The sequence below is a fragment of the Thamnophis elegans genome, chromosome 17 (genome assembly GCF_009769535.1).
Source record: "Thamnophis elegans isolate rThaEle1 chromosome 17, rThaEle1.pri, whole genome shotgun sequence".
Lineage (NCBI taxonomy): Eukaryota > Metazoa > Chordata > Lepidosauria > Squamata > Colubridae > Thamnophis > Thamnophis elegans.
Genome location: NC_045557.1, coordinates 12064548 through 12328097, shown reverse-complemented (window position 1 = coordinate 12328097; position 263550 = coordinate 12064548). Strand labels below are relative to the sequence as shown.

General features: G+C 47.0%; 6 protein-coding genes across 9 annotated transcripts in view; 3 read left to right on the top strand and 3 right to left on the bottom strand.

Annotated features, from left to right (window-relative positions):
• The first annotated feature begins 43443 nt into the window (after positions 1–43443).
• Positions 43444–60385, top strand: LOC116519750 (inositol-trisphosphate 3-kinase B-like). Its single transcript, XM_032233761.1, has 8 exons — positions 43444–43531; positions 46494–46969; positions 54466–54550; positions 54789–55002; positions 56463–56667; positions 57395–57496; positions 59265–59336; positions 59868–60385. Exons 2-8 carry the CDS (start codon positions 46595–46597, stop codon positions 60105–60107), a joined length of 1293 nt encoding a protein of 430 aa, XP_032089652.1. The 5' UTR covers positions 43444–43531; positions 46494–46594; the 3' UTR covers positions 60108–60385.
• Positions 60386–65119: 4734 nt separating this feature from the next.
• ATG2A (autophagy related 2A) lies at positions 65120–140884 on the bottom strand. Of its 3 annotated transcripts, none has more exons than XM_032233918.1 (42): positions 140528–140884; positions 134730–134892; positions 130893–131045; positions 130389–130494; positions 128006–128159; positions 125809–125937; positions 125332–125428; positions 122599–122760; positions 118103–118233; positions 115578–115653; positions 114326–114581; positions 113195–113345; positions 112284–112385; positions 110707–110877; positions 108817–109054; positions 108326–108428; positions 108059–108221; positions 107073–107215; positions 105748–105908; positions 104582–104739; positions 101465–101615; positions 100390–100583; positions 99539–99619; positions 99223–99329; positions 95422–95514; positions 94604–94674; positions 93401–93477; positions 92552–92722; positions 90445–90562; positions 88401–88609; positions 87517–87746; positions 86585–86720; positions 81631–81828; positions 80462–80563; positions 76551–76635; positions 74021–74147; positions 72720–72792; positions 69126–69208; positions 68132–68253; positions 67861–68015; positions 66962–67114; positions 65120–65805 (listed from the first exon to the last, which is right to left on the bottom strand). In XM_032233918.1, the coding sequence occupies exons 1-42, from the start codon at positions 140696–140698 to the stop codon at positions 65569–65571; spliced, it is 5961 nt and encodes a 1986-aa protein (XP_032089809.1). In that variant the 5' UTR covers positions 140699–140884; the 3' UTR covers positions 65120–65568. The 3 variants fall into 3 exon arrangements, with proteins under 3 accessions (XP_032089809.1, XP_032089810.1, XP_032089811.1); XM_032233919.1 differs by having other exon boundaries at positions 110707–110874; XM_032233920.1 differs by lacking the exons at positions 130389–130494; positions 130893–131045; positions 134730–134892; positions 140528–140884 and having other exon boundaries at positions 128032–128129.
• A 6667-nt stretch (positions 140885–147551) lies between these two features.
• Positions 147552–159413, bottom strand: LOC116520038 (solute carrier family 22 member 6-B-like). The gene is made up of 9 exons (XM_032234177.1): positions 159003–159413; positions 157319–157422; positions 155766–155920; positions 154063–154231; positions 152201–152324; positions 150448–150560; positions 150034–150248; positions 148929–149037; positions 147552–147759 (listed from the first exon to the last, which is right to left on the bottom strand). Exons 1-9 carry the CDS (start codon positions 159411–159413, stop codon positions 147552–147554), a joined length of 1608 nt encoding a protein of 535 aa, XP_032090068.1.
• Positions 159414–180058: 20645 nt separating this feature from the next.
• Positions 180059–223602, top strand: PPP2R5B (protein phosphatase 2 regulatory subunit B'beta). Its single transcript, XM_032233767.1, has 13 exons — positions 180059–180635; positions 201355–201551; positions 207036–207137; positions 207866–207958; positions 212295–212425; positions 213861–213920; positions 214779–214887; positions 214991–215044; positions 218837–218887; positions 219542–219661; positions 221010–221137; positions 221948–222049; positions 222407–223602. Exons 1-13 carry the CDS (start codon positions 180437–180439, stop codon positions 222534–222536), a joined length of 1476 nt encoding a protein of 491 aa, XP_032089658.1. The 5' UTR covers positions 180059–180436; the 3' UTR covers positions 222537–223602.
• A 9653-nt stretch (positions 223603–233255) lies between these two features.
• Positions 233256–236653, bottom strand: GPHA2 (glycoprotein hormone subunit alpha 2). The gene is made up of 3 exons (XM_032234332.1): positions 236560–236653; positions 235358–235542; positions 233256–233357 (listed from the first exon to the last, which is right to left on the bottom strand). The coding sequence occupies exons 1-3, from the start codon at positions 236651–236653 to the stop codon at positions 233256–233258; spliced, it is 381 nt and encodes a 126-aa protein (XP_032090223.1).
• Positions 236654–258661: 22008 nt separating this feature from the next.
• LOC116519780 (RNA-binding protein 4-like) overlaps positions 258662–263550 on the top strand; it is a 5755-nt gene continuing 866 nt past the window's right edge. The window contains exons 1-3 of one of the 2 annotated variants that reach the window (XR_004256684.1): positions 258662–258793; positions 261031–262029; positions 262984–263046. Coding sequence is in view for 1 of the 2 variants with exons in the window: in XM_032233809.1 (XP_032089700.1) it covers positions 261055–262008 (954 nt within the window). In the remaining variant the exon portion in view is untranslated. The other variant, XM_032233809.1, reaches the window with a different exon arrangement.

The following is a 263550-nucleotide window of genomic DNA, read 5'->3' as shown; positions in this document are numbered from 1 at the left end:
AGCCAAGGTGGCGCAGTGGTTAAATGCAGCACTGCAGGCTACTGCTAGATCAGCAGGTCAGCGGTTCAAATCTCACCGGCTCAGGGTTGACTCAGCCTTCCATCCTTCCGAGGTGGGTAAAATGAGGACCCAGATTGTTGGGGGCAATATTCTGACTCTCTGTAAACCGCTTAGAGAGGCCTGAAAGGCCTATGAAGCGGTATATAAGTCTACTGCTATTGGACAAGGCAAAAGAGCCGAGGAACCTCCATGATGTGGATAAAAGGAGATGGTGAGTATTTAGAAGAGGGAAAAGATCCCAGGAACCTCCATGATGTGGGAAAAAGGAGATGGTGAGTATTTGGACAAGGCAAAAGAGCCCAGGAACCTCCATGATGTGGATAAAAGGAGATGGTGAGTATTTAGAAGAGGGAAAAGATCCCAGGAACCTCCATGATGTGGGAAAAAGGAGATGGTGAGTACTTGGACAAGGCAAAAGAGCCCAGGAACCTCCATGATGTGGGTAAAAGGAGATGGTGAGTATTTAGAAGAGGCAAAACATCCCAGGAACCTGCATGATGTGGGAAAAAGAAGATGGTATTTGGAAAAGGTAAAGGAGACCAGGAACCTCCATGATGTGGGAAAAAGGAGATGGTGAGTATTTGGACAAGGCAAAAGATCCCAGGAACCTCCATGATGTGGGAAAAAGGAGATAGTGAGTATTTGGACAAGGCAAAGGAGACCAGGAACTCCATGATGTGGGAAAAAGGAGATGGTGAGTATTTAGAAGAGGGAAAAGATCCCAGGAACCTCCATGATGTGGGAAAAAGGAAATGGTGAGTATTTGGACAAGGCAAAGGAGACCAGGAACTTCCATGATGTGGGAAAAAGGAGATCGTGAGTATTTAGAAGAGGCAAAACATCCCAGGAACCTCCATGATGTGGAAAAAATGAGATGGTGAGTATTTGGACAAGGCAAAAGAGCCCAGGAACCTCCATGATGTGGATAAAACGAGATGGTGAGTATTTAGAAGAGGGAAAAGATCCCAGGAACCTCCATGATGTGGAAAAAAGATGTTGAGCATTTAGACAAGGCAAAGGAAAGCAGGAACCTCCATGATATGGGATAAAGGAAATGGTGAGTATTTGGACAAGGCAAAAGAGCCCAGGAACCTCCATGATGTGAGGAGAAGAACATGGTGAGTATTTAGAAAAGGAATGAAAGCCTAGGAACCTCCATGATGTGGATAAAAGGAGATGGTGAGTATTTGGACAAGGCAAAAGAGCCCAGGAACCTCCATGATGTGGATAAAAGGAGGTGGTGAGTATTTAGAAGAGGGAAAAGATCCCAGGAACATCCATGATGTGAAAAAAGATGGTGAGTATTTATACAAGACAAAGGAGCACAGGAACCTCCATGATATGGGATAAAGGAGATGATGAGTATTTGGACATGGCAAAAGAGCCCAGGAATATCCATGATGTGAAAAAAAGATGTTTGAGTATTTGGACAAGGCAAAAATGCCCAGGAACCTCCATGATGTGGGGAAAAGGAGATGGTGAGTATTTAGAAGAGGCAAAACATCCCAGGAACCTCCATGATGTGGAAAAAAGGAGATGGTGAGTATTTGGACAAGGCAAAAGAGCCGAGGAACCTCCATGATGTGGATAAAAGGAGATGGTGAGTATTTAGAAGAGGGAAAAGATCCCAGGAACCTCCATGATGTGGGAAAAAGGAGATGGTGAGTATTTGGACAAGGCAAAAGAGCCCAGGAACCTCCATGATGTGGATAAAAGGAGATGGTGAGTATTTAGAAGAGGGAAAAGATCCCAGGAACCTCCATGATGTAGGAAAAAGGAGATGGTGAGTACTTGGACAAGGCAAAAGAGCCCAGGAACCTCCATGATGTGGGTAAAAGGAGATGGTGAGTATTTAGAAGAGGGAAAAGATCCCAGGAACCTGCATGATGTGGGAAAAAGAAGATGGTATTTGGAAAAGGTAAAGGAGACCAGGAACCTCCATGATGTGTGAAAAAAGAGATGGTGAGTATTTGGACAAGGCAAAAGATCCCAGGAACCTCCATGATGTGGGAAAAAGGAGATAGTGAGTATTTGGACAAGGCAAAGGAGACCAGGAACTTCCATGATGTGGATAAAAGGAGATGGTGAGTATTTGGACAAGGCAAAAGAGCCCAGGAACCTCCATGATGTGGATAAAAGGAGGTGGTGAGTATTTAGAAGAGGGAAAAGATCCCAGGAACATCCATGATGTGAAAAAAAAGATGTTGAGCATTTAGATAAGGCAAAGGAGCCCAGGATCCTCCATGATATGAATAAAAGAAGATGGTGAGTATTTGGACAAGGCAAAGGAGACCAGGAACCTCCATGATGTGAAAAAAGATGTTGAGCATTTAGATAAGGCAAAGGAGCCCAGGATCCTCCATGATATGAATAAAAGAAGATGGTGAGTATTTGGACAAGGCAAAAGATCCCAGGAACCTCCATGATGTGGGAAAAAGGAGATAGTGAGTATTTGGACAAGGCAAAGGAGACCAGGAACTTCCATGATGTGGATAAAAGGAGATGGTGAGTATTTGGACAAGGCAAAAGAGCCCAGGAACCTCCATGATGTGGATAAAAGGAGGTGGTGAGTATTTAGAAGAGGGAAAAGATCCCAGGAACCTCATGATGTGAAAAAAAGATGTTGAGCATTTAGATAAGGCAAAGGAGCCCAGGATCCTCCATGATATGAATAAAAGAAGATGGTGAGTATTTGGACAGGCAAAGGAGACCAGGAACCTCCATGATGTGAAAAAAAGATTTGAGCATTTAGACAAGGCAAAGGAGACCAGGAACTCCATGATGTGGGAAAAAGGAGATGGTGAGTATTTAGAAGAGGGAAAAGATCCCAGGAACCTCCATGATGTGGAAAAAAGGAGATGGTGAGTATTTGGACAAGGCAAAAGTGCCGAGGAACCTCCATGATGTGGATAAAAGGAGATGGTGAGTATTTAGAAGAGGGAAAAGATCCCAGGAACCTCCATGATGTGGGAAAAAGGAGATGGTGAGTATTTGGACAAGGCAAAAGAGCCAGGAACCTCCATGATGTGGATAAAAGGAGATGGTGAGTATTTAGAAGAGGGAAAAGATCCCAGGAACCTGCATGATGTGGGAAAAAGGAGATGGCCAGTATTTGGACAAGGCAAAAGAGCCGAGGAACATCCATGATGTGAGAAAAAGATGGTGAGTATTTATACAAGGCAAAGGAGACCAGGAACTTCCATGATGTGGGAAAAAGGAGATGGTGAGTATTTAGAAGAGGCAAAACATCCCAGGAACCTCCATGATGTGGAAAAAACGAGATGGTGAGTATTTGGACAAGGCAAAAGAGCCCAGGAACCTCCATGATGTGGATAAAAGGAGATGGTGAGTATTTAGAAGAGGGAAAAGATCCCAGGAACCTCCATGATGTGGAAAAAAGATGTTGAGCATTTAGACAAGGCAAAGGAACGCAGGAACCTCCATGATATGGGATAAAGGAAATGGTGAGTATTTGGACAAGGCAAAAGAGCCCAGGAACCTCCATGATGTGAGGAAAAGGAGATGGTGAGTATTTAGAAAAGGAATGAAAGCCTAGGAACCTCCATGATGTGGATAAAAGGAGATGGTGAGTATTTGGACAAGGCAAAAGAGCCCAGGAACCTCCATGATGTGGAGAAAAGGAGATGGTGAGTATTTAGAAGAGGGAAAAGATCCCAGGAACATCCATGATGTGAAAAAAAGATGGTGAGTATTTATACAAGGCAAAGGAGCACAGGAACCTCCATGATATGGGATAAAGGAGATGATGAGTATTTGGACAAGGCAAAAGAGCCCAGGAATATCCATGATGTGAAAAAAACATGTTTGAGTATTTGGACAAGGCAAAAATGCCCAGGAACCTCCATGATGTGGGGAAAAGGAGATGGTGAGTATTTAGAAGAGGCAAAACATCCCAGGAACCTCCATGATGTGGAAAAAAGGAGATGGTGAGTATTTGGACAAGGCAAAAGAGCCGAGGAACCTCCATGATGTGGATAAAAGGAGATGGTGAGTATTTAGAAGAGGGAAAAGATCCCAGGAACCTCCATGATGTGGGAAAAAGGAGATGGTGAGTATTTGGACAAGGCAAAAGAGCCCAGGAACCTCCATGATGTGGATAAAAGGAGATGGTGAGTATTTAGAAGAGGGAAAAGATCCCAGGAACCTCCATGATGTGGGAAAAAGGAGATGGTGAGTACTTGGACAAGGCAAAAGAGCCCAGGAACCTCCATGATGTGGGTAAAAGGAGATGGTGAGTATTTAGAAGAGGGAAAAGATCCCAGGAACCTGCATGATGTGGGAAAAAGAAGATGGTATTTGGAAAAGGTAAAGGAGACCAGGAACCTCCATGATGTGGGAAAAAGGAGATGGTGAGTATTTGGACAAGGCAAAAGATCCCAGGAACCTCCATGATGTGGGAAAAAGGAGATAGTGAGTATTTGGACAAGGCAAAGGAGACCAGGAACTCCATGATGTGGGAAAAAGGAGATGGTGAGTATTTAGAAGAGGGAAAAGATCCCAGGAACCTCCATGATGTGGGAAAAAGGAAATGGTGAGTATTTGGACAAGGCAAAGGAGCCCAGGAACCTCCATGATGTGGGAAAAAGGAGATCGTGAGTATTTAGAAGAGGCAAAACATCCCAGGAACCTCCATGATGTGGAAAAAATGAGATGGTGAGTATTTGGACAAGGCAAAAGAGCCCAGGAACCTCCATGATGTGGATAAAACGAGATGGTGAGTATTTAGAAGAGGGAAAAGATCCCAGGAACCTCCATGATGTGGAAAAAAGATGTTGAGCATTTAGACAAGGCAAAGGAAAGCAGGAACCTCCATGATATGGGATAAAGGAAATGGTGAGTATTTGGACAAGGCAAAAGAGCCCAGGAACCTCCATGATGTGAGGAGAAGAACATGGTGAGTATTTAGAAAAGGAATGAAAGCCTAGGAACCTCCATGATGTGGATAAAAGGAGATGGTGAGTATTTGGACAAGGCAAAAGAGCCCAGGAACCTCCATGATGTGGATAAAAGGAGATGGTGAGTATTTAGAAGAGGGAAAAGATCCCAGGAACATCCATGATGTGAAAAAAAGATGGTGAGTATTTATACAAGACAAAGGAGCACAGGAACCTCCATGATATGGGATAAAGGAGATGATGAGTATTTGGACATGGCAAAAGAGCCCAGGAATATCCATGATGTGAAAAAAAGATGTTTGAGTATTTGGACAAGGCAAAAATGCCCAGGAACCTCCATGATGTGGGGAAAAGGAGATGGTGAGTATTTAGAAGAGGGAAAAGATCCCAGGAACCTGCATGATGTGGGAAAAAGAAGATGGTATTTGGAAAAGGTAAAGGAGACCAGGAACCTCCATGATGTGGGAAAAAGGAGATGGTAAGTATTTGGACAAGGCAAAAGATCCCAGGAACCTCCATGATGTTGGAAAAAGGAGATAGTGAGTATTTGGACAAGGCAAAGGAGACCAGGAACTCCATGATGTGGGAAAAAGGAGATGGTGAGTATTTAGAAGAGGGAAAAGATCCCAGGAACCTCCATGATGTGGGAAAAAGGAAATGGTGAGTATTTGGACAAGGCAAAGGAGACCAGGAACTTCCATGATGTGGGAAAAAGGAGATCGTGAGTATTTAGAAGAGGCAAAACATCCCAGGAACCTCCATGATGTGGAAAAAATGAGATGGTGAGTATTTGGACAAGGCAAAAGAGCCCAGGAACCTCCATGATGTGGATAAAACGAGATGGTGAGTATTTAGAAGAGGGAAAAGATCCCAGGAACCTCCATGATGTGGAAAAAAGATGTTGAGCATTTAGACAAGGCAAAGGAAAGCAGGAACCTCCATGATATGGGATAAAGGAAATGGTGAGTATTTGGACAAGGCAAAAGAGCCCAGGAACCTCCATGATGTGAGGAGAAGAACATGGTGAGTATTTAGAAAAGGAATGAAAGCCTAGGAACCTCCATGATGTGGATAAAAGGAGATGGTGAGTATTTGGACAAGGCAAAAGAGCCCAGAAACCTCCATGATGTGGATAAAAGGAGATGGTGAGTATTTAGAAGAGGGAAAAGATCCCAGGAACATCCATGATGTGAAAAAAAGATGGTGAGTATTTATACAAGACAAAGGAGCACAGGAACCTCCATGATATGGGATAAAGGAGATGATGAGTATTTGGACATGGCAAAAGAGCCCAGGAATATCCATGATGTGAAAAAAAGATGTTTGAGTATTTGGACAAGGCAAAAATGCCCAGGAACCTCCATGATGTGGGGAAAAGGAGATGGTGAGTATTTAGAAGAGGCAAAACATCCCAGGAACCTCCATGATGTGGAAAAAAGGAGATGGTGAGTATTTGGACAAGGCAAAAGAGCCGAGGAACCTCCATGATGTGGATAAAAGGAGATGGTGAGTATTTAGAAGAGGGAAAAGATCCCAGGAACCTCCATGATGGGGGAAAAAGGAGATGGTGAGTATTTGGACAAGGCAAAAGAGCCCAGGAACCTCCATGATGTGGATAAAAGGAGATGGTGAGTATTTAGAAGAGGGAAAAGATCCCAGGAACCTCCATGATGTAGGAAAAAGGTGATGGTGAGTACTTGGACAAGGCAAAAGAGCCCAGGAACCTCCATGATGTGGGTAAAAGGAGATGGTGAGTATTTAGAAGAGGGAAAAGATCCCAGGAACCTGCATGATGTGGGAAAAAGAAGATGGTATTTGGAAAAGGTAAAGGAGACCAGGAACCTCCATGATGTGTGAAAAAAGAGATGGTGAGTATTTGGACAAGGCAAAAGATCCCAGGAACCTCCATGATGTGGGAAAAAGGAGATAGTGAGTATTTGGACAAGGCAAAGGAGACCAGGAACTTCCATGATGTGGATAAAAGGAGATGGTGAGTATTTGGACAAGGCAAAAGAGCCCAGGAACCTCCATGATGTGGATAAAAGGAGGTGGTGAGTATTTAGAAGAGGGAAAAGATCCCAGGAACATCCATGATGTGAAAAAAAGATGTTGAGCATTTAGATAAGGCAAAGGAGCCCAGGATCCTCCATGATATGAATAAAAGAAGATGGTGAGTATTTGGACAAGGCAAAGGAGACCAGGAACCTCCATGATGTGAAAAAAAGATGTTGAGCATTTAGATAAGGCAAAGGAGCCCAGGATCCTCCATGATATGAATAAAAGAAGATGGTGAGTATTTGGACAAGGCAAAGGAGACCAGGAACCTCCATGATGTGAAAAAAAGATTTTGAGCATTTAGACAAGGCAAAGGAGACCAGGAACTCCATGATGTGGGAAAAAGGAGATGGTGAGTATTTAGAAGAGGGAAAAGATCCCAGGAACCTCCATGATGTGGAAAAAAGGAGATGGTGAGTATTTGGACAAGGCAAAAGAGCCGAGGAACCTCCATGATGTGGATAAAAGGAGATGGTGAGTATTTAGAAGAGGGAAAAGATCCCAGGAACCTCCATGATGTGGGAAAAAGGAGATGGTGAGTATTTGTACAAGGCAAAAGAGCCCAGGAACCTCCATGATGTGGATAAAAGGAGATGGTGAGTATTTAGAAGAGGGAAAAGATCCCAGGAACCTGCATGATGTGGGGAAAAGGAGATGGCCAGTATTTGGACAAGGCAAAAGAGCCCAGGAACCTCCATGATGTGGATAAAAGGAGATGGTGAGTATTTAGATAAGGCAAAGGAGTCCAGGATCCTCCATGATGACGGGTAAAGGAGGTGGTGAGTATTTGGACAAGGCAAAAGATCCCAGGAACCTGCATGATGTGGGAAAAAGGAGATGGCGAGTATTTGGACAAGGCAAAAGAGCCCAGGAACCTCCATGATGTGGATAAAAGAGATGGTGAGTATTTAGATAAGGCAAAGGAGCCCAGGATCCTCCATGATGACGGGTAAAGGAGATGGTGAGTATTTGGACAAGGCAAAGGAGACCAGGAACTCCATGATGTGGGAAAAAGGAGATGGTGAGTATTTAGAAGAGGGAAAAGATCCCAGGAACCTCCATGATGTGGGAAAAAGGAAATGGTGAGTATTTAGAAGAGGTAAAACATCCCAGGAACCTCCATGATGTAGATAAAAGGAGATGGTGAGTATTTAGAAGAGGGAAAAGATCCCAGGAACCTCCATGATGTGAAAAAAAGATGGTGAGTATTTAGACAAGGCAAAGGAGCCCAGGAACCTCCATGATGAGGGGTAAAGGAGGTGGTGAGTATTTAGAGAAGGAATGAGAGCCTAGGAACCTCCATGATGTGGGAAAAAGGAGATGGTGAGTATTTGGACAAGGCAAAAGAGCCCAGGAACATCCATGATGTGAGAAAAAGATGGTGAGTATTTATACAAGGCAAAGGAGCACAGGAACCTCCATGATATGGGATAAAGGAGATGATGAGTATTTGGACAAGGCAAAAGAGCCCAGGAATATCCATGATGTGAAAAAAAGATGTTGAGTATTTGGACAAGGCAAAAGAGCCCAGGAACCTCCATGATGTGGGGAAAAGGAGATGGTGAGTATTTAGAAGAGGCAAAACATCCCAGGAACCTCCATGATGTGGAAAAAAGGATATGGTGAGTATTTGGACAAGGCAAAAGAGCCGAGGAACCTCCATGATGTGGATAAAAGGAGATGTTGAGTATTTAGAAGAGGGAAAAGATCCCAGGAACCTCCATGATGTGGGAAAAAGGAGATGGTGAGTATTTGGACAAGGCAAAAGAGCCGAGGAACCTCCATGATGTGGATAAAAGGAGATGATGAGTATTTAGAAGAGGGAAAAGATCCCAGGAACCTGCATGATGTGGGAAAAAGGAGATGGTGAGTATTTGGACAAGGCAAAAGAGCCCAGGAACCTCCATGATGTGGATAAAAGGAGATGGGGAGTATTTAGATAAGGCAAAGGAGCCCAGGATCCTCCATGATGACGGGTAAAGGAGGTGGTGAGTATTTAGAGAAGGAATGAGAGCCTAGGAACCTCCATGATGTGGGAAAAAGATGGTGAGTATTTGGACAAGGCAAAGGAGACCAGGAACCTACATGATGTGGGATAAAGGAGATGGTGAGTATTTAGAGAAGGTAAAAGAGCCCAGGAACCCCCATGATGTGGGAATAAGGAGATGGTGTCTATTTATACAAGGTAAAAGAGACGAGGAACCTCCATGATGGGGGGAAAAGAAGATGGTGAGGATTTAGATAAGGCAAAGGAGCCCAGGATCCTCCATGATGAGGGGTAAAGGAGGTGGTGAGTATTTAGATAAGGCAAAGGAGCCCAGGATCCTCCATGATATGAATAAAAGGAGATGGTGAGTATTTGGACAAGGCAAAATATCCCAGGAACCTCCATGATGTGAAAAAAGATGTTGAGCATTTAGACAAGGCAAAGGAACCCAGGAACCTCCATGATATGAATAAAAGAAGATGGTGAGTATTTGGACAAGGCAAAAGATCCCAGGAACCTCCATGATGTGAAAAAAAGATGTTGAGCATTTAGATAAGGCAAAGGAGCCCAGGATCCTCCATGATATGAATAAAAGAAGATGGTGAGTATTTGGACAAGGCAAAGGAGACCAGGAACCTCCATGATGTGAAAAAAAGATGTTGAGCATTTAGATAAGGCAAAGGAGCCCAGGATCCTCCATGATATGAATAAAGAAGATGGTGAGTATTTAGACAAGGCAAAGGAGACCAGGAACTCCATGATGTGGGAAAAAGGAGATGGTGAGTATTTAGAAGAGGGAAAAGATCCCAGGAACCTCCATGATGTGGGAAAAAGGAAATGGTGAGTATTTGGACAAGGCAAAAGAGCCCAGAAACCTCCATGATGTGGATAAAAGGAGATGGAGAGTATTTAGAAGAGAGAAAGATCCCAGGAACCTCCATGATATGGGAAAAAGGAAATGGTGAGTATTTGGACAAGGCAAAAGATCCCAGGAACCTCCATGATGTAGATAAAAGGAGATGGTGAGTATTTGGACAAGGCAAAAGAGCCCAGGAACATCCATGATGTGAGAAAAAGATGGTGAGTATTTGGACAAGGCAAAGGAGACCGGGAACTTCCATGATGTGGGAAAAAGGAGATGGTGAGTATTTAGAAGAGGCAAAACATCCCAGGAACCTCCATGATGTGGAAAAAACGAGATGGTGAGTATTTGGACAAGGCAAAAGAGCCCAGGAACCTCCATGATGTGAGGAAAAGGAGATGGTGAGTATTTAGAAAAGGAATGAAAGCCTAGGAACCTCCATGATGTGGATAAAAGGAGATGGTGAGTATTTGGACAAGGCAAAAGAGACCAGGAACCTCCATGATGTGGGGAAAAGGAGATGGTGAGTATTTAGAAGAGGCAAAACATCCCAGGAACCTCCATGATGTGGAAAAAAGGAGATGGTGAGTATTTGGACAAGGCAAAAGAGCCGAGGAACCTCCATGATGTGGATAAAAGGAGATGGTGAGTATTTAGAAGAGGGAAAAGATCCCAGGAACCTCCATGATGTGGGAAAAAGGAGATGGTGAGTATTTGGACAAGGCAAAAGAGCCCAGGAACCTCCATGATGTGGATAAAAGGAGATGGTGAGTATTTAGAAGAGGGAAAAGATCCCAGGAACCTCCATGATGTGGGAAAAAGGAGATGGTGAGTACTTGGACAAGGCAAAAGAGCCCAGGAACCTCCATGATGTGGTAAAAGGAGATGGTGAGTATTTAGAAGAGGGAAAAGATCCCAGGAACCTGCATGATGTGGGAAAAAGAAGATGGTATTTGGAAAAGGTAAAGGAGACCAGGAACCTCCATGATGTGGGAAAAAGGAGATGGTGAGTATTTGGACAAGGCAAAAGATCCCAGGAACCTCCATGATGTTGGAAAAAGGAGATAGTGAGTATTTGGACAAGGCAAAGGAGACCAGGAACTCCATGATGTGGGAAAAAGGAGATGGTGAGTATTTAGAAGAGGGAAAAGATCCCAGGAACCTCCATGATGTGGGAAAAAGGAAATGGTGAGTATTTGGACAAGGCAAAGGAGACCAGGAACTTCCATGATGTGGGAAAAAGGAGATCGTGAGTATTTAGAAGAGGCAAAACATCCCAGGAACCTCCATGATGTGGAAAAAATGAGATGGTGAGTATTTGGACAAGGCAAAAGAGCCCAGGAACCTCCATGATGTGGATAAAACGAGATGGTGAGTATTTAGAAGAGGGAAAAGATCCCAGGAACCTCCATGATGTGGAAAAAACATGTTGAGCATTTAGACAAGGCAAAGGAAAGCAGGAACCTCCATGATATGGGATAAAGGAAATGGTGAGTATTTGGACAAGGCAAAAGAGCCCAGGAACCTCCATGATGTGAGGAAAAGAACATGGTGAGTATTTAGAAAAGGAATGAAAGCCTAGGAACCTCCATGATGTGGATAAAAGGAGATGGTGAGTATTTGGACAAGGCAAAAGAGCCCAGGAACTCCATGATGTGGATAAAAGGAGATGGTGAGTATTTAGAAGAGGGAAAAGATCCCAGGAACATCCATGATGTGAAAAAAAGATGGTGAGTATTTATACAAGACAAAGGAGCACAGGAACCTCCATGATATGGGATAAAGGAGATGATGAGTATTTGGACATGGCAAAAGAGCCCAGGAATATCCATGATGTGAAAAAAAGATGTTTGAGTATTTGGACAAGGCAAAAATGCCCAGGAACCTCCATGATGTGGGGAAAAGGAGATGGTGAGTATTTAGAAGAGGCAAAACATCCCAGGAACCTCCATGATGTGGAAAAAAGGAGATGGTGAGTATTTGGACAAGGCAAAAGAGCCGAGGAACCTCCATGATGTGGATAAAAGGAGATGGTGAGTATTTAGAAGAGGGAAAAGATCCCAGGAACCTCCATGATGGGGGAAAAAGGAGATGGTGAGTATTTGGACAAGGCAAAAGAGCCCAGGAACCTCCATGATGTGGATAAAAGGAGATGGTGAGTATTTAGAAGAGGGAAAAGATCCCAGGAACCTCCATGATGTAGGAAAAAGGTGATGGTGAGTACTTGGACAAGGCAAAAGAGCCCAGGAACCTCCATGATGTGGGTAAAAGGAGATGGTGAGTATTTAGAAGAGGGAAAAGATCCCAGGAACCTGCATGATGTGGGAAAAAGAAGATGGTATTTGGAAAAGGTAAAGGAGACCAGGAACCTCCATGATGTGTGAAAAAGAGATGGTGAGTATTTGGACAAGGCAAAAGATCCCAGGAACCTCCATGATGTGGGAAAAAGGAGATAGTGAGTATTTGGACAAGGCAAAGGAGACCAGGAACTTCCATGATGTGGATAAAAGGAGATGGTGAGTATTTGGACAAGGCAAAAGAGCCCAGGAACCTCCATGATGTGGATAAAAGGAGGTGGTGAGTATTTAGAAGAGGGAAAAGATCCCAGGAACATCCATGATGTGAAAAAAAGATGTTGAGCATTTAGATAAGGCAAAGGAGCCCAGGATCCTCCATGATATGAATAAAAGAAGATGGTGAGTATTTGGACAAGGCAAAGGAGACCAGGAACCTCCATGATGTGAAAAAAAGATGTTGAGCATTTAGATAAGGCAAAGGAGCCCAGGATCCTCCATGATATGAATAAAAGAAGATGGTGAGTATTTGGACAAGGCAAAGGAGACCAGGAACCTCCATGATGTGAAAAAAAAGATTTTGAGCATTTAGACAAGGCAAAGGAGACCAGGAACTCCATGATGTGGGAAAAAGGAGATGGTGAGTATTTAGAAGAGGGAAAAGATCCCAGGAACCTCCATGATGTGGAAAAAAGGAGATGGTGAGTATTTGGACAAGGCAAAAGAGCCGAGGAACCTCCATGATGTGGATAAAGGAGATGGTGAGTATTTAGAAGAGGGAAAAGATCCCAGGAACCTCCATGATGTGGGAAAAAGGAGATGGTGAGTATTTGGACAAGGCAAAAGAGCCCAGGAACCTCCATGATGTGGATAAAAGGAGATGGTGAGTATTTAGAAGAGGGAAAAGATCCCAGGAACCTGCATGATGTGGGAAAAAGGAGATGGCCAGTATTTGGACAAGGCAAAAGAGCCCAGGAACCTCCATGATGTGGATAAAAGGAGATGGTGAGTATTTAGATAAGGCAAAGGAGTCCAGGATCCTCCATGATGACGGGTAAAGGAGGTGGTGAGTATTTGGACAAGGCAAAAGATCCCAGGAACCTGCATGATGTGGGAAAAAGGAGATGGCGAGTATTTGGACAAGGCAAAAGAGCCCAGGAACCTCCATGATGTGGATAAAAGAGATGGTGAGTATTTAGATAAGGCAAAGGAGCCCAGGATCCTCCATGATGACGGGTAAAGGAGATGGTGAGTATTTGGACAAGGCAAAGGAGACCAGGAACTCCATGATGTGGGAAAAAGGAGATGGTGAGTATTTAGAAGAGGGAAAAGATCCCAGGAACCTCCATGATGTGGGGAAAAGGAAATGGTGAGTATTTAGAAGAGGTAAAACATCCCAGGAACCTCCATGATGTAGATAAAAGGAGATGGTGAGTATTTAGAAGAGGGAAAAGATCCCAGGAACCTCCATGATGTGAAAAAAAGATGGTGAGTATTTAGACAAGGCAAAGGAGCCCAGGAACCTCCATGATGAGGGGTAAAGGACGTGGTGAGTATTTAGAGAAGGAATGAGAGCCTAGGAACCTCCATGATGTGGGAAAAAGGAGATGGTGAGTATTTGGACAAGGCAAAAGATCCCAGGAACATCCATGATGTGAGAAAAAGATGGTGAGTATTTATACAAGGCAAAGGAGCACAGGAACCTCCATGATATGGGATAAAGGAGATGATGAGTATTTGGACAAGGCAAAAGAGCCCAGGAATATCCATGATGTGAAAAAAAGATGTTGAGTATTTGGACAAGGCAAAAGAGCCCAGGAACCTCCATGATGTGGGGAAAAGGAGATGGTGAGTATTTAGAAGAGGCAAAACATCCCAGGAACCTCCATGATGTGGAAAAAAGGATATGGTGAGTATTTGGACAAGGCAAAAGAGCCGAGGAACCTCCATGATGTGGATAAAAGGAGATGTTGAGTATTTAGAAGAGGGAAAAGATCCCAGGAACCTCCATGATGTGGGAAAAAGGAGATGGTGAGTATTTGGACAAGGCAAAAGAGCCGAGGAACCTCCATGATGTGGATAAAAGGAGATGATGAGTATTTAGAAGAGGGAAAAGATCCCAGGAACCTGCATGATGTGGGAAAAAGGAGATGGTGAGTATTTGGACAAGGCAAAAGAGCCCAGGAACCTCCATGATGTGGATAAAAGGAGATGGGGAGTATTTAGATAAGGCAAAGGAGCCCAGGATCCTCCATGATGACGGGTAAAGGAGGTGGTGAGTATTTAGAGAAGGAATGAGAGCCTAGGAACCTCCATGATGTGGGAAAAAGATGGTGAGTATTTGGACAAGGCAAAGGAGACCAGGAACCTACATGATGTGGGATAAAGGAGATGGTGAGTATTTAGAGAAGGTAAAAGAGCCCAGGAACCCCCATGATGTGGGAATAAGGAGATGGTGTCTATTTATACAAGGTAAAAGAGACGAGGAACCTCCATGATGGGGGGAAAAGAAGATGGTGAGGATTTAGATAAGGCAAAGGAGCCCAGGATCCTCCATGATGAGGGGTAAAGGAGGTGGTGAGTATTTAGATAAGGCAAAGGAGCCCAGGAACCTCCATGATGTGGATAAAAGGAGGTGGTGAGTATTTAGAAGAGGGAAAAGATCCCAGGAACATCCATGATGTGAAAAAAAGATGTTGAGCATTTAGATAAGGCAAAGGAGCCCAGGATCCTCCATGATATGAATAAAAGAAGATGGTGAGTATTTGGACAAGGCAAAGGAGACCAGGAACCTCCATGATGTGAAAAAAAGATGTTGAGCATTTAGATAAGGCAAAGGAGCCCAGGATCCTCCATGATATGAATAAAAGAAGATGGTGAGTATTTGGACAAGGCAAAAGATCCCAGGAACCTCCATGATGTGGGAAAAAGGAGATAGTGAGTATTTGGACAAGGCAAAGGAGACCAGGAACTTCCATGATGTGGATAAAAGGAGATGGTGAGTATTTGGACAAGGCAAAAGAGCCCAGGAACCTCCATGATGTGGATAAAAGGAGGTGGTGAGTATTTAGAAGAGGGAAAAGATCCCAGGAACCTCCATGATGTGAAAAAAAGATGTTGAGCATTTAGATAAGGCAAAGGAGCCCAGGATCCTCCATGATATGAATAAAAGAAGATGGTGAGTATTTGGACAAGGCAAAGGAGACCAGGAACCTCCATGATGTGAAAAAAAGATTTTGAGCATTTAGACAAGGCAAAGGAGACCAGGAACTCCATGATGTGGGAAAAAGGAGATGGTGAGTATTTAGAAGAGGGAAAAGATCCCAGGAACCTCCATGATGTGGAAAAAAGGAGATGGTGAGTATTTGGACAAGGCAAAAGTGCCGAGGAACCTCCATGATGTGGATAAAAGGAGATGGTGAGTATTTAGAAGAGGGAAAAGATCCCAGGAACCTCCATGATGTGGGAAAAAGGAGATGGTGAGTATTTGGACAAGGCAAAAGAGCCCAGGAACCTCCATGATGTGGATAAAAGGAGATGGTGAGTATTTAGAAGAGGGAAAAGATCCCAGGAACCTGCATGATGTGGGAAAAAGGAGATGGCCAGTATTTGGACAAGGCAAAAGAGCCGAGGAACATCCATGATGTGAGAAAAAGATGGTGAGTATTTATACAAGGCAAAGGAGACCAGGAACTTCCATGATGTGGGAAAAAGGAGATGGTGAGTATTTAGAAGAGGCAAAACATCCCAGGAACCTCCATGATGTGGAAAAAACGAGATGGTGAGTATTTGGACAAGGCAAAAGAGCCCAGGAACCTCCATGATGTGGATAAAAGGAGATGGTGAGTATTTAGAAGAGGGAAAAGATCCCAGGAACCTCCATGATGTGGAAAAAAGATGTTGAGCATTTAGACAAGGCAAAGGAACGCAGGAACCTCCATGATATGGGATAAAGGAAATGGTGAGTATTTGGACAAGGCAAAAGAGCCCAGGAACCTCCATGATGTGAGGAAAAGGAGATGGTGAGTATTTAGAAAAGGAATGAAAGCCTAGGAACCTCCATGATGTGGATAAAAGGAGATGGTGAGTATTTGGACAAGGCAAAAGAGCCCAGGAACCTCCATGATGTGGAGAAAAGGAGATGGTGAGTATTTAGAAGAGGGAAAAGATCCCAGGAACATCCATGATGTGAAAAAAAGATGGTGAGTATTTATACAAGGCAAAGGAGCACAGGAACCTCCATGATATGGGATAAAGGAGATGATGAGTATTTGGACAAGGCAAAAGAGCCCAGGAATATCCATGATGTGAAAAAAACATGTTTGAGTATTTGGACAAGGCAAAAATGCCCAGGAACCTCCATGATGTGGGGAAAAGGAGATGGTGAGTATTTAGAAGAGGCAAAACATCCCAGGAACCTCCATGATGTGGGAAAAAGGAGATGGTGAGTATTTGGACAAGGCAAAAGAGCCGAGGAACCTCCATGATGTGGATAAAAGGAGATGGTGAGTATTTAGAAGAGGGAAAAGATCCCAGGAACCTCCATGATGTGGGAAAAAGGAGATGGTGAGTATTTGGACAAGGCAAAAGAGCCCAGGAACCTCCATGATGTGGATAAAAGGAGATGGTGAGTATTTAGAAGAGGGAAAAGATCCCAGGAACCTCCATGATGTGGGAAAAAGGAGATGGTGAGTACTTGGACAAGGCAAAAGAGCCCAGGAACCTCCATGATGTGGGTAAAAGGAGATGGTGAGTATTTAGAAGAGGGAAAAGATCCCAGGAACCTGCATGATGTGGGAAAAAGAAGATGGTATTTGGAAAAGGTAAAGGAGACCAGGAACCTCCATGATGTGGGAAAAAGGAGATGGTGAGTATTTGGACAAGGCAAAAGATCCCAGGAACCTCCATGATGTGGGAAAAAGGAGATAGTGAGTATTTGGACAAGGCAAAGGAGACCAGGAACTCCATGATGTGGGAAAAAGGAGATGGTGAGTATTTAGAAGAGGGAAAAGATCCCAGGAACCTCCATGATGTGGGAAAAAGGAAATGGTGAGTATTTGGACAAGGCAAAGGAGACCAGGAACTTCCATGATGTGGGAAAAAGGAGATCGTGAGTATTTAGAAGAGGCAAAACATCCCAGGAACCTCCATGATGTGGAAAAAATGAGATGGTGAGTATTTGGACAAGGCAAAAGAGCCCAGGAATCTCCATGATGTGGATAAAACGAGATGGTGAGTATTTAGAAGAGGGAAAAGATCCCAGGAACCTCCATGATGTGGAAAAAAGATGTTGAGCATTTAGACAAGGCAAAGGAAAGCAGGAACCTCCATGATATGGGATAAAGGAAATGGTGAGTATTTGGACAAGGCAAAAGAGCCCAGGAACCTCCATGATGTGAGGAGAAGAACATGGTGAGTATTTAGAAAAGGAATGAAAGCCTAGGAACCTCCATGATGTGGATAAAAGGAGATGGTGAGTATTTGGACAAGGCAAAAGAGCCCAGGAACCTCCATGATGTGGATAAAAGGAGATGGTGAGTATTTAGAAGAGGGAAAAGATCCCAGGAACATCCATGATGTGAAAAAAGATGGTGAGTATTTATACAAGACAAAGGAGCACAGGAACCTCCATGATATGGGATAAAGGAGATGATGAGTATTTGGACATGGCAAAAGAGCCCAGGAATATCCATGATGTGAAAAAAAGATGTTTGAGTATTTGGACAAGGCAAAAATGCCCAGGAACCTCCATGATGTGGGGAAAAGGAGATGGTGAGTATTTAGAAGAGGCAAAACATCCCAGGAACCTCCATGATGTGGAAAAAAGGAGATGGTGAGTATTTGGACAAGGCAAAAGAGCCGAGGAACCTCCATGATGTGGATAAAAGGAGATGGTGAGTATTTAGAAGAGGGAAAAGATCCCAGGAACCTCCATGATGGGGGAAAAAGGAGATGGTGAGTATTTGGACAAGGCAAAAGAGCCCAGGAACCTCCATGATGTGGATAAAAGGAGATGGTGAGTATTTAGAAGAGGGAAAAGATCCCAGGAACCTCCATGATGTAGGAAAAAGGTGATGGTGAGTACTTGGACAAGGCAAAAGAGCCCAGGAACCTCCATGATGTGGGTAAAAGGAGATGGTGAGTATTTAGAAGAGGGAAAAGATCCCAGGAACCTGCATGATGTGGGAAAAAGAAGATGGTATTTGGAAAAGGTAAAGGAGACCAGGAACCTCCATGATGTGTGAAAAAAGAGATGGTGAGTATTTGGACAAGGCAAAAGATCCCAGGAACCTCCATGATGTGGGAAAAAGGAGATAGTGAGTATTTGGACAAGGCAAAGGAGACCAGGAACTTCCATGATGTGGATAAAAGGAGATGGTGAGTATTTGGACAAGGCAAAAGAGCCCAGGAACCTCCATGATGTGGATAAAAGGAGGTGGTGAGTATTTAGAAGAGGGAAAAGATCCCAGGAACATCCATGATGTGAAAAAAAGATGTTGAGCATTTAGATAAGGCAAAGGAGCCCAGGATCCTCCATGATATGAATAAAAGAAGATGGTGAGTATTTGGACAAGGCAAAGGAGACCAGGAACCTCCATGATGTGAAAAAAAGATGTTGAGCATTTAGATAAGGCAAAGGAGCCCAGGATCCTCCATGATATGAATAAAAGAAGATGGTGAGTATTTGGACAAGGCAAAGGAGACCAGGAACCTCCATGATGTGAAAAAAAGATTTTGAGCATTTAGACAAGGCAAAGGAGACCAGGAACTCCATGATGTGGGAAAAAGGAGATGGTGAGTATTTAGAAGAGGGAAAAGATCCCAGGAACCTCCATGATGTGGAAAAAAGGAGATGGTGAGTATTTGGACAAGGCAAAAGAGCCGAGGAACCTCCATGATGTGGATAAAAGGAGATGGTGAGTATTTAGAAGAGGGAAAAGATCCCAGGAACCTCCATGATGTGGGAAAAAGGAGATGGTGAGTATTTGGACAAGGCAAAAGAGCCCAGGAACCTCCATGATGTGGATAAAAGGAGATGGTGAGTATTTAGAAGAGGGAAAAGATCCCAGGAACCTGCATGATGTGGGAAAAAGGAGATGGCCAGTATTTGGACAAGGCAAAAGAGCCCAGGAACCTCCATGATGTGGATAAAAGGAGATGGTGAGTATTTAGATAAGGCAAAGGAGTCCAGGATCCTCCATGATGACGGGTAAAGGAGGTGGTGAGTATTTGGACAAGGCAAAAGATCCCAGGAACCTGCATGATGTGGGAAAAAGGAGATGGCGAGTATTTGGACAAGGCAAAAGAGCCCAGGAACCTCCATGATGTGGATAAAAGAGATGGTGAGTATTTAGATAAGGCAAAGGAGCCCAGGATCCTCCATGATGACGGGTAAAGGAGATGGTGAGTATTTGGACAAGGCAAAGGAGACCAGGAACTCCATGATGTGGGAAAAAGGAGATGGTGAGTATTTAGAAGAGGGAAAAGATCCCAGGAACCTCCATGATGTGGGAAAAAGGAGATGGTGAGTATTTAGAAGAGGCAAAACATCCCAGGAACCTCCATGATGTAGATAAAAGGAGATGGTGAGTATTTAGAAGAGGGAAAAGATCCCAGGAACCTCCATGATGTGAAAAAAAGATGGTGAGTATTTAGACAAGGCAAAGGAGCCCAGGAACCTCCATGATGAGGGGTAAAGGAGGTGGTGAGTATTTAGAGAAGGAATGAGAGCCTAGGAACCTCCATGATGTGGGAAAAAGGAGATGGTGAGTATTTGGACAAGGCAAAAGATCCCAGGAACATCCATGATGTGAGAAAAAGATGGTGAGTATTTATACAAGGCAAAGGAGCACAGGAACCTCCATGATATGGGATAAAGGAGATGATGAGTATTTGGACAAGGCAAAAGAGCCCAGGAATATCCATGATGTGAAAAAAAGATGTTGAGTATTTGGACAAGGCAAAAGAGCCCAGGAACCTCCATGATGTGGGGAAAAGGAGATGGTGAGTATTTAGAAGAGGCAAAACATCCCAGGAACCTCCATGATGTGGAAAAAAGGATATGGTGAGTATTTGGACAAGGCAAAAGAGCCGAGGAACCTCCATGATGTGGATAAAAGGAGATGTTGAGTATTTAGAAGAGGGAAAAGATCCCAGGAACCTCCATGATGTGGGAAAAAGGAGATGGTGAGTATTTGGACAAGGCAAAAGAGCCGAGGAACCTCCATGATGTGGATAAAAGGAGATGATGAGTATTTAGAAGAGGGAAAAGATCCCAGGAACCTGCATGATGTGGGAAAAAGGAGATGGTGAGTATTTGGACAAGGCAAAAGAGCCCAGGAACCTCCATGATGTGGATAAAAGGAGATGGGGAGTATTTAGATAAGGCAAAGGAGCCCAGGATCCTCCATGATGACGGGTAAAGGAGGTGGTGAGTATTTAGAGAAGGAATGAGAGCCTAGGAACCTCCATGATGTGGGAAAAAGATGGTGAGTATTTGGACAAGGCAAAGGAGACCAGGAACCTACATGATGTGGGATAAAGGAGATGGTGAGTATTTAGAGAAGGTAAAAGAGCCCAGGAACCCCCATGATGTGGGAATAAGGAGATGGTGTCTATTTATACAAGGTAAAAGAGACGAGGAACCTCCATGATGGGGGGAAAAGAAGATGGTGAGGATTTAGATAAGGCAAAGGAGCCCAGGATCCTCCATGATGAGGGGTAAAGGAGGTGGTGAGTATTTAGATAAGGCAAAGGAGCCCAGGATCCTCCATGATATGAATAAAAGGAGATGGTGAGTATTTGGACAAGGCAAAATATCCCAGGAACCTCCATGATGTGAAAAAAAGATGTTGAGCATTTAGACAAGGCAAAGGAACCCAGGAACCTCCATGATATGAATAAAAGAAGATGGTGAGTATTTGGACAAGGCAAAAGATCCCAGGAACCTCCATGATGTGAAAAAAAGATGTTGAGCATTTAGATAAGGCAAAGGAGCCCAGGATCCTCCATGATATGAATAAAAGAAGATGGTGAGTATTTGGACAAGGCAAAGGAGACCAGGAACCTCCATGATGTGAAAAAAAGATGTTGAGCATTTAGATAAGGCAAAGGAGCCCAGGATCCTCCATGATATGAATAAAAGAAGATGGTGAGTATTTAGACAAGGCAAAGGAGACCAGGAACTCCATGATGTGGGAAAAAGGAGATGGTGAGTATTTAGAAGAGGGAAAAGATCCCAGGAACCTCCATGATGTGGGAAAAAGGAAATGGTGAGTATTTGGACAAGGCAAAAGAGCCCAGAAACCTCCATGATGTGGATAAAAGGAGATGGAGAGTATTTAGAAGAGAGAAAAGATCCCAGGAACCTCCATGATATGGGAAAAAGGAAATGGTGAGTATTTGGACAAGGCAAAAGATCCCAGGAACCTCCATGATGTAGATAAAAGGAGATGGTGAGTATTTGGACAAGGCAAAAGAGCCCAGGAACATCCATGATGTGAGAAAAAGATGGTGAGTATTTGGACAAGGCAAAGGAGACCAGGAACTTCCATGATGTGGGAAAAAGGAGATGGTGAGTATTTAGAAGAGGCAAAACATCCCAGGAACCTCCACGATGTGGAAAAAACGAGATGGTGAGTATTTGGACAAGGCAAAAGAGCCCAGGAACCTCCATGATGTGAGGAAAAGGAGATGGTGAGTATTTAGAAAAGGAATGAAAGCCTAGGAACCTCCATGATGTGGATAAAAGGAGATGGTGAGTATTTGGACAAGGCAAAAGAGCCCAGGAACCTCCATGATGTGGGGAAAAGGAGATGGTGAGTATTTAGAAGAGGCAAAACATCCCAGGAACCTCCATGATGTGGAAAAAAGGAGATGGTGAGTATTTGGACAAGGCAAAAGAGCCGAGGAACCTCCATGATGTGGATAAAAGGAGATGGTGAGTATTTAGAAGAGGGAAAAGATCCCAGGAACCTCCATGATGTGGGAAAAAGGAGATGGTGAGTATTTGGACAAGGCAAAAGAGCCCAGGAACCTCCATGATGTGGATAAAAGGAGATGGTGAGTATTTAGAAGAGGGAAAAGATCCCAGGAACCTCCATGATGTGGGAAAAAGGAGATGGTGAGTACTTGGACAAGGCAAAAGAGCCCAGGAACCTCCATGATGTGGGTAAAAGGAGATGGTGAGTATTTAGAAGAGGGAAAAGATCCCAGGAACCTGCATGATGTGGGAAAAAGAAGATGGTATTTGGAAAAGGTAAAGGAGACCAGGAACCTCCATGATGTGGGAAAAAGGAGATGGTAAGTATTTGGACAAGGCAAAAGATCCCAGGAACCTCCATGATGTTGGAAAAAGGAGATAGTGAGTATTTGGACAAGGCAAAGGAGACCAGGAACTCCATGATGTGGGAAAAAGGAGATGGTGAGTATTTAGAAGAGGGAAAAGATCCCAGGAACCTCCATGATGTGGGAAAAAGGAAATGGTGAGTATTTGGACAAGGCAAAGGAGACCAGGAACCTCCATGATGTGGGAAAAAGGAGATGGTGAGTATTTAGAAGAGGCAAAACATCCCAGGAACCTCCATGATGTGGAAAAAATGAGATGGTGAGTATTTGGACAAGGCAAAAGAGCCCAGGAACCTCCATGATGTGGATAAAACGAGATGGTGAGTATTTAGAAGAGGGAAAAGATCCCAGGAACCTCCATGATGTGGAAAAAAGATGTTGAGCATTTAGACAAGGCAAAGGAAAGCAGGAACCTCCATGATATGGGATAAAGGAAATGGTGAGTATTTGGACAAGGCAAAAGAGCCCAGGAACCTCCATGATGTGAGGAAAAGAACATGGTGAGTATTTAGAAAAGGAATGAAAGCCTAGGAACCTCCATGATGTGGATAAAAGGAGATGGTGAGTATTTGGACAAGGCAAAAGAGCCCAGGAACCTCCATGATGTGGATAAAAGGAGGTGGTGAGTATTTAGAAGAGGGAAAAGATCCCAGGAACATCCATGATGTGAAAAAAAGATGGTGAGTATTTATACAAGACAAAGGAGCACAGGAACCTCCATGATATGGGATAAAGGAGATGATGAGTATTTGGACAAGGCAAAAGAGCCCAGGAATATCCATGATGTGAAAAAAAGATGTTTGAGTATTTGGACAAGGCAAAAGAGCCCAGGAACCTCCATGATGTGGGGAAAAGGAGATGGTGAGTATTTAGAAGAGGCAAAACATCCCAGGAACCTCCATGATGTGGAAAAAAGGAGATGGTGAGTATTTGGACAAGGCAAAAGAGCCGAGGAACCTCCATGATGTGGATAAAAGGAGATGGTGAGTATTTAGAAGAGGGAAAAGATCCCAGGAACCTCCATGATGTGGGAAAAAGGAGATGGTGAGTATTTGGACAAGGCAAAAGAGCCCAGGAACCTCCATGATGTGGATAAAAGGAGATGGTGAGTATTTAGAAGAGGGAAAAGATCCCAGGAACCTCCATGATGTAGGAAAAAGGTGATGGTGAGTACTTGGACAAGGCAAAAGAGCCCAGGAACCTCCATGATGTGGGTAAAAGGAGATGGTGAGTATTTAGAAGAGGGAAAAGATCCCAGGAACCTGCATGATGTGGGAAAAAGAAGATGGTATTTGGAAAAGGTAAAGGAGACCAGGAACCTCCATGATGTGTGAAAAAAGAGATGGTGAGTATTTGGACAAGGCAAAAGATCCCAGGAACCTCCATGATGTGGGAAAAAGGAGATAGTGAGTATTTGGACAAGGCAAAGGAGCCCAGGAACCTCCATGATGTGGATAAAAGGAGATGGTGAGTATTTGGACAAGGCAAAAGAGCCCAGGAACCTCCATGATGTGGATAAAAGGAGGTGGTGAGTATTTAGAAGAGGGAAAAGATCCCAGGAACATCCATGATGTGAAAAAAAGATGTTGAGCATTTAGATAAGGCAAAGGAGCCCAGGATCCTCCATGATATGAATAAAAGAAGATGGTGAGTATTTGGACAAGGCAAAGGAGACCAGGAACCTCCATGATGTGAAAAAAAGATGTTGAGCATTTAGATAAGGCAAAGGAGCCCAGGATCCTCCATGATATGAATAAAAGAAGATGGTGAGTATTTGGACAAGGCAAAGGAGACCAGGAACCTCCATGATGTGAAAAAAAGATTTTGAGCATTTAGACAAGGCAAAGGAGACCAGGAACTCCATGATGTGGGAAAAAGGAGATGGTGAGTATTTAGAAGAGGGAAAAGATCCCAGGAACCTCCATGATGTGGAAAAAAGGAGATGGTGAGTATTTGGACAAGGCAAAAGAGCCGAGGAACCTCCATGATGTGGATAAAAGGAGATGGTGAGTATTTAGAAGAGGGAAAAGATCCCAGGAACCTCCATGATGTGGGAAAAAGGAGATGGTGAGTATTTGGACAAGGCAAAAGAGCCCAGGAACCTCCATGATGTGGATAAAAGGAGATGGTGAGTATTTAGAAGAGGGAAAAGATCCCAGGAACCTGCATGATGTGGGAAAAAGGAGATGGCCAGTATTTGGACAAGGCAAAAGAGCCCAGGAACCTCCATGATGTGGATAAAAGGAGATGGTGAGTATTTAGATAAGGCAAAGGAGTCCAGGATCCTCCATGATGACGGGTAAAGGAGGTGGTGAGTATTTGGACAAGGCAAAAGATCCCAGGAACCTGCATGATGTGGGAAAAAGGAGATGGCGAGTATTTGGACAAGGCAAAAGAGCCCAGGAACCTCCATGATGTGGATAAAAGAGATGGTGAGTATTTAGATAAGGCAAAGGAGCCCAGGATCCTCCATGATGACGGGTAAAGGAGATGGTGAGTATTTGGACAAGGCAAAGGAGACCAGGAACTCCATGATGTGGGAAAAAGGAGATGGTGAGTATTTAGAAGAGGGAAAAGATCCCAGGAACCTCCATGATGTGGGAAAAAGGAGATGGTGAGTATTTAGAAGAGGCAAAACATCCCAGGAACCTCCATGATGTGGATAAAAGGAGATGGTGAGTATTTAGAAGAGGGAAAAGATCCCAGGAACCTCCATGATGTGAAAAAAAGATGGTGAGTATTTAGACAAGGCAAAGGAGCCCAGGAACCTCCATGATGAGGGGTAAAGGAGGTGGTGAGTATTTAGAGAAGGAATGAGAGCCTAGGAACCTCCATGATGTGGGAAAAAGGAGATGGTGAGTATTTGGACAAGGCAAAAGAGCCCAGGAACATCCATGATGTGAGAAAAAGATGGTGAGTATTTATACAAGGCAAAGGAGCACAGGAACCTCCATGATATGGGATAAAGGAGATGATGAGTATTTGGACAAGGCAAAAGAGCCCAGGAATATCCATGATGTGAAAAAAAGATGTTGAGTATTTGGACAAGGCAAAAGAGCCCAGGAACCTCCATGATGTGGGGAAAAGGAGATGGTGAGTATTTAGAAGAGGCAAAACATCCCAGGAACCTCCATGATGTGGAAAAAAGGATATGGTGAGTATTTGGACAAGGCAAAAGAGCCGAGGAACCTCCATGATGTGGATAAAAGGAGATGGTGAGTATTTAGAAGAGGGAAAAGATCCCAGGAACCTCCATGATGTGGGAAAAAGGAGATGGTGAGTATTTGGACAAGGCAAAAGAGCCGAGGAACCTCCATGATGTGGATAAAAGGAGATGATGAGTATTTAGAAGAGGGAAAAGATCCCAGGAACCTGCATGATGTGGGAAAAAGGAGATGGTGAGTATTTGGACAAGGCAAAAGAGCCCAGGAACCTCCATGATGTGGATAAAAGGAGATGGTGAGTATTTAGATAAGGCAAAGGAGCCCAGGATCCTCCATGATGACGGGTAAAGGAGGTGGTGAGTATTTAGAGAAGGAATGAGAGCCTAGGAACCTCCATGATGTGGGAAAAAGATGGTGAGTATTTGGACAAGGCAAAGGAGACCAGGAACCTACATGATGTGGGATAAAGGAGATGGTGAGTATTTAGAGAAGGTAAAAGAGCCCAGGAACCCCCATGATGTGGGAATAAGGAGATGGTGTCTATTTATACAAGGTAAAAGAGACGAGGAACCTCCATGATGGGGGGAAAAGGAGATGGTGAGGATTTAGATAAGGCAAAGGAGCCCAGGATCCTCCATGATGAGGGGTAAAGGAGGTGGTGAGTATTTAGATAAGGCAAAGGAGCCCAGGATCCTCCATGATATGAATAAAAGGAGATGGTGAGTATTTGGACAAGGCAAAATATCCCAGGAACCTCCATGATGTGAAAAAAAGATGTTGAGCATTTAGACAAGGCAAAGGAACCCAGGAACCTCCATGATATGAATAAAAGAAGATGGTGAGTATTTGGACAAGGCAAAAGATCCCAGGAACCTCCATGATGTGAAAAAAAGATGTTGAGCATTTAGATAAGGCAAAGGAGCCCAGGATCCTCCATGATATGAATAAAAGAAGATGGTGAGTATTTGGACAAGGCAAAGGAGACCAGGAACCTCCATGATGTGAAAAAAAGATGTTGAGCATTTAGATAAGGCAAAGGAGCCCAGGATCCTCCATGATATGAATAAAAGAAGATGGTGAGTATTTAGACAAGGCAAAGGAGACCAGGAACTCCATGATGTGGGAAAAAGGAGATGGTGAGTATTTAGAAGAGGGAAAAGATCCCAGGAACCTCCATGATGTGGGAAAAAGGAAATGGTGAGTATTTGGACAAGGCAAAAGAGCCCAGAAACCTCCATGATGTGGATAAAAGGAGATGGAGAGTATTTAGAAGAGAGAAAAGATCCCAGGAACCTCCATGATATGGGAAAAAGGAAATGGTGAGTATTTGGACAAGGCAAAAGATCCCAGGAACCTCCATGATGTAGATAAAAGGAGATGGTGAGTATTTGGACAAGGCAAAAGAGCCCAGGAACATCCATGATGTGAGAAAAAGATGGTGAGTATTTGGACAAGGCAAAGGAGACCAGGAACTTCCATGATGTGGGAAAAAGGAGATGGTGAGTATTTAGAAGAGGCAAAACATCCCAGGAACCTCCATGATGTGGAAAAAAACGAGATGGTGAGTATTTGGACAAGGCAAAAGAGCCCAGGAACCTCCATGATGTGAGGAAAAGGAGATGGTGAGTATTTAGAAAAGGAATGAAAGCCTAGGAACCTCCATGATGTGGATAAAAGGAGATGGTGAGTATTTGGACAAGGCAAAAGAGCCCAGGAACCTCCATGATGTGGATAAAAGGAGGTGGTGAGTATTTAGAAGAGGGAAAAGATCCCAGGAACATCCATGATGTGAAAAAAAGATAGTGAGTATTTATACAAGGCAAAGGAGCACAGGAACCTCCATGATATGGGATAAAGGAGATGATGAGTATTTGGACAAGGCAAAAGAGCCCAGGAATATCCATGATGTGAAAAAAAGATGTTTGAGTATTTGGACAAGGCAAAAGAGCCCAGGAACCTCCATGATGTGGCAAAAAGGAGATGGTGAGTATTTGGACAAGGCAAAAGAGCCGAGGAACCTCCATGATGTGGATAAAAGGAGATGGTGAGTATTTGGACAAGGCAAAAGAGCCCAGGAACCTCCATGATGTGGATAAAAGGATATGGTGAGTATTTAGATAAGGCAAAGGAGCCCAGGATCCTCCATGATGACAGGTAAAGGAGATGGTGAGTATTTGGACAAGGCAAAAGATCCCAGGAACCTCCATGATGTGGGAAAAAGGAGATGGTGAGTATTTGGACAAGGCAAAAGATCCCAGGAACGTCCATGATGTGAAAAGAAGATTTTGAGCATTTAGACAAGGCAAAGGAACCCAGGAACCTCCATGATGTGGATAAAAGGAGATGGTGAGTATTTGGGCAAGGCAAAAGAGCCGAGGAACCTCCATGATGTGGATAAAAGGAGATGGTGAGTATTTGGATGAGGCAAAAGAGCCGAGGAACCTCAATGATGTGGGAAAAAGGAGATGGTGAGTATTTGGACAAGGCAAAAGAGCCCAGGAACCTCCATGATGTGGATAAAAGGAGATGGTGAGTATTTAGAAGAGGGAAAAGATCCCAGGAACCTGCATGATGTGGGAAAAAGAAGATGGTGAGTATTTGGAAAAGGTAAAAGAGACCAGGAACCTCCATGATGTGGGAAAAAGGAGATGGTGAGTATTTGGAAAAGGCAAAAGATCCCAGGAACCTCCATGATGTGGGAAAAAGGAGATGGTGAGTATTTAGAGAAGGTAAAAGAACCCAGGAACCGCCATGATGTGAGAAAAAGATGGTGAGTATTTGGACAAGGCAAAGGAGACCAGGAACCTACATGATGTGGGATAAAGGAGATGGTGAGTATTTAGAGAAGGTAAAAGAGCCCAGGAAACCCCATGATGTGGGAATAAGGAGATGGTGTCTATTTATACAAGGTAAAAGAGACGAGGAACCTCCATGATGGGGGGAAAAGGAGATGGTGAGGATTTAGATAAGGCAAAGGAGCCCAGGATCCTCCATGATGAGGGGTAAAGGAGGTGGTGAGTATTTAGATAAGGCAAAGGAGCCCAGGATCCTCCATGATGTAGATAAAAGGAGATGGTGAGTATTTAGAGAAGGTAAAAGAGCCCAGGAAACCCCATGATGTGGGAATAAGGAGATGGTGTCTATTTATACAAGGTAAAAGAGACGAGGAACCTCCATGATGGGGGGAAAAGGAGATAGTGAGTATTTAGAAGAGGGAAAAGATCGCAGGAACCTCCATGATGTGGGGAAAAGGAGATGGTGAGTATTTGGACAAGGCAAAAGAGCCCAGGAACCTCCATGATGTAGATAAAAGGAGAGGGTGAGTATTTAGAAGAGGGAAAAGATCCCAGGAACCTCCATGATGTGAAAAAAAGATGTTGAGTATTTACACAAGGCAAAGGAGCCCAGGAACCTCCACGATATGGGATAAAGGAGATGGTGAGTATTTAGAAGAGGCAAAACATCCCAGGAACCTCCATGATTTGGAAAAAGTAGATGGTGAGTATTTAGATAAGGCAAAGGAGCCCAGGATACTCCATGATGAGGGGTAAAGGAGGTGGTGAGTATTTAGAGAAGGCAAAGGAGCCCAGGATCCTTCATGATATGAATGGTGAGTATGTAGGAGAGGGAAAAGATCCCAGGAACCTCCATGATGAGGGGTAAAGGAGGTGGTGAGTATTTAGAGAAGGCAAAGGAGCCCAGGATATTCCATGATATGAATAAAAGGAGATGGTGAGTATTTGGACAAGGCAAAAGATCCCAGGAACCTTCATGATGTGAAAAAAAGATGTTGAGCATTTAGACAAGGCAAAGGAACCCAGGAACCTCCATGATATGGGAAAAAGAAGATGGTGAGTATTTGGACAAGGCAAAGGAGACCAGGAACCTCCATGATGTGGGAAAAAGGAGATGGTGAGTATTTAGAAGAGGGAAAAGATCCCAGGATCCTGCATGATGTGAAAAAAAGATGTTGAGCATTTAGACAAGGCAAAGGAACCCAGGAACCTCCATGATATGGGAAAAAGAAGATGGTGAGTATTTGGACAAGGCAAAGGAGACCAGGAACTCCATGATGTGGGAAAAAGGAAATGGTGAGTATTTAGAAGAGGGAAAAGATCCCAGGAACCTCCATGATGTGGAAAAAACGAGATGGTGAGTATTTGGACAAGGCAAAGGAGACCAGGAACTCCATGATGTGGATAAAAGGAGATGTTGAGCATTTAGACAAGGCAAAGGAACCCAGAAACCTCCATGATATGGGAAAAAGAAGATGGTGAGTATTTGGACAAGGCAAAGGAGACCAGGAACCTCCATGATGTGGGAAAAAGGAGATGGTGAGTATTTGGACAAGGCAAAAGATCCCAGGAACCTCCATGATGTGGGAAAAAGGAGATGGTGAGTATTTGGACAAGGCAAAAGATCCCAGGAACCTCCATGATGTCAAAAAAAGATTTTGAGCATTTAGACAAGGCAAAGGAACCCAGGAACCTCCATGATATGGGGAAAAGGAGATGGTGAGTATTTAGAAGAGGGAAAAGATCCCAGGAACCTCCATGATGTGGGAAAAAGGAAATGGTGAGTATTTGGACAAGGCAAAAGAGCCCAGAAATCTCCATGATGTGGATAAAAGGAGATGGAGAGTATTTAGAAGAGAGAAAAGATCCCAGGAACCTCCATGATGTGGGAAAAAGGAGATGGTGAGTATTTGGACAAGGCAAAAGATCCCAGGAACCTCCTGATGTAGATAAAAGGAGATGGTGAGTATTTAGAAGAGGGAAAAGATCCCAGGAACCTCCATGATGTGAAAAAAAGATGGTGAGTATTTAGACAAGGCAAAGGAGCCTTGGGATAAAGGAGATGGTGAGTATTTAGAAGAGGGAAAACATCCCAGGAACCTCCATGATTTGGAAAAAGTAGATGGTGAGTATTTAGATAAGGCAAAGGAACCCCCATGATGTGGGAAAAAAGAGATGGTGAGTATTTAGATAAGGCAAAGGAGCCCAGGATCTTCCATGATGAGGGGTAAAGGAGGTGGTGAGTATTTGGACAAGGCAAAAGAGCCCAGGAACCTCCATGATGTGGGAAAAAGGAGATGGTGAGTATTTGGACAAGGCAAAAGAGCCCAGGAACATCCATGATGTGAGAAAAAGATGGTGAGTATTTGGACAAGGCAAAGGAGACCAGGAACTTCCACGATGTGGGAAAAAGGAGATGGTGACTTTTTAGAAGAGGCAAAACATCCCAGGAACCTCCATGATGTGGAAAAAACGAGATGGTGAGTATTTGGACAAGGCAAAAGAGCCTAGGAACCTCCATGATATGAATAAAAGGAGATGGTGAGTATTTGGACAAGGCAAAAGATCCCAGGAACCTCCATGATGTGAAAAAAAGATGTTGAGCATTTAGACAAGGCAAAGGAACCCAGGAACCTCCATGATATGGGAAAAAGAAGATGGTGAGTATTTGGACAAGGCAAAGGAGACCAGGAACCTCCATGATGTGGGAAAAAGGAGATGGTGAGTATTTGGACAAGGCAAAAGATCCCAGGAACCTCCATGATGTGGGAAAAAGGAGATGGTGAGTATTTGGACAAGGCAAAAGATCCCAGGAACCTCCATGATGTGGGAAAAAGGAGATGGTGAGTATTTGGACAAGGCAAAAGATCAGTTATTTTTACTAGGTATATGTACTGACTTTACAGTGGTAGAGACCAATTTGACTTTGCACCTGATAACTGCAGCAAGACTGTTGGTGGCGCAATATTGGAAGAAGGAAGACTTGCCTACAATCCAAGAATGGACATTGAAAGTAACAAACTTAGCTGAAATGGCTAAAATATCGGCATATCTCAAAGATCATTCAAATGAGAGATATAAACGAGACTGGAAAAAATGGATTGACTATATACAAAATAAATACGGGACTAAGAAATTCCAGTTAGCCTATGCTTAAGATCAGAAATGATTTAAACTGTTAAAAGTTAGTTCAGTAAGAAGAAGCTAAGGTCAATCTAGAATGTCATTAATTTCTTTATTTCCTTTTTCTCAATAGATTTTAGACTGTGTTAGTTAAAAATCCATACCGGGTACGGGTTCTGGGAAGTCGGGGGGGGGGAAGGAGGAGGGGGGGGTGGGGGGGTGGAGGGAGGGAGGGGTACACACAACAAAAAAAAAATTGTACTTCAATGTTTTAATGATTGACAAATGACATATTTGTGTTTTTTTTAAAGAAAAATAAAAAAGTTCTGTTTAAAAAAAAAAAAAAAAAAAAGAAGAGGGAAAAGATCCCAGGAACCTCCATGATATGGGATAAAGGAAATGGTGAGTATTTGGAAGAGGGAAAAGATCCCAGGAACCTCCATGATGTGGATAAAAGGAGATGGTGAGTATTTGGACAAGGCAAAAGAGCCTAGGAACCTCCATGATGTGGGAAAAAGGAGATGGTGAGTATTTCAAAGAGGGAAAACATCCCAGGAACCTCTATGATGTGGAAAAAAGGAAATGGTGAGTATTTGGACAAGGCAAAAGAGCCCAGGAACATCCATGATGTGAGAAAAAGATGGTGAGTATTTGGACAAGGCAAAGGAGACCAGGAACTTCCATGATGTGGGAAAAAGGAGATGGTGAGTATTTAGAAGAGGCAAAAGATCCCAGGAACCTCCATGATGTGGGAAAAAGGAGATGGTGAGTATTTGGACAAGGCAAAAGAGCCCAGGAACCTCCATGATGTGGATAAAAGGAGATGGTGAGTATTTAGAAGAGGGAAAAGATCCCAGGAACCTCCATGATGTGGGAAAAAGGAGATGGTGAGTATTTGGACAAGGCAAAAGAGCCCAGGAACCTCCATGATGTGGATAAAAGGAGATGGTGAGTATTTAGAAGAGGGAAAAGATCCCAGGAACCTCCATGATGTGGAAAAAAGATGTTGAGCATTTAGACAAGGCAAAGGAACGCAGGAATCTCCATGATATGGGATAAAGGAAATGGTGAGTATTTGGACAAGGCAAAAGAGCCCAGGAACCTCCATGATGTGAGGAAAAGGAGATGGTGAGTATTTGGACAAGGCAAAAGAGCCCAGGAACCTCCATGATGTGGATAAAAGGAGATGGTGAGTATTTGGACAAGGCAAAAGAGCCCAGGAACCTCCATGATGTGGATAAAAGGAGATGGTGAGTATTTAGAAGACGGAAAAGATCCCAGGAACCTCCATGATGTGAGAAAAAGGAGATGGTGAGTATTTGGACAAGGCAAAAGAACCCAGGAACCTCCATGATGTGGATGGTGCGAAAGCGGGTTAATTGGTTGTGTACATGCAACTCTCAATTTCTTGGATTGTGGAAAAGTATTTAAATTAAAACGTGGTGCAAAATGAATATTAATTTTGAATCAATTTCTTTTTAAAATAAATCAGTCTTAAATATACTAGGTCTGAATTAATATTTCCTATATACTTCTTGTTCTGACCCAGACTTAGCAAAACCAAGAAAGAGAATCCTTCTCCTGGAAAAAAAGAACCCCTCTTTAGTTAGCTACTGTGAGTTAATGGCATTCACACGCAGAAAAGTCCAGGCAATAGTCTTTAAGGAGTTAACTGCAAGACAGACCTTATCAGTTCCTTGCGATAACTGGAGCCTGGAGCTCCCAGCTGAAAGGCTGTAAATTAAGTTCTGGCAAGCAGTCTTTGATCCATAAAATGCAATGAGCAAAATCTTCAGAAATACGAACTGTCTCCTACAACCACCCCTCCCCTTTCCTTCTGTTTATTCCTTAGCCAGGGAGGGGCCATTCAGCATCCACGTGTGCCTTGCTTCCCATGCTGGCTCCTTGTCCTCCGTTGTCCTACTTTCCTAAAAGCTCTGTGCATATGTGCATCTGGAACAGGCCCCAGCTGTTATTCCTCCCCACTTAACTCCGCCTCCGAAGGCAGCTGAGAAATATCGGACGGCCCTGGCTCGATTTCTGCACCCGACAGAAAGCTTCCATCAGAGCCTTCCCCAGAGCTGGCAGCAGGGAGCTGGCCTGGGTGCTGATGTTGGGGGGCTTCCCTGACAATTAGGGTGCCCTCCTGCCCCCTCCCCTCCCTCCACTGTGACATCAGAGATGACCCCCCTCCTCCAGGTCACCAAGCAACAGTGAGCAGACACCCCCTTTCCAGAGAGGTTGCCAGGAGATGCCCCCTTGGCTCAGGGCAGTGATGGGCAACCTTTTTGGCGTGGTGTGTCAAAAATCGGCAAAAAATCGAGCATAACTCGCGTTGTGTGTCACTTCGACAAAAACATAATTTTGCGCAATTTATAGTTTAAACTACAAAAATATATAATTGCAATATAATTGTATTTAATAAACCAAAAACAAATTATTTAACATACCTGCTTAGTAACTTCTTTGTTCATCAGTCACTTTTTTCAATGCCATTGTAACTCTGGTCACTAAATGTTTTCCCCCTCCTCGAGACTCCTCACTTCTTCCTTCATTCCTCTTGCTTATCTACCTTAACCTTATCTATCTTCTGCTCTTTCCCTCTCTTCCTTCCTTTCTCCTTCCATCCTCTCTTCTTTCCTCACTCACTCCCTTCCTCCTTTTCTCTTCCTTCCTCCTTCCATTCTTTCAGCTTCATTTCTTTTGCCTATCTACCTTCTCTGTCTTTCTGCTCTTTCCATTTCTCTCTTCCTCTTCGCTTCTGTTCCTTCCTCCTTCCCTCCTTCCCTATTTCTTTCTTCTTCCTTCCTTCTGCCTATCTACCTTCACCTTCTCTGTCTTTCTGCTCTTTCCCTGTCTTCCCCTTTCCTCCCTCCCTCCCTTCTTTCCTTTCTAGTTCCATCTTTTCTTCTTTCCTCTCTCCCTCCCTTTTTCTTTTTTCCTTCCTTCCTCTTTCCTCTTGCCTATCAACTTCATCCTCTTTGTCTTTCTGCTCTTTCCCTCTCTTCCCCTTTTCTTCCTACCTCCTTCCCTCTTTTCTCCCTCCCTTCTTCTTTTTCTTCTTTTTTTCTTCCATCTTCCTCCTTCTCCTCCCATTCTTTCTCCTTCCATCCATCTTTTCTCCTTCCATCTTCTCCCCCCTCCCTTCTTCTTTTCCTTCCCCCCTCCCTCCTTCCTTCCTCTCCTTCCCTTTCTCGCACACAGGAAGGGGAGGGGAGGCTTTCTAGTCGCTTTCACAGCATAATTTCTTTATCTAACTTTTAAAAAACAGTGTGCAAATCAACCTTGAGATTTTCGTAACCTGCGAAGCACCAAGTTATTATCTTCTGTTGTTACAAATTCGCAGTTACTTCTTTCCGATAGGGAACTGCATTTCCCAAGATGCCTCAGGTCCTCAAAGCGCTGAACACAGTTTTGCAATTGACTCCAGCGAGGCCCGGTAGCCGCCGGCTGGGGTGGCTGTCAAGGCGCTGACAGCGGAGCAGACGCGCCGTTTGTTACTGCTTCCAGCAATCGAGACGGACGAGGGAAGCGGCGGTGGCGGACGTCAGCAGCGACTGTAACGACCGCGCGGGCGAAGTGCGGAGGAAGAACGGAAGGTCCCTCCCGCCCGTGACGACGGCTCCAGCCATGGACGAGCAGGCTGGCCCCGGCGTCTTCTTCAACAACAACAACAACGCGCTGCTCTTGCCGCCACCTCCGGGTGGGAAACAACCACGCCTTGCAGACTCGCTTCTCACCGCAGGACAGGGGCCGCACAGGCGTGGTTGCTTCCCATCCGGAGGTGGCGGCAAGAGCAGTGCGTTGTTGTTGTTGGGGCCAGCCTGCTCGTCCATGGCTGGAGCCATCGTCGCGGGCGGGAGGGACCTTCCGTTCTTCCTCCGCACCTCGCCCGAGCAGTCGTTACAGTCACTGCCAACGTCCGCCACTGCCGCTTCTAATTAATATAATTCTCCCTCTCTTTTTCACTCTCTCTCCAGCACACAAACGCAAATGCATAGGGCAGCCCACCTCACACACAGGTAACTCCGGGCGGCTTACAACATTATGATGCACGTCTCCCCATAGGAGAGGAGATGGGGAAGCCGGGGGCCCGGAGATCACCCGGGGGATGCCGAGGATGCCCTACCAATCGAAAGCCGGCGTACCTCGTCATAATGGGGGATGGATTTCTTGCCAGGAAACGCGAGGGTTGGACAACGGCGGAGGCTCGGGTTTGTTTTTTTTCCCGGGAATAAAAGTGAACATAAGACTTCTAAATCCCCAGCAAGAAAAGAAATGCAACTGTAGTGGTCTCTCCCCCCCTTCTTCTAAAGAACAAATGTTATCCTGCTGCAGAAGCGAAGAAATTTCAGATTTCGCCCTTCTGCAACAGCCTCCCTCGGGATCCCGCTCCTCCGCTACAGATGCATTGCGTTCCAACAGCGGAACATCTGGTCACCTTAAGGATGAATCCTGTGCGTGTCACCCCAAATGACTAGTTGGCACTGACACGCGTGTCATAGGTTCGCCATCACTGGTCTAGGAAGTCTCTAGAACATGGAATGTTTTTTAGGCAAAGCATGAAATTTCTTTGCTATTTTAGTGTGTTGTGTACCAAACATTAGAAGGACTATTTAGGCCAAGAATGGAGAGAGGATCATGAGAAAGGGTTAGGTAAGGTTATTGGAAAAAAATATTGGAAAATGAAAGGAAAAACGCACAATAAAGCACAGGACTTCCTTACTAGAAAAAAAAAAACAGAGAAAAAGACCAGTATTAACCTGCTTGTTGCAAGAAAGAAAGTCACAATGGCATTATAAAAAGAATATTTTATATTTGCTGGTTTACCTTTTGGCATTGTGTAGAATGATGAGAAATGTCTGAAGTATTAAGCATTTCATACTTTGAGGTCCCATTTTTTGGCATTCAATAGGCTTCCTATAGAATTTCACACATCGACAGTAACATATATCTATTCAACTGAGTTCTATTTAAATGAACGAATGGGTAGATAGATAGAAGGTAGGTATATGATATGTAGATGATAGGTTTGACGAAACCGCGTAGCTGACGTCATCAACAGGGCGACAACAGCGCGGAGACAGAAGCACGCTGTAAACGCTAAACCTAAAATTAACCCCTAAACCTAAACCTAACCCCCCTAAACCTAATCCTAATCCTAACCCTTAACCTAACCTTTAACCTAAACCTAACCCTAACCCTTACCTTAAGTTGAATCGGCTTGCTTTCAAAGAGCTATTTAAAGCGCTCTTCTTTCTCCACGCTCGCTGTTGTCGCCCTGTTGATGACGTCAGCGACGCGGTTTAATCGGGTGCGGCTTAGTTGAGGGCGGTTTTGTCGTGCCACGGGTAGATGATAGATTAATAGAAGATTGATTGATAGATGATAGATGATAGATGATAGATAGGTAGGTTGGTAGATGATAGGTAGATAGGTAAATAGGTAGGTAGATGGTAGGTAGGTAAATGGTAGATAGGGAGTTGATAGATTAATGGGTGAATGATAATAGATAAGAGAGGAGATAGAGAGATGACAGACAGATATGACAGTTATTTGATGCTTGTGTTTTTTTGTTGTAGCCTCCTCAGGATTTGGTTGAGCTGTAAATATCTAATCTAAAATTCAGTTCATCCAATGGAATCCAACACCCATCCTGGGATAGGAACATGAATTAGGGCTTACCTAAATGCTTTAAGATTTAGAGGGAAACTAATCAAGGACAGAACCAACCTAGAACTAAGGAGAAATTTCCTGACCATGAGAACAATTAAGCAGTGAAAAAAATTACCTCCAGAAGTTGTGAGTGCTCTATCATTGGAGGTTTTTTTCAAAGAAGAGGCTGGTCAGCCACTTGCCTGGATTGGTATAGGGTCTGCTGCTTGAGCAAGGGGTTGGACTAGATAACCTCTAAGGGTTCCGCGGGCGGCGGGAGGGGAGGGAGGAGCTCCCCAATTGCATCAGGCCGCATGCGCACTCGAATCGGAAAAGTCCTTCAGCGGCTTCATGGAACCCGAAAGTGAGGATCCTTCTTCAGCCAAGCCCCGCCTCTTCCTCTTCTAGTCACGCCCCCTGCAGCTCTTGCCCCGAGTGCGGAAGTTGGGAAGAAAGGACTTTTCCCGCCAGTTCGCCTCATTTGCATCGCGGTTATTTGCATCGGAGCAGCTTCTGCCCCACCCCATTGGCGGGTTGCCGCCGGGCCACACCCTCTACTCAACTCTGCAGCGGCCCCCTTCCTGCCTTTCCTCCCCTCGTTTGACTCCTCCCTTGCGCCGCTGGCTCCGCCCCGCCGCTCCCTCCCCTTCGCCCGGCTTAGCGAAACTAAAGAGGGCGGGAGGCGATGGGGGTGAATGGGGGATTCCCAAAGCGGATACAATGGACGGGAACGGACGGAGGTTCCCATGGCCAGCCTCAGCTTTCCTGTGCCGGAACCCTTTCTGCCTCCCCGGAGCTGCTCCCTTCCCCTCCCCATTTAGCCTGCAGCCCCGTGGTCATCTCCGGGTGGCCCCCTTTCCTCCTGGGGCGGGTAGGGGAGAGAAGGGGGGATTGCAGCTGGGTCCAGGTGCTGCTGGCCGCCTGGCACCAAGACCCCCTTCCTCCCCCCGCTGGAAGGAGGAGCGGGTGAGGTCGCCATGGCTATTGCCAGCCTGAAAGAAGCCTTGAATGTAGCCATCCTTTCGTGTATTATAATCAATACTATTTAAATTTCCCGGCCACCTGAACCCGAGACTCCTGGCGGTTTTGCAAATGTTAAAACACGTTTTTATTGTTGTGGGGCGCCTACATTTGGGAGGGTCAAATCCTTAAGGGAAGAAGATAAAAGGGATTTTAGAATACTGGTGTCCCCCCCCCCTCTTTTGTAGTTCAGGAACCTCTCTGTAGTTTATCTCCTTGCCTTATTTTTCTTTTGTGGGAAACTCTTGGTGGTACCTGAGCGTAATCATAATTTAGTCTTGGGTTATTATGAAAGGAAAACGGAATGTGGTTACCATTAACACCTTAACACCTTCACTTTATCAACCATGTTGTCCCCTCTCCTCCAAGGAAAATAGCCGCTCAATCACCCCTTATCTTTCCTTTCCCACCAATCGCGCCTCGTGACCATATTGATAACTGCCAAAAGCTGAGCCCCCTTGGGTCTTAGCAATAAGGATCGGGGCGGGGGAGGTGTGGATCGCAGCCTTCGCAAGGCGGAGGTGGGAGGTGGGAGGTGGGAGAGGGGACAGTCCGCCGGCATGGGGGTGGAGAAAGAAAACCAACCCCGATCACCCTTTCTATCCCACCGCAACAGCCTCGGAGAGGGACCGTCTCGGAAGAAGGCAAAGTGCGGTCGATTCTCGCGGGGAGCGCAACCCGCCTGCAAAAGGAGCCAGGCGTGACATTGTTTGGGTTCCGCGGGTGAGACGCCTACCTGGCCCGTGGATTCCGTCTCGGGCTACCCACGGAAGAAACCGCAGGCGCTCTTCGGAGTTCTCGGGGAGCAGGTGACCGGGAAGGGAGGGGAAACACACCCCGCGGGCTTTAAAACTTGCGCAGGAGGAAATCAGCTTCGGAGAACGGACGGGCGGGGGAGAGCGCCCGATCCTCGCCCCTTTGGCTGCCAAACTGCTCCGAAGCACCTGACCCGCCGCGCCCCCTTCCCCGCCCTTCCAAATGAACACCTCTTCTATAGCCATACCTAGAATTCGTATTTAAAGTACAGTTCACAATGTCTAAATGTACATGATCATAATGATGCTTATATTTTAACACGTTGGACACCTAGAAAACACACCGTTCAATATAGAAACAGAATGCGTGGTATAAAACAATTTAAAATATATTAACAAAAATAAACCTGTCAACAAGGAAAACTCGGAATATTATACAGTTTGGGAAAACTGGTATAAATGGATGAATTATAGGAATATGAAATGTACAGCTTAGAAACATCAATGTTTAGATATAGGAATAATTAGGAATGTATAAAAGTGCATTTGAGTAAGAAATGGTTATGTTAGTACCGTCAAAAAGGATCGTAATTTATACAAAACTATTTTAAGGGTATTTGTATTGTAATGCTTTAAATTCTCAATCACTGTCAATCACTGAGAAAGCGTGAACAGGAGGGATCTTGGGATCTGAGACAAACAACTCGCAGAGTGGACTACTCGTCCCTCAGAGGGACCTCATCAGAGGCACCAGAAAGAAATGGAAAGGCGTCCAGCAAACCTTTGGAAGGAAGCCAGGAAGCAGAGCCTCCCCCATCACAAAACAACCTCCCTCCCCCCCATCCCAGTCCTACAGAGTTCTGTGCAATGTTCCCTCTAATTTTTTTTCAGTGTGAGCGGAAAAGTATAGTGTTTGAGCGGCACATTTTCATGCCTGAGCACCTGAATTTTTTTCACAGATTTCACCAAGACAACAACGAAATCAGTGTTATTTGAAAGTCAAAGTTATATTTATTCAAGATACACGTTTAATTAAAAGTGTTATATATCAGTATCACTTATATTATTAAAATATTAAAATTATGTATTTTTCTTTTCAACCTACACTGATTAGAGAATCCTGAAGTCGGGCAGCAATGTACTGCAGTAGAAAAGGTTTAGCTGGAGGAGGTTTTGATTGCCATCGCTCTGTAGTTCGTGTCCAGATACCTGCCCCACGTGCCTCTGCGCGGCAATTAGAAACTACTGCGCGGGGAATTGAAGTCTTAATGTAAATGATGACACCAAAAGTGAAAAACCAGAAAAACAGGCCACAGTTGAATTCTGGAAAGAATTGTGGGAAAATGCAAAGGACTACAACAAGGAAGCAAAGTGGATACATGACTTTGAGAAAAGCATTGGCAACAAACAAATGCAAGTATTAGAAATAACAACTGAGATGGTCAAAAATCGAGTTAAAAAGGTAAAGAATTGGACATCACCTGGAAAGGACCAATTACATGGTTTCTGGCTCAAATATCTGACCAGTTTACATGCAATATTGGCCAGGCAACTGAATGAAATTTTACAAAAGGGCCAAATTGATGAATGGTTGACAACTGCAAAAACATACTTGATTCAGAAAGATGCAACTAAAGGAACAACACCTGAAAACTACAGACCAATAACATGCTTGCCAACAACCTTCAAATTACTCACAGGCATTATTGCAGATAACATGATGGATTATTTGGAAACAAACAACATCTTGCCAGTAGAGCAAAAAGGCAACAAAAGAAGGAGCAGGGGCACAAAAGATCAGCTTCTAATTGATAAAATGATATTAGAAAATTGTAAGAACAGAAAAACAAACTTGAATATGGCCTGGATTGATTACAAAAAGGCATTTGACTCACTGCCACATAGTTGGATCATAAAATGCTTAGAAACAACTGGCATTAGCAAAAATATTACATCCTTTACTGAAAAGGCGATGAAACAATGGAGAACTGAGTTGGCAGTAGGGAATGAGATCTACGGAATGGTTAATATCAAGCGAGGAATTTTCCAGGGTGATTCACTTTCACCTCTTCTCTTCATCATCGCAATGATCCCACTATCAGTAATCTTTAAAAAAATGAAATTAGGCTACCAAACAGCCAAAGAAGCTGAAAAAAATTCACATTTACTATATATGGATGATTTGAAACTCTATGGAAAGTCAGAAATAGAAATCCAATCATTGACAAACACAGTCCGAGTATTCAGCACCGATATTTCAATGCAGTTTGGCATGGAAAAATGCGCCACTGTATCCATAAAAAGGGGCAAAATCACTGCATGTGAGGGAATTGAAATGCCCAATGGCCAATTAATTAAATGCAAAGAAAATGAAGCCTACAAATACTTAGGCATTCTGCAGTTGGATAACATCAAGCATGGAGAAGTAAAAACTATTGTCAGGCGAGAGTACACCAACAGAGTTAGGAAAATTTTAAAATCTAAATTGAATGGTGGAAATACAATCAAGGCCATAAATACCTGGGCAATACCAGTTATAAGATACACAGCTGGTATAGTTAACTGGACACAAGCTGATTTGGACATTTTGGACCGAAAAACCAGGAAACTAATGACAATGCACTACAGTTTACATCCACGTGGTGATACTGATAGACTGTACCTGCCCCGAAAATCAGGTGGCAGAGGATTATTACAAGTGAAGCAAACAGTTGAAGAAGAAAAACATGCACTGGCTGATTATTTAAAAGAAAGTCAAGAACATCTATTAATCGAAGTAAAGAACAAAAATCTACTGAAGGCCCAACAGACGAAACAAGAATACAGAAAAGATGTGATAAAATCAAGAATGGAGAGTTGGCAGAACAAAGCACTGCATGGTCAATTTCTGGAAAAAATAAAAGATAAAGTGGACAGGGAACAAACTTGGTTATGGTTAAAAACAGGTACATTAAAGAAAGAAACAGAGTCACTAATCCTGGCTGCGCAAGAACAAGCTATCCGCACAAATGCCATTAAGGCCAAAATCGAAAAATCCTCTGATGATGCCAAATGCAGACTTTGCAAAGAAGCTGATGAAACTGTTGATCACATACTCAGCTGCTGTAAAAAAATCTCGCAGACTGATTATAAATTGCGGCACAATTCAGTAGCACAAATGATCCATTGGAATTTGTGCAAAAATTATAATATCAAAACAGCAACAAACTGGTGGGAACATCAGCCTGAAAAAGTCACCGAAAATCAGATGGTCAAGATCTTGTGGGATTTCCGTATACAAACGGACAAAATACTGGCGCATAATACACCAGACATCACACTGGTTGAGAAAAATAAGGTCACAATCATAGACATCGCAATACCAGGTGATAGCAGGGTCGCCGAGAAGGAACATGAAAAAATCGCAAGATACCAGGACTTAAAAATCGAAATTCAACGACTATGGCACAAACCTGCAGTGGTAATTCCAATGGTAATAATAATAATATACAATTGTATCACAGCGGCCAGTTGTTTCGCCGGATTTGGCATTGGTTACTAGTCGGGCCCCACTCAGGGGCCTAGGACTTCGTAAGGTATTTTCGTAATATGCGTGCAGATCCAAGCAGTGCGGCTTTTTGCATTTGACTGATGGTGATTTTGTCAATTTTTAACTGTTTTAAATGTAATTCCAGTGCTTTTGGAATAGCACCCAGTGTGCCAATTACCACTGGAATTACCACTGCTGGTTTGTGCCATAGTCGTTGAATTTCGATTTTTAAGTCCTGGTATCTTGCGATTTTTTCATGTTCCTTCTCGGCGACCCTGCTATCACCTGGTATTGCGATGTCTTTGATTGTGACCTTATTTTTCTCAACCAGTGTGATGTCTGGTGTATTATGCGCCAGTATTTTGTCCGTTTGTATACGGAAATCCCACAAGATCTTGACCATCTGATTTTCTGTGACTTTTTCAGGCTGATGTTCCCACCAGTTTGTTGCTGTTTTAATATTATAATTTTTGCACAAATTCCAATGGATCATTTGTGCTACTGAATTGTGCCGCAATTTATAATCAGTCTGGGCGATTTTTTTACAGCAGCTGATTATTATTATTATTGTTGTTGTTGTTGTTGCATTAATCAAACTTATGTAATATACATGGTTGTTTTTAGATAAATATTATTATTCAATAAAATAATATGATTATTCCATATTTCAATGCTCAATTGTCACACCATCCGGGTGTTTTTTTTTCTTGGAAGACGTATCGCTTCTCCATCTGAGAGGCTTCCCCAGCTTCTAGTCTGGGTTGGCGGAGAAGGGCTGCAGTGCCGCCATCGGCCAGCAGAGGGCAGCCAGAGACCAGCCTTTCCTAGTGGGTCCTCCTTCCTCCGACGCCCTCGCCCCCCTCCCCTCCCTTTCTCTCTGCACGGGTTTTCTCCCCGCCTTTCTGACGTGCTCTTGAAAGCCGGAGACGCGGGTAGGGGAGGACTCCTCCGTAGCGGCGTCTTTTGCAGGTGAGGAATTGAGGAGGGAGCTTGGGGGGGGGTAGGGGGAAGGGGGGGGACAAGGGTTTGGGGGCTCTTTTTGCAGGGAGGGGGTGCTGAAATAGATTGGGGGGGTTTCCTCATGCAACGGCTCTTTGCACGCGAAGTAGGAAGACACGCGTCGAGGGAGACGCGTCTGGACACATACGGGTCGCCCAGAAGCTTGACAGTAAGGGAGCGGGGGAGGTCGGAAAGCAGGGGAGGGGTCTCCTCCCACCCACCCATCCCAGTTTGGGATGCAGCTTTCCAAAGGAAAGGAATCTCTGTGCTGGTGGCCAAGAAGAGAGTTCCTCTGGGCATGGGCAGAGTGCATCCCCCTCCTTGTTACACTACGGTTGGATGCCAAACTGAAGCTCCCGAAACCCATAGAAACCCCCCCCACACACACACACACACCAACAACAACACACAACTGATTCGCACCCGTTGGGTTGTAAGAAACCAGCTCCTGGGTCTTCGAATCGACGAGTAGAGTCAGAACAGAGCTAAGAAAGGGACCTTGGAGGTCTTCTAGTCCATCCCCCTTGATCCAGCAGGAGATCCTTACAGAATAACAGAATTGGAAGAGACCTTGGAGGTCATCTAGTCCAGCCCCTTTGCTCAAGCAGAGACCCTTACAGAATAACAGAGGTGGGAGGGGCCTTGGAGGTCTTCTAGTCCGGCTCCCTTGCTCAAGCAGGAGATCCTTACAGAATAACAGAGTTGGAAGGGACCTTGGAGATCACCTAGTCCAGCCCCTTTGCTCAAGCAGGAGATCCTTACAGAATAAGAGTTTTGGAAGGGACCTCGAAGGTCTTCTAGTCCAGCCCCTTTGATCAAGCAGAAGATCCTTATAGAATAACAGAATTGGAAGGGATCTTGGAGGTCATCTAGTCCAGCCCATTTGCTCAAGCAGGAGACCCTTACAGAATGACAGTTGGAAGGGACCTTGGAGGACTTCTAGTCCAGGCCCTTTGCTCAAGCAATCCTGGCTTCCTTTTAACCGGTTTTTTATTTATTTATTTATTTTTTTGCATTTTCGAGCTCTTTCAGGTCATTGGAGCCGAAGGTTTCGGTGGCATTCTTGTTGCCATTGTTTGAATAATCATTCCTCAATTAATTACATCCCTGGCAGAGCCGGGACAGGAAGCAGAGTTTTTAAATAAATACCACTGGGGGAGGGAGGGAATCTGGAGTCCGGGAGGACCTTTTGCAAACTAACCACACGGTTTAAGAAGAGGCTTTTCTTAAATTCTGTTTTTTTCCCTCTTTTTCGCAAATTGCAAAATTGCAGATTTTGTCCAGGGGTGGATAAATCTGCCACTTAAGACTTCTGGGTTTTTATTTTTTGCTTCGTCTTCCTTCCAGCAATCTTAAAATGCAATATTTTTCAAGTTCCTTAAATTCCAGGACCATAGATGGATCAGATAAAATGAAGCTTTGGAGGGGTGGGTGGGGGGGAGATGTTTCTTGGCTTGTTTTGGTGAGGTTAAAAGCAATTTTAGAGAAAGAGTTCAACAGATTGACAGAGCTGGAAGGGACCTTGTGGGTCATCTAGTCCAACCCCCTGCTCAAGCAGGAGCCCCTACACCATTTCTGACAGATGGGAATCCAGTCTCTTCTTGAAAGCTTCCAGGGATGAAGCTCCCACAACCTCTGAATAACAGAATAATAATGGAATAACAGAGATGGAAGGGACCTTGTAGGTCATCTAGTCCAACCCCCCAGCCAAGCAGGGGACCCTATACCCATGATGGCGAACTTATGGCACACTATAGGAGCCATATCTACTGGCACATGAGCTGTCAGCTGCAGCTGATTTTTGGCCTTCCGGAGGGCCGGCTGTTTTCGCCCTCCTCAGGCTTCAAGAAAGCCTCCGGAACCTGGGGAGGGCAAAAAACAGGCCCAACTGGGTCAACCGGAAGTTCGGAAATGATCCATTTCTAGCTTCCGGAGGGGCTTTGGGGCCCGTTTTTCGCCCTCCCCAGACTCTAGGGTCTCCTCGTTGAGCAAGGGGCTGGACTAGAAGACCTCCAAGGTCCCTTCCAGCTCTATTATGTTTGCTTGACTGACTGACTGACTGACTGACTGATTGATTGGCTGATTGATTGAGAGTTTAGGTCTCCTGTTTGAGTAGGAGGTTGGACTAGAAGACCTCCAAGCACCCTTCCAGCTCTATTCTGCTTGCTTGACTAACTGATGGATTGACTGACCCACTAATTGATTGATTGACTGACTGACAGATTAACTGATTGACTGACAGATTGACTGATTGATTGACTGGTAGATTGATTGATTGATTGATTGACTGACTGGTTGATTGATTGACTGACCCACTAATTGTTTGATTGACTGACTGACTGACTGACTGACCGACTGATTGATTGATTGATTGATTGAAAGAGTCTAGGTCTCCTGCTTGCGTAGGAGGTTGGACTAGAAGACCTCCAAGCACCCTTCCAGCTCTATTCTGCTTGCTTGACTAACTGATGGATTGATTGATTGACTAACTGACTCACTAATTGACGGACTGATTGACTGACAGATTGACTGATTGATTGACTGGTAGATTGATTGATTGATTGACTGACTGACTGACTGACTGATTGAAAGGGTCTAGGGTCTCCTGCTTGAGTAGGACTAGAAGACTTCCAAGGTCCCTTCCAGCTCTATTCTGATTGAAATGGTGTAGGGTTTCCTGCTTGAGTACAGGGTTGGATTAGATGACCTCCAGGCTCCCTTCCAGCTCTATTCTGTTTGATTGATTGACTGATGGACTGATTGATTGACTAATTGATTGACTGACTGATTGACTGACTGATTGAAATGGTCTAGGGACTTCTACTTGAGCAGGGGGTTGGACTAGAAGACCTCCAAGGTCCCTTCCAGCTCATTCCGTTAGTCTGTTAGATCTGCTGATGCTTTTGTGCTCTCTTTGGGTTTCCCTCTGTAGACAACCAACCCTGGTGAGATTTGAACCGGGAGCACCGAGGGCCACTGCAGCCGCACGAGAACCCAGGCCGGAGAACTGGTGGTCCGTCCTTCGCAGTCCTCATGGCCTGGATCCCAGCCTCCTCGGGATCTTTCGTTCAGCCCACGGAGCCCGAGAGGTGGGAGGTGGCCGAGCCCCCATCCGACCCAGCCAGGGCCACCGAGGGAGGGGCTGAGCTGTCCCGGGGGGCCTTTTCCAGCAACGGCTTGCAGACATGCCGGGAGTCCCCGCCCTGCCCTCTGGGCCAGATGACCTCTGGGGTGGCCCCCGTTCCATCTCCTTCCTGCGTCAGCCAAGCCCCCGGGCTGCTTTCCGACCGGTCCATCTCAGGCTCCTCCACCTGCTCATCGCTGGCCAGCTCATCCCAGGAGTCGGACGACGTCTTCAGTGACGTCGAAGGAAGGACGGGCACTGCGAAGAAACGGGTGCTGAGGAAGGTGAGACGTGTGTGTGTGTGTGTAGGGCCAGAGCTGGCATGTGCGGGGGTCTTTCTTTAAAAGCAGAGGGATCCTGTTGTGGCTCACCAGCAGAGCCGGAAGCAGATTCAGACAGTGAGGAGGTTGGGGAGGAACCTGGGCCAGTCCTGGAATTTGGGGAAGGCTCTAGTGAGGCCTCTGTGTCGGAGGCAGAGAGGGGGCCAGGGCCATTCAACCGTTATCAGCTGCCTTCAGAGTCAGACATCAGTGAGGCAGAAGAACAGCTGGAGCCTGTTCCCAGTGTGCGCATGCGCAGAGCTGCCAGACGAAGGGAAGTGCTAAAGAACAGGGGTCGACTTGGGAGGAAGGCCACAGGTGGATGATGAATGGCCCCTCCCAGAGGGAATAAAAGGGGAGCAAAAGGGGAGTGGAGTTTGTAGGAGTTCGCTTAATTGGTTCGTGACTCTCCGAGACTCCTGGCCAAGTTCTGCAGAGATCGGCCTGGCAGCTCTCCAAGCCAGATAAGGTCTGTGACCGTAAATCCTCCCTTGAAAGACTTTGCTGGAGGTGAAGGAGCAGAATTCACAGGAAATGAATAAAAGGGGTTTTTGTTGGGACGAGGAGTTTGCTCCAGGCTCTCGGGAAGCCTCGCTCAGAACAGATCCAACTTTGGCAACTTTTAAGACCTGTGGACTTCAACTCCCAGAATTCTCCAGCCAGCTTTGTGAATCGGTGCGGTTGTTAAATGAATCACACAGTTGTTAAGTGAATCTGGTTTCCCCAGTTGACTTAAGCTTGGAGAAGAGGATCGTTTTACGAATTGGTTTGCCACCATTGTTAAGTGAACCACTGAAGTTATTCAATTAGCAACCTGGTTGTTAAGTGAATCTGGTTTTTCCCATTGCTTGTCAGAGAGTGGGGAAAAGGAGATTGTTTTACAATGGTTGCTTGCCACCGTTGCTAAGTGAGTCACCGCCGTTGCTCAATGAATCAAACTGTGTTGTTAAGTGAATCTGGTTCCCCCCCCCTTGACTGTGCTTCTCAGAAGGTCGCCAAAGAGGGATCACATGACCCCGGGGACGACTGCGACCGTCATAAATACAAGTCAGTTGGCAAGAGTCTGGATTTTGATTGCAGGTGGATGGGGTTACTGTGCCATAAAGTGTGAAAATCGGTCCCACTTAGGGCACAGAAAGTCCGTTTTTTCAGTGCCGTGGTGACTTCGAACAGTCGCTAAAACGAACGGTCGCAAGTCGAGGATACATGTAAGTGATTTATTGACGCAGATCAGCCTACAGATTGATCTGTGCATTTCTGTTTCCCCTCCCGAAGCAGGGAATTCATGGAAAACTGGGCTAAATCTGCAAGGGAGGCTCTTTGACATCCGGCCAAGGCATCGTATGAAGGTTTAATCTAAGTTTGTTTGTTTTGGCTGTTTGCATTTTAAGCTTGAACGCTCTTGCTTGATGTTAGCCAAACGTAAAACTAAAACAAAAATAGGTTTACATTAGATGATAATGTTAGAAAACAGGATGTGGATATGTCCACATAACCCAATGAGGGCCAACCTTTTTGACTTTGCACGCCGAAAGCACACTTGTGCATATGTGATAGCCTGCACAACCGCTATCCCCTAATGCAATTGTGCACGCACACTCCTAGAATGCCCCAGCTATTCCCTGACTGAGGAATTCTGGGAGTTCAAAGGTTGAGAAACATTGGCTTAGCTAGGGGAAACTTAAATTAAATCCCTCCTTTTCAAAAACCCAACCCTGGTTTCCCTTAAACCCGTGCATTGCTCCCCAAAATCTGGATTAAAACCACCCCAAATTAGATCAAAGTAATTTTTCTTTGGATAATAACACTGCACACAACAAAGATTTAAATGAAAACTTTCCAGTCAGTTTTTCGTTTGTGTAAGAAACTTTTTTCCCCCTGGAAGCACAACTTTCACGCATGGTGAAGAGTGGCAAGTTAAAATAGGAAGGAAATGCAATGCTGGGATTTCCAAGATATTTGTTTGCAAAAATAGCAGCGCTGGATTTTTGCAAAATTAGCAAAAACAAATGCTAATTTTTTTAAAAAAATAAATGACATTATCAGCTGTGCAAAAGTGAATAAATGAACTGAGGTTTAAAATTGGGATTTGGGATACACACCCCTCCCCCAGAATGGGGGGGGGGGCTATTTGCACCAGTGTCCCTCATCCCCAATCATGCAGGATGGGGATTATGGGACATAAATACCCTACCAATTGGAGAGGTCTTCTGGAAGCTGAGTTAGAAGTTTTGCTTTTGAGAAAATGAGGAAGTTTGATATTTTGGATGGGTTTTGTTAAGGTTTTCAATAACAACCACATTAATTCTTTAAAATCCCACTCCTCTCCTCTCTTTTGCCCACTTCCCAGGTAGACTGGCAAATATCCTTCTGCATATACAGGTAATCAGGAGACTGTGAGTTCAATCCTAGGTAGAGGCAGTTATTTCTCTCTCTGGGCACAATGAGAATACATCGGCTGAAACAAAACTCCGCATCGGCAACAGGGAAGGGCATCTGGCCAATAAAACACTGTGCTAGCTTTATTCAGTTGCCCAGGCTCCACCCCGGGATTATGGGGTCATTAAAAGATGATGATATACAGGTAATCATCAACTTATGGCCACAATGGAGCCCAAAATTTCTGTTGTTCAGCGAGACGGTTGTTAAGTGAGTTTTGGCCCATTTTACAACTTTTCTCACTGCCATTGTTCAGCGAATCATTCCCCTGGAAGAGTTAGCAACCTGATTGTTAAACGAATCTGGCTTCCCCACTTACTTTGCTTGTCAGAAGGTCACAGAAAGGGGATCACTTAGGACACGGGAATAGTCATAAGTACGGAGCAGTTGCCAAGCATCTGAGGAATTCCGGGAGTTGAAGTCCACCCATTTTCAAGCTGCTCATTGCTCCCCAAATACGGATAAATAACCGCAAATGAAATAAAAGCACCTGAATTTTGATCACAGGACCATGGCAATGGCTGCAAAGTTTGTAACTCTGAAAGTCGCTCAAAAGTCACATTTTTCAGAGCCGTCGTGACGGTCACTAAATGGACCATCATAAGTCGAGGACTGCCTGTAACCTCCTGCATACATGGGGAGTCCTTGATGTATGACACCACAATTGGTCAGATTTGTGTAAATGTAAGGCTTGACTTTACCTTGAATTTCATTTTGTGAGACAGGTTGTAGCTTCGCTCACTAAACAAATAATTTTAAACTGAGGACTACCTGTATTAATTGGGGGAAAAACCATCTTTGCCCCCTACATCAAACATTCAAGTGTCCAAATTAAAGGATTAAACCTCCCGTTGCATTTTTTAAAAAAATTCCAACCATCAGAAGTTGAGAAGTCCCTTAACATTAACAACTAATTTTAGTAAAAGACAGAAGGTTCTCAACCCCCCCCCTTTTTAAAGAAGAAGAAGAAGAAGAAGAATTGGAGTTGGAGAAGGAGAAGAAAAGAACAAAGAAAAAAAAGAATTGGAGGAGGAGAGGAGGAGGAGGAGGAGGAGAAGAAGAAGAAGAAGAAGAATTGGAGTAGGAGGAGGAGGAGAAGAAGAATATGAGGAGGAGGAAGAGGAGGAGAATTGGAGGAGAAGGAGAAGAAGAAGAAGAAGAATACGAGGAGGAGGAGAAGGAGGAGGAGAATTGGAGGAGGAGGAGGAGGAGGAGGAGAAGAAGAAGAATTGGAGTAGGAGGAGGAGGAGAAGAAGAAGAATATGAGGAGGAGGAGGAGAATTGGAGGAGAAGGAGAAGAAGAAGAAGAATACGAGGAGGAGGAGGAGAAGAATTGGAGGAGGAGGAGGAGGAGGAGGAGGAGGAGGAGGAGGAGGAGAAAACTGGAGGAGAAGGAGGAGGAGGAGGAGAAGAATACGAGGAGGAGGAGGAGGAGAATTGGAGGAGGAGGAGGAGGAGGAGGAGGAGAAGGAGAAGAATTGGCGGAGGAGGAGGAGAAGAAGAAGAATACAAGGAGGAGGAGGAGGAGAAGAATTGGAGGAGGAGGAGGAGAATTGGAGGAGGAGGAGGAGAAGAATACAAGGAGGAGAAGGAGAAGAAGAATTGGAAGGAGGAGGAGGGAGGAGGGGAGGAGAAGGAGAAGAATTGGCGGAGGAGGAGGAGAAGAAGAAGAATACAAGGAGGAGGAGGAGGAGACGAATTGGAGGAGGAGGAGGAGAATTGGAGGAGGAGGAGGAGAAGAATACAAGGAGGAGAAGGAGAAGAAGAATTGGAGGAGGAGGAGGAGAAGAAGAAGAAGAAGAAGAGGAAGAAGAGAAAAAGAAGAAGAAGAGAAGAAGAAGAAAGAAGAAGAAGAAGAAGAAAGAAGAAGAAGAAGAAGAAGAAGAAGAAGAAGAAGAAGAAGAAGAAGAAGAGCAGCTTTGTGGTGGTTGTTTTTTTTCCTTTTTCAAAAACCAGTTTCTTGCCTTTTTAGACCTTTCCGCCTTCGACTGAAAAGCTCTTTCCTGGGTCGGAAATGGGGGTTACACAACTGTTGGTTGTTTTTTTTGTGAAATAACAACTACACAGTGACACCGAGGCCTTTTGAGAGCAAAACTTTTATTTGTTTGACTAAGCGCTGTGTTTTTACGGGTCGGATGGTGTGAAACATCGGGGAAACCTCCCGGTGGGCGGTTTTAAGATGACGGTGAAGAAAACTGTGGAGTCAATGAAGTGCTTTCGTCACTGTCCTGTTTGATACTCATCATTTGGGGTACAGAACCAGACAGGTTTTAAGATTCTGACCCTTGGCCCATCAGGCTGGGGGGAGCGGGGTCGGGGGGGAGCGTACATCACTCAGCTTGGTTGATTCTGGGTGGAGGATGCATTAACACCCTGTGTTTTTGCAGTTCCCAGAAGATGCATAGCAAATTCAATTAATCGGAATAGAGCTGGAAGGGACCCTTGGAGGTCCTCTAGTCCAACCCCCTGCTCAAGCAGGAGACCCTATAGCAATGCTTCTCAACCTTGGCGACTTTAAGCACAGCTGGCTGGGGGATTCTGGGAGTTGAAGTCCACAGGACTTAAAGTCGCCAAGGTTGAGAAACAGTGCCCTATAGCATTCCGGAGAGGTAGCTGCCCAGCCTTTTCTTAAAAGCCTCCAGTGATGGAGCACCCACCGCTTCTGGAGGGAAGCCGTTCTACTGGTTATAGGATAGAATAGAATAACAGCATTGGAAGGGACCTTGGAGGGCATCCAGTCCAACCCCCTGCTCAAGCAGGACACCCCAGGCCATTTCTGGCAGATGGCACTTACGACTGTTTGCAGCATCCCACAGTCGAATCAACTGAGAACCAGGCTCGAGCTGGAAGCGGCTTTGGAGGTCTTCTAGTCCAACCCCCTGCTCAAGCAGGATTACAGATGAACAGAGTTGGAAGGGACCTTGGAGGTCTTCTAGTCCAACCCCCTGCTTAGGCAGGAAACCCTACACCACTTCAGACAAAGGGTTATCCAGCATCTTCTTAAAAACCTCCAGTGTTGGGACATTCACAACTTCTGGAGGCAAGTTGTTCCATTGATTAATTGTTCTCACTGTCAGGAAATTTCTCCTTAGTTTTAGGCTGCTTCTCTCCTTGATTAGTTTCCACCCATTGCTTCTTGTTCTACCCTCAGGTGCCCTGGAGAATAGCTTGACTCCCTCTTCTTTGGGGCAGCCCCTGAGATACTGGAAGACTGCTATCATGTCTCCTCTGGTCCTTCTCTTCATTAAACTGGACATACCCAGTTCCTGCAACCGTTCTTCATGTGTCCAGGCCTTTTATCGTCTCTGTTGCTCTTCTCTGCACTCTTTCCAAAACTGGGATGCCCAGCTGCCACGTTGCCACAACAGAGCGAGCCGAGAGAGCCAGCCCCATGGCACCTGAACCACGTGTCGGGTCCCACGCCTCGCTCCGGATGTAGGGCAGCCCTGGGGTGCATGCATGCAGCTGAACCTTTTGCACAGACCGCAGGGGGAGTTCCGTGAGCTTGTGGTTGTCAGGTGTGGCTGTGCCGGCTGTGGGTTTTTCGGGTGGCTTTGGTCGCGCATTGCTAGCGTGACGGAGCTGCTGAAGGGTGGCTGGCCCTCCCAGCTCGGCTGTGCAGGAGGAGGGGGAGGGGGAGGAGGAGGAGGAGGCATCTGGGCCAAGCCGGGCTGAGATTTCCTGCTGGGGGTGACGCTTGTCGGTTGCGACTTCCTCCTCCGTTGGGGAAGCCTGGCAGTTGTGCCCAGCGTTGTGTTGACAATGATCCCTGGGCTGTTTCTGCACATGCTTTGCGCATCCTTGGGAGGGTTGCAACTCTAATGCATAACCCAGATGGCGAATATTTAGGAATGTCCTCATTTACACAAGCAGTTCCTTGTTTTATTTGAGCTTAAGACCGTGGCTTTTTTTGTCTCTCTGTTTATTTCCTTATTTATGTGTTTCCTGCCTTTGTTATTTTGCCAAATAAGTCAAGGGGGAGAACATATCCAAGGCCCCTTCTTCCTCCTATCCCCACCGCCCATCACAACAACCCTGCGAGGAGGGAAGGGCTGAGAGAGAGACAGAGAGAGAGAGAGAGAGGGAGAGCGAGACAGAGAGAGAGAGGGAGACAGAGAAAGACAGAGAGACAGAGACAGACAGAGGGACAGAAAGACCAAGACAGAGAGACAGAGAAAGACTGAGAGACAGACAGAGAGATAGAGTGGGGAGAGGGAGGGAGGGAGGAACTGGCCTTCTTAGGATCAGAGAATCATAAGGTTGAAAGGGACCTTGGAGGTCCTCTAGTCCAACCCCCTACCCAAAGCAGGAGGCCCTTTGCCATCCCAAAATCACCCAGCCAGTTTTTCACATCTAGGACTAGAACTCCCTGCCTCCTAGTGATTGGCCCAAGGTCACCTAGCTGGTTTTCATGCCTAAGGTGGGACTAGAACTCCCTGTCTCCTGGTGATTGACCCAAAGTCACCCAGCTGGCTTTCATTGCTAAAGCAGGACTAGAATTCACCATCTCCTGCTTTGTAATCTGGTGCCTTAATCACTTGAGCACTTGGAGGTGAGGAGGGTCCCATGTTGCTGCTATTGGGATTAGGGTGTCTGGTCAGCATTCTAGTCCTCAACTTACTCCTTGTCGCTCGGACAAACATTCAGAATTATGACAGACCACCTCAGAGCTTACATCCCAGTTTGAAGTTCTGATAGCCCCATTAATACCCACCGGCACAATTACTTGGTTACATTTTGGGCAGCTGGCCTTCACTTCTGACTGTTACCAATCCATTAACAATCACAATAGAGCTGGAAGGGACATTGGAGGTCTTCTAGTCCACCCCCCTGCTCAAGCAGGAGACCCTGCACCATCTCTGACAGATGGCAGTCCAGTCTTTTCTTGAAAGCCTCCAGGGTTGAAGCTCCCACAACTTCCAAAGGCAACTTCTCTTCCATGGGTTGATGGTTCTTCAGGTTGAGCCTCTCCTTGGTCAGTTTTCACTTTCTCAACTACCCATTTCCTGGCTTCCCTCTAGACAAAATCCTGGAAGACCTTTTTCACCATGGTTCATTGGTCTTTGCGACGGCGCAGCTCCTGGGTGCAGCTGGCCGGACACGAAGGTATGAATTGCACGAGGATGTCTGGGGTGCCCAGGGGATGGTCTGGGGAGGGGGATCAGGAGCCAAGGCCAAATCCACTTGGGCAACTTTAAGAGGGGTAGAATACAAGTCCCAGAATTCCCCAGCCAGCATGTTTAAGATGGGTGGACTTCAACTCCCAGAATTCCCCAGTCAGCATTGGTAGAGGAGACCGATGTGGCTGCTGACCTCCAGATGTTCTCCTCCATTCCCCTTCCAGGCAACTTCAAGCCCAGCGAAGGGGGCCAGATCCTGAAGAAGTTCAGCGCCGTAGAGGAGGCCTGTCTGTCCGAGCTGATGACGGACGTCCTGCGCCCTTTTGTGCCCGCCTACCATGGGGTGGCGGAGGTGGGCGGCGAACGCTACATCCAGATGGACGACCTTCTCCGCGGACTTCAGCATCCCAGCATCATGGACTGCAAAATGGGCACCAGGTCAGAGCGGCCTTCCTCGCAGGGCTGGCGGGGAGAGTTGGATTGGGGCCATCTTTCAATTACAAATCTTCCTCTTCCAAATCTTCCTGGATCCAAACGATCTTGCAATAAGAAAGGATCCCTGGAGAATGATTGGATAAGAGAGTGGGAATCCCTCAGCTGCACAAAGGACGGAGGAAAAAGAAAAACTTACTTCCTAGCCTATCTGGCCGTAAAAAGAGACGGAGGGAGATTCGTCCTTGACATATGACCACAATCGAGCCCTAATCATCTGTTGCTGAGTGTCACAGTTGTGAAGCGAGTTTCGCCCCATTTTTACGTGCTTCCTTGCCACAGTCATTAAGTGAATCACCGCCACTGTTGAATGAGTTACCCGTTGTTAAGTGAATCTGGCTTCCCCATTGATTTTGATAGTCAAAGGAGAGAATGACTTGACTCCAGGACACTGCGGCTGCTCCCTTTTTGGCACTTTGAACCCCTCTTTATTGACCTCTTGTGAATTAATTGCAATCACCCACCATAAAGTTAACTCCTTTAAGGAGTTAACTGCAGGACAGACCTTATCAGTTCCTTGCGATAATTGCCATGCCGGGCAGCCGAAAGGCTGCAAATTAAGTTCTGGCGAGCAGTCTTTGATGTACGAAACACAATGAGCAAAATCTTCAGAAATACGAACTGTTGTCTCCTACGACCACCACTCCCCTTTCTTTCTGTTTATTCCCCAGCCAGAGAGGGGCACATTCAGCATCCACGATGCCTTGCTTCCCGAGCTGGCTTCTTGTCCTCCGTTGTCCTCCTCTCCTAACTGCTCTGCACATAGGTTCATCTGGAATAGGCCCCATCTGTTCTTCCTCCCCACTTATCCCCGCCCCCAAAGGCAGCTGGGAAATGTCGGACGGCTCTGGCTCGATCTCTGCGTCCAACACAAAGCCTTCGCCAGATTCCAGAGCTGGCCCAAGTTCCTCCCAAACCTCCACATCGTCCGAGTCTGCCGCCAGCTCTGCTGGCAGCTGGTGGGCCGCAAGACTTCTAACCTTTTATTTAGTGTTGGTTCAAAGCTACAACGGCAATGAAAAAAGTGAGTTATGACCGTTTTTCAACCTGACGGCCTTTGCAGCAACCCCATGGTCATGTGATCAAACTTCAGACGCTTGGCATACTTATGACATATGTTGCTGTGTCTCAAGGTCATACGTGATCACACGTGATTGACAAACAAAATCAAGGGGGTAGCCAGATCCCCTTAACGGCCGTGCTACTAACTTTACCCGCTGCAGTGATTCACTTAAGAACTGCGGCAAGGAAGGTCGTAGAACGGGGCAAACCTCGAACAGTGTTTCATTTAACAACAAATGTTGGGGCAGGTGTGTTGTCGTAAGTCGAGGACCACCTTTATTCTTGAGTGAACGGGAGCGACAGTCCCAACTCATCAATATTTTCCTTTCCTCCCGGTTGCCCAGAACGTACCTGGAGGATGAAGCGGGCAAGGGTCCGCCCCGGTCAGCCCCCCGGCGAGACCTCTACCAGAAGATGGTGAAGATTGACCCCTGGGCCCCCACCCCGGACGAGCACAGCCAAGGGGCCGTCACCAAGCCCCGTTACATGCAGTGGAGGGAAAATTCCAGCTCCAGCACCTCTCTGGGCTTCCGGATCGAAGGGGTTACGGTACGTGGCCAAAAGTGCCCCATGTGGTCAGAATGCAGAATTGCAAGCTGACTCTGCCAACTGCCAGCAGTTTGATTCTGACCGGCTCAAGGTTGACTCAGCCTTCCGCCCTTCCGAGGTGGATAAAATGAGGACCCGGATTGTTGGGGGCAAATAGGCCCCCAACTGTAAGCGCTGTAAAGCATTGTGAAGCGGGATATAAGTCTATGGGCTAAGTGGAAAAGAAGGGCGGGTCATGGTGGTACAGTGGTTAGATTGCAGTATTGCAGGCTGCCCCTTGCCAGCACTTCGATCCTGACCGGCTCAAAGTTGATTCAGCCTTCCGTCCTTTCAAAGTTGGTAAAACGAGGACCCAGATTGTTCGGGGCAAGAGGCTGACCCTATAACCCGCTTAGAGAGTGCTGCAAAAGCACTGTGAAGCGATATATAAATGCTATTGCCCTTCCTTCCTTCCTTCCTTCTCAGTCGTTAGTGTACAGTATTGCAGGCTGACTCTGCCTCCTGCCAACAGTTCAATCCTGACCGGCTCAAGGTTGTCTCAGCCTTCCGTCCTTCCAAAGTCAGTAAAACGGGGACCCAGATTGTTCGAGGCAAGAGGCTGACCCTATAAACCGCTTAGAGACGGCGAAGCAGTATATATAAGTCTTAAGTGCCGTTCCTATTTCTCTCTCTCTCTTTTTCTCTCTCTCTCTCTCTCTCTTTTCTCTCTCTCTCTCTCTCCCTGCAGATCGAGGGGGGAACCGTGCAGCGGGATTTCAAACAGACACGGAGCGAGGATCAAATTATGGGGATCTTCTTGCAATTCGTGAAGAATCGCGTGGATGTGTTGGTGAGCTCTTGACCGAGGAAAGTGGGAGGAGGAAGCAGCGTCCTTAGCTGAAAAGTGGGACCACGCTTTGGAGCAGTGGCTGAGCTAAAACGTTGTGGGGCAGATTTGATTTTTTTTGGGGGGGGGTGTCTGTGATGTGCCCTGATTTTGGTTGTTTTCTTGCAGATGTTTCATTACCCGTCTAGGTGGCGTCATCAGTGTAGGAAGGAGGTGATGTTCACTCTCTGTTTTCAGACAAGCGTTGGTTACTCCTTGTTTAGGGTGTTAGCTTGTTGGTCTAAGTTGATAATTCCTTGACGTGAGGATTGTTTGTCTGGTTTTAATCTCTGCTTATCTGGGGGTTTGTTGTTGGCTGTTTTGTTTCCTTTGGGGCTTTTGATGGCGTTTTTTTTAATGGTGTGCAAACATTGTTCCTCTCTTTTGCCTGGTGATGGCTGAATCCCAGATTTTCAAGAATTCCCTGATGGTTTTGGACTTGGCTTGGTCTAGGACAGGCGTCTCCAACCTTGGCAACTTTACGACGAGTGGACTTCAACTCCCAGAATCCCTCAGCCAGCCATGATTAACAATCACCTGCACCAAGCACTACCTCCATCATTGGATTGGGGTTAAAAAATGGTGTAGATCAGTGTTTTTCAACCTTCAATGCTTTAAGAGGTGTGGATGTTAACTCCCAGAATTCTCCAGCCAGGCATGAGGAATTCTGGGAGTTGAAGTCCACACGTTGTAAAGTTGCCAAGGTTGGAGACCCCAACAAGTTTTCTTCTCTCCTTGGTTAGTTTCCATCCGTTGCTTCTTGTCCTGCCTTCTGGTGCTTTGGAAAATAAAGTTGACCCCCTCCTCTTCTTTGTGGCAGCCCCTCAAATACTAGGACACAACTGTCATGTCACCCCCTAGTCCTCCTTAATGTCAACGCGTAAAGCATTCGCTCTCAAGTTGCCATGGGCAGGACGGGGGGGAGAACTGATGGAGCAGTTGAGCACATTCACACATAACTTTCTCATAGTTGGATCCAGTGGTGAAATTCAATTTTTTTTACTAGTAGTTCTGTGGGCGTGGCTTGGGGGCACTTCCCTCCCACTCTCGGGCCAGCCAGAGTTGGCATTTGCCCGTTCTCCGAATTACTCAAAATTTCCACTACCGGTTCTCCAGAACCTGTCAGAACCTGCTGGATTTCACCCCTGGTTGGATCTCGGATTACGGGAGCCGACCTGATAAGACATGTTTTTTACAGCATAGTTGAGCCGTCAATCACGTGCGGCAGAGTTGACTTCACTCGGATAGTTGCTGACATGTTGCTCCTAAATAATAACTGGATTTCTTTTGAAACTTGGCTCAAGGCTCATGAGTTAATTAGGGCATCCATCGGAACCCTGACATTTAAATCATAGTGGACTTCAACTCCCAGCAAAGCTGGCTAGAGAATTCTGGGAGTTGAAGTCCACCCATCTTAAAGTGACCAAGCTTGAGAAACACTGAAGCACGCAGTGGTGCAGTGGTTAGAATGCAGTGTTTCACGCTAACTCTGCCCACCGCCAGCGGTTCGATCCTGACCGTCTCAAGGTTGACTCAGCCTTCCATCCTTCCGAGGGATTAAAATTAGGACCCAGATTGTTTGGGGCAAATAAGATGACTCTGTAGACTGCTTAGAGAGGGCTGGAAAGTAGTATATAAGTGCTAAGATACAGGTTTATTTGGGGATGGGGGGGGGGGGGCTAAGACAGTGCTCCCCAACTCTTCCTCTTTTAATATTGTCCTTGATTTGCAGAAAACCTACTTGGCACGCCTGGAGAGTTTACGCCAAGCCCTGGACGAGTCCAACTTCTTCAAGAGGCACGAGGTGATTTGCTAGGACTCCCTCCCCCGAAAAGGAGGAAAGCCCAGCGCTTCTCAGCTCTCAAAGAGGGGGGTGAGACCAAACTGTCATCCCACCACCCAAACTATGAAAAATATTTATTTGACCGTCTTTCCTTTCCCTTCACCTTCTCTCTCTCCTTCCCTCTTTCTCTCCTTCCTTCCATCTTCCTTCCTCCGTCCCTTCTTTTTCCCAATCCTTCCATCTCCCTTCCTTTTTCCAACCTCCTTCCTTCCTTCCCTCCTTCCCACCAATCTCCCTTCCTTCTAACCTCTCTTCCCTTTCCCTCTCCCATCCATCCATCTCCCATCCTTCTTCCTTCCTTTTGCCTTCCTTCCTTCTCTCCCTCCCTCCCACCAATCTCCCTTCCCCTTTCAACTATCTTTCCTTTCCATCTCCCTTCATCCATCCATCCATCCATCTCCCTCCCTTCTTCCTCCTTTCTCTCCCTCCCTTTTCCTCCCTCCCTCCCTCCCTCCCTCCCCTCTTTTACCCACCTTGCTCCCTCCTTCCCAGGTGATTGGGAGCTCGCTGCTCTTCCTCCATGATCAGAAAGGCCATGCCAGCATCTGGATGATTGACTTCGGCAAGACTCTCCCAGCACCAGCCCACGCCAACCTTCGCCATGATGTGGCCTGGACCCCCGGAAGCCACGAGGACGGCTACCTGATCGGCCTGCAGCACTTGACCCACACCATCCGGGCAACTCTGGCCAGAGCTGAGCAGAGTCAGGAGCCTGTGCCGGGGCCCTCGTGAGCCTGTGCCCCCCCCCCCCCGGGACACAGCTAAGAGCGGCGGGAAAGGACCCTGCGCAATCGGGCGGGCAACATTGCTGGGCAAGGCAGCTGTGCTGCTTGAGGAGGGGGCAGCTGGGAGCCTCCTGGAAGAGCTGCCTGGCCAAACGGCGGAGGGAGCTGGGACCCCTTGCAGATCTTGCCGAAAAGCAAGCCATGGCCCTCCAGCGGGTTGCAAACACACCAGAAACACAACGCCAGAAGTTTGTGGCTAATGAATGCAACGGCATTTCTTCTCCAGCCTTCGAATTCCTTTTCCTGCTCCCTCCATCCCCCCCCCCCAATTGCTCTCCAAAGGGGTCTCTCATTCCAGTCTTTATTCTCTGCAACGCAAACCCCCCCCCCCGCCCCTCCCGAGACCCAAAAAAACTTGGGAAACTTTTGCACAAATTCCACTCTGGCCACAGGGAAGTCCCCGTCCCGCCACAGCCTTTTAATTCAACGCTCTATTTTGGGAGTTGCTGTGTTGCCAAAAAGCCAAGTCTCTAGTCCTCGTGGTAAAAAAAGAATTCGGGGAAAGGATTGTGGGTCAAAGTGGGTACTGAATGGGCCTTTTTTTCTGCCCGGATTCCGGCCTCCCTTTGCAAAGGGGGGCGGGCAGGGACCGGGTGGCTCTCCCCGTCCCCCTTCCCAGCGCTCATTCTGGGGCCAGTTGGCTAAAGGAACTGGGTTTGCTTTTTTCCCGGTCCCTCCTGCAGCTTTGCCAGCCTCCAGTGTGTGAAGTTGCCAGAGAGACGGAAGCCTCCCTTAAGGAGAGCCGGTGCGTGGGAGGCTGGGAGCCAGGGAGAGAAAAATAAAAAGGGGGGGGGGGCAGGATAGGCAGCCTGGGGAGAAAAGGAGGAAGGGGCTTCGTTGCAGGAAGCCAGAGCTGCCTTCACAAGGCCAAGCAACACTGGCCCTTTGCAAATCCAAAGCTAACGGTGGTTGCTCCTTGCAAAGATGGGTAGGGTCTGCTGGGCTAGGGGCTCGGATCCTTTGTGGGCTGGGTGGCAGAGACGGGGCAGGGAGGGGGGGGAGATTGCCTCATTTCCTCCCAAGACAGCAGAGGGTTCAGAGGAGATCAAGCTTAGGGGGGGGGGGGTTGCAAAGCCCGTGTGCAAACCTTGGCTGGGGGAGGGGGGATGTGAGCTTTGAATGCAGTGGGGTCAGAATAACAGAGTTGGAAGGGACCTTGGAGGTCTTCTAGTCCAGCCCCCTTGCTCAAGCAGGAGACCCTTACAGAATAACAGTTGGAGATTACCTTGGAGGTCATCTAGTCCAGCCCCCTTGCTCAAGCAGGAGATCCTTACAGAATAACAGAGTTGGAAGGGACCTTGGAGGTCTTCTAGTCCAGCCCCCTTGCTCAAGCAGGAGATCCTTACAGAATAACAGAGTTGGAAGGGACCTTGGAGGTCTTCTAGTCCAGCCCCCTTGCTCAAGCAGGAGATCCTTACAGAATAACAGAGTTGGAAGGGACCTTGGAGGTCTTCTAGTCCAGCCCCCTTGCTCAAGCAGGAGCTCCTTACAGAATAACAGAGTTGGAAGGGACCTTGGAGGTCTTCTAGTCCAGCCCCCTTGCTCAAGCAGGAGACCTTTACAGAATAACAGAGTTGGAAGGGACCTTGGAGGTCATCTAGTCCAGCCCCCTTGCTCAAGCAGGAGACCCTTACAGAATAACAGAGTTGGAAGGGACCTTGGAGGTCATCTAGTCCAGCCCCCTTGCTCAAGCAGGAGATCCTTACAGAATAACAGAGTTGGAAGGGACCTTGGAGGTCTTCTAGTCCAGCCCCCTTGCTCAAGCAGGAGATCCTTACAGAATAACAGAGTTGGAAGGGACCTTGGAGGTCTTCTAGTCCAGCCCCCTTGCTCAAGCAGGAGACCTTTACAGAATAACAGAGTTGGAAGGGACCTTGGAGATCACCTAGTCCAGCCCCTTTGCTCAAGCAGGAGATCCTTACAGAATAAGAGTTTTGGAAGGGACCTCGAAGGTCTTCTAGTCCAGCCCCTTTACTCAAGCAGGAGATCCTTACAGAATAACAGAGTTGGAAGGGACCTTGGGGGTCTTCTAGTCCAGCCCCTTTACTCAAGCAGGAGATCCTTACAGAATAACAGAGTTGGAAGGGACCTTGGTGGTCTTCTAGTCCAGCCCCTTTACTCAAGCAGGAGACCCTTACAGAATAACAGTTGGAAGGGACCTTGGAGGTCATCTAGTCCAGCCCCCTTGCTCAAGCAGGAGATCCTTACAGAATAACAGAGTTGGAAGGGACCTTGGAGGTCATCTAGTCCAGCCCCCTTTGCTCAAGCAGGAGACCCTTACAGAATAACAGTTGGAAGGCACCTTGGAGGTCATCTAGTCTAGCCCCCTTGCTCAAGCAGGAGATCCTTACAGAATAACAGAGGTGGAAGGGACCTTGGAGGTCTTCTAATCCAGCCCCCTTGCTCAAGCAGGAGATCCTTACAGAATAACGGAGTTGGAAGGGACCTTGGAGGTCTTCTACTCCACTCCCCACCCAAACTCCTAGAATCATTGCATGGTAGTGCTGGAAAGGACTTTGGAGGACTTCTGGAGGCTACTTCTGTTCCACTGATTAATTGTTCTGTCAGGAAATTTCTCTTTAGTTCCCAAGTTGCTTCTCTCCTTGATTAGTTTCCACCCATTGCTTCTTGTCCTGCCCTCAGGTGCTTTGGAGAATAGCTGGACTCCCTCTTCTTTGGGGCAGCCCCTGAGTTATTTTAAATTAGATTTAAATTAAATTAAGACGATCCCAATTCCTGCAAGGGCTTCCCCATGCAGGCAAGTTAAGTTGCAAAGTTGCAGCATGGAGAACGTCTGCAGGCTGAGGAGGAGGGGAGCCGCGAGGAGGAAGCGCTTTCTGCGTTGCTACTACAGTTTACAGGAAAGGGGCTGAGTAATTGCACGGAGGAGGAGGAGGAGGAGGGGGGGTGGCAGGCGGGGGAAGGGGTGGGTGGGAATCTCAGCCGCTGCAATCCGGAAACCAGCAGCTTCTTCGCCAGATGGCGCCAGGCTGCCCTCTGCTGGCCGGTCTCTGCTCTGCTCTCACTTTGCAGAATACATCGGTAGTCCTTGGGTTACTGCCACGATCGAGCCCAACCTCTCTCTTTGCTAAGGGAGGCATTGGTTTAAGGGAGACGTTTTGCCCCGTTTTACGACCCTTCTGGCCACGGTGGTTAAGCCAATCGCTGCCGTTGTGAAGTCGTACGGTCGTTAAGCGAATCTGGCTCCCCTCCATTGACTTTTGGCTGGTCGGAAGGGCGCAAAAGGGGACCCTGTGTCCGTCGTAAGTACGTGCCAGTCGCCAAGCCTCTGAATTTGGATCGTGTGACCGTGAGGATGCGGCAGCGGTCGTTAAGTGTGAAAAGCGGGCATTTTTCCCAGGGTCATCGTGACTTTGGAGGCTCACTAAATGAATTAGATAGTAAGGCAAAGACTTATCTGTCCTCAACATACGACCACAATTGAGCCTGGGCCATTCCATCAGTAAGCCACGTTGAGTGAGCCGCCTTGTGATGTGACTTTATTGTGGGTTTTTTTATTTTATGTACTGCCATTGTTAAGTGAGTCATATGGTCGCTAAGTGAATCTGCCTTCCGCAACTTTGCCCAGGTTCGCCTGGTGCACCAGTTGAGTCCCTACCTGAACCAGGAGGCACTTGCAACAGTCACTCACGCCCTCATGACCTCAAGACTGGACTACTGCAATGAGCTCTACATGGGGCTGCCCTTGAAGAGCATTCGGAGACTTCAGCTCGCTCAGAATGCAGCCGCGTGAGCGATTGTGGGTGCACCTCGATACACCCACGTTACACCTATCCTCCGCAAGCTGCACTGGCTTCCGATTGGTCTCCGGATACGCTTCAAGGTGCTAGTCGTCACTTATAAAGCCCTTCCAAGCCTGTTAATCTGTTAAAAACATTGCACGAATACTAATATAGGTAATCCTCAAGTTACGACCACAATGGAGATGCTGAGTCAGACATTTGTTAAATGAGTTTTGCCTCATTTTATGATCGCTTCTTGCCGCAGTCGCTAAGTGAATTGTTGCTTTTGTTAAGTTAGGAACCTGGTTAAGTGAATCTGGTTTCCCCATTGACTTTTTTTTAACAGATTCACAGATTTGGAGGGGACCTTTTTAGGTCATCTAGTCCACCCCCACCCCCCAAGCATGAGACCTTACACCATTTCTGACCTAAATGTCCAGTCGCTTCTTGAACGCTTCCAAGGATGAAGTTCCCATAACTTCCGTTCTTTGCTCATCAGAAAGGGATCATGTGCCCCTAGGACTCTGCAACCGTCGTAAGTATGAGTTAGTTGCCAAGCCTCTAAATTTCGGCGCAGGTGACTCAGCGGGTGCTGCAACGGTCGCAAGTGTGAAAAACGGGCATGTCCCATTTTTCAGAGCCGTTGTAACTTTGAACAGTCACTAAATGAATCGTTGTAAGTCGAGGACTAAAGCCGGGTGTTTATACCACACGTGGGATTCCATGCCTGTTTCTGGTGACCACAATCGAAAGATCCACCCAAACTCAAGGATCTAACAATCTGCCAAGATTATAACCCATCATGGATCGGATTGAAGCAAAACTGGGATTAAAGAAACTCAAGTTATTCTTATTCTTCTTCTTATTATTTTTTTTAAAAAACAACCTTGATTGGATACGTTACACATTTGGCCTCAAACAATAAACCATCTTTTGCCTTCGAGGGTTTGGAGCCGGGTCTCGGCAAATGCTAAGCAGGAGAGAATTCCCAGAAAGTCCCCCCCCCCCCAAAAAAAAGAGATAAAGTCATAATGGCATTTGGGCAACCGCAGGACTGCCAGCTCAACTCTTTCGAACTCGGCTCCTTCGGGGAAAAACACGCCTGTTTGAACCTGGAGCGGTTTGGAAATCCGTCCGGTTGTTCCTTTTCCTGCCACGCGGAAGGGGCAGAAAAATCAGGGGGATGCAAACACCACGGCTGTATTTATTTGGCTGTCCAAGCTGTCCCCAATCCAAAGAGCCCATCTTGCCAACCATTAAGCCAGGATCTGACCAGGATCCAAGCCAGCGGGAGCTGAAAACAAGTCACATCCTTTATACTTCTTGTTTTTCTTTCCATTCCTGCCCCCTCCCCGAGTGTTTTTTTTGGGGGGGGGAGGGAGAGAGAACACAGCTGCAGACCATGCATCAAATGGGAGAGGGGCCCCAGCGGGAGACCCCCCCCCCCAAAGTACAGAAATAAGGGTGAGGCGGGAGGAGACGGCGGCCAATCCCACGCAGCCTGTCCGGGATCCCTTGGCTGGGTGGGTGGGCTCGTGTCCAGGCCGTATCGAAGCCCCCTTTTCTCACAGTTGGGGCCGCCTCCTCCGTGGCTGTGCAAAAGACCACGCGGGCCTGGGTCCGTGGTTCGGATCCGAGGTGGGGGGGAAGGAGCCCCCCCACCCGCTAATCCTGGCTCTCTTCCAAGCGCCACTTGAGTGATTCCTCTTTCAAGGCATCGGGTTTGATTTGGTTGCGCATGCCCCCCAGCAGGTTGGAGGTGGCCTCGGAGGCCACGATCAGTGGCTTGACCACGGTGGGCGGGATCTGCCGCAGGACGCCGCCCACGGCCCCCGTGATGCCCTTCTGCTCGTGCCCACGAGCAGCCACGTCGCAGATGGCCTGGGCCGTGTCGATGACGCCCTGGGGGGGGGGATGGAGAGACAGGAAAGAGGAGTTAGGGGCAGGGGGTGTCCCTGCTCGGTTGATTGTAGAGACAGTCCTCGTCTTACGGCCACAATCGAGCCCAAAATTAATGTTCGTAAGCCAGCTGGTTTGTTAAGTGAATTTTTTTGCTTTTTAAAAAATGTAAAAAATACTTTTTGTTTTTACGAGCTTCCCACCCACCGTTGTCAAGTGAATAATTAGAGCTGTTAAGTGAGTCACATGGCTGCTAAGTGAATCTTGGGCTTCCCCGTGGACTCTGCTTGTCAGAAGTTTGCAATAGGGCAGTGTTTCTCAACCTTGGCAACTTGAAGATGCCTGGACTTCAACTCCCAGAATTCTGGGAGTTGGAAGTCCAGGCATCTTCAAGTTGCCAAGGTTGAGAAACACTGCAATAGGGGATCACGTGACCCCAGGGACGCTGCGGCTGTCATAACTGTGAGTCAATTGTCAGGCATCCGGAGTCATAAGTGTGGGAAATGGTCCGAAGTCTCTTTCTCTGGGGCTGCTGTAACTTTGAACCTTGGCTAAACAAATGGTTTCAGGTGAGGCATACTCGTATGAGGTCCCCTGCTTGAGCAGGAGGATTGGACTAGAAGACCTCCAAAGAACCTTTTCAACCCTGTTATTGCATGCATTTGGGGGGGGGGGGACCTCAGCAACCGGCCGGCTTTGGCGCCCCATTGTATCATCCCGCAGTCACATGATCACGAGCGACCATATTTTTTTCACCGAAAACTGATGCGTCCCTCTTGTTTTAAGATAAGTTAAACCACAGGTTCGCCTAACGGCCGTGGAGTATCTTAGTGGCCATGGACTCGCTTAAAATGAGGACAGCCAATTAGATACGGTCAGTCAAGCAGCCAGCTAGAAACCAGGCGGCTGGGAGTTCTAGTCCAGCTGAGCTGGGTGACCTTGGGCCGGTCACCGTCTCTGAGCCCCCCCAAAAAGAGACAACGGCAAAGGGACAATTTCTGAAAAAGCTCGGCAGGGATTCGCCCAGGCAGTCTCCGGGAATCAAACAAGATTTGGGGGGGGGGGGGGGTAAAAAGAAGGATGCCAGACGCCCACCCCAACTAGCCAAAGACGGGGCTAAATCCCGCCAACCCTCGTCTGCAATCCCAAGGAAGTTCACCTCGCGCACAGTGTCGTAGGCTTTGGCTACCCCTTCGCGTAGATCTGCAGGCTGATGGCCCCGCCGTAGTTTGCGGACGTACTTCCTGTCCGGCAGGGCGCGGGACGGTGGAGCCGTGGGGGACAGGATGTCGTAGACGGTCTCGGCTGTGGCCTGAGAGGGGGAAGGGAAGGAAGCGAGAGAGAGAGAGAGAGGGAAAGGTCGGACATCTCTAAGGGAGGGGAGGGCTGTTTTCCACGGAGGAGGGGCAGACTGGGGGGGTGTGTAGGTCAAGGCTGGGTAGCTACGGCGAGTGTATAACCTGTGGACTTCAACTCCCAGAATTCCTGCGTTTCGATTCCTGTGAATTGGAGTCTACAGGTGGGATGGTTGCATTCTGAGAGTTGAAGTTCACAGGTGGTAGGTGCCTAGCTCAGGGAATTCTGGGAGTTGAAGTCTAAAAGTGGTACAATTGTCTGGTTCAGGAATTCTGGGAATTATAGCAATAGTTAGACTTATATACCGCTTCATAGGGCTTTCAGCCCTCTCTAAGCGGTTTACAGAGTCAGCAAATTGCCCCCAACAACAATCCGGGTCCTCATTTTACCCACCTCGGAAGGATGGAAGGCTGAGTCAACCTTGAGCCGGTGAGATTTGAACAGCCGAACTGCTGAACTGCAGTCAGCTGAAGTAGCCTGCAGTGCTGCATTTAACCACTGCGCCACCTCAGAATTGAAGTCTAAAAGTGGTACATTTGCCTGGTAAAGGAATTCTGGGAGTTGAAGTCCACGTGTCATACCATCTCCATAGTTGCCCACTCCTGAGTCTAGATTCAGCTGCTCCCCCACCCTCCAGTTTTGGGCTGGGCTGTGGCAGACCCCTCCCTCCCTCCCTCCCTGAGTGGAGCCCTCCCCGGAAACCTGAATAGCCTGCACCAGGCGGTTGCTGAGCTCGAGGGCAGCCGAGGCGGTGGAAGTGCCAAAGGAGGCAGCACCACGTTGCAGGCCACGGATGATGCGACCGTCCTTGCGGTACTGCTCGATGGGCAGCCAGAAGAGGTCTCGCAGGCCGTGGACTGGGAGGGGGAGGGGAGGAGGAGAAAAAAAGGGAGGGGGTGAGGAGATGAAAGGTGTGCAACACCCACCCCACCCCCACTTCCCACCGAAAAGCTCAGCGGAGGGGGCTACTCACAGAGCTGCACGAAGGAGTGCATGGGCCCCACCCCTCCTAGGATGCCCGGCAGCTGGTTTTTACGGATGTCCATCAGCCACTCGGTCAGGGCATAGCTGACCACCTTCTCCACTCCGAGCAGCCTGGAAAGAGAGAGGAGGGACAGCATACAGGTCATCATCTCAAAGGTGTGGTTGTTTTTATTTTTTTTTCAAGGGGCCACTGGACTTTCTGATTTTTCTTTGAAGACATTTCGGTTCTCGACTAAGAAGCTTCTTCAGTTCTGACTGGATGGTGGGGAAGGGAAGGATTGATCCTCCTTGCAAACAGCTGGTCATTTGCATCCTTTTTAGAGGGTCGTTGAGGCCACTTGGAGGTTTATTTGTGTCTTTTTAAAATATGTTTCGCCTCTCATCCAAGAAACGTCTTCACTTCTGACCGAGTGGTGGGGAAGGGAAGGATTTATCCTCTTTGCAGACAGCTGGTCATTTGCATCCTTTTAGAGGGTCATTGAGGCCACTTGGAAGTCTATCTGTGTCCTCAGGGTCACCTGAGTGATGCCAATGGGTGTGGCACTGTTGAAAGGACTGTGTTGAAGACTGGAGATGCCCCGTTTCCCCCCAAATGGGACCTCACTGGGAAATAAGCCCTAGCATGATTTCCACCCCCCAGATAATATCCGGAAGCCTCCAGATAATACCGTGCTACCCCAAAAATAAGACAGGGTCTTATTTTCTTTTGATACCCCCCCCCCCAAAATAAGCACTTGGCCTTATTTGCAGGGAGGTCTTATTATTTTTGGGGTGCAGGAGGTGGCGAGCGTGGTCACCCCATGGCTGCTGCTGTGTTGCAATATTTTCAGGGAGGGCTTATTTTAGTGCCTGTGCTCAAAAGCCCAATTGGGCTTATTATCCGGGGAGGTTTTTTTTTCAGGGCAACAGGGGATGTATTGTTAGAAGCCTGCCCCATGCTTCCCTGACCCCCTAAGTAACGGGGGGTGTGTGTGTGTCTTTACCCATGTCGACAGCAGAGTCTCTTCAGTTTCAGCTCAGAGCAGTTGAGTTGAGCCAATCCGATCAGGATGCCAGCGAAGGTGCCCTGGCAGGAGAGGAAGCAACAGGAGAGGAGGGGAAAATATTTATTATGGAGTTTCAAATGTTTCCATGCCAGCATTTTAACCCTTGGCGGTTTAATTGTCATGCGCTGCTTTGGCAGTTTGATGTTTTGTGGGACAAAACACCAAACATTTTGGAGGGAGGCCAGCGGTGGAGTCATGTGAAATAGAAATAAAGGAAAATAAATGAAACGTTTGTGTGCACTCATTCAGAGCAGAGCTGGAAGGGACCTTGGAGGTCTTCTAGTCCAACCCTCTGCTCAAGCAGGAGACCCTACACCATTTCAAACAATTAATCGGAACAGAGCTGGAAGGGACCTTGGAGGTCTTCTAGTCCAGCCCCCTGCTCAAGCAGGAGACACAGTACCATTTCAATCAATCAATCAATCAATCAATCAATCAGAATAGAGTTGGAAGGGACCTTGGAGGTCTTCTAGTCCAACCCTCTGCTCAAGCAGGAGACTCAACACCATTTCAATCAATCAATCAATCAATCAATCAATCAATCAGAGCAGAGCTGGAAGGGACCTTGGAGGTCTTCTAGTCCAACCCTCTGCTCAAGCAGGAGACACAGTACCATTTCAATCAATCAATCAATCAATCAATCAGAATAGAGTTGGAAGGGACCTTGGAGGTCTTCTAGTCCAGCCCCCTGCTCAAGCAGGAGACACAGTACCATTTCAATCAATCAATCAATCAATCAATCAGAATAGAGTTGGAAGGGACCTTGGAGGTCTTCTAGTCCAACCCTCTGCTCAAGCAAGAGACTCAACACCATTTCAATCAATCAATCAATCAATCAATCAGAATAGAGCTGGAAGGGACCTTGGAGGTCTTCTAGTCCAACCCCCTGCTCAAGCAGGAGACCCTACATTCCAATCAATCAATCAATCAATCAGAATAGAGTTGGAAGGGACCTTGGAGGTCTTCTAGTCCAACCCTCTGCTCAAGCAGGAGACTCAACACCATTTCAATCAATCAATCAATCAATCAATCAGAATAGAGTTGGAAGGGACCTTGGAGGTCTTCTAGTCCAACCCTCTGCTCAAGCAAGAGACTCAACACCATTTCAATCAATCAATCAATCAATCAGAATAGAGTTGGAAGGGACCTTGGAGGTCTTCTAGTCCAACCCTCTGCTCAAGCAGGAGACTCAACACCATTTCAATCAATCAATCAATCAATCAATCAGAGCAGAGCTGGAAGGGACCTTGGAGGTCTTCTAGTCCAACCCTCTGCTCAAGCAGGAGACTCAACACCATTTCAATCAATCAATCAATCAATCAGAATAGAGTTGGAAGGGACCTTGGAGGTCTTCTAGTCCAACCCTCTGCTCAAGCAAGAGACTCAACACCATTTCAATCAATCAATCAATCAATCAGAATAGAGCTGGAAGGGACCTTGGAGGTCTTCTAGTCCAACCCTCTGCTCAAGCAGGAGACTCAACACCATTTCAATCAATCAATCAATCAATCAATCAGAATAGAGCTGGAAGGGACCTTGGAGGTCTTCTAGTCCAACCCTCTGCTCAAGCAGGAGACTCAACACCATTTCAATCAATCAATCAATCAATCAATCAGAATAGAGTTGGAAGGGACCTTGGAGGTCTTCTAGTCCAACCCTCTGCTCAAGCAGGAGACTCAACACCATTTCAATCAATCAATCAATCAATCAGAATAGAGTTGGAAGGGACCTTGGAGGTCTTCTAGTCCAACCCTCTGCTCAAGCAGGAGACTCAACACCATTTCAATCAATCAATCAATCAATCAATCAGAGCAGAGCTGGAAGGGACCTTGGAGGTCTTCTAGTCCAACCCTCTGCTCAAGCAGGAGACTCAACACCATTTCAATCAATCAATCAATCAATCAGAATAGAGTTGGAAGGGACCTTGGAGGTCTTCTAGTCCAACCCTCTGCTCAAGCAAGAGACTCAACACCATTTCAATCAATCAATCAATCAATCAGAATAGAGCTGGAAGGGACCTTGGAGGTCTTCTAGTCCAACCCTCTGCTCAAGCAGGAGACACTGTACCATTTCAATCAATCAATCAATCAGAACAGAGCTGGAAGGGACTTTGGAGGTCTTCTAGTCCAACCCTCCGCTCAAGCAGGAGACATACTACCATTTCAGACAGGTGACTGTCCAGTCTTTTCTTAAAAACCAATGATGGAGCACCTAGAACTTCTAGTGGCAAGCTGTTCCACTGGTTAATTGTCCTCACTGTTAGGAAATTTATCCTTAGTTCTAGATTGCTTCTCTCCTTGATTAGATTCCACCTATTGCTTCTTGTCCTACCCTCGGGTGCTTTGGAAAATAAGTCGACCCCCCCTCTTCTTTGGGGCTGCCTCTCAGATCCTGGAAGGCTGCTATCATGTCCCCCTCTAGTCCTTCTTTTCTCTGGACTGGCCAAACCCAAATCCTGCAGCTGTTCTTCAAATGTTTGAGCCTCCCGTCCCCTCATCATCCTGGTTGCTCTTCTTGGCATTTTTTTCAGGAGCCTCAACACCTTTTTTGTATCATGGTGACCAAAACTGGATGCAGGATTCCAGGTGTGACTTTATAAAGCGTGATCTTGATTCTATTGCCTGTATTTATGCAACCCAGGATTGTATTCGCTTTTTTGGCTGCTGGCTCACATTGAAGGGATCGTCCAGTAAGACTCCAAGCTCCCTCTCACCGTTATTGTTTTTGAGTCAGGTTTCACCTAATCTGTACTTGTCCCTTTTGGTTTTTCTAAGGAGAAAATTCCCGGCAATGAGAACAATTAATCAGTGGAACAGAAGTTGCCTCCAGAAGTTGTGAATGCATTTTTGATTTTGCATTTAATAACAGCAGCAACACTGTTGGTGGCGCAATACTGGAAGAAGGAAGATTTGCCTACTATTCAAGAATGGACATTAAAAGTAACAAACCTAGCAGAGATGGCTAAAATTTCAGCATATCTCAAGGACCACTCAAATGAGAAATATAAACTGGAGTGGAGAAGATGGATTGACTATACTCAAAACAAATATGGGACTAAGAAATTCCAGATAGTTTATGACTGAAGAAGCAAGGAATGATATAATCTGTTTAGAGTTAGCCTAGCAAAGAGGAGTTAAAGCTCAAATGATAGAGGATATTAATTTTTTACTTTTAAGTTTACTTTAGAATATTTTTGTTAAAGATTTATACCCTGTATTGGTTCTGGGAAGTCGGGAGAGGGAAGGTTGGGAGGGGAGGGGTTTGGGTGGGGAGGGGAGGGGGAGGGAAGTAAACATTTGTAAAGGTTTTTTTTAAAAAAAAAAATTCAATTAAAAAAAAACAGAAGTTGTGAATGCTCCAACACTGGAAGTCTTTAAGAAGATGTTGGATAGCCATTTGTCTGAAACAGGATAGAGTTTCCTGCCTAGGCAGGGGTTGGACTAGAAGACCTCCAAGGTCCCTCCCAACTCTGTCCTTCTCAGATTCTTTAACCTGGGGGAGGGAAGGGCTCGGCATGACTTAGCTACCCACCACCTGGTCAACGGTGACGTGCTTTCCGTGGTAATCCAGCCAGATGGGGACCTCGGAGGTGAAGCGGAATTCCCTGAGGAGGAGGAAGAGAGAAAAACAGCTGACAGGAGAGCCTTCCTCATTTTGGGGAGGCAGGGAGAGGAGGAGAGGCTTTCTGGAGCGAAGGTCCCCCCCCCATCCTTAATGGAAAATCTGTCGACAGTTCCCCAAGGAGGTCTGTAATAGGTCTCAGCTGTTGCTAAGAGAACAGTCGTAAGTCAAGAACTGCTTGTGATTAACACCCATCTCTTTGAAAGATCCCTGTCTGTCTGTCTGTCTGTCTCTCTTTCTTTCTCTCTTTTCTTTCTCTTTTTTCTCTCTGTGTCTCTTTCTCTCCCTCTTTCTATCTCACTCTCTTTCTTTCCTTTCTTTCTCTCACTTTTCTCTTTCTTTTTTTCTGTCTCTCATTCTTTCTCTTTTTCTCTGAATCTTTCTCTCTCCCTTTCTCTCTCTCTTTTCTCTCTCCTTTCTCTCTGTGTCTTTCCCTGTGTCTTTCTCTCTCCTTTCTCACTTCTTTCTCTTTTTTTCTGTCTCTTTCTCTTTTTCTCTGAATCCCTTTCTCTGTCTCCTTTCTTTCTCTCTGTGTCTCTTTCTCTCTCCCGCTTTCTCTCTCTTTTCTCCTTCTCTCACTTCTTTCTTTATCTTTTTTCTATCTCTTTTTCTTTCTTTTTCTGTGTCTCTTTCTTTCTCTCTCCCTCTTTCTCTCTCTCACTTTTCTCTCTCTTCTTTCTTTCTGTGTCTCTTTCTCTCTCCTTCTCTCTTTCACTCTCTTTCTCTTTTTCTCTTTTCTTTCTTTTCCTCTCTTTTCTTTCTGTCTCTCTCTGTCTCTCTTTCTCTCTTTTTTCTCTCTTTCTCTTTCTTTTCTCTCTTTTTTCTCTTTCTCTCTCTCTTTTCTCTCTGTGTCTCTTTCTCTCTCTCACACACACACACAAATATGGAGAAGGAGTGTGGCCTTGATTGCATGACACTTTTGGAAATTGTTTTAATCAAAAACCCAGCGTGCTCGTCTAAACGGTCCTGCCTCGAAATGCTAAAATTCCAAAATTTGATGGATGCTAGATTGTTATTTAGCAAGTTGGAAGACCTCAGCAAGTTGGAAGACGGGTGGACTTCATCTCGCATTCTGAGAGTTGAAATCCACCCAATTTGCTGAGGATGGGAACCAGTGTTCGAACCCGGAGGGGGGGAGGTATTCCTTGTTCCACTGGGGGTCCCCATCCACTTTCTCACCCCTACAGCCCCCTTCCCGCCTGCATCCATACCGGAAATAAATGGGCTGCTCGGAGGAAGAGGAAGCATTGGAGCTGTTCTCACTGGTCGTGGTCTCCACCGAAGTCGACATCATCCTCTCAGCTGCCTGGGAGTCCTTTCCAGGGGACTCGGCCCGACCTGGAGGGGTGACCCCTTTTTGAAGGTCCTTCTTGTCTCACAAACGTCCTCCCGACCCCCCTCTCCGCACTCAGGATTTGAGACAAGCACCCATCATCCCCAGCCAAAGAAAGACAAACGCAGAAGAACTGCAATTGAGGCTGGGAAACTTCTCGATAGGGCAAAAACTACATTTCCCAGGGTCCCTTTCTACCAACCAGGTGGACTAGCTTGGGAGTCCACAACCTGTGGGCTGCGGTCCACTGCCAGGCCGTGGCCGAACTGCCATTGGGCTGTGTGTGTGGCCAGCCAGTCCACACAGATCAGAGAGTTCTTGCACAATTGTCGGTGCGAGCGTTGTGGGCAATACAGCCCCACTCGCAGGAGCATCGGTATGGATCCTCGTGGTCCCACTTGCGTAAACGTCGTCACAAGTATTCACAATCCCACTCAAGCAAGTCTTCGTGCAAACCCCCTCCCACAAAATCATCCCCTTGTTTCCACTTCTCCTTGTTCTGGGCCACCGACCCGGAAAAAGGTTGGGGAACTCTGGCCTAGCTCGCATAGAAGGCCACGTAATAGCAATAGCAGTAGCACTTAAGACTTATATATCGCTTTGCATGCTTTACAGCCCTCTCTCAGCAGTTTACAAAGTCAGCCTGTTGCCCCCAACAATCTGGCTCCTCATTTTACCCACCTGGGAAGGACGGAAGGCTGAGTCAACCTTAAGTAAGTAAGTAAGTAAGTAAGGAAGGAAGGAAGGAAGGAAGGAAGGAAGGGCAGTAGCACTTAGACTTATATCCCGTTTTGCAATGCTTTCCAGCCCTCTCTAAGCGGTTTACAGAGTCAGCTTGTTGCCCCCAACAATCTGGGTACTCATTTTACCCACCTCGGAAAGACGGAAGGCTGAGCCAACCTTTAGGAAGAAGGAAGGAAGGAAGGAAGGAAGGGCAATAGCAGTAGTACTTAGACTTATATCCCGCTTCACAGTGCTTTCCAGCCCCCTCTAAGTGGTTTACAGAGTCAGCCTCTTGCCCCGAACAATCTGGGTCATCATTTGACCCACCTCGGAAGGACAGAAGGCTGAGTCAACCAAAATAGAAAATAGCACGGCATGGCATAGCACAGAATAGAATGGAATAGAAAATAGAATAGAATACAGAATAGATTAGAATAAAACAGAGTAGAATGGAATGGAACCTAATAGAATACTAAATAGGATAGAATAGAATATAGAATAGGTAGAGAATAGAATATAGGGTAGAATAAAAAATAGAATAGAATGCAGAATAGAATAGAAAATTAGAAGATGAAATAGAAACAGAATAGAATAAAATAGCAATAGCACTAAGACTTATATCCCGCTTTACAGTGCTTTTATAGCCCTGTCTGAGTGATTTACAGAGTCAGCCTCTTGCCCCCAACAATCTGGGTCCCCATTTTATTGCCCTCGGAAGGACGGAAGGCTGAATCAACCTTGAGCTGGACAGGATCGAACTGTTGGCAGTTGGCAGAATTAGCCTGTATTACTGAATTCTAACCACTGTGCCACCATGGCTCTAGGAGAGACAGATGGATGGATGGCTAGATAGATAAAAAATGGATGGATGGATGGATGGATAAATACATGGATGGATGGATGGATGGATGGATGGATGGATAAATACATGGATGGATGGATGGATGGGTGGGTGGCTAGATGGATGGCTAGATAGAGGGATAGATAAATACATGGATGGATGGATGGAGGGAGGGAGGGAGGGAGGGAGGGATAAATACATGGATGGATGGATAGATGGATAAAGGGATAGATAAATACAGGGATGGATGGATGGCTAGATGGATGGATGGAGGGAGGGAGGGATAGATAAATGGATGGATGGATGGATAGATAAATACAGGGATGGATGGATGGATGGAGGGAGGGAGGGAGGGAGGGAGGGAGGGAGGGGGAGGGAGGGATAAATACATGGATAGATGGATGGATGGCTAGATAGAGGGATAGATAAATAGCTAGATGGATGGATGGATGGATGGATGGATGGATAAATACATGGATGGATGGATAGATGGAGGGAGGGAGGGATAGATAAATACATGGATGGATGGATGGATGGATGGATGGATGGATGGATATATAAACACAGGGATGGATGGATGGATATGTAGATAGAGGGATAGGTGGAGAGGGGGGAGATAGATAGCAACAGCAATTAGACTTCTAAACTGCTTCATGGTGTTTTAAAGCCTTCTCTAGGCCTCTTGCTCCCAACAATCTGGGTCCTCATTTTACCAATCTTGGAAGGATGAGTCGACCTTGGGCTGGTCAGGATCGAACTCCTGGAGTGAGCAGTGAGTTAACCTACTGTACTGCATCCTAATCCCTGCACCACCACGGATCACTGAAGGTAAGGAGGGACTTACCTTCAGACCCGGCTTCCATGGGCATGACAGGATTGATGCTGGCTGCCACGCTGGTGAAAAAGTCTTTGAGGAAAAACAAGGCATCCTAAGGAGGACAAGAAGAGGGTCAACTCGCAACGCATGCCCTGGCCTGCTCTTGAGTTGCCATAGACAAGGAGGGTTGGTGGGAAACTGATGACGCAGCACAGCAGCCACAAACAGAAGCACATTCTAGGCATATCTTTCTCAAGGCTGTCTCCGAGGTTACCCACAGCAGCCGGAGAGGGAGTGATCTCTACAGCCTGCAAAAGTGCTCCATTGGAGAATGTGGGAAACAGGGTCATAACTGGGCTGTGGGGTCAGAGTTGGCTTCACTTGGGTACATGTTGCTCCTTTTTTTTGCATATTAAGTTTTTTAATTTTCCATTTTCATAGCATACAATCACATATATACTATTACATAGCCAACATATTGTATTATTAAATGTTTACATCAATTTACCTTACCATCAACTCCCAAAAAAACAATTATTGGTTCTTCTGCTCTCCATGCACCATATTTGTACCTTATCCATTACTTTCTTTTCCCTCTCTCCTCTCCCTCCCTACCTTTCTTCCCTCTGTCATCCTTTTCTTCTCTACTTCCCCTTCCTCTCTCCTTCTCTCCCTGCTTCCCACTCCTCCTTTCTCCCTCCCTCTTCTCCCTTCCCCTCTCCTATCCCTCTCTTCTTCCCTTGGACTCCTTTCAGTCTGGATTCAGGCCTGGCTACAGCACGGAAACCGCTTTGGTCGCACTGACCGATGATCCCTGGAGAGCCAGGGATGGAGGTCATCCCTCCATCCTAGTGCTCCTTGACCTCTCAGCGGCCTTCGATACCATCGACCATGGTATCCTTCTGCGACGGTTGCGAGAGGTGGGGGTGGGAGGCACCGTTTTTCGGTGGTTCTCCTCCTACCTCTCGGACAGGTCGCAGTCGGTGTTGGTCGGGGGGAGAGGTTGACCCCTAGGCCTCTGAAATATGGGGTTCCTCAGGGTTTGGTCCTGTCCCCCCTCCTGTTTAACATTTACATGAAGCCACTGGGTGAGATCATTCGACGGCACGGGATAAAATACCATCAATACGTGGACGATACTCAGTTGTATCTGTCTGCCCCGTGCCAACTCAGTGAAGCGGTCGACGTGATGTGCCAGTGCCTGGAAGCTGTCAGGGTCTGGATGGGGGTTAACAAGCTTGTGCTCAATCCAGACAAGACCGAGTGGCTGTTGTGTTTCCCTCCCAAAAATTTGGTTAGTATTCCATCACTCTGGCTGGGGGGTGAAATTTTACGCCCCTCAGACAGGGCTCGCAACTTGGGAGTCCTCCTGGACCCACAGCTGACTTTAGAACATCATTTGTCGGCTGTGACCAGGGGGGCATTTGCCCAGGTTCGCCTGGTGCACCAGTTGCATCCCTACCTGAACCGGGAGGTACTCGCAACAGTCACTCACGCCCTCATGACCTCAAGACTGGACTACTGCAATGCGCTCTACATGGGGCAGCCCTTGAAGAGTATTCGGAGACTTCAACTTGTCCAGAATGCAGCCGCGCGAGCGATTGTGGGTGTACCTCGATACACCCACGTTACACCTATCCTCCGCGAGCTGCACTGGCTTCCAATTGGTCTCTGGATACACTTCAAGGTGCTAGTTATCACTTATAAAGCCCTTCATGGTATTGGACCTGGGTACTTGAGAGACCGCCTGCTGCCAATTACCTCCCAAAGACCCATTAGATCGCACAGGGTCGGCCTCCTCCGGGTTCCATCTACCAGCCAATGCCATCTGGCTACTACCCAGGGGAGGGCCTTCTCTGTTGCAGCTCCGGCCCTTTGGAACGAACTCCCTGCGGAGATTCGGACCCTCACCTTTCTCCTGGCCTTCCGAAAAGCGGTCAAAACCTGGCTGTGTCAGCAGGCCTGGGGTTGATGAGTTCCCCTCCCCTCTCGACAGGTGTGGTTGTTGGCTATCTTAAATGCTTGTCTTGTATTTGTATGTTCCCTTCCCCGCTTGAGTTGTTCGCCGCCCTGAGTCCCTGTAGGGAATAGGGCGGCATATAAATAAAACAAACCTCAAACCTCAACCTTACTTCCCTCCTCTACTTCACGCTGTTCCTCTCATTTACTTGGTGTATTTCAGCTTCTGAGCGAGCTCCATTTTATGTTGACGATATTTATAATTCCTTTCCAATATGCATATTTAATTTTAACATATATCTTCTTTCTTTTTTTTTATACATATATACATATAGTCATTGTGCTTTTAAACCCACCCCCTCCCCCAGCCTAGTTTTGGCCGAGATGTAGACCTGGTTACAATTCCCCGCTATTCTCATCACTATATTTATATAATTATACATCCTTACATGCCCGCAATTTGTGATTCTGTCTTTAAATCTCAATAGTTTCCCATTGTGAGTATACATCAGGGTACATGTTGCTCCTCATGAATAACTGGATTTCTTTTGAAGCTTGGCTCGAGGCTAATGATTTAATTAGGGCATCCGTGGGAACCCTGGAAGCGAGCAGAGAAGGGATGAAGGAACATCTTTCTCTCCCTTGGAAGCACCAACTCAGATGCCTCCGACTCAAGGGGGGACCAGAGAGGAAAAACAACCAAATTCAAAGGTGGACTTCAGCTCAAAAAAGTTCACTTAATGACCAAATTTACAACAGCACTGAAGAAAATGACTTTTTGCAAACTTATGGTGGTTGCAAGGATTTCCCTGCGATCACGGGATTTACTTTTGGATGCTGGTTCACTTTTATGACGGTGGCCGCATCCCAGGGTCATATGATTCCCCTTTGGCGACCTCCTCACCAAACCAAAATCAGTGGGGAAGCCAGATTCACTTAACAACCGTGTTACTAATCGAAGCACTGCAGTGGTTCGCTTTAACCAATGAGGCAAGGAAAGTCGTAAAGTGGGGCAAAATACGCTGAAGAAATGTCTCACTCAGCAACATAAGTTCTGGGCTCAATTGTGGTCGTAAGTAGAGGACTACCTCTATTTTACATTGACAGAATCTTGCAAGTCTGAAGGTACAATACTCCCCCCCACCAAAAAAAACTCTTTTACAGCCTGAGAAAGGAAGGTGGATCCCTTCTGAGCCTATTTCTCCTCCCATTATGCAGCTCTAGGCTAAGCTGCCTCTTATCTGACTGTTCTCTAAAGCTACAGTGAATATTTTCAATTCTGAAAGTACAAAACTCCCACTTGTGTCTTTTACAGCCTGAGAAATTAGAGAGGGTTTCTTCTGAACCCTTTTCCTTGCCTGTTATACAGTTATGGGCTAAGCTGTCTCTTATCTGACTGTTCCCTAAAGCTTCACTAATAGAATCTTTCAATTCTGAAAATACAAATCTTCCACTTGTGTCTTTTACAGCTTGAGAAACTAGGGAGGGTTTCTTCTGAGCCTTTTTCTTTGCCTGTTATACAGTTATGGGCTAAGCTGTCTCTTATCCTACGGTTCCCTAGAGCTTCATTCAATCAAGAATGAAGCGCCCTGAGGATGCTGCCATGATTGGGCCATGTGACTTTGCGCCTTTTACAGCCTGAGAAACTAAAACTAGGGAGGGTTTCTTCTGAGCCTTTTTCTTCGCCCGTTATACAGCTCTGGGCTAACTTGCCCCTTATCTAATTGCTCCCTAGTCAGGATTTCTTGCCCTCTTTTCCTAAGATCTTTCCCACCTACCCTTATCCTTCCCAAGGAAGCCTGGAAAGGTCAGCCTGAGCTGCAAAACTGGAAGAATCCAGACACCCCTCCTCTTCCCGTCTTGGTTTTGCCCAATTCATGTAAAGGAAGGTAGCTTAGTGGCAAGGAGCTAAATTCCTCCACCGTCTCACAACTCCTGACTGAGCTTGTGACCCCCACCAACAGGGAAACGTCCTTTACCTGATCTATGTTGAGTCGGAGAGGCATCAGGGAGACTCTCAGGCAGCACTCGGGACCCCCCACGCCAGCTTCGGGGCAGACATGAAGAGCCTTGATGGTGAGCTAAAACAAAAAAAATAGGGAAGAAAATTAGAATTGCTGGCTGGGGAATTCTGGGAGTTGAAGTTCACCTATCTTATAGTTGCCAAGGTTGGGAAGCACTGCCCTAAAGACTCCAGGGATTTGAACCTTTTGCAGATGGGCTACTAGCCCAGCCCAGCCTAGCCCAGCTCATAGGGCTGTTGTTGTGGGCAAATTAGGAGGAAGGAGGAGTATTACCGTATTTTTTATAGTATAAGACGCACTGGAGTATAAGACGCACCAACATTTTGAAGAGGCAAAATTTTAAAAAAGGGGGTTAGCACTCTGCAGACCTCCCCAAAACAACCCATTTTTCGCGAAAACGGGCCCGTTTTTTTGTCAAAAAAAGAGGGGCATGAATTGCCTTTAGGCTTGTAGAGTGCTTCTGGGGTGTAGTGGGGGGGGGGGGGGGCGGCAAAAACCGGTCCATTTTTCCTCAAAAAAAGGGCATGCATCGCTTTTAGGAGACTTATAGAATGCTTCTGGGGGTTGGGGGGGGGAGCAAAATTGAGCAAAAAAAAAAGTGACTTCTAGTTTGGTCGTAAACCGACCCTCCGAGCAAACCGGAAGTCCATTTCCGAACTTCCGGTTTGCCCATAGGGCCGTTTTTTTGCGCTCCGGAGGCTTCAGGGAAGCTTCCGGAGGGCTTTCCAGGGAAGGGGGAAGCTCTTTTCGGCCTCCCCAGTCTCCTATAAGGCCTCTGGAGCCTGAGGAGGGCAAAAAATGGCTTCAGAAAAGGCTGAACTCAGCTGGCCAGTGTGCACATGCGCTCTGGCCAGCTGACGGGGCAACACCTCACGTGCCCTGACAAATGGTTCCGTGTGCCACCTGTGGCATGCGTGCCATAGGTTCGCCATCCCGGGCATAAGGTTTCCTGCTTGAGCCGGGGGCAAGACTAGAAGACCTCCGAGGTCCCTTCCAACACTGTTATTCTGTAGCTTTGTACACTAAGCCCAACACATCTGGTCTGGCCAGAGGCCCAGGGAAGCTTCACCACGCCTTGGCTACAACGGGCACATTCCTGCTCCAAAGGGAGATCCGGTCCTTACCATGTTAGAATGGGCCCGCCGGGGCAGGAGCTCGCTGCTGTACAGGTAGAGGAACTTGTTGATCTGTGAGGAGGCCAGGCGGTCTCGGATCTCCAGCTCCTGGACAAGGAACACCTGCCTGGCTAAGGGCTGCTCCTCCGATTCCAGGCACGGCTTCTCGGAGGCTCCAGCCGAGTAGGATTCGTGCTGGAAACTCACCTGAGAGCAGAGAGGAAGAGCGGAGCGTCACTGGCACAGTAAGAGATGTGTACACAGATGACTCCGAGCATCTTCATGACAGGTAGTCCTCGTAAGTCGGACAACCGCAAGGGAGTCCAGAATTTATGTTGCTACGTGAGAAATTTGTTAAGTGAGCTTTGCCCCCTTTTACAACTTTTCTGGCCACAGTTATTAAGTGAATCACTGCAGTTGTTGAATTGATTAACACTGTGTCAGGATCAAAAAGTAAATCAGAGTCCGAGGCAAAGTATTGCTCAAAGTTCCAATTTATGAAGAGAGCCATGTTGGCCCATCTGGGGAAACCCGAATCTGAAAGCTTCCCGGTTTTCCCCACCCAGTTGAAAGTTCAGGATCCTGCCCCCCCTCACCCACAAGTCCATCCCATGGTCCCATCTTCCACTGCCACGCTGGCAGCTTCCACCCATCCAGTTCTGGCCAGGTGCAGAGACAAAGGATGACCTTGGCTTTCTAGAAAGAATGTTGTTATGGCTACATAGCATCTAACACCGTACAACCCCCCCTCCCGTTTTCCCATAATAGAAAATGCATAATAGAATAATAGAAAGTATGGCAGGCCAAAGACCCAAAAGAAAAGATGGCTGCAGGCCTGACACACTGTTGTTAAGTGAATCTGGCTTCAGCCATTGACCTGGCTTGTTGGAATGCTGCAAAAGCGGATCACGTGACCCCTGGACACCATCATAAATATGGTTCCACCACAAAAGCGCGTAGGACAAAATCGCGCTCGACAAAAGCGCGCTGTGACGTCATCACAGCGCGACGAAAAAGTTCGAAAAATGTAAAAATAAAGCGAAAACCTTACCCTAAGCCCCCCAAACCTAACCCTAAACCTAACCCTAAACCTAACTCTTAACCTAACCCTAAACCTAACCCTAAACCTAACCGTTAAAGTAACGAAAAACCTAACGCTAACCCTTAACCTAACCCTAACGCTAACGCTAACGCTCTAAAGCTAACCCTAACCCTTAACCTAACCCTAACCCTAACCCTAAACCTAACCCTTACCTTTATGTGAATCGGCTTGCTTTAATTTAATTTTTATTAATTTTTATTTGAATTTTTCGATCTTTTTCGTCGCGCTGTGATGACGTCAAAGGCGCGATTTTGTCGATCGCGCTTTTGCCGTCCGCGCTTTTGACGGGTCACGCATAAATATGAGTCAGTTACCAAGCATCAGACTTTTGATCACCTGACCAAGATGATGCTGCAATGGTCATAACTGTGAAAAACAATTGTATGTCAAATTTTTCAGTGTCGTTATAACTTTGAACAGTCACTCAATGAACTGTTGCAAATTGAGGACTACCTGTACAGTTTATCCTCGATTTACAACTGTTCATTTAGGGACTGTTTAAGTTACAACAGCACTGTCCTCACATGTACGATCATGGAAGCATCCTCATGGTCAAATGATAAAATTGGGGCTCTTGGCAACCAGTCCCTGACTTATGACCACAAAAAGGACTAGAAAATTCATTATTAAGCAAATAATAATAGTAACCAATGCCAAATCCGGCGAAACAACTGGCCGCTGTGATACAATTGTACAACAACAACAACAACAATAATAATAATACACTTCTCTTAATTCTATTCTCTCCTTTCTATCTTTCATCTCTCCTCTTGCTTTGCTTTTCTCATCTCTTTTCTCTCTCCCCTCTCCTTCTCTTTTCTTTCTTGCTCCTTTCTTTTTTTCTTCTCTTTTTTTCTATTCTCTATCTTTTCTCTTCTCTTGCTTTTCTTTCTCTCGGTGGTCACTCTGACGGAGCGCAGGAGTTCATGGCTTCCATGACAACCATGGGCTTGACCCAAGTAATCCGAGGACCGACCCACTCAGCGGGTCACACGCTTGACCTCGTATTCCTCTCGGAGCAGTGGAACTGTGACCTTGGTCTGAGGGGTAGTGAGATCTTGCCCCTGTCATGGTCAGACCACTACCTATTGAGGCTTGACTTTCGGAGACCAAACCCCCACTGTAGGGAGGAGGAGCCGACCAGGTGGTTCCGCCCCAGGCGACTTATGGACCCTTTGGGGTTCCAGACGGAACTTGGGGTTATTCCTGATACCCTCGCCCGCAGTCCAGCGGAGACTCTGGTTGCTGCCTGGAACTTGGCAGCGACGAAGTCTCTTAACCGGATTGCGCCTCTACGGCCGCTCCGAGGCAGTGGATCCCGGAGGGCTCCTTGGTTTACTGAGGAACTCCAGGAGAGGAAGCGCCAAAGGAGACGCCTAGAGCACTTATGGAGGTCCAGTAAATCCGAACCGAACCGAGCACGTTTAACAACCTGCACCAGAGAGTACATTCGAGCAATTAGGACGGCTAAGAGAACATACATTGCCTCTCTGGTTGCGTCTGCTGAGTCACGCCCAGCCGCCCTGTTTAAGATAACCCGTTCCCTCCTAAATAGGAGGGATACGGGCGATCCGCTGCAGGGCAGGGCTGAGGATTACGTCCAATTCCTCGCAGACAAGGTTCCTCGGTTCCGGGCGGACCTGGACTCCAATTCTGCAGAACCAGCCGAGGCACTAAGGGATGATCTGGTAAGCCATCGCTGGGTTGAGTTTCAGGCTGTTACCCCTGAGGATGTGGACAAGGCGATGAGAGCTGTAGGAGCCTCCACATGTGTGCTGGACCCGTGCCCCTCCTGGCTGGTTGTAAACAGCAGAGAGGTGACACGAGGCTGGATCCAGGCGGTTGTTACCGCCTCTCTACGGGAGGGGGTCTTTCCCCCCCGCTTTAAAGGCGGTGAGGTGAGACCCCTCCTGAAGAAACCATCCTTGGATCCAGCTGTTTTAAATAACTATCATCCGGTCTCCAACCTCCCCTTTGTGGGGAAGGTTGTTGAGAAGGTGGTGGCCTTTCAGCTCCAGCGGTCCTTGGAGGAAGCCAGTTATCTCGATCCTTTCCAGTCAGGCTTCAGACCTGGCTGCAGCACAGAAACCGCTTTGGTCGCGTTGACCGATGATCTCTGGAGAGCCAGGGATGGAGGCCACGGCTCCATCCTGGTGCTCCTTGACCTCTCAGCGGCTTTCAATACCATTGACCATGGTATCCTTCTGCGACGACTGCGGGAGGTGGGGGTGGGAGGCGCTGTTTTACAGTGGTTCTCCTCTTACCTCTCGGACAGGTCGCAGTCGGTGTTAGTTGGGGAGCAGAGATCGACCCCTAGGCCCCTAACGTATGGGGTGCCGCAGGGTTCGGTCCTGTCCCCCCTTCTTTTCAACATCTACATGAAACCGCTGGGTGAGATCATTCGACGGCACGGGATAAAATATCACCAATATGCGGACGATACTCAGTTGTATCTGTCCGCCCCGTGCCAACTCAACGAAGCGATAGATGTGATGAGCCAGGGTCTGGAGGCTGTTAAAGACTGGATGGGGGTCAACAAGCTTGTGCTCAATCCAGAAAAGACCGAGTGGCTGCTGTGTTTCCCTCCCGCGAATTGGCCAAGTGTTCCATCTCTCAGGCTGGGGGGGTCAAATTTTATGCCCCTCAGACAGGGTTTGCAACTTAGGAGTCCTCCTGGACCCACAGCTGACCTTCGAACATCATTTGTCAGCTGTGACCAGGGGGGCATTTGCCCAGGTTCGCCTGGTACACCAGTTGCGTCCCTACCTGAACCGGGAGGCCCTCACAACAGTCACTCGGGCCCTTGTGACCTCTAGGCTGGAATATTGCAATGTGCTCTACATGGGGCTGCCCTTCAAGAGCATTCGGCGACTTCAGCTCGCTCAGAATGCGGCCGCGCGAGCGATTGTGGGTGCACCTCGCTTCACCCACGTAACACCTATCCTCCGCGAGCTGCACTGGCTGCCTGTTGATCTCCGGGTGCGCTTCAAGGTGCTACTTATCACCTACAAAGCCCTTCATGGTAGTGGGCCTGGGTACTTGAGAGACCGCCTACTGCCAATTACCTCCACTAGACCGATACGATCGCATCGATTAGGCCTCCTCCGAATTCCATCTTCCAGCCAGTGCAGACTGGCAACTACCCGGAGGAGAGCCTTCTCGGTGGCTGCTCTGACCCTCTGGAACGAACTCCCCGTGGAGATTCGGACCCTCACCACCCTCCAGTCCTTCCGCGCCGTTTTAAAGATCTGGCTGTCCCGGCTGGCCTGGGGTTAAGATTCTAACCCCACCCGAATTGTGTGACTGTTGTGCTCTCTTTTAATATGTTGTATTGTCTCCATGTTGGAATATTGTTTGTCTCCCCCCCCCCCCTTTTCGAACTGTGAGCTGCCCTGAGTCCCCCCAGGGAAAAGGGCGGCATACAAATAAAGGGAAAACTAAACTAAACTAAATCTCTCCTCTTTTCTCTCTCCTCTGTCTCTTTTCCTTGCTCCCTTCTCTCCTTTTTCTCCCCTCTCATCTTTTTTCTATTCTCTCTGTATTCCTTCTCTTCTGTTGCTTTTCTTTCTCTCTTCTCATCTCCTTTCTCTCTCTCCTCCCTCTCTCCTTCTCTTCTCTTTGCTCTTATGTTATATATTCTCTTCTTTTTCTCCTTTTCTTCTCTTTTCTATTGTCTCTTCTCTCGTCTTTCCTTTTCTTTTCTCTCTCTTTTCTCCCCTCCTCTTCCCTCTTCCCCACTGATACATATTGGGCTCCAGCCTGTCTCTTCTGGCTGCCTCCAAACTGACCCCCAAATCAAGGCTGCTTGGGAACCATACATTCCCCCCCAGGCCCCTGCAGAGGAGGCCTTGCCCGCCTCACCTTTGTAAGCTGGATTTCCATCAGCAGGTCATGGATGCGGCCAGGGCCACCTTGAGCCCGCCAGGAGCTCTGGGGTCGGCTGGGCATCGAAGACCGAGAGGGGGAGAAACGGGTACTGGGAAGGCTTGCTTTCGTCCTGAAATTGGGAAAAAGTGATGATCGGGTATCGGTTATTATTAACACCACCACCACCCGCCCCCAAGATCTGGCCAATCTTTCGCCAGCATTAGGGAATTTCACCCACATCAGCATTTTCAAAGTTGGCAGCTATACCATGGGTGGACCTCAACTCCCAGAATTCTCCACCGTTGCCGACTCTGGAATTCCTGGTGTTGAAGTCCACCCATCTTATACAGGCAAGTCCTCGACTTATGACCACAATGAAGCCCAACATTTCTGTTGCTAAGGGAGACATTCGTTAAGCAAATTTCACCCCGTGCTACTTTTCTTGCCACCGTTGCTAAGTGAATCGCTGAAGTCCTTCAGTGAGCAACACGGCCATTAAGTGAATCCAGCTTTTCCCCCCTTGACTTCCCTGGTCAGAAGGTCGCAAAAGGAGATCACGTGACACACACACCCCCAGGACGCCACGACGGTTATAAATACAATTCCGTTGCCAAGTGGCTAAATTTTAATCGTCTGATCATGGGGACACCACAAAAACAGTCATAAATACGAGCCAGTTGCCAAAGCATCCCAATTTTCATCTCTGGGGATTCTGCAATGGTCGTTAAGTGTGGGGAAAAAGGCCATGCATCACTTTTTTCAGTGCTGTTGTAACTTGGAGCAGTTGCTCAATGACCTGTTGGAAGTTGAGGACTAGCGGTAGCTGAGAAACACCCATTCACATAAAAAGGAGACCTTTTTCTCCAACTTAGCTCAGAAATGTGTCGAACGAAAGCAGGGAGCAAATCCCGGGAGGAAAGAGTTACCTGGGGGAATGCAGGTGTCCAGAAGGGGACCGCCCTGGCCCAAAATCTCTGCCCCCGTAGAGATGCCAGACCACCGAAATTTCCCGCATCACGACTCGGCTCTCCGGCACCGGGAAGTGGGAGGGGGCCTTCAATAAATCCGTGCTGCCCAGGGGCCGGGAGAAGTGGCCCTCCTGGATGTGGACGGGGCCCTCCAAGAGCTTGGTCACCACCGGCTCCCCATCCCGAGGCTGCAGGCACAGAAGGGAGGATTTCCCAAGAGGATCCAGGGGACACGAAAAGGTGCCCCTTTAAAAAAAAATGGAGCTGGGAAAACACGGGCACCGCATCCATGTCCGGCTGAAACTGGTCAACTTTGTGGGGAGGAGGAGAACCAGTTTTGGATGAAGGGGAGTGCTTGATTGGCCAAATTGAGAAACAATGGGGGCTCGCATCTCCCAGGAACAGGAATAGGAACAGAACAGTATAGAAAATATGGGATGGGATAGAATGGAACAGGAACAGGATTAGAATGATTAGAATTAGAATTATGGGAATTGGGATAGTCCTATTTTACTCCACTCCACTCCACTCTCTATTCTCTATTCTATTGCTATTGCTATTCTATTCCATTCCCTATTCTATTGCTATTCTATTGCTATTCGATTCTATTCCATTCCATTCCCTATTCTATTGCTATTGTTATTCTATCGCTATTCTATTCCATTCCATCCCATATTCTATTCCATTCTATTCCACATTCTTTTCTATTCCATTCTGCATTCGATTCAATTCCATTCTATTCCATTCCATATTCTCTTCCATATTGTGCTGACTCTGCCATAACTTTTCTCAGAAGATTCCCGCTGCAACCTTAGGAGGAGACCCCAAAGGCCAATCCTTACCGGAATGCCTGTTCCCGGAGCATCCAAAATGCAGAACCCATCCGTGGCTTCGCTCTCCCCTTCGCTGTCCTCCGAAGGGCTGAAATCGAGACCTTCGCCCACCGGGGTCCCTGGGGGTGGCGGGGCCTTCCCTTGGCCTGCCGCTCCGTTTTCACCGGGGAAAAGATATACCGAGATCGGCGAAGGCTGCCGCCTCATCCCACCGTCTCCTGGGAAAGAGCATTTGGAAGAGGATTGAGCAGCTGCGTTCACACAAATTGCAATCTCTATGATGGGAAGCACCCCAAATCCCCAGAATGGGGAGCTAGGCTTGGAAATTCAAAAGTTGCAAAACTCTTTTTGGCAACGTTGCAAACTCCAGGAGGCTGGACTAGAAGACCTCCAAGGTCCCTTCAACCATTATTTTATTTATTTTATTTCATATTATGTGGTTAATCTTTGGTGAGATTCACAGCCTTTGGGGCTGATTGGTAGCTCAACAGCTCGAGTCCTAACCAAGGACCTAGAAATTGTTAAGGTAACATCGGAGGATATAAGCTGTTCCAAGTAGGGTGGTTTTTTGTAGAATCAGAATGTTCAAGTCAGGTAAATTTAGAATTTCCAAATAGCGAGGGAGCCCTTTGGGTATTGCTCCAAGGGCTCCAATTACAATCGGGACAACGATTTCTTTTTCCACAGTCGCTCAACTTCAATTTGCAAGTCCTGCTACTTTGTGATTTTTTTCGTGCTGTTTATCTTCAATTCGTGCATCTCCAGGTATTGCAATGTCAATGAACCATACTTTTTTCTTTTCAACTACTGTTAGGTCAGGTGTATTGTGGGCCAAGTGCCTGTCAGTCTGGATTCTGAAGTCCCACAAGATCCTGACCTTCTCATTCTCTAAAACCTTCTCAATCTGATGTTCCCAGTGGTTTTTGCTGTACTCAAATCCAAACTTTTGGCACAATTTCCAGTGAATGATCTTAGCAACGCGGTCATGGCGTTGTAGGTAATCAGTTTGTGAAATTTTGCTGCACCCACTGATTATATAATTATTATAATTATAATTATTGTTGTTGTTATTTTATTTTATTTATTCTATTTTATTTTTATTATTTTATTATTTTATTTTATTTTATTTATTCTATTTTATTTTATTATTTTTCCTTGGGTGATATCTAAGTGCAGAGTTCCAGAAGCAAATGATTACTGAAATTTGATAAAAGCAATTTAAAATGGAATTGGAATAAAACACGATTTAAAAAGAAATTGGAATAAAATACCATCTTTTGAGCTATAGATGAAATACAATAAAATTATATTTTGATGTCACCCCTGCAATCTACCCCAATCAGTCCCACATATGCCGATCTCAACCGAACCATTTTGCTTAAGTACTGTGCCATGTTAAATGTTATTTTCAGATTCTGGCCACACATAAGGTATCTGTCAGGCCTGCAGCCATCTTTTCTTTTGGGTCTTTGGCCTGCCACCCTTTCTATTATTCTACTATGCATTTTCTATTATGGGAAAACGTGAGGGGGGGTTGTACGGAGTTAGATGCTATGTAGCCATAACAACATTCTTTCTAGAAAGCCAAGGTCAACCTTTGTCTCTGCACCTGACCGGATCTGGATGGGTGGAAGCTGCCAGTGTGGCAGTGGAAGATGGGACCATGGGATGGACTTGTGGGTGTGGGGGGCAGGATCCTGAACTTTCAACTGGGTGGCGAAAACCGGGAAGCTTTCAGATTCAGGTTTCCCCAGATGGGTCAACATGGCTCTCTTCATAAATTGGAACTTTGAGGAAGCCTTGGACTCTGATTTAATTTTGGGTGCTGTTTGGAACCCTGAAAGTAAGATGTTTTGATATGGGGATCCCAATCGGTCCTTCATTTGGTATATGGACCAAGGTACCTTCTTGGCCTTTTGGCTAAGATCAAGTGTAGTAGTCTTCATTGTTCAACACCCCCCCCCCCCAAACAGGTGGAAAGGCCACTGGTGTTGCGAAGTGTCATTTGAAGACAAGCTAGAACGTGTCCCTCCCTGCCCCTCCCCAATCTCACCGGTCATTTCCTGGCATCCACGCTCGGTATCCATGAGGGCGTCTGTGAGGTCTCGCTGGTTGATGGCCGCCGTCTCAGCTGGGGGACAGGTGGGCAGAGAAGCTGGGCTCTCGGACAACTAGCAGAGCACAAAAAGGTGACACTTAAAGCGCGTACTCTGGGATAGCAATTATAAATTGACAATGGCAACTACCGTATTTTTCAGACTATAAGACGCAGTGGTGTATAAGACGCACCAAGATTTCAAAGAGGTAAGTAAGAAAAAAATGGTTTTTGTCCTCCCCAGCCCCCAGGAGCACTCTGCAGGCTTCAACAGGGCTGGGGGAAGGCAAAAATGTCCCCGTTTTTACAAAAAACAGGTGGAAAATGGGCCGTTTTTTTTGCAAAAATGGGGGCATTTTTGCCTTACCTACCTACTGTATTTCTCTCTCTTTCTCTCCCTCTCTATCCCTCTATCTACCTACCTACTTTTTTAAAAAATTGCCTCTTCAAAACCTGGGTGCATCTTATACTCTGGTGCATCTTATACTCTGAAAAATACGATATGTCCATTACATAGGGGCAGGTAGTCAGATTACCTGTTTGTTGGTCCTGTCTTTTATATAATTACTAATCATACAAATACATATCCGATTTATGCCTATCACACATTCTTAATACCATATTTTCCAATTCTTAACTTATCTGTGTTTTTCTGTCCCGGCCTTTTTCCCTCGTTTCTAACCATAGGTACCATTTGTCCCAGACTTCGTGATATTCCCTTGTCTTTGAGCTCTAGTCAGGCTCAGTCGTGGGTTTCGGACGATACAGTATGGGGGTACCGGTGGCAGCTGGGAGCAGTGGCCACCATACCGGAACAGTGACTTGTTGGGCTCACCCAGCTGCCTGCATTCCTTACTGCTTTTTGAGTGAAAGGGGCCAATTGTGCACGTGTGCACAGCGTACGACGCCTGTGCGACCTCCAGTGAGCAGCTGGGGCGTCGCAGGGCGGTGGCCTGCGCATGTGCATGTGCCCGAGGTGGACGCTTGGCCCTGATGCAGCGTACCAGTTGCGATGGGATCTGGAACCCACCACTGGTCAGTCTGCCAGACAACACACTGTTCACAAAGCACTTATGCGTGTATAAGAAAAAAAGTATAAATAAATACAGTGTACGCCAAGCGATGGGACAGTGATTATTTGAGACCAGTTTCTTCCAACTCAACAGGAATTCCTTTCAACCTTGGTCACATGCAGGAAGTCTTCCACATATGACCACAATTGTGCCCAAAATCTCTATTGCTAAGTGAGATAGTTGTTAAGTGAATTTTGTCCCATGTGTCAACCTTCCTTGCTGCAGTTGTTAAATTAGCAATTCGGTTGTTAAGCGAATCTGGACTTGGTTGGTCAGAAGGTCAGAAAAGAGGATCACATCACACACACACACACAAACACACACACTTGGACACTGCGACCGTCATAAATGTGAGCCAGTTGGCAAGCTTCTGAATTTTGGTCACGCAACCATAAGGATCGTAAGTATGAAAAATGGTCATAAGTCTCTTCTTTCAGTGTTAACTTCAAATGATCACTAAACAAACTGTTGTAAATCGAGGACTAGATGTTCCAACGTGGCTCTCTTAATAAATTGGAACTTTGAGGAATCCTTTGCCTCGGACCAGTTGTGGGATGTTCCTACTGCCGCTACCGGTACGCTGCCTGTGGTCCGTTCGTGCACGGGTCGGACATGCGCTGCGCATGCATGCACACTCCACTGCCCCTGCGACACCCAGCTGCTCGTTGGAGGTCGCCCAGGCGCCGTACACTGTGCGTGCATGCACAATTGGCCCGGTTGCTTCAAAAACAGGTATGGAACGTGGGCAGGCGGGTGGGCCAAACGAAGCACTGTACCAGTACGGTGGCCGCTGCTCCTGACTACTACTGGTACGGCCGTACCGGGTCGTACCGGCTGGAACCCACCACTGCCTCAGACTCTGATTTAATTTTGGATGCTATTTGGAACCCCAACCCCTGCTTAGCAGCAGAAATTCTGGGCCCAATTATGGTCGTACATTGAGGACGCAAACTTAGTCAGAGAGTCCCACCCACCCACCCCTTTGGACTCACCTGCACCTTCTGCCCCGCAATCTCAGTGGGGCTGTCGTGCCGAGGGGGTGGGTGCTGGTCCCCTTTGTTGACCACGTACTGGATGAGGTTGGCAAGGGCGGCACAAGAGTCAGCGCAGGTGTGGATGTGCACCACGTTGTTGGAGCAGCGGAGCTCGAAGAGGGGCCGGGTCTGCCCCGGGGGGGGGGGGGGGGGGGGGGGGGGGGGGGGGGAGACAAACAGAAGGCAAGTCACTTTGACAGCAGGGAGCCCCAGATTTCCACCAAACAGTTCAGACGGTGTTGCTGGACCTTGGAGATTTGGAAAATGTGTGGACTTCAATTCCCAGAATACCAGAATCTGGAAACATGCTGGCTAGGGGATTCTGGGAATTGAAGTCCTCCCATCTTAAAGCATGCTGGCTGGGGAATTCTGGGAGTTGAAGTCTACCCCTCTTAAAGGACACTGGCTGGGGAATTCTGGGAGTTGAAGTCCATCCTTACCAGAGGGAGCCCCCTTGTGGAATACTGTGAAGTCATTATCATGGCAACTCCATGGTATCTTGATGGGATGGGATGGGATGGGATGGATAGAGATAGATAGATAGATAGATAGATAGATAGATAGATAGATAGATAGATAGATAGATAGATAGATAGGTGGGTGGGTGGGTGGGTGGGTGGGTGGGTGGGTGGGTGGGTGGGTGGGTGGACGGACAGACGGACAGACAGACAGATGATAGATAGATATAGAGGATGGATGGATGGATAGAAGAATTGAAGAGAGAAAAATATTGGGGAGACAAAGTCGAGTAAGGCACCCCTGGAGCCCATGAGCCCCACATTGGCAATGCAGCCTCTAGGGACCTACCAGTTTGCCAGTGGTTGCTCCTTTCCACGTAGTGATGACCAGTTCCAAGAGATCTACTTCTACCATGCAAACATAATCTGGGCCAAGAGAAAAGACAAAACTGGAACTTGGTAAGTAAGAAACATGACGGAGGAAGGCGTGGGCAAGTCCTGGAACTTCCAGTTTGCACGCAGTTCCTCGGCTTATGACTGTAAGTGAGACCACAATTATGGTCATTAAGTCATGGCGGTGGATAAAAAGATCGCCACACGAGAGCGCCCAATTTTGTGACCTGTTTTGCAGTGGTTGTTAAGCGAACTTTGTAGATCAGGGTGTATAACCTTGGCAGCTTTAAGATTGGCCGCTGGGAAAATCTGGGAGTTGAAGTCCATCAATCTTAAAAGTAAACCCCCTGCTATAGAACTTAAGCAAATCTCCTGTTTGCAAAAGGCTTTTTTTTTTTGCTGGAAACTGGGAAAAATTGTAACTTAATGACTTTAGGGACTGTAATAAAAACGTAACAGGAGTAAAAATAATATCAAAAATAGAGAGTCGTCTGAGCTGAGCCATCTCTAACAGATTAACAAGAGTCGGAAGGGACTTTGTGAGTCATCTAGTCCAGCCCCTCCTTCTGCCCAAGGAGGAGACCCTGCACCCTTTCTGACAGAGGGCAGTCCTGTCTTTTCTTGAAAGCCTCCAGGGATGAAGCTCCCACAACTTCCAAAGGCAACTTCTGTTCCATGGGTTGATTGTTCTTCTTCCTTATTTCCAGGTTGAATCTCTCCTTGGTCAGTTTCCATCCATTCTTCCTTCTCTGGCCTTTGGAGAATAGCTTGACCCCCTTCCTCCTCTCTGGGGCAGCCCCTCAAATATTGGAAGATGCTCTCCTGTCTCCCCTGGTCCTTCTCTTCCCTAGACTGGCCAGTCCCAATTCCTGCAACCGTTCATCGTCTGTTTTAGCCTCCAGTCCCCCCATCATCCTGGTTGCTCTTCTCTGCACTCTTTCTAGAGTCTCAACCTCTTTTTATAATGTGGTGACCAAAACTGGATCCAGTACTCTAGGTATGGCCTTACTAAGGCTTTATAACCTGCTATAATTATATAATGTATTATCTCTCCTGTTTTAAGGCTGATGGCTACCAACCTTTTTCACAAAAGCCATGGCACTTGCCCAAGAAAATTTCCATGGGGGGGGCAGGCGGGGAGGGGATAAGAGGGGAGTACCTTTATTTAGGTCACCGGTCTCTGTGTCACACTTGTTGGAGAGGAACAGCGTGGAGTTATCCAAAATGAACCTAGCGGGAGAATAAACAGGTTCGGTTTTAGGATCCACTTGAGCTGTTTTAAAAATTGAGCACCCGTACATTTTTAATTCCCCGTTAAATATGTTTGCTGCCCATCTCTTACAGGTGAGATTGTTGAGAATCCAGCAAGGGGGGAAAGATTCCTTTCCCTCCAGTTCTTATAGGTTCCCGACTCTAGGGCGCAATGCTCATCTCCGTTTCGAAGCCAGAGTCAGAGCTGTCAGAAGATGTCTCCGTGGTCATATGGCCGGCATGACTAAACGCCGCTGTTCCCTTCCCAGCAAAGGTGGTCCCTATTTTTCTACTTGCATTGTTTTATGTGCTTTCGAACTCCTAACTTGGCAGAAGCTGGGTCAAGTCACAGGAACTCACTCCGTTACGCGGCGCTAGGGATTCGAACCACCAAACTGCCGACCTTTCTCATCAACAAGCTCAGCGTCTTAGTCACTGAGCCACCCATTTCTCAATTCTTGGGGGAAAAGGAAATCCATGCGGAATCCAACAGGTGCAACATGCCGACAGTTACAAACAGGCGCACCCACCCTAGATTTGATGCGTCTTTCCTGGCGTGCATGCGGGTTTTTTAATTTGTCCGCAAAGGAGGAGGAAATGGGCAGCTGGCTCCCTGCATTCTAGCCCCAAATCCGCCTCTTTTTTCCCCGGGACAGCTTCCTTGAGACCCCTTCTGTTACACACACACACACCAAGAGATTTGGAGGGCTCAGCGCCACAACTCACCGAAGGAGGAAGACCGAGGTGTCCACAATGATGTTACTGGAGAGGGTGAAGGTCTCCGCCGTGATGAGAACCCGGAGGGGTAAGTAGAGAGGCCTGTGAAGAAGAAAGCGAAGGTCAGCCTTGGGGCAATGTTCCTCAATCTTACAATCACATTTTTATTTTTTATATTCTTTATACGTATCAATGCGTGAATGGTGTGAATGGTATCATACATTTCAGTACACATAAACATACCGTATTTTTCGGAGTATAAGATGCTCCAAAGTATAAGGCGCACCTAGATTTGGGGGAGGAAAACAAGGGAAAAATATCTGCCTCTCAACAATTTGCCTCCTTGCAACAAACAGCAAACAGCACAAGCGATATACACTGTTTGTAGTGTTACATTTCAGACTATACTTGTACAGAAGCTGTTAAAATTGATGTGGCTTTCTGGAAGTATAGTTATTCTCTGCTATTTAAAAGAAGAGACAATAGCACTGGGCCTCTCTTCAGATCGAGCATTTATTTTAAAAAGCTGCTTCATTTTGTTAAGTTGTCTAGAGCAATAATAAAGCAGTCTTTAAAAAATAAGTCTGATAATTTGAACATTCTAGAGCAGCGATGGCGAACTTTTTTTTGTCTTGCGTGCCATAAGTGGGGGGAGTGCAGGGGGGTCGTGCGCAGGCGTGCCGCACCCATAATGCAATGCGTGACACCCACCCACCCCAGCGCGCATGTGTGCATGACAGGCAACCCCCCCCCCCCCATTTTTTGCATGCTTTTTTCGCCCTCCCCAGGCTCCAGAGGCTTTATAGGAGCCTGGGGAGGGCGAAAACAGCCTCCCCCGCCCTCCCAGAGGCCTTCCGGAGGCTTCAGGAGCTTTCCTGAAGCTTCCGGAGGGGAAAAAACGACCCTACAAGCAAACCGGAAGTCACAAACCCCAAAGAGAAGATCCAGCTAGAAAACCAAGGAGTCTACGAAATACCATGCAAAATCTGCCCAGCCGCATACATTGGACAAGCTAATGGCGAATAAATGCACACATCGCAGAACACAAGAACACAGTCAGAAAAGAAGAAAAAACTTCCTCCCTCTTCCAGCACCTTAAAGCAGTGTTTCTCAACCTTGACAACTTGAAGATGTCCGGACTTCAATTCCCAGAATTCCCCAGCCAGCGAATGCTGGCTGGGGAATTCTGGGAATTGAAGTCCGGACATCTTCAAGTTGCCAAGGTTGAGAAACACTGCCTTAAAGCAACAGGACATGAAATTAATTTTGAAGGAACCAAATTAATCTCCAAACTGAACACTTCAACAAGAGAATTATGGAAGCTATCGAAATAGAGAAACACCCCCACAACATGAATAAACGTGACGATACCTCCCGCCTACCAAACATCTGGAAACCAGCCCTGAAAAACACACAAGTCCCAGCCATGAAAACGGGCACCTGACACAGAACAACACAGGACGCCCCCACCAATCACCCTCACCAGACTCAAACTCAAACCCATCCCATAGACCCATAGATGAAATGCAATCACCACCCCAGAAGCCAAACCACGGCGGCATCACCAACTGCTGCACCCCTCTCTGACCCCCTCACAAAGCAAACTGACACACGCCATGAACACATGGCCAGACCGCAAACTCGAAGCCAAACCAAAGCCCCGGATGTTACATCACAGTCATCTGCTCAGGACATTACATCAGGAGGTTACAACGCAAAGACTCAGGATGTCATCACACAGCCCATTATCCAGGTCGTTCCAACACAAAAGACTAATGGGCACACAGCTAGTACCTCAGCCACACAGGATGTTACGAAACCGGCGACTAATCTGCACACATCAACTCCATCAACTAATCAAGATGTAACAACACAGCCAACCAATCCGCTTACAGCAACAAAGCCAGCACTCCACACACCGCCTCCAGTATTTATAGAAAGATGGCAGCTCTGATCACGCTTTGCTCGCACAAGCACGAAGCCGAAAGCACCAGCCTAAAGATGGCGAGTGGGACCTTGTCGAATCGTTGCCAAGATACTGTCAATATTGCACGGGAAAAGACCCAAATACGTCATGATCTGAATACCTATACCCATGAAAATCTACGAAAACAAATATATATTTGTTTATATATTATATACAAATATATATATAATTTGTCTGGAACGGTATAGGGTTTCCTGCCTAGGCAGGGGGTGAAGACCTACACGGTCCCTTCCAACTCTGCAATAGTATTATTGTATTATTTTGTGTGTGTGTGTGTGTGTTTGTGTGTGTGTGTATAATTTTCTTCAGGGAGTTCTTATTGTTTTTGAGGTGCAGGAGACAGCGAGTGTGGTCACCTCATGGCGGCTGCTGTGTTGCAATATTTTCAGGGAGGGATTATTTTCGGTGGAAGGGTTATTTTAGCGCATTCACTCAAAAGCCCGATTGGGCTTATTATCCGGGGAGGTCTTATTTTCATGGAAACAGGGTGGATCTATATAAATACACATACACGTTTAATCACCCATGTTTAATTCTAACATTTCATTGCTATTCATATTTTTATACATATTTAGTAGCACAGTCATTCAAAATCTAATTTTCCAATTCTTTATGTTTATTTATATTAAGATATTATCCTAATATCTATCACACTGCTAAAATAATTGTCCAACATGTATAATTCTAATATTAATAGGCATTATTGAAATATATTCATAAAAATATTATTTTAATCTATTTTTCCTTATCCGTCATCTCTTACCCACATCCGAATCTTTAATCTTATTTTCTTATTAGTTTTCCTCCCATATTTGTCCCTTAAGACTTTTACTCCATTTGACTATGCAATCTAACTGCAATGTTTCTTAACCTTGAGAACTTTTAAGAGGGGTGGACTTCAACTCCCAGAATTCCCCAGCCAGCTCTAATGGTGGAGAGGGGGGGGAAGTCATAGCACATCAATCTTGGGTGCAAGTCACCCCAAAACTCCAGCAGCTGGTTGAAGAGGCTGGAATGAAACCCAAGTAGAGGTTAGGATAACAGAGTTGGAAGGGACCTTGGAGGTCATCTAGTCCAACCCCCTGCTCGAGCAGGAAACCCTATATACCATTTCAGACAAATGGTTGTCCATTCTCTTCTTAAAAGCCTCCAGTGACGGAGCCTCTACAACTTTTGCAGGCAAGCTATTCCACTGGTTAATTGTTCTCAATGCTACAAAATTCCTTAGTTCTAGGTTGATCAGTTTCCATCTGCTGCTTCTTGTCCTATTTGGAGAATAGGCTGAGCCCCCTTCTTCCTTGTGGCAGCCGCTCAAATATTGGAACACTGACATTAATCAGGTCACCTTGAAGATATTCTAGTACAACCCCCTCCCCCTCTGCTCAACCAAGAGATGTGGGAGGGACAATACTTAGGACTCTCAAATATTGCTATCATGTCACCCCTAATTCAAGTGCAGGTCAGAATAACAGATTAACAGAGTTGGAAGGGACCTTGGAGGTCATCTAGGCCAACCCCCTCCTCAAGCAGGAGACCCTACACCATTTCTGACAGAGGAGCAGTCCAGTCTCTTCTTGGAAGCCTCCAGGGATGAAGCTCCCACAACTTTTGAAAGCAACTTCTGTACCACGGGTTGATTGTTCTCACTGTCAGGAAATTCCCCCTTATTTCCAGTTTAAATCTCTGCCCCTGGTTGAACCTGGGTTTAGCATGTCGTGGGAACCCAACCAGAAAGTCCCAGCCTCTTTCCCCAGGCAGCTCAAGCCACCTCAAATTCAGACCTCCTCCTTCTCCCCCTCTCTTCGGATTTCCAACACCATTACCTGTAATCCACAGCGCAGTTGAAGAGGTGGGTGTGCAAAACGGTGATGATGGCGGGGGGCACGAAGCCCAGGATGGGGTCATCCAGCACATCCAGGAAGTCGATCAACTGGCAGAAGGAGATGGGGCCGTGAGACTTGAACCCAGAGCCCCGGAGCCCTGCCCTGGCCCGCCGGATCTCCAGCACCCGGGAGTTAAGCTCAGCCCGGTCTAAGAGAGGATAGAGAAAGGGGCGGCTCCCAGGTGCTGCTCAGACCCTCCCCAGCTCCTCCTCTAACCAGAAAGCAGCCAACCTTCTTTGGGGGGATCCGTCCTCACCTGCGTGTACCAGCTCTGGTGGGCTAGAGCCATGCGGTGCCGTATGGTGGCACCCTCGAGGCGCAGCGTCACCAAGAACTCCTGTAACCCAGAAGGAAAATGTGAGTCACATGTCGGTTTTCTCCCCGTGTGTTTGGCCCTCCTTTGCCCGGGAGGAAGACAAGAAAAAAAATCTGCCTCTGCTTCTGCCTCCCAGCAATTTGCCTCCTTGCAGCAAACAGCCCATTTCAGTTTCAACACAGCCTGATTAGCACAAGCAGCTGATTGTTGGGCCGATCAGCTGTTTGAGGCTGCAGGAATTGCCATTGCCCATTGCTGCCTCCGCATCCTGTTTTCGGCCTCCTCGCGCCCCATTTTCCACCAGTTCTACACGGTGGGGATCGGAATGGGTGGGAAATGGGGTGCGCAGAGACCGAAAACAGGGCGTGCAGAGGCCGAAAACAAGATGCAGAGGCCGAAAACGGGGTGCGCAGAGGCAGCAATAGGCTAGGGCAATCCCTGCAGCCTGAAACAGCTGATCGTGGGGAGGCCCGACAATCAGTTGCTTTGCTAATCATGGTGCTGTCATTGAAACCAGGTGGTCGCTGTTTGCTACAAGGAGGCAAATTGCCAAAGGGTGGGGGGCAGCGGGTGGGCGGGACTACATTTGGTGTATAAGATACATCCAAATTTTTACCCTCTTTAGGAGGGGTGGGAATGTGTCTTATATTGCAAAAAATAAAGTAATTACATTTGGTTGTTGTTTACCCACATGATTAAAAGATTGTTCCTACCCTGTTTTGAAAAGGGATTTGTTTTACTCGTGAGTAAGTGGCTTATCATTACTTCAGAAGGCTGGCGGAGACCAGTACCTTTATGTTCTTCTCCATATCCAGGTTGATCTGAATGGCCACGGACAACATCTTGAAGGGGCTGTCCTTCTTGGCCCCCAGAGGCCAGTTGATGGGCCCCTCTTGGGAGGCGTAGATGGTGGGGTGTAGTCCATCAGGGGGCAGGAAATTGGGAATCTCCAGATGCTCAGCTGTAAGATAGTCCTCCACAACAGCTGGGGGAGAGAAAGCATCATGGATTAAGATAAGCTGCCATGGTCTTTGTCTCTTCCCAACCCCGTTTACTGTCTCCCCCTACTCCAAAAATTAGAAGAAGAAAAAGCAGCAAGGGTACAGTCGGACAAAAATGTCAGACGCATTCCCCAAAACAGGAAATAGAGTCCCCGATTTATGGCAGAATTTGGAATCAGGGTTTCCATCTGTAAACACTGAGTTCGCAAAGCGGAACTGCTTAATGATGGCAATCTCGGCAAACCTGATTGCTATTTTTAACAGTCATTAGGCGTGGGAACTTCCTGCTGTTTTTCTGCGGCCAAAATCAGTGGGGAAGCCAGTGGGAAGTCGCATACTGCCTGGGGATCTTTGGGGAATGAAGACTGCCCTTCTCAAATAGTTGCTCTACAGCAGAGTTCCCGAACCTGTCCGGGTTGGCGGCCCAGAGGAAGAGACGGGGGAAAAGAGGGAATGGTTTTGTGGGAGGAATAAGTGTATGTGTGTGGATAAGTGTATGTGTGTGCACATGCACCCGTTGCTTGCACAAGTGATGCTCCAAGCACCAACAATACTCACGAGACTGAGGCACCGATGCTCACGAGTGGGGCCTCAGAGTGTCCGTGACACTTGCACAAGTAGGGCCATGAGTTTTGGTGACGCTCACGCAAGTGAGACACCGAACATCTGTGACACATACGCGAGTGGAGCTGTGCACGCGTGCTCAGGCACACATACCAGCTGGTCTTTCACACGACCTACTTGTGAATGGGCTGCGGCTCACGAGTTGGGGACCCCTGTTCTACAGAACAATTCAACTGAGCCGGTTGCCTACACACACACACACACACACACACACACACAGGCACTAGATGTGGATCCCAACCTTTGTGATAAAGTGCCACTTTCTCGGCCTCGATGCAGAAGTAGCCAATGTCCTCACGGCCTTTGTAGTGTGAGACGCTGAAGAGGCTCCCATTCTCCACATCCAGGACGAGTTCCCCGTGAGCGGCTTCCAGCTTCTTGCCTCCTTCGCCCTGCAGAGACGAGCAGAAGAACTGAGTCAGAGATGGACCTGCCAAAAGGTCAAGGCATTTTGGATAAAAATATGGTGGATTATGCAAAATATCTTTAAAAGAAGGATAAAGTTTACTCCTCAGTTATTCTTACTAGGTATATGTACTGACTTTACAGTGGTAGAGACTAACTTGATTCTGCACCTGATAACGGCAGCAAGACTGTTGGTGGCGCAATACTGGAAGAAGGAAGACTTGCCTACAATCCAAGAATGGACATTGAAAGTCACAAACTTAGCCGAGATGGCTAAAATATCAGCATATCTTAAAGACCACTCAAATGAGAGATATAAACGAGACTGGAAAAAATGGATTGACTATATACAAAATAAATACGGGACCAAGAAATTCCAGTTAGCCTATGCTTAAGATCAGAAATGATTTAAATTGTTTAAAGTTAGCTCAGCAAGAAGAAGCTAAGATCAATGTAGAATGTTATTAATTTCTTTATTTCTTTTTTCTCAATAGATTTTAGACTGTGTTTGTTAAAAATCCATACCGTGTACAGGTTCTGGGAAGTCGGGGGTGGGAAGAGGAGGGGGGGAGGGGTATATATTAGGCTAGACAAGGGGGAAAAAAGAGATGGAGCTAGGCTGAGTGAAGGCAGTTGAGAAGCAGGAAGGGCCTAGGGCGGGGCTCTCAAACTCAAGGCTTGCATGCTCTGACCTGATGCAGTAAAAACCACACACTTAGTCCAAAAAAACCTTCTTTTCATTTCAAAGGCTGTGAATTATGTTCATTCACAGTCCATAATGAGTCCCAAATAGTTTGTAAAGAGTCCGACAGAAGTCTGCCAAAGTCTTTCGGGATAAGGCTGATAAGCATCCACCTTTATCTTCCTTGAAATGCTGCCAAAGACTTAATTGGCAAATACATAGCTTGGCAGGGCCACAAAGAGCAAAGAGTCAAAACGGAGCTTCAGAAGGTAAACCAAAGAGCACGAATCAAGTTGCTCCTCCTTTATGTCCTATGGGAGGGGCTAATCACCTCCAAACCTTACTCCCGAGTCATCCCTTCTGTCGTAACTGTTCTTGCCTTCTGGCAGCTCTGCACATGCGAGCACTGGGAACAGGCTCCCCCTGTTCCTCTGTCTCACTGGTGTCCGACTCTGGAGGCTCCGGAGGCAGCACATAACTTCCAGATGGCCCCTGGCCCCCTCTCTGCCTCCGACACAGAGCCCTCATCAGAGCCTTCCCCTGACTCCAAGACTGGTCCGTGTTCCTCCCCAACCACCTTGCTGTCCGACGCTACTGCCAGCTCTGCAGGCTGCCGGTGGACCACAAAACCGTGGGCCAGATCCGGGCTGCAGGATGCTTAGATCTGGCCCCCGGGGTCGACCTGGAAACAGCGAAGGAGCGGCCGTGGTGCCTCTGCCAATGAAAGCGGACCTCGAGTGTTTTCGCTGGCCAATGATTGCAGGAAGCCATTGCAACCAAAAACACAACTCGGGAGCCCATTTTCACTAGCAAAACAACAGGTGCCCCCGCCAACGTTGAGCTGGCCATGCCCATCCTGGCCACGCCCCCACTAAGCCCCTCCGAGATCAAACGCAACCCTGATGAAGCCCACAATGAAATTGAGTTTGACACCCCTGGCCTAGGGGATCTAAGGTATAAACACATCTACAGGTAGTCCTCGACTTACAACAGTTCGCTTAGTGACCATTCGAAGATACAACGGCAATGGAAAAAGTGAGCTGTGACCATTTTTCACACTTGCGACCGCTACAGAATCCCCACGGCCACATGATTTACATTCGGCTGCTTAACAACGGACTTACATTTCTGACGGTTGTCATATCCTGGGGTCACCTGATCCCCTTTTGCGACCTTCCGACAAGCAAAGTCCAAGGGAAGGTCAGATTCACTTAACAACCGGGTCACTAACTTAACAATTGCAGTGATTCATTTAACAACGGTGGCAAGGAAGGTTGTAAAATGGGACAAAACTCACTTAAGGAATGATTCCCTTAGCCACAGAAATTGTGAGTTCGATTGTAAATCGAGGACTAAATGCATTTCATATCATTTTGACAATGCACATGGCCGCCCATCTAACACACAAACTTGGTGGCGCTGATATGAATGGCCTCAGAACAAAGTGCAAGACCGAGGAAGGAAGACAAAGATCGGAGAGGGAGCATCTCTGTACAAATATGAAGCAGGATGGTGGGAAAGAAAGTGTTGTGTGGCCTGTTGGCCACCGGCCCCTCCAGGAGCCAAATCAGAGGAGGAAGAGGAGGCGTGGGAGGCGGGGTCAGCATCGAGGCAACCTGAGAGCTCCGAGGGGGAAGAGGGAGTGGACAGCTGGCAGAGAGAGAGACAGAAGCGGAGTCTGGGCTGTCTGTCAGCCCTCAGATGGAGAGTCAACAGCCCCCAGGTCTGGGGGTGGCTGATGAGGAAGAGGAGAAAAAGCTGGGTCCAGAGCCTGATGCACACAAGGCAGAGGAGAACAGAGGAAATCTATGGGCTGGTCCTTGGGTCGGAAGAGCCACCGCTGCTAGCGAAGCGCCACCCGAGCTCTGGGGATCAAAGGCAGGGGACGGAGATGAATAGATGTGGCAGAGGAGAGGAGAGCAGAGGAAATCTATGGGCCGGTCCTTGGGACGGAAGAGCTACTGCTGCTAGCAAGCCCCACCCTAGCTGTGGGGATCAAAGGCAGGGGGCGGAGATGAATAGATGGGGCAGACAACCATTCGTCTCCCCTGCCGGACGGACTTCTTAGCCTGCGCTGAAAGAGAAACTTTTTGCCGGGGCTGCTGACGCTCCTAATAAAGGAATCTTTTGAGTTCAGTTCAGAGAGTTGGTCATGTTTCAAGAGCTGGGTCAGAACAGAGGAGTTTTTTTTGGGGGGGGGGAATTGGCCTGAATCATTGCAAATGGTCCCCCCCCAACACAACAGTGGGTGCAGCTAATGTCGTTTCTCACTTTGGCATCACTGAGCGCCGTGATGCGTCCCTGGCCCACCCGGAGCACGACAGAGATGCAGCTGAGAGGAAAGAGGTTCCTCGACTCCCCTCCTTTCTGCTGTCTGCCCGTCTCGTCCGCCGAGTAGAAGTGGGAGTCGTCATCCTCGGAGTCCGAATCTGCAAGAAGAAGCAATGGCGAAGGACCGGTTTCTATCCGGCACGGTATTGTGCAGACCTGGGGTGTGCACAGGTGTCACCTCTCCTGTATTGGTTGCCAATTTGTTTCCGGGTGCAATTTGGGGTGCTGGTTGCCCCATTTAAAGGCCTTCGTGGCTTGGGACTAGGTGATCTGAGGGAGAATCTCTTGCCGGTCACACTCACCCGACCCATCTGAGTGGGGAGGGCAGGGAATGTTGCAGGCCCCATCCCTTAAGGAGGTACATCTGGCGGGACCCAGAACAAGGGCCTTCTCGGGAGTGGCCCCCTCCCTCTGGAACAGCATCCCTCCCAAAATGAGGCCCTCCCCCCACCCACTCTGATCCTTGTTCAGGAGGCCCCGAAGGCGTAGTTCTGTCAGGGGCCCTGGGGAACCCAGAGTGGGACGGAGTCCATTAAATGGCTGGTGTGAGTGTGAGTGTTGTCACAGGGTGTGTATGTGTGTGTGCATGTGTTATTTTATTATTTTTTATTTCTTCTATATTGTGTTTTTATTATGTGTAAGCCACCTAGAGTCGCTGTCAGCGAATAGGCGGCTAGGAAGGAAGGAAGGAAGGAAGGAAGGAAGGAAGGCAGAAAGAGAAAGAGAGAGAGAGAGAGAGGAAGGAAGGAAGGTCTTTAAAAGCTTGGTGATGGGCAGGGTGATTTTGGCAAAGGGGGGGATGAATTGCCTATAGAAGTTAGCAAATCCCAAACAAACAAACATCAATCCCAGGGGTGGGGAATGAGGGCCCCTTTATTACCTGTGGACTTCAACTCCCAGAATTCCTGAGCCAGCATGGAATTCTGGGAGTTGAAGTCCACAGGTAATAAAGGGGCCCTCGTTCCCCACCCTTGTTCTATCCAATGGTGGCTAACCCTGCAGGCCACAGCCAATCGGATAGCAAGCAGCCCTCCCCTCCCTCCTTCTCAGGAAGCCCCCCCCCCCAAGGCTCTCCTTCTCCCCCTGACCCAAACATTGCTTCTCACCTAATTTAAAGGCTGACTTGCACATCTGGAAGCTCTCTGGCCAGTGGGCGGGTGGGGGCCCATCGGGGGCAAAGGGGGATGCGGATCCGGCCCCTCCTAGAGGATCGGTGGGGCTCGGGAGGGGGCTGAAGGGCTCCCACATTAGGAGGTCATTATTGATCCTGTGAAAAGAAGAGAGTGTGAACGCAAAAGCTCTAAAGGTTCCACATGCCTGCAGGGGAAAGTGACAAAGGGAGTCCTCGACTTACAACCATTCATTCAGTGACCCTTCCAAGTTGCAACAGCATTGGGGGGGGAAAACTGACTTCTGAGCTTTATTCACACTTACAACCATTAGAAAGAGTCCTCGACTTATAACAGTTCGTTTAGAGACCATTCAAAGTTACAACGGCCCTGAAAAAGTGACTTGTGATAGCTTTTCACACATGGCCGGTGCAGCACCCCTAGGGGCACAGGATCAACATTGAAACGTTTGGTAACTGGCTCATATTTATGACCGTTGTAGTCTCCTGGGAAAAAGGACACAGCACTAGGAAGAGACTCTATGGCGGGGGAAGCGGACTTCCTGTTGGTAAAAAAGGATGCACTGCTAGGAGGAGACTCTATGGCGGGGGAAGCGGACTTCCTGTTGGTAAAAGGGAAAAGGATGCACTGCTAGGAGAAGAGTCTATGGCGGGGGAAGCGGACTTCCTGTTGGTAAAAGGAAAAAGGATGCACTGCTAGGAGGAGACTTTATGGTGGGGGAACTGGACTTCCTGTTGGTAAAAGGAAAAAGGATGCACTGCTAGGAGGAGACTCTATGGCGGGGGAAGCGGACTTCCTGTTGGTAAAAGGGAAAAGGATGCACTGCTAGGAGGAAACTCTATGGCAGGGGAAGTGGACTTCCTCTTGGTAAAAGGAAAAAGGGTGCACTATTAGGAGGAGACTATGGCGGGCAAAGCGGACTTCCTGTTGTTAAAAGGAAAAAGGATGAGCTGCTAGGAGGAGACTCTATGGTGGGGGAAAAGGACTTCCTGTTGGTAAAAAAGGATGCACTGCTAGGAGGAGACTCTATGGTGGGGGAAGCGGACTTCCTGTTGGTAAAAGGAAAAAGGATGCACTGCTAGGAGGAGACTCTATGTTGGGGGGAACCAGACTTCAGGTCAGCTCCAGAATTGAACGGGAGGCTTCCAGTTAGGAGCTTTGTGGCTCTTTGAGTGTTTAAGGTTGCCGACCCCTGGCCTAAGGGAATCCAACTGCCTGGAGGTGTAGCCCCCCACCCCCATATTTCTGCAGGAGAGAGCGATGTTGTCTCCACCCACTCCGTGTTCTTCGAGTGTTCTGACCTGTTGTAAATGCTCTCGTAGAACTTCTTGCTCGGCAAGAAGATGTGGACGGTGGGGAAGGTCAGCTCCAGAGTGTAGCGGGAGGCAGCCAGCGTCTGGCTCTGGAACTCGGCCATCTCCTCGGGGTCCCCGGGGATGACCATCTTTTGAGAGAAAGCGGAGATGATAGCCACAGAACATTTGCAGCTTAGGACTGGAACTGCGAGGTCCTGGGTGCTCCCTGAGCTTGACAGTTTTCTTGCATATGTTTCATGACCCAGCTATGCAACATCATCAGTGGTAGAAGGCAGTAGGGTTTGCTCTTCGTTTATGTAGAGTGGCTTGTCCTTTCAGGGTTGGTATGTGTTGCTAAACAGCAGTGATGATGTTGCTTTGTTGGGTAATGAAACGTCTGCGAGAAAACCACCAAGCTCAGAAAGACCCCACAGTCCTCTTCCTCCCCTCTGCAAATCTCATTCCCTTCTAGCACTGAGGATATTACTTAGTTGGGTAATGGAACGTCTGCGAGAAAACCACCAAGCTCAGAAAGACCCCACAGTCCTCTTCCTCCCCTCTGCAAATCTTACTCCCTTCTAGCACTGAGGATATTACTTAGTTGGGTAATGGAACGTCTGCGAGAAAACCACCAAGCTCAAAAAGACCCACAGTCCTTCTCTTCCTCCACTCTGCAAATCCCACAAACTTAAAAGCATGCTGGCTGGGGAATTCTGGGAGTGGAAGTCCTCGCACTTAAAAGCATGTTGGTTGAGGAATTCTGGGAGTTGAAGTCCTCTTACTTAAAAGCATGCCGGCTGGTGAATTTTGGGAATTAAAGCCCTTCCAGCCACCACAGTTAAGAAATTTGTTTGTATTGAATCATTTTTGCCATAGCCTTCTAAGCTTTCAGATTTGGTAACCCCCCCCAAATTTTGGCTTCCTTGCCCAGCATGCTGCCTCCTGCCCCCCTCCCCCCCCCAATGGATGGAGCAAACCAGCAAGTCTCTCACCTCCTCCGTCTCGTACATCGTCCGTTTGGAGGAGAAGGGCGAAGGCTCCGGCTGCTTCAGCTCACAGGGGCTTTCCACCGTCGACAGCTCTACTTCTTCAGCGGCTGCCAGACCCAAATCCCAAGGGGCATCCGTGGGGGTTGGGGAGAAGGTCAAGATGAGCCTGCCAAGGAGAGGAAGGTGGAGAGCTGGATCCCCACTACCATTCCCTCCCCATGCTGCAGTTTCAGTTGCTGCAGGAATCTTCTCCGCTCACGAGAAACTTACTTGGGAAGGAGGTACTTCTTCCCGACGCCTCTGGCCAGTAAATCAGGGGCTTTGCCCACCCGAAAACAAGGCACCGACAGCGTCTCGCCATCTTCATAAATGCCTGCATAGGAGAAGAACAGGCAGAGAGCCGGGGGCGGAGTTAAGCAAGTCATCAGCCTAGAATCAATACATTCTCACAAATATTGCAAGTCCAAACCAGTGGTGAAATTAAATTTCCCCCCTCACCTATTTGCCCCCAACAATCTGGGTCCTCATTTCACCCACCTTGGAAGGACGGAAGGCTGTGTCAACCTTGAGCCTGGTGAGATTCGAACTGCCAAATTGCAGGCAGTCGGAAGAAATAGCCTGCAGTACTGCACTCTAACCACTACGCCACCGCAGCTCATAGAGTCCCAAACGTCCTGGCCGCTGTACTAACTGTCCTTTGCCAATGTCTTCCTGGGGAAGGGCGACGTTTGGGAAGCAACCAAATCCCCCTCTTCACTCACCGTGCAAGTCGGTCAGGGCGACTTCTAACTTGGTGGGCCCCGTCGGCTCCAGATCCGTGCGCAGCTCGAGACCGGCCAGGTCCAGCCGCAAGCGCTCCCTGCGCACGGCCTTCTCGGCCCAGGCGCGCCTCTCAGCCCAGGCGCGGAGATCCGGGATGGGGAACTGGAGTAGCAGGGAAGCTTTAGGGACGGCCAGCTGCACGTTGGCCTGCCATTGGGCAGCCGGGGGGAAACCTGGCTGGCACCAGCAAGGGGAAGAGAAGGAGAAAACAACCTCAGAAGGAGAAAAGTGTGTTTTTTCCTGGCAAGACCTGTGTATCAGGTCTATTTCAAGCAATTTAGCTCATCAACTAGCCATATCTGTTCTGGGATTCGCACCCAGGCTATTGACATATTAGATAGACGTATTAACCTCTAAGCCACAGGCTCTCCTAACTTTGTCGGCTATACCATGGGGGAGATTAAGTGGTGTTTTTTTTCCTGGTGTGACCGGTCTATCAGGGTAACCTGGTGTATTCAAATATGGGATTGAGCAAACTGCTTCCGGTTTTGCGTTTCAGCCCCAATTCATGAGCCACAGTTTGCTCAATCCCATATTTGAATACACCAGGTTGCCCTGATAGATCGGTCCCACCAGGAAAAAAAAAACACTTACTCTCTCCCCTGGTACAGCTGACAAAGGCAGGAGAGCCTGTGGCTTAGAGGTTAATACATCTACCTAATACAGTGATGGCGAACCTTTTCGGCACTGAGTGCCCAAACAGGAACTGCTTGCAAGTGCGCCGGAAACCCGAAAACCAGCTGGCCAGCGTGCGCATGCCTGTTTTTTTATTGGTTTTAGGGCTGTTTTTCAGGCTGTTTTCACGCCGTTTTCAGGCTGTTCTTCGGGCCATTTATTGCGCCATTTTCAAGCGATTTTTTGTTTTTCCGCCAGTGCCAAAAACGGCCTAAAAACGGCTTGCAAAAGGGCCAGAAACGGCCTGAAAATGGCCAGGAAAACAGCCTGTTTTAGGGGCATTTTTGGCTGTTTTCATGCCGTTTTCCAGCACTCCAACAGCTGGTGAAGGCACGCGTGCCCACAGAGAGGGCTCTGCGTGCCACCTCTGGCACCCGTGCCATAGGTTCACAGTTGTGGCCCAGCAGGAGCCATTGGAGCTGCAAACAGACTCCGACAGCGAGGGGCCTTATGAGTCGGCTCTAGAAGATGTGGAGGACCCTGGACAGGGTTCCGACTTCGAGCAGGGCGCAGAAAAGCTTGTTGGCCAACAGGAGGCGCCTGAGGCATGGAGCAGCGGTAAGAGTCAAAGGGAGTGTGCTCATGACGTCAGGCCTTGGAGTAGTGACGAGGAGACAAGGGAGGTGGTCCTGGATGCCCTGCAACGCTGGGCAGATTGATGGAGAAAACAGCTACGCAGATACAAAATATAATTGGACCCAGTTGGTTGTAATTAGGATCCTCTCAAGATTGTATTTAAGGAGGGACTCGGGGAGGAGTCTTATTTGCAGGATTCAACTTCATTCTTAACGCTGGAAAAGCTGTTATCTATCTATGTCGAAGTCTGAGTTGCTGCCAAGGTTCTTATCTGTTTGTTTATGCTTGGGCTTTCAGCCACCAAAGTTTATATTTCCTGCTAATAAAGTGCTGTAGAATTCCAGTTAAGCTTGTCTCGGCATTCGTGACTGGACGGAGGAGGGGGTCAGAACAGTTCACCATCACAGACCTAATATGTAAATAGCCTGAGTTCGAATCCCAGAAAGGGCATGGCTAGCTAACAAGAGCTAAATCTATACTAGTCCCCCTTTATTTCTTTGTTGGTAAAATATAAATTCAACTCAGAAGGAGAAGGAGCCGCCCACTCAAGCCAGCCAGCTACTTCCCCTCCGCCTTACCACGGGTTCTTCGGGAGGGTAGCCCCCCGGCCGGGATGGCGCCACGGTGGGCTGCAAGAGGGAGCAGAGGCGATCCAGCGTACCCAGGTCCACTTCAGACAGGAACTCAGCCAGTTCTACCGCCAGGTCCATCGTCAACTTGGATGAGGCACCTTTGGCCAAGCCGCTCTTCTAGGAGGGCATAAAACAAGGGTGTCAAACTCAAGGCCCGAGGATCCAGCCTGAGGAGTGCTTAAGATCTGGCCCATGGGGTCACTCTGGAAACAACAGACCAGCCCATGGTGCCTCTGCCAGTGAAAACGGAGCTGGCGAGGGCTGTGGGCGGCCCTTGTGAGCTCCGTTTTTGCTGGCAGAGGGCTGCAGGAGGCAGCCTAAACCGGAGCTCGGGAGCCCATTTTAGCTGGCAGAGCGCTCGGGTCACCACAGGCGCCCCCAACACGAGTGACGTCAAGCTGGCCATACCCCCCTCGCCCCCAGGGCCAAACACAACCTGGATGCGGCCCTCAATGGCGTAAAAGGTCAGGCTGGAGCAGATCTCTCAACCTTGGGAACTTGAGAAACAGGTGGACTTCAACTCCCAGAATTCCCCAGCCAGCCAGTGAAGAACCGCACGATCAAGCAAGGAATGGGCGAATTGGAGGGTTGGGCGAGGCCAGTCAGCCCGACAGTGGGTTTTTCTTCACACACTGCCTTCTCTGCGATTGCAAACTTTGCGTTTTGTGAACTGGGAGGGTGTGTGTGTTTGTACAAACCCACGGTATTATCTTCTACTGTTGTGGAAAACAGGTGCAAATATAGGCCTTAAAAGAGTCTCAAAACTGCTTTTTTCACGAGTCAACTGGACTTTCTGGTTTTTCTTTGAAGACGTTTCGCTTCTCCTCCAAGAAGCTTCTTCAGCTCTGACTGGATCGTGGGAAATGGGAGGATTTATATTCCTTGCAGACAGCTGGCCATTTGCTTCCTTTGAGTCATTGAGGCCACGGAGATTTATTTGTGTCTTCTTTAAAGACCTTTCGCTTCTCATCCAAGAAGTTTCTTCAGTTCTGACTGGATGGTGGGGGAAGGGAAGGATTGATCCTCCTTGCAGACAGCTGGTTATTTGCATCCTTTTGAAACAGTCATTGAGGCCACTTGGAGATTTCTTGGTGTCCTCGGGAGGTGGCCCTGAATAGTGCTCCTGCTTTCAGACTGCATTGCAGACTACAGGACGATTCAGGTGACCCTGAAGACAGAGACAAATCTCCAAGTGGCCTCAACGACCCTCTAAAAGGATGCAAATGACCAACTGTCTGCAAGGAGGATCAATCCTTCCATCTTCCACTATTTAGTCAGAGCTGAAGAAGCTTCTTGGGTAAGAAGCGAAACGTATTTAAAGAAGACACAAATAAACCTCCAAATGGCCTCAAGGACCCTCTAAAAGGATGCAAATGACTAGCTGTCTGCAAGGAATATAAATCCTTCCATTCTCCACCAGTCAGAACTGAAGAAGCCAGAATATAACCTTCCAAGGGTGTAGTAGGGCTACTTCCAACATGCCCACCACTCCAAAATTCCCCCCACCCAACCGGCCTGCAAACCTTGGAGGACGGCAGCTTCTCCAAGTGCTTGGACCGGATCCGTGCGCAGGGCTGGGGCGCCTGGCTATAGGGAACGGGTCCCGGGGTGGGAAAGATGAGCAGCTGGAAGAGAACAGGAAATAGAAAATGAGCTTTGGCCTGCGCTATTGTGATGGTTGACTCGCTACGCAGCCTGCTCGCAACCGGACGGCAATAGCGGCAGCAGAGATGGGACAGCATCGGACTGTGAGGATGGATCGGGAGGGAAACTCTGGAATGTGCATCATGGCTAAACTCTTTCCTTGGAAACATGCAAGTAATCCACCGTAGCTATTTTACGCAAATAATGTAGCAAAACCTTTCGCGTAGTCCTCAATTTACGCTGCCAGGAAAAGGGAACAGGTAAGGAACAAGGGCCGACTCAGGAGTAAAGGCACAGGTGGATGGTGAATGGCCCCTCCCACAGGGAATAAAGAGGAGCAAAAGGGGAGTGGAGTTTGCAGGAGACAGTTAGTTCAATTCATTAGGGGAAGATCTGCTGGGAGCAAAGACCCCACCCCACCCCCACATTTCTGGAAAACCTGTGGTAAAAAAATGTTTTAAGAGTTAAAGAAAAAAGTTCCGAAGATCAGCTGTGCGACATGCCATCGTCGGAACTTCTTTTTTTAAACTTTCTTTTAGTATTTTTTACTACTGGTTCTGGGAACCAGTAGCATTTTTTGCTACCGGTTCGGGAAACTGGCCCAAACCGGTAGCATTTCACCTCTGGAGTAGGACTTATATTAGGCGCATGCGTATAAAGCATGCTAGGGCTTATTTTCAGGATAGGTCTTGGGTTTTTTGGGGGGGGGGAAGGATATTATTAAATGTCCTTCTCTTTCACACCCAGGAAGAAAACACCCCACCCTCTCCACCCCTCCCCCGCTTTGCACCTGAGTGTATTCGGGTTTTCCCGTCCTTCTGCTGGCTGGCCAAAGGCACTCCAGGATCTCCAGCAGGCCGAAGGACGCGTCCCAGTTGATCCCACGCAGCTGCTTAGAAGACTTGCGCTCACAGGAGAGTTGGACCGCAGCCCCGGTCAGCCTGGAAGATGGAAAGAGAACCCCCAAAGGCACCTCAGAAAAAGAGCAGGATGGAGGGGTAAATGTAAGAGCAGGGGAAAAAATCCCCTGTTTGTTCACCTTAGGGCGGTCTTTCTCAACCGAGACAGCTTTAAGTTGGGTGGACTTCAATTCCCAGAATTCTGGGAACTGAACTCCACCTAAAGGTGCTAAGACTGAGAAACACTGAGTGGTTGGGGAATTCTGGGAGTTGAAGTCCACCCATCTTAAAGTTGCTAAGGACGGGAAACACTGACTGGATGGTGAATTCTGGGACTTGAAGTTCTCTTATTTTAAGGTTGCTAGTGTTCAGTGGAGCTGGTAGCAGACTCAGACAGGGAGGAGGAAGAGAGGAACAGTCCTGGAGTCTGCGTTGGAGACAGAGATGGGGGCCAAGGCTGTCTGACAGTTATCAGCTACCTTCGGAGTCAGACATCAGTGAGGCAGAAGAACAGCTGGAGCCTGTTCCCGATGTGCGCATGCGCAGAGCTGCCAGACGAAGGGAAGAGCTAAAGAACAGGGGTCGACTCGGGAGTAAGGCCACAGATGGATGGTGAATGACCCCTCCCAGAGGGAATAAAGAGGAGCGAAAGGGGAGGGGAGTTTGCAGGAAGCAAGTAGTTCAGTTCCTTAGGGTAAAGATCTGTTCCTGACTTCTTGCCCAGGAATTGCTGCTACAGCATGGAGTTTGGAAGATATCAGCCTGGCAGCTCTCCAAACCTGATAAAGGTCTGTAGTTGTAAAATCTTTTGAAAGACTGTTGGCCGGGACTTTGCTGGAGAGGAATTCACTTTAAATTAAATTAAAGAGGTTTTATCGGGACGGGGAGTCAGCTTCGTGCTCTTGGGAAGCCTAGGTCAGAAGAGCTAGGGATAGAAAACAATGGCTGGCTGAGGAATTCTGGGAGTTGAAGTCCACCCATCTTAAAGTCTCTAAGGACGGGAAACCTTGGAGTGGACTCACCTGACATGGCTGCGTGGAATGGCCTCCTCGAAGCAGTGCCGCAGGGGGTGGAAATCCCGCCCTCCAAAGGCTGCGTCCTTCAGGCCCCCCAGCTGGGCGAAGAACCGCTGAGCGACCACCAGGGAGAGGACCTCCGACGGAAAAAGCCCAGGGGGCTGATGGAGCAGAGTCAAGGTCAGCCCCCCGAGAGTCACCCGCAGCAGCATCTCGGGACGCTGGCTGTCCAAGGAGGGGGGCAGCAAGGGGCCAGCCTTGCCTGAAAGGAAACAAGGAAAACGGGGATTGGAATGCTGGGAGTTGAAGTCCACACCAGCCGAGATCGAGAAACACTGAGCTAAGCAGCCTACGAGCCCATTGGGAGGGGGGGGGAATTCTGGGAGTTTTAAGCCCACCTCTCTCAAAGAGGTTAAAAAACACTGCTCTGTAGTACAAGTACCGTATTTTTTTCGGAGTATAAGACACACCAAGATTTTGAAGAAGCAAATTTTTTAAAGAAAAGTTTTTGCACTCGGCAGAACTCCCCAAAACGACCCATTTTTCACGAAAACGGGCCCGTTTGTTTGTTTTTTTAAATAAAGGGTATGAATAGCCTTTAGGAGGCTTGTAGAGTGCTCCGAGGGGGGAGCAAAAATGAGCAAAAAACAGGCCACTTTTCATGAAAAAAGGCCGGATTTTTTTTAAAAAAAGGCATGAATTACCTTGGGGGGGGCGGGCTTGCAGAATGCTCCTGAGGGGTTGGGGGGCCAAAAACATGCAAAAAAATGGCCCTGTTTTTTATCAAACAAATTGCATGCATAGCCTTATGGAGGCTTATAGAGTGCTGCTGGGGGCTGGGGGGCAAAAAACGGCCCATTTTTTGCTCATTTCTGCCCTCCCCAGGCCCCAGGAGCTCTCTGAAAGCCTCCTGCAGGCTCTGCACAGCAGAGTTTGGCAAAGGGGGAGGGGCTTCGGGAGCAAAAAAAAAATGCTGTATTCGCTGTATAAGACGCATCCAGATTTTCAGCCTCTTTTTTTGAGGAAATAATGTCCGTCTTATACTCCGAAAAATACGGTATGTATGTATGTATGCATTTATTTATTTAAAAAGGAAGATTATCTGCATTTCATGCAGCGTTCAGATGCTCAGACAGGCTGCAAGAAGGAAACAGTGAAGAATCATACCCCAACCCCATGATCTTTTCCCCATCTTTTCCCAGCCCCCCCCTCCCGCCGCCACCCCCCCTCAGGGAAAATTGCAGGAAAACCACCTTACTTGGTATCTTATTGAGACCCGGCAGGGTTGAGGCAAACGGCAGCCGTCTGTAACGCCGGGGGCTTCCTAGGCCCAGCTGTTGGGGGCGGGGGGAAGAGAAGGTTAATTTGAACGTGTTATTTAAATGTTAACTTTCATACTTTGGGTTGTAAGCTTTGGATTGGAATGCCTGATGTTTTAATGCATTTAACGGTTCTAATTCTCTATTTTGTCATGTGTGATACTGTAAGGTGCCCAGAGCCACATGATAGTGAGATGGACGGCATATAAATTTAATAAATAAATGGAGGAAAAAAATGTTTTCAGGAGTTAGAGTGCAAAACAGGGTTGGAAAGTGTTGTGGCCCAGCAGGAGCCGCTGCAAATAGACTCCGACAGCGAGGGGTCTTATGAGTCGGCTCTGGAAGATGTGGAGGACCCTGGACAGGATTCCGACTCTGAGCAGGGCGCAGAGAGGCTGGTTGGCCAGCAGGAGGCCCCTGAGGCATGGAGCAGCGGTGAAAGCCAAAGGGAGTGTGTTCCTGACGTCAGGCCTTGGAGCAGTGGGGAGGAGACAAGGGGATTGGTCCTGGATGCCCAGCAACGGGGGGCAGATCGACGTAGAGAACAGCTACGCAGGTACAGAAGATAATTGGACCTCGGTGGTTGTAATTAGGCTCCTCTCAAGATAGTATTTAAGGAGAGACTCTGGGAGGAGTCTGGTTGCAGGATTCAATTTAATTATCAACGCTGGCGAAGCTGTTATCTGTATCTGTTGAAGTCTGGGTTGCTGCCAAGGTTCTTTATCTGTTCGTTGTGTTTCGGCTTGCAGCCACCAAGATTTATGTTTCCTGCTAATAAAGAGTTGTGGCATTCCAGCTAAGCTTGTCTCGGCATTCGGAGGAGGGGGTCAGAACAGAAAGGGACCTTGGAGTTCTTCTAGTCCAACCCACTGCTCAAGCAAGAGACCCTAGACCATTTCAGACAGGTGCCTGTCCGGTCTCTTCTTAAACACTTCCAGTGATGGAGCGCCCAGAACTTCTGGCGGCAAGTCGTTCCACTAGTTAATTGTCCTCGATGTCAGGAAATTCTTTCTTAGCTCTAGGTTGCTTCTCTCCTTGATTAGTTTCCAACCTGCTGTTTCTTGTCCTGCCCTTCAGGAGCTTTGGAGAATAATTTGACCCCCTCCTCTTTGTGGCAGCCCCTCAAATCCTGGAATGCTGCTCTCATGTCCCCACTGGTCCTTCTTTTCTCTAGGCTGGCCATGCCCAATCCCTGCAATCGCTCTTCATATATTTTAGTCTCCTGGCCTTTAATCATCCCAGTTGCTCTTCTCCGCACTCTTTCTAAGGTTATTTATTAGGCGGCTGGGAGTGTTATGATACTTATTATTACAGTATGATTATATAAGCTCTTTCCTTGTACTTTAAGAGTAAATTGGGAGAAAAAGGGACTTAGTTTCAGGGTCATCATTGTTGCATGTTCTGTGCCCTCTGAATGTGATAGAATAGAATAAAATAGAATAGTCGGAAGGGACCTTGGAGGTCTTCTAGTCCAACCCCTTGCCTAGGCAGGAAACCCTACACCATTTCAGACAAATGGCTATCCAACATCTTCGTAAAGACTTCCAGTGTTGGGGCATTCGCAACTTCTGGAGGCAACTTCAGTTCCAAGGGTTGATTGTTCTCACTGTCAGAAAACGTCTCCTTAGTTTTAAGTTGCTTTCGATTAGTTTCCATCCATTATTCCTGTCTGGCCTTGGAAAAAAGCTTGACCCCCTTCCTCCTCTCTCTGGTCCTTCTCTTCCCTAGACTAGCCAGGCCCAGTTCCTGCAACCGTTCATTGTATGTTTTAGCCTCCAGTCCCCTCGTCATCCTGGTTGCTCTTCTCTGCACTCTTTCCAGAGTTTCAATATCCTTTACAGATTAACAGAGTTGGAAGGGACCTTGTAGGTCATCTAGTCCAACCCGAGGCCAAGCAGAAGACCCTACATCATTTCTGACAGATGGCAGTCTAGTCTCTTTTTGAAAGCCTCCAGGGATGAAACTCCCACAACTTTTGAAAGCAACTTCTGTTCCATGGGTTGATTGCGCTCACTGTCATGAAATTCCTCTTTATTTCCATGTTGAATCTCTCCTTGGTCAGTTTCCATCCATTATTCCTTCTCTGGCCTTCAAGGGTGCTTTGAAGAACAGCTTGACCCCTTTCCTCCTCTCTGTGGCAGCCCCTCAAATATTGGAAGATGCTCTCCTGTCTCCCCTGGTCCTCCTCTTCACTAGACTAGCCAGGCCCAGTTCCTGCAACCCTCCATCATCTGTTTGAGCCTCCAGTCCCCTCATCATCCTGGTTGCTCTTCTCTGCCCTCTTTCTAGAGTCTCAAAATCTTTTTTTATAGTGTGGTGACCAAAAGTGGATGCAGGACTCTAGGTGTGGCCTTACTAAGGCTTTATAGAGTGGTATCCCTGAGATTCACAAAGCAGTTAAGAAACAACTGAGAAAGATTTAAGGGCGACCACAGGGAAGAAAATAGCCAGAGAAGGCACTTACCCCCGGGGCTGGAGGCTGCAGGGGAGTGGTGCTAATGTCGCTGTGCACCGAGGAATCCAGATCCGAGAGGTCGCTGACCGAACGCAGAGACGCCACGCTGCTCGTCATGGGTGCCATAGAGAAGAACATCTCTGCAGGGAGATAGAAGGGAAATGGGTGGGAGGTTTAGCATCTGTTAGTGGCGGGGGGGGGGGATCCGTGGTGGTCTTTGAGCTTGGTGGTTTTCTTGCAGACGTTTTATTACCCAAGCTAGGTAACATCATCAATGCTAGAAAGAAGTTGGGGAAGGGGAGGCGGAAGAGGGGGAGGAAGGGAAGGAGATGATGATGATGATGACGATGGAGGAGAAGGAGGAGGAAGAAGGGAAGGAGAAGGAGATGGAGAAAGCGGGCTGTAAAGTCCTTGGTGCTTCCTGAGCTTGATGGTTTTCTTGCAAATGTTTACTACTCAAGCTAGGTAACATCATCGGTGCTAGGAAGAAGTTGGGGAGGAGGACAAGGAGGCGGAAGAGGGGGAGGAGGAGGAAGGGAAGGAGGAGAGATGATGATAATGATGATGGAGGAGGAAGAGGTCTGTGAGGTCCTTGGTGCTTTCTGAGCTTGGTGGCTTTCTTGCCAATTTTTTATTACCCAAGATAGGTAACATCATCAGTGCTAGAAAGGAGAGGGAGAGGAGGAAGAGGAAGAGGAGGAAGAGGAAGAGGAGGAAGAGGAAGAGGAGGAGGAAAAGGAGGAAGAGGAAGAGGAGGAGGAGGAGGAGGAAAAGGAGGAAGAGATCTAGTTGACCTCTGTCAAACAGGACATGAACATGTGGGGAATGAAAAACATGTCTAGTTTCTGGAGACAATTTCCAAATCTGGAAATGTTTGTAGGTTCTCACCTTTTTCTTCTTCTATTCATTAATTGTTTATTTATTAAGCAAATTTATATAGCGACCCATCTCAGGCCTACGTGAGTCCAGGCAGCTGACAAAATTCTAGACCAGAGGTTCTCAACCTGTGGGTCGCAACCCCTTTGGGGATCGAACAACCCTTTCACGGGGGTCACCTAAGACCATCAGAAAACACATATTTTTGAGGGTCTTAGGAACCGAGACACCGGCATGAGGAAAACCAGCGCCCAGCCAATTGCGACACGAGACACACCGGTGGGTGGATCGGACAGCTGCACTTGACGAGGGGAGGGGGGAGAATGGAGCGCCTGAGCGCCAGCGAGGGAGCGCCGAGAGGTGGTCGGGCTGAACTCAGCCTCCCAGCAGCGAGGGGAGGGGACGCCAGGAGAAGGAGCCGAGAACCAACGCGGGAAGGATGGCGATGATGTCCCTTCAGTCCGCAGCTGCCTCCTCCTCAGAGACTCGGAGGTTTATGCGGGCGCTCTGCAGCAGCTGCCTCCTGGCATTCGGGTTTTCTCTGTAAAAACTTCCGTCCATTCACAAGGAGACCTGCCTTCGTTTGCTTCCTGCAATATCTATGAATGAATTGAGCGGCTGGAAAACTTGGGAGCGAGAGGATTGCAGGAATTTAGGGGCGGAGGGGAAAAAAGGTAGCCGTCAGCCGCTTTGAAAAAAAATAAAGCACTACATCTTTTTAGTTTTAAGTTTCCATGCTTAGAATAGAATGGAATGGAATGGAAAAATGGAATGGAAATGAAATAGGAATAGGATGGAATACTTGGACTTAATCTTCGTAAATGTCAACGTCCATAAGGCAGTGACCGTTGCATTGTGAAGGCCAGGGGCAGGATGTCACGGATTACAGCACGCCATTGATTCCGATTTAGGGCGGCTTGTTGGGCATCGGTTATCGAGAAATGGAGTGGTTGAAGATTGTGAGCCACTTGGGATATCCACGTTTTCTTTGGGGCATTTCGTGCGATTTTCCACCCATCCGGTCACAGCGAGTTAATCGATCGGTAAGGTAATCGGCTATTGTCCATACGGCAAACGTGTCCAAACCATCTAAGTCGTTGTCTTCTTAGGTAAAGTTCGATTGTAGTTTGGTTTTTACACAGTTGCAATACCGTTTCGTTTTTCCATCGGTCCCGTAGAGTTATGTGCAGAATGTTGCGCAGGCATCTTAGCTGGAATCGTTCTAATAGGTTCAGGTCACTTTTAAGTAAAGTCCACGATTCCGAGCCGTACAGTAAGATTGTGCGGATGGAAGCATTAAATATCCTCATCTTGGTCGCAATCGTCACGTCATTTTGGCTCCACAGGCACTTCCTTAAAGAGGCGAATGCGGCTGTAGCATTGCCAATGCGGCTTTTGATGTCATTTGTAGCCACTACACGTTGGCTGTCGATGATCGACCTCAAATATTTAAACGTGTCTACTCTTTCGATAGGGTTGCCTTCGAGGTGCAGTTGAGCTGGTTGAGTGCCCGTGAAAATGAATTTGGTTTTTGCACCATTTATCACCAGGCCGAGCTTGTTAGCGTTTGCTTGTAATGCATCCAGGGTATTTTGGGCGGTTTGGGCTGTTTCAGCAAAGAAGACGATGTCATCAGCATACACCAAGTCCGTGAGAGACAGCTGAGCCCCGATTTGAACGCCTGGTGTGTCTTTAAAAGTTTGTCTGAGGATCCAATCCATGGTTATATTGAATAGGATGGAATAGAATAGAATGAAATAAGAATAGAAAAGTTTATTGGTGAAGTGTGATAACACACAAGGAATTTGTCTCCAGTGCACCAACTCACAGTGTACATATAAACAGCAAGTAATAGGCCATAATAATAAGTTACAATCACTAGTTACAAACAACACTTGATAAATCATAAAGAACCAGTAGGACAAGATGAAAAATAGGAGGGGATACCCAACCTAGTACTGTATTTCTCTTTGACTCATTTTATTTTACTGTCTTTCTTCTCTGTTTTATTTTTATTTTGTTCCCAACTGAAATGTTTCATGGACTTTTTGTAACAAGGTTAGAGGCTATATATTATATTGTATATATTGTTAGGGGTATCTCCGTTGGGAGACAGAAAGTAGTGCAGCGGAATGTACAGCAAGAGAAGGATCGTTGCTAGTAGAAGAAAACACATGAATAGAGTCTCAGACACTGCCAGTAAAAACAAGTAGCTTTACTACTACTAATAGCTTCACAGGCAGTGATAGTAGATATTCGTCCAAACACAATTCAAAGAACAAACAATTGCTTACAGTCGCAGTTCACGTTCCAGCCATCAAGCGAGTAAGTAGTTATCAAGCAGAGAGAGGGAGTGAGCTTTCCTGACTCCCTCTTATTGCAAAGTTAATCACAGCTGATAAGTATATTCACCCATTTAAAGCAACATCGACCATTTGTTATTGTATACGAATCTATATTGCCTACCCAACACTCCCAACATATATTATTTTCATTAGCCAACCATTTCACAGTATATAATTACATATTGTTTTTGTGATTAATCACTATGCTTTCATTATGTTCAATTTGTAACAATGAAAATACATTCTGCATATCAGAGATTTACACTGTGATTCATAACCGTAGCAAAATTACAGTTATGAGGTAGCAATGAAAATAATTTTATGGTTGGGCGTCACAACATGAGGAACTGTATTAAAGGGTTGCGGCATTGGGAAGATTGAGAACCACTGTTCTAGACTAATCTATCATAAAAAACCATTAAAGCAAGGAGGAGCTAAGTTCAATTTAAAGACGTTATTAATTTTCTACTCTCTTTTCAAATATATTTTAGACTGTTTTTGTTAAAGACTTATACCTTATATTGGTTCTGGGAAGTCAGGGGAGGGAAGGTTGGAGGGGAGGGGGGAGGGAAAGAAGTATATTAGGCTTGAGGAGGGGTGTTAGGTTTTAAAGTAATATGATTGTACATGTATACTGTCTTCTCTTATTTTTTTAAAACAAAGATATGTTATCTATATTGAAATGGAAGTATAAATACCATCAACCCAAAATGGAGTTTGCTCAGAAGCTGAAATACACCAAGTGAAAGAGAGGAAGAGTGGGAAGCAGAGGAGCGAAGAAAGATAGGAAGAGAGGGATAGGAGAGAGGGCAAGTGGGGGGAAGATGAGGAGAATAAGGAGGAGTGGAAAGGGGAGAGAGGAGAAGGAGAAAGGAAGGGGAAGTAGAGTAGAAAAGGATGATGGAGGGAAGAAAGGAGGTAGGGAGGGGGAGAAGAGAGGCAGAAGAAAGTGTTGGATAAGGCATAAATATGGTGTATGGAGCAGAAGAGCCAATAATTGGTTTTTCTTTTTTATTTTTTTCCAGGAGTTGATGGCAAGATGAACTGATGTAATTATTAATTAACACAACATGATATTGGCTATGTAATAGTATACATGTGATTATATGTTATGAAAATGGAAAAAAAATGTGAGCGCAAAAAAAAACATTAAAAAGGGGAGTCTCACAGCAGAGAGAGAGAGAGAGAGACACCCAAGAAATGACCACATCTAAGAGATCTATTGACTCTACTGATCTGGTGGAAAGGTGGATCTCCCTCAAGGGCCCCCTTGCCACGACTCACCTCCACCTCCGTTCTCCACGCCAACTGCCATTCCCTCCAGATGTGCAGGGGCCAACCCCAACCCCGAATGCAGCTGCTGGCTGAGGTCTTGCTCGATTAACTTCAGGTCCTCGGAATCCAGAGGGCGGTTTTTGCTCAGCTGCTCCTGCAGGATGCCGGATTCTTTGCCGGGGGGCGGGGGGGGGGGGGAGAGAAGAAAAAAGAAAAGAAAAATTTAGGGATCCCCCCACAAAGGAGGAAAAAACCAGGCATGGCCACTATTCCTTGAAATCAGTCATTTGGTATTTGCAGAAGTTGAACGAGTGTGGCCCTCTGGGCCAAACCCACACAACTCTACACTGATTTATTTTTTATTTAGATCCCGTGTCAGTGTATGAGACAGCTCATGAATTGGAACAGACATGGTAACAGGTCAGCCAATGGAGACAGAGTTACTGGGGGATTCTGGGAGTTGAAGTCCACAAGTCTTCAAGTGGCTAAATTTGGAGACCACCCTGACCTTGAGCAACTGAGAAGGGGTTCAGCGCCACAAGACCCCAAGGTTGGAGGCCTTCAACCATCTAATAAATCTAATAAAATGAAATTCAATTGTGAAAAAAGTAAAGTTCTACATTTAGGCAAGAAAAACGAAATGCACAGGGACAGTATAGGTGGGACCTTGCTCAATAGTAGTAACTGTGAGAGGGATCTTGGAGTCCTAGTGAACAACTGTTTAAATAGGAGCCAGCCAGCTGCCAAAAAAGCCAACACAGTTCTAGGCTGCATCAACAGAGGGAGAGAATCAAGATCACGTGAAGGGTTAATATTATTTTATAATGCCTTGGTAAGGCCACACTTGGAATACGGCATTCAGTTTTGGTTGCCACGGTGTAGAAACGATGTGGAGACTCTAGAAAGAGCTCAGAGAAGAGCAACAAAGAGGATTAGGGGACTGGAGGCTAAAACATAGGCAGAACGGTGACTGGAACTGGGTTATGTCTAGTTTAATGAAAAGAAGGACTAGGGGAGATATGATAGCAGGCTGCCAATATCTCAGGGGTTGCCCCAAAGAAGAGGGAGTCAAGCTATTCTCCAAGGCACCTGAAGGCAGGACAAGAAGTAACGGGTGGAAACTAATCAAGGAGAGAAGCAACTTAGAACTGAGGAGAAGTTTCCCGACAGTGAGAACAATGAATCAGTGGAACAGAAGTTGCCTCCAGAAGTTGTGAATGTCACAACACTGGAAGTCTTTAACAAAATGTTGGATAGCCATTTGTCTGGAATGGTATAGGGTTTCCTGCCTAGGCAGGGGGTTGGATTAGAAGACCTCCAAGGTCCCTTCCAACTCTGCTATTGTATTTGTATCTAGATCTGTGATAGAGAACCCATGGCACGTTTGCCATTTCTGAGGGCACGCCAGGCATTGCCCAGTCAGCTCCAACGTACATGTCCATGCAGGCCAACTGACAGGCCTTCTTTTTCGGCTGTTTTTCATCCTCTGGAGGCTTCAGGGAAGCCTCCGGAAGGCTTCCGGGGGACGGGGAGGCTGTAATGGTTCCTCTCCTAACTTGAGAAAGTAAAGACTCTTGAAACGAATTATTTCAAAAGGAACCTTTAATCAAGCAGGATGGAAACTATTAGCAGCAAAGCAGCATCTGAAAACCTTTAGGCCATGCAAATAAGCTGATAATGACCCCTCCCCTTTGTCCGAATGCATATCCTGAACAATACACAAGTGTGAAGATGCTTCCTTAACTCTTCTGCCCTGGGAGTCAATAAAGCACACGTTCCCATGGCTATCTCTAGTTAAGACATCAAAGTTATATATCCCACATGGCTATCATAAACATCCCTCCAGAGATGTTTATGTCTCCCGGTGACAGGAAACCAGTTGTAAAGTTGTAAAACTCAGTTGTTTCAGATGTAGCTAATGATTTAACTCCGAGGTTCCCCTCCTCCCAATTGAATGGCAGCATCACTTTTAGGGATCTGACAGAGGCTGTTTTCGCCCTCCCAGACTCCTAGAAAGTCTCTGGAGCCTGGGGAGAGGCAAAAAAATCAGGACCATTGAATACCAAAAGCAGGGGAGTGGGGGAGGTTTGCGCGCACAGCATTATGGGTGTGGGCATGACCCCCTGTTCCCCCCTCTTTTGGCATGCAATCTGATCTAGAGCACGGGTGTCAAAAGTGCCGTGTTACATATCATATCATGCCGTTTTCTCTTTTCGCGGAGCTGGGGTGGGCGTGGCCCATGTGCGACACATCCAGATCAAGGGTTCTCTAAACCCGGACTGGCGCCCCCTATTTGGAACTGGGCCACTCAAGCAACCGGCCGGTGTGAGGGTGCGCATGGAGCACGACTTGAGGCAGTGGCTCCCCGGTGCATGAGCGCATATGCGCCCCCAACTTGCATGAGTCCAGCTGTGCATGCATGTGCCGCCCCACCCATTGCGCAAGTTGAGCTATGCGTGCGTGCACACACGTTTAAACAGTAACAGAGTTGGATGGGAGCTTGGAGGTCATCTTGCCCAACCCCTTGCTCACGCAGGAGACCTGTACTTGGGATTTGAACCGCGGAACTGGTGGACATTTCTGACCGACAAACTCAGCGCTATAGCCGCTGAGCCACCTTGCCGACCCGCCACTCGCACAGCCGGGTTCCCCCCTCTCCCCATCCCGAGCCGGGCAGCCAAGCCACAAAGGTTGGGGACCCCCGATCTAGATCATGACCTCCCCAACCCACCCACTGCTCACCGGACAAGTTGAGGGATGATAGAAGGTCCGTCAGATGCAAGATCTGCCGAGGGGCGAGCAGCAGGTGCAGAGATCCAATCTTCCCATCCAACTCCAGCTGCAGTTGGAAACAGAACCACGTTGCACGTCAAAAGAAGCCACTCCCGACCCATTTCGGGCAGAGGAAAAGGTAAAATCCAGGTGTTTGGCTCTTCCCCTGGACGCTACAGTCCAATTCCTATAAATAAGGCCTATCTAGACCAGGATGCTAAACTGAGCGTGCATTCAGGAGGAAAAACCAACAGTTTTTGCATGCTTTAACGATTAAAAATCACGGAATATAGAATAAGAATAGAGTTGGAAGGGACCTCAGAGGTCCTCTATTCCAACCCTGTGCTCCTGCAGGAGACCCCATGCCAGGAATGTCGCACACTTGTCAGGGCCGCCACCCAGGAGAGGAGCAGTTCGAGGGGGGGGGGGGCAAGGGCCAGGAATGACCTTAGCTCCAGGGAAGGCCTCGTTTTGCTTGAGCTTAATCCTCATCTCGGTGTATCCGGAGCAGCTTCCGATCTGAAGCAGAGGACTGGGGCCAGCCTCTTCCCCGCCGGAATCGCACGGCTCGGCCTCCTGGGTGAAAAGGAAATCAAACTTCCATCAAAACAATGCCGGTGTTACAGCCCGCCAGGGGAGCTGGTGGCAGACTCAAGACAGTGAGGAGGGTTGGGGAGGAAGATGGGCCAGTCCTGGAGTCTGGGGAAGGCTTTGATGAGGGCTCTGTTTTGTCTCCGCTCTAGAGTCTCAGCAAGAGACGCCCGAGAACAGCTTCCTATCACCTTCTCAGCCTGTGATTCTCAAAACAACTTTGGCTTTTTCCACATCGGACTGAGGAGAGTGGGGGTGTCTCTAACTGTTTTAATCTAGCAGAATTGTGCAGGGATCCTCAGATCCTGCTTCTTTTGTCTTGCTATCCCTTTCTTCCCATAAAAGGTTAGTTTTGAAATGCTAATTGTTTCAAGAGTTGAGCAGAGAGGAGAGGCCAGTCCTTACAGGGGGTTATGGCAGATGGTGAAGGAATGCAAGTGTGCCAACTTGAAGCCTAAGACAGATCCAGCACCCCAAGGCCATCGGTTGGGAAAATCCAAGGCGGAGAGACTGTTCCCAAAACAACACAATTGTAACCGATTGGCCAGACATGTCAAACTCAAGGCTTGGGGGCCACGTCCGGTTAGACCTGGCCCGTGGGACCGTCCTGGAAACAGTGAGGGGCCAGCCAGGCACTTCCCCTCTGTGAGTTCGATCCTAGGTAGAGGCAGATATTTCTCCCTTTGGGCACCATGACGACAGGCGACAGGAAGGGCATCTGGCCAGTAAACATTGTATAGCTCCATTCAGTTGCCCAGATTCCACCCCGTAAGGGATTATGGCGTCATTAAATGAAGATGAGGATGAAACAATTCAGAGGCTTCATTTAGTTTCCCACACCCCTGCGACATGATTCTGGCAGTGTGGGCAAGTTTGTGTGCGAAAATGTTAGAATTGGCTTTTCCACTTCTGCACCCACAGGGAATTTTCAATAAAATTATACTCTTGGTAAAAAGATGTCCCAGGAGTCTCCTTTGCTGGCTCAACCAGTGGGATGGTGAACAGACTGTAAGGCCGGGGGTGGGGGGGGGGAAGAGATATGGAAGCCCTGCTGAGCCTTGTGAGAAGCTCCAGCCAGCCAAGACCAACCATTGATTATGAAGAGCTGGGAACGGAGAACCTGTATTCTAAACAATAGACAAGCACCTAATTGGGGTTCCACCACAAAACCGCGCTCGACTAAACCGCGTCCGACTAAACCGCGTAGCTGACGTCATCAACAGGGCAACAACAGCGTGGAGACAGAAGCACGCTGTAAACCCTAAACCTAAAATTAACCCCTAAACCTAAACCTAACCCCCCCTAAACCTAATCCTAAACCTAACCCTAACCCTAACCCTTAACGTAACCCTAAACCTAACCCATAACCTAACCCTAAACCTAATCCTAACCCTTAACTTAACCCTAACCCTAAACCTAACCCTTAACCTAACCCTAAACCTAACGCTAAACCTAACCCTAAACCTAATCCTAACCCTTAACCTAACCCTAAACCTAACCCATAACCTAACCCTAAACCTAATCCTAACCCTTAACCTAACCCTAACCCTAACCCTAACCTTTAACCTAACCCTAAACCTAACGCTAAACCTAACCCATAACCTAACCCTAAACCTAATCCTAACCCTTAACCTAACCCTAACCCTAACCCTAAACCTAACCCTAAACCTAACCCTAACCTTTACCTTAAGTTGAATCGGCTTGCTTTCAAAGCGCTATTTAAAGCGCCCTTCTTTCTCCGCGCTGGCTGTTGTCGCCCTGTTGATGACGTCAGCGACGCGGTTTAATCGGGTGCGGCTTAGTCGAGCGCGGTTTTGAGGGATCACGCCTAATTGGAAGATAACTTGGGGATAGCAGAGGGAACTGTCCTTTGTATTGTTTGCGCGGGAAAACCTCAGATTCGGCTTTGCTACTTCCGCAACCATTTAAAGCTTCCGTAAAGTCTACTCTTGGCAAAAAACAAACGGCCAGGAGCCTTTCTTTGCTGGGTGACTGAGTGGGACGATTGGCAACCACCCCCGAGACAGGAGGAGGATCTCCCACAAGGCCATACCTTCGGGCCCCGGGCACTGCCCTCACCAAATTCCTCATAGTAAAGCAAGAGGCCGCTCAGCTGGAGGATTTTTTGCACAAACGGCGGAGGCTGATGGATGTCAACAGCTAGCGCCTGCCCGGGGTCCCGCACCACTTCATCACAGTAGTCCAACCTGTAAAGAGAGGAAGGGGGGACATCAGAACAAGACCCCGGCCATTTCCCACCATGCTAACTCAAGGCATCTGTGGTTTGGGTAAGGCAGTGGCCTAGAGGTGGAGCTCTCGCCTCACAATCAGGAGAGACCGTGAGTTCAATCCTACGTAGAGGCAGATATTTCTCTCTCTGGGCACAATGAGAATGTATCTGCTGAATAAAACTCCGCATTCACGACAGGAAGGGCATCAGGCCAGTAAACACTCAGCTCCATTCAGCTGCCCAGACTCCACTCTGCAAGGGATTGTGTGGCCATTAAATGAGGGTGATAAAACAATTCAGACGCTTCATTTAGATCCCCTGCCCACCTGCACCCCCGCAATATGATTCTGACAGTGTGCACGAGTGGGACTGCTTGTAATTGACAGAATTTGTCTGCAATCCTGAATCCTAACCACTTCGCCACCACGGCTCTTAATGTTTGGTAGTGTTTCGCCCATTCTTGGGTGCACTTTAATCCCACTGCCTTTTTCAGTTAACCCCCCTATTGTGGCTCTACAGTGTGACCTTCCTCCAGGGGTGGGATTCAAAAATTTTAGCAACCAGTTGCCCAGTTGCTGGATGGGCATAGCCTCCTTGGTCTGTGCACCACGGTGGGAGGGAGGGCACTTTCGCCTTTCCCAGGCTCCAGAAGCCGGAAACAGGCAGTTTCCAGACTTCCGGAACTTCCAAGAGACCCCTTTTTCGTCTTCCCACAGCCTCCATGCGGGCCCTACCCTTACCTGGCATCCAGAATGGGCTGCGTGGAGACTCCTGGGAGGGAGGGGCGAGTGTGGCCAGCCAGTCCTTGCAAAGACCGGTTCAGCAAACCAGATGTAAAATTAGCATCTACTTCACCCGAACTGGTCCAAACTGGCTGAATCCCACCGTTGCTTTCCTCCAATGATGCCTTCCAGATGGTTTGAGGTGCCCGTTTCCCAAAATCCCCCAGCCAACATGGCCCCTAGAAGTGCCCTTCCTTCCTACTCCATGACTTTTTTTATTTTTAATATTTTTTACACCACACATTTTTTCTTTACATGTCTCTATCACATATTTAATAGATCTGTGGCATTGTTCATTTAACTAGGATCAATATTTGTTTGTATACAATTTACCGTATTTTTCAGAGTATAAGACGCACCAAGTTTTTGAAGAGGCAAATTAAAAAAAAGTTTTTACACTCCGCAAACCTCCCAAAAACGGCCCGTTTTTCGAGAAAACGGGCCCATTATTTCCACCCCCCCCAAAAGGGCATGAATTGTAGAGTGGTCTCAGGAGAGAGGGGGGAGAAACTGAGCAAAAAACGTCCCTTCTTTTTGCAAAAACGGGCCTGTTTTTTGTCAAAAAAAAAAGAGTATTAGGGAGCTTATAGAGTGCTCCTGGGACTGGGGGCGGCAAAATTGAGCAAAAAATGGCCCATTTTTCGCTCATTTCTGCCCTCCCCAGCCCCCAGAAACTGTCTGAAAGCCTCCTAAACGCTATGCTCAACCATTTTGGTGAAGGGGGCGGGGTTTGGGGAGGCAAAAAATATATATGCTGTATTCGGTGTAAAAGAGGCACCCAGATTTTCAGCCTCTTTTTTGAGGGAAAAAGGTTCGCATTCTATTCCAAAAAATACAGCATATACATTCTATTTCCAAACATTCTAACCCGATGTACATTTCCGTTTCTCATTTCTATTGTCTATCCCCGTGAGGGCAAACCTATGGCCCGCGTGCCAGAGGTGGCACGCAGAGCCCTCGCTGTGGGCACAATGGCCATTGCCAGATGGTCTTCTGGCATGCATGTCAGCTGCTCTTCGTGGAGCATCGAAAAATGGCCTGAAAAACAGCCAAAAAAAAAAAGAGTTTTTGGAGGCATTTTTCAGGCTGTTTTTAGACCGGTTTTAGGCATTGGGGGGACGTTTTTGGTCTGAAAATGGCCCCAAAAAACGGGCCAAAAACAGGCATGCACTTCCCGGCCAGCTAGTCTTTGGGTTTCCAGCACTTTGGCATGCATCCATTTGCACACATGTTGTGATTTGGGCACTCCGAGCAGAAAAGGTTCATCATCACTGGTCTCTCCATTCATACCATACCACATAATATTCCGAATCATCCTTTCCCTTTAATGTGATTTTGACCCCATGGCTTTCTTGATAGAATTGGGATGCGGGGGGGGGGGGGGGGGGGGGGGAACCAGGCATCAAGAGCCACCCAAAGCTGACCTTTTGATGTGAATTTCCAGGGCCACGCCGGGTGCCTCCCTGCTTCTGGGCGTGTGCTCCACCCGTATCACCGTGTCCAGAAAAGTCACTTCGATCCGCCTTAGAACTGTGTGGGGGGAAGGAAAAAAAATTATGCCAAGGAGGATTACGGGCTGCAGCACTGGGAAAAGTCAACTTCTCTTCACCCATCGAGACTTAAGACACCCTGTCTTGGCTCTGATTTATTTAAGGACCGGTGTTCCTTGCGCCATAATTGGGTTTCTACTCTGGAGTGGCCAGGCCCAGGGTGAAGATCTCCAGCATCCGTCCCATCACTGGCCTACTACAATCCGATCTCATTCATGTCTCTGACCCAAGTTTGTGACATTTTCTTAGCAGTCATTAAGCAAACACAGCCTGGGCTGAGCTGCCAACAGACTCACCCTCCAACTCTCGGCTGCTTCGGTCCTCTCTCCCTTCCACCCCTTTCCCTGCCCTGTCTCTCCCACCTGCCCTCCCATCTACCTGTTTCGATGGTTTGGGCAAACATCTCCAGGCCTTCCAGAGGTTGGCTGGCATCCGAAGGCTCCTCCGTCTGTTCCTTCAAACACTCCTGAGCCAGCTGCATGGAGGTGGTCATGCAGGAAGCCCAGCTCTGGGAATCTGAGCCAGCATGACCTGGGTGGGAGAAAAAATATCTGTGGGAAAGTGGCATGTAAATAGGCCTAGGAGGCAGCTTGCAGGCCTCGCTGAACCAAAGTTTTAAACTAACCTAATTGCAAAAGGTACCAGGCATATTTCAAAGGTGCTGAGTTGTGTCTAACTTTGGTGCTTTTTTTTCTGCAAAGTTTGTACTTGAAATGGATATATTTAGAGCAAGAAGAATGAGATAGTGGGAAATGAGGAACTGAAAGTAACAAGTGTCTGAGAATAGAATAGAATATGAAACAGAATAGAATAGAATATGGAATAGGCTAGACTAAACTAGAATAGACTAGAATAATAGACTAGAATAGAATGAATAGAAGAATAGAATAGAGTAACAGAGTTGGATGGGACCTTGGAGGTCTTCTAGTCCAACTCCCTGCTTAGGCAGGTAACCTTACACCACTTCAAACAAATGGATATCCAACGTCTTCTTAAAAATGTCCAGTGTTGGGACATTCACAACTGCTAGAGGCAAGTTGTTTCACTGATTAATTGTTCTCATTGTCAGGAAATTTCTCCTCAGTTCTAAGTTGCTTCTCTCCTTGATTAGTTTCCACCCGTTGCTTCTTGTTCTGCCCTCGGGTGCTTTGGAGTAAGTAAGTAAGATCTTTATTACGGTCAAAGACCAGCAATATACATTTGTTTTTACACTATATTAAAAAGTACTAACATTAAAATATAATTAAAAGTATTGACATTAAAAGTGGATAATAACATTATGGTCCAAAGATTGTTAAAGGTATGTCCAGATAATTGGTACAAGATGTTACTATACTGTAGCCAATTTTTTTCTTATGGACATTGCAGCAGCACAGAACTTTGCCACTGCATACGTGGTAACCGGGTTAGTATCCTGGAGGAGAAAGCCTAGATAAAAATTGTCTGCCCTCCCTGGCAATCTCTCTAATAAGGGGAGAATATATGCAGACCTACAAGCTCTGTATTGCTCGCAGTGTAATAGTACATGTGAATTATCTTCCACTTCTCCTTTACCACATATACAAACGCGTTCGGCTATAGGTGTTCTCTTATACCTGCCCTGGAGGAGTGCTGAGGGAAGAATGTTAAATCTGGCTCTGAAGAAAGCTATTCTTTGTTTTGGGGAGATCAGGTCATTTAGATATCTTGCCGATTCCCACACATCCTGTTTGATTCTGTCCCTACTGTGGAAAAGCAACCTATTTAGTTCTTCTTGGAACTCCATGTCCCTCATTCTATTGATTACTACTTGCTTTGCTTGCTCAAATCCTAGGGACATTAAGAATAATGGTGAGAGCCCATAAGAGCCCAGCTTGTGATCAATTGCTTGTTTCCAGGGGAAGGGAAGTTGTCAGTCAACACTAGTGGGGACAGTCCCTCTGGAAAGAAATGCATTTTAAGCCAATAAATGATCATCATCTTCCAGGCTCTTACTTGAATTTGAGGCATGGGGTGCTTTGGAGAATAGTTTGACCTCCCTCTTCTTTGGGGCAGCCCCTGAGATATTGGAAGATGCTATCATGTCTCCCCTGGTCCTTCTTTTCATTAAACTAGACATACCCAGTTCCTGCAACCGTTCATCATATGTTTTAGCTCCAGTCCCCTAATCCTTTTTGATGCTCTTCTCTGCACTCTTTCTAGAGAACTTCGAAGGTACACGTGGGGTGTTTGCAGAGAGTGACGGTCAGTAAGGCAGAACAAGGAAGTAAGTTGTGAAATGAGTGCAGAAAAGTATAAAAAGATCGTCTTGGGAAGAGTTCAGGGCCACTGGCCGTAGCTAATCCTTGCTATGATAGTGGACCTTATTGCAATAAGATGCTAATTTAAATAATGCTATGTTTGCTATTCATGTTCAAAAATTGTTTATGAAACAATAAACCTCTGGTCTTAAAGACAGATTTATTGCCTGTGGCTGCCCTTTGTTTTTTTATCGGGATATTTTTACGACAAGGGGGAGGAGGAGGAGGAGAAGGAGGAGGCATGGGTAGGTCAGAAACACAGGTAAGGAAGCAGAGAAAGGCAGTCAGACGCTCCCTTAAACGTGAGCCAGCCTAGAGGTCGTATTCAGCCAGTTTGGCTGAATCAGCGAATTGGTAGTGGCAACCAGCGGGTGCAACTGTATGCCATCCTATTTAGCCACGTTTTCGAAGCCGCACGCATGCAAATCAGTGGTCAACTTCTGCGAAACCCACCTCTGAGCCAGCCAAAAACGCCAATACAATCTCTGGTTGTATAAACAGAGGCATAGGATCCAAATCATACCAAGTATTAGTACTGCTTTATAAACCCATAGTGAGGCCTCACCTGGAATGCCGCATCCAGTTTTGGTTTCCACAGTACAAAAAAGACCTGGAAACTTTAGAAAAAGTTCTTAAGAGCAACTAAGACGATTAAAGGCTTGAAACATATTTTGCAGGAATTAGATATGGCCAGTCTAGAGAAAAGGAGGACCAGGAGGGACATCATAGCAGTTATTCCAGTTTTTGGGAAGGTGCCACGAAGAGGGGAGGGTCAACTTATTCTGCAAAGCACCAGAAGGCAGGACAAGAAACAATGGATGGAAACTAACTGAGGAGAGATGGAACCTGAAATTAAGGAGAAACTTCCTAACAGTGAGGCCAATTACCGTATTTCTCGGCGTATAAGACACTCCTTTTCCCCCTAAAAGAGGGTGAAAATTTGGGTGCATCTTATACACTGAATGTGGCCCCAGCCACGCACCGGCCCCACCCTTTGGCCTCTGACCCCCAGCAATTTACCTTCTTGCAGCAAAGGGGGGCTTGTGGAGGCTTCAATAAGGAATAGCAATCCCTGCAGCCTGAAACAGCTGATGATTGGGAGAAATTGAAAGTGAAACTTATTGTTTGCTCCACCTGGCAAATTGTTGGGAGGCAGATTTGTTTTTTCTTGTGCTAATCAGGCTGTTTGCTGCAAGGAGGTAAGTCAAGAACTATAAATAGAATGTTCAAAATATTAGACTTATTTTTTAAAGACTGCTTTATTATTATTCTAGACAACTTAACAAAATGAAGAAGCTTTTTAAAATAAATGCTCGATCTGAAGAGGCTCCATGCTATTGTTTTAAAAAGTGCTGTTCTTTTAAATAGAGAATAACTCTACTTCCAGAAAGCACATCAATTTTAACAGTATCTGTACAGGTATGGCCTGAAATATAACACTACAAACAGTGTATATTGTCTGTGCTGTTTGTTGCAAGGAGGCAAATTGCTGGGAGGCAAAGGCAGATATTTTTCCCTTGTTTTCCTCCCCAAAAGCTAGGTGCGTCTTATACTTCGGAGTGTCTTATACTCCAAAAAATACGGTAACCAGTGGAACAGCTTGCCACCAGAAATTGTGAATACTCCAACACTGGAGGTTTTTAAGAAAAGATTGAAAAGTGGTCTAGGCCAGGGTCTCCTGCTTGAGCAGGGGGTTGGATTAGATCAGTGTTTCTCAACCTTGGCAACTTGAAGATGTCTGGACTTCAACTCCCAGAATTCCCCAGCCAGCGAATGCTGGCTGGGGAATTCTGGGAGTTGAAGTCCAGACATCTTCAAGTTGCCAAGGTTGAGAAACACTGGATTAGATGACCTCTAAGGTCCTTTTTAGCTCTATTGATTTTGACTCTAGCCAGCTGGCCCCAATTGTTCCCCCTCTCCCGTCTCTGGCTCCCACCTTGGCGATATTTGGGCCGACAGGTGACCTGCAGGCCGCTGACTTCCACCGTGCAGTTCTCGGTGACTAAGGCAGACCAGGGGATGGTGACGGCAATGCTGTCGATGAAGCCATCCAGGATCTCCAACGGGGCGCCCACAGACTCCAGGAACTCATTCACAGACTGTGGAAGAGGAGATAAGGCCGCGTTAAGCAAAACATATCTAAGGAACATATCCTGAATCAACCATCGCTGCTGACGGTCTCCCATCCCCAATTCATCTCTCCACTTGACTACTGCAACGGGCTCAAGGCAGCGGGTGAGATATTCCCTTATGTGTTTCAATGGTCGACCACCACTGAGCCAATGGATTGAACCAGAGTCAACCGGATTTCTCCTGCATTGCCCTATCACATAATTTTGTCGCAAAGCAGCTAGTATATTATATGAGACAGAGAAACAACACAGTCCAGTTCAGATGTATACATGTTTATGGCGATAAAAACTAATCTTGTGAGTTCACCAGACGGGTGGCCTAGGGAACAAATCTACTAGTCCTGTTGTAAATACTTCGAAGCCTCCTCCCAGAGGGGAGCAACAGAAACAGACCCTAAAGTGGGTGTGTGGGGTCTCTAACAATGCTTTTGGGCTCTAAGCACATAGAGCTTATAAGCAATATCCTTGAAAGACGAGAAGCGAGCTTCCGATAATCTTCTCTGCTGTCCTCACCACTCTCTGTACGGACTTTCTATCCATCAATCCATAAATACATTTGGGCTGGATCTTTAGAGAACTAAGCTTTGTTAAGCTTCTCTCCCCATTTGTTGCAGCAAATCAACAATGGCGAACCTTTTTGGCACTGAGTACCAAAAAGGCTGCGTGGAAACATCACGTGCGCACACTTGTTACAGCCACATGGGAAAAGCTGAACTTCCAGGTTCTAGCAGGCATGCGCACCTGACAATCAGTTGACCAGTGGGCAGGCGTACTCCTGTTTTGGGCACTGCTGCACATGCAAAGGGATCGCGCTTCGGAAAAGCCGAACTTCTGGATTCTGGCATGCATGCACACCCAACAATCAGCTGGATGGCATGCATGCGCCCACACCAGTTTTCAGCACTGCCGCGTACACGAAGGACTGCTGATCGTCGCATGCGCATGCTCGCCAGAAACCCAGAAGACAAACCGGTAAGGGCTCGCTGCCGGGTGACATGGCTTCATGTGCCACTTTGGGCACGTGTGCCATAGGTATGCTGTCACGGCAATAAAGGCCTTCTTGGCTGGTTATCGGTCAGGCGAGCTCACCTCTGGTGATTGGCTGAAAGCCATCCAGCTGACTTTCATGCTTGAGGCGGGACTAAAACTCACCATCTCTTGGTGATTGGCTCAAAGTCACCCAGCTGACTTTCATGCCTGAGGCGGGACTAGAACTCACCATCTCCTGGTGATTGGCTCAAAGTCACCCAGCTGATTTTCACGCCTGAGGTGAGAACTAGAACTCACCATCTCCTGGTGATTGGCTCAAAGTCACCCAGCTGACTTTCATGCCTGAGGTGGAACTAGAACTCACTGTCACTTGGTGATTGGCTCAAAGCCATCCAGCTTACTTTCATGTCTGAGGCGGGACTAGAACTCAATGTCACCTGGTGATTGGCTCAAAGTCACCCAGCTGACTTTCACGCCTTAGGCGGGACTAGAACTCACTGTTACCTGGTGATTGGCTCAAAGTCACCCAACTGCCTTTCATGCCTGAGGCAGGACTATAACTCACCATCTCCTAGTGATTGGCTCAAAGTCACCCAGCTGACTTTCATGCCTGAGGCGGGACTCAAACTCACTGTCACCTGGTGATTGGCTCAAAGCCATCCAGCTGACTTTCATGCCTGAGGTGAGAACTAGAATTCAACAACTCCTGGTGATTAGGCCCAAGAAATCAGAAAGTCTTCTTGGCTGGTTATTGGCCAGGCAAGCCCGCCTCTGGTCAACAAAGGAACGTAGCCCGGAGCACAATAACGCCCGGGTGGCTATAAATATAAACCAAGCCAAGGAGCAGAGACCCAAATTGGCAGCGGGCGCTTCCGTTGGTTGGGAAATCGGTTTTTGCTCCCACGGCCAGGGAGACGCTTGGCTGGGCTGGAGAGCAAACAGGAGCAACATCTCCTGTTTTTGCAACGCTGGGTGGCCAGGCAACAGCTGTGACGCCCGACCGAGAGCACATGAGTCAAATCTACAAAAACAAACACCCCACATTCCTCTCCAGACACTCGACACTTCCTGGAGCCCTTGCTCCATCCGAGGCGGGTTTGCTCTTGCTCAAGGCGGCCGGCCGGAGCTCAACGGCCCCAGGCTTCCTGTTCATCGCTTAGAATTCCAGCTCGGCCTTCTTATTTTGCAAGCGACTCAAGGCAGCAAACCGATCTGAGGATCTGTTTGTAACAAAGCCTCTTATTTGCCCTACCATAACAACCCTCTGAGGTGGGTTGGGCTGAGAGAGAGGGACTGGCCCAAAATCACTCAGGTGGCTTTCATGCCTGAGGCAGGACTAGAACTCACCACCTCCTGGTGATTGACCCAAAGTCACCCATCTGTTTTTTATGCCTAAGGTATAAAAATACCATGAAAAGATTAGAACTCACCATCGCCTGGTGATTGTCCCAAAGTCACCCAGCTGACTTTCATGCCTAAAGCAGGACTAGAACTCCCAGTCTCCTGGTGATTGGCCCAAAGTCATGCAACTAACTTTCATGCCTAAGGCAGGACTAGAACTCGCAATCGCCTGGTGATTTGCTCAGTCACCTATCTCTTTTTAATGTCTAAGGCAGGACTAGAACTCACTGTCACCTGGTGATTGGCCCAAAGTCACCCATCTGTTTTTTATGCCAAAGGCATAAAAACACCATAAAAAGATTAGAACTCACCATCGCCTGGTGATTGGCCCAAAGTCACCCAGCTGACTTTCATGCCTAAAGCAGGACTAGAACTCCCAGTCTCCTGGTGATTGGCCCAAAGTCATGCAACTAACTTTCATGCCTAAGGCAGGACTAGAACTCACAATCGCCTGGTGATTTGCTCAAAGTCACCTATCTCTTTTTAATGTCTAAGGCAGGACTAGAACGCATTGTCACCTGGTGATTGGCCCAAAGTTACCCATCTGTTTTTTATGCCTAAGGCATAAAAACACCATAAAAATATTAGAACTCACCATCGCCTGGTGATTGGCCCAAAGTCACCCATCTGTTTTTTATGCCTGAGGTGGGACTTGAACTCACCACCTCTTGGTGATTAGCCCCAAAATCACCTAGTTCCTCACACACACCCCTTGGGTCTAAGGAGGGACTAGAACTCACTGGCTCCTAGCTTCTAGGCCAGCCCCTTCATCAGTACACCAAACTGGGTCTCGGTTTCATCAATTTGCTCTCGCAACGCAACAAGGTGCATTTTCAGCTCCTGGTCTAGACACCTGTTGGCATCACACATGACTCACACCTGTAACACATAGTGACCATTCAAGTTACGACAGCACTGAAGGAAGTGACTTAGGTCCTGTCCTCACACATACGACCATGGCAGCAGTCTCATGAGCACGATAAAATTTTGGAAGCTTAGCAAGTCTTTATTATTATTATTTGTTCAATGTATTTGCTGCCTATTTGACCTTTTATGGTTTATGATGTTGGCAGCATCCCAGGATCATTTCCGGCTTCCTCAGCCAGCTTCCAACAAGCAAATCAAGGGGGAGGGAGGGGGGTTGACCAGATTCACTTAATGACCATCTCATTCGCTTAACGACCACAGCAACAAAAGCTGTAAGTTAGGGCTCGCTTAATGACCATTGTGCTTAGCCACGAAGCTCCAGTCCCAATTGTGGTCATAAGGCAAAGCCTACAGGCTGTTCTCGACTTACAACTGTCCGGTTTATGACCGTTTTTCACATTTACGATCATTGCAAGCGCCCACACAGTCACGAGATCAAAATCGGGAGGCTTGGCAACTGGCATGTACTTATGACGGTTTCAGTGTCCGAGGGTGATCCCCTTTTGCCACCTTCTGACAAGCAAAGTCAATGGGGAAGCCAGGTTCATTTAATAACCGTGTCACTAACTTAGCAATTGTAGTGATTCACTTAACAACGCGGGCAAGAAAAGTCGTAAAATGAGGCAAATTCACTTACTGAACTAATGTTTCACTTAGCAAACATAAATGTTGGGCTGAATTGTGGGTCATAACTCGAGGACTACCTGTATGTGTGCGTATGTCCAGTATATATATACTTTCACACACACTGGGCAGTTAATTGTCTAAAATGATATATAGGCTACGTATCATTTTATTTATCAGGTTGGATTAGTAGACCTCCAAGGTCCCCTCCAACTCTGTTATTCTATTTTCTCAATACCAGTATGTACAGACAAACATCTATAAATATCTATATAAATATGGTGATATTTATAAATATATTTTATAGCTTTCCATGTATACATTTTTACTTACATATTTGTAAGCTGCATATATACATACATAGACTATAAAATGTTATCCTACATTTATTTGTATCCTGCCTTTATTATTTTTACAAATAACTCAAGATGACGAGCATATCCAAGTCCCTTCCTCTTCCTATTTTCCTCACAACAACAACAGCCCTGTGAGCTGGGACTTACCCAAAGTCACCCAAGTTTTCATGGCTAAGGTGGGACTAGAACTCACCATCTCCCGCTTTCTGGTATATGGCAAACAGTATACAGCATGTGTATATATGTAGAAATGTATATACCAGAACACACAATTATATGTTAAACATATAATACATGTATATTAATAGATTTTAGATAGAGGGATAGATAGAGAGGGGGGATAGGATAAATACTGATAGGTAGGTAGGTAGGTAGGTAGGTAGGTAGGTAGGTAGATAGATAGATAGATAGAGACAGACACAGACAGACAAGGGGGGTAGATAGAAATGGGGGATAGGATGGGATAGGATAGATACCGAGAAAGATGGATGGAGAGAGAGAGATGATCGATAGGTAATAGATGAGAGAGATGATAACGATAGATAAGATAGATAGATAAAAGAGATGATTGATAGATAGATATAGATAGATAATAAATAGAAGAGATGATTGATAGATAATAGATAAATAGAAGAAAGATGATTGATAGATGATTGATAGCGATAGATGATTGATGATAAATAGATAATAAATAGATGATTGATAGATAATAGATATAGACAGATAGAAGAGAGAGATGATTGATAAATAGATGATAGATAGATAGATAGATAGATAGATAGATAGATAGATAGATAGATATAGATAGATAGAAAGATAGATAGATAGATATACAAGAGAGGGACGACTGATAGAAGATAGATAATAGATGATATATAGGAGAGATGATTGATAGATAATAGATTAGATATAGACAGATAGAAGAGAGATGATTGATAGATAATAGATAAGTAGGAGGCGATTGATAGATAATAGATGAGAGATGATAGTGACAGATAGAGGGGGGGAATAGATATATAGAGGGGACATATATGGGGGGGAATAGAAAGCCCATCCCAATCCCCTCTGGGATCAGTTGTGACTACACAACCCATCATCCCAGCCCCCTAGGCAGCTGCCTCTCTCGGAGGGAGGGGATTATAGGTCTTGTAATCCCAAGGACAGTCTGGGGGAAGGGAGGGGAAGGAGGGGGCACAGGAGGGGGGGGGAGAAAGGAAGCTGCACCGGTGGGGTTTCTGGCTGCCTAAGGAAGCCAGCCAGGCCCCTCTCGCCTCCTTCGCTCCGCCGCGGCGAAGAGGCCTCACCCAGACGTCGAGGTGGAGGCGGGTCAGGCGTCCGGCGCCAGCGTAGAGGTCGAGGCTGAGCTGCTCCAGGCCGAGCCGCTCCTCCAGGAAGTGGCCCAGGTAATGTTGCAGCAGGTAACGGCAAGCCCGTTTCTTGATCGAGCTCGACCACGGGAAGAACCACCGGGACATGATGAGAGAGAAGAGGCGGTGCGGGCTCTCTTCGGAGGTGGTCCGATGCTGCCAACGCCGCCGGCACCCGCGGCACCTCGCCCGGCTACTCCGATCACGCGACTCCCCGGCTCCGCGTCCGGCTTCTTTTGCTCTCCAGGCCCGACTCGCTGGCCGACGGGCTCGCTCATTGGCCGCGCCTCCTCTCTCCTCTCCTTTGATTGGTCGTTCGGCGGGCCTCGCGGGTGACGTGAAGAGGGGGCGGAGACCCGAGATGAAAACACGCCACCGGTGGCAGGGCGTGAAGAAAGCTCCCTTAATCTCCCCTAGAGAGAAATTATAATAGAGTCGCCCAAGTCCTGTAGATGAGCACGTGCTTCCGGGCTCGCTAAGAAAATCTTGAGTTTTGCTGTCTCTAAATCAGTGTTTTTCAACCTTGGCAATTTGAAGATGTCTGGACTTCAACTCCCAGAATTCCCCAGCTGGCTGGGGAATTCTGGGACTTGAAGTCCAGACATCTTCAAGTTGCCAAGGTTGAGAAACATTGTTCTAAATAGTCTTATGTATATGCAGCTTACAAATGTATTAAGTATAAATGTATACATGGAAAGCTATAAAATATTTACATTTATAAATATTACAAATGTATAAATACAAATGTGTATATGGAATGCTATATAATATTTATATTTATAACTACATATATCATTAAATCACCATTTATATATCATTAAATATCACCAGATATATATATAGATGTTTGTACATATTTAGAAGATAGAATAATAGAGTTGGGGGGGGGGTGTTGGAAGAAATGTCCTCCTGAGTTCAGTTCCAAGTGGGGAAAAAGACACTGGAAACATGGAGGCTGCTTGGAAAGATGATTTCATGGTGGACAGGATCACATGGCTTGAGCTCCTGAACGGAAAAGGAGGATCAGATGCTTCCAGATGTTGCGTGAAGAAGAGGCAGAGATGTTGAAAGTCCCTGGGTTTATGCACTCTCTGGCCTTTAATCTTGAGCTTGCATTCTGATTGGTTGTCAGACTCCCATGCAGGGTCAACCTGTTTTTTGAGTCCAAATTTGGTTGAGTTCCCAGATGTCATATGGTGAGTTTCTGCAGAAAACTAGTCCTATCTTTGTTATGTAGAGTAAACTAGCTCAGGGTCCTTAATGGCCCATTGAGAAAGGTGGGGGCCATTAAGAGTGTGTCTGTTTCCTGCCTAAAAACATGATTCTCTATTTCTGATCCAGGGAAATATAATATTCTGCCTTTTCAATATTTTCCAGGATATTTCATTTTTCTAGGAGGGGGATGGGGTGGGTGCTAACTTCCTACAATAGTATGGTATGGTGTGTTATTCTATATTATATTATTGTATATTGTAGTATATTGTATAGTTAATACAGTATTGTATATTATATTACTGTATATTATTATATATTGTATATTGTGTAGTATAGTAGTACATTATATTGTGTTGAATTATATTGTATTATATTGAGTATAGTATAGTGTATTATAGTATTAACAACTTGACAACCATGGCATATAAAATGAGGGAAAACTCTCTAACCAACTGTCTCATTTAGCAGCATAAATTTTGGGCTCAAATGTGGTCATAAGTTGAGGACTACCGATTGTACCCTGTATTGTCAGAATTCTGCCAGTGGATTGTCTGATGATTTACATGATGAATGTAAATCAACCAGGAAAGCTGATTTGTTATTGCAAAAGTAGCCAATGAGTAATCATTCTGCATTTCCACAGATCTGATTTTTGGACTGACGTTGATGGATGGATGGATGGATGGATGGATGGATGATTGATTAATCTGTCATCCAGTCATTTTTGAGTCCTAGCAACCACATAGATAAAGACTTTCTCCAAGACACAAGCTACTTTTAGCCCTTCTAATGTCTCTGACCTCAGCAACTAGAGATGAGTGGACTTCAAGTCCCAGCATACAATTCCCACCAGAAGGACCATCACCGAATGCTTTATCGGCCAAGGATAATGGGAACTTGCTTCCTAAGACAATTCCATGAAATTTAAGAAAGAGAAATCTACCCCTGCAATACAATACTCGGCCACAGGTGGCAGTATAATACAGCTGCTGACTTCATCCCATATTGTGTAGATCAGTTTTTGTCAACCTTGGCAACTTGAAGATGTCTGGACTTCAACTCCCAGAATTCCCCAGCCAGATATGCTGACTGAGGAATTCTGGGAGATGGTCCATTACATGCCAGCTGGGAACATTCTATTCCTATTCTATCCTGCATTCTATTCTGTTCTGTTCTGTTCTATTACTATTCTATTCTATTCTATTCTATTCTTAAAAATAGCCAGTAATGGAGCACCCACAACTTCTGCAATGAAGCCCTTCTGCTGATTAATAATTCTCTGTCAGGAAATTTCTCTCAGCTTGTGTTTGTTTTATGCTCTTTATGAAACCTTCAATTGAAAATGCAGCTGGCCAAGTGAGGGGAGTTGACGCCTTGACATTCAAACCCCGAGGAGTCCTTTGGAGCCACTGTCTTGCGCATGGCGGGGAATCCCACCTCGATTTATCTGGAATGCAAAATTGACCCTCACAATTTGGGTTGGAATGGCTGCACGAGAGGGGGAAGATAAGGCCACTCCTGTCACTGTGAGGCGGTTGTTAAATGAGTTGAGCCTGATTTTACGTCCTTTTCTCCTGTGGTCGTTAAAGCCAATCCCGGCAGCCGTTGAGCGAATGATGCAGCCATTAAGCAAATCTGGTTTTCCCCATTGACTTGGTTGGAAACTTGTTTTGTTCTATTCTGAATTCTATTCTATTCTATTTTGAATTCTATTCTATTTTGAATTCTATTCTATTCTGAATTCTATTCTAATCTGAATTTTATTCTATTCTATTTTGAATTCTATTCTATTCAGAATTCTATTCTGAATTCTATTCTATTATTCTATTCTATTCTGAATTCTATTCTATTCTGAATTCTATTCTATTCTGAATTTTATTCTATTCTGAATTCTATTCTATTTTGAATTGTATTCTAATCAGAATTTTATTCTATTCTGAATTCTATTCTATTCTGAATTCTATTCTATTCTGAATTCTATTCTATTCTGAATTCTATTCTAATCTGAATTTTATTCTATTCTATTTTGAATTCTATTCTATTCAGAATTCTATTCTGAATTCTATTCTATTATTCTATTCTATTCTGAATTCTATTCTGTTCTATTCTGAATTCTATTCTGAATTCTATTCTATTCTGAATTTTATTCTATTCTGAATTTTATTCTATTCTGAATTCTATTCTATTTTGAATTGTATTCTAATCAGAATTTTATTCTATTCTATTCTGAATTCTATTCTATTCTGAACTCTATTTTTACTATTCTGAATTCTATTCTGAATTCTATTCTATTCTGAATTCTATTCTATTCTATTCTGAATTCTAATCTGAATTTTATTCTATTCTGAATTCTATTCTATTCTGAATTCTATTCTATTTTGAATTGTATTCTAATCAGAATTTTATTGGTCATAAATTGAAGTTTGGTATTTCAACCGAGGATAAAAAGGAGCCATCTGCACTGGAAATGCTTGATAGTCTCCCATGCCAGTCATCTGCTCTAGATAAGTAATTGGAGAACTTCTTCCTCAAGTGAATTGACTCCCCACCCAAGTTTTCTTCCTTTAAACGGAGTGGAGAATTTCTCCATGCCGTTCGAGAGCAGCTTGAATCGCCTTTGGAATCAGGGTCAAAACGTTTGGTCTATTGATGAAAGCGCCAAGTTAAAAACCAGGAGACGGTGAGTTCTAATCGCACCTTAGACATGAAAGTTACTAGGATGACTTTGGGCCAATCACAAGGAGATTCTGAGTTCTACTCCCACCTTAGGCATGAAAGCCAATTGGATGACTTTGGGCCAATCACCAGGCGACGGTGAGTTCTAGTCCCAGTTCCTCTCTCTCACCCCACCCTGCAGGGTTGTTGTTGTTGTGGGCAAAATAAGAGCAGGAAAGAGTATTAGGTATCTTCGCAACCTTGCATTATTTATAAAAATGTTATTAAAAAAGAGCCCAGCACTCAGTAATTCCTCTTTCGAAGTGGGGTACTACTTTTGTTCCGACCCAGGCGTCTCCCAAAAGCATAAAGCAGAGTCTGGTCCCAACAAAATCCCTTTTATTAAACGAATGTGAACTCCTCTCATTTCCATTCAGCAAGCCCTGGCAAACAGTCTTTCAAAGGCGTATTTATGACCACAGACCTTATCTATCTTGGAAAGCTGCCATGTCAATATTTTCCCAAATGAGGTGCTGCGCAAGGAAAGACTAGGCACAGAGTCTCTGAGATTCACGGACAGATCTTCACACTCCTGAAACGAATCTAATGAATGAACGAAGGAATTATTTCCTGCAAAAGCCCACTCCCCTTTCGTTCCTCTTTTATTTCCTATGGGAGGGGCCATTCACCATCCACCTATGGCTTTACTCCCAAGTCGACCCTGATTTCTGAGCTGTTCTTCTGACAGCTCTGCGCATGTGCACACTGGGAACAGGCTCCAGCTGTTCTTCTGCCTCACTGATGTCCAACTCCGAAGGCAGCTGATAATTGGCATACGGCCCGGGCCCCCTCTCTGCCTCCGACACAGAGCCCTCGTCCGAGCCTTCCCCAGACTCCAGGACTGGCCCATGCTCCCCCCCAACCTCCTCACTGTCTGACTCTGCTGCCAGCTCCGTTGGACGCTGGCGGGCCATAGCAGCTTTCTCCAAAATTTCAGATACTCATTTAGTAGAAAAAAAAAACACGAGCCTCTTTTTATTGATTGACATTCAACTAAAAAAGGCACCAATAAATACACTGAAAACGAACCAGGCAGGAGTCTCCCTGTGAATTCGGGGGGGGGGGGGGCTGTTCTCTGCCTCACTAAATGGGTAGAGACTCGTCTCGCAGCTCGTAAGAAAATCTTCGACCGTTTGCCCCACATTTCCGTCTTCGCACAATGCCCGGGTTTTTCTTGTTTTGTCTTCTCTGGTCTACATCTTTCCAGCGTTCCCTCCGTCCAGGTATGGTGAGAGCCCTGGTTGTTAGAACCACTTCGGAGCAACCGAGATGGAGAACTAACCAGGGAAAGGTAGAGATGAGGAGGTGTCTGTGCGTCTTGGTGCTCGCACTTAATCACCACGCACCACAATGTCTGTGTCAGAACACCCCTGGCAGCATGAAAATCATCGTTTTGAAGGGCCCGAAGGCCACAAGTTTCTTTCCTCATGGCAACCCGCAAAGGGAAGCTGAGTTGGCTTCCTTCAAGAAAGAGAAGAACCACAACTAAGAAAGTCCGCTTGATTCAAGGTGCCCAGAAGAAAACTTTGGACCTCAAATGTTCTTCTCCGCTGCCAATGCCAACCTTATCCTCATTTTCCCTTCCAAAAAAAGGAAAACCGTAGCGGTCTTGGCAACCTGCTAGCCTGTTGGAAGGGCCCGGCGGCCAATGGTTGGCCCTGGGTTTATGATCCTGCAACACCCGTGGGAGATGCCAGATCCCAGATCCTGATTTCCCCATTGAAGCTCAAAGGCGGGTCGACTGGACGACGGGAGACGCAGAGCCCTTTTTCGGCGCCTCCGCCAGGATGGCTTTGGATTTCCATCTCGCTCTGGGGAGACAAGAAGTTAAAAGGCCATTAGAAGCCGCAGGCTTTATTAGCCGGAGGAATAAAGGGGAGGCGAGATGCGTTATTGAAAAAGGAGGCCGCACCCGAGCGGAGAGAAGACGCCTTGGCAAAAAAGAGAGACAGAAAATCAATTTTTGCAGAGATAGGAACCCACGGGCAACAGGAAATTGCAAAATGATGAAAGGCATCGAACCAGATGGATAGACTTGAGAAGGGTAGGGTAAGAATAAGAATAAGAATATAAGAATAAGAATATAAGAATTAGAATTAGAACAGGAAATAGAATAGGAAACAAGAATAGAATAGAATGGAATGCAATGCAATGCAATAGAATAGTAGAATAGAATAGAATAGAATAACATGTAGAATAAAAATAGAATAGAATAGAATAACATGTAGAATAAAAATAGAATAGAATAGAATAGAATAGAATAGAATAACATGTAGAATAAAAATAGAATAGAATAGAATAACATGTAGAATAAAAATAGAATAGAATAGAATAGAATAACATGTAGAATAAAAATAAAATAGAATAGAATAGAATAGAATAACAGGTAGAATAAAAATAGAATAGAATAGAATAACATGTAGAATAAAAATAGAATAGAATAGAGAAAGAATAGAATATAACATAATAGAATAGAATGTAAAATGAATAGAATAGAATAATATGTAGAATAAAAATAGACTAGAATAGAATAGAATAAATCTACTTGACCAGGGGGTTGGACTAAAAGACCAAGGTCCTTTCTAAGTCTATTCTGATTAATTGATTGACTAGAACAAAACAGAATAGAGTAATATATAGAATAGAATAATATATAAAATAAAGTAATATATAGAATAGAATAGAATAGAATAGAAAATAAAATAGAATAGAATAGAATAGAATGCAATGCAATGCAATACAATATAAAATAAATAGGAGTAGAATAGAATAGAATATAAAATAAATAGGAATAGAATAGAACAGAATACAATAAAATACAATACAACACAATATAAAATAAATAGGAATAGAATAGAATAGAATGTAGAATAGAAAATAAATAGGAATAGAACAGAACAGAAATGAGAAGAGAAGAAAAGGAAAACAATAGAATGAAAATGAGAGGAGAAATAGAAATATAGAAATAGAATACAGATTAGAATGGAAGAAGGACTCGGGGGAAAGAGAAGGAAGCAATGGAGAAGGGGACTCACCTCTCTTCAACCTCTTCCACTGTGTCCAGCAGGGGGACGTTAAACATTTCAGGCAGAAAGACCGCAGAAACGCCAGACACAATGGGCGTCACCCCAAATATCACCAGGGGCAGGAAAGGCTGGTAGTCCCCGGCCATCAACACCAGGGGGGCAATGATGCCCCCCAGCCGAGCCATGACGGTAGTGAAGCTGCTGCCTGTTTGCCTGGCAAGGAAAACCCACAAGAGATCATTTTAAAGCCCCCCTCACTGGTGCTACCTTGTCCTCTTCACCTGCACAACGACCCTGTGAGGTAGGCTAGGCTGAGTCACCTGGGCCATGTTTCTCCACCAGGTGGGTGAAATGGCTCTGAATCAGAGGCGGGGGGGGCAGGGCCATCTGGAAGTTATGTGCTGCCTCTGGAGCCTCCAGAGGTGGACACCAGCAAGGCAGAGGAACAGGGGGAGCCTGTTCCCAGTGCCCGCATGCGCAGAGCTGCCAGAAGGCAAGAACAGTTAAAACAAAAGGGGTGACTCAAGAGTAAGACTTGGAGATGATTGGCCCCCTCCCAGTAGACTAAAGGAGGAGCAAACGGACGTGAGCCTTTGCAGGAAGCAACTTGGTTCGTGCTGGTCGGTTTCAAGTCAGAAACTCCGTTTTGACTCTGTGCTCTGTGTGACCTTGCCAAGCTAATTGCTAGTTAGGTCTTTGGCAGCGTTTCAAGGAAGATAAAGATGGGGGCTTCTCAGCCTTATACCGAAAGACTTTGGCAGACTTCTGTCGGACTCTTTACAAACTATTTGTGATTCATTATGGACTGTTAATGAACATCATTCCCAGCAGTCGAAATAAAAGGAGGGTTTTGGGGACTAAGCGTGTGCTTTTTACTGTCTCAGGAATCCTAGGTCAGAACAGCAATGCAGTATTTTTTCAACATCAGCAACTTTAAGAGGTGTGGACTTCAACTTCTAGAATTCCCCAGCTAGCCTCCCAGAATTCTGGGAATTATGTTCCTTCACAGTCCGTAATGATTCGTAATGACTCTGTGAAGAGTCCAACAGAAGTCTGCCAAAGTCTTTCAGGATAAGGCTGATAAGCACCCACCTTTTGATAAGTTGTTAGGTAAGAAACTGGCCTAGTGCGCTGCATGCTGAGATTCAAGGGCCGGTTTCTTCCATTCTAGATTGATCCTTTTGGGACAGGCCAAGCAGAGGTCCTCCAGGGTCATTAACCACAACTCCTATCATCCCCTGCTTGCTGGGTCATGAATATGGTAGGAGAATCCTAGGGTGCTGGATCTAGAAAAGGAGCCAGGATGTGTCTGAAAGGGGAACCTGAGCTGGATTTCCAAGAGCGACTCTCTCCCCCAATGTGGTTTCCACCAATCAGCTTACCTGATTACCGTCGGGAAGAGCTCCCCTCCGTACAGGTAGAGGCACATGGAAGATGCTGCTAAGCAGCCTTTACCCAGAACCACAAAAACAAGACGCAACGTCAGCATATCTGGAAGAAATGGTGGGTTGAAAGCATAACCTGGTTAGTTTTCTCTCAATGTGGGCCTGAGGCAGTGCTTCTCAATCTTGGCGACTTGTTTGGACTTCAACTCCCAGAATTCCCCAGCCAGTATGTTGAGAAGCACTGATCTGAAACTATCCCTCCATCCCTCCCTCCATCCACCCACCTATCCATCCATCTCTTCCTCCATCCACCCATCTATCCATCCATCCCTTCATCCATCCATCAATTGCTTCCTTCATCATTCAACCCATCTATCCATCCATCCATTCTTGTTTCTCAAACTTGACAACTTTAGGATGTGTTGATGTCAACTCCCAGAATTCCCCAACCAGCAAGCTGAGAAGCACTGATCTAACTCCCTCCCTTCATCCATCCATCATTCCATCCATCCTTCCATTCTTGTCCGTCCTTCCATCCATCCTTATTTCTCCAACTTGACAACTTTAGGATGTGTGGACTTCAACTCCCAGAATTCCCTAGCCAGCATGTTGAGAAGCACTGCTCTAACTCTATCCATCCATGCATCCCTTCCTCCATCCATCCATCTATCCATCCATCCCTTTATCCATCCATCCATTCTTGTACATCCATCCATCCATTCTTGTTTCTCAAACTTGCCAACTTTAAGATGTGTAGATTTCACACATCTTATCCATCCATTTCTCCATCCATCCATCCATCTATCCATCCATCCATCCATTTATTTTTGTTTCTCAAACTTGACACTTTAACATGTGTGGACTTCAACTCCCAGAAGTCCCCAGCCAGCATGTTGAGAAGAATTGATCTAACTCCATCCATCCATCCAGCACGGCTGGCTGGGGAATTCTGGGAATTGAAGTCCACACATCTTAAAGTTCCCAGCTTCAGAAACACTGCTCTTGATCATGTCTTATCCCTCAAACATAGCTAGAAGGGAGTAAATTACAACTGCTAGTAGACCCCTGAAGTTGGACATTCCTTCTCGTTGTTTCTTCTTACCAGAAGGGACAGGAAGACTGACCAAAAGGAACATTCCTGCTAGGATGAGGGAAACGGATTGGATGATGCGTCGGCCGACGTAGCTGAGCAACAGAGCACAGACCATCTTGGCCACCAGGTCTGTCGCTCCGAAGAAGAGCTGCACCAGGAAGACGTTCATGCCGAACATGGAGAGGTCCATGGAGAGCCCAAAATAGGCCATGTTCATGGAGAAACTGAGAAGGACAAATATTGGGTTAGAAGTTGTTTAAGTGGAATCCTACAACTGATAAGAAATGCTGGTGTTGGATTGAGGGTCTCCTCATTGGCTGGAGAAGATGGACGTTGCCATCTTCTCCATCTGAGAAGGAACTCTTCTTTGGAGAAGATGGATCTGCTTCGTCCATCCTTCCTTTGATGATGTTTTCACCATACCTGACAAGCATGAGACAACAGCTGATGCGTCTCAGTCCAGGGGTGCGGAAGAGGTCCAAGCAAGAGTGGTTGCCACGTCCTGGAGAATTACTCCCCGATTGGGTCTCCAGCATCTGTGTGGGGAGAAGAAGGGATTACACAAGAATGAATGCAACAGTTTTTGTGTGTAGAGTAGTGTTTCTCAACATCGAGCACTGGGAGTGGACTTCAACTCCCAGAATTCCCCAGCTAGCATGAGGAGTTAAAATCCACAAGTCTTAAAGTTGCCAACTTTGTAGACCCCCTTGGTATAAAATATAGTTGCTCTGACTGGTCCCCAGGCCAAGCGAAGTTGGACTTGGTTAGCACTTGGTTAGGAGACCATCCTAGGATCCTAGGAATGTATGTTAGACCAGGAGGTGAGAAACTATTCCAGAAACAGAGAAGAGTTCCCTGCTTCCGTCTTGTTGTCCAAGAAAATGGCCCAGATGAGAAGTTCTGTGGTGTTCAGGAGTCCGCTTGGATTTCAGAAGATGCACAGAAGATGTATGGGCTTCAACTCCCAGAGATTCCTAGCCAGGGTGGGAGTTGAATTCTGGGAGTTGAAGTCCACAGATCTTAAGTTGTCAAGTTTGAGAAAGATGGAGGGATGGAGGGATGGAGGGAGGGATGGAGTAAGTTAGATCAGTGCTTCTCAACATGCTGGCTGGGAAATTCTGGGAGTTGAAGTCCACAGATCTTAAAGTTGTCAAGTTTGAGAAGGATGAATTGATGGATGGATGGATGGATGGATGGATGGATGGATGGATGGATGGATGGATGGATGGATGGATGGAGTAAGTTAGATCAGTGCTTCTCAACATGCTGGCTGGGAAATTCTGGGAGTTGAAGTCCACAGATCTTAAAGTTGTCAAGTTTGAGAAGGATGAATTGATGGATGGATGGATGGATGGATGGATGGATGGATGGATGGATGGGTGGGTGGGTGGGTGGGTGGATGGGTGGAGTAAATTAGATCAGTGCTTCTCAACATGCTGGCTGGGGAATTCTGGGAGATGAAGTCCACTCATCTTAAAGTGGCCAAAGGTGAAGAACAGGGAGGAAGGGATGGAGAGATGGATGGAGGGATGGAGGGATAGATCAATGATTCTCAACATGCTAACTAAAGAATTCTGGGATTTGAAGTCCACTCATCTTAAAGTGGCCGAAGGTGAGGAACAGGGATGGATGGATGGATAGGTAGATAGATGAAGAGATGGATAGATGGAGGGATGGATAGATGGAGGGATGGAGGGCAGAGGTGGGTTCCTACCAGTTCGCACCTATTCGGTAGAACCGGTTCGTCAAATCTACCGAACTGGTTAGAAGAGGTTCCACCAGTGGACCCAGAAAGCAGGCCACACCTACAGAAGAGGTTCCCAAAAAATTTGAAACCCACCACTGATGGAGGGGTAGAATTAGATCAATGCTTCTCAATTTTCTGGCTGGGGAATTCTGGGAGTTGAAGGCCACAGATCTTTAAATTGTCAAGTTTGAGAAACAAGGATGGATCAATGGAAGGAGGAAGGGATGGAGGGAGGGAGGGGTGGAGGGATAGAGTTAAACCAGTGCTTCCCAGCATGCTGGCTGGGGAATTTTGGGATCTGAAGTCCACTCATCCTAAAGTGGCCGAGGCTGAGGAGCCATAGTCCCAGTTGAGAAGAGCCAGGCCAACCCCTGGAGAGCCAGCTATGGGGATGCATTGAACCTCAAGAGAAACCTCTCCGCTCCTCACCTCCAGCACCACAGCTTCCCCCGCCGCGGCCTTCCCATTAATCCTGGCCACGTGCTGTAGGTTGCGCAGGGCGGCCTCCCGCTCGTTGTTCATGAGGAGCCAACGGGCCGACTCGGGAAGCCACCTGAGGAGGAAGTCAGATTGGGAGGGCTTGAAGTCGCTTCTGGGGATCTGGGCTCCTGCTCTCCGCGCGGGAAAGCCCAGCGGCCAGGCTGAGCTTCTTCATTGTTTTGAAAAGGGCGTACAGGTAGTCCTTGACTTACGACAGTTCATTTAGTGGCCACTCAGAGTTACAACGGAACCCGGGGGGGGGAAGCGATTTGGGACCATTTTTAAAATGTTTGTGACCGTTGCAGGATTCCCCGTGGTCACGTGATCAAAGTTGAGACGCTGGTCAACTGACTCATATTTATGATGGTTGCATGTCCCATGATCCCCTTTTGCGAAGCCAAGTCAATGGGGGAAGCTGGATTCACTTAGCGACTGGGTTACTGGCTTAACGATTGCAGGGATTCCCTTGACAACTGTGGCGAGAGAGGTCGTAAAACGAGGCAAAATTCATTTTTATATATGTCACAGTGTTTCTCAACCTTGTCAACTTGAAGATGTCTGGACTTCAACTCCCAGAATTCCCCAGCAGGCTGGGGAATTCTGGGAGTTGAAGTCCAGACATCTTCAAGTTGACAAGGTTGAGAAACACTTCTAGCAACAGAAGTGATGGGCTCGATTGTGGTCGTAAGTCAAGGACCCTCTACGCTTCCTCTCCTGTCGCATTGATACCACTTATCCAGCAAGCGGGGTAGGATGGAGGGCAGGACCCGTGACACACTTACAGGGTGTCCTCGACTTAGGACCGTTCATTTAGCAACCATTCAGAGTTACGACAGTGCTGAAAAAGTCACTTAGGGCCAGTCCTCGCACTTACAACCATCGCAGCATTGCCATGGTTGCGTGTTGTGTGGGTGTTGTGAAGTTGTGAGTGCTCACTATCTGCCGTTTTTCAAGAAGAGACTGAACCGCCATATGACCGGAAGGGTCTAGGCCAGGGTCTCCTGCTTGGGACTAGATGACCTCCAAGGTCCCTTCCCATCCTATTTATTCCATGTGGGTATGTTCAAAATTTCGGTGCTTGGCAGCATCCTTTCCAGCGCGCTTCTCATAAGCAAAGTCTGCATGAGTCATTGGATTCGCTTAACGACTTCAAGATTTGCTTTAGACATGCTGTGATTTGCTTAACAACCTTGGCAAAAAAGGATCTTAAAAGCAGGGGGAACTCACTTAGTGACCTCACTAAAAAAACAGAAGGTCCAGTCTCAGTCATGGTCATAAGTCAAGGACTACTTATACCTGCCTGGGGAAATAGAACTAGATGTTTTAGGACACGTCTGGACACAGCCAGAGGCCTGCAGCCTTCTTCACAACTAAAGTTATGTTCACAGGTGGTATTCAATAGGTTCAAGCTGATTCTGGTGAACTAGAAGCAGAAAGTTTAACCAGTTTGGAGAACCGGCAAAAACCACTTCAGGCTGGCCCTGCCCCAGCCCGCCCGCTCGCCTGGTTGACCTGCCCGCCCATTCACTCCGCCTGCCCGCTTGCCGCTCGCTCCACCCACCTGCTTGCCGCTTGCCCGCCTGCCCGCGGCTTGCCCTGCCTGCTCGCTGCTCACCCCACCCACTCGTTGCTCATCCTGCCCGCCCACTTGCCGCTTGCTCACCTTGCTGTGGGTGACGTTCAGTTGGCCACACCCACTCAGTTACATGACACCCCCCCAACCAAGCCACACCCACAGAACCGGCAGTAAAAAAAAATTTGAATCCCACCACCGGTTATGTTCTGGCCTGAAGGGAAAATTAGGGACTCACCAGGAATAGGCGAAGAAGGCGAAGAACGGGGCGGAGATGGCCAGCTGCAGCCAGTGCCAGTCGCGGATGGCGTAGGCCAACCCTGCCAGCAGCACCTGCCCACCCGTGCTGCAGTAGCTCTGGATGGAGACCACCACGGCCCGATACTTGGTGGGCACCCACTCCAGACCTGGGAGAGGGAGAGGGAGAGAAGCTGAAATTGCAGACCCCAGCAAGGGTACGATCGATGTGGCTCAGGGTTGAGCTGAAAGTCTCTGAGCTCCGTGGTTCATCTCATCAGCCAGCCAGCGAACATCTTCAGTGTTAGAAGGGATGTGGGGTTTATGGAGAGGAGGAGGAGGAGGAGGAGGACTGTGGGGTCCTTGGTGCTCCCTGAACGTGATTGTTTTCTTCTAGACGTTTCATGACCCAACTAGGTAACATCATCAGTGCTAGAAGGGATGTGGGGTTGTGGAGGAGGAGGACGAGGAGGAGGGGGGGGAGGAGGAGGAGGAGGAGGAGGAGGAGGGAGGGAGGAGGAGGAGGAGGAGGAGGAGGAGGAGGAGGAGGATTGTGGGGTCCTTGGTGCTCTCTGAGCTTGGTAGTTTTCTTGCAGACATTTCATGACCCAACTAGGTCACATCTTCAGTGCTACAAGGGAGTAGGAGTGATTTCCTTGCATCATTATTATCACCATCACCACCAGTGATAGCACTGATGAGGTTACCTAGTTTGGTCATGAAACATCTGCCAGAAAACAACCAATCCACGACTGCTTTCCAAAGGTTGGAGGGTCCCCTTGAGGCTAACCAGTCCAGCTCACTGTTGATGCCAGTAGCCAAGCCATTATTTAACCCAACATTTCTCAAGCTTTGCAACTTGGTGGACTTCAGTTCCCAGAATTCCCCAGCCAGCATGTCTACATTTCACCTAATTTAAAGCAGGCTGGCTGGAGAATTATTGGGAGTTGAAGCCCACCCAGCGCAAAGTTGCCGAGTTTCAGGACAACTGTTGTGGCCCGCCAGTCGCCATCAGAGCTGGCAGCAGAGTCAGACAGTGAGGAGGTTGGGGAGGAGCATGGGCCAGTCCTGGAGGCTGGGGAAGGCTCTGAGGAGGGCTCTGTGTCGGAGGCAGAGAGGAGGCCAGAGCCGTATGCCAGTTATCAACTGCCTTCGGAGTTGGACATTAGTGGGGCAGAAAAACAGCTGGAGCCTGTTCCCAGTGTCCGCATGCGCAGAGCTGCCAGAAGAACAGCTCAGAAATCAGGGTCGAGTTGGGAGTAAAGCCACAGGTGGACGGTGAACGGCCCCTCCCAGATGACATAACTGAGGAGCGAAAGGGGAGGGGGCTTTTGCAGGAAACAATTCGTTGGTTTGTTTCAGGAGTGTGAAGTTCTGTCTGTGAATCCCAGAGACTCTGTGCCCAGAGTCTTTCCTTGCACAGTAGCTCATTTGGGAAATGTTTACATGGCAGCTTTCCAAGCCTGATAAGGTCTGTGGTCATAAATACTTCTTTGAAAGACTGTGTGCCAAGCCTTGGCTGAATATGAGTGAGAGGAATTCACATTTGTTTAATAAAAGGGGGTTTTTCGGGACCAGGATTCTGCTTCGTGCTTTTGGGGGAAGCCTAGGTCAGAACAGACCACAGCTCTAACCAAACTTCACCCCATATTTTCCCACGTGCCCCCCTCCCCAATCTTCCCATCCTGCCTACCCAGCACTCACTTAAACAGATGTAATTCAGCAGGAATCCGGAGATGCCGATGCCACTCAGGAAGCGGAAGATACAATAGATCAGGAAGCTGTTGGAGAAGGCGGCCCCGGTGCCCATGACGGCCACCATCAGCAGCGACCAAATCAGGATCAGCCGGCGTCCGTATCTGTGCCAAGAGGGTGACAAGTAGGCTTAGGACAGTGATGGCTTTCTCCTTGCATGCCGAAACTGTGTGCCCCCCGCATGCTCCCCCTGCCCATGTGCGCACAACCTCCATGCTTGCACATGCGTCACCCACATGCACGACAGAGACCCCAAAATCAGCTGGCCAGCAAGAGGCTCGGGTGCCTGCAGAGGGGGGGGGTCCATGTGCTACCTGTGGCATAAATGCCAGAGCTTCGCCATCACGGGCTTAGGACATGTCTGTGAGATCCCAGGTTTTGGGGGAGGGTGGGCAGGAGACGGATTTTGCGTAGGATTCGAAAGGAGGGTGTCAAACTCTCTTCGAAATCTACCCCATCCTTGCCTCGGCGTAGCCAAACTGCTTCCTCTTCTGAGAGCCAGTTTGGTCTAGAAGTTAAGGCACCCGGCTAGACAGTGGGAGACAGAGAGTTCTAGTTGTGCTTTAGATTCAAGGCCAGCGGGGTGACTTTGGGCTAATCACCAGGAGACTGGGAGTTCTAGTCCCACCTTGGCTATGAAAGCCAGCTGGGAGTCTTTGGGCTAATCACCAGGAGACTGGGAGTTCTAGTCCCACCTGCTGCTGGGGATGATTGGGCCAATCAACAGGAGATTAGGAGTTCTAGCCCCACCTTATCCATGAAAGCCAGCTGGGAAACCTTGGGAGAATCACTGGGAGACAGGGAGTTCTAGTCTTAGGCCTGAAAAACTGGCTGGGTGACCTTGGGAGGGTAAAAGGATTCTTGCCTTGCGGAGGGGTGCGGGTGTTGGACTAGAAGACCGCCAAAGTCCTTCTTCCAACCTATGATTCTATGGGCCCATCCCTCTCTCTCAGTCCAGTCCACTTCACAGGGTTGTGAATATATAATGGCGCTCTGTGTGTGCCTGTGTGTGTAAGCATAACTCTGGAATGCCTCAAGCAATTTCAACCAAACTTGGTACACAGATGATTTACCCTCTGGAAACAAACACTGTGAGGGTAAGACACCCCTAAAATCCTTCGGGGTATGTGTTCTGTTAAGATACAGCCTGTTGTGCCTTAAAATGGCTTCTACTGTACTGCCGTAAAATGGCTTCTATGCAGTGGAGTTGCCATGGTGACGGCTTCATATCACTCCACAAGGGGCTCCCTCTGCTAAGGGGGAAAATCCAACATTAGAAATTACGTTTCATCCGGACATTTTCCCCCTATGAATAAATACCCGGGCAATGCTAGTATTTATCAGCTAGTAAAATAGATAAACATGCTAAGCTGCAATGTTCAGACTGCCTAAAATACATTCTTTATTTGTAGAATTCTAGCTTTGCACAATTCTGTGGTTTGTAAACCTCTCTGGATTTTCTTTGCTTGCAGAATTTCCTTCAGCCACCTGGGGTCTCTTACCTGTCCGAGAGGTCACCCAGGACGAAGGCCCCCACCAGGACTCCTGCCATGAAGAGGGATTGGGCCAAGCTCTTCAGGGGCTGTAGGTTGCAGACCAGGTCCCACTGCAAGGACACAGAAGGAAGAGCTGCATTCCCACAACAGGCTCAACTGTTCTGACCGAGGCTTCCCAAGAGCCTGAAGCAAACTCCTCCTCCTGACAAAAACTCCTTTTATTCACTGACTGTGAATTCTACTTATTCACATCCAGCAAAGTCTTTCAAGGGAGGATTTACAGTCACAGACCTCATCTGGCTTGGAGACCTGCCAGGCCAAGATCTGCAAAACTTGGCCAGGAGTCTCGGAGAGTCATGAACCAATTAAGTGAACTAATGGTCTCCTGCAAACTCCACTCCCCCTTTGCTCCTCTTTTATTTCCTCTGGGAGGGGCCATTCATCATCCACCTGTGGCCTTACTCCCAAGTCGACCCCTGTTCTTTAGCTGTTCCCTTCGTCTGGCAACTCTATGCATGCGCACACTGGGAACAGGCTCCAGCTGTTCTTCTGCCCCACGGATGTCTGACTCTGAAGGCAGCTGATAACAGGCATATGGCCCTGGCCCACTCTCTGCCTCTGACACAGAGCCCTCCTCAGAGCCTTCCCCAGACTCCAGATTTTACATCCCTCAGAACAGATTACAGGACACTGAATGAATAACCAACGGTTTATTAACTAGCTAACTACGAACAACGCAACAGCAATGCCCCATCTGACAGCTATTTATATGGAAGCTGTTAGACGGGGAACCAATCGAAGGGCTGTGATTTTCCCACGTCGCAGCCAATCAGCACTAGCCAGGTGCCGGTTTAAACCCTGAGGACACTGCACTCCTTCCCCCTGGATTGTGCATGCATAATCCAGTATAATAGGCGCGCCACCTGCGTCTCAGCTTGGGTGTGTCCATCGCAGAAGGAGAAGTGTTGTCTTCGGCGGGAACCAGAGGTGAGTTCCTACCAGTTCGCACCTATTTGGTAGAACCGGTTCGTCAAATCTACCGAACCAGTTAGAAGAGGTTCCACCAGTGGACCCGGAAAGCAGGCCACACCTACAGAAGAGGTTCCAAGATTTTTTGAAACCCACCACTGGTCCTTGGATATGATTATTCTACACTATCATGCTCCGGTTGGTAGTGTGAGATCTTGCCATTCATTAATCCAACCTGCCGTCTCCATTTCCTCTCCTTGCTTATAAAAAGAGGGACCTTTCCTTGAGAGCCAAGGTGGCGCAGTAGTTAAATGCAGCACTGCAAGCTACTTCAGCTGACTGCAGTTCAGCAGTTCGGCTGTTCAAATCCCACCAGGCTCAAGGTAGACTCAGCCTTCCATCCTTCCGAGGTGGGTAAAATGAGGACCCGGATTGTTGTTGAGGGCAATATGCTGACTCTGTAAACCGCTTAGAGAGGGCTGAAAGCCCTATGAAGCGGTATATAAGTCTAACTGCTATTGCTATTGCCGGTACCAACCGCCGAATCTTAATATAGATGTTTTTAATATTCATGTTTTATTGTGTTTTTTTTTTAATCTGGGTACATATCGCAAGCCCATGTAGGATATGCCACAGATTGTCTGACTGACTGATCAGATAAGTAAATAAATAAATAAAGCATAAGTAAATAAGAGAGGCTGGAAGTGACCTCCGAACATACCTCCGTCACGATGGTGGAGGCGAAGGTGCTGTGGTCGTACTGCCACCCGTCAAGGCAGGGTTCCAGCCCCACTTCCCTGCCTGCTGTGTCGTTAGAGGCGGGCGCCACCCACCCCGCGAAGCGCCGGCAACTGTCCGGCTTCAGGTCCTGCCCGAGGGGCACCAGGTTCTCTTGCTGGGTGAGGTTGCCCGTCCGTGCCAGCCTACACCGGTGCTCCGGAGTAGCCGCGCTGAAGTTCTGCACCAGGTTGTGGCTGGCCAGGAACAGAACAGGCAACGAGAGGAAGAAGACCGAGAAAATTTGGAAGGTGCCCATGCTGCCGACCTCCTCCAGCAGGTCCCCGAAAGGGATGGTGGCCACGGGAGGCCCCGGGCACAGGGAGAGACGGCGTTGACCTTTCGCGGGTGCCATGATCGCCCAATCTTTCTGCCGTTTTTCCCTACTGCCAAGGAAAGGTCCCTCTTTTTATAAGCAAGGAGAGGAAGTGGAGAGGGCAGGTTGGATTAATGAATGGCCATCAGGAAGCTGCGGATGACCGGCTACCCCCTTGGCATGGAAAGCGGGTGGGACAACAGCCATGGAGAAGGCAGGGTCTGTGTGTGTTTGCGTGTGTGTTGATGTCAGAGGTCTTCAAACTTGGCAACTTGAAGACTTGTGGACTTCAACTCCCAGAATTCTCCAGCGTTTTAAAGCCAAAAAATGATTTTAGAAGAAACTCTGTGGGGAGGAGAGCTGGCCTAGAGGGGCTGAAGAATGAATTCCTCAGCCCTTCTAGGCCAAGTCTCCTCCCCACATGCCATCAAGGTAGAATTGCAAACCAGGTTATTTGGTGGTTTCCAAGAGGCTTCCTTTCCCATGGCCTCCCAACTCCCACAACGACTCCGGAGATTATATTTCTTATTCTGCCTTTTTTTTTTTAGGTTGCAGGCCAAGAGGAAGGACAAGCAGCTTTTCAACCCAGGTGGCCCTCAGCTCACAATAGTTCATTTATTTATTTATTCAAAAAAGTTTTTATTAAACATTTTTACTTTTAAAAACAGAAAGAAAAACCCAACAACAAGAAAAGAGAAAAAAAACAAGACGTCCATAACAATATAAAAGTAATTGTACAAATGTATAAATGTGTAAACATGAATGCCAATACAAAAGGCTGTATAATTACTTTGCTACTGTGCTTCATTTAGTGACTGCTCCAAGTTACAACAGCACTGGAAAAGGTGACTTACAACCATTTTTTCACACTTACGACTGTCGCAGCATCCCCATGGTCACATGGTCCAAATTCAGATGCTTCGCCACTGACTCATATTTATGACGGCCGCAGTGTCCTGGGAGTCATGCGACCCGCTTTTGCGACCGTCTGACCAGCAAAGTCAACGGGGAAGCCCGATTCACTTAACAACCTTGTTACTCACTGCAATGATTCGCTTCACAACAGTGGCAAGCAAAGTCCTAGAATGGGTCAAAATTCACTGAAGAAATGTTTCACTTAGCAGCCAAAATTTTGGGCCCCGTTGTGGTCCTTCCTGCTTTGCAGCATGTAAAATTGTTTTATGGCAAACCTTCTGTGATTCATAGAGTTGCCAAGAGATATGACCTTGATAAAACGGTAGGTTTGCCCTGAGGTAGGAGATACACATCTTCAGAAATGTGTGCCAGCCTCTTCTAAATGCCAAGCTGTCAGAACTGAGGTTTTGCCATCTCTTCTATCTTAAAAAAGATAATTGGTTTGTTTCAGGTATGCTACACCCAGCTAGAGGTCAAATCAGTGGTGGGATTCAGGCGGTTGAGACTGGCTCGGGCTTCGACCAGCGGCTGGAGGTGCTAGAGGTGGGTTCTAGCCCGTTTGCTCATGGTAATATTCAGTCGGTTCGGACGAACTGGTAGCTCAGATCACCCACCTGCCCTGGCATTATGCCATCCTACGTAACCATGTTTTTGAGGTGCATGCACAGAAGGTGCACATGAGAGCAAAGCGCATGCGCGGAGGGCGGGCAGGGGAAGCAAGCATGCAAGTACTGGGCAAACCAGTGGTAAAAATAACCGAAACCCATCTGTGCAACCAATATTGCAACTAACTTAAATACATGCCAGGTGCTTGAATTTTCATCCCATGACTGATCATGTGGCTATGTGAGAACCAGCCGTAAATTCCTTTTTCCAGTGCCCGTTGTAACACGGAACGGTCGCTAAACAAATGTGGAAAGTCGAGGACTATAGAGCCGAGGTGGCGCAGTGGTTAGGGTGCAGTACTGCAGTCCACTTCAGCTGACTGTTATCTGCAGTTCAGCGGTTCAAATCTCACCGGCTCAGGGTTGACTCAGCCTTCCATCCTTCCGAGGTGGGTAAAATGAGGACCCAGATTGTTGTTGGGGGCGATATGCTGACTCTGTAAAGCGCTTAGAGAGGGCTGAAAGCCCTATGAAGCAGTATATAAGTCTAACTGCTATTGCTACTGCTATTGCTATTGCTAAACGATGACTTTAGATTTCTTCCTCACCTAAACAATATAGTTGATGCCGTATTTGGGGGCGAAGGTCCACACCGCACGGCTCAAAGTTTGAACCAGTGGCTGCAAAGCGAGAGGCAGCGCAGTGGTTACAGCAGGGGACTTGAACCTGCCAAAGATGCTGGCTTAGCAGTGCAGGAGAAGTTGTTCCCCCTTTTAATTTGGGGAGAAACTGAAAAGAAACCTCTACGTCAGCGGGGTCCATTTCCTGCGCTTGCTTTTGCGAGGTGTGCACATCGGTTCTAAGCTCCGCAACAGTTGGCCTGGCGCATTGGCGACTGGAACATTCTGCAACCTCTTCGAGAGACTTTGCAGAAACGTTGCCAAGCCAGGGTATTTTTTTAGCCACGCTTTATCGAGCAGCCTTGCCTTTGAGATTAATAATACAAGGTTCGCAGCAAGCTGGTGCATCAAAATGCGTCATTCCATTCCTGGAACTTTCGTTTCGTTTATCATTTATGGAGAGATTCTTGGGAGCGCCTTCCTTACAACGGTGGTTCCTTCTCATTGGAGATGAACGCTCCCTCCCCACGCGGTCCTAGTTAATGAGTTCGAAGCGGCCTTCCCAGGTCCATCCTGTCTTGCATCCAAGGATGGTCAGAACATGGCTAACCATTGACCGGCTGACCGGCCCTTTCCTGCCAGCTCTGAGCACATGGAGGGCCGCGCAAGCCCTTCGTTTTGGCCATGAACTCAAAAATTCCTGGAAATCAACCTGCAGACAGAGCCCCGTGGGCTACTTCCTCTAAAGGCCTTCCGACTCCTGGCCTTTTGATGCAGTTCCTGCCGATGTGGGTGCCCCTGCACAGACCGTATCCTAGAGTCCATCGGATTGGAAGGGACCGTGGAGGTCATCTAGGCCAACCCCCTGCTCAGTCCAGGAGAACGATGTGTTTTTCAACTTCAGCAGAGTTTACGGACCGCTTTGTTCTAGTTTGATGTATGTTGTTCCCCAAAACTGGGCTCTTGCTTGGTATCGAAGCCGCTAAGTCACCGGACACAAGGTGTGATATAGAATCATACTTTTATTTTGGTACCAAGATATAAGGACCCCAGTTTGAAAAGCTAACCAAGGGCCAAGAGTAGAATCTTACAGCAGTTTTGATAGTCAAGGGATGGTTGCTTTCAACCCTTTGCCCTTCCCCTAATAATGCATGCAAGACAGATCATTTTGATTGGTTGTTTGGATTTCACGTCATTTGTTTTTCGTCCCAGGTCAGGGGTATCTTGCAAAGTGTGCCACCTCTATATGGGTTTGGGGGGCTTTCTTATAAGCGAGCTATTCCCGTTCCTAACATACCAGCTAGTGGTTTTAAGGTGCTAACTTTTGTCTTGCTATTAATGTGCAGCCCCCCCTCCTTCCTATTGCAGAGCAGAATAAAAGAGGCAGCTACCCTGCGACCCACCCACCCCCCTTCAGTGAGAGATAGGAAAGGAGCAAAGCTCTTAATTGTCAAGGCAAAGAAATGAAGACAAAATACAGTACAATACAATAGCAGAGTTGGAAGGGACCTTGGAGGTCTTCTAGTCCAACCCCCTGCCTAGGCAGGAAACCCTATACCATTTCAGACAAATGGCTATCCAACATCTTCTTAAAGACTTCCAGTGTTGGGGCATTTGCAACTTCTGGAGGCAATTTCTGTTCCACTGATTAATTGTTCTAACTGTCAGGAAGTTCTTCCTTAGTTCTAAGTTGCTTCTCTCCTTGAATAGTTCCCACCCATTGCTTCTTGTCCTGCCCTCAGGTGCCTTGGAGAATAGCTGGACTCCCTCTTCTTTGGGGCAGCCCCTGAGATATTGGAAGACTGCTATCCTGTCTCCCCCTAGTCTTTCTTTTCATTAAATTAGAAATACCCAGTTCCTCCAACTGTTCTTCCTATGTTTTAGTCTCCAGTCCCGTAATCCTCTTTGTTGCTCTTCTCTGCACTCTTTCTAGAGTCTCCACATCTTTTCTACATCGTGGCGATCAAAACTGAATGCCGGATTCCAAGTGTGGCCTTCCCACGGCATCATAAAATGGTATAAACACTTCACGTGATCTTGATTCTCTCCCTCTGCTGAAGCAGCCTAGAACTGTGTTGGCTTTTTTGACAGCTGCTGCACACGGCTGGCTCCTATTTAAACGGTTGTCCACTAGGACTCCAAGATCCCTCTCACAATTACTACTACTATACTACTAAAAATGTTTTATCAGAATTCATATTCCTCACTCTCATGTCCATTCCATCTACACCTGGGTCTTATCACAACATATGAGCCTTCCTCTGATCCCCAGGACCTCATCTGTGCATACATTCCATCACCTGATCCTTCACATTCCCACCAGCCAGCCATGCCGGGGTGGGGTGGGGGGTGGCAGGGCGCATGCAGGAGAAAAGCGGCCATGCACAGGGGGCAGGGGGGTTGCACACTCATGCGTGGGGGTGAGGGAGTGTGTGGGGAGTAGCGCCCACCCTCCCATGGCCCATTTCTGGTCCCAGGAGGCTGCAGGGAAGCCTCTGCATGCGTGGGGGGCAGGGGGCGCAGAGGAAGTCATGCGCATATGCGCAAGGGGGGCATTCAGAGGAGTGCCACATGCACATTCCATTATGGGTAGGGGCGCGCACTATAGGCACACAACACTTCACACTGGTTTAATGGTTAAGGCACCAAGCTAGCAAGCAGGAGACTCCGAATTCAAATCAGGGCTCCTCAAACTACAGCCCCCGGGATGGATATGTGCAATGGACGCTTGTGTTGCTGCAGAGAGTCTCCCCCTTCGGGGTCTTTTTGCATGGATCGGAGGGGGGCAGAAATTCCGACTTGGGGTCTGCTTCGGCCTCCTGGTGGGGGGCTTTGGGCCAAGGCGGGAGGGAAATGCCACTGGTGGTGAAGAGCCGGGGGGGACCCCTGGACTAGATGACCTCCAAGGTCCCTTCCAACCATGTTATTCTGTAAATCTGTAATCTTAGTCCCGCATCGAATGGCAAAAGATCATCTCTTTTTCCCCGCTTTTAATTCTGCGTTATTTCAATGATCAACAATCATGTCGACTTCGATGGCACAGATGCGCCGGTCCCGTTTTTAATCTCCTGTGTTTGTTTTTTTCCTCCCGAAAGCTGCTATCGGCAGAAGAGAAGGAATTGATCACAAACTGCATTTCAGAAGGGTGAACCTGGGGGCTTAGCGATGAGAGGACATCCGAGCCACACACACACAGACACCCATCCCAACGCCCGCCCAATCTGCTTATCCAGATTACGAAGCAACTAGCAGCTGCATTCGCATTGCCTGCTAAACTTGGTTAGTTTTAACCTGGATTAGTTTCCAAAGAATTTAGCATCTTGAACAAGTGCTGCCTATTAGCTCGACGGACGACTCGTGCATTATTGCACAAACTCCGAAAAATGGATTCATTCACAGGCTGTCTAATCCCAGGCCGCTGTAGATTATTTTTGTGAATTGCAATTAAGCGGCTCAGCGGCTCAGAGCGTCATAAGAGATTCAGCACCGGAGCATCTCCTGAAGGCAAACTGCGTTCCCAGGATAGAGAGACTTTTTTTTGGGGGGGGGGGGAGATCTTTCTTGTTATTGTCCTCCTGTTCTTTTTCCGGTAACAATTTTGTCCCCCCCCCCCCCCGCCTGATTTATGAAGGCCAGAGAGAAGTAAATAAATACAGGGAGAAAAAAGGAACGGACAGATCCTTGATTGGCAAAACAACTTGTTTGCAAAGCTGGTCCTTTGGACTTTTGACTCCAGAGGAGACGGGGGTGTGTGAGAGGGAGTCATTTCCTTTTTCGGTCCAGGATGGCAAAATAAACTGGATTGGTCTTGGGTGCAAATCCAATATTTTCCAGCTTCAGCTGGTTTTCTCTCCTGAGGAAACTCAGGAGAGGCAGGGGTGAACAAGGACTTCTTACTCAAAGGGCGAACCGTGCGCACTCCAATCCATGGGTCAGTGGTCACATTGGCCGAGGGACTGCTGCACACAATTCAGCCAAACTCCTGCTGCAGCTGGATCCAGATGCCACAGACGGCATGACATTGACGGGGAGATTACGTGGCAATAGCTCGTGGTGTTGGGTTGAACTCAGCATGATAGGACCTCGTAGACGACCCCCACTCTGCCAAGGACTTGGAGTCCTCATCTCAAACAATCTAAGCCCCAGAGCTCACTGTAACAGCATTGCCAAAAAGGCATTAAGAGTTGTTAACCTAATTTTGCAAAGCTTCTTCTCCGGTAACATTATGCTGTTAATTAAGGCATACAAAACCTTTGCCAGACCAGTCCTCGAATACAGCTCGTCTGCCTGGAATCCACACTGTATATCGGACATTAATACGAGCGAGCGAGTCCAGAGGTATTTCGCGAGAAGAGTCCTCCGCTCCTCTGCTCACAACAGAATCCCTTATGCCACCAGGCTCAAAATTTTGGGCTGGGACAACCTGGAACTACACCGCCTATGGTCTGACCTAAGAATAGTACATAAAATTGTCTGCTACAACATCCTACCTGTCAAGGACTACTACCACAATAACACACAGGCAAACAATAGATACAAACTCAAGGTAAACCGCTCCAAACTCGATTGCAGAAAATACGACTTAAGCAACAGAGTGGTCAACGCCTGGAATGCTCTACCTGACTGTTGTTACATCCTCAAACCCCCCACAGCTTCAACCTCAAACTGTCCACCGTGGACCTTACCCCATTCCTAAGAGGTCCATAAAGGGGGTGTGCATAAGCGCACCAGCATGCCTTCTGTCCCTGTCCTACTGTCCCCATTTATTTGTACCCATTTCCTCTGTTTATGTCCATGTTTATACTTATACCTGTTATCTCGTACAGTTTTGACAAAATAAGTAAATAAATAAACAAATGAATGTTCTCAGAGTTTGAATCAGAATCAGAGAGTTGGAAGGGTGCTTGGAGATCTTCTAGTCCAACCCCTTGCACAGGCAGGAGGCCCTACCTATACTACTTCAGAAAAAAAAATCCTGGAAACTAGGCAGTGGAGGAAGGTAGAGAGTGGTGAGTTTCAAATATTTTTGGAACTTTTTCTGTAGGTGTGGCCTGCTTTCCAGGTCCACTGGTGGAACCTCTTCTAACCGGTTCGGTAGATTTGATGAACCGGTTCTACCGAATAGGTGCGAACTGGTAAGAACCCACCTCTGAAGGTAGAGGTGGGGAAAATACTTAGATTGAATGCCAAGAAGCAGTGCCAAAAGAGATAAAGGTCTTAGGAGAGAATTCCTGTAGCCATTCTTCTTATGTTTTTGTCTCCATTCCCCTAATCATCTTTGTTGCTCTTCTCTGCATCCTTTCTAGAGTCTCACCAAGATGTGTTGTATTTTGCAGCTTCATGTATGATTCATGTATCATTTTCATTTCATTTCATTTTAGTTTATTTGTATGCCGCCCTTTTCCCTGAAAGGGACTCAGGGCGGCTCACAACTCAAGGGAGGGGAAAAACAAACAAAGTTACAAAAACATAAAAACCATACATAGTTAAAAAACACAACAGTCATACCATTCGAAGTGGGGCAGCGAGTCTTTAGCCCCAGGCCTGTCGGAACAGCCAGGTTTTAAGGGCTTTGCGGAAGGCCTGGAGGGTGGTGAGGGTACGAATCTCCACGGGGAGTTCGTTCCAAAGGGTCAGAGCAGCCACAGAGAAGGCTCTCCTCCGAGTAGTCGCCAGTCGACATTGGCTGGCAGATGAATCTGGATACAGACAGGAGGTTGTACAATTAGCCTTGTGGTGCAATCAGAACAATCTTGAACTAAATACACCCAAAACCATAGAAATGGTGGTAGGTTTTAGGAGAAACCCTCTTATACTACCACCTCTTGCAATACTAGGGAACTCAACAGTAGAGACCTTCAGGTTTCCAGGTTTATCCTGGACATAAATTATTTCGACTTGTGCCCTCAAAACGACACTATAGGGCACTGCACACCAGAACAACTAGACACAAGGACAGCTTTTTGTGACTATAACCATGTTGGTTGTATCACTACGCTTTATGTTGTTTTATTTGTTTCCTAGTACGATTTGATTGCTTATTAGTAGCAATAGCAATAGCAATAGCAGTTATTTGTATTTGTATTTGTATTTATTTGTCTTGTATACCGCCCACTCCCTAAGGACTCCGGGCAGCTCACAATAGACAAGGGAAGGGGAATAACTAGACAAAGACAACACTTTAAAAAAACCCGCAACATTCACAGTTTCCGTGGGGCTGGATGTTTCACAAGCCCCCCGGCCTGCTGGAGCAGCCAGGACTTGGTGGCTTTGCGGAAGGCCGGGAGGGTAGTAAGGGTCCGGATCTCGACGGGGAGGTCATTCCAGAGGGCTGGAACTGCAACAGAGAAGGCTCTCCCCCGGGGGGTCGCCAGCCGACATTGGCTGGCGGATGGAATCCGGAGGAGACCCAACCTGTGAGATCTAATCTGTCTATGGGAGGTAATTGGCAGGAGGCGGTTTCTCAGGTACCCAGGTCCGATGACATGTAGGGCTTTATAGGTAGCGACCAGCACCTTGAAGCGGATTCGGAGACTAATGGGTAGCCAGTGCAACTCGCGGAGGATAGGTGTGACGTGAGTGTACCTGGGTGCACCCACAATCGCTCGCGCAGCTGCGTTCTGGACTAACTGAAATCTTCGAACACTCTTCAAGAGCAGCCCCATGTAGAGCGCATTACAATAACCCAGTCTTGAGGTCACAGTTAGACTTATATACCGCTTCATAGGGCTTTCAGCCCTCTCTAAGCGGTTTACAGAGTTAGCATATTGCCCCCACAATCTGGGTCCTCATTTCACCCACCTCGGAAGGATGGAAGGCTGAGTCAACCTTGAGCCGGTGAGATTAGAACCGCTGAACTGCAGATAACAGTCAGCTGAAGTGGCCTGCAGTACTGCACCCTAACCACTGCGCCACCTCGGCTCTCACCTATGACTATTACTAAGTGTTGTGTCTTATTATTCTTGATGAATATATTTTATTTTTCTTTATGTACACTGAGAGCATTTGCACCAAAGACGAAATTCCTTGTGGGTCCAATCACATCTGGCCAATGAAGGATTCTATTCTATTCTATTCTATTCCATTCCCCATTCTCTTTCCTATATTCCATTCCATTCCATTCTTTCTTTTCCATTCCATTCCATTCACATTCCCCATTTTCTTTCCTATATTCTATTCTATTCTATTCTATCCTGATTCTGTTCCATTCCATTCTATTCCCATTCCCCATTCTCTTTCCTATATTATATTCTATGCTATTCCATTCTATTCTATTCCCCATTCTTTTTCCTATATTCTATTCTATTCTGATGCTATTCCATTCTATTCTATTCCCCATTCTCTTTCCTATATTCTATTCTATTCTATTCTATTCTGTTCCATTCTATTCTAAATATAATCTATTCCTATTCTGCTCTGCTCTGCTCTATTCTATTCTATTCTATAACTATTCTATTCTAATTCTATTCTACTCTACTCCATTCCTATTTTCTATTCTATTCTATTATTTTAGTTTCTATTCTATTCTATTCTAATTGTATTCTATTCTATATTCCTATTCTATTCGAATTCTATTCTAATTCTAATTGTATTCTATTCTAATTCCAATTCTATTCTATTCTGTTTTCTATTCTATTCCGCAAATGACAAATTAATCAGTAAGCAAATTAACCCACTCAACCCGCAAACGCTCTCTTTATTTCTATTCTCAGCCCTTCTGAGAATTGCTGAGTTTTACTCATGGATGGACAGAGATCTTAGTGGAATGCTTTAAAAAAAAAAAAATCTAGGTCAGCCATGGCCTCCTTGTCACAAAACCTTGGCAGTTGCCATTCAAAAGTACAAGTACAAGGAACACTGTATTTAACTTGTCTTTTTATCTGGGTCTAAGGCTGTAAAAATTCTTAAATATGGAGAGGGTTTTTTTAAAATGTCTTCCTGCAAGCCTGATAAAGAATTAATGTCCCTCAAAGGTTGCTCAGTTTTCCAACAGTTTCTCTGGGTTCACCCATCATCAAAACCTACAACCTGGGGAGAATGGAATGGAATAGGAATGGAGAGTAGAGAATAGAGTAGAGTAGAGTAGAGTAGAGTAGAGTAGAATAGAATAGAATAGGAATATATGCAGTAATAGACTAAAGTAGAATAGAATAGAACAGAATAAAATAGAATAGGAATATAGAGTAGAGTAGAGTAGAATAGAATAGAATAGAATAGAATAGGAATATAGAATAGAATAGAGTAAAGTAGAATATAATAGAAAAGAATAGAATACAATAGAATAGGAATATAGAGTAGAGTAGAGTAGAGTAGAGTAGAATAGAATAGAATAGAATAGAAATATAGAGTAGAGTAGAGTGGAGTAGAACATAATAGAATAGAATAGAAATATAGAATAGAGTAAAGTAGAATGTAATAGAAAAGAATAGAATAAAATAGAATATAGAATAGAGTAGAATAGAATAGAATATAAATATAGAATAGAGTAGAGTGGAGTAGAATAGAATAAAATAGAATAGGAATATAGAGTAGAGTAGAATAGAGTAGAATAAAATAGAATAGGAATATAGAATAGAGTAGAATAGAATAGAATAAAATAAAAGAATAGAATAGAATAGAATAATCTAAAAGGGACCTTGGAGGTCTTCTAGTCCAACCCACTGCCCAAGCCGGAGACCCTACACTATTCCAGACAAATGGTCCCAGAAGCTTCTTCAGCTCTTGCCATTGATTAATTGCTCTTCAATCAGAGCTGAAGAAGCTCCTTGGCGGAGAAGCGAAACGTCTTCAAAGAAAAACCAGAAAGTCTCTTTTGCCTCTTGGAAAAAAAGCGCTTTGGGACAATTCTGCATTCTGTTCCCAGGTCTCCCTGAAGGCTGGTTTGATCCATTCCTGGCATCTCTGGTTTCGGTCCGGGCTGCCTCCCCAGGGCCATCGTTTTGTTCTCCCATTCCCATATTTCTCTTTGCTGCTCTACATTTCTTTGACACACACACACACACACACACACACACACACACACCCTGCATTTTACAACAAGAGGCCGACAAAGCACACATACTGAAAGATGGCAGATGTGGCCATCCCTCGCTTGATGCTGCCTAGGACTGCATTAGCTTTTTTTGCAGTTGTGGCACACTGCTGGCTCATGCTTAAGTGGTTGTTCATTAGGATTCCTACATCCCTCTCACACTTACTGCTATTGAGCAAGGCACCACCTATTCTACACCTGTGCATTTGGTTTTTCCTGCTTTAAGAGTAGCACCTTGCTTTTGTCACCAATGGACTGCCTCTCGTGGGCAAACCTGTATAGTTCAACCTGCCCTGAATGACAGCATTTTTAACAGTTATTTTCCACCACTGCCGGTTTTTGCCAGATGGCAGACGGGAAAAAGCTTGGCTGACAAAATATAAAGGAAGATCTGTTGTTCTGACCCAGGCTTCCTGAGACAGTAAAAAGCACACGCTTAATCCCCCGAACTCCTCTTTTATTTCGACGGCTGTGAATTATGTTCATTCACAGCCCGTAATGAGTCACAAATAGTTTGTAAAAAGTCTGACAGAAGTCTGCCAAAGTCTTTCGGGATAAGGCTGAGAAACATCACCTTTATCTCCCTTGAAATGCTGCCAAAGACTTGATTGGCAATTAGCTTGGCAAGGCCACATGAAGCACAGAGTCAAAATGGAGATTTAGACTTGAAACCGACCAGCATGAACAAAGTTGCTTCCTGCAAAGGCTCACGTCCGTTTGCTCCTCTTTTATGTCCTATGGGAGGGGCCAATCACCTCCGAGCCTTACTCTCAAGTCATATAGCAATAGCAATAGCAATAGCAGTTAGACTTATATACCGCTTCATAGGGCTTTCAGCCCTCTCTAAGCGGTTTACAGAGTCAGCATATTGCCCCCAACAACAATCCGGGTCCTCATTTTACCCACCTCGGAAGGATGGAAGGCTGAGTCAACCTTGAGCCGGTGAGATTTGAACAGCCGAACTGCAGAACTGCAGTCAGCTGAAGTAGCCTGCAGTGCTGCATTTAACCACTGCGTCACCTCGGCGTCATCCCTTTTGTCTTATCTGTTCTTGCCTTCTGGCAGCTCTGCTCATGCGGGCACTGGGAACAGGCTCCCCCTGTTCCTCTGACTCGCTGGTGTCCAACTCTGGAGGCTCCGGAGGCAGCTCATAACTTCCAGATGGCCCCGGTCCCCTCTCTGCCTCCAATGCAGAGTCCTCATCAGAGCCTCCCCCGAACTCCAGGACTGGCCCATGTTCCTGTCCGACTCTGCTGCCAGCTCTGCAGACCGCTGGCAGACCACAACATATTATTATATATTTCAGTCATTAAACATGAAACTCAGCCAACTGAACATTCAAAAATGCATTACAGATACCATTAACTGGTGCTAATGTTTGATACGGGTTGCTGCCAGCGTCCTAGGTATCAACCAAGGACCTTCTTAAAATATAAGATGTTCCGAGTAGCGCAGTTTTTTGCAGTTTCGCTGGGGTTATTGCCGGAAGCTGCAATTTGTGGATGCATCTTGTGAAATTCTTGGACATGGTGCCAAGTGCCCCAAAGATAATGGGTATCCCTGTTACATGTTTCATCCATAGCCATGTAGTTTCGATGGCCAGGTCGCAATATTTCGTGATTTTTTTCCAATTCTTTTTCTTTGACTCTGGCATCTCCAGGAACAGCAATATCAATAAACTGTACACTTCGACCCTCCACAACCGGGATATCTGGCGTGTTGAGCTCCAAATGACGATCCATTTGTATTCGAAAGTCCCACCAGATCTTCACCTTCCCATTCTATTGTTTCTATTTTATCTTCTAATTTTCTATTCTATTCTGCATTCTATTCTATTCTCTATCTATTCTATATTCTGTTCAAACTGTTCTCTAACTATTCTATATTCTATTCCATCCTATTCAGTATTCTATTAGATTCCATTCCATTCTATTCTATTTTGTATTTTATTCTCTATTCTGTTCTGTTCCATGCAGTACCATGCCATGCCATTCTATTTTCTATTTTGGTTGACTCAGTTTTCCATCCTTCCCAGCTCCATAAAATGAGGCTCCAGATTGTGGGGGGCAAGAGGCTGACTCTGTAAACCGTTTAGAGAGGGCTGAAGAAGAGGTATATAAATCAAAGTGCTGTGGCTATTCCTGTTCTTATTCTAGCTGTGGGGCGCAGAGCTTAGAATACAGAATTACAGACTAACTCTGCCCACTGCCAGCAGTTCAACCCTGACCGGCTCAAGGTTGACTAAGCCTTCCATCCTTCCAAGGTGGGTAAAGTGAGGACCCCAAATTGTAGCCATGTATGTGCTTCAACATATGAGGCCTCTGTCATGTGGGATGCCAGGCAAATACTCACCGAGCCTCTGCTTTCTCGTGTAGGATCCTATTGTATGAGCCGTGGTGGCGCGGTGGTTAGGATGGTGTATTGAAGGCTGACTCTGCCCACTGCCAGCAATTCGATCCTGACCGGCTCATGATTGACTCTTCCTTCATTCTGAGGTCTGTAAAATGAGGACCCAGATTGTTGGGGGGCGAAGAGGCTGACTCTGTAAACCGCTTAGGGAGGGCTGTAAAAGTACTATGAAGCGGTATATAAGTCAAGTGCTCTTGCTATTTTCCTCCCTCCCTCCCTCCCTTCCTGTTTTCCCAGTGGTTAGAGTGCAGTATTGCAAACTAATCCTGCTGACTGCCAGCAGTTCAATCCTGACTGGCTCAAGGTTGATTCAGCCTTCCATCCTTCCAAGATTGGTAAAATGAGGACCCAGGTTGTTGGGGGCAAGGGCCTGATTCTGTAAACTGCTTAGAGAGGCCGAGAAAGGACTGTGAAGCGGGATATAAGTCTAAGTGCTATTCCTCCCTCCCTCCCTCCCTCCCTCCTAAAGGTTGACTCAGCCTTCCGTCCTTCCGAGGTGGGTAAAATGAGGACCCAGATTGTTGGGGGCAAGAGGCTGACTTAGAGGGAGCTATAAAGGCTTTGTGAAGTGGCATATAAGACCAAGTGCTACTGCTATTGTCCTTCCTTCCTTCCTTCTTCTTAAAAGTTGACTCAGCCTTCCGTCCTTCCGAGATGGGTAAAATGAGGACCCAGATTGTTGGGGGCAAGAGGCTGACTCTGTAAACTACTTAGAGAGGGCTGGAAAGCACTGTGAAGCGAGATATGTCTGCTATTCCTTCCTTCCTTCCTTCCTTCCTTCCTTCCTTCCTTCCTTCCTTCCTTCCTTCCTTCCTTCCTTCCTTCCTTCCTTCCTCCTAAAGGTCGACTCAGCCTTCCGTCTTTCCGAGGTGGGTAAAATGAGGACCCAGATTGTTGGGGGAAAGAGGCTGACTTAGAGAGGGCTGTAAAGGCTTTGTGAAACGGCATATAAGACTAAGTGGTATTGCTGCTCCTTCCTTCCTTCCTTCCTTCTTCTTAAAGGTTGACTCAGCCTTCCGTCCTTCCAAGGTGGGTAAAATGAGGACCTAGATTGTTGGAAGAAAGAGGCTGACTCTGTAAACTACTTAGAGAGGGCTGGAAAGCACTGTGGAGCGAGATATGTCTAAGTGCTATTCCTTCCTTCCTTCCTTCCTTCCTTCCTTCCTTCCTTCCTTCCTTCTAAAGGTCGACTCAGCCTTCCGTCCTTCCAAGATTGGTAAAATGAGGACCCAGATTGTTGGGGGCAAGAGGCTGACTTAGAGAGGGCTGTAAAGGCTTTTTGAAGCGGCATATAAGTCTAAGTGGTATTGCTGTTCCTTCCTTCCTTCCTTCCTTCCTTCCTTCCTTCCTTCCTTCCTTCCTTCTTTCTTCTTAAAGGTTGACTCAGCCTTCCGTCCTTCAGAGGTGGGTAAAATGAGGACCCATATTGCTGGGGGCAAGAGGCTGACTCTGTAAACTGCTTAGAGAAAGCTGGAAAGCACTGTGAAGCAGGATGTGTCTTAGTGTTATTCCTTCCTTCCTTCCTAAACATTGACTCAGCCTTCCGTCCTTCCGAGGCGGGTAAAATGAGGACCCAGATTGTTGGGGGAAAGAGGCTGACTCTGTAAACCGCTAAGAGAGTTGCTGCAAAGCACTGTGAAGCGGGATATAAGTCTAAGCGCTATTGCTAAGCGCTATTCCTTACAGAAAGCTGGCAGAGGGCATTGGAAATGGTGACCATACGACCATATCTGGCTGCAGCACCGCAGCACCGCAATGTTGCCAAATTTCAATCCTTTATGGTTGCTCCCCAATTTTGGATGTATTCTGCACATCAGCCCATCTGGGATACGTTAATTCAAAAAATGGCTGCTCTTAAGACGCACCGTTTCACCCAATGAAAAGTCAACAGATACGCAGCATGCTTATATTTTTTTTTCATGAATATTTGGGATGCCTCCAGAAGCCAATGCGAAACGCCCTCTGCGAATTCACGAAACGCCCAGGCTGCACGGCACGGAGGAAGGTTATGATCGTGCTCATGTTGTAATTTCCATGCTTTTCTGAAACAAGCAAGAATACGGCAGCCTTCTCGTTTCATCAAAACAAAACCAGAGCAGGTGGGATTGCTCAGTCGCATTTTGGGTTTCTCTGTGCTGTTTAACTTACAACAGTGTTTCTCAACCTTGGCAACTTGAAGATGTCCAGACTTCAACTCCCAGAATTCCCCAGCCAGCATTTGCTGGCTGGGGAATTCTGGGAGTTGAAGTCTGGACATCTTCAAGTTGCCAAGGTTGAGAAACACTCACTTACAATGACAGTATTATGGAAATCCAATTTAAAAAAAAAAAAAAAAAGGATTGTGCTAATAATCACTGTTCATTTATCTATGCACTGTTAAGCATGTTATGAGGGGAGGGGGGAGGGGGAAATCACACATTGCAGGTAAAAGTATTCCTTAGCAATTCCAGATTGGATAGCCTTATCTTTTCATAAAATCATCCCTGTTTACGGCTATTGTTTTGCAGTGGAATTAAGTGCTACGTAAAGAATCTGCAGCTAATGTTGGTCTGACCCAAGGGTGGGTTCCTGCCAGTTCTAAGCTCTTGTATAGAAGAGGTTCCACAAATCTACCGTGCCGTTTAGAACCGGTTCCATTTCCTTCCCCCCGCCCGTCCGCACATCATCAAGATGAAGAGCGAGAGGAGGAATTCTGGGAGTTGAAGTCCACGAGTCTTAAAGCTGTCATGTTTGAACACCCCTGGGTTTTTTTTTCTCAATGGTTAGGGGTGCAAGGGTCTTGTAACTTGACAGCTTTAAGACTTGCGTGCTTCAAATGCCAGAGTTCCTGAGTCAACATGACTGGAGGAGGAATTCTGGGAGTTGAAGTCCACAAGTCTTAAAGCTGTCAAATTTGAACACCCCTGGTGTGTTTTTTTCCTAAACGGTTAGGGGTGCAAGGGTCTTGTAACTTGACAGCTTTAACATTTGAATGCTTCAAATGCCAGAGTTTCTGAGCCAACATTTTGGTTGCTAAGCAAGAGCGTTGTTAAGTGAGTTTCACCACATTTTACGCCCACCCAGTCACATGGCTGACAAGTCACTCCCAACCGGTCACATGGCTGGCAAGCCACTCCCACCCAGTCACATGGCTTGCAAGCCACTCCCACAAAGCAGGCAACACCTACAGAAGAAGTTCTAAAAAAATTTGAAACCCACCACTGGTCTGACCTCTTTGTTTCTTTTGTTCTTTCTTTCTTTCTTTCTTTCTTTCTTTCTTTCTTTCTTTCGTTCTTTCTTCCTTCCTTCCTTCCTTCCTTCCTTCCTTCTTTCTTTCTTTTCTTTCACGTATCATAGAATTGTTGTGAGGTAGTCCTTAGTTTACAATCACAACTGAGCCTGAAATTGGTGCTGCTGAGCAAGGCGATGGTTAACTGAATGTTGTCCTATTTTACGACCTGTCATTGACAGATTAACACAGTTGGAAGGGACCTTGTAGGTCATCTAGTCCAACCCTCCACCCAAGCAGGAGACTCTACACCATTTTTGAAAGCCCACTCTGTTCTTGAAAGCTTCCAGTTAATGAAGCTCCCACAACGTCTGAAGGCAACTTCTGTTTCATTGGTTGGAAGGGACCTTGTAGGTCATCTAGTCCAACCCCCCAAAGAGAGTTGGAAGGGTTAGGGTTAGGGTCATTTAGTCCAACCACCTGCCCAAGCAGGAGACCCTACTACACCATTTCCGACAGATGGCAGTCCAGTCTCTTCTTGAAAGCTTCCAGGGATGAAGCTCCCACAGCTTCTGTTCCATGGGTTGATGGTTCTCCCTGTCAGAAAATTCCTCCTTGTTTCCAGGTTGAATCTCTCCTTGGTCAGTTTCCATCCATTTTTCCTTGTCTGGCCTTCAAAGGTGCTATGGAGAACAACTTGACCCCCTTCCTCCTCTCTGTGGCAGCCCCTCAAATATTGGAAGATGCTCTCCTGTCTCCCCTGGTCCTTCTCTTCACTTGTCCTGCCACAGTTGTTAATCAAATTATTGCAGCTGTTAAATTAGTCACCCGGTCATTAAGTGAATCTGGCTTCCCCATTGACTTGGCTTGTCAGAAGGTCACAAAAGGGGACACTGCAACCATCATAAATATGAACCAATTGCCAAGCATCCAAATTTTGATCGGGTGACCATGGGAATGCTGCTCGGGTCGTAAGTGTGAAAAACGGATACAAGTCACTTTTTCTGGTGCCGTTGTAACTTCGGTCACTAAATGAACTGTTGTAAGTCGAGGACTACCTATATTCTGCTGCCTAGTGCTGATGACTTGAGCCTGGCAGCTGAAGCTCCCCATTTTGTTCCAGACAATTTCTGGAATATATTGTTCCTGGTATTGATTTTTGCTGCCGTAATTCTCTAGCCACTGGTATCCGAATATAGATCTTTTTAACATTCATATTTTATTGTGTTTGCTCATCTAGGTGAAATGTTAATAAATACATATTGCTTGTTTGTGTATGGCATGCCGTACGCTAAATAAATTAATCCACAGGCGTAGTTGCTACAATGCCTAAGTAGGAAAAGAAGCAAGCAAATGTTTTAACTATCTCTTGCAGAGTCATCCTCAAAGATTCCGGGTGGGAAAATGAGGTCCCTTTTACGATGGGCTCAGGAATTCTGGGAGTTGAAGTCCACAAGTCATAAAGGGAGTCATGGATTAAGAGAGTTGGAAGGGACCGTGTAGGTCATCTAGTCCAACCCCCGCCATAATTTAGAGGTCTCTTTGATTCTTGCTTATATTGCTTTTTCAACTATACTGCAGATTAAGACTGTTTTTCCCCCTAAATTATTGGCTGGGACTGCAACTCCCAGAATTCTGAGCTGGGACTACAACTCCCATGATTCCTAGCCTGGAGAGATGCAACTTGGGAATTGCAGTCCTCGACTGGAGGCTGTGAGTGAGAAGGCCATAGATAGTCCTCCGCTTACAACCATTCGTTTAATGGCCAAACAGTAGTGAAAACAGGTGACATGCGGCCGTTGTTCACACTTATGACCCACTGCAGCATTCACGTGATTGGAATTCGGATGCTTGGCAATTGACTCATAGTTACAACACCTGCAGCGTCCTGGGGGGGTCATGGGATCCCAGGGGAAGTGAATCTGGGAAGCCAGGTTCACTTAACGACCATGTGACTAGCTTAACGGCAGTGATGTACGCAATAAATGTGGCCGGGAAAGTTCGTATAAATGGGGCAAAACTCCCTGAACCAATGTCTTGCTGGGCAAAACGAATTTTGGGCTCGATTGTGGTCGTAAGTCGGGGACTAGCTATATACTATCGGTTGCACAGGTCATGATTCTGTGATTTTTCCAAGGGGGGGTTGCAACACCTTTGGCTGGGGAGGATGGGTAATGCAGATGGACTGCCCCAGAGGAGCCCGTGGGACCGGCTGGGGAAGGTGAGTGTTGTAGGTGGATGCCGAGAGCAGCCTTGTGGGATTGGCTGGGGAGGATGGGTGATGTTGCTGGATGCCCTGACAACAGTCCCATGGGATCGGATGGGGAGGATGGGTGCTATAGCTGCAGGCCCAGAAAACAGCACCATGGGAACAGCTGCGGAGGATGGGGGATGCAGCTGCATGCCCCAAAGAGCAGCGCCATGGGATCGGCTGGGGAGGATGGGTCCTGCAGCTGGATGCCTAGAGGAGCCCCATGGGATAGGATGGGGAGGATGGGTCCTGCAGCCGGATGCCTAGAGGAGCCCCATGGGATCGGCTGGGGAGGATGGGTCCTGCAGCTGGATGCCTAGAGGAGCCCCATGGGATGGGATGGGGAGGATGGGTGATGCAGCTGGATGCCTAGAAGAGTCCCATGGGATCGGCTGGGGAGGATGGGTCCTGCAGCCGGATGCCTAGAGGAGCCCCAAGGGATCGGCTGGGGAGGATGGGTCCTGCAGCTGGATGCCTAGAGGAGCCCCATGGGATGGGATGGGGAGGATGGGTGATGCAGCTGGATGCCTAGAAGAGTCCCATGGGATCGGCTGGGGAGGATGGGTCCTGCAGCCGGATGCCTAGAGGAGCCCCAAGGGATCGGCTGGGGAGGATGGGTCCTGCAGCTGGATGCCTAGAGGAGCCCCATGGGATGGGATGGGGAGGATGGGTGATGCAGCTGGATGCCTAGAAGAGTCCCATGGGATCGGTTGGGGAGGATGGGTGATGCAGCTGGACGCCTAGAGGAGTCCCATGGGATTGGCTGGGGAGGATGGGTCCTGCAGCCGGACTCCCAGCTGAGGACGGGCGCTTCTCCCCTCCCTCCCTCTCTCCCTCTCTCTCTCTCTCTCTGGGCGGGGCGGCGATGACATCACCTCTGCCGGAGCCTGACGCAGCTTCTATTTTTAGGCGGCCAATGGGAGGGACCGCGCAGGGGTCACGTGAGCGCGGGGCAGGTGGCTGAGCCGGGAAAGGCGCGGGCGCGCGCACGCGGGTGGAAGGAGGGGGGGGCAGGAGAGGGAGAGCGAGCCGGCGCCAGAGCGGCGCGCGCGTGCCCGACCGCCCGACTCCTGGGCTCCGTTGCCGCCTTCGCTGGTTTTGCTGCCGCCGCCGCCGCCACCGCTACTGCTGCGACGCCCGCCGGGAGCCTCGCTCCGCACCTGCCCGCACCTGCCGGGGCTACGGGCGTCGCCTCCTCCGCCGCCTTCCCCGCGGCTGCTGCTGCTGCTGCTGGTCCCCCTGGGAAGGGGAAGGTCCGCGCCCCGCTCGGCTGATGCCTCCTTGAAGCCCGCCCGGCTGGGAGGAGGAGGAGGAGAAGCGGAGCCGCCTTGACCTTGCTGGGACAACCTGTTGGCCGCCTCTGGCAGGCGGAGGAAGAGGAAGGAAGGAGGGAGGAGGAGGGGGGGGTCTCTGCTCTGCCGCCAGGCCGCTGCCCCACCGGTGAAGCCCCTTCATCCCTCTATCCATCCCTCCATTCATCCCTTCATCCATCCTTCCTTCCATCCCTCATCCCTCTATCCATCCCTCCATCCATCCCTCATCCCTCTATCCATCCCTCCATCCATCTCTCATCCCTCTATCCATCCCTCCATTCATCCCTCTATCCATCCCTCCATTCATCCCTCCATCCATCCCTCCATTCATTCCTCCCTCCATCCCTTCATCTATCCCTCCATCCCTCCCCTTCCAAAGGGTCTCCCCGCAGCCCCCTCTTGATGGGGAGGGGGTCCTGAGCCGGATGCCCAGACGGCCTGCAGCCCCCCTCCTCCCCTAATGTGACCCACTGCTGAGGACTCTGCTCACCTGCATCCTCCCCACCACCTCTACACACACCTGAGATTGGCAAGGAGCCAGACTGGGACTTGCGCCCCCCTTTCCCCTCCTCCGCCTTCCCTTCCCCAGGACAGGGGGATGGGGCTGCCGCTGCTGCATCCGGAGGGGATGCCCGCCGCCCCCCTGCGAGATTAAGCAAAGCCGGACATCATCGCTTAAAACGGACGGACAGGCTGTCCCGCTTAACGACATGGAGACCAAAATCCCTCCGGCCGTCACGCCGACCAGCCCTTCGTCCCCTGGGTTGTCCCCGGTGCCTCCGCCGGATAAAGTGGACGGATTCTCCCGCCGGTCGCTCCGCCGGTCCCGCCAGAGACGGTCGCACAGTTCCTCCCAGTTCCGGTACCAGAGCAACCAGCAGGAGCTCACGCCTCTCCCACTGCTGAAAGGTAAGGCTGGGGAAGGGGGGGGGGGGCTGGTTGGCCTGCTGGACTTTGGATCCCCGCCCCATGAATTGGGGCTTGGTCAGATGCCCCTCTTGGCTGCCAGTTTGATGCCTTGAGGCAGCCTTGCCAAGCTGTGTCCTGAGAGCCCTCCCCCCCCTCCGAGACAGGCCAAATAGGAGAGAGAACAGAATTGGAAGGGACCTTGGAGGTCATCTAGTTCAACCCCCTGCTCAAAACTAGACCGCTTCCCAAAACGAATCCTGCGTTGGCTCTGCAGAACTTGGCCGAATAAACTGTAGCTTGCTTATTTCTGAGACCCCCTTGAAGGTCCAGTAGCTTGTTAATGTTGGCTTGTGCCGTACAGTTTTGGGTTGTTTCATAAAGTAAAACTGCGGGTAATTTATATTTTTCCTACGTTAATCCTGCCTCTATTCTTTTTTTTACAAATGGAAGGCAAGGGGGTTGGACTACAAGACCTCCAAGGTCCCTTCCAACCTTATTATCCTAGGTTCTAAGGCAGCAAGCATGCCTAAACGCTCCTCCTATTTTCCCCACAACAGCCCTGCGAGGTGGGCTGGGCAGAGAGAGAAGGACTGGTTCAAAGCAACCCAGCTGGCTTTTGGGCCTAGAGACGGGACTAGAACTCCCTGTCTCCTGGTTATCTGCAGGCAATAAATAAACAAACCAGAGTCATTTATTTGACAACTTTATTTATGTATTAGGGTGTATTTTTACTTCCTCCGTTCCTTCCTTCCTTCCTTTATTCCTTCTTTCCTTCCTCCATTCCTTCCTTCCTTCCTCTATTCCTTTCTTCCTCTGTTCCTCCCTCCCTCTATTTTTTCCTTCCTTCCTCCCTCTATCCTTCCTTCCTTCCTTCCTTCCTTCCTTCCTTCCTTCCTCCATTCCCTTCCTCCCTCTATTCCTTCCTTCCTTTCTTCCTTCCTCCCTCTATCCTTCCTTCCTTCCTTTCTCCATTCCCTTCCTCCCTCTATTCCTTCCTTCCTTTATCCCTCTATTCCTTCCTTCCTCTGTTCCTTCCTCCCTCTATTCCTTCCTTCTTTCCTCTATTCCTTTCTTCCTCTATTCCTTCCTTCCTCCATTCCTTCCTTCCTTCCTCTGTTCCTTCCTTCCTCCCTCTATTCCTTCCTTCCTCTAGTCCTTCCTTCCTCTATTCCTTTCTTCCTTCCTCTATTTTTATCCTGCTTTTATTACTGTATAAGTAATTGAAGGCAGAAATATCTAATTCAGGTGGTCCTCGAGTTACAACTGTTCATTTAGCAACCGTTCAAAGTTATAACGGCCCTGAAAAGAGGGACATAGGACTGTGACGTGACCATTATTCACAGTTACAACCCTTTGCAGCATTCCCCCATGGTCATATGGTCAAAATTCAGAGGCTCGGCCACTGACTCATATTAATGACCGTTGCAGTGCCCCTGGTTCATGTCAGTCCCTCTTTTGCGACCTTCTGACCAGCAAAGTTAGTGGGGGAGACGGATTCACTTAACAACCAGGGTGACTAACTGAACAGCGGCAGCGATTCACTTAGCAACGGAGGCAAGAAAGGTCGTAAAATGGGGCAACGCTTGCTGAAATGTCTCGCTTAATAACAGAAATGTTGGGTTCCATTGTGGTCGTAAGTCGAGGACTACATGTAGCCCCTCCTCCTCCTCTTCCCCCAATGGAGATTTCCACTCTGTGTTTTTAAAGCTTTCCTGGTGGGGAGATGTTGCCGGAATAATCTGCAATTCAGTAGCTGATGGGATCCATCTTCCCTCTTCACCAATTACAGGTCGTCCTCGACTTACGACGGTTCATTGAGTGACCGTTCCAAGTTACCATGGCCCTGAAAAAAAGTGTCTTAGGAGTGACCGAAGCTTATCACACAACCGTTTCCTCATTCCTGTGGTCGCGCGACTCAAAATTCAGGCCCTGGGCAACTGACTCATCATTATGACAGTCGCAGTGTCCCCGGGGTCACGTGGGGTCCCCTTTTCGCAAGCAAAGTCCACGGGGGAAGTCAGAATCACGGTCTAACTTGACAGCTCCAGTGATTCACTTAACGACTGTGGCAAGGAAAGTCGTAGAATGGGGCAATGGAAAATAGCAATAGCGCTTTGACTTCACAGTGCTTTCTCGCCCTCTAAGCGGTTTGCAGAGTCAGCCCCTTGCCCCCAACAATCTGGGTCCTCATTTTATCGATCTTGGAAGGACAGAAGTGTGAGTCGACCTTGAGCTGGTCAGGATTGAACTGCTGGCAGTGGGCAGAGTTAGCCTGCAATGCTGCATTCTAAAAGGAAGGAAGGAAGGAAAGAAAGAAGGAAGGAAGGAAGGAAGGAAGGAGAAATAGCAATAACAGACTTATATCCCACTTCACAGTGCTTTACAGCCCGCTCTAAGCGGTTTACAGAGTCAGCCCCTTGCCCCCAACAATTAGGATCGAACTGCTGGCAAGGGGCAGAGGTAGCCTGCAATACTGCCTTCTAGCAGGAAGTAAGGAAGGAAAAATAGCAATAGCACTTAGACTTATATCCCACTTCACAGTGCTTTCCAGCCCTCTCTAAGCGGTTTACAAAGTCAGTCTCTTCCTCATTTTACCAACTTTGGAGGTATGGAAGGCTGAGTCAACCTTGAGCGGGTCAGGATCAAACTACTGGCAGTCAGCAGAATTAGCCTGCAAATACTGCATTGTGCCCACTGGGAAGGGAAGGAGGGAGGGAGGAAAAATAACAATAGCCCTTAGACTTATATCCCGCTTCACAGTGCTTTCCAGCCCCCTCTAAGCGGTTTACAGAGTCAGCCTCTTACCCCCAACAATCTGTGTCCTCATTTTACCCACCTCAGAAGGACAGAAGGCTGAGTCGACCTTATTAAGTCGAACTCACGTAACAAAATGTTTCTCTTAGCAACATAAATTTTGGCCTCCATCGTGGTGCCCAAAATTTATTAACTTAAAATTATTCACTTTACTTAAAAATTAAGTGAACAACAATTGTAGTGCCAATTGCTAGGTTTTTTTTTTAAGTGCCTTAGTGAAGTATGTTAGAACATAGAAACATAGGACTGGAAGGGACCTCAGAGGTCTTCCAGTCCAACCTTCTTGCCTTGCATCGGACGAATGGTTACCCAGTTATTTTTGAAAAAATTGAGTGATGGAGACCCCACACCTTCTTGGAGGAAAGCTGTTCCCACTGCCAGGAATTTCCTCCTTAGTTCTAGGTCAGTGTTTCTCAACCTTGGCCACTTGAAGATGTCCGGACTTCAACTCCCAGAATTCCCCAGCCAGAATTTGCATTCGCTGGTTGGGGAATTCTGGGAGTTGAAGTCCGGACATCTTCAAGTGGCCAAGGTTGAGAAACACAGTTCTAGGTTGTTTCTCTCCTTGATTAGTTTCCATCTGTTGTTTCTTCCCCTGCCTTCTGGTGCTTTGGCGAATAGCTTGACTCCCTCTTCTTTGGGAGAAGATATCTCTTTTAAACACGTAATGTTATATGTCATAGTTATAGGCATTATCTTCAAATATTGGAAGATGCTCTCCTGTCTCCCCTGGTCCTTCTTTTCCCTAGACTAGCCAGGCCCAGTTCCTGCAACCGTCCATCGTCTGTTTGAGCCTCCAGTCCCCTCATCATCCTGGTTGCTCTTCTCTGCACCCTTTCTGGAATCTCAAGATCCTTTACAGATTAACAGAGTTGGAAGGGACCTTGTAGATCATCTAGTCCAACCCCCTGCCCAAGCAGGAGCCCCTACACCATTTCTGTCCAGTCTCTTCTTGAAAGCTTCCAGGGATGAAGCTCCCACAACTTCCGAAGGCAATTTCTGTTCCATGGGTTGATTGTTCTCCCTGTCAGGAAATTCCGCCTTATTTCTAGGTTGAATCTCTCCTTGGTCAGTTTCCATCCATTCTTCCTTCTCTGGCCTTCAGGAACTTTGGAGAATAGCTTGACCCCTTCCTCCTCTCTGGGGCAGCCCCTCAAATATTGGAAGATGCTTTCCTGTCTCCCCTGGTCCTTCTCTTCCCTAGACCAGCCAGGCCCAGTTCCTGCAACCGTTCATCGGATGTTTCAGCCTCCAGTCCCTTAATCATCTTTATTGCTCTTCTTTCCAGAGTCTTAATATCTTGTTTGAACAAAGTCTCAGTATGGCTCTGATTCAGCTACTAAAATAGATTTTTTTTAGGAAGGCAGCCTCTGAAACCTAGTTTTGGATAGCTTCATTCTTAGGAGAAACTTTCAAGAGTGGGACATCCGTTTTGCCTACAAGGGTTAGCTTCGCACAACGCTGTCGTCTAGGCTCAAAATGAAGTTGGGGGCTTTGTGATTCAGTGCATTTAGGAAGATTAACCTTTGATTTAGCCTGTTGTGTGAAACAGCCGTCAGGCTCGTATGAATGCAGCAATCGTGGTAACCAGAGTTTAGCATGTTGTGTGAAGGCAGTCAAGAAATTCCAACTCCCTCTTTTGACAGGATTCAGGAAAAGATGTTGAGGAAGTGCCTGATTTATTGGAGAGTCCAGAATCCTGCAGCCACACCGCTTAGGTTGGGCGAACAACCGGCAGAAATTGATAACACAACTTTGGCGTTTTTGAGATGGGCATTAAATTAGTGAGTGCCGTAAAATATTCGGAGGCCTTGATGCTTCCTGTGAAAAGGATCAGCCCGTAAGTAGGTGACAAAGGTAATCCTCATTGTGCGGCTCTCGTGAGTGGATAATTTTAGAATAGAACAGAATAGAACAGAACAGAACAAAATAGAATAAAATAGAGAATTGGATAGAATGGAATAGAATAGAGAATTGGATAGAATAGAATAGAATGGAACAGAATAAAATAAAATAGAGAATTGGATACAATGGAATAGAATAGAGAATTGGATAGAACAGAACAAAATAGAATAAAATAGAGAATCGGATAGATAGAATAGAATAGAGAATTGGATAGAATAGAACAGAATAGAATAAAATAAAATAGAGAATTGGATAGAATGAAATAGAATAAAGAATTGGATAGAATAGAACAGAACGGAACAGAATAGAGAATTGGATAGAATAGAATAGAGAATTGGATGGAATAGAATAAAATAGAGAATTGGATAGGATAGAATAGGATAGAATAGAATAGAGAATTGGATAGAATTGAATTGAATAGAGAATTGGAAAGAATAGAATAGAATAGATAATTGGATAGAATTGAATTGAATAGAGAATTGGATAGAATAGAATAAAATAGAGAATTTGATAGAATAGAATAAAATAAAATAGAGAATTGGATAGAATAGAATTAAATAGAGAATTCAATAGAATAGAATAGAGAATTGAATAGAATAAAACAGAACAGAATAGAGAATTGGGTAGAATAGAATAGAGAATTGGATATAATAGAATAGAATAAAATGCAGAATTTGATATAATAGAATAGAATAAAGAATTGGATAGAATAGAATAGAATAGAGAATTGGGTAGGATAGAATAGAATAGAGAATTGGATGGAATAGAAAAAAATAAAATAAAGAATTGGATAGGATAGGATAGGATAGAGGAATAGAATAGGAATATAAAATATAGAATAAAATAGAGTTGGGAGGGACCTTGGAGGTCTTCTAGTCCAACCCCCTGTCTAGGCAGGAAACCCTATACCATTTATGACAGATGGCTATCCAACATCTTCTTAAAGACTTCCAGTGTTGGGGCATTCAGAACCTCTGGAGGCAATTTCTGTTCCACTGATTAATTGTTCTGTCAGGAAATTTCTCCTTAGTTCTAAGTTGCTTCTCTCCTTGATTAGTTTCCACCCATTGCTTCTTGTCCTACCCTCAGGTGCTTTGGAGAATAGCTTGACTCCCTCTTCTTTGGGGCAGCCCCTGAGATATTGAAAGACTGCTATCATGCCTCCCCTAGTCCTTCTTTTCATCAGACTAGACATACCCAGTTCCTGCAACCGTTCTTTTATTGGGGCTTCCCCTAGGGAGATGACTTGATTTAATGCCGCTTCCTGGGTCACAATCTTGAGACGGTGGGTAATAGAGGGGATGGCTGAGAAATCTTGGGTCAGAGTTCGGATCCTGGGGGAATAAAAACCTTAAATTATAGGTGTGTTTGCAGGAACTGGCCAGCTCGCATCTCGCATTTTCTCCAGCATCTTCTTACTTAAGGGAATATTTTCTAAGGCTCCTCCTGGGAGGAAGGCAGGGATTTGGCTAGGATGGGGGGGGGGGGGGATGCCGTTATCGATTGCTAGTAAAAACGATAGGAAGGCAATCATTTTACTGATGGTCTCCTGGCCGAAACGCAAACCTTAATGATTGCTAAACAGCCGAAGAGCCATTAAAACTCATGACGTGTTTCAAAGAAAGGGCCGGGCGGATCAGGAAGAAATAACAAGGCTTACTAGCTATAAAAGAATTAAAAAAGCAAAGTAGCCACACATTTTCACACACACACACACACACACACACACACACCACCACCACCACTCTGGAGCCATGCCCCACCCCAGCTGAACAACGATGTCAAAGGAGGATTCCCTTGCCACAAAGTATTTTTTTAAAAAACAAAAAAAACAAAAACAAATGAGAGAAACTTAAGAAAACATTTTGTGTTTTTTGGAGGCTGGAAGAAAAAAAACAAAAGGGAAATCAGAGGCTCCCCAAAGACAAAGAAACCCAAATGTGAAAAAGCAGATTTTTTTTCACCATTAAACCTTCTTCCTGTCTGTCTATTCATCTATCCATCCATCTGTCCGTCTTTCTATTCTCCCTGTCCTCCTTTCCTTTCTCTGTTCCTTCCTCCTTTCCTTTCTCTATTCCTTCCTTCCTACCTTCCTCTGTTCCTTCCTTCGCCTATTCCTTCCTCTATTCCTTCCTTCCTCTATTTCTTCCTTCCTTCCTCCCATCCTTCCTTCCTTCCTTCCTCTATTCTTTCCTTCCTACCTTCCTCTGTTCCTTCTTTCGCCTATTCCTTCCTTCCTCTATTCCTTCCTTCCTCTATTTCTTCCTTCCTCCCTCCAATCCTTCCTTTCTCTATTCCTTCTTTCCTCTATTCCTTCTTTCCTCTATTCCTTCTTTCGCCTATTCCTTCCTTCCTCCATTCCTTCCTTCCTCTATTCCTTCCTTCCTACCTTCCTCTATTCTTTCATTTGCCTATTCATTCCTTCCTTCCTCTATTCATTCCTTCCTCTATTTCTTCCTCCCTCCCTTCCATCCTTCTTCCTCTATTCCTTCTTTCCTCTATTCCTTCTTTCCTCTATTCCTTCTTTCGCCTATTCCTTCCTTCCTCCATTCCTTCCTTCCTCTATTCCTTCCTTCCTACCTTCCTCTATTCTTTCATTTGCCTATTCATTCCTTCCTTCCTCTATTCATTCCTTCCTCTATTTCTTCCTCCCTCCCTTCCATCCTTCTTCCTTTATTCCTTCCTCCCTTCCTTCCTTCCTCTATTCCTTCCTTCCTCTATTCCTTCCTCTATTCTTTCTTTCCTTCTTCCTTCCTTCCTTTCTTCTTTCCTTCCGTCCACTGTATATTTATCACCTGTCTGTCTGCATTTATCTACCTATCTACCTATTTTATTTATTCATCCATCTTCTATCACCCATCCTTCATTTGTCTGTTCCCTCTCCCTCCTTCCCTCTCTCTCAGTATAGGTACTGCCCATCTGGCTGATAGAGTGACTCTGGGCAACTGCGTACCATTAAAGCTGTCCATCCTTCTCTCTTCCATCTTTGTCCAAGCCGGTGCTCTTCCTGAGGGGAGTCCGGTCTCCATCATCCTGACCCAGAAAAGCAGCTGGGAGCTTCTGAAATTTGAAATCAAGCAAATTGGGGTTTGGGGAAGGCCAGGTAAACAAAGCAGGCCTGGCTGGGGAATTCTGGGAGTTGAAGTCCATCCCTGATCACAGTTGAGGAGCATTGGCAGATGGGGTGCTGGGGTTATCCAGCTCTGCCTCCTGGGTTTAATAAACGAGAATATGTTTAGGGTTGAAATGAGGCGTTTTGCGTGTTCTCTGACCTTGGTGGGTTTTCTTGCAGGCGTTTCAGGACCCAGTGAGGAAACATCATCAGTGCTAGTAGGGAGTATGGCTTGCAGGGGGAGGAGGGGGAGGAAGAGGATTGTGGGGTGCTGGGAGCTCACTGAGCTTGGTTGCTTTCTTGCAGACTTTCATTAGCCGTGCACTGATTTCATTACATATTTTGGTAATGAAACGTCTGCAAGAAAACAACCAAGCTCGAGAGCACCCAGCACCCCCACAATCCTCCTCTTCCTCCTTTTCCACAAACCCCACCCCCTTCTAGCACTGATGATGTTCCCTAGTTGGGTCATGAAACGCCTGCAAGGAAACAAGCAAGCTCAGAAAGCACCAAGGACGCCACCATCCTCCACCTCCTCTTTCTCCCTCTCTTCCTCCTTTTTATCCTTCTATCTTTCTCCTCCTTCCCCCCTGCTAAGTCCTCAAGAGAGCACCAAGGGCCTCAAAGTCCTCTTTCTCCATCTCCTTCCCTTCTTCCTCCTCTCCTTCTCCTCTCCTCCATTCTGCAAGCCCTGCTCCCTTCTAGCACTGATGATGTTACCCAGTTTGGCTAATGAAACGCCTGCAAAAAAACAACCAAACTCAGAGAGGACTAAGGACCACTTCCTGCTTCCTGGGCCTTTTCCACGAGAAGCCAACTGAAATCATGGCGGGCTCCCTCCCTCCCTCTTCCCCTCTCTCTCTCTCTCCCTCCCCCTCCCCCTCTCTTTCTCCCCCTCTCCCTCCTCTCTCTCCCTCTCTCCCCCCTCCCTCCCCCTCTCTCCCTCTTTCTTCCTCTCTCCCTCTCTCCCTCCCCCCTCTCTCCCTCCCCCCCTCTCCCTCCCCCCTTTCTCTCTCCCTCCCCCTCTCCCTCCCTCCCTCCCTTTCTCTCTCCCTCCCTCTTCCTCTCTCATTCTCTCCCTCCCTCTCTCCCCCTCTCCCTCCCCCTCTGTTTCTCTCTCTCTCCCTCTCTTTCTCCCTCTACCTCCCTTCTCCCTCTCTCTCCCCCCTCCCTCCCCCCTCTCTCCCTCTCTCTCTCCCTCCCCCTCTCTCTCCCTCCCTCCCTTTCTCATTCTCTCCCTCCCTCTCTCTTTCTCCCTCTCTCCCTTCCTCCCTCCCTTTCTCTCTCCTCCCTCCTCTCTCCCTCTTTCTTCCTCTCTCTCTCCCTCTCTCTCTCCCTCCCCCCTCTCTCTCCCTCCCTCCCTTTCTCTCTCCCTCCCTCCCTCTCCCTCTCTCATTCTCTCCCTCTCCCTCCCTCTCTCTTTCTCCCTCCCTCTTTCTCCCTCTCCCTCCCTTCCCCCTCTCTCTCCCCCCTCCCTCCCCCTCTCTCCCTCTTTCTTCCTCTCTCTCCCTCTCTCTCTCCCTCCCCCCTCTCTCTCCCTCCCTCCCTTTCTCTCTCCCTCCCTCCCTCTCCCTCTCTCATTCTCACCCTCCCTCTCTGCCGATAGGTGCATTTGGTTCCTTCTCCAGATGTGGCCTCAGATCTCCCGAGATTCCTTGCCAAAGGAACACGGTCATATTGCGAAGGTCACCTGATGCTGCCAGGTCCCTCCTGGCTCCTGGATGCTTGGAGTTTCATCTCCTCCACATCAGCCATCAGCCTCCCAGCTGCCATGGTTACAGTTCCCGGGGGGGGGGAGGGAGCGCTGCCAAGAGTGGCTTGGTGCCCCCAAGGGGCATCGCGGTGAATGGAGAAGAAGGCAGGAGATAGTGCCAACATGCCCACAGCGCCTCCGTCACCACCAGCCTTCTGCTGTTTGGGCCATTCCTGACAGGATTCCTGGCTCCGAATGGCCGTGGGCGATGGGCGGAGGAGGGCAGCTCCTTGGCATCCATGCCATGGCTGCCCTGGGACCGCAGCTCTTTCCCTCTGCCAACTCTGGTAGGGGGCTCTAATCAAAAAATGTGCAGAGAAGAGCAACTCAGATGATTTTTTTTCAATAAATATTTTTATTGTTCATTTTTCTTTATAATGCATCGGCATTTCCACTTTTGCAGCGATAGAGTATTGGCCCTTATCTAGTCCTTTTTGAGTATACTTAGTTTTATATCCCCTGATGATAACCAATATTCTCTTAATCATACATTTATAATATCTTTTAAACACGTAATGGTGTACCTCATAGTTATAGGCATTATTTTCATAATTGTACCATAGCATTCTATATATTTATCTCTCTCCTTTCCCCCTCTCTCCTTCTTTCTCCTTTTCTCCTCTCCCCTCTTTCTCCACTTCCCTCTCTTCTACTCCTCTCCCCTCATCCATTTCCTTCTCTCCTTTTCCCTCTCTTCTTCTTTCTCCTTCTCCTCTCCCCTCTTCTCTCTCTCCTTCCCTCTCCTTCCCTCTCTCCTATTCCTCTCCCCATGTCCATTTCCTTCTCTCCCTTCCCTTCTTCTCCTCTTCTCTCCCCTCTTCCCCACTTCCTTCTCCTTCCCTCTCTCCTACTCCTCTCCCCTCGTCCATTTCCTTCTCTCCTTTCCCCTCTTTACTTCCTTCTCCTTCCTTCTCCTTTCTTCTCCCCTCTTCTCTCTCTACTTCTTTCACCTCCCTGCTCTCCTATTTCTCTCCCCTCATCCATTTCCTTCTCTCCTTTCCCCTCTCTCCTTTCCTCTTCTTCCTTCCTTCTCCTTCTCCTCCTTCCTTCTCCTTCCTCCTCCTCTTCTCCTCTCCCCTCTTCTCCACTTCCCTCTCCTTCCCTCTCCCCTACTTTTCTCTCCTTGTTCAACTAAGGTGATTAAAGGCCAGGAGACTAAAACATTTGAAGAACAATTGCAGGATTTGGGTTTGGCCAGTCTAAAGAAAAGAAGAATTAGGGGGGAACACGATAGCAGCCTTCCAGTATTTTTGGGGCTGCCACAAAGAAGGAGGAGTCAATTCATCTTCCAGAAGGCAGGACAAGAAACAACAGATGGAAACTAATCAAGGAGAGAAACAACCTGGAAATAAGGAGAAATTTTCTTAATAATGAGAACAATTAACCAGTGGGACAGCTTGTCACAAGAAGTTGTGGATGCTCCAACACTGGGATTTTTAAAGAAAAGACTGGACAGCCACTTGTCTGAAATAGTATAAGTTCTCCTGCTTGAGCAGGGGGCTGGACTAGAAGACCCCCAAGGTCCCTTCCAACTCTGCTGGTTAAATGGCAGCAGAATTATCCTATTGGAGGGGGGAGGGAGATGTTTTGATATGTGGGGGAGCAATCCTTTTGGCTGCAATTAATGAATTTACAGTAATAACATCCTTCGGTCCGTGAAAAGCAAGTTTATTTTCCATCGATTGTTTTGAGCTGATCCAATGCATTGCCTTGCACTAAATAAAAATATAGATGAGCAATTTGTGAACCTGTAGAAGTTGTTCACTTCGTTTTCTGGTCATTGACAAGCTAACAAAGATACTGGGAGAATAGTCTAGATCTGCGTTTCTCTACCATGGCCACGGGAAGATGTGTGGACTTCAACTCCCAGAATTCCCCAGCCAGCTAAGCTGGCTGGGGAATTCTGGGAGTTGAAATCCACACGTCTTCCAAGTGGCCAAAATTGAGAAACATTGTTCTGAATGTACAAAGGTTTAATGAAAAAGGGGTGTCCTCCTTTGTCTATTGTTTAGGGGAAATATGTTTTATCTATACTAGCTCAAAGGGTCATTGTTTTTCTTTAAGGTTTTTATCAGGACCAAAGAAAGTCAGAAGTTTCCTTTTGTTTTTTTCCCCACACAAATGCAGTTTTCTCCATGTGACTCCCTAATTTTCCCGACCTTTCCTTCCTTTCTTTTTTTTATTCCCTTGTTTGTGTTTTCATGCTTTTCTGAAACTTAGTAAACTTTTGGGTGCGAGAAAGGGGAAAAAAATGATCTAGGAAAAGTTAGAAGTGATTTAACGTATCCTTCCTTTGTCCTCAATTTTAGATGGATGGATGGATGGAAGGAAGGAAGGAAGGAAGGAAGGAAGGAAGGAAGGATGGATAGACAGATAATAGATAGAGATAGATAGATAGATAGATAGATAGATAGATAGATAGATGATAGATAGATAGATAGATAGATAGATAGATAGATAGATAGATAGATAGATAGATAGATAGATAGATGATATAGATTTCTTAATTCTGTAAGGCTCAACCCTTGGTCTGTAAAGAGTTCAGAGAATCAAAATTGGTATCAGAGCTGGAAGGGACCTTGGAGGTCTTCTAGTCCAGCCCCCTGCTGGAGCAGGAAACGCAAACCATTTCAGACAAGTGGCTGTCCAGTCTTTTCTTAAAAACTTCCAGTGATGGAGTACCCACAACTTCTAGTGGCAAGCAGTTCCACTGGTTCATTGTCCTCACTGTCAGAAAGTTTCTTCTCAATTCCAGGTTGCTTCTCTCCTTGATTAGAATAGAATAGAATAGAGTAGAATAGAAGAGCAGAGTTGGAAGGGACCTTGGAGGTCTTCTAGTCCAATCCCGTGCTTAGGCAGGAAACCCTACACCACTTCAGACAAATCGATATCCAGCATCTTCTTAAAAAGGTCCATTGTTGGGGCATTCACAAATTCTGGAGGCAAGTTGTTTCACTGATTAATTGTCCTCACTGTCAGGAAATTTCTCCTTAGTTCTAAGTTTGCTTCGCTCCTTGATTAGTTTCCACCCATTGCTTCTTGTCCTGCCTTCAGGTGCTTTGGAGAATAGCTTGACTCCTTCTTCTTTGGGGCAGCCCCTCAAATACTGGAATGCTGCTATCATGCCTTCCCTTGGTCCTTCTTTTCTCTAAACTAGCCATATCCAAATCCTGCAATCGTTCTTCATATGTTTTAGTCTCCAGGCCTTCAATCATCTTAGTGGCTCTTCTCTGCACATTTTCCCGAATTTTTGACCTCTTATTTGTAACGTGGGGACCAAAACTGGTTGCAGGAGTCCAGGTGTGGCCTTACTAAGGCTTCATCAAGCGGTACTAACACTTCACGTGATTTTGATTCTATGCCTCTGTTTAATCCAACCAAGGATTGTATTAGCTTTTTTAGCTGCCTCCGCACACAGCTAGCTTATGTTTTAAGACCCAGAACCAAACTCCAACCGCATATACATGGGATGTGCATAAAACTACGTCTTTCCCCTGCTCTGTGAAACTGGTCCCCATGCCCAAAAGATTGGGGCAAGATTTTTTTTATTAAAAAAACCATGAGCGAGTGTGGTGGCCGTAGACATTTTCCTGAATAAATCAACGAGAACAAACTGTTTTTAGAGAATCAGGCTGAAAAATCGAAGGGAATTTAGGAGATGCTAATGCCAAATTAGCTTCACTTAGCCAACTGAAGCCAACAAGATGCTGTTGAAAAGGACATTTATCCTTTTGCCCGGTAATAAATTGATTTGGGGGTGGGGTGGGGGAGAGAGAAGCTGCTTTTGGTCACAAGCCAGTGTGAATCAGCAGTGTGAGTGATGACTGTTTTAAAAAGAAAGAAAGAGAGAGAGAGAGAGAGAGAGAGAGAGAAAGGAAGGAAGGAAGGAAGGAAGGAAGGGCATTTTAGGCCCCATCAACGGAAGCGGTCATGGGATTTTCATCCTTTCACCGCTTTCCCCCTAAACCCCGTGCGCCTCGTTTGAAAGCCGAGCGCTTTAACCGGGAGTCGTGCCAATGTGGAGTCATGAAAAATGGAAAAGGCTTGGAAAACGGGATAGTGTGGGAGCTGGGAGGAGAGGTATGGAGGCTGCCGGAAAATTGTTTAGCGCTGAGAAGCAGGATGGGTCGTTTTCAGGAGGACACTCCTGCGCTCCCACAGCTCTTATTTCTTGGTTGCGTGGGCCTGAGCATGCATGCCGGCCCACCACTCACACGAGATGAGCCATGTGTGCACACCGGGTCCAGCACGCGCGTGGTTCGGTTCCTCTCTCCCACCCACCCACCCCACCACCCCACAGCCAGGCCAGCAAGTGGGGGATCCCTGAAGTAGGTCAGTGTTTCTCAAGCTTGGGAACTTTTAAGATGTGTGGACTTCAACTCCCAGGATTCCTGGCTGGGGCATGCTGGCTGTGGAATTCTGGGAGTTTTAAGGCCATCCATCTTAAAGCTTGCTGCTTGGGGGATTCTGGGAGTTTTAAGGCCACTCCTCTTAAAGCTTGCTGGCTGTGGAATTCTGGGAGTTGAAGTCCATTCCTCTTAAAGCATTCTGTCTGGGGGATTCTGGAGGTTGTAGTCCATCCCTCTTAAAGCATACTGGCTGGGGATTCTGGGAGTTTTAAGGCCACCCCTCTTAAAGCTTGCTGGTTGGGGGATTCTGGGAGTTGAAGTCCATTCCTCTTAAAGCTTGCTGGCTGGGGAATTCTGGGGGTTGTGGTCCATCCCTCTTAAACAGGCTGGCTGGGGAACTCCGGGAGTTGTAGTCTACCCAATTTAAAGTTGACCTGATTTCAAACCACTGATATAAACTGATGTTTGAGACAAACTTTGTTATCCGTTTGTGTGAATCCACCGGAATTACACTGGAAATTAGATTAGTTAATCTTCTTTTTAAAAAATACTAAAAATATTTCTTTTTCACAAAAACTGTGTAGTTGGTTTCTTTTTTAAAAAATCTGGGAATTAGACTACTTTATCTTCTTTTTAAAAATTTTTATTTATTTATTGGAATTTGTCAAAACAAAAACGAGAACAAGAATAAAAATACAGTGACAGGGACAATAGGCACGTTAGTGCACTTACGCATGCCCCCTCCACTCACCACTTAAGTATGAAGTAAGGTCCACAGGAGTATATTAAAATACTTCTTTTTTCACAGGACCTTGTGTAATAATTTTTTTTAAAAATAATGATCTGCTAATTTGAACGTAGAGGTATGCATGGCATGTCCAGACTTAGGCTAGCTGAGGAATTCTGGGTTTTGAAGTCCACACATTTTAAAATTGCCAGGTGGAGTAACTATGATCCAGGTTCTTCCTAAGAGCTGAAAACAACTCGATAGCACATAACGAAAAAGATATTTGCTGGATATCTCAAAGCACAAGTTAGGCGCTCATATCTCTGGGATGCTTTGATTTCAATTCCTACACCAAGCAGACAGGTTGGGCCTAATAGCCTACTGATACTCTATTAGAATAGAATAGCATAACAGAGTTGGAAGGGACCTTGGAGGTCTTCTAGTCCAACCTCCTGCCTAGGCAGGAAACACCACTTCAGACAAATGGTTATCCAATCTCTTCTTAAAAAGTTTCCTATGTTGAAGCATTCACAACTTCTGGAGGCAAGTTGTTCCACTGATTAATTGTTTTAACCGTCAGGAAATTTCTCCTTAGTTCTAGGTTGCTTCTCTCCTTGATTAGTTTCCACCCGTTGCTTCTTGTCCTGCCTTCAGGTGCTTTGGAGAATAAATTGACCTACTCTTCTTTGGAGCAGCCCCTGAGATATTGGAAGACTGCTATCATGTCTCCCCTAGTCCTTCTTTTCATTAAACGAGACATACCCAGTTCCTGCAACCGTTCTTCATATGTTTTAGCCTCCAGACCCCTAATCATCTTTGTTGTTCTTCTCTGCACTCTTTCCAGAGTCTCCACATCCTTTTTACATCGTGGCGACCAAAACTGGATGCAGTACACTAGGTGTGGCCTTTCCAAAGCCTGATAAAGTGGTATTAACACTTCATGTGATCTTGATTCTATCCCTCTGTTGAAGCAGCCTAGAATTCTGTTGCCTTTTTTGGCAGCTGCTGCACACGGCTGGCTCCTATTTAAATGGTTGTCCACTAGGACTCCAAGATCCCTCTCACAGTTACTCCGATTGAGCAAGGTACCATCTATACTGTACCTGTGTATTTGGTTTTTCTTGCCTCAATGTAGAACCTTACTCTTTTCACCATTGAATTTCATTTTATTAGATAGTGCCCAATGTTCAAGTCTGTCAAGATCTAAGATCCTGTCAAGACCTCCAAGGAAGGGATCTTGGAGGTCTTCTAGTCCAGCCCCCTGCTCAAGCAGGAGGCCCTTACAGAATAACAGAGTTGGAAGGGACCTTGGAGGTCTTCTAGTCCAATCCCTGCTCAAGCAGAAGACCCTTATAGAATAACAGAGTTGGAAGGGACCTTGGAGGTCTTCTAGTCCAGCCCCCTGCCTAGGCAGGAAAACCTACACCACTTCTTCTTTAAAACTTCCATTGTTGGAGCATTTACAACTTCTGGAGGCAAGTTGTTCCACTGATTAATTGTTCTGTCAGGAAATTTCTCCTTAGTTCTAAGTTGCTTCTCTCCTTGATTAGTTCCCACCCATTGCTTCTTGTCCTGCCTTCAGGTGCCTTGGAGAATAGCTGGACTCCCTCTTCTTTGGGGCAGCCCCTGAGATATCGGGACACTGCTATCATGTCTCCCCCTAATCCTGCTTTTCAGCCTCAAGGAACTCTTCCAAAACTAGGACGTTAACCCCTGCTGATCTTAAAATATCCCCCTCCCCATTTGTGAGCTGAACTATTTGGGGTGACAAGGGGACAGCAGCAGACTTAGCTTAGGGTTAGCTTTCCTGGTACGTCCATTTGGGGCAAGGGAGGGGGGGGTTGTGTCTGTATTTACCGGGCAATCTGTCAACATTTTGAAGCATTCTTCTGTTCCTATTTTAAGAAAGGGACAAAGTCCCTGAAAATAGAGCAAAGTTTTGCTTGCAGAGGCCACGGAGGATCAGTGGTGGAGCTGAGCCGTGGGAACGCAGGAAAGGTCAAGCGACTCTCCCATTGCAAACGGATCGCATTTCGGCGTCTTCCGAAGCTTAATTGCCCTGCAAAATTTAAATGCAGGCTTGCCTCTGCAATATAAGCTTATAATATATTTATGGCTGCTTAGTCAGTTCTATCCGAAAGGTACGCAGGTCTATCGAGACAAGCGAATTTTTTTTTTCATGTGCCTCAGGGAGCGGCACCCTTCTTAATTATTATTTGTACCAGACGCGCCCAGAAATTATCAGAATTATTATTATTTTTTGCACTGCAGGGATTTTTGGAAGTGCAAACTCTCGAGTTGAGTGTCACTTTCTGGCGACTTGGGGAACACAGTTATTTTGGAAATGGTTTTCTGTTGGTTTTTGGAGCCTATAGAAAAGAATAGTATAGAAATAGTATAGAAAACAGAATTGGAAGCGACCTTGGAGGTCATCTAGTCCACCCCCCTCCCCCCCCAAAGCAGGAGACCCTACGCCATTTCTGACAGAGGGCAGTCCAGTCTCTTCTTAAAAGCTTCCAGGATGAAGCTCCCACAACTTCTAGAGGCAACTTCTGTTCCATGGGTTGATTGTTCTCCCTGTCTGAAAAATTATCCGTATTTCCAGGTTGAATCTCTCCTTGGTCAGTTTCCATCCATTCTTCCTTCTCTGGCCTTCGGGTGCCTTGGAAAATAACTCTTTAAAAATCCATGGGTTTGAAAAATCAATTGGAGATACAGGAAGATACCTTTTTAAAATTATTTTATTTTTCAATTATAAAAATAAACATTCCATCTTTCCTTATGCCATGTGTTGTCTGGGTACAAACTCTGTGCAAAATTGTTCCTCTTTTGCCACAACTTTCACATTCATATTAACATTCTTTCCTTAAGTTTAGTATTATAATATATCAAGCATTATAAAAACTTTATAAAACACTCCATTTTTCTTCTTAATATCTTCTAGTAATAGTATCATATCAACATTAAACATCATTATTCTTATCATACACATACTGTGTCATACATTTATCTAAGCGTATTATCTACTTTTTTTTTTAGTTTTCTTCATTTCCAAACTCCTTTCTTTTTTCTCCAACCACTGGTAAAATACTTCCCAAATCATATAATATGCAGTTTGCTCTTTCTCCTTAATTGCTAATGTTAATCCGTTCATTTCTGCACATGCTAATATTTTCCTTATCACCTTCTCACCAATAGGGATCGCTGCACTTTTCCAATGTTGTGCAAATACAATTCTAGCTGCGGTTAATACATGAATGGTTAAATATACATTCTCTTTATTTATAAGTTTCAGGTAGAACTCCTAGCATAAATTCCTTTGAAAGGGAGATAGGGGCCTGGGTAGAAATTCTAGAAACTAGGCAGTGGAGAAGAGGGGGGGGGGGGGGATACTTAGATTTAACAGGCAAGAAGTAGATTCAGAAAGAGATAAAGATCCTAGAGAGGAACATGGGAGATAAGTAAAAGAAGAAGAAGAAGAAGAAGCATAGCAATTAAAAGTATTGAAGCAGGCAAGAGACGATGGATAGATGATTTCTCTGTTTTGCTGTTGTTCTGATTTTCTTTTTCTTTTCCTTCTCTTTCTTTTAAATCATAGCTATTAAAGTATTGAAGCAGGCAAGAGACCATGGATAAATCATTTCTCTTTTTTATTCTGCTTTGCTTTGCTTTTCCCCTCTCCTTTTTTCTAGGTAGGTGACATCACTAGAACTTAGGCAAGCTAGAAAGAAAATGTTTATTAATAAAGATGACATGATGAAAAGTTAGAATAAGAGCTACACTTAAAAGAAAAGGGGAATATCAGTGTATACATTTTATATCATAAAATGTATACACTGATACAGAGCAATAAGAGCAGTAATAAGAGAAAACATGGAATAATTGAATAATGACAGGCTGCAACTTAATATAAATATGTATTACAATTAGAAGTATATAGGCTGGTTAAAGTAATAACCATGACTATCAACTATAATTAAAACTAATAACTATTAGTTTTTATAAAAGTAATTTTTATTGAATGCTTTAATCTTTAAAAACAGAAAGAAAAACACCACAAGAAAAAAAACAAAATACAAAACATACATAACAATATAAAGTAATTTTACAGCCTTCTATATCTGCTTTCCTGTTTAGCTTTCGTAATTCTCCATTCTGCATTGCCTTCCTATTGCTCTTACCTTGTCCTATAATATAACAACACCAGTGCTAACACATAATAATATTGATTATTTATATCTATTAATAAATATCCGTTTTATTTGTATTAGAATGTAGGACGCCCACTGATAAGCTTGTGAAAAAAATTAAAAATAAATAAATGCACAAGTTCTAAGTCACCCAACTTTGAATTGAGATATTTCTGTGCACAGTACTAGCAATAAAGTTTTACGAGCCGTCTTCGAAGTGTGGCATAAAAGCCCAGTAATTAAAATATCCTGCTAATTGCTGTTGGGTGATGCTGCTTGATCGCAGTTAGCCCCCCAGAGATAGGGATGGGGCTTTTCCCAGGTCTGTTGAGTTAGAGATGTGGCTTTTCCCATGCAATGTTCAACAGCTCTGGTCTTCAGAAACAATGGAAAGGAGAAAGAGGTAGAAAATAGAATGGTATTAATACCCAAATATATATTTAAAAGATATATGTGGAATCACTCTAATGTAAAGGAAGAAGAGGAAACTTAAGTGGTATGTTTGTTCAAACACCATCATGAAAATACATCAGAGTAAAGAAAATATGAAAACAGAAGAATGGAAGGAGGGAAGGGAGAGAGGAGAAGAGGAGGAAAGAGGAAAGGAGAGAGAAAGAAGAAAGGGTAAAAGAGAGGAAGGGAGGAGGGGTAGTAAGGAGAGAGGGCAGGAGGGAGAGAAAGAGACGAGTAGGGGAGAGGAAGCAGAAGAAGAAAAAAGAAAGGAGAGGAGGAAAGAAGAAGGGAGAGAAGAAGGGAGAGTAGGAGAAAGAAAGAAAGCTTGAATATAGTATTATATCTTTAGGGAAAGAATGGAAGCATAAATGTTAAAGGCTAATGATATTTATGAGAAATGTATATTTGTGAATGTATGAGAAACAAAAACATTTTTTTAAAAACTTTTCTTTAAAAAATAATGGAAAGGAATGAAAGGATGTGTCATGCGTGTTACTGCAGTCATGCAGTAACACGCTGGATTGCAATGAAGGGAAAGAGACAGACATGTATGTGCTTCAACGTATGAGGCCTCTGTCATGTGGGGTGCCACGTAAATTCTCACAGGGCCTCTGCTTTCTCGTGACCCTATTGTACGAGCCATGGTGGCGCGGTAGTTAGAATGGAGTATTGCAGGCTGACTCTGCCCACTGCCAGCAGTTCGATCCTGACTGGCTCATGGTTGACTCTTCCTTCATTCTGAGGTCTGTAAAATGAGGACCCAGATTGTTGGGGGCAAGAGGGCAACTCTGTAAACCGCTTAGAGAGGGCGAGAAAGCACTGTGAAGCGGGATATAAGTCTAAGTGCTATTCCTTCCTCCCTCCCTCCCTCGCTCCTAAAGGTTGACTCAGCCTTCCATCCTTCCGAGATGGGTAAAATGAGGACCCAGATTCTTGGGGGCAAGAGGCTGACTTAGAGAGGGCTGTAAAGGCTTTGTGAAGTGGCATATAAGACTACTGCTATTGTCCTTCCTTCCTTCCTTCCTTCCTTCTTCTTAAAGGTTGACTCAGCCTTCCGTCCTTCCGAGGTGGGTAAAATGAGGACCCAGATTGTTGGGGGCAAGAGGCTGACTTAGAGAGGGCTGTAAAGGCTTTGTGAAGTGGCATATAAGACTACTGCTATTGTCCTTCCTTCCTTCCTTCCTTCCTTCCTTCCTTCTTCTTAAAGGTTGACTCAGCCTTCCGTCCTTCCGAGGTGGGTAAAATGAGGACCTAGATTGTTGGGGGGAAATATGCTGACTCTGTAAACTGCTTAGAGAGGGCTGTAAAAGGACTGTGAAGCGGCATCTGTCAAAGTGCTCTTGCTCTGTGAATTCCCACAGTGCCTCTGCTTCCTCCTGAGAGATCGCATGTAAATCCTCTGCTTTCCCCCTGCAGATGCTCCTGTTTCAGAGCTGCACGACCTCCTGTGCAAGAAGCTGCAGCAGTGCTCCATCGTCTTTGACTTCCTGGACTGCGTGGCTGACCTGAAGGGCAAGGAGATCAAGCGGGCAGCCCTGAACGAACTGGTGGAGTGCGTGGCCACCAACCGTGGCATCCTCATTGAGCCACTCTATCCCGAGATCATCAAGATGGTAAAAGGCTTCGCAGGCCCTGGGCCTGTGAGGGGAAAAAAACCAATGCGATTTTCACCTGGGTTTTGTGGATCAGAAAGACTGGTCCTCATACAAAAAATGGCTAGTCATATTGTTGTTGTTAGTTGTGAAGTCATGTCTGTCCATCCATCCATCCATCCATCCATCCATCCATCCATCCATCCATCCATCCATCCATCCATCTATCTATTTATCTTTCTATAGCTATCCATCTATCCTATCTATCTATCTATCTATCCATCCATCTATCCATCTTTCTAGCTATCTATCATTTTATCTATCTATCTTTCTATATCTATTTATCTATCTTTCTATTTATCTATCTATCATTCTTTCTTTCTATCTAGCTATCTCTATCCATCTCTTTCTATTTATCTTTCTATCTATATCTATCTATCTGTCTATCTATCCTCTATATCTGTCTGTCTGTCTGTCTGTCTGTCTCTATCTATCTATCTATCTGTCTATAATCTATACATCTATCTATCTTTCTTTATCTCTATCCATCTGTCTACCTACCTACTACATAGCTATCTATCTATCTATCTATCTATCTATCTATCTATCTATCTATCTATCTATCTATCTACCTACCTACCTACCTACCTATCATTTTATCTATCTATTTATCTTTCTATATCTATTTATCTATTTATCTATCTTTCTATTTATCTATCTATCATTCTTTCTATCTAGCTATCTCTATCTATCCATCTCTTTCTATTTATCTTTCTATCTATATCTATCTATCCTTAATCTATACGTCTGTCTGTCTGTCTATCTATCTATAATCTATCTATCTTTCTTTATCTCTATCCATCTGTCTACCTACCTACCTACCTACCTACCTACCTACCTACCTACCTACCTATCTATCTATCTATCTATCTATCTATCTATCTATCTATCTATCTATCTATCTATAATCTATAATCTATATGTCCATTGTTCTATCTTTATCTATCATATCTATTGTCTGTCTGTCTGTCTGTCTCTCTCTCTCTGTGTCTATATCTATTTGTTGTTGTTAGTTGCGAAGTTGTGTCCAACCCATTGCAACCCCATGGACCATGTTCCTCTAGGCCTTCCTGTCCTCTCCCATCATCTGGAGTCCATTGAAGCTCAGGCCAACTGCTTCGGTGACTCCATCCAGCCCCCTCCTTCTCTGCTGTCCCCTTCTTCTTTTGCCCTCCATTGTTCCCAGCATGAGGCTCTTCTCCAGGGAGTCCTTCCTTCTCATCAGGTGGCCAAAGTCTTTGAGTTTCCCCTTCAGGATTTGGCCTTCTAAAGAGCAGTCAGGGCGGATCTCCTCTAGGACTGACCGGTTGGATGGCCTTGCAGTCCAAGGGACTCAATGCAGGAGTCTTCTCCAGCACCAGAGTTCAAAGGCCTCCATTCTTTGGCGCTCAGCCTTCCTTATGCTCCAACCTTCACAGCCATCAGTTGCAACTGGGGAAACCACAGCCTTGACTAGAGGCACTTTTGATTGGCAGGGTGATGTCTCTGCTTTTTAGGATGCTGTCTAGATTTGCCATCGCTTTCCTCCCCAGGAATAAACCTCTTTTAATTCCTTGGCTGCCGTCCCCATCTGCGGTGATCCTGGAGCCCAGGAAAATATAATCTGTCCCTACCTAAATGGCTAGTCTTATATTAATATGTAAAAGCAAAAAGTGGAGGCTGCAGTGGGCTTTTCTTTTACTGTGTTAGGAAGAGTCGGAAGCCAATGGAAGCCCTTTTTTTTCTCTTCCCCCTTGTATTCCACCCCCCCCCTTTTCCCATTCCCTTAACTTCCCTTAATTTCCTATTTATTTATTTTTTGTATTTTGTACAATAAAAAATGGGGACGGGGGTGGGTGGGGAGAAGATGGTAAAAGGCTGGCCAAAAAACACAGGGGGTAGGAAGTTGAACTCGTACTACAGGTTGTAGTGACTTGACTTATGACTGCTGTAGTGGCCCAACTTTCTGTTGCTAAGCGAGACAGTTGGTAACTAACTTTTGCTCCATTTTATGAGCTTTCTTGCCGCCGTTGTTAAGGAAATCAGCGCAGTTGTTACATGAGCAATGCGGTCGTTAAGTGAGCCTGGCTTCCCCACTGACTTGGGCAGTCAGAAGGTCACAAAAGGGGATCATACAACACTCCCGGGGCACTGCGACTGTCGTAAGTACCTATCAGTTGGCAAGCATCCAAATTTTGATCGTACGACCGCAGGGATGCTGCAAACGGTCATAAGTGTGAAAAACAGCCCGAAGTCACTTTTGCCACCGCCGTTGTAGCTTTGGTGACTAAATCAATGGTTGCGGTTTGAGGCAATTAACTAGCCTTCGTGAGAGTTATATATTGATCCGTTGCTTCTGAAAGGAAACAGGAAGAAACCACGATAAAGAGAAAAGGGGAAAAAGGGAATTACTTATCCAAAGCATTACTCATCGTTAGACTTATCCAATGGAAGGGGAGGCTGAACTGAAGATGACTCAGATGCTGTCATAAGGAAGAAAAGATCGGATACCTTTTATATTGTGTTTTCGGGGAATCTGAGAAGTCGCTCCAGCACTGCACTTAAATCATTTGGAGAACTAAGCTGCCAGTCTTCCAGTAGTTTAAAAACAGGAGTTTAAAATTCCAATGTGTGGGCTGCATTACATAAAATGTGTTACCGTATTTTTCAGAGTATAAGACACACTTCCCCCCCCCTCCCTAAGAGAGTGAAAATTTGGGTGCATCTTATATACCGAATGTAGCCCCACCCAGCTGCCAGACCCCACCCTTTGGCCCCTGCCTCCCAACAATTTGCCTCCTTGCAGCAAACAGCAAACACCCTGTTTCAGTTTCAATGTTAGCACAAGGGGGGGAAAAAATCTGCCTCCCAGCAATTTGCCTCCTTGCAGCGAACAGCAAACACCTGTTTCAGTTTCAATTTTAGCACAAGGGGAAAAAAATCTGCCTCCCAGTAATTTGCCTCCTTGCAGCAAACAGCCTGTTTCAGTTTCAGTTTTAGCACAGCCTGAATAGCGTAAGGGGGAAAAAATCTGCCTCTCAGCAATTTGCCTCCTTGCAGCAAACAGAAAACAGTCTGTTTCAGTTTCAATTTTAGCACAAGGGGAAAAAAATCTGCCTCCCAGTAATTTGCCTCCTTGCAGCAAACAGCCTGTTTCAGTTTCAGTTTTAGCACAGCCTGAATAGCGTAAGGGGGAAAAAATCTGCCTCTCAGCAATTTGCCTCCTTGCAGCAAACAGAAAACAGTCTGTTTCAGTTTCAATTTTAGCACAAGGGGGAAAAAATCTGCCTCCCAGTAATTTGCCTCCTTGCAGCAAACAGCCTGTTTCAGTTTCAGTTTTAGCACAAGGGGGGGGGGAATCTGCCTCCCAGCAATTTGCCTCCTTGCAGCAAACAGCCTGTTTCAGTTTCAATTTTGCACAAGGGGGGGATCTGCCTCCCAGCAATTTGCCTCCTTGCAGCAAACAGAAAACAGCCTGTTTCAGTTTCAGCTTCGCACAGTCTGATTCGCACAAGCAGCTGATTGTCGGTTGGATTGGCCTCCCGACCATCAGCTGTTTTAGGCTGCAGGGATTGCCATTGCCTATTGCAGCCTCCGCTTGCCCCATTTTCTGCCTTCATGTTTCATTTTTGGGTTCTGTGTGCCCCGTTTTCGGCCTCTGCACGCTCCATTTTCTACCTATTCCGATCCCTGCTTCTGTTTGCTGCAAGGAGGCAAATTGCTGGGAGGCAGATTTGTTCCCCCTTGTGCTAATCAGGCTGTGCTAAAATTGAAACTGAAACTAAAATGGATTGTTTGCTGCAAGAAGGCAAATTGCTGGGAGGGGAGGCAAGCAGATTTTTCCCCCTGCTTTCCTCCCTAAAAGTTAGGTGTGTCTTATACTTCGAAGTTTCTTATACTCCGAAAAATACGGTAATTAGTGGGCCGCATTCATAAACATGCAAATATGTAAGAAACAGTCAGTGTTTGTTCATTATTCATTGTTTAAATTAGTAAAACAAACACATGTATATAACACATGCTTTATAAGTAATACTGGCTTAATCATTTTTAAAATTAAAGTAAAATGGCACTTATGGATGGCTAAGGGAGCCAGCCTGGGCTTGTAGTTTAGGCACCAGGCTAGAAAACCAGGCATTAGTGAGTTCTAGTTCCGCCTTAGGCACGAAGCCAGCCGACTGACCGTGGGCCTGTCACTCTCCCTCAGCCCTAGGAAGGAGGCAACGTCAATCCACTTGGGAAAATCCTTCCTAAAAAATCTGCCAGGCAGTTGCTAGGAGTTTATACTGACCTTAAGACACCTCCCACCCAAAATATAATGTATATTAAAAGAAAAAAAACAGAATAACAGGTTTGGGAGGGAGCTTGGAGGTCTTCTAGTCCAACTCCCTGCTCGAGCATGAGACCCTACGCCAGCGATGGTGACCCTTTTTTGGCTCACGTGGCATAAGTGGGGGGAGCGCAGGGGGGTCGTGTGCGGGCGTGCTGCACCCATAATGCAATGCACTATCACACACACCCCCAGTGCGCATGCACGCACTACAGGTGCTCCCGCCTCCATTTTTTACATCATTTTTTCACCCTCCCCAGGCTCCAGAGGCTTTATAGGTGCCTGGGGAGGATGGAAACAGCCCTCTGGAGGCTTCAGGGACCTTCAGGAGGCTTCCCTGAAGCCTTTGGAGCAGTCAAAACGACCCTCCGAGCAAACAGGAAGTCTGTTCCCCAACTTCCGGTTTGCCCGAGGGCCGGATTTTTGCACTCCGGAAGCTTCAGGGAAGCTCATGAAGCCTCCGGAGGTCCTCCAGGGGGATGGGGGAGGCTCTTTTCACCCTCCCCAGGCTCCTATAAAGCTGCCCAGCTGACAGGGCAGCGCTTCGTGTGTCCTGATAAATGACTCCGCGTGCCACCTGTGGCACACATGCCATAGGTTCACCATCACTGCCTTACGCCATTTCAATCAGAGTAGAGCTGGAAGGGACCTTGGAGGTCTTCTAGTTCAGCCCCCTGCTCAAGCAGGAGACTCTACACCATTTCAATCAGAATAGAGCTGGAAGGGACCTTGGAGGTCTTCTAGCCCAACCCCCTGCTCAAGCAGGAGACCTTAGATCATTTCAATCAGAATAGAGCTGGAAGGGACCTTGGAGGTCTTCTAGTCCAACCCCCTCCTCAAGCATGAGACTTTACACCATTTTAAACAGGTGGCTGTCCAGTCTCTTCTTGAAAGCTTCCAGTGATGGAGAGCCCACAACGTCTAGTGGCAAACTGTTCCACTGGTTAATTGTTGTCACTGTAGGGAAATTTCCCCTTAGTTCTAGGTTGCTTCTCTCCTGTTATATTTTTTTCCCTGGGGCTCAGCTGTGGGTCTGAATCTTGCAAGGAGTCTGTTTTGGTTGGCTCATTTGACCTTCAAGGGGTGTCTCATTTCCAGGTTTTGGGTGTGGGCTGATCTCTCCCTTCTCCCTCCAGATCTCAGTCAACATTTTCCGAATTCTTCCACCCAGTGAAAACCCCGAGTTCGATCCCGAAGAAGACGAGCCAAACCTGGAACCATCTTGGCCTCACCTGCAGGTAAGAGGCCGCTTGGAGGCCACGAGATTAATAGGAATAGCCCTTAGACTTATATCCCGCTTCATGGTGCTTTCCAGCCCTCTCTAAGCGGTTTACAGAGTCGGCCTCTTGCCCCCAACAATATGGGTCCTTATTTTATCCCCCTTGGAAGGACGGACGGCTGAGTCAACCTTGAGCCGGTCAGGACTGAACTGCTGGCAATGGACAGAGTTAGCCTGCAATACTGCATTCTAACAGGAAGGAAGGAAGGAAGGAAGGAAGGAAGGAAGGAAGGAAGGAAGGAATAGCTCTTAGAATTATATACTGCTTCACACTGCTTTTACAGCCCTCTCTAAGCGGTTTACAGAGTCAGCCTCTTTCCCCCAACAATCTGAGTCCTCATTTTACCCACCTCAGAAGGACGGAAGGCTGAGTCCACCTTTAGGAGGGAGGGAGGAAGGAAGGAATAACACTTAGATACATCCTGCTTCACAGTGCTTTCCATCCTTCTCTAAGCGGTTTACAGAGTCAGCCTCTTGCCCCCAACAATCTGGGTCCTCGTTTTACCCACCTCGGAAGGATGGAAGGCTGAGTCCACCTTGAGATGTCCCCTTAAGGAGAGGCTCATGGGTTTGGAGGTATCACTGGCTGGGGGGAAAGGGCCTGGTGGAACTTCCATGTCTCCCAGTGGAAGAAGAAAGTTGGTTTTGATGGCTTCCTTCTCTCTCTCTCTCTCTGTCTCTTTCCAGCTTGTATATGAATTTTTCCTCCGGTTCCTTGAAAGTCCAGACTTCCAGCCCTCGGTGGCCAAGCGCTACATAGACCAGAAATTCGTCTTGATGGTAAGTGAGAGGGAAAGGGGGTTTTTTATGGCTAGGAATCCGGCTGGGAAGGCTTCCTTCCAGAGATGCTCCATCGCGGGAGGCTTTCAAGAAGGGACTGGACAGGCATTTGTCTGAAATGGTGTAGGATCTCCTGCTTGGGTAGGGGTTGGACTAGAAGAATTCTGAGGTCCCTTCTGCTCCAGATAAAATAGATGAGTGGATGGCTAGAGATGGTGGGTAAGCAGGTAGGTAGGTGGGAGGGAGAGATGGGTGGGTGGGTGAATAGATGGATGGATAGCTGATAGATAGATAGATAGATAGATAGATAGATAGATAGATAGATAGATAGATAGATAGATAGACAGACAGACAGACAGACAGACAGACAGACAGACAGACAGACAGACAGAGAGATATAGATAGCCAGATAGATAGATAGATAGATAGATAGATAGATAGATAGATATAGACACAGACAGAAGACAGACAGACAGAGATATAGATAGATAGCCAGATAGATAGATAGATAGATAGATAGATAGATAGATAGATAGATAGATAGATAGACAGACAGACAGACAGACAGACAGACACAGAGATATAGATAGCCAGATAGATAGATAGATAGATAGATAGATAGATAGATAGATAGATAGATAGATAGATAGATAGATAGATAGATAGAGACAGACAGACAGACAGACAGACAGACAGACAGACAGACAGACAGACAGACAGACAGGATTAGGATTAGGATTTATTTCATTTATATGCCGCCCTTTTCCCCGAAGGGGACTCAGGGCGGCTCACAATTCAGTCAGGGAAGGAGGTACAGACAGGGAATAAAAGACGAACATAACAATAGAATTTAAAACACACAACAACCATACCATTTGAGAAGGGGGGGCAAAAGCTCTTTAGCCCCAGGCCTGTCGGAACAGCCAGGTTTTAAGGGCTTTGCGGAAGCCCTGGAGGGTGGTGAGGGTTCGAATCTCCATGGGGAGCTCGTTCCAGAGGGTCAGAGCAGCCACAGAGAAGGCTCTCCTCCGGGTACTCGCCAGTCGGCATTGGCTGGCGGAAGGAATTCAGAGGAGGCCTAATCTGTGGGATCTGATCGGTCTATTGGAGGTAATTGGCAGCAGGCGGTCTCTCAAGTACAAGACAGAAGACAGACAGAGATATAGATAGATAGCCAGATAGATGGATGGATGGATGGATGGATGGATGGATGGATGGATGGATGGATGGATGGATGGACGGACGGACGGACAACATAGAGACATAGAGACATAGAGATATAGATAGCCAGATAGATAGATAGATAGAGACAGACAGACAGACAGACAGAGATATAGATAGATAGCCAGATAGATAGATAGATAGATAGATAGATAGATAGATAGATAGATAGATAGATAGATAGATAGATAGACAGACAGACAGACAGACAGATAGATAGACAGACAGACAGACAGACAGACATAGAGATATAGATAGCCAGATAGATAGATAGATAGATAGATAGATAGATAGATAGACAGACAGACAGACAGACAGACAGATAGACAGACAGACAGATAGACTGACAGACAGACAGACAGACAGACACATAGAGATATAGATAGCCAGATAGATAGATAGATAGATAGATAGATAGATAGATAGATAGATAGATAGATAGCCAGATAGATAGATAGATAGATAGATAGATAGATAGATAGATAGACAGACAGACAGACAGACAGACAGACAGACAGACATAGATATAGATAGCCAGATAGATAGATAGATAGATAGATAGATAGATAGATAGATAGATAGCCAGATAGATAGATAGATAGATAGATAGACAGACAGACAGACAGACAGACATAGAGATATAGATAGCCAGATAGATAGATAGATAGATAGATAGATAGATAGATAGATAGATAGATAGATAGATAGATAGATAGATAGATAGATATGGGTAGGTGGGTGGGTGATTAGATGGATGGATGGATGGATAGATAGATAGATAGATAGATAGATAGATAGATAGATAGATAGATAGATATTATTTATTTATTTATTTATTTATTTGTACGATTTATAGGCCGCCCAATCCCGGAGGACTCCGGGCGGCTTACAACGAAGGAAAAAAAGAAATAATAAAAGAAAGAAAAAAAAATAAAACCGGTTAAAATCTACACACATACATTCGTTACGATCGGGGCTGGACCTCAGTGAGGTCAACAGCCCCAGGCCTGGCGGAATAGCCAGGTTTTAACAGCTTTTCTGAAGGCCATGAGAGTGGGTAAGGTCCGGATTTCTGGGGGTAGCTCATTCCAGAGGGTCAGAGCAGCCACAGAGAAGGCTCTCCTCCGGGTACTCGCCAGTCGGCATTGGCCGGCGGATGGAATTCAGAGGAGGCCTAATCTGTGGGATCTGATCGGTCTATTGGAGGTAATTGGCAGCAGGCGGTCTCTCAAGTACAAGACAGAAGACAGACAGAGATATAGATAGATACCAGATAGATAGATGGATGGATGGATGGATGGATGGATGGATGGATGGATGGATGGATGGATGGATGGACGGACGACATAGAGACATAGAGACATAGAGATATAGAGATATAGATAGCCAGATAGATAGATAGATAGAGAGAGAGAGAGACAGACAGACAGACAGACAGACAGAGATATAGATAGATAGCCAGATAGATAGATAGATAGATAGCTAGATAGATAGATAGATAGGCCATGAGAGTGGGTAAGGTCCGGATTTCTGGGGGTAGCTCATTCCAGAGGGTCAGAGCAGCCACAGAGAAGGCTCTCCTCCGGGGAGCCGCCAGCCGACATTGTCTGGCTGACCGCATCTGAAGGAGGCCCACCCTGTGGGATCTCACCGGCCGTTTGGAGGAATGTGGCAGTAGGTGGTCTCGCAGGTATGCTGGCTCTAAGCCATGTAGGGCTTTAAAGGTAATAACCAATACCTTGAATTGCGTCCGGATACCAATAGGTAGCCAGTGCAGCTCGCGGAGGATCGGTGTAACATGGGTGTACCTAGGTACACCCAATATCGCTCTAGATGATTGATAGATAGATAGATAGATAGATAGATAGATAGATAGATAGATAGATAGATAGATAGATAGATAGATAGATAGATGATAGATAGATAGATAGATAGATAGATAGATGATAGATAGATAGATAGATAGATAGATAGATAGATAGATAGATAGATAGATGATAGACAGACACAGACAGACAGAGACAGAGAGATATAGATAGATAGCCGGATGGATGGATGGATGGATGGATGGATGGATGGATGGACGGACGGACGGACATAGAGATATAGGTAGGTGGGTGGGTGGGTGGTGGATGGATGGATGGATGGGTGGGTGGATAGACAGACAGACAGACAGACAGATAGACAGAAGACAAACAGAGACAGAGTGATATAGATAGATAGCTGGATGGATGGATGGATGGACGGAAGGACGGACAGACATAGAGATGTAGGTAGGTCGGTCGGTAGGTAGGTAGGTAGGTAGGTAGGTAGGTAGGTAGGTAGGTAGGTAGGTAGATAGATAGATAGATAGATAGATAGATAGATAGATAGATAGATAGATAGATAGATAGATAGATATGGGTAGGTAGGTGGATGGGTGATTAGATGGATGGATGGATGGATGGATGGATGGATAGATAGATAGATAGATAGATAGATAGATAGATAGATAGATAGATAGATAGATAGATAGATACATAGATACATAGATACATAGATACATAGATACATAGATACATAGATACATAGATACATAGATATGGGTAGGTAGGTGGATGGGTGATTAGATGGATGGATGGATGGATGGGTAGGTAGGTAGGTAGGTAGGTAGGTAGGTAGGTAGGTAGGTAGGTAGGTAGGTAGATAGATAGATAGATAGATAGATAGATAGATAGATAGATAGATAGATAGATAGATAGATAGATAGATAGATAGATAGATATGGGTAGGTAGGTGGGTAGATGATTGGATGGATGGATGGATAGAAAAAGAAAGAAAAAAAGAAAGAAAAAAAGAATAGAATAAATATATAGACTAGACTAGAACAGAATAGAAGAATATATAGAGTCGAGTGGAATGGAATAACATAACATAGCCGAGCAGAGCAATAGCAATAAAATAGAGAATGGAATGGAATTGAATGGAATAGCAATAGAGAATAAAATAGAATAGAATAGAATAGAACAATTCTAGCCTTGCCCATTAGGATGCCTTTAATAACTTGAGGTCATGAAGCCAGAAACCTTTTCCGAATCCTTGGCAAGGCTCTTTCTTCTCTTTTGCCCTCCTCTAGCTGCTAGAATTGTTCGACAGCGAAGACCCCAGGGAACGTGAATACCTCAAGACCATCCTCCACCGGGTTTACGGAAAATTCCTGGGCCTTCGGGCGTATATTCGCAAGCAATGCAATAACATATTTTTGAGGTGAGGGGCTGCTTCGCCTTCGGTTTGCCTGCGTTTTTATCCCACGCCATCAAGGAGTGTCGTGTCGTGCACAACTTTTTCTAATTTCTAATCTTGCCCAAAATTTTCTGATTAATTCCAAGCATAACCTTATCAATTGAACCTGTAGAGCAGTTTTCAGTCTTGGCCACTTTAAGAGGGGTGGACTTTCACTCCCAGAATCCCCTAGCCAGCGTGCTTTAAAATAGGCAGACTTCCACTCCCAGAATCCCCCAGCCAGGAGGCTTTAAGAGGGGTGGACTTCCACTCCCTGAATCCCCCAGCCAGGAGGCTTTAAGATGGGAGGACTTCCACTCCCAGAATCCCCCAGCCAGGAGGCTTTAAGAGGGGTGGACTTCAGCTCCCAGAATCCCCCAGCCAAGAGGCTTTAAGATGGGCGGACTTCCACTCCCAGAATCCCTCAGCCAGGAGGCTTTAAGATGGGAGGACTTCCACTCCCAGAATCCCCCAGCCAGGAGGCTTTAAGAGGGGTGGACTTCAGCTCCCAGAATCCCCCAGCCAGGAGGCTTTAAGATGGGAGGACTTCCACTCCCAGAATCCCCCAGCCAGGAGGCTTTAAGAGGGGAGGACTTCCACTCCCAGAATCCTCCAGCCAGGAGGCTTTAAGAAGGATGGACTTCAGCTCCCAGAATCCCCCAGCCAGCACTGGCTCCTGGTGTTTTTTAACAAGCGGTTCTCTGCCCTAATGACGGCTAGGTAGGCGTGGCTGGGGGAGGGGTCATGTGACTGGGTAGGAGTGATGTTAAGTTGGCCACGCCCAACTAGGTTTTGTGGCTCCCGGTGTTTTTTCCCCCAGTGGGAAACGGATCCAAATGGCTCTTTGAGTGTTGAACCTTTGAGTGTCCTATTCTTTATTAAATTGTTATCATGGCACAGGCGGTTCCCTGACCTACGACCACAAACAACCTCCAAATTATCCTTGGCTAAGCCAGACACTTTCTCAGTGCGTCGTGCCCCGTTTTACAACCTTTCTTACCATGGCGGTTAGATGCACCCCGCAGTTGTTCAATTAGCGACATGATTGTTAAGCGATTCTGGCTCTACCCCGTCGACTTTGCAGGCTAGAAGTTCACAAAAGGGGAATCGCATGACCCCTGGGGGCGCTGCGACCGTCATAAGCACGAATCAGGTCCGAACTTGGATCACATGACCACGGGGGTGCCACAATGGTTGTTAAGTGCGAAAAATGGTCACAAGTGGCTTTTTTTCAACCCCGTCGTACCTTCAAGCGTTTTGCTGTGTATATAGGAGCTCCCTGTTGTGTTTCAGGAAGGTGAAGATGATGGGGAAGGGGGCCAAGGGGAGAGGGAGGGTTACTTGCCATCCTCAGTCTTTGGAGAAGACGACGAGGAGAATAAAACTTTTCCTGTTTCTGCTTTTCTTTCCCCCCTGGCAGGTTTATCTACGAGATGGAACATTTCAACGGAGTGGCTGAATTATTAGAAATCCTTGGGAGGTAAATGTTTCAGGGCTTGGGGGGGGGGAAACAATGTTTTTGAAGGGCATGTAAGGGTGGCCTTTCCCCGTTCTTCAAAGGGACGGAAGGTAGCCCTGAGGTCATCAAGTCCAACCCCCTGCTTTAGGGCAAGATCCAGGAGAGCATCTCTGAAGGAGGACCCTCCGGGGAGGGAAGGGAGGAAGGCGAGATAGAAATGAAAGAAGGAAGGAAGGAAGGGGATGGGAAGAAAGAAAATGGGAAGGAAAGAATGAAAGGAAAAAGAAAAAGGAAGGAAGGAAAGGAGGGGATAGAATGGGAAGAAAAAGGGAAGGAAGGAAGGACAGAGAAAGGAAAGAAAAGAAAGAGGAAAGAAAAGAAAGAGGAAAGAAAAGAAAGAGGAAAAAGAAAGGAAGGAAAGAATGAAAGAAAAAAAAGGAAGATAGGATGGGAAGAAAAAAGGGAAGAAAGGAAGGACAGAAAAAGAAAAGGAAGAAAAAGGAAAAAGAAAGAAAGAAGGGGATGGGAAGGGAAGAAAAGCAAAAAAGGGAAGGAAAGAATTAAAAAAATGAAAAAAGAGAAGAAAGGAAAGAGAAAGGAAAGGAGGGGATAGGATGGAAAGGAAGGAAAGAAAGAAAGAAGAAAAATGGTTAAACTGGAGATTATTCTTAAATTCATCTAGCTCAGTGTTTCTCAACCTCTGGGAAATTCTGGCCAGGGAATTCTGGGAGTTGAAATCCAATCATCCAAGCCGCTTAGTTGGGAAGCCCCAATTTAGCTCCCCTGACACCGATACGAGAAATTGGCTGCTGCAACAACGACCCTGCAGGGGACGACCCTCTCTCCCTCTCGTAACACACCCTCCGGCTTCTCTTTCAGCATCATCAACGGCTTCGCGCTGCCCTTGAAGGCGGAACACAAGCAGTTCCTGGTACGGGTACTCATCCCACTTCACTCCGTCAAATCGCTTTCCATTTTCCACGCCCAGGTGAGGATCCCTGGGGGAGGGTGGGTGCCGGAGACGAGCCCTTGGGGCGCTCCGGGGCTTCCGAGAGGCTCCTTGGCTCCTCACCCGGATTCCTCTCTTGCAGCTGGCCTACTGCGTGGTCCAGTTCTTGGAGAAAGACGCCACGCTGACCGAACACGTAAGTCTGACTTTCGCACAGGGGCGGGAGGGTAAGCCGCAGGGTAGGGGGCACGGCTGCAGCGGGGGGAGGGGGAGGGCTGGGCGAGATTTTGCATCCCTGAGTGCGAGAGGCTCCTTCGATCAAGAGCCGGAGTTTTCTTTTCATTTACTCTTTGAATTTCTAGAACTGTCCAACCCCACCAAGCGGTAATGAAATTCATTTTTTTTTACTACTGGTTCTGTGGGCGTGGCTAGTTGGGCATGGCAGGGGAAGGATACTGCAAAATCTCCATCCCCACCCTACTCTGGGCCCAGCCGGAGGTGGCATTTGGTAGTTCTCTGAACTACTCAAAATTTCCCCTACCGGTTCTCCCAACGACTCAAAATTTCCTCTACCGGTTCTCCCAATGACTCAAAATTTCTCCTATCGGTTCTCCCAATGACTCAAAATTTCCCCTACCAGTTCTTCCAACGACTCAAAATTTCCCCTACCGGTTCTCCCAACGACTCAAAATTTCCCCTACCGGTTCTCCCAATGACTCAAAATTTCCCCTACCAGTTCTTCCAACGACTCAAAATTTCCCCTACCGGTTCTCCCAATGACTCAAAATTTCCTCTACCGGTTCTGCCAATGACTCAAAATTTCCTCTACCGGTTCTCCCAATGACTCAAAATTTCTCCTATCGGTTCTCCCAACGACTCAAAATTTCCCCTACCGGTTCTTCCAACGACTCAAAATTTCCCCTACCGGTTCTCCCAACGACTCAAAATTTCCCCTACCGGTTCTCCCAACGACTCAAAATTTCCCCTACCGGTTCTCCCAATGACTCAAAATTTCCCCTACCGGTTCTTCCAACGACTCAAAATTTCCCCTATCGGTTCTCCCAACGACTCAAAATTTCCCCTACCGGTTCTCCCAACGACTCAAAATTTCCCCTACCGGTTCTCCCAATGACTCAAAATTTCCCCTACCGGTTCTCCCAACGACTCAAAATTTCCTCTACCGGTTCTCCCAATGACTCAAAATTTCTCCTATCGGTTCTCCCAATGACTCAAAATTTCCCCTACCAGTTCTTCCAATGACTCAAAATTTCCGCTATCGGTTGTCCGAACTACATTATGACATCTGTCCCATTGCAATTCCCACTCCATTTTATGGTGCAAGGTCTCCAACATCCACCAGCTCCGTGATAGAACCAGCAGTGACACATCTTTGAACCTCTTGGTTTTTTTGCTTCTGCGCATGCGCAGAGCAATTTTAGTTGTGCTGTGCATGCGCGCACACCCCTGAGCGAACCGGCAGTAGTCTCTGCCAGAACTGACCGCTGCTCTATGCCCAAGAGGGTTAAGGCAGCGCTGGGAAATAATGGCACATAAAATATTGACAATTGGACCCGATGACTTCGGGATCTGCTCATTTTTGTTGACAGCAATTTAGACATTCATAGCTGTGTGTTGCGTTATTTTGAGGGGACAGCACATTGACACTCTTGTCCAAGCTGTATAGGGGACGCGGTGGCTTAGAAGCTAAGACGCTGAGCTTGTTGATCAGAAAGGTCAACAGTTCAGCAGTTTGAATCCCTAGCACCACGTAACGGAGTGAGCTCCCGTGACTTGTCCCAGCTTCTGCCAATCTAGCAGTTCGAAAGCACGTTAAAAAATGCAAGTAGGAAAATAGGAACCACCTTTGGTGGGAAGGGAACAGTGTTCCGTGCGCCTTCGGTATTGAGTCATGCCAGCGGCATGACCACGAAGAGGTCTTTGGACAGTGCTGGCTCTTTGGCTTTGAAACGGAGATGAGCAGCGCCCCCTAGAGTTGGGAACGACTAGCATATATCTGCAAGAGGCACCTTTACCATAACATAGATACAAACGTACATACATACTAGTGTTGGGTTTCCATTTTTTTTACTAGCGGTTCGCTTGTGCGCGCCTCATACCTGCACACAACGCTTCTGCGCATGCGGGCAGGTGGGCGGCACCTCCTGCTGCCGCCACTACCGGTTCGCCCAATCCAGGCCGAACTGGGAGAAACCCACCTCTGATACATAAATACATACATACATATACTGTATGTTTATGTGTGTGTGTGTGTATGTGTGTGTGTATATATATATATATATATATATATATATGTATGTATGTATGTATGTATGTATGTATGTATGTATGTATGTATGTTTATAGATAGGTAGGTAGATAGACAGATAGATAGACAGACAGACAGACAGACAGACAGATATAGATAGCCAGATAGATAGATGGATGGATGGATGGATGATAGATGATAGATAGATAGATAGATAGATAGATAGATAGATAGATAGATAGATAGATAGATAGATGATAGAGATAGAGGATATAGATGGATGGATGGATGGATGGATGGATGGATGGATGGATGGATGGATGGATGATAGATAGACAGACAGACAGACAGACAGATATAGATAGCCAGATAGATGGATGGATGGATGGATGGATGGATGGATGGATGATAGATAGATAGATAGATAGATAGATAGATAGATAGATAGATAGATAGATAGATGATAGAGATAGAGGATATAGATAGATAGCCAGATAGATGGATGGATGATAGATAGATAGATAGATAGATAGATAGATAGATAGATAGATAGATAGATAGATAGATAGATAGATATAGATGATAGAGATAGAGGATATAGATAGATAGCCAGATAGATGGATGGATGGATGATAGATAGATAGATAGATAGATAGATAGATAGATAGATAGATAGATAGATATAGATGATAGAGATAGAGGAGATAGATAGATAGATAGATAGATAGATAGATAGATAGATAGATAGATAGATAGATAGATAGAAGATAGATAGATAGACAGACAGACAGAGAGAGAGAGAGAGAGATAGCCAGATGGATGGATGGATGGATGATAGATAGATAGATAGATAGATAGATAGATAGATAGATAGATAGATAGATAGAAGATAGATAGACAGACAGACAGACAGAGAGAGAGAGAGAGATAGCCAGATGGATGGATGGATGGATGGATGGATGGATGGATGGATGATTGATAGATAGATAGATAGATAGATAGATAGATGATAGATAGACAGACAGACAGACAGACAGACAGACAGACAGACATACATAGAGATATAGATAGCCGGATGGATGGATGGATGATAGATAGATAGATAGATAGATAGATAGATAGATAGATAGATAGATAGATAGATAGATAGATGATAGATAGATGATAGATAGATAGACAGATAGATAGACAGACAGACAGACACATATATAGTATGTATGTATATACATACTGTGTGTGTATTGACGTATGACCGTTTCTCCCACCTACAATATATGTGTGTGTAGTTCTCAACTTACAACCCTCCATTTAGTGAGCTATACAGTATATCTCAGAAGTGAGTAAATATCCCTTCACATTTTCTAAATATTTAAGACTATCTTAAATAACACTGAAGAAATGACACTTGGCTACAATACAAAGTAGTGAGTATACAACTTGTATAACAGAGTCAATGTGCTGTCCCCTCAAAATAACACAACACACAGCCATGAATGTGTAAACTGTAATCTCTGTATTTAAGATATACTTAAATATTTACTGTGACGTACTCAATTCTGTGATATACTGTATATATGTATATAGTGTGTCTGTGTGTGTGTGCACATCCACATTTGCTGTCACCCTATTTGAACTAAATATTAATCTCAGCCATTGAATAACCTCTACAGATACCAGGCGCTAAATGCAAATAAATAAATAAATCTATTTTTTCTTCGGCAGGTGATACGGGGCCTGTTGAAATACTGGCCAAAGACTTGCACCCAAAAAGAGGTAGGTACCGAAGGGCTCCTGGGCTCCTGACGGCATTACTAACCGGTTTGGTGCGTGAAAAATATGTGCATGCGCCGCTGCCCCTAAAAAGGCCAATGCGCATTCACAACACTAGAAAAGGGGGAGGGGATTACATTTTTTCAATGAAACAATTGTTCTGCGCATGTGCAGAACAGAAGCTGGCGCCACCGAGGATAGAACCGGTTCGGGCGCGTGTCCGGCCAAGTTCGCCCGAACGGGTAGGAACCAATGGTGGGTTTCAGGAGGTACGGCCTGGTATGAGCATACCAGTAGTAGGCCGGGAGAAGTGGCCACCATACCAGTATGGTGGCTCGTTTGTCCCAACCACCCACCTGCGTTCCATAGTTTATAACGCAACCGGCCAATTGCACATACACGCACAGGGGCCTGCGTGACCTCCGCCAAGCAGCTGGGTGGCACAGGGCAGTGGCGTGCGCAGCGAGCGTGCCCGACTCGGATGCCCGGCCCCGTGCGCAGCGTACCGGTTGTAACGGGATGTGGAACCCACCACTGGCTCAGCCGGGGGCGGCGGTTTGCATGCCTGGGGGGCGGGGGGGGTCAGGCCTTGTAAAGGCATCAGCTGGAGGGTCTCCCCCTCCCTTCATCCCCTCCCTCTGCTCCCTTCCTGACCAGGTGATGCTCCTGGGGGAAATCGAGGAGATCCTGGATGTGATCGAACCCTCGCAGTTTGTGAAGATCCAGGAGCCGCTGTTCAAGCAAGTGGCCCGATGCATCGCCAGCCCCCACTTCCAGGTGCCTTGCGGGGGGGGGGGTAGCAAAGGAAAAGGGGTGGCGGAACGCATCGCTGAGGTCGTCCTCAACATACAACCACAGTTGGAATTTCAATTACCAAGCGACGCCAAGGGACCAGGACTGCATTTTACAGTAGTTTTTATTGCGGTCATTAAGTGGATCGTGTCATTGCTAAGTAAATCTGCCCCCCCCCCCAAAAATTGATTTGGCTGATTGGAAGCCAGCAAATGTGGATGAATTGTGATCAAATGACCGAAGGGTAGGAAGCGAGATGGTTATAACTTTGAGGATGGGTCATAAGTCACATTTTCCAAAGCCGTTGTAACTTTGAACGATCGTTAAGCCGTTGGTCGTAATTCTTTTTTTTTTCCAAAGACTGCCTTGCAGGTAGTCCTCTACTTGTGACCATTCATTTAGCGACCATTCAAAGCTACAACAGCACTGAAAGAAGTCATTATTCACACGCTTATGACCGTTGCAACTTCCCCCAGTCATGTGATCAAAATTCAGATCAAATTGTGGTCGTAAGTCGAGGACTCCCCGTAATATGGAATTCTGGCGGCTTACACTGTTACAGGGAGTCCTCGACATACGGCCACAAATTCTGAGTCCAGAACTTCCGTTGCTAAGCAAGACAGTTGTAAAGTGAGTTTTGCCTCGTTTTACGACCTTCTTTGCCACCGTTGTTAAGAGAATCACTGCAGGGGTTAAGTTAGCAACAGGGTTGTTAAGCGAAGCCGGCTTCTCCATCACACACAAACACAAACACACACACACCTGTGATTGCAGATGCTGCAAACATCGTTTAAGTCACTTTTTCCAGTGTTGTAACTTTGAATGGTTGTTAAATGAATGATCACAAGTCAAGGATACAAGCAGTCCTCGACAGTTCATTTAGTGACTGTTCAAAATCACAACAGCACTCAAAAAAGTGACTTAGGGCCCATTTTGTGCACTTAACGACCGCTGAGGCACCCCAATGGTCATGTGATCAAAATTCAGCCGCTTGGCGATCGGCTCACATTTATGACACCCGCAGTGTGCCGGGGTGACTTGATTCCCCTTTTGCGGACAAGCAGAATCCAACGGTAGACACCAGATTCACTTAACAACCAGGTTACTGCAGTGATTCACTTAACAACTGCGGCAAGAAAAGGACGTAAAACGGGACAGCGCTCACTTAACAACCGGCTTGTTTAGCAGGGGGAATGGGGCAAAACTCACTTAATCGATGTCTCACGTGGCGACAGAAAGGTGGGGTCGTAAGTCGAGGACTACCTCGCTTGAAGGCAGCTTGGGGGGGGGGCTTTCAAATCCTCATGGCGTTTCCCTCTGTCCCCTAAAACAGGTGGCCGAACGGGCTCTCTATTTCTGGAACAACGAATACATCCTGAGCCTGGTGGAGGACAATTGTCACACGGTGCTCCCCACCATCTTCGGCACGCTCTACCGCGTCTCCAAGGAGCACTGGAACCCGTGAGTCCGGCGGTGCGCAGCAGCGGGGAGAACTCGGTCAGAGAACGAGGACTTCCTCGGGCTTTCTCAAAAGTTAGGAAACCCACCTGGGGAAAAAGCCCCCCTCCCCCTCCAGGAAATGACCACCTGGTGTAGGTTGCCTTCCTGGTCAGTCAGAATGGGACAACTCGCCGTAGCCGACTCAGTAGGGGACAATTCAATTGTGTTATTTCAAATAATTAAAAAAATATGATCATCTTTGTTCTTTGCATTTTATTTCGTCCCTCCTTTGGCATCCTTAACGATTCTGTTCAACCACCTCTTCGATATTCATGTGATTCTTGTCCCACAGTGAGTTACCTGTGGCGAATTGGCCATGAAGAGTTGGCCATGGCGAGTTGGCTGCAGTGAGTTGGCCATGAAGAGTTGGCCATGGCTAGTTGGCTGTGGGAATTGGCCATGAAGAGTTGGCCATGGCGAGTTGGCTGCAGTGAGTTGCCCATGAAGAGTTGACCATGGCTAGTTGGTTGCAGTGAATTACCCATGGCAAATTGGCCATGAAGAGTTGACCATGGCTAGTTGGCTGCAGTGAGTTGACCATGAAGAGTTAACTATGGCAAGTTGGCCATGAAGAGTTGATCATGGCTAGTTGGCCATGGCAAAGGCCGATGAAGAGTTGACCATAGCTAGTTGGTTGCAGTGAATTGGCCATGGCGAGTTGGCCATGGCGAGTTGTCATAGTTGTGGGACTCTAGGGATGTCTGTCCCCTTCGTGTGTCTCAGGTTCTTCTTTTCCTTGTCCTCACTACCCCGTCCTACCTCTCTTCCCAGGACCATTGTGTCCCTGGTCTACAACGTCCTCAAGACCTTCATGGAGATGAACGGCAAGCTCTTCGATGAACTCACTGCCTCCTACAAGGTGGAGAAGCAGCAGTAAGTGTGTTTGTGCGAGGGTGTGAACGGTTTGAGTGGGGGTGGGGAGATGGTGATGGGGAATTCTGGGAGTTGAAGCCCACAGCCCTTCAAGTTACAGATACAGAATAACAGAGTTGGAGGGGACCTTATAGGTCATCTAGTCCAACCCCCCACCCAAGCAGGAGACCCTACACCATTTCTGACCAAGGGCCGCCCAGTCTCTTCTTGAAAGCTTCCAGGGATGAAAATCCCACAACTTCTGAAGGGAACTTCTGTCCCATGGGTTGATGGGCCGGGGAGTGGTGGTTGAATGGGAAGCCTCTTTCTTTGCCCCTGACCCTCCCCCCTCCTCTTCCTCCCTCCCCTCCCCCGCAGGGAGCTGAAGAAGGAGAAGGAGCGCCAGGAGCTGTGGAGGCATCTGGACGAACTTCAGCTGCAGAAGCTGCAAGGCCTGGAGGAAGCCAAGATGAACCGCTTGAACCTGCAACGCACCCTGGCCAGCTAGGAGCCCCTCCGCCCCTGGAAGTGGAAACCCCCCCCCCTCTCGTGGGCGGTGGGAGCGGCGGTCCATCCCTCCCAGGCCGAGACAGCTGGTTTTCCCCCCCTCCCGAGTTGGGTCTCCCATCCTCGGCTGCCCCCACCACCACCGCGATGCCAGCCGGAACACAAAAGGACACGAGAGTTTTTAGGGGGCAGCGGATGGAGGGGGAAAAAGCCCCGTCTGGGCTGCGATGCCGCCCCCCTCGCCTAAAACGGATGGGCCTGTAAATAATAGGGGAGCCACAATCTTGCAGAGACAATTGGGGGGGAAATGGCTAGACAGGTTTTGGAAGGGGGGGGGTTATTGACCCTGTTCTCTGTTGGACCCAAATCTATTTGGGGGTGGGGGGGGAGAATTGGAGTGCAATACCCAACTGGGAGGGGGAGGAGCACAGACCCCCTCTCCCATGGTCCTCTGGGGCAGCGAAAATGCCCACCACCCCCTTACTAGTAACCCTGACCCATGGCCATAGAGCCCCTCCCTGCCTCCTAAGTGCACCCCCCCTCCCCGCTTCCTTCCCCAAAGGGCCAGTCTCCACTTTTGCTGAGGGGTGGGGGCGCAGCAGGCAGAAGGATGGTTCTGAAAGAGGGGGGTGGCTTGTCCTGGCAGAGAGGAGTGGGGGTGCCACCCTGGGAGAGACCATGGGCAAGATGCGTGCATGTGGTGGTGGTGGAGAATAAATGTTTGCTAACAGCAGTTGTTAGTGTGGGTTCGCAGTTGTGTCTGGCTGTGTGTGTGTGTGTGTGTGAGAGAGAGAGAGAGAGAGAGAGAGAGGTTGCAGGCAGTCTTCACTTTGTCTTCTGCAGCTCAGAGGGGTGGGTGGGCACATGGAATGTGTGTATCTGTGTGCCCCCCCTTTCTTCTGTTTGAGAAACACACACACACACACACACACACAAGAGAGAGAGAGACCCCGCACAGGATCAGAGCGAAGAGCACATTGTGTGCACGTTGCAAGGGCCAAAGCAAGTGTAACTTCCTTCTCTTCTCCTTCCCCTTTCAGCCTTTCTCCTCCTTCTGTCTCTTCCTCCCTTCCTCCTTCCCGTCTTCTCCCCTTCTCCTCCTCCTCCTCTTCTCCTTCTTCTCCCCTTCCTTCTCCTCCCTCCGTCTTCTCCCTTCCGCCTCCTTCTCTCCTCCTCCTTCTCATTCTGTCTTTTCTTCCCTTCCTCCTCCTTCTCTCCTCCTCCTCCTCTTCTCCTTCTCCCCTTCCTTCTCCTCCTTCCGTCTTCTCTTCCCTTCCTGCTCCTTTTTCCCCTCCTCCTCCTCCTCCTGCTCTTCTCCTCCTCCTCCTTCCCTTCCTCCATCTTCTCTACCTCCTCCTCCCTTCTCCTCCTTTTTTCCTTCCCCTATCTGCTTTCCTTCTCCCCTCCTCTTCCTCCTCCACCCTGGGTTCCTGACCTCAGAGAAGAGATATTTGCTGGATAGGACACTGTGTGACTTCAAAGGGGTTGCAGCAGGCGATATGCCTATCTCATTTTGTGTGTGTGTGTGTACATGTATGTGTATGCCTGTGTGTGTGTGCCTGTTGTGTATGTAGTATGCAGGAGAGTCATTCTCAGCCACCAAAGTCTCATCGCAGGATGGCAATGCAAGAAACCCACCGCAGCAGCCTTCTCTGATGGTCCTTGCCGGGGTGGGGGTGGGGATGCTCCTAAGAACACCTGGAAAGCAATGGAATCCTTCCTCTGGAGGCCTCAGCATCTGGCTTGGGATGCTCAGAGACACCGAACATCTGGAAAGCTACCTGAAGTGGGTTCTCCATCCTCATTGCACCTGGATGGAGACTGAGCGGAGAAGCATTTATTTCTTTTTAAACCCCAATTTTTATAGCTCAAGATTGAACTTGGTTGTTTTCTTGCAAACGTTTCATGACCAACTCAGTTACATCAATGCTAGTCCATCCAAACAGAGATGGACGGGACCTTGGAGGTCATCTAGTCCAGCCCCCTTCTTCAAGCAAGAGGCTCTTACAGAATAACAGAGTTGGAAGGGACCTTGGAGGTCATCTAGTCCAGCCCCCTGCTCAAGTGAGATATAGAATAACAGAGTTGGAAGGGACCTTGGAGGTCTTCTAGTCCATCCCCCTTGATCAAGCAGGAGATCCTTACAGAATAACAGAGTTGGAAGGGACCTTGGAGGTCTTCTAATCCAGTCCCCTGTTCAAGCAGGAGAATCTATACCATTGCAGATAAGTGACTGTCCAGTCTCTTCTTTAAAAAATCTCCATTGTTGGAGCACCCACAACTTCTGGTGGCCAGCTGTTCCACGGGTTAATTGTCCTCACTGTTAGGAAGTTTCTCCTTAATTCCCGGTTGCTTCTCTCCTGGATTAGTTTCATCCATTGCTTCTTGTCCTACCCTCTGGTGCTTTGAAAAATAAGTTGAACCCCCCTATTTTGGGGGGCAGCTCCTTAAATACTGGGATACTGCTATCCTGTCCCCCTAGTCCTCCTTTTCTCTAGACTAGCCAGAGCCAAATCCTGCAGCCATTCTTCACATGTTTTAGTTTCCAGGCCCTTAATTATCTTAGTTGTTGTTCTTTGCACTTTTTCCAAAGTCTTAATATCTTTTTTTGCAATGCGTTGAGCAAAACTGGTTGCAATATTCTAATCTATTCTAATAATATATGGTTGATATAATAATATATTAATAATAACATTCTAATCCTTCTCATGGATTGCACCAGTGAAGCTAAAAAAAAAACATTTCGTTGTATTTATTTTGCACAATGGCAATAAAGACTCCACCAAGGCTTTATAAAGCGCTACTAATACTCCACCTGCTTTTGATTCTATGCCTCTGTTTATGCCACCAAGGATTGCATTCGTATTTTTTTAGCTGCTGATGGCCGAGGGTGGATGTCAGACGCACTGATGAGGTTACCTCCTTGGGTCACGAGACGTCTGCAAGAAAACAAGGACCCCTCAACCCTAATTTTAAGTGCCAGGCCACAGCTGCAGGTAGCATGATACCCTCTTCTCTAACCCACCCACCCAATTTTTTTTTGGAATCCTGCCATCCAGATTAACAACGAAGTTTCTCTCCACCAAAGGTTTTGTGTTTTTATATGCATTAGAGCAGTGGTTCCCAAACTTGGCAACTTTAAGACTTGTGGACTTCAACTCCCAGAATTCTCCAGCCAGCTCCCAGAATTCTGGGAGTTGAAGTCCACAAGTCTTAAAGTTGCCAAGTTTGGGAACCACTGCATAAGAGCCATGATGGCGAACCTTTTCGGCACCGAGGGCCTAAATTGGAATGTGCATGAATGAGTGCGTGTGTGCGCATGCACGGAGTGCCGAAAACCCCAAAACCAGCTGGCCAGTGCACGCATGCCTGGTTTTGCGGCCGTTTTCAGGCCATTTTTCAGCCAGTTCAAAAACGGCCTGGAAAATGGACCAAAAAAGGGCCTAAAATGGCCAGAAAACTACCTGGTTTTTTTGCTGTTTGGGCTTTTTTCAGGCCATTTCAGGCTGTTTTTCGGCTATTTCAAAAACAGCCTGAAAAATGGGCCCCAAAACGGCCTGAAAAATGGGCCAAAAAGCAGCCTGAAAAATGGGCCCAAAAATGGCCTGAAAAATGGGCAGGAAACTGCCTGAAAAATGGCCTAAAATGGCCAAAAAACTGCCTGTTTTTTCACTGTTTGGGCTTTTTTCAGGCCATTTCAGGCTGTTTTTGGCCATTTCAAAAACAGCCTGAAAAATGGGCCCAAAAATGGTCTGAAAAATGAGCCAAAAAGCAGCTTGAAAAATGGCATGAAAAATGGGCAGAAAACGCCCCCCAAAACTGCCTGGTTTTTTACTGTTTGGGCTGTTTTGAGGCTGGTTTTCAGGCCAGTTTTTGGCCATTTCAAAAACTGCCTGAAAAACAGGCCAAAAACGGCCTCAAAACAGCCTGAAAAAATGGACTAAAACAGCCCACAAATGGCCAGAAAATGGCCTGTTGTTGGCTGTTGTTTGGGCCATTTTCAGGCCATTTTCCTGGCCATTTCAAAAAAGGCCCCAAAACAACCTGAAAACAGTGCAGAAAATGGCCTAAAAACAGCCTGGGTTTTTTGGCCGTTTTCAGGCCTTTTTGCAGTTCTCTGGCATCTGCGAACACCAGCTGGTGCGTGTGCCCCCAGAAAGAGCTGTGTGTGCCACTTCTGGCACGCAGGCTGTAGTTTCGCCATTACGGCATTAGAGCGTGTGTGTGTGTGCGTGTGTAAAAGTCCACATGTGTGGGAGATGAGTGCAAGGTTAAAGACCCCCTCCCTTCCCACTAGGCATGATCACCTCAACACAGTCTTGGTACCCAAAAACAGACCCTCGGTGGGGAGGGGGAGGGAGGGAAAGGGGGCACGGCTTTCATTGCAGTTGATTTTTTGTAGTCGGCCACTCGGATAGGATTCTTCTCCTATATCAGTGTTTCTCAACCTTGGCCAGCTTGAAGTCCGGTGGACTTCAACTCCCAGAATCCCCCAGCCAGCTGTGCTGGCTGGGGGATTCTAGGAGTTGAAGTCCACCGGACTTCAAGTTGGCCAAGGTTGAGAAACACTCCTATATAATCGAATTTAGGAATACCCCACTGGTGTAGTTTTCACAGGAGAAGAACCCCTCCCCCAAAAGCACTGGAGGGGAGGGCCAGTGGGGTGGTCGAAGTGGGGGCTGGCAGGGTAGACCTGGGAGGGAGCTGCTAGAGAGATATTTTGTGGGGGGTGGGCGGGGGGTGAGGGCGAGTCTATTTATGAACAGTTTCCAGATCACGAAACCTTCCCGCTTCCCCCCCCCCTTGTTCCTTTTGCTGGACGACTCTGTAGTCAATAAAGAGAAAGTTTCATGTCCCAAGCGGTGTTGCGGGGGGGGGGGGGGCTGCTCTGGGTCCGGAGTGGGGCGGGGGCATCGCTCCAATCAGCAGAGAAGTGTCTTTCAAACTTTTCAAAAGAAAATGTAGGAAGGTTTCGATTAGAATCAGAATAGAGCTGGATGGGACCTTGGAGGTCTTCTAGTCCAACCCCTTTGCTCAAGCAGGAGATCCTTACAGAATAACAGAGTTAGAGGGGACCTCAGAGGTCATCTAGTCCAGCCCCCTTTGCTCAATCAAGAGATCCTTACAGAATAACAGAGTTGGAAGGGACCTTGGAGGTCTTCTAGTCCAGCCCACTGTTCAAGCAGGAGAATCTACACCATTGCAGATAAGTGACTGTCGAGTCTCTTCTTAAAAAATCTCCATTGTTGGAGCACCCACATCTTCTGGTGGCAAGCTGTTCCACTGGTTAATTGTCCTCACTGTTAGGAAGTTTCTCCTTAATTCCAGGTTGCTCCACGCCCCTTTTGCTCCTCTTTTATTTCCTCTGGGAGGGGCCATTCATCGTCCAGCTGTGGCCCCTGCTCTTTAGCTGTTCCCTTCGTCCGGCCACTCTGCGCAAGCGCATACTAGGCCCAGACTTCCCCTTCCTCCTCTCTGCACTCAATTCTCAACCCAGGGAGGGGCAACTTCACACCTGCCTGCCAGCCAAGATTCAGGGATTCCCGGTTTGAAATCAGAGGGATTAATAGTGTTCTGACTGAGCTTCCCGAGAGCCTAAAGCAAAGACTGGTGCAATAAAAAACCATTTACACAGACACACTTAAATCCCCTCTTCCCAAGTACCCCACTTTTTCAACTTTTTAAAAACCAGTCTCCTGAATGAGATCCGCAAGGAGAAAAATGCAGAATTATTTTTTCTGCACAGTTCTTCTCGGATGCCTTTGTCTTTGTTCCAAATCCCCTTCCCCAGCCGAGATCCCAATGTGGATCTGCATTAGATCTCCAGCCAACGAGACCCCGACTCTCTTTTAGCCACTTAACCTGATCCGCCTGAGAGATCTGCAGTTTTCCTCCGCGGTTTTCCTCTCTTCATCCACCCAAGGTGTATTTAAGCTCCCACCCACTCCCCCCTTACCTGGCTGCCTCTTCTCACCTGGGCCCAGCCTTCCCCTACCTCCTCTCTCCACCCACTTTCTCAACCGAGGGCAGAGGGAACTTCACACCTGCCTGCCAGCCAAGATTCAGGGACTCTGACAGAGGCTTCCCAAGAGCGTGAAGCAAACTCCTTGTCCCGAGAAGGAGTCCTTTTATTAATTGACTGTGAATTCTGCTCATTCGCATCCAGCAAAGTCTTTCAAGGGAGGATTTACGGTCACAGACCTCATCTGGCTTGGAGAGCTGCCAGGCCGATATCTGCAAAACCTGGCCAGATTCACTTAGCAGCCGTGTCAACTAACTTAAGAGCTGCAGGGATTCACTTTAACAAAATGTGACAAGGAAAGCAATAAGATGGGGCAAAACTCCCTTCACCAATGTCTCGCTTAGCAACATAAGTTTCGGGCTCGGCTGCGGTCATAATTCAAGGACTGCCTGTATATCAATTATTCCAGTGATAATAACAGATGGCAAGACAGACGACTTGTAAAATGTGAGGATTGAAAAGGATCAAAGTCATTTAAATCAAGCCTTGCGCAATGCAGAACTCCGCTTCGAGAGAAGCATTAACAGAAGGATACAATCAACACCAAGGAAGGTCCTAATACCACTCTATAAAGCCTTAGTAAGGCCACACCTAGAATTCTGCATCCAGTTTTGGTCACCACACTATAAAAAAGGTTGAAACTAGAGTGCAGAGACGAGCAACCAGGATGATGGGGGGAGTGGAGGCTCAAACAGACAATGGACAGTTGCAGGAACTGGGCCTGGCTAGTCGAGGGAAGAGAAGGACCAGGGGAGACGTGAGAGCATCTTCCAATATTTGAGGGGCTGCCACAGAGAGGAGGAAGGGGGTCAAGCTATTCTCAAAAGCACCTTTGAAGGCCAGAGAAGGAAGAATGGATGGAAACGGACCAAGGAGAGATTCAACCTGGAAATAAGGAATTTCCTGACAGGGAGAGCAATCAACCCATGGAACAGAAGTTGCCTTCAGAAGTTGTGGGAGCTTCATCCCTGGAGGCTTTCAAGAAGAGACTGGACTGCCCTCTGTCAGAAATGATGTAGGGTCTCCTGCTTGGGCAGGGAGGGTTGGACTAGATGACCTACAAGGTCCCTTCCAACTTTGTTAATCTGTAAAAAAAATCTGTAGAATAAGAGAAAGAGAGCAAACCTTCTGATGGAAGAACCATTCAGTCTTGGCAAAATTAAGGTAATGATAATCAGATGATGTTCAACATAAAGAAACTGTCATTCTTTCGGTGTTTCATAGAGGTAATCCTTGACTTGCTATTACAAATTGAGTCCCAATTTTCTGGTGCTAAAGGAACATGGAATGACAGGGGTTGGAAGGGACCTTGGAGGTCATCTAATCCAACCCCCTGCTTTGAGCAGGAGGCCCCGATAGCCAATGGCTGTCCAGCCTCTTCTTAAAAACCTCCAGTGATGGAGCACTCACAATTTCTGGAGGCAAGTTGTTCCACCAGTTAATTGTTCTTATTAGTCAGGAATGTTCTTCTTAGTTCTAGATTGCTTCTCTCCTTGATTAGTTTCCATTCATTGCTTCGTGTCCTGCCTTTAAATGCTTTGGAGAATAGCTTGACTCCCTCTTCTTTGTGGCAGCCCCTCAAATACTGGAAGACTGCTATCATGTCTCCACTGGTCCTTATTTTCATTAAATTAGTTCCTGCATCCATTCTTCGTGTGTTTTAGCCTCCATTCTTCTAATCCTCTTTGCTGCTCTTCTCTGCACTCTTTCCAGAGTCTCAACATTTTTTTTTAACATCGTGGCGACCAAAACTAGATGCAGGATTCGAAGTGTTAGTTGTACTAAGGCTTTGTAAAGTGGTACTAATACTTCACACTAATACAGAGACTCTTATTCTTCAACTCTTTGAGAAAATAGCCCCTCCTGGACCGAAATTCCCAGAACAGAAAAGAATTTGGGATTGTCATCTTAGTAAAAGCTTTCTCATCATTCTACAACTTCCATTACCGCCAAATGAGGCAACCTTTTAGCCCTTTTAACGCTTCAGATCACAAAACGGTTGTATCTATTATGTGATCGTTAAGTGAGTTTGCCCCCATTTTACAACCTCTCTTGCCCATTTTACAACCTCTCTGGCTTTTTCAGTTGTTAAGCGAATCACTTCAGCTGTTAAGTTAGTAGCAGGGTTAGGAATATAGAGCCTCTCTTGAAAGCAGCTACGTTCTTTCCTGGGGCAATATGGGATGCCAGAAGATCAATCAGATTAACAATTGGAAGGGACCGTGTAGGTCATCTAGTCCAACCCCCCACCCAAGCAGGAGACCCTACACCATTTCTGACATATGACAGTCCTTTATCTTCTTGAAAGCCTCCAGGGATGAAGCTCCCATAATTTCTGAAGGCAACTTTGTTCCGTAGGTTGATTGTTCTCCCTGCCATGAAATTCTTCCTTATTCCTAAATTGAATCTCTCCTTGTTCAGTTTCCATCCATTATTCCTGGCTTGGGGCTTTGGAGAATAGCTTGACCCCCTCCTCTTTGTGGCAGCCCTTCAAATATTGGAAGACTGTTATCCTGTCTCCCCTGGTCCTTCTTTTCATTAAACTAGCCATGCCCAGTTCCTGCAACCGTTCAGCGTATGTTTGAGCCTCCAGTCCCCTCATCATCCTGGTTGCTCTTCTCTGCCCTCTTTCCAGACTCTCAACCTCTTTTCTATAGTGTGGGGACCAAAACTGGATGAAGGACTCTAGGTGTGGCCTTACTAAGGCTTTATAGAGTGTATTAGTACCTCCCTTGATCTTGATTGTATCCCTCTGTTAATGCAGTTTAGGATTGCATTGGCTTTTTTGGCTCCTGGCTCCTATTTAGCTGGTTGTCCACTAAGACTCCAAGATGCCTCTCCCAGTCACTGCTATTAAGAAGCCTGGTTTCACTAAAATCACTTTTAGAGAATTGCACAGCAAAGGTTTGTGTCTTTTGTGCTTCTGAATGTCCAAAGCCTTGTTTGAGAGTCACGTTGCTGTGCGTTCTCCCACTTGGGAATGCAGCCCGGATGTCCAACTGACAAAAGATGCTTCAGCCACATTTGCCTTTTAGCAGAAGAGGTGAAAGCCTCGTGCCAGTTCTGAATCGATTCGGTCCTCTTGGGCAAAGCTAAAATTAATCCCGGTATTCCCCCACCCCCCCACCCCAATGGAAGATGCTTAAAGCGTTTCTGGATGAAGCATTTCTTCCTTCCTTCCCTCCCTCCCTTCTTTTTCTTTCCTTCCTTTTTTCCTTCACTCCCTCCCTCCCTTCCTTCTTCCCTTTATCCTTCCCTCCCTTTTTCCTCCCTCCCTCCTTCTCTCCCTTTGCGCCTCTATCTTCCCTCCTTCTTTATTTCCTTCCCTGCCTCCCTTCCTTTCTCCTTTCCTCCCTCCTTCCTTTTTTCTTCCCTCTGTCTTTCCACCTCCTTTCCTTCCTTTTCTCCCTACCTTTCTTCTTCCTTCTTCCCTTCATTCCTTTTTTTCTCCTTCCCTCCCTTCGCCTCTCTCCACCTTCCGTCCTTCCCTCCCTCCCTTCATTTTCTTTCCTTCTTCTTTCCTTCCCTCCCTCCTTCTATTCCCTCCCTTCTTTTTCCTTTTTTCCTTCCTTCCCTGCCTCCTTCCTCCTTCCCTTCATTCATCCATCCCTCCTCTCCCTCCACCTCTCTCCATCTTCCTTCCTTCCCTCCCTTTTCTTCTTTCCTTTTTTCCTTCCCTTCCTCCCTTCTTTTTTCCTTCCTTCCCTCCCTCCCTTCCTACTTCCTTCTTCCCTTTATCCCTCCCTCCCTTTTCCTCCCTTCCTCCTTCTCTCCCTCTGCCTCTCTCCATCTTCCCTCCCTTCTTTATCTTTTCTTCTTTCCTTCCTTCCTTCCTTCCCTCCCTCCCTTCCTACTTCCTTCTTCCCTTTATCCCTCCCTCCCTTTTCCTCCCTTTTCCTCCCTTCCTCCTTCTCTCCCTCTGCCTCTCTCCATCTTCCCTCCCTTCTTTATCTTTTCTTCTTTCCTTCCTTCCTTCCTTCCCTCCCTCCCTTCCTACTTCCTTCTTCCCTTTATCCCTCCCTCCCTTTTCCTCCCTTTTCCTCCCTTCCTCCTTCTCTCCCTCTGCCTCTCTCCATCTTCCCTCCCTTCTTTATCTTTTCTTCTTTCCTTCCTTCCTTCCTTCCCTCCCTCCCTTCCTACTTCCTTCTTCCCTTTATCCCTCCCTCCCTTTTCCTCCCTTTTCCTCCCTTCCTCCTTCTCTCCCTCTGCCTCTCTCCATCTTCCCTCCCTTCTTTATCTTTTCTTCTTTCCTTCCTTCCTTCCCTCCCTCCCTCCCTTCTTTTTCTTTCCTTCCTCCCTCTTTTCCTTCTGTCCTTTGGTTGAGCAGCGTCCAACTATTAAAACTTATCAACAAACACACAAAAAACAAAACACACATAACCATTGTAAAAAAAAACCAAAACGCAATGTATTCAGCTGCCAAATTACCCCAAAGAACTCGAGGGATTGCCCACTCAACCTGGCTTCCCTCATACACAGAAATCCCCCTTGTAATTTCTTGCAGAATTAAACGTGTCTCTTTTTTTAAAAAACACGCAAACGGGCCGCTTGAGCCGAAGGACAGTGGCCGAAAGTCCTTTGGTCCTGGGCTTCTCAACCTTGGAAACCTTTAAGATGCCTGGGCTTCCCAATTCCCAGAATCCCCTGAGCAGCTTTGCTGGGCCTTGTTTGGGGGCTGCAGAAATCATCAGAGGCGCTTCAGTATCTGGAGAGGCGGCACACGTCACACCGGCAGGCCTTGGCGGTGAAAATGTCCACCGTTTTCTGCAAGCCGAGATTGCAACGCAGACGGAGTTTCACCTGCAGAGGAAAACAACACACACACACACAAAACCCATTTGATATCACTGGGATTCTATCATCCTGCTCTTTCTTTGCAGCTCAGCCCTGCAAAACCGTGCAAAATCTATCTATCTATCTATCTATCTATCTATCTATCTATCTATCTATCTATCTATCTATCTATCTATCTCTTTCTATCTATCTATCTATCTATCTATCTATCTATCTATATCTATCATTATATATATATGTGTGTGTGTGTGTGTGTGTTTATGTGTGCGTGTCCCAGCATAACTCTGGAATGCCTCGAGCAATTTCAACCAAACTTGGAAACTTGGTACACAGATAACTTACTCTCTGGACAAAAATATTGTGGGGGTAAGACACTCCTAGCACCCCTCGGGGTGTGTGTCCGTGTCCGTGTGTGTCCATGTGTGTGTGTCCCAGCATAACTCTGGAATGCCTGGGCCGCTGAAATGAAAAGGACTGAATTATATCTATAATGTCAGGTCACAGTCCCTTTGACAGTGACAGTGTGCACTTTGGATTCATGTTCTGTTAAGATACAGCCTGTTGTGCCTTAAAATGGCTTCTACTGTACAGCACAGGGGAGTTGCCATGGTAACGGCTTCGCAGTACTCCACAAGGGGGCTCCCTCTAATACAGGATTGGGATAAATGTATACCTGGGCTACTCCGGGTTATCAGCGCTTATGAACGCTTATGAACTTACTATCACTTCTGAACACTTACAAAAGCTACACAACCAGTGGAGCTGCGCCTTTGCAATGTCACAAAAATGGGGCAGGACTCATTTAACAAACGTTCTACTTAGTAACAACAAATTTTAGCTCAATTATGGTCGTAAGCTGAGGATCCCCTGTACCAGTATAAGCCGCCAGAATTCCATAAGGCAGGTAGTCCTCGACATACGACCGCAATTGAGCCTAAAGTTTCTGTTGCAAAAGTGAGACATTTGTTAAGGGAACTTTTGCCCACATTTTAGGACCTTTCTTGCCGCGGTCACTAAGTGAATCATTGCAGGTGCCAAGATATGAAACATGATTACTAAGTGTGAATCGGGCTTCCCCCTCGACTTCACTTGTCGGAAGGTCGCAAAAGGGGACACTGTAACCATCGTAAATATGAACCAGTTGCCAAGTGTCTGAATTTTGATCACGGGCTCCTAGGGCACTGATAGCTAAACTTCTTCTAAATTGTCCAACCCACCTGTGCATACAAGCATGATGCCCCTGCCCCCTGCACGCATGTGCATGCAACACCCTCCCCACATGGTGGTGGTGGTGAAGTTTTTGCCCTCCCCAGGTTCTGAAGGCTTTCCTGAAGCCTGGGCAAGGCGAAAACGGCCTCCCCCTGCCTTCCGGAAGGCCGAAAAACAGTTGGCCGGCGCACCCATGCACATCGGAGCTGAGGACTATCATGCTGGCAACTATCGCCATCACGGGCAGGGGTCGGCACACTTAAACACTCAAAGAGCCATTTGGACCCGTTTCCCACAGAAAAGAAAACTCCGGGTGCCACAAAGGTCCTAACTGGAAGCCCCCTGTTCAATTCTGGAGCTGACCGGAAGTTCAGTTTCCCCCACCATAGAGTCTCCTCCTAGCGCATCGTACTTTTTCCTCTACCTGTCCTAACCGAAAGCCCTATCAATTGAGGAGACAACTGGAAAACCCTCCCCTTGCCATAGAGTCTTCTCCTGGAGCACTGTGCTTCTCTGTCTTCCCCCAACCCCCACTGGAAGCTCCTCTCAAAATTGTGGCGCCGACCGGTGACAGAGCCGCAGCAGAGGGAGGAAAGAGCCACATGCGGCTCCGGAGCCGCAGTTTGCTGACTCCTGTCCTCGGGGATGCTGCAAAGTTCGCAACTGGGAAAACGGTCGTGTTTTTCAGTGCCGCCATAACTTTGAACGGTCGCCAAGCGAACTGTCCTAAGCCGAGGACTACCCGTATAATTTCATTCTGAAAAAAGCTGGGAAAAGCCCGTTCTGAATTCTCTCACCGTCTGCATTTGGCTGATGGTGCAACACTGGGAGACGGAGGTGATGTTGTGCTTGAAGCCGCTAGCAAGGAGCACCGAATACTTGGAGGGAAAAGCGCTGGACTCACAGTACCCCACACAGGCCTGGATGGCTCGAGTGCCCCGGCAGGCGCCCTGTCGGTCACTCCGGACGGTGACGTTGAAAGCTGGCGAGAAGAGAAAAATAGAATGGCGTTGTTTCTTTTTGTTGTGCCTCGCCAGTGGCCGGAGGATCTGGCAGCAGAGTCGGACAGTGAGGAGGTTGGGGAGGAACCTGGGCCAGTCCTGGAGTCTGGGGAAGGCTCGGATGAGGGCTCTGAAGTGATGTAGGGTTTCCTGCCTAAGCAGTGGGCTGGACTAGAAGACCTCCAAGGTCCCTTCCACCTCTGTTATTCTGTAAGGGTCTCCTGCTTGATCAAGGGGGATGGACTAGAAGACGTCCAAGGTCCCTTCCATCTCTGTTATTCTGTAAGGATCTCCTGCTTGATCAAGGGGGATGGACTAGAAGACCTCCAAGGTCCCTTCCACCTCTGTTATTCTGTAAGGGTCTCCTGCTTGATCAAAAGGGATGAACTAGAAGACCTCCAAGGTCCCTTCCATCTCTGTTATTCTGTAAGGATCTCCTGCTTGATCAAGGGGGATGGACTAGAAGACCTCCAAGGTCCCTTCCAACTCTGTTATTCTGTAAGGGTCTCCTGCTTGATCAAAAGGGATGAACTAGAAGACCTCCAAGGTCCCTTCCATCTCTGTTATTCTGTAAGGATCTCCTGCTTGATCAAGGGGGATGGATTAGAAGACCTCCAAGGTCCCTTCCAACTCTGTTATTCTGTAAGAGTCTCCTGCTTGAGCAAAGGGGGCTGGACTAGATGACCTCCAAGGTCCCTTCCAACTCTGTTATTCTGTAAGGGTCTCCTGTTTGAGCAAGGGGGTTGGACTAGAAGACCTCCAAGGTCCCTTCCAACTCTGTTATTCTGTTATGGTGAATGCACAACATGGACCAGAAGCATCTCCATGTCAAAGCAATTCCAATTCTGCTCTTCATCCCCAAAGCTCCCTCTGTGTTAAGAGGTCCTTGTTGCTGCTCCCTAGTTGCACCACCCCTGCTAATGTTCTCCTTTTATGGCTCCCTCTCTCTGTCTGTCTGTCTCTCTGTCTGTCCATTGGTCCCCACACCTGAAGCTTACAGTGTAGGTGACAACCAAGTCTTCCAGCTTTGTGAGCCCAGGCTTCTGTGGCCAACAGGCAGGAGAAGAAGGCAGCATAGAGGAACCTCAACATAGCTGTGGAATCTCTGAAAAATAGAAATTAGCAACTATTATTGCTATTACTATTAGTAACTCTTATTTTGCTCGTAATAAGTATTAAGCGAAACCCGGTGTAAATCAGCAATAAAGACCACCAAGGACAAACTATGGGAACGAAATTCATATAAATGAACAATGGCAACTGCATATAAAGAGAATTTGCACAAAATGTTTTATATTCGGCGCATGTCACCTGAAAGATTGGCAAAAAAAACCAACGTTCAAAGACAAATCAACCAAATGTTGGAAATGGCATCAAATGTCGGGGTCATATTATCACATGTGGTGGACATGCACAAAAGCAGAAAAAAAATACTGGGCAAGAATCCGAATGGGGTTGGAGAAGATGACCGAGCAACATACTGACTTCAAACCTGAATTGTTCTTGGGGGGGCATCTTACCAGGGAAACATAGTAAAGAAAATGTATATTTGATTATTCCTATAATAACGGTGGCTAGAGTTGTGTTTGCACACAATTGGAAAGCTGAAGAAATCCCCAAAGATGAAAACGGGATTGAGGAAATATTAAGACTGGGCAGAAAGGAGTAGATTAACACTAGCAATGAAAGGAAAAGAAGAATCTGATTATTTTAATATAGGGGGTTTATTTTATCATTGGTTATAAAATAAATATGGATCGAAAGTATAAAACATACTATCATATATGGTGGACTTGTAAAAAGGTAAAAGCATTTTGGACATTTGTAAAAGTTTTTTTCCCCAAAAAATTTCAATAAAAATAAATAAATAATAGAAAGTCTAAAACTAAATAATTTAGGAAGAAAAATGTTCTCACAGGGGATATGTTAAGTTGCAATATTAAAATAAGAATAGATGTATATAAAGAATTTGGTGGTAAACTGGAACTATTTTGACACACAAAAAAATTGTACTCCGATGTCTCACTGATTGAGGAATGATGAAATGTTTGTTTTAAAAGAAAATAAAACTTTTGCAAGAATAAAAAAGACCACCAAGGATGTGTTAGGTAAGCAGTTCAGGCTTTGGACCCAAAAAACACTAACACCAGGGTTCAAATTTCTACCCAGTCAGCATTTCTTAAGCCCAGCCCAGCTACCTTACAAGTTTGTTGTTCCAGAAAAATTATTCAAATCTTAACATGCTGATCTTGGATTCCAAAACAGAAAAATTCACTGTGATTGGCATTCGATCGGGTCTCCCTGGGAGAAAAGCTGCAACCATGGAAGGACTGGTCGTAAGTCCTTTTTCAGTTCCATTGAAGGTCACTAAACAAATGATTGGAACTCTGAATCATCTAAGCAGGACGCGGTGGCTCAGTGGCTAAGACGCTGAGCTTCTCGATCAGAAAGTTTGGTGGTTCGAATCCCCAGCGCCGCGCAACGGAGTGAGCTCCCATTCCTTGTCCCAGCTTCTGCCAACCTAGCAGTTTGAAAGCAGGTAAAAAATGCAAGTAGAAAAATAGGGACCACCTTTGGTGGGAAGGGAAGAGCGTTCCGTGCGCCTTCGGCGGAGTTGAGCCATGCCAGCCACATGACCACGGAGACGTCTTCGAACAGCGCTGGCTCTTTGGCTTTGAAACAAAGATGAGCAGCGCCCCCTAGAGTCGGGAACTACTAGCACATATGTGCGAGGAGAACCTTTTACCTTTACCTTTAAACAAATTATTGGCACTCAAAGATCATCTCTACTCCCTGTTGTTATACTACCACATTACTTTCTTCTGGATCAAATAGAATTAAAGGCAAATTTCCTGATCATTAGAATTGACTTCAGAAGTTGTGGCTGCTCCATCACTGGAGGTTTTAGACAGCCACCTGTTCACTGGCAGACACTCCTCCACTTACGACCACAAGAGAGCCCCAAATTCCTTTTGCTGACTGAGACCGTTGTTAAGCGAGTTTTTCCCCCCGTTGCAAACTTTTCTTGCCACAGTTGTTAAAGTTAGGGACACGGTCTTAAGCAAACCTGGTTTCCCCCCATTGACTTCTACTCAGAAGGTCGCAAAAGGGGATGGCATCACCCTGGGACTCTGCAACTGTCATAAATACGAGTCAGTTGCTGTGTGTCTGTATTTTGATCAGGGGTGTTCTTTTGTTCATTTTCCTGTCTGTGTCTCCCTTATCTGTGGAGTATCCCTATAGCCTTGTGGGGGGGGTGGCAGCCCCCACTTGCCAAGTTGTTTTTCGGCAGAATCCTTTAAGGATTCATGAGCCAGGAAAACTCCCTAGTTTGGTTGGTTCCTTTATCTATGGGGCCTGATGTTCCCATGCAACAATTTCTTCTACTAGCTTTCAAGAACGTGCCTAGCTTGCCTATATTTTAGACTGTTTTTGTGAAAGATTTATACCGTGTAAGGGTTCTGGGAAGTCGGGTGAGGGAAGGCGGGTGGGGTTGGGGGGAGGGTGGGATATATATCAGATTTGATGAGAGGTGTTAGATTTTAATGTAATTTGATTCCACATGTATACTGTCTTCTCTTATTTTTTCTTTAAAACTAGGATATGTCAAGTATATTGATATGGAAACGGAAATACACCAATGAGAGGAAGAGTGGGAAGCAGAAGGGAGAAGAAAGATGGGAAGAGAGGGATAGGAGAGAGGGTAAGGGGGGAAGATGAGGAGGATGAGGATAAGGAGGAGTGGAATGTAGAGAGAGGAGAAGGAGAAAGGAAGGGGAAGTAGAGTAGGAAAGGATGATGGAGGGAAGATAGGAAGTAGGAGAAAGGTAGAAGAAAGAGGTGTATGGAGAGTAGAAGAGCTAATAATGGGTGTTAACTTTTTGGGGGACGTTGATGACAAGAGGAACTGATGTAATCATTATTTAATACTATGCGATACAGGCTATGTATAGTATACATGTGATTGTATGTTATGAAAATGGAAATAAAAATATGTTTATAAAAAAAGAACGTGCCTAGCTTTGAAGCCAAGAATAGAAGCGAGATGCAGCAGTGAGATAACATTTGCAGTAAGGCCATCCAATATTAAGGTTACAATTTGCTAGGCTGGAAAACAACTAATTTCTGACAGTCTGCAATAATATAAGCAGAAGTCCTTAACAAAGCTTAATTCTTAACAAATGATTTCTAGCAGTACATCGTATCAGAAGCAAACAGCAAATATGGGTTTAACCAGGAACAATTATATAGTAACATAAGCAATTCCTAATAAAAGCAAATAGCTAATATGGATTCATATTGATTCATATATTCCTTTAGAACAGTTGCTAAGTGAGTGTTGTTAATAGAGGACCTTCTGTATCTTCATTGCAAACATTGAAAAACCTGAGAGACTGTAAACTCACAGAGGACCAGAAGACTGGTGCACTAAAAAACCCTTTACACAGAAACACACACACTTAAATCCCCTCTTCCCAAGTACCCCACTTTTTAAACCAGTATTTCTCAACCTTGGCAACTTTAAATCCTGTGGACTTCAACTCCCAGAATCCCCCAGCCAGCAAAGCTGGCTGGGGAATTCTGGGAGTTGAAGTCCACAGGACTTAAAGTCGCCAAGGTTGAGAAATACAGTTTTAAACTTTTTAAAAACCTGTCTCCTGAATGAGATCTGCAAGGAGAAAAATGCAGAATTATTTTTTTCTGCACAGTTCTTCTCGGGCGCCTTTGTCTTTGTTCCAAATCCCCTTCCCCAGCCGAGATCCCAATGTGGATCTGCATTAGATCTCCAGCCAACGAGACCCCGACTCTCTTTTAGCCACTTACCTGATCCGCCTGAGAGATCTGCAGTTTTCCTCCGCAGTTTTCCTCTCTTCATCCACCCAAGGTGTATTTAAGCTCCCACCCACTCCCCCCTCACCTGGCTGCCTCTTCTCACCTGGGCCCAGCCTTCCCCTTCCTCCTCTCTCCACCCACTTTCTCAACCGAGGGCAGAGGCAACTTCACACCTGCCTGCCAGCCAAGATTCAGAGACTCCCGGAATTAGTAGCAATCTGACCGAGGCTTCCCAAGAGTGTGAAGCAAACTCCTTGTCCCGACAAAAACCCCTTTTATTAATTTGCTGTGAATTCTGTTCCTTCACATCCAGCAAAGTCTTTCGAGGCAGTATTTACGGTCACAGACCTTATCTGGCTTGGAGAGCTGCCAGGCCGATATCTGCAGAACTTGGCCAGGAGCCTTGGAGGGTCACGAACCAATGAAGCGAACTAATGGTCTCCTGCAAACTCCACTCCCCTGTTGCTCCTCTTTTGTTTCCTCACATGATCCTGGGGATGCTTCAAAGGTCATCAGTGTGAAAAAATGGTCGTAAGTCGAGGACTACCTGTAATCCATTTCCCTTTTGCCTTCAGCAATTTCACACAGGGATTTTTTTTCTGTATAAAGGAAGGGCAGGGCAGGCCTCCGAGCTCTCTAAAGCTATGAAAGCTGGCAGTAGAGCCTCCATAGCTAGGAGCAGCATGCCTCAGTAGTAAAGGGGTCGACAGATTTAGACATTCCTGGAAGAGGCTAAGTTTCATTAAGAGGCAGGGAGTTTGGATCCATCCTTTACAAAAGGGACGTATAAAATTATGATATATACAGACCACAATTGCGGACAAAATGTATTTCGCTAAGTGAGACAATGGTTAACTAAGTGAATTTTGCCCCATTTTACAACCTTTCTTGCCGCTGTTGTTAAGTGAATCACTGTTGTTGTTAAGTGAGTCGCAGCATTGTTAAGCAAATCTGGCTTCCCCCCATTTACTTTGCTGATCAGAAGGTCATAAATATGAATCAGTTGCCAAACATCAGAATTTTTATCACCTGATCATGGGGATGTTTCTATGGTCATAAATATGGGAAATGGCCGTACGTCATTTTTTTCCAGCGATGTCCTAATTTGAACGGTCACTAACTGAACTGTTGTAAGTTGAGGACTACCTCCACCAGGCTGAAAAAGTGCAGAGAAGAGTGTCTAAGATGATGAAAGGCCTGGATATTAAAATGCATGAAGAATGGTTGCAGGAACTGGGTATGTCTAGTTTAAGAGAAAGAAGGACCAGGGGAGACATGATAGCAATCTTCCAATATCTCAGGGGTTGCCACAAAGAAGAGGGAGTCAAGCTATTCTCCAAGGCACCTGAGGGTAGAACAAGAAGCAATGGGTGGAAACTAATCAAGGAGAGAAGCAACTTAGAACTGAGGAGAAATTTCCTGACAGTCAGAACAAGTAACCGGTGGAACAGCTTGCCACCAGAAGTTGTGTTTTTTTAAAAAACAGATTAATAAAGTTGGAAGGGAGCTTGTAGGTCATCTAGTCCACCCACACCCAAGCAGGAGACCCTACACCATTTCTGACAGAGGGCAGTCCAGTCTCTTCTTGAAAGCCTCCAGGGATGAAGCTCCCACAACTTCCGAAGGCAACTTCTCTTCCATGGGATGATTGTCAGGAAATTCCTCCTTATTTCCAGGTTGAATCTCTCCTTGGTCAGTTTCCATCCATTCTTCCTTCTCTGGCCTTCAGGGGCTTTGGAGAATAGCTTGACCCTCCTCCTCCTCTCTGGGGCAGCCCCCGAAATGTTAGAAGATGCTCTCCTGTCTCCCCTGGTCCTTCTCTTCCCTAGACTAGCCAGGCCCAGTTACTGCAACCGTTCATCGTAGGTTTTAGCCTCCAGTCCCCTCATCATCCTGGTTGCTCTTCTCTGCACTCTTTCCAGAGTCTCAACCTCTTTTTTAAAGGGTGGTGACCAAAACTGGATGCGGGACTCTAGGTGTGGCCTTCCTAAGGCTTTACAGAGTGATACTAGTGATCTACATGTGATCTTGACTGTATCCCTCTGTTAATGCAGTTTAGGATTGCATTGGCTTTTTTGGCTGCTGGCTCCTATTTAGCTGGTTGTCCACTAAGACTCCAAGATGCCTCTCCCAGTCACTGCTATTAAGCCTGGTTTCACCCCATCTCTATATGTGTCCTTTGGGTTTTTCTTGCCTAAGACTTTACTTTTGTCTACACTGAATTTCATTTTGTTAGATAGGGTTCAAAAGCCTGTCGAGATCCATCTGGATCTTGAGCCTGTCTTCTTCTAGGGGGTTGGCTATTCCTGCCAGCTGCTCCATCCCTGGAGGCTTTTAAGAAGAGACTGGAAAGACTACTTGTCTGAAATGGTATAGCTTCTCCTGCTTGAGCAGGGGGCTGGACTAGAAGACCTCCAAGGTCCCTTCCAGCTCTATTCTGATTCTTCCGCCCAGCCTAGCAATGTCTATCCTTCTGTTTCGCTCTCTGCTTTGTGGGCCAGGCGAGACCAGACCTGCTCTTTCCAGCTGACTGAGAGGAGATTAAAAGGGGGGGGGGGTTGCCCCCAAATTATCCACAGCCGGAGATAAGCCTCCCCCATTGTCTGTTTCAGCACGCAATCCAACTGGAAAAATTGGAGAAAGACTGATCTTCCAAATCTCCATCGCCTAAAGGCAGAATCCTTTGTTCTTTCCGACATATTTATTATAAATTCTGGGCTGTGCATGGTCTTGTCTGTGTGTGTGTGTGTGTGTGTGTGTGTGTGTGTGTGTGTGTGTGTGTGTGTGTGTGTGTGTGTGTGTGTGTGTTTGCTGACTCATGTTGCAGCCTCTGAGTCCTGTTCTTCCTGGATGCATTTTTATTTTTTGGAAAGCATAAGCTGATCAGGGCAGGGAGCCGGTTCTTAGCCCCTTGGATCTTCCTAGCTTCCCCTGGCATATATGTGCCAGTCCAGTGGTGGGTTCCAAAAATTATTACTACCTATTCTGTGGGTGTGACCGGGTGGCCGTGGGCAATTTGTAAAATGTGGTGGAACTCACTTAACAACGCTCTTGCTTAGCAACCAAAATTTTGGGCTCAGTTGTGACCATAAGTTAGTTAGTTAGTCAGTTAGTAGTTCTTTCTTTCTTTCTTTCTTTCTTTCAGTTCTTCTTTCTTTTCTTTCTTCTTCCTTCTTATTCCTTCTTCTTTTTTTCTTTTTCTGTGTTCTCTCTCCTTGTTCTTCTCTTCTTCTTCTTCTTCCTTTCTTCTTCTTTCTTTCTGTGTTCTCTCCTTTTTCTTTTTTTTTCTTACTTCTTTTTCCTTCTTCTTTCTTTCTTTCTTCCTTTCTTCCCCTTTCTTTCTTGTGTGTGTCCCTCTTTATTTATTTATTTCCTTCCTTCCTTTTTCTTTCTTCCTTCCTTCCTTCCTTCCTTCTTTCTTTCTTTCCTTCCTTTCTTTCTTTCTTCTCCATCTTTCTTTCCTTCTTTCCTTCCTTCCTTCCTTCTTTCTTCCTTCCTTCCTTCCCTCCTTTCTTTCTCTTGTGTTTCTCCCTCTTTCTTTCTTTCTTTCTTTCTTTCCTTCCTTCCTTCCTTTCTTTTTCTTTCCTCCTTCCTTCCTTCCTTCCTTCCTTCTTTCTTTCTTTCTTTCTCTTGTCTCTCTCTCCCTCTTTCTTTCTTTCCTTCCTTTCTTTTCCTTCCTTCCTTTTCCTTCCTTCCTTCTTTCCAGCCAGCATATTTCAAAATGGGTAACTCCAACTCCCAGAAGTCCCTTGTCCGCCTGCTTCAAGATGGGTGGACTTCGACTGCCAGAATCCCCCAGTCAGCATGCCTCAAGGGAATTCTGGGAGCTGAAATCCACCCGCCTTAAAAGCTGCCAAGATTGTGAATCCCTGCTCTAAGCCATCCCATTTGGGGGGGAAAAGGGGGAGGGAGGTGTTGCCATAAACACCAAGATTTGATGTTCCATTTTTGAAAAGGTTAACTTTAATTTTCCAAAATGAACATTGGGCATGGCGGACAGGGTGGCCAAGGAAGACGTGCACAGGCAGATCGATGTGCCCAAAGGGGTTTTTTGGTGCTCTCTTGAAAGCCGGCGCTTCTGGCAAAGAACCAGCTTTTAACAGAGCCACCCCGGTAGAGAAAGCCTCAAGAATTCAAGAAGATTAAGGAAGCTTTGGCAATGTCTCTTGAGCCATTGATCCACTCGGCAGCCGCCTCGGAGTTTGGCAGAGACCCACGATTCAGCCTGGGACCAGCCGTTTCCACCATGCTCCATCGCGGGAACTTCCTAGAAGTCGTAATAACGGGCCCATAGCTTTCACGGTCGATATTTTATTAGTGAGGAGGACATTGAGGGAAGTTCTCAGGCCCTTCGGCTGCTCTCCGAGCCAGGCAGAGTTGAGAAGGCGGCTTTAGCCCAGCCCGATTAGGGTGGAAAGACAGTTGAAGGCCATGTCTCCAAGCGGGCTGGATGGGGAATTCGGGGAATCAAAATCCAGCCACCTATCATGCCCTCGTCGGAGCCTGCAGAGGAAAATGAACTGGAACTGTAGATCGAAGGGGCGGCTTCGTTGGCTTGGGAGGAAAATGGGGAAGGGGAAGGCCAGTCAGGACTTTCAGGATTGGGACGCCTTGTAGGCAGGGAGGAAGTGGGGGCAGGAGGACCAAGAGAGGCTAAGCGGTGAACATGAGAGAAAGAGCTCAGGTGAGGAGCAAGGACCACCCGCTCCTGGTCCAAGAGCATGGAGAGTGGAGAGAAGGCAAAAACAGCACCTGGCTACTCGGGAGGAGAGCGCCCCGCCCCTCTTCACAAGACACATCTGGGGATTGAGAGAGAAGAGAGACAGAGAGACAGACAGAGAGAGAGACAGAAAGACAGACAGAGAGGAGAGAGACAGAGAGGAGAGCAATAGCAATAGCAATAGCAATAGCAGTAGACTTATATACCGCTTCATAGGCCTTTCAGGCCTCTCTAAGCGGTTTACAGAGAGTCAGCATATTGCCCCCAACAATCTGGGTCCTCATTTTACCCACCTCGGAAGGATGGAAGGCTGAGTCAACCCTGAGCCGGTGAGATTTGAACCGCTGACCTGCTGATCTAGCAGTAGCCTGCAGTGCTGCATTTAACCACTGCGCAGAGAGAGACAGAGAGGAGAGAGAGACAGAGGGACAGAGGGGAGAGAGAGATAGAGAGGAGAGAGCACCTGACTACTCAGGAGGAGAGCGCCCCACCCCTCTTCACAAGGCACACCTGGGGATTGAGAGAGAGAGACAGACAGACAGAAAGGAGAGAGACAGACAGAGAGAGAGACAGAAAGGAGAGAGAGACAGAGACACAGAGACACAGACAGAGAGACAGAGGGGAGAGAGAGACAGAGAGGAGAGAGCACCTGACTACTCAGGAGGAGAGCGCCCCGCCCCCCCTTCACAAGGCACACCTGGGGATTGAGAGAGAGAGAGAGACAGAGAGGAGAGAGAGACAGAGACACAGAGGCACAAACAGAGAGACAGAGGGGAGAGAGAGACAGAGAGACAGAGAGGAAAGAGAGACAGAGGGGAGAGAGAGACAGAGGGGAGAGAGAGACAGAGAGAGACAGAGAGGAGAGAGAGACAGAGAGAGGAGAGAGAGAGAGAGAGACAGAGACAGAGAGAGAGAGAGAGAGAGAGAGAGATCACCAGAAACGTGGGAGCCTTTGGGGAAATTTGGAGCATTAAAGGGACAGTTTGAACTGTCAGCTGCCTGTGTTATCTCTGTGCCGTGACCCATGTCATCACACCATCTTATATGTGTTATTGTGGGAATATGCAGAACGGTTGTTGTTTGAGAGCTGAATGCAACGAAATTTCATTTTAAGGTATGCAGATTAGTGTACATTTAAAGTGAAGATAATCACCTTATGGGACGCAGTGGCTCAGTGGCTGAGCTTGTCAATCAGAACGGCCGACAGTTCGGCGGTTCGAATCCCTAGTGCTGCATAACGGAGTGAGCTCCCGTTCCTTGTCCCAGCTTCTGCCAACCTAGCAGTTCGAAAGCACATAAAAAAATGCAAGTAGAAAAATAGAGACCACCTTTGGTGGGAAGATATAACAGTGTTCCGTGCGCCTTCGGGGGCATTGAGTCATGCCAGTCACATGACCATGGAGAGGTCTTTGGACAGCGCTGGCCCTTCGGCTTTGAAACGGAGATGAGCAGCGCCCCCTAGAGTCAGGAACGACTAGCAGCTATGTGCAAGGGGAACCTTTACCTTTACCTTAAAGTGACAATATAGTTTTATTCAATTCTATTTTAAATTAGAAATTTAATTTAAATTAAATTCTATTCTATTCTATTGCTTAATGACCACCACACACAAAAAAATGTTCATAAAATTAGATCAGTCATATACAGGCGGTTCTTGACTAACAAGAGCACATTTAGTGACCAATGTTACCCTGGCATTGAAAAATGTGACTTATGAGATCATTTTTCGTAGTTACGACGAACTTTGCAGCAGGTCACGTGATTAAAATCCAGACGTTTGGCAAACGACTCGTATTTATGACGGTTGCGGTGTCTGGGGGTCATGCGATCCCCTTTTGTGACAACGGGGAAGTTGGATTCATTTAACAACCCTGTGGCTAATTTGTCAACTGCAGCGATTCACTTAACAACTGTGGCAAGGAATGTCGTAAAGTGGGACCAAACTCCCTTAACAAATGCCTCGCTTAGCAACAGTAATGTCGGGCTCCAATGTGGTCGTAAGTCGAGGACTAACTGCATTTTGCAGGGGGAGAAAATGATCTCATTTATAAAAGGAGGCCAGGAAGGAAGATTCCCCTGGCAAGAAACATTCTAAGTCTTCTTTTGAGCTGGGTGGGGCATTTCTTCAATGGATTTTTTTCCCTTCTCTGTTTCTTCCCCCCCCCCCCCCCCGTCTCTGTTTTTATTTATTTATTTATTTTATTTTATTGCAAGGGGTTATTGAGACAAAGACAGGCGAGACACCCACCCCCCCCCCCAAGATGGAGAGATGGAAAAAAGGACTCAAAAAGATTTTTGCAAATCTCGTGCAGCTGCCAAAAGCTTCTTGGGGTTTCCCCCATCCACCCTTTCTTTCTTTTTCCATTGACCAAACAAAACATAGAAGAAGAGATAAATATATATCTCATCCTTGAATTTTTATGAATAAATCATTCTCTTGCTTCACTATGAAGTATTCATTTATTTTCCTTTTTCATCCTCTCTCTCTCTCTCTCTCTCTCTCTGTCTCTCTCTCTGTCTCTCTCTCTCTCTCTCCATACATACATACATACATACATACATGCATACATGCATACACACACACACACACACACACACACAAACACATACTCTATATAGAGCCGAGGTGGCGCAGTGGTTAGGGTACAGTACTGCAGGCCACTTCAGCTGACTGTTATCTGCAGTTCAGCAATTCTAATCTCACCGGCTCAAGGTTGACTCAGCCTTCCATCCTTCCGAGGTGGGTGAAATGAGGACCCAGACTGTGGGGGCAATATGCTGACTCTGTAAACCGCTTAGAGAGGGCTGAAAGCCCTATGAAGCGGTATATAAGTCTAACTGTTATTGCTATATAGGATGAAAAAGGAAAATAAACTAATAATTTGAATTATTATTAATAAATCATTCTCTTGCTTCACTTTGAAGTATTCATTTATTTTTATTTTTCATCCTCTCTCTCTCTCTCTCTCTCTCTCTCTCTCTATCTATCTATCTATCTATCTATCTATCTATACATAGATACATAGATACATACATACATACATACATACATACATACATACATACATACATACACACACACATACTCTATATAGGATGAAAAAGGAAAATAAACTAATAATTTGAATTATTATGAATAAATCATCCTCTTGCTTTGCTTTGAATTATCCATTTATTTTCCTTTTCATTCCTATATATATATAGGATGAAAAAGGGAAATAAACAAATAATTGAAAGGGAAGCAAGCGAATGAGAGAAACGAGAAACAACGTGTGTTTTTGAAGCATGACCTGTGATATTAAGGTGAAATGCAGAGGTTAAACATCACCTGTAATATTTCTAACCAGAAATACACAAAATCCTCGACTTAAGACCACAATTCAGGGCAGGCGTCTCTTTTTCATACAGGGGATATATGGGATCCCTTGGGGCTGCATTCAGATAGCACACTAAACATGGCCAGTGGTAGGTTGCTAATTTTTTTTACTACCGGTTCGCTCCCCTCTGATTTGTAGGCTGGGTTCATAGAACCTGTAAGTGGGTTAGTGAGTTATGGGGGCCAAGGTCTTCGGAGGCTGTGTGAGTTCATTTGTCTCATTCAACAACCATTTGTATCCTAGGTAGAGACAGACATTTCTCCCTCTGGCCACAATGAGGATATGACTGCTGAAAAAAACTCTGTACTGGCGACAGGAGGGGCATCTGGCCAGTAAATACTCAACTCCATTCACTTGCCTCCCTCCCTCCCTTCCCTCCCAGTGGTTAGAATGCAGGTTTGCAGGCTCCTTCTGCCCACTGCCAGGAGTTCGATCCTTTTTAAGGTTGACTCAGTCTTCCTTCCTTCCCAGATCAGATTGTTGGGGGTGGGGTGGGGGCAAGAGGCTGACTCTGTAAATCACTTAGAGAGGGCTGTAAAAGCACTGTGAAGTGGTATATAAGTCTGTGATTGCTTCCTTCCTTCCTCCCTCCCTTCCTCCCATCCTTTCTCCCTCCCTCCCTCCCTCCCTCCCTCCCTCCCTCCCTCCCTCCCTTCCTTCCCAGTGATTAGAATGCAGGATTGCAGGCTAATTCTGCCCACTGCCAGCAGTTCGATCCTGACCGGCTCAAGGTTGACTCAGCCTTCCGTCCTTCCGAGGTTGGTAAAATGAGGACCCAGATTGTTGGGGGCAAGAGGCTGGCTCTGTAAACCGCTTAGAGAGGGCTGTAAAAGCTCTGTGAAGCGGGATATAAGTCTATTGCCCTTCCTTCCTTCCTTCCTTCCTTCCCTGTTAAAATGCTGTATTGCAGGCTAACTCTTCCCACAGTCAGGAGTTCGATCCTGACCGGCTGAATGTGGACTCATCCTTCTGTTCTCCCGAGGTGGGTAAAATGAGGACCCAGATTGTTGGGGGCAAGAGGCTGACTCTGTAAACTGCATAGAGAGGGCTGTAAAAGCTCTGTGAAGCGGGATATAAGTGCCATGTGTGAATCAAACCAAGCCATGCCGTGTTGTGCCAAAGCTCTTTGTTCCTGTTACTCTCAGAAAACTTTATTCTCCTTAGGCCACATCCTGTGAGGAAGGAATGGGGGGATCTCTTTTCTCTCTGCCTCCGTTAGGTCTCATCCTGAATCGTGTAGATCACCAGATCATGGCGGAGAGCCGCCTGCCGACACTTCCGCTCGCCCCGGAGCCACCCGGTGGATAGGGCCACTTTGTGCTTGCGAAGTTTGTAGAGCAAAGTGACCAGATCCTGCTCCGTTTGCCCGAGGGATTTCAGACGGGATTGCATATTGCAGTGACGCCGAGGAGGAGAGGAATCCTTGGCCCGGATCCTACGCCAATCTCGGATCTGCAGATCAAAATAAACACGGAAGCAGACGCCGCCTTTAAATAATGCAGGATTTGAAAGGGGGATGGATGGTTTGGTGGTCAGGAAATTATCTTCCTTTTCTAGGCATGTGGTCTCCACCAAACCAGCCTAGATTTTATTTTTCTTTTAATCTTTGGGTACTGCAGGTCTACGGATTACCTACAAGGTCCTTTCCAATTCGGTTAATCTGAATCTATCAAAGCCCTGGAGACTAAAATCTACGATGGACAGTTGCAGGAACTGGGCCTGGCTAATCTAGGGAAGAGAAGGACCAGGGGAGACAGGAGAGCGTCTTCCAATATTTGAGGGGCTGCCACAGAGAGGAGGAAGGGGGTCAAGCTATTCTCCAAGGCCTCCAAAGGCCAGACAAGGAACAATGGATGGAAACTGACCAAGGAGAGATTCATCCTGGAAATAAGGAGGAATTTTCTGACAGGGAGACCAATCAACAGAAGTTGCTTTGAGAAGTTCTGGGAGCTTCATCCCTGGAGGCTTTCAAGAAGAGACTGGACTGCCATCTGTCAGAAAGGGTGTAGGGTCTCCTGCTTGAGCAGGGGTTGGACTAGATGACCTACAAGGTCCCTTCCAACTCTGTTAATTTGAAGGACTACGGGTGACTGGATGGCAGTCTTCCAATGTTTGAGGGGTTGCTACAAAGAAGAAGGGGTCAACCTATTTTCTGTAACAGAATTGTTATTCTGTTCTCTTAAGCCAAGCCTGTATTGCTTTCCACTGGAATGATTGCCGTACTTCCTGCAGGAGACGATGCTTTTGATCTGATCATGTTACTTTGTTGGGTAATGAAACGTCTGCATGAAAACTGTCCAGCTCAGAGAGCACCAAGATTCAACCACCGTTTAACCCTAAGCTAATGAGAATCTGTGATACGTCACAAGGAGAATGAGGTTGTGGAGCTTTTGTACACATCACACACCTCTTCCTACAATGCCACTGACAAGACCATCTTCTCCAGGGCATGATTATCCATCCATCATCTACATCTGTCTGTCTGTCTCCTATCTATCTATCTATCTATCTATCTATCTATCTATCTATCTATCTATCTATCTATCTATCTATCTATCCATCTATCCATCTATCCATCTATCTATGTCTTTATCTATCACCTCTCTCTCTCTCTCTCTCTCTCTTCCATCTCTCTCGTTCTATCTTCCATCTCTCTCATTCATTCCCCCTCTATCTACCTATCATCCATCCATCCATCTCTCTCTCTCTTATCCATCACCCCCTCTACCTATCATACATCTCTCTATCTCTCTATCTTCCATCTATCTGTCTCTCTGTTTCTCTCTCATCCATTCCCCCTCTCTATCTGTCTGTCCGTCTACCTGTCTGTTCCTCTCATCCATCCCCTCTCCCCCCTCTCTCTATCTACCTATCATCTATCTATCTTCCATCTGTCTCTCTCTCTCTCTCTCATCCATCCCTCTCTATCTATCTATCATCCATCTGTCTATCGATCATCCGTTTTTCTCTTTCTTTCTCGTCCATCCCCCTCTATCTATCTACCTATCACCTATCTATCATCCATCCATCTATCTATCTATCTATCTATCTATCTATCTATCTATCTATCTATCTATCTATCTTCCATCTGTCTTTCTCTCTCTCTTTCTCTCATCCATCTCCCTCTATCTATCATCTATCTATCATCCATCCATCTACTGTATCTATCTATCTATCTTCTGCCTTTCTGTGTCTTTCTCTCATCCATATCTATCTATCTATCTATCTATCTATCTATCTATCTATCTATCTATCTATCTATAATCTAATCTATCTCCCATCTGTCTTTCTCTCTCTCTCTCTCTCTCTCATCCATCCCCTCTATCTATATCTATCTATCTATCTATCTATCATCTATCTATCTATCTATCTATCTATCTATCTATCTATCTATCTATCTATCTATCTATCTATCATCTAATCTATCTCCCATCCGTCTTTCTCTCTTATCCACTCATCTCTATCTATCAATGTTCCATCCATTCATCTGTCCATCCGTCTGTCTCTCTGTCATCCACACCCCCTCTATCAATCATCCATCCATCCATCCATCCACCCGTCCCCATCTCCGTGTCCTGCCTCAGGTGGGGCCCCGTCTCTCCCTCCCCAGGACTCACGGCAGCTTCCTTCGGGCTTGGGGGGTTGCACCACTCCACTGTGAAGTCGTCCAGGATCCAGACCAGCCCGTAGAAGCCCACCAGCGTCAAGAACCACAGCAGCAGCCGTTGTCCCAGCACCTCGGAGGGGAGCTGGGACAAGTCTTCCTGCTGGCCCCCCTCCTGGCTCTCCTTTGAATTGCTCAGGACCAAGGTGGGAGCCGCCCAGCCCAGCAGGCAGGAGAAGGCCGCCTTGAGAAGGGAGCTGCCCACCTGTAGAGCCATCCAGTCATGCTTGGCTCTGCTGGGCTCTCAGCTGGGAGTGAACCAGCTGTGACATCACAAACCCCTGCAGAGGTGAGCTACCTGGCCACTATTTCCCACCCTTGGCAACTTTAGGATGAATGGACTTCAACTCCCAGAATTCCACAGCTAGCATGTGTGAACTCCCAGAACTCCTAGTCAGCATAGGTGGACTTCAACTCCCAGAAGTCCTAGTCAGCATAGGTGGACTTCAACTCCCATAATTCCCCAGCTAGCATGTGTGAACTCCCAGAACTCCCAGTCAGCATAGGTGGACTTCAGCTCCCAGAATTCCCTGGTCAGCATAGTGGACTTCAACTCCCAGAACTCCTAGTCAGCATAAGTGGACTTCAACTCCCAGAATTCCCTGGTCAGCATAGTGGACTTCACCTCCCAGAACTCCTAGTTAGCATAGGTGGACTTCAACTCCCAGAATTCCCTAACTAGCATATATGAACTCCCAGAACTCCTAGTCAACATAAGTGGACTTCAACTCCCATAATTCTCTAGTCAGCATAGTGGACTTCAACTCCCATGATAATTCTCTAGTAAGCAATCTGGAAGTTAAAGTCCACATTTCTTTAACAGCCAAGGCTGAGAAACAGCGTCCCAAGGACTGTGAGGAGACGCTACACAATGGGGTTCTGACTGCTTTGTGTTTTGTATTTTGTATTTTAAGTTTGTTCTGAATAAAATACAGAATTTTAAGAAAAAAATAGCCAAGTCAGGCAAGCTGACTATACAAGAGGTTTGGGGTGGGCAGCTTATTTGACACCCATCCACCCATTCTTTGTTGCTGGGAGGGGGGCTGGAAACAAGTGCAGAGTAACCCTTATAGGCCATCTAGTCTACCCCTCACCCCCCGCCCAAGCAGGAGATCCTACGTCCTTTCTGACAAATGGCAGTCCCATTTCTTTTTGAAATCTTCCAGGGATGAAGCTCCCACAACTTCCGAAGGCAACTTCTGTTCCATGGGTTGCTTGTTCCCACAGTCAGGAAATTCCTCTTTATTTCCAGGTTTTAAATCTCTCCTTGGTCATTTCCATCCATTCTTCCTTCTCTGGCCTTCAGGTGCTTTGTAGAATAGCTTGACCCCATTCCTCCTCTCTGGGGCAGCCCCTCAAATATGGGAAGATGCTCTCCAGTCTCCCCTGGTCCTTCTCTTCTCTAGACTAGCCAAGCCCAGTTCCTGCAACCATTCATCAGATGTTTGAGCCTCCAGTCCCCTCATCATCCTGGTTGCTCTTCTCTGCACTCTTTCTAGAGTCTCAACCTCTTTTTCATAGTGTGGGGACCAAAACTGGATGCAGAATTCTAGGTGTGGCCTTAGTAGGGCTTTATAGAATGTATTAGTACCTCCCTTGATCTTGATTGTATCCCTCTGTTAATGCAAGTTAGGATTTAATTGGCTTTTTTGGCTGCTGGCTCCTATTTAGCTGGTTGTCCACTAAGACTCCAAGATGCCTCTCCCAGTCACTGCTATTAAGCCTAGTTTCACCCAGACTATATGTGTCCTTTCGATTTTTCTTGCCTAAGTGTCAGACTTGACTTTTCTCTACCCTGAATTTCATTGTGTTAGAGAGGGCCCAGGGTTCAAGTCTGTCAAGATCCATCTGGCACATCCACACACCCCGGGGCCACTAATCTGGATACGTACACAGAGGGCAGACTCTCTCCCAAGTGGTGCCCATCCACTGTCAATACTTTTATTTCCCGCATCTAATCTCTTCCCCTTCCTCTTTCACTCCTCCACGATATCGTAGACAGCCAAATTGAAGGCTTTGTTGTTCTCGCGAAACCGCTGGCAGGCGGGGGATTTGCAGCCGCGGTGGCGGGAGATGAGTCCGGACTTGTGCTCGCGGAGTAAGGTCATGTGTCGGACCAGCTCCTGTTCCATCCGCGAGAAAGTCTGCAGGATCTGGTTTTTCAGCACGTCTGAATCGGCAAGGGCATCTCGCCACTACGGAAGGGACAGCAGAAGAAAATGGAGATTTACAGGTTAACAGAGTTGGAAGGGGCCTTGGAGGTCATCTAGTCCAACCTCCCACCCAAGCAGGAGACCCTATTACACCATTTCTGACAGATAACAGATTAACAGAGTTGGAAGGGACCTTGGAGGTCATCTAGTCCAACCCCATGTCCAAACAGGAGACCCTACACAATTTCTGACAGTTGGCAGTTCAATTTCTTCCTGAAAGTCTCAAGAAACAGGCAAAAGTGTCCCTTGTTGTCAGGGATGCAATGGTCTAGGACAGTGTTTCTCAACCTTGGCAACTTGAAGTGTATGGACTTCAATTCCCAGAATTCCCCAGCCAGCGAATGCTGGCTGGGGAATTCTGGGAGTTGAAATCCAGACATCTTCAAGTTGCCAAGGTTGAGAAACACTGGTGTAGGATGATGTTTTCTCAAATTTGGTGACTTTTTAAGCTGTGCGGACTTCAGCTCCCAGAATTCCTCCGGCTAGCTGGGGAATTCTGGGAATCGAAGTCCACACAGGTGAAAGTCGACACCATTGCAAAATCCATTCTAGACTGATAAGGAAAGTGTGTTTGTGTGATTGTGAGAGAGAAGGGGGATGCTGTGTTGCTTTACACAACTCCTCCTCTCAGCGTTCAAACCTCCTTGGTTCTCCTCCTTTCTGGTCTACCACTATGGAATACAGGTAGTCCTCAATTACTTTGCCCCGTTTTATGACCTCCCTTGCCACCGTTGTTAAGCGAATCGCTGCCATTCTTCAGTTAGTCACACGGTTGTTAAGTGAACTTGACTTTCTCAGATCCTCTTCCGTCAAGCAAAGTCCACGAGGAAGCCAGATTCACTTAACAACCGTGTGACTAACTTAACATCTGCAGTGATTCGCTTAACAACGGTGGCAAGGAAGGTCCCCCAAATGGCAGGAGGGCAAAGCTCACTTAACAACTGTCTCACTTAGCAGCAAAATGTCAGGCCCCACTGTGGTCGTAAGGCGAGGACTGCCTATATTTTATCTGTTGGCCACCCCATCTTGCCTCACAGGGAATCCGGATTGCTTCCCCACCCCGGCTGGCCACAAACGGGGCCCGGGAACTGCTTCCACCACCCAGGTGGCTTCAAGTCACCTTGGATGTTCTCCTGCCTTCTGGGGTCTTCTTCCTGGTGAGCAATTTCATTGCCAGCGCCAGCACCAGAGCCACCACCATGGCTGAACAGACTGCCAGCCACTCCCACACCAGGGAGAGGGGCCCTTCCGCATCCTGGCCACCGGCTATGCCTTGGTGTGCGGCCGAACCACCCTGGCACAAGCAGAAAAGGCAGAGGGGGCCACGCATGGTGGAGGCAGTAGTGCCCAGTGGTGCCTGCAGCCCAACTGGGGGGGTGGGGTGGACTGTGAAGTCACAGATGGGGCCACCAGCTTTATTGGTTGGCAGACTGAGTGACCCTTGTGAGGGGGTCTCTGGGCTGGTTTGCCTCATCCTGGGGAGGGCTCCCTTTTATTTTATTTTTATTTTTATTTATACATCAACTAAGCGGGGCTGGGCGAATCAAGAGTTGGAATTAAGATTGCCGGGAGAAATATCAACCACCTCAGATATGCAGATGATACGACTCCAATGACAGAAAGTGAAGAGGAACGAAAGAGCCTCTTGATGCGGGTGAAGGAGGAGAGTGCAAAAGTTGGCTTGAAACTCAACATTAAGAAAACTAAGACCATGGCATCCGGCCCTCTCAATTCCTGGCCAATAGCTTGGGAAGAAATGGAGGGAGGGACAGATTATATTTTCCTGGGCTCCAGGATCACCACAGATGGGGATGGCAGCCAAGGAATTAAAAGAGGCTTGCTCCTTGGGAGGAAAGCGATGGCAAATCTAGGCAGCATCCTAAAAAGCAGAGACATCACCCTGCCAATCAAAAGTGTCTCTAGTCAAGGCGATAGCTTCCCCAGTTGCAACGGATGGCTGTGAAGGTTGGACCACAAGGGAGGCTGAAGAATGGAGGCCTTTGAACTCTGGTGCTGGAGAAGACTCCTGTGAGTCCCTTGGACTGCAAGGCCATCCAACCGGCCAATCCTAGAGGAGATCCACCCTGACTGCTCTTTAGAAGGCCAGATCCTGAAGAGGAAACTCAAAGACTTTGGCCACCTAATGAGAAGGAAGGACTCCCTGGAGAAGAGCCTCATGCTGGGAACGATGGAGGGCAAAAGAAGAAGGGGACGGCAGAGAAGGAGGGGGCTGGATGGAGTCACCGAAGCAGTCGGCCTGAGCTTCAATGGACTCCAGAGGATGGGAGAGGACAGGAAGGCCTGGAGGAACATTGTCCATGGGGTCGCGATGGGTTGGACACGACTAACAACAACAATACATCAACATCAATATATGAACAGTGTGTCATTCATTTTGATACAAATAACCCTTTGCATATCAATAATGTTTGTTACATTGATTAAGCTTATGCACTCCTACTATTAATGCTCCTGTTTGTATTAAGATATAAATCTTCATTATTTAATCATTCAATATTTCAACGTATCATTCTAATGCCAACTCCAACCTTGTTGAAGCATGGATAAATAATACCACTATCATTCAACCTCTAATCTTTCCATTTAATGCTTTAGTTTATTCTATTCCATCAGGCCATTCTTACTAATCCTAGTAGTAAGGATTTAATACATATTGTATTAAAACCTAATCCCCTTACTCCACCCTGACAACAATCACCATATTATTTACACATACATATTAGATCCATCTTTCAACCTCTAATCTTCCACCTAGAGAGAGCCACTTTTCTGAGCCACAATTCGGTTCAGTCCATTTTATTTATACCTGATTACAGATTAACAGAATTAGAAGGGACTTTGGAGGTCATCTAGTCCAACCCCCTGCCCAAGCAGGAGACCCTACACCATCTCTGACAGATGGCAGTCCAGTCTCTTCTTGAAAGCCTCCAGGGATGAAGCTCCCACAACTTCCGAAGGCAACTTCTGTTCCGTGGGTTGATTATTCTCCCTGTCAGGAAATTCCTCCTTATTTCCAGGTTGAATCTCTCCTTGGTTTCCATCCATTATCCTTTCTCTGGCCTTCAGATGCTTTGGAGAATAGCTTGACCCCCTTCCTCCTCTCTGTGGCAGCCCCTCAAATATTGGAAGATGCTCTCCAGTCTCCCCTGGTCCTTCTCTTCCCTAGACTTCTCTTCCCTAGACTAGCTAGGCCCAGTTCCTGCAACCGTTCATCAGATGTTTTAGCCTCCAGTCCCCTGATCCTCCCTGTTGCTCTTCTCTGCACTCTTTCTAGAGTCTCAATCTCTTTTTCATAGTGTGGGGACCAAAACTGGATGCAGGACTCTAGGTGTGGCCTTCCTAAGGCTTTATAGAGTGATACTAGTGATCTACATGTGATCTGGATTGTATCCCTCTGTTAATGCAGTTTAGGATTGCGTTGGCTTTTTTGGCTGCTGGCTCCTATTTAGCTGGTTGTCCACTAAGACTCCAAGATGCCTCTCCCAGTCCCTGCTATTAAGCCTGGTTTCACCCGGTCTCTATATGTGTCCTTTGGATTTTTCTTGACTTTACTTTTCTATACATTGAATTTCATTTGTTTACACAAGGGCCCAGTGTTCAAATCTGTCGAGATCCATCTGGATCTTGAGCCTATCTTCTAGGGTGTTGGCTATTCCTTGCCAGTTGCTCCATCCCTGGAGGCTTTTAAGAAGAGAATGGAGTGTCATCTGTCAGAAATGGCATAGGGTCTCCTGCTTGGGTGGCTGGGTGGGGGTTGGACTAGATGACCGCCAAGGTCCCTTCCAACTCTGTTAAGCAGGACCACCATCTACACCATTTCTGACAGATAGCAGATTTAATAGAGTTGGAATGGACCTTGTAGGTCATCTAGTCCAACCCCCTGCCCAAGCAGGAGACCCTACACCATTTCTTGCAAATGGACAGTCTATCTCTTCTTGGAAAGGTCCCCATTCCTCCACCCCACCCCGGGTCGATGCAGTGGCCAAACCGAACAAAAAATCAGCCTCTCCCACCCATCCCCACAAGCCTCCCACTCAACCCTACAGAAGGGACTCTCTCCTGGGGGTGGAGGAGACATTGCCCCCCCTCCCAGCAATCCCCGCCCTTCCCCACCCATAGGCGTTCCCACGTGCAACGCGCGTCCACTTGTGGTCGTGGGAACGCCTCCTCGGCCTGGCTTAGGGGGGAAAAGGGGGGGAACGGGTCTGTCCTCTCCCACCCCCCATCCCCAAGTCACGTGAACCGGAGGAAGGACAACATGGCGCAGTCTTAGGGAGCTTCACCGGGAGGAGAGGAGAGGGGAAAAAAAGAAAGGAAGAGGGAAAAAGGAAGAAGGAGAAAGAGAGAGAGAGAGAAACAAAAAGGGCGGGGGTCTTTGCATTGCACAAGAAGGAATCCAGCCCGGTGAGTTGGGGCTGGGGAGGGGGCTTGCTGGGGGTGGATGCTGCAATGGCCGAGGGTCGGGGGTGTAAAAGACCACCACCACTCTTTTTGCAAATGGACCCCCATCGCGGCTTGGGCCTCCCCCCCCCGATGCAATCCGGATCTGCAACGGGGCCTTTGCTCCGGGACTGCGGTACCCATCATCCTCTCCTCCGGCCTCCCCCGCGCTGCTGCATGCATCGCCCCCTCCCTCTTTGCAATCGCCTCCCTCTCTCTTCAAGCCTTTCAAGGCAAAGTTTGTGTGTGGGGGGCGGGGGAAGCCTGGCCTCCACCCTCTGCCCCTCCAGGCAAGGCCCACTTCAGAGCCCATAATCCCCAGCCAGGAGGGTGGTGGAGGATGGATGTCCAAGCAGTTGGACGGGGAACGGGACGGGACATAAGAGGGGGAGGGGGGAGGGAGGGAGGGACATCTGGGGAGGGGGGGGTCCTTGGGCTAAGTTGGGCCCAGATGTGAAAAGGCTTTAAAATGGAGCCAAGCCTTGGGTTGAGAGTCAGGGGGATGATGAGCCCCATCATTGGGATTCTGTATGTTCCTAAGGCTTGGCTGGTTGAAGCGGTGTGGACTTCATTTCCCAGAATTCCCCAGCCAGCATGCTATAGATGGATGGACTTAATTTCCCATAATCCCCCAGCCAGCATGCTTTAAGATGGGTGGACTTCATTTCCCACAATTCCCCAGCCAGCATGCTTTAAGATGGGTGGACTTCAACTCCCAGAATCCCCTAGCCACCATGCTTTAAGATGGTGGACTTCAACTCCCAGAATTCCCCAGGCAGCATGCTTCAAGAGGGGTGGGCTGCAAGACCCAGAATTCCCCAGCTAGCATGCTATAGATGGATGGACTTCATTTCCCAGAATTCCCCAGCCAGCATGCTTTAAGATGAGTGGACTTCAACTCCCAGAATCCCCCAGCCAGCATGATTTAAGATGGGTGGACTTCATTTCCCAGAATTCCCCAGCCAGAATGCTTTAACATGGGTGGACTTCAACTCCCATAATCCCCCAGCCAGCATGCTTTAAGATGGGTGGACTTCATTTCCCACAATTCCCCAGCCAGCATGCTTTCAGATGGGTGGACTTCAACTCCCAGAATCTCCCAGCCAGCATGATTTAAGATGGGTGGACTTCATTTCCCAGAATTCCCCAGCCAGCATGCTTTAAGATGGGTGGACTTCAATTCCCAGAATCCCCCAGCCAGCATGCTTTAAGATGAGTGGACTTCAATTCCCAGAATCCCCCATCCAGCATACTTTAAGATGAGTGGACTTCATTTCGCAGAATCCCCCAGCTAGCATACCTTAACATGGGTGGACTTCAACTCCCATAATCTCCCAGCCAGCATGATTTAAGATGAGTGGACTTCATTTCCCAGAAGTCCCCAGCTAGCATGCTTTAAGATGGGTGGACTTCAATTCCCAGAATTCCCCAGCCAGCATGCTTTAAGATGAGTGGACTTCATTTCCCAGAATCCCCCAGCCAGCATGCTTTAAGACAGGGGTGTCAAACTCGTGTTGTCCTAACGTGATGTATCATGACTTTCCCCCGCTTCAGTAAACTGGAGGTGGGCGTGGCCAGCAAGTGATGCATCTGGCCCGTGGGCCGCAAGTTTGACACCCCAGCTTTAAGGTGAGTGAAATTCACTTCCCAGAATTCCCCAGCCAGCATCCTTTAAGGTGAGTGGACTTCACTCCCAGAATAGATGCTGCAATAATGGTTTGTAAGTCTGAGGACAGGTCATAAGTCACTGTCATAACTTCAAACTGCTGAAGGAATGGTTATAAGTCAAGGGCTAAATATGGGTGGTTACAGCTGAGGATGATGGGACTGAATTGTCTCATAGACAAGGTGGCGTTAAATGATTGATTGGCTTATTGACAGCTTCCTAAAATCCAATGATTGTGCATGGATAATAATTGGGATGACGCCAAAAATTGTGTCTACCAGCTTGCATTAAAATGGGTTGGGAAAGGAATGCCTCAGTTCACACAACACAGGATGCCTGAATTAACCCGGTTTGTACAACACCCTGAACAATCCAAAGAGACCAGTGCAGCAAACGAATGCAACACAACCACCCCTAACCAAGATCAAAACAAGCCAGCCTTGTGTGGGGGCAGTCTTGTTCCACTGACCGGGGATAAGTGTAATGTCTGAACGTCTTTGGATTCACTCTTTTCCTCTTCCTCCTTTCTCCCAAGGGATTCCTGGAAGGTGGGGCCACCATGGTGAAGATCTTTGTTGGGGGGCTTTCTCCTGTGGTCACCGCCGAAGAGCTGCGGAAGCTTTTTGAGCAGTACGGCCAAGTCAACGAGTGTGACATTTTGAAGAATTTTGCCTTCGTCCACATGGAGAAGGAGGACGAGGCCCATCAGGCCATCAGCACCCTCCACAAGAGCGAGTTCTATGGGACCCACCTGACGGTGGAGTACGCCACCTCCAAGATCCGCAACGCCACCAAGATCTACGTGGGGAACGTCTCGGCCAAAGCCACCACCGCCCAGATCCGCCAACTCTTTGAGCGCTTTGGTAAAGTGGTGGAGTGCGACATCGTCAAGAACTTCGCCTTCGTCCACATGGCCAAAGAGCGGGAAGCCATGGACGCCATCTTGCACCTCAATGACACCCCGCTGGAGGATCAGAAAATTTTTGTCACCCTCTCCAAGAGTAATAGTTCCCTCCGGGCCACCAAAGGGGCCTCTGTGCCCACCCCGGCCACCCCGACGTCCAGCTACTACTTCTCCAGGGGACGCGTGCCCACTGCACCGGCCACCTATTCGCCCTACTGTGCCCGTGGCTGGTATGATCGGGAGTATTGTGATCAGTACACGTACGAGCTCTACGACCGAGCACGAGCGGCGTATGACCGAGCCCTACCCTCGGCCCCAGCTGCCTACAGAGAAAGGAGCCCTGTGGGGCGGAGGACATCTACTACCCCTACTGCCGTAGTGGCCCAATACACTGACCCCTATGCTGCGGTGGCGGCTGCAGCGGCCGCTGCTGCGGCCATGGCTGCAGCAAACCAGACATACAGCCAAGCCTACAGCCAACCTGGGTATGCCGCCGCTTCGGCTGCTGCAACGTACTCTCAGTACAGTCTAGGAACTGCCTACAATGTGGCGGAGTACTATGAGAGGTACGCCAGCGCTTATGCTGACCAGTACGCCCAGACGTTCTGAGGGCGCTGCACCCTTCCAGTTGTAAGTGTCTAGAGATGCTCCATTGCATGGGGGCCCAGGGAAGGGAGCCTGGGAGGTGGGAGGGACGTTCCTTTTTCTGCTCTCTCTGTCCCTGCGGGAAAAAAATAAAAGACAGGACCAAATTGATATGGCTGATCTACAACAGAGTTCCCCAACCTTCCCGGCTTTGCGGACAAGCAGGAGGGGAACAGCGGGATGGTTGCGTACAAGTGGCTGGCGAGCGCATGGGCGTGAGTGAAAGAATCTCCATTTGTGGAAACGGCAAGCGCACATGTCCGCCGCTCGGGCAAACGCAGCGATGTGCATTGTGCTTGCTTTCTGCTCACGCAAATGGAGATGCACGCACATAGCCGCCTGCCACTTCCATGGCCCGCTTCCAAACAATTCAAGGCCCAGGAGTGGCCTGCGGCCTGGGAGTTGGGGACCTCTGATCTAGGAGTCCCCCAAGGCATTCGTGTCCATCCGCCTTTCCTGGAGGTGGAAAACCAGTCTAGAACAGTGATGGCAAACCTTTTTGGCACCAAACTGCCCAAATTGGAATGTGCGTAGATGCGCACTGGAGCGCCAGACATATGAAGACCAACTGTAACCATCATATCTGTAACCATCATAAATACAGGCCAGATGCCAAGTGCTGGGATTTTGATCACGTGACCATGGCCAAGTGCCGTTGTAATTTCGAACGATCACTAAAGGAATGGTTGTAAGCTGTGAGTACAGGTCCTAGCTGAGGAGCACTGTAGTTTAGCAGTTTCCAGAAGACCCTAGGTTCCCCCTCTTGTTCCCACCCCCCCATGATATCCCACGGGTCCAATTTGGGCACATGTGTCATAGGTTCGCCATCATGGGAGTAGAGTAGAGTTTGCTTCCAGACAGACAGTTGTGATTTCTGGGGTCGACGCGGTCATCTTGCGATTCATATGTACCCCCTAAACTACGTAGATTTCTTTACAGGCTCTTCCTGGGCAGACTCGGGGCGATGCCTCCTGGCCGACCAGCCGAGCACTGACTTCCAAGGTTGGTGATGCTGCATTTTGTGTGCTCCTCCTTTCCTCCCCCCCCCACTTCTCCTTTCTCTTCCTTCCTTTTTTCCTTCCCCCCACGTTTCGATCCGATCCGGTCGAAGAACTGCCACGCCAACCCCGCCTTGCGAAACTGCGATGGGGCCGAAGACGGTGTTGTCCGTTGTCTGGTTTTTTTTCCGAACTCTTCCCTCCGGCCCGGAATGCCGCAGACCTTTGCACACAACGGCTCCCCCCTTCCGCCAGCTCCAATCTTTGCTTGCTGTGTGTTTTGCGTGCTAAGCTTCGATTCCCTACCGCCGCCGCCACGATGCCAGCCTCTCTAAACCAGGCTTTTGGGTTTTTGGTTTTTTTTTTTTGCTTTGCTGTATTCTTGGGTGCTCCCTGGTTTGATCGATATCTTTTCTTTTTTTCCCCGTTGATTTGTTCTCGTTTTAATTTTGTACAACCGGGTTAAACAAAATGGGGTCGTTGGCGGCAAGTTGTTTGCTTCCCCCCT

Excerpts from the sequence above, each read along its gene's own strand:
- LOC116519750 (XM_032233761.1), top strand. The coding sequence starts at position 46,595 with ATGGCCTGGATCCCAGCCTCCTCGGGATCTTTCGTTCAGCCCACGGAG. Across the intron at positions 56,668-57,394 it reads TCCGGATCGAAGGGGTTACG|ATCGAGGGGGGAACCGTGCA; the intron begins GTACGTGGCCAA and ends CTCTCCCTGCAG. Across the intron at positions 57,497-59,264 it reads AGAATCGCGTGGATGTGTTG|AAAACCTACTTGGCACGCCT; the intron begins GTGAGCTCTTGA and ends CTTGATTTGCAG.
- ATG2A (XM_032233918.1), bottom strand. The coding sequence starts at position 140,698 with ATGTCCCGGTGGTTCTTCCCGTGGTCGAGCTCGATCAAGAAACGGGCT. Across the intron at positions 93,478-94,603 it reads GACCGGTGACCTAAATAAAG|ATTATGTTTGCATGGTAGAA; the intron begins GTACTCCCCTCT and ends CTCTTGGCCCAG. Across the intron at positions 87,747-88,400 it reads CTCCGGGAACAGGCATTCCG|CCTCGGGATGGGGAGCCGGT; the intron begins GTAAGGATTGGC and ends CTGTGCCTGCAG.
- LOC116520038 (XM_032234177.1), bottom strand. The coding sequence starts at position 159,413 with ATGGCACCCGCGAAAGGTCAACGCCGTCTCTCCCTGTGCCCGGGGCCT. Across the intron at positions 155,921-157,318 it reads CTGGGTGACCTCTCGGACAG|ATACGGACGCCGGCTGATCC; the intron begins GTAAGAGACCCC and ends CTCTTGGCACAG. Across the intron at positions 150,249-150,447 it reads TGTTGTCTCATGCTTGTCAG|TTTCTCCATGAACATGGCCT; the intron begins GTATGGTGAAAA and ends TGTCCTTCTCAG.
- PPP2R5B (XM_032233767.1), top strand. The coding sequence starts at position 180,437 with ATGGAGACCAAAATCCCTCCGGCCGTCACGCCGACCAGCCCTTCGTCC. Across the intron at positions 214,888-214,990 it reads TTTCCATTTTCCACGCCCAG|CTGGCCTACTGCGTGGTCCA; the intron begins GTGAGGATCCCT and ends CCTCTCTTGCAG. Across the intron at positions 219,662-221,009 it reads TCGCCAGCCCCCACTTCCAG|GTGGCCGAACGGGCTCTCTA; the intron begins GTGCCTTGCGGG and ends CCCCTAAAACAG.
- GPHA2 (XM_032234332.1), bottom strand. The coding sequence starts at position 236,653 with ATGTTGAGGTTCCTCTATGCTGCCTTCTTCTCCTGCCTGTTGGCCACA. Across the intron at positions 235,543-236,559 it reads ACTTGGTTGTCACCTACACT|CTTTCAACGTCACCGTCCGG; the intron begins GTAAGCTTCAGG and ends TCTTCTCGCCAG. Across the intron at positions 233,358-235,357 it reads CCATCAGCCAAATGCAGACG|GTGAAACTCCGTCTGCGTTG; the intron begins GTGAGAGAATTC and ends TTTCCTCTGCAG.